Source organism: Scyliorhinus torazame, chromosome 6 (assembly GCF_047496885.1).
Source record: "Scyliorhinus torazame isolate Kashiwa2021f chromosome 6, sScyTor2.1, whole genome shotgun sequence".
NCBI classification, from domain to species: domain Eukaryota; kingdom Metazoa; phylum Chordata; class Chondrichthyes; order Carcharhiniformes; family Scyliorhinidae; genus Scyliorhinus; species Scyliorhinus torazame.
Window position 1 is genome coordinate 18,925,215 of NC_092712.1, and position 253,916 is coordinate 19,179,130.

The window sequence follows — 253,916 nt, forward strand, 5'->3', positions numbered from 1 at the left end:
TGCGACATTGGAGGCATTACCTGGCCGGCAGGAGATTCACTCTCCTCACGGAACAACGGTCGGTTGCTTTCATGTTCGATAATGCACAGCGGGGCAAGATTAAAAACGACAAGATCTTGCGGTGGAGGATAGAACTCTCCATCTTCAACTACGAGATCTTGTACCGTCCGGGGAAGCTAAACGAGCCTCCTGATGCCCTGTCCCGCGGCACTTGTGCCACCGCACAAGTGGACCGCCTCCGAGCCCTCCACGAGGACAACTGCCACCCGGGGGTCACTCGTTTCTTCCACTTCATCAAGACCAACAACCTGCCCTACTCCATCGAGGAGGTCAGGACAGTCACCAGGGACTGCCAAATCTGCGCGGAGTGCAAACCGCACTTCTACCGGCCAGAGAGAGCGCATCTGATAAAGGCTTCCCGTCCCTTTGAACGCCTCAGCATGGATTTCAAAGGCCCCCTCCCCTCCACCGACCGCGACACGTACTTCCTGAACGTGATTGACGAGTACTCCCGGTTCCCATTCGCCATCCCCTACCCCGACATGACCGCGACCACCGTCATCAAGGCCCTCCAGGGTATCTTTACAATGTTTGGTTTCCCCGCATACATTCACAGTGATAAGGGGTCCTCCTTTATGAGTGACGAACTGCGTCAATTCCTGCTCAGCAGGGGCATTGCCTCCAGCAGGACGACCAGTTACAACCCCCGAGGAAACGGACAGGTAGAGAGGGAGAACGGAACGGTCTGGAAGACTGTCCTACTGGCCCTACGGTCCAGGAATCTCCCAGTCTCCCGCTGGCAAGAAGTCCTCCCGATGGCCCTGCACGCCATCTGGTCGCTGCTCTGTACAACTACCAATCAGACACCTCATGAACGTCTCCTTGTTTTCCCCAAGTCCTCCTCCGGGACCTCGCTCCCAACCTGGCTAGCGACACCCGGACCCATCCTGCTTCGGAAGCACGTGCGGGCGCACAAGTCGAGAGGGTCCACCTGCTGCACGCTAACCCCCAGTACGCCTACGTGGCGTTCCCTGACGGCTGGCAAGATACAGTCTCCCTTCGGGACCTGGCGCCCGCCGAAACCCCACGCGAGGGTCAGTACTCCTGCCGCTCCTGCCTCGGCCCACCCACCGACGCCCCCCCCCCGTCAACTGTTTGCCCCAACAGCGCCGCCTAGGGGTGACGAAGCTGCCAGGGAGGTCGAAACCACGCTCCCGGAGTCGCAACCCCCACCAGAATCACCATCGAAGCCCAGCCGATCCAGAAGGACGACCAGGCTACCCGATCGACTGATTGCTTCGCTGTGACTTTAACCGTGAATGAACACTTTGTAAATATTCTCGACAGCCCTGTAAGGAGATATCACGGTACCTCCATATCTGATCATACCATGTTAAAGGCGACTGTTACCACTGACCACCACCCCCGCCGGACTCCTTTTTAACAGGGGGTGAATGTGGTATTATCAGGTATTGCTGTACCTTAGAGGCTGATGACCATTGGTTAAACCTAGGAGTTTACCATTGGCTGTTGATACGTAGCTCCGCCCTGACAGGCGGAGTATAAGAACCGGTGCCATCCCAGCAGCCTTCACTTTCTGTACCGAGGCTGCTGGGGAACAAGTTCTAGTCGATTAAAGCCTTCAGTTATGAAATCACTTCGTCTTGAGTGTAATTGATCGCGCATCATGCAGCAAACCAGGGAAACACCAGCACCTGCAAGTTCTTTCCAAATCATGGGCGTCATTCTCCGACCCCCCGCCGGGTCGGAGAATGGCCGTTGGCCGCCGTGAATCCCGCCCCCGCCGAAGTCTCCGCTCCCAGAGATTGGGCGGGGGCGGGAATCGGGCCGCGCCGGTTGGCGGGACCCCCCGCTGGATTCTCCGGCCCGGATGGGCCGAAGTCCCGCCCAGGAATTGCCTGTCCCGCCGACGTAAATCAAACCTGGTATTTACCGGCGGGACCAGGCGGTGTGGGCGGGCTCCGGGGTCCTGGGGGGGGGCGCGGGGCGATCTGACCCCGGGGGGTGCCCCCACGGTGGCCTGGCCCACGATCGGGGCCCACCAATCCGCGGGCGGGCCTGTGCCGTGGGGGCACTCTTTCCCTTTCGCCTCCGCTACGGCCTCCACCATGGCGGAGGCGGAAGAGACTCTCCCCACTGCGCATGCGCGGGAAACTGACAGCGGCCGCTGACGCTCCCGCGCATGCGCCGCATTCCCGCGCCAGCTGGCGGGGCAACAAACGCCATTTCCGCCAGCTGGTGGGGCGGAAATCCCTCCGGCGTCGGCCTAGCCCCTCAATGTTGGGGCTCAGCCCCCAAAGATGCGGAGCCTTCCGCACCTTTGGGCCGGCGCCGATGCCCGTCTGATTGGCGCCGGCTTTGGCCCCAGTCGGCGGACATCCCGCCGTTGGGGGAGAATTTCGCCCCATATTTCTCAGTTTCTTTACTTTTGTTGGGTCAAAATCTTGGAACTTCTAACAGCATGGTGGGTGTACCTACACCAGATAAACTGCAGCGGTTGAAGTAGGCAGCTCACCCGCAGTTTTTGGAGGGCAATTAGGGACCAGCACCAAATGCTGGCCTTGCCTATGATGGTCACTTACCAAGAGCAAATACAAAAATCATGCTTGCACCTTACAGGGTTACTGAAAGTGCTAAACCTCAAAAGGGTATCTAAAAATCTGGCAACCACAAGATAGTGCCCACAGTGCTGGGCGCCTGATGAAATAAATGCTATGTAATTCAATTTCTAGGCCACTGAGTTGAAATGAAACGCAATACGCCGTGAAAATTAATCATTGCTTCTTTATTTGAATACCTTTTTCAGATGAATCAACTTAGAATCACATATCTTCAATAATCAAATCCAATTCCAGATGCATGACAGTTGCTCAAAACATGGGCCAGAGGGTTATTTATAGACCTGAAACCCACTCAATTGAGATGCGCTAGATTAACCTACCCATTGCACACCCTCTATTGTAACATAATCGATATTGAGATTTAGATTAAACACCGAGATCCCAAAGTCAGACCCAATCAAACATGGAATAAACTGGTTAATCACAACTTCTGAATAAAAGGTTGAAGAAGATAAGTTCCTGAGCCTTGGCTAAGACTCCTCCCTACTGGAGAATCCAATACGAGCTGGGATTGACCATATTAACAGCGATAGTCTTAATGAGCTCTAGCCTGAAGGTAAGCAGGGTTAGGCTGCGGTGTGTGTGATTTCCAAAAAATCAAAGTCATGGTGCAGAACCCTAAAAGACAAGCACAATATCAGCAACCTGCAGTCAGAAAATCCAGGAATCAAGCACGTATATACCATGTATTCCCAATTTTGTTTTCTCCTCCTACATTATTAATCCCACTATGTTTTCTCAGAAGATTTCCTCCTTCACAAACACCGATTATTTTGCCTCCATACCAGCACCTGACCCTACCTTTGGGGTCTGTATAACTACTCGAGAAGGAATAATAATAATTGTTAATGAAAATCGCTTATTGTCACAAGTCGACTTCAAATGAAGTTACTGTGAAAAGCCCCGAGTCGCCACATTCCGGCGCCTGTTCGGGGAGGCTGTTACGGGAATCGAACCGTGCTGCTGGCCTGCCTTGGTCTGCTTTCAAAGCCAGCGATTTAGCCCTGTGCTAAACGGCCCCTTTATTGTCACAAGTAGGCTTTCATTAGCACTGCAATGAAGTTACTGTGAAAAGCCCCTGGTCACCACATTCCGGCACCTGTTCGGGTACACACAGGGAGAATTCAGAATGTCCAATTCACCTAATAGCACGTCTTTCGGGAGTAAACCGGAGCACCCGGAGGAAACCCGCGTCGACACAGGGAGAAGGTGCAGACTCCGCACAGACACTGACCCAAGCCGGGAATTGAAGCTGGGACCTTGGAGCAGTGAAGCAACAGTGCTAACCACTGTGCTACCGTGCTGCCCAGATTGGTTTAATTTTTCATCTGAAAGACATCTCCAACAATACCGAGATCCCTCGGTAATGCACTGAGTGTCGGCATCAAGTTTGTGCTCAATTTCCTGAAGTATAACTTGAACCCAATCTTCTTACTCAGATTTGACAATGATACGCACTGCCGACCTCAAGTTAGCATAGATTAAACATTAGAAACAGCGTTGCTTGCATTGATCAGTGCGTCGAGCGACAGCGCTCCGGATTGCTGTTTCAAATTCAGCACCGTCATTTAAATTACTGCCTAATTTAAACCAAAGAAAAAAATTGCATGCAAGAATTTAAGTAGTGAAGAAACATGAAATTCAAAAATTAGCCATTGCAATCTCAATGAACTTACTATGGAGGACCGAGGTATTCTGTGCCGCTGCTACTATAGAATAGGCCAGTCACACACTTTATTTTGTGCGTTGAAAACCAAATGAGCAGGGCATAGTTTATAGAAAGGTATTTCTGATGTGCACCGGAGATAACTAGACTCATCAGTTGGGTTCGGATAGAACCCATCATCTTTCCCACAGCAGAGGTTTCGTTTCCTAATGGCGGTGGTACCTACAAGAGAATCACATCACAAACATAGAGAGAAAACAACTGAACACAGTCAGAACACTTACATTTACATCAGGAAAGCGAAAGGATCAGAAATTAGCTCCCCATTGTTCTACATTCCGAGACAAATTTAGAAACTTGGAGATTTTGAAACTAAGCAGAGTAGTGCCCCCCCCCCCCTTTGGCCGGCTCGCGCACCCCGGACCACCCCCTGTGCCCCCAGCCCCTGATAAAGCCCCCCCCCCCGCCCACGGATCAGCCCTCCCCCGACTGTGGCGGCGCTGGACTGAGTTCGCAGTCGCCACGCCGAGTTGCCGACGGATGAGACCACACGTGTCCCGCGCCGTCGGGAACCCAGCCGGTCGGGGGCGGAGCATCAGGGGGGCGGAGCATCAGGGGGGGGCGGGCCTCAGGCAATATCCTGAGGCCGTCGACACATCACGCGGCGTCCTCTCCAAGTATACCGCTACGGAGGGGGCGGAGCATCGCGAAAGCGCAGCCGCCCCCGATTTTGGTCGGGAACTTTGATTCTCCGGCCGATGGCCGAACGCAATTTCGGCGTCGGCGACCGGAGAATTAAGCCACATGATTTTAAATTTTCCAGGCCCCTCACTGGCGGCTGTGAGGAATCTGCCCCGGAAGGCCGGGAACCTCATTTTAATTCATTATAATATCATTAACGAGCCCTCCCTCACGGGCACACTCAGGGGGCACTGTGAAGCCAGAGGGCATGAGATGAGGTCATTGCTCATGGAGGCCAGGGGTCAGAGGTTAGTTTCTGGGAGGCTAGCTGTTCAAGCTGGAAGGTTCATTTAATCCGCAGCCCTTGAGAGCTGAGGGGATGAGGGTGCCCTCGCACGATGAAGTTGACATGTTAATTTCAGTCTCCACACACATCAGGTGTGCCTCGCCTGCCACAAGGGGAAGCCAGTTGCCTAATCAGGTCCCTCACCCCTTCCTTGGTGGGTCAAATGCAGACTGTTGAGGCTCTCAATTGTCGAAATGCTTCATTCAGATGGAGTTGAGGAAGAGATTATTGTGTGACGGGGAGGGAATGAGTTTTGCTGGAAAGGTGCTTATAGAACATAGAACATAGAACATTCCAGCGCAGTACAGGCCCTTTGGCCCTCGATGTTGCGCCGACCTGTGAAACCAATCTAAAGCCCATTTACACTATTCCCTTATCGTCCATATGTCTATCCAATGACCATTTGAATGCCCTTAGTGTTGGCGAGTCCACTACTGTTGCAGGCAAGGCATTCCACGCCCTTACTATTCTCTGAGTAAAGAACCTACCTCTGACATCTGTCCTATGTCTATCTCTCCTCAATTTAAAGCTATGTCCCCTCGTGCTAGACATCACCATCCGAGGAAAAAGGCTCTCACTGTCCACCCTATCCAATCCTCTGATCATCTTGTATGCCTCAATTAAGTCACCTCTAACCTTCTTCTCCATAATGAAAACAGCCTCAAGTCCCTCAGCCTTTCCTCATAAGATCTTCCCTCCATACCAGGCAACATTCTGGTAAATCTCCTCTGCAGCCTTTCCAATGCTTCCACATCCTTCCTATAATGCGGTGACCAGAACTGTACGCAATACTCCAAATGCGGCCGCACCAGAGTTTTGTACAGCTGCAACATGACCTCATGGCTCCGAAACTCAATCCCTCTACCAATAAAAGCTAACACACCGTACCTTTATTTTTTTTAAGATGTTTTTATTAAGAATTTTTCAACAATATTTTCCACCTTACAAACAACCCCCCCCCCCCCCCCCCACCCGCCCCGTAACAAAGAAAAGAAAGAAAGCTCGCGTGGCAAGACATGAACATGGCAAATCAATAAGATACAGAACTTTGTACATTGGATTCTTCCCATACATGTCAGTTTCCGGATCGTTCACGTGTTTTCTTGCTCAAATGCCCCCCAGAGAAACCCCCTTACCCCCCCCCCCCCCCCCAAACGATCTCCCCCCCTCCCCCCTCCCCCCCTGGGTTGCTGCTGCTGCTGTCCGACCTTCATCTAACGCTCCGCGAGATGGTCTAGGAACGGTTGCCACCGCCTGTAGAACCCCTGCGCAGACCCTCTCAAGGCAAACTTTATCCTCTCTAACTTGATAAACCCTGCCATGTCATTTATCCAGGCCTCCACGCTGGGGGGCTTCGCCTCCTTCCACATTAGCAAGATCCTTCGCCAGGCTACTAGGAACGCAAAGGCCAGAATTCCGGCCTCTTTCACCTCCTGCACTCCCGGTTCATCCACTACTCCAAATATAGCTAGCCCCCAGCTTGGCTTGACCCGGACTTTCACCACCTGAGATATTGCTCCCGCCACTCCTCTCCAGACCCCCTCCAGTGCCGGGCATGACCAAAACATATGGACATGGTTCGCTGGACTTCCTGAGCACCTCCCACGTCTGTCCTCCACCCTAAAGAACCTGCTCAACCTCGCTCCCGTTATGTGTGCTCTATGAACCACCTTAAATTGTATCAGGCTAAGCCTGGCACACGAGGAAGAGGAATTAACCCTACTTAGGGCATCAGCCCATAGACCTTCCTCAATCTCCTGCCCCAACTCCTCTTCCCATTTACCCTTCAGCTCCTCTACCAAAGCTTCCCCCTCTTCTTTCATCGCCTGGTATATCGCCGACACCTTGCCCTCCCCGACCCATACGCCCAAAATCACCCTATCTTGAATCCCCTGTGCCGGGAGTAGCGGAAATTCCCTCACCTGCTGCCTCACAAACGCCCTCACTTGCATGTACCTGAAAGCGTTTCCCGGGGGTAGCCTAAACTTCTCCACCAGTGCCCCTAAGCTCGCAAACGTCCTGTCAATGAACAGGTCCCCCATTCTTCTAATCCCTACCCGATGCCAGCTCTGAAACCCCCCGTCCATCCTTCCTGGGACAAACCGATGGTTGTCTCTGATCGGGGACCACACCGAGGCTCCCACTGCACCCCTGTGCCGTCTCCACTGCCCCCAGATCTTTAGCGTTGCCGCCACCACCGGGCTCGTGGTGTACCTTGTCGGCGAGAGCGGCAGCGGTGCCGTCACCAGCGCCCCCAGGCTCGTTCCTTTGCAGGACGCCATCTCCAACCTCTTCCACGCCGACGCCTCTCCCTCCATCACCCACTTACGGATCATTGCCACGTTGGCTGCCCAATAGTAACCACCCAAATTCAGCAACGCCAACCCTTCTCTATCTCTTCTACGCTCCAAGAACCCGCTCCTTACCCTCGGGGTCTTGCTCGCCCACACAAATCCCATGATGCTCCTGCTTAGCCTCTTAAAGAAGGCCTTAGTAATCACAATTGGGAGGCATTGGAATACAAAAACAAACCTCGGGAGGACCACCATTTTAACCGACTGTACCCTACCCGCCAGCGAGAGTGGCAACATGTCCCACCTTTTAAAATCCTCCTCCATCTGTTCCATCAGCCACGTCAAATTAAGTTTGTGCAGTGCCCCCCAGCTCCTAGCTACCTGAATCCCCAAGTATCGAAAGCTCGTTTCCGCCCTCCTCAACGGTAGGTCGTCTATCAATCTTCCCTGGTCCCCCGGGTGGATCACAAAGAACTCACTCTTTCCCACATTGAGCTTATAGCCCGAAAAGTCTCCAAACTCCCGTCGGATCTGCATTACCTCAACCATCCCCTCCACTGGATCCGTCACATACAGCAACAGGTCGTCTGCGTACAGCGACACTCTATGTTCCTCTCCCCCTCGAACCACACCCCTTCCATTTCCCCGACTCCCTTAACGCCATGACCAAAGGTTCAATTGCTAACGCAAACAGCAGAGGGGACAGGGGGCACCCCTGCCTCGTCCCTCGATACAGCCGGAAATACTCCGACCTCCGCCGGTTCGTGACCACACTCACTACCGGGGCTTTATACAGGAGCTTAACCCGACTAATAAACTCTCCTCCAAACCCAAACCTCCTCAACACTTCCCAGAGATACTCCCACTCTACCCGATCAAAGGCCTTCTCCGCGTCCATCGCTGTCACTATCTCCGCTTCTCCCTCCATCGAGGGCATCATAATCACATTTAAGAGCCTTCGCACATTAGTGTTTAACTGCCTACCCTTTACGAATCCCGTCTGGTCCTCGTGAATCACCCCCGGGACACAGTCCTCAATCCTCGTGGCCAACATTTTTGCCAGCAACTTAGCATCTACGTTAAGGAGTGAAATCGGTCTATACGACCCACATTGCAGTGGGTCCTTATCCCGCTTCAAGGGCAAAGAGATCGTCGCCTCCGTCATTGTCGGGGGCAGGGTCCCCCCCCTCCCTTGCTTCATTGAAGGTCCTTACCAGCAACGGGGCTAACAGGTCTACACACTTCCTATAAAACTCCACCGGGAACCCATCCGGCCCCGGGGCCTTCTCTGCCTGCATGCTCCCCAGTCCTTTAACCAGCTCCTCCGCCCCAATTGGCGCCCCCAGGCCTGCCACCTCCTGCTCCTCCACCCTTGGGAACCTCAATTGGTCCAAGAATCGTCGCCTCCCCTCTTTCCCCCCTAGGGGCTGGGACCTATACAGCTCCTCGTAAAAGGCCTTAAAAGCCTCATTCACTTTCCCCGCACTCCGCACCGTAGTTCCCCTGCCATCTTTGACTCCACCTATGTCCCTCGCTGCCATCCTCTTACGGAGCTGGTGTGCCAGCATCCGACTCGCCTTCTCCCCATATTCATATATCGCCCCCTGTGCCTTCCTCCACTGTGCCTCTGCCTTCCCTGTGGTCAACAGGTCGAACTCCGTCTGGATACTTCGTCTCTCCCTGAGTAGTCCCTCATCAGGAGCCTCTGCATAGCTCCTGTCCACCCATAAAATCTCCCCCACTAACCTCTCCCCTTCCCTGCCCTCTCTCTTCACCCTATGAGCCCTGATGGAGATTAACTCTCCCCTGACCACCGCCTTCAGCGCCTCCCATACTACTCCCACCTGCGCCTCCCTGTTGTCGTTAGCCTCCAGATATCTTTCAATGCATCCCCACACCCTCACGCACACTTCCTCGTCTGCCAGCAGTCCCACATCCAACCTCCACAGCGGGCGTTGATCCCTCTCCTCCCCCAGCTCCAGCTCCACCCAGTGCGGGGCATGGTCTGAAATGGCTATGGCCGAATACTCCGTTCCCTCCACTTTCGGGATCAATGCCCTTCCCAGAACAAAAAAATCTATCCGGGAGTAGGCCTTGTGTACGTGGGAGAAAAAAGAAAATTCTCTGGCCAAAGGCCTGACAAATCTCCACGGATCCACTCCCCCCATCTGATCCATAAACCCCCTAAGCACCTTGGCCGCAGCCGGCCCCCTCCCCGTCCTAGATCTGGAGCGATCTAATGCTGGGTCCAGCACCGTGTTAAAATCCCCACCCATTATCAAGCTCCCTACCTCCAGGTCCAGAATACACCCCAACATCCGTTTCATGAATCCAGCATCGTCCCAGTTTGGGGCATGTACATTCACCAGTACCACCTCCGTCCCCTGCAACCTACCGCTCACCATCACGTATCGGCCTCCCTTGTCCGCTACCATGTTCTTGGTCTCAAACGACACCCGCTTTCCCACCAGTATTGCCACCCCTCTATTCTTCGCATCCAGCCCTGAATGGAACACCTGTCCCACCCATCCCTTCCTTAACCTGACCTTCCACCTTCAGATGTGTCTCCTGAAGCATGGCCACGTCTGCCTTCAGTCCCTTTAGGTGCGCGAACACTCGGGCCCTCTTAACCATTTAGGCCTCTCACATTCCATGTGATCAGCCGGATTGGGGTCCCCCCCCCCCCCCCCGACCCGCCCCGCCGCCGCCGACTAACCATCCCCTATCTTAGGCCAGTCCCGTGCCCGCGCCTCCCACACCCTCCAGTCCCCCAGGCGGGGAACCCCCGTCCTGACCCCCTCTTTAATTTTCAGTTCCCCCTTGGACAGTGCAGCAGCAACCCTAAAATCCACCCCCCCTCCCCCTCCCGCTAGATCCACATCTAGCTCTTTTGCTCCCCCCATATTGCTTCCGTGAGTCAGCTGACTTCTGCTGGCCCCGGCTTCCCCCGCCTTCCCGCTGATCTCCCCGTGTGGGAGTCTCTCCTCCTCCTTACCTTCCTCCGTCCCTCCCCCCTTTTTTGCGCGGGAAAAAGCCCGCGCTTTCCTGAACCAGCCCCGCCCCCTGTGGCGCAGCTCCTGTTGCGGCCATTATCCCAGTTCCCTCAACCCCGAGTCTCACCTCCCTCCAGCACCGACACCCACATTCCCCATCATCATCATCCCGTCCACAGAAAAGAAAAAAGGAATTTTAACCAGACCTCTACCCACATCCCCATCCATCATCCCCATGAAGTATTCTTTACCCCTATTTACAACCCCATATACAACCAACATCTCCCCCCACAACCACATCCCCTCAGTTCGAGTCCAGTTTTTCCGTCTGTATAAAGGTCCAAGCCTCTTCTGGCGTTTCAAAATAATGGTGTTGGTCCTGATAAGTGACCCACAGTCGCGCAGGCTGCAGCATGCCGAACCTGACTCTTTTTCTCTGCAGCACCGCCTTGGCCCGGTTGAAGCCAGCTCTCCTCTTTGCCACCTCCGCGCTCCAATCCTGGTAAACTCGGATCACCGCGTTCTCCCACCTACGGCTCCGCAACTTCTTGGCACATCTCAGCACATTTTCTTTATCCGCGACGCGATGGAACCTTGCCACTATCGCCCTTGGCGGCTCATCAGCCTTGGGTCTCCTCGCCAGGACCCGGTGAGCCCCTTCCAGCTTCAGGGGGGTCGGAGAGGCCGCCGCACCCATCAGCGAATGGAGCACGTGCTCACGTACGCCCCGGCATCAGCTCTCTCCCCTCCTTCGGGGAGACCCAGAATCCGGAGGTTCTTCCTCCTCGACCTGTTCTCTAGGACGTCGATTCTCTCGGCTCACCTCCTGTGCACCGACTCGTGCGCCTCCATTTTTACCGCCAGGCCCAGGATCTCGTCCTCGTTCTCATTCATTTTATCTTTCACCTCACGAAGCTCCACCGCTTGGGTCCTCTGGGTCTCCTTCAGCCCCTCAATCGCCAACAGCATTGGCGCCAGCACCTCCTTTTTAAGCTCCTCCACACAGCGCTTAAGGAACTCCTGCTGGTCCGGCCCCCATGCTGCTCGATCTCTGCCCTCCGCCATCTTGCTTTTTCCCCCTCGTTTTTCTCGCTGCTCCACCGCTGATCTCGGCCATATAACGTAAGGGGGGACTTTACTGCACCTTCCCACACGGGATCAAATCAAAAATGTTCCGTTGGGGCTCCTCTGGAGAGCCCGAAGGTCCGTTATCGCGGGAGCTGCCGAAACGTGCGGCTTAGCTCCGCATCGCCGCAACCGGAAGTCCACCGTACGCCTTCTTAACAACCCTCTCAACCTGGGTGCCAACTTTCAGGGATCTATGTACATGGACACCGAGATCTCTCTGCTCATCCACACGGCCAAGAATCTTACCATTGGCCCAGTACTCTGTCTTCTATATGGAGAAGAGCATGAGTGGATGTCCCAGATACTGAGAGGCCTGAGGATCAGGGCGCTGGCAGGAATCCTCATCCCTCACTATGATGTTCTCCTCCTTTCAGTTTATGATTCTGGAGAACCATGGAGCCAGCCGAGTTGGCTACTCTATTGATTGCGATTGACCAGCAACATCGACGTGCCCTGCAGAAGAGAGGGGTGTGTCATAATATGCACCCATGCACATCATGAGGTAAAAGTAGGCAGTGACAGCCACCCAGGTGAGCCAATCAACATACAGAACAGAACACAACCAATCGCCAGACAGAACACCAGAGGGGGGCTTCCAACTATAAAACACATGAGGCATCAGCACTCCGCCTCTTTCCACTGGTGACAACTGTAGTGACAGTCAGGGTGTACAAATCATTCAACACCTTCTACATGTGGGTCAGAGCTAGCCTGGTCTAGATAGTTAGAGTTAGTTTACTTAGAGTAGTAGAGAGTCAACCCACAGGCAGCTGCGTGTTTTGTTACAGAAGTTCAATAAATCTTATTGAACCAACGACTACATTTGGTGTATGCTTTATCGTTTATCTGCATCGTGTTGCAGTCCGTGTTACCCAGGGTGAATAACATGACATGATACCAGGAGTGGCTACCTCTGCTATGTAATTTACCTTCAACAATTCACTGACGACCAGCAAGTGTCTTCCAGCGACATGGAAAAGATCCAGGCACCTCCACAGCTCCGGACTCCGGAAACCTTGGCGCCAACTGGCGGGTCTTCAAGCAGAAATTCAGTCTCTACATTGAGGCCTCGGGCCTCGAAAGTGCGTCCGATGCCCGAAAAATTGCACTGCTACTATCGACTGCGGGCGACCAGACCATCCAAATCTTCAATTCACTCACTTTTGCCGACGGTGAGGACAAGACCAAGTTCCAGACCGTCTTAGCCAAATTCGACAGTCACTGTGAGGTCGAGACGAACGAAAGCTTCAAGCGATATGTTTCCAGCAGCGCCTTCAGGGTAAGGATGAGCCTTTCCAGTCTTTTCTCTCTCATCTTCGCATTCGAGCGCAATCCTGCAACGACGGAGACACCGGAGATCCCTCATCAGGGATCAGATCGTGTTTGCCGTCCACTCCGACGTTCTGCGGGAGCAGCTCCTAAAAATAAAAAATATGACCCTGCCAGTAGCCATCGAGACGTGCAAAGTCCATGAACAGGCGAAAAGTCACTATTCCCACCTTAAGTCGGCAGAGCAGGACCAACTTGCCTCCCACGAGGCTGAGAGTGTGCAGGCCATCGCCCCAATGCGGGGCCTGAGCACTGATGAAGGCGGCCATTTCGCGTGCGTTTCCAGGGGCCCCACGCATGCGCACCACGGTCGGGAGAACGAAGCGGCCGAAGACCGCACTGCGCAGGTGCGAGCGGCGGCTGACCGCACTGCGCATGTGCGACGATGCACGGAGCATCACGACGTCGACGTGATGACGTGCCCGAACTGCGGCCCCGCCCATTTAAAGCGGCAATGCCCTGCAAGAGGCAGGAAATGTCTTAACAGCAAGAAGCTTGGCCATTATGCGGCCTTGTGCAGGTCTGCACCTACGATAGGGGGCCAGCGATCCCAGTTCCAACGCAGACGCGTTCGAAGTGTGCAGCAAGAACTGCTGGATTCGGAACCTGATCCCGTCACGGAGCCAGAGGACGACTGCCCGGAGTTCCCATATCGAATGGGCATCATCACCATGCATGACAAGGCCTCCTCAGATTCAGCAACACACACACCCATCCTCAATGTGGATTCTGCGGATGAGTGGTGTGCAATTGTACAAGTTAACCATTGCAGCATCCGGTTCAAGCTGGACATCGGTGCTTCTGCCAATCTAATATCCCAAGCAGATCTTGCTCGTATCCAAAGGCAGCCAACAATTCTTCCGCCGGCCTGCCAGCTGCTCGACTACAATAGAAATGCCATCACTGCGCTAGGGTCCTGTCACCTGCATGTATCCAACAAGGCCATCAAGGCCACTTTGCGGTTTGAGATCGTCGAGCCCGACAAGGCTTCTCTGTTTGGTGCCCATGCATGCAAGCTACTCCATCTCGCCCAGCGCGTACCTGCCATGTCCTCTGCCAACACCACTCTTCAGGCCGACATTGATGAGCTACTATTGCAATACCCGGATGCGTTCAGTCGGATGGGCACGCTGCCCTACCGCTACGAAATTTTGCTCAGGCCTGATGCCACGCCTGTGATCCATGCACCACGCCGGGTGCCGGCTCCTTTGAAAGACCGTTTAAAGATGCAGCTTCAGCAGCTCCAAGACCAGGGTATAATATCTAAGGTGACGGAACCGACTGACTGGGTCAGCTCGATGGGCTGTGTCAAGAAGCCATCTGGAGAACTGCGAATTTGTATCGATCCCAAGGATCTGCACCGTAACATTATGCGGGGAACACTACCCAATCCCGAAGCGGGAGGAGCTGACAAGTGAGATGGCACATGTCAAATTCTTTACAAACTGGATGCATCGCGTGGCGCCTGGCAGATACAACTGGACGGGTCCAGCAGGAAGCTCTGCACGTTTCATACACCTTTCGGCAGGTATTGTTACAACCGCATGCTGTTTGGTGTTGTTTCAGCCTCTGAAATCTTTCATAGAATAATGGAACAAATGCTAGAGGGCATTGAGGGTGTGCGGGTTTATGTTGATGACGTCATCATATGGTCCACGACCCCGGAGGAACATATTTCTCGTCTGCAACAAGTCTTCAGACGCATACATGTCAACGGCCTGAAGTTAAACAAAACCAAATGCTCCTTTGGCATGTCATCAATCAAGTTTCTGGGTGATCAGATACCCCAGCAGGGCGTGCAACCGGACTCGGACAAAGTCAAGGCCACCAACACAATGAAGACCCCAGAAGACAAAAAGGCGGTCCTCTGCTTCCTGGGTATGGTAAATTTTGGGGGGGAAGTTCATTCGCCTCACACACCACGGCCCTCAGACACCTGGTGAAGAAGTCCACCACTTTCCAGTGGCTGCCCGCACATCAAGCAGAGAGGCTCGAGTTAAAAGCGAAGCTAACCACCGCTCCTGTTCTAGCGTTTTTTGGCCCAGAGCGGGAGACTAAAATTTCCACAGACGCCAGCCAGGACGGCATTGGGGCGGTGCTCCTCCAGAAGGATGACACCTCATCCCGGGCTCCAGTGGCCTATGCGTCAAGGGCCATGACCCCCACCGAGCAAAGATATGCACAGATAGAAAAAGAGTGCCTGGGCCTTCTCACTGGCATTGTGAAATTCCACGATTATGTCTATGGTCTGCCAACCTTCACAGTAGAGACGGACCACAGACCTCTAGTTCATATCATACACAAGGACTTGAATGACATGACGCCCAGGCTCCAGCGCATTTTCCTTCGACTCCGCAGGTATGATTTCGAACTGGTTTACACACCTGGAAAGGAGCTGATCATCGCGGATGCCCTGTCGCGTGCCATCACTTCACCCTGTGAGCAGGTCGACAAATTGAGGCACAGGTGAAACTGTGTGCCAGCACCCTCCCGGCATCTGACGAACGGCTCGGCATCATTCGAGAAGAGACCGCCAAGGACCCTCTGCTGCAGCGGGTCATACATCACCTCACGAATGGCTGGCAGAAAGGGCAATGCCCCCAGTTCTATAATGTAAAGGATGACCTAACAGTTGTCGAGGGGATCCTCCTGAAACTGGATCGCATCGTCATTCCGCGCAGCCTCCAGGCCCTGACGCATTTTGAATCTACTTTCCAGTTAGATAATAATTTGCCTGACTATTTTTCGGCCAAAATGGGTAACCTCACACTTATCCACATTAAACTGCATCTGCCGAATTTTGGCCCAGTCTGCTGGTCTATCAATATCTGTCTGCAAAAATCTGTGCCTCCTCCACGGCTTGCTTTCCCACCTATTTGAGTATCATCCACAAATGTTGCTATGTTACTCTATCCCTTCTTGCAGATCATTTATATAGATTGTAAACAGCTGAGATCGGAAGACTGACCCCCGCAACACCCCACTAGTTACAGTTCACAAGCCAAAGAGGGACCGGACCCATTTAACCCGACCCTCTGCTTTCTGTCAGTCAGCCAATCCATGGTCCAGTCTAATATTCAACCCCCAACCCCCTATGATCTCACTTTCTGGATCAATCTTTTATGCAGCACCTTGTCAAACTCCTGGAAGTCTAGATATACCACATCCACAGGTTCCCCAAGATCCACCTTGCTGGCTACATCCTCAAAGAACTCAAGCAAGTTTGTCAAGCATGGCTTACCCTTCATAAAACCATGCTGACAATGGTGGAGTGAGCTTTGTCTTTCCAAATGCCCAGTCATCTCCTGCTTAATGATTGATCACAGCAACTCCCCCACCACAGAGGTCAAGCTAACCGGTCTACAGTTTCCTACTTTTTGCCTCTCTTCCTTCTCGAATATGGGAATTACATTAGAGTGTTTCCAATCCAATGGACCTTTACAGAATCCAGGGAAGTTTGAAATATCATAACCAATGCATCCACTATCTCTGCTGCCACCTTCGTTAATAAGCTCGGGTGCAGGTCACCAGATTGCAGGGACCTATCTGCCTTTAGTCCCACTTTATTCAATACCTTTTCCCTAGTGATGGTTATTGCACTAACGTCCTCTGCATTAACTGCAGTTCTTGGAAATTTTTTATTAACCTCTACCGTGAAGACAGAGGCAAAATATTGGTTCAGTGTCTCCGTCATCTCTGTGGTCCCCATTATTACCTCACCAGGATCGTCCTCTAAAGGGTCGACATTTACTATAGCCATTCTCTTCCTCCTTGTATACGTATGGAAGCTTTTGGTTTCAGTTTTATGTTTTCTGCTTGTTTCCTTTCATAGTTCATTTGAGCAATTTTGATGCTATTTTTAGTAGCTTTTTGCTGACCCCTAAAGTTTGATGTTTACAGCCCGGAAACAGGCCCTTCGGCCCAGCTTGTCCATGCTGCCCAGTTTCTATCACTAAGCTAGTCCCACTTGCCCACATTTGGCCCGTATCCCTCTACACCCACCCTGCCCATGTAACTGTCTAACTGCTTTTTAAAGGAAAGAATTGTACCCGCCTCTACTACTGCCTCTGGCAGCCCATTCCAGACACTCACCACCCTCTGCATGAAAACATTTCCCCTCTGGTCTCTTTTGTACCTCTCCCCTCTCACCTTAAACCTATGCCCTCTGGTTCTAGACCCCCTACCTTTGGGAAAAGATGTTGACTATCTACCTTATCTATGCTCCTCATTATTTTCAGAGAATTTACAGTGCAGAAGGAGGCCATTCGGCCCATCGAGTCTGCACCAGCTCTTGGAAAGAGCACCCTACCCAAGGTCAACACCTCCACCCTATCCCCATAACCCAGTAACCCCACCCAACACTAAGGGCAATTTATCATGACCAATCCACCTAACCTGCACATCTTTGGACTGTGGGAGGAAACCGGAGCACCCGGAGGAAACCCACGCACACACGGGGAGGATGTGCAGACTCCGCACAGACAGTGACCCAAGCCGGAATCAAACCTGGGACCCTGGAGCTGTGAAGCAATTGTGCTATCCACAATGCTACCGTGCTGCCCTATTTTATAGACCTCTATAAGATCACCCCTAAGCCTCATAGGCTCCAGGGAAAAAAGTCCCAGCCTATCCAGCCTCTCCTTATAATAATAATTGCTTATTGTCACAAATAGGCTTCAATGAAGTTACTGTGAAAAGTCCCTAAGCGCCACATTCCGGCACCTGTTCAGGGAGGCCGGTACGGGAATTGAACCCACGCTGCTGGCATTGTTCTACATTACAAACCAGTTGTTTAGCCCTCTGTGCTAAACCAGTCCCTAATAACTCAGCCTCCCAACCCTCCAGCTTACCTCCATACTAGCTTTTGCAGTATGGTATGACCTAGTTTTTGCCTTTATGTCCTCCTTGAGGTCCTTGTGCAGCCATATTTTTCTCCCTTTTACAATACCTCTTCCTCTCAGGAATGTACTTTAATTGAGGGGTATTTAATATCTCCCTGAACACCCACCATTGTTCCTCAACTGTCCTACCCTCAAATATCTGTCCCCAGTCTACCTGGGCCAACTCTTTCCTCAGGCCTGTATAATTACCTCTGCCCAACGCTCAAACTCTCGTGGGGCACTCTGTCCTCTCTCACGCAATCTGAATTGGAAATTCTAGCATAAAGGTAAACATTTTCCAGCAATGACGGATGAGAATTTGGATAGCGTGTTGGGCAGCTTCAATGGTGGACTTCAGAGGGTAATTGAAAAGATACCTGGAGTAGAAAGGATTTGCAAGAATAAAGGGAAAGAGCCGCAAAAAAAGGGACAAATGGATTGTTCTTTGAATTGGCCAGCACAGACTGACTGAGCTAAAGTTCTTCCTTCTGTGCTGTCCGATTCTATGATTTGATTATTACGTTTCAGGAAATGGTTCAGTTTGTTGACAGTACATTGAATATTTTCTGTATCGCCAGACCTTTCCCCACATGCAGCATCCGCCACCAACCCCACCCCACCCCACCCAGTTCGTCCTTTCCCCAGTTACCTTGGGTACCTGTCTGCATCGGAGGTGGTGGTGTGGTGCTGTATGGCCAGATGCAAGCGTCTGATATTGAATCATAGATCAAGTTCGGCTGGCATGCCTGGTGGAAAGCTCTCCCAGCGGAACACTGGTAGAACTTATTGGGGTTCTTAGGGTCAGCATAGTTCCCATCTGCTTTCCCTCTGCAGAACGTTGGATTAAAAGTGGCATCAGCTGCAAAAGAATCACAATATCAGAGAGAAACTCAAGTTGTAGACAGTTGCATTTGAAAATGAGAGTAGGGAAATAGACAATGGTTCATTGAGCCACCAAGCCTGTTTCCCCCAATCAATTGAATCTTGGCTGATTTGTATCGCAACTCCATTGATCTGTTTTTGATCCATATTCCTTCACATCCTTTGATTCTACAGCCATCGTTTTGAGAGCTCCAACTGACCTCAGCATTTACAAATGTTCCAATGGTTTGGAGGTAGCTAATGTAACCCCGCTATTTTAAAAGGGCACCTAGGGATGGCCAATAAATGCTGGCCTAACCAGCGACACCCACATCCCGTAAATAAATAAAAAAAAGGCAGAGAGAAAACAGGAAATGATAGACCAGTCAGCACGATGCCGGTAGTGGGGAAATGCTAGAGTCCGGAATGCAAGACTTGACAGCAGATAACTTGGAAAAGGATCAGACAGAATCAGCATAGATTGACGAAAGGCAAATAATACTTGACAAATGTACTGGAATTCTTTGAGGATGTAACAAGTAGAATTGATGAGGGGGAGACAGTGGATGTGGTTTATTTGGACTTTCAGAAGTCTTGCGCCAAGGTTCCACATAGAAAATTAGAGTGTAAAATTAAAGCGCATGGAAGTAGGGATAATATGCTGAGATGTTTGGCATACAGGAAACAAAGAGTAAGAATAAAGGGATCATTTTCCAAGTGGCAGGCCATGACTAGCGAGGTATTGCAGGGATCAGTGGTAGGTCCCCAGTTATTCAGAATGTATATTAGACGAGGGAACTAAATGTATTATCTCCAGATTTGCAGATGACACCAAGCTGGGTGGGAGGGTGAGCTGTGAGGAACATAGAAACATAACAAATAGTAACAGTAGGAGGCCATTTGGCCCTTTGAGCCTGTTCTGCCATTCATTATGATCATGGCTGATCACCCAACTTAATAGCCTAATCCTGTCTCCCCGCCATATCCTTTGGCCCCCTTTGCCTGCACCATTGGGATCACACCTAGAACATTGTTCTGGTCTCCTTATCTGAGGAAGGATGTTCTTGCTGTAGAGGGAGTGCAGCAAATGTTTACCAAACTGATTTGTGGGATGGCGGGACTGACGAACGAGGAGAGATTGCGTTGGTTAGGGTTATATTCACTGGAGTTTAGAGGGGGATCTCAGAGAAGCCTATTAAAAAAAATATTTTTAATGTTTCTATTCAAGTTTTTCATTTTATACAATACAAAATAAACATGTCTATGTAGACCAGATACAATTTACAAAAGCCAAACATTGGATGTACCCCCCAAGGCTTTACCCCCCCATAGCCCCCCCCACCCCCCCAAACTTTTTTATTTTACTTTAAAATATTTTGTTGAATTTTTACAACTGTAGTCGATTTCAGCGGGAGCGGTGCGCAAGTGATTTCTGGGAGGTAAGTTTCTCCTTTAAAAACACTTACCTTCACAGGAGCAGGCCAGTCGATTTCAGCGGGAGCGGTGTGCAAGTGACTTCTGGGAAGACCCCCCCCCAACCAATAAATCCTGGTGGAGAGGAAACCCGAGACACTACACGTGTAGTGTCTCCCACCCGCCTTCCTCCTCTAACCTAATAATAAAACCCATTGGTGTGAGGCAAGTGCCATATTATATTATTATTAGCATTATTATATTATTAGCATTGCGCAGGTCAAGGAGACACAGCCGGAGTGAGAGAGATACAGACAGTGAGAATTTGCTAGTTTGGTGCAGTGAGGTAACCAGGAAAGGTAAGTGGTTAATCTAATTGTGCTGTTTTTCAGTTAAAAGTGCAGGGTAGTGTCTGATTGGCTGAAGCTGCCCCCACCATAAACTTAAATTAAACTAATCAATTAATTAGAGATGGCTGGTCAGGTGATGTGCTTGAGCTGCTTGATGTGCTTGAGCTGCTTGATGTGGGAGCTGGCAGATCCCATTGCGAGCTGCAGCGACCACATCTGCAGTAAGTGTTGGCTGCTCGAAGAGCTCCGGCTCAGAGTTGATGAGCTGGAGTCTGAGCTTCAAACACTGAGGCACATCCGGGAGGGGGAGACTTACCTGGACACTGTGTTTCAGGAGGCAGTCACACCTGTCAGAGTAAGTAGTTTAAATCCTGCCAGTGGCCAGGGACAGCAGGGTGTGACTGCAAGTCAGGCAGGTAAAGGGAACCAGCAGTCAGGATGAGGCACTTGCTCCCTGTGTGGATGGCGAACAGGGTTGCAGGAAGGATGAGTCAGCTGACCAAGGCACCATGGTTCAGCAGGCCATTCAAGGGGAGGGAGTAAATAGGCAAGTTGTAGTTGCAGGGGATTCTATTATCAGGGGGATAGATAGTATCCTTTGTGAGCAGGATAAAGAGTCCCGCATGGTATGTTGCCTGCCCGGTGCTAGGGTGCGGGACATCTCTGACCGGCTTGAAAGGATACTGGAGAGGGAGGGGGAAGATCCAGTTGTTGTGGTCCATGTCGGTACCAACAACATAGGCAAGTCTAGGAAAGAGGACCTGTTTAGAAATTATGAAGAGCTAGGATTCAAATTAAAAAACAGGTCCTCAAGGGTCATAATCTCCGGATTACTGCCCAAGCCACGTGCAAATTGGCATAGGGAGGCAAGAGTTAGGGAAGTTAACACGTGGCTGAAAGAGTGGTGTGGGAATGAGGGGTTCCTTTTCATGGGACACTGGCATCAGTTTTGGGACAGGGGGGACCTATACCGTTGGGATGGTCTCCACCTGAACCGAGCTGGGACCAGTGTTCTGGCGAAAAGAGTAAATAGGGTGGTCAATAGGACTTTAAACTAAAGATTGGGGGGGAAGGGAAAGTCAGGGAACCAAGAGGTGAAGTAATCCGTGGGAAGCGTAGCTGCTTAGGAATACAAAAAAGCACGAAAAGACAAAACTCAGGAGAGGTTACGATAGTCTCCATCCCACAAAATATGACACAGTGTATGGAAAGGCTCAGTAAACCAAGGTCCACCACACTAAGAAAACAAAAAGGGACGGTCAATAGAGAATTAAAGGTGCTATATTTAAATGCGCGCAGTGTACGGAACAAGGTAGATGAGCTTGTGGCCCAGATTGTGACTGGCAGGTATGATGTGGTAGGCATCACAGAGACATGGTTGCAGGGGGTTCAGGACTGGCATTTAAACATCCAGGGATTCACAACCTATCGAATAGACAGAGAGGTGGGCAGAGGGGGCGGGGTTGCCTTGTTAATTAGGAATGAAATTAAATCAATAGCACTAAACGACATGGGGTCGGATGATGTGGAGTCTGTGTGGGTAGAGTTGAGGAACCACAAAGGCAAAAAAACCATAATGGGAGTTATGTACAGGCCTCCTAACAGTGGTCAGGACCAGGGGCACAAGATGCACCACGAAATAGAAAGTGCATGTCAGAAAGGCAAGGTCACAGTGATCATGGGGGACTTTAATATGCAGGTGGACTGGGTAAATAATACTGCCAGTGGACCCAAGGAAAGGGAATTCATTGAATGTTTACAGGAGGGCTTTTTGGAACAGCTTGTGATGGAGCCCACGAGGGAACAGGCCATTCTGGACTTAGTGTTATGTAATGAGCCAGACTTGATTAAAGATCTTAAAGTAAGGGAGCACTTAGGAGGCAGTGATCATAATATGGTCGAATTCAATCTCCAATTTGAAAGAAAGAAGGTAGAATCAGATGTAAATGTGTTACAGTTAAATAAAGGTAACTACAGGGGCATGAGGGAGGAACTGACAAAAATTGACTGGGAGCCGAGCCTAGTGGGAAAGACAGTAGAACAGCAATGGCAGGAGTTTCCGGGAGTAATTGAGGACACAGTACAGAGGTTCATCCCAAAGAAAAGAAAGGTTATCAGAGGGGGGGATTAGGCAGCCATGGCTGACAAAGGAAGTTAGGGAATGCATCAAAGCAAAAGAGAAAGCCTATAATGTGGCAAAGAGTAGTGGGAAGTCAGAAGATTGGGAAGGCTACAAAAACAAACAGAGGATAACAAAGAGAGAAATAAGGAAAGAGAGGATCAAATATGAAGGTAGGCTAGCCAGTAACATTAGGAATGATAGTAAAAGTTTATTTAAATACATTAAAAACAAACGGGAGGCAAAAGTTGACATTGGGCCGCTCCAAAATGACGCTGGTAATTTTGTGATGGGAAACAAGGAAATAGCCGAGGAACTGAATAAGTACTTTGCGTCAGTCTTCACAGTAGAAGACATGAGTAATATCCCAACAATTCCGGAGAGTCAGGGGACAGAGTTGAATATGGTAGCCATCACAAAGGAGAAAGTGCTAGAGAAACTAAGAGGTCTAAAAATTGATAAATCTCCGGGCCCAGATGGGCTACATCCTAGATTTCTAAAGGAGATAGCTGAAGAAATAGTGGCGGCGTTGGTGATGATGTTTCAAAAGTCACTGGAGTCAGGGAAAGTACCAGAGGATTGGAAAATCGCTGTTGTAACCCCCCTGTTCAAGAAGGGAACAAGGAAAATGATGGAAAATTATAGGCCAATTAGCCTAACCTCGGTTGTTGGCAAGATTCTAGAATCCATTGTTAAGGGTGAGATTTCTAAATTCTTGGAAGTGCAGGGTCGGATTAGGACAAGTCAGCATGGATTTAGTAAGGGGACTGACAAACCTGTTAGAGTTCTTTGAAGGGATAACAAATAGGTTAGACCAAGGAGAGCCAATGGATGTTATCTATCTTGACTTCCAAAAGGCCTTTGATAAGGTGCCTCACGGGAGACTGCTGAGTAAAATAAGGGCCCATGGTATTCGAGGCAAGGTACTAACATGGATTGACAATTGGCTGTCGGGCAGAAGGCAGAGAGTTGGGATAAAAGGTTATTTTTCGGAATGGCAACCGGTGACGAGTGGTGTCCCGCAGGGTTCAGTGTTGGGGCCACAGCTGTTCTCTTTATATATTAACGATCTAGATGACGGGACTGAGGGCATTCTGGCTAAGTTTGCCGATGATACAAAGATAGGTGGAGGGGCAGGTAGTATGGAGGAGGTGGGGAGGCTTCAGAAAGATTTAGACAGTTTTGGAGAGTGGTCCAAGAAATGGCTGATGAAATTCAACGTGGGCAAGTGCGAGGTCTTGCACTTTGGAAAAAAGAATAGAGGCATGGACTATTTTCTAAACGGTGACAAAATTCATAATGCTGAAGTGCAAAGGGACTTGGGAGTCCTAGTCCAGGATTCTCGAAAGGTAAACTTGCAGGTTGTGTCCGTAATTAAGAAAGCAAATGCAATGTTGTCATTCATCTCAAGAGGCTTGGAATATAAAAGCAGGGATGTACTTCTGAAGCTTTATAAAGCATTAGTTAGGCCCCATTTAGAATACTGTGAGCAATTCTGGGCCGACACCTCAGGAAGGACATACTGGCACTGGAGCGGGTCCAGCGGAGATTCACACGGATGATCCCAGGAATGGTAGGCCTAACATATGATGAACGTCTGAGGATCCTGGGATTATATTCATTGGAGTTTAGGAGGTTGAGGGGAGATCTAATAGAAACTTACAAGACAATGAATGGCTTAGATAGGGTGGATGTAGGGAAGTTGTTTCCATTAACAGGGGACACTAGGACCCGGGGGCACAGCCTTAGAATAAAAGGGAGTCACTTTAGAACAGAGATGAGGAGAAATTTCTTCAGCCAGAGAGTGGTGGGTCTGTGGAATTCATTGCCACAGAGGGCGGTGGAGGCCGGGACGTTGAGTGTCTTTAAGACAGAAGTTGATAAATTCTTGATTTCTCGAGGAATTAAGGGCTATGGAGAGAGAGCGGGTAAATGGAGTTGAAATCAGCCATGATTGAACGGTGGAGTGGACTCGATGGGCCGAATGGCCTTACTTCCACTCCTATGTCTTATGGTCTTATGGTCTTATGTACACTGTACAATAGGCGAGCGAGGTGGTTCGTAAGTATAATTTTGTTCCTGTTGCCCCTATTGGTTTGTGGGGGGTTCCTCTGGCCCCCTCTTCAGTCACTTCCCTTGTCCCCTTCTGATGTTTCCCAGTTTGTCCCCTGTTTACTATGTTATTCTCTAAGTCTGAATAAAGATTGTAGACTTCCAGTTAACACACATACTTTATTCAATGGGTTCGTTCTGTTTCCAGAACTTAACCAGATATAATACAGTCAAGAGGTATGACCAGTGAAGCTAAGGTAAGCTGCCTATGCTGAGCTGTCTCTGTCTGCTGCTGCTCACTAGCCCTGTGCTTCTGAAAGAGGCGGATCCTCCCTTGGGCTGGACCCTTTATACCCGTCTCTGATGCTGCCCTCTAGTGATGCTGTGGCTGTTACATCTGTGCTGTAGTGCCTGGTGTATGTGCAGATGTATGTACAGATGTACAGATCACTACATCCCCCCCTTTTTTTGGACATGTTTTTTAGACTGGCCTCAAGAAAACTGTACGTAACAAGTGGTGAGAATATGCAAATCTGCACACTGTGAAAATGATAAAAGTAATACAGAAACAATTAACTGTGACATGGGTCCATCGTGAGAAATGTCCATATTCGTCTTGCACGTGTGTCGAAGTGTCGTCACAAATCTAGCCGATCGGGTGCTTTATGGCTTCTGCTGGAGCGTTTTAACGGTGGTAGTAGGGATGATGGTTTGATGTCATCAAGAGTGCTGTCTGGCGTTGTGTGGTGAGGAGCGTCCTGTGGACAAATAGACTCGGTCAAGTCCAGTGTGGGAAATACTGGCGTTGTAGGTCGAATCTCTAATAGATCCCGGCGGTTACGGCAAAAAAGTACTCCCGCTGATGATTTGACAATGTAGGACCGCGGTGCCTCCTGCCTGATCGCCGTGACTGACTCAGACCATCCGCCTTCTGGGTCACTGAATCTGATGGTGTCACCTATTGTCAGTGGCTTGAGTGGGATCGCATGTTGATCGTAGTACAGTTTTTGTTTGGAGTCGGGCGCCCGCATGTCGTCGAGAACCAGTGTCTTGCCGGGGTCTCGGGATTGCTTTGCCGGTAGGGTTGTCCGGATGTCTCTGCCGAAGAGCATTTGCGCTGGCGACAGTCCTGAGCTCAATGGGGTTGCTCGGTACGATAACAGAGCGAGGTTGATGTCGGAACGTGACTCGGCTGCCTTGCTGATGAGTCGTTTAATGATGTGGACACCTTTTCCCCTGTTCCATTTGAATTGGGGTAGCGATTCTGTGTCGCACCGTTGTCTGACCTCGACTTTTTCCTGTGTTTGTGGTATTGATTCTGTATGTCATCGTTCGTGAAAGCTGTTTTACTTGTTTGTTCTGGAACCGATGTGAATTCGTGAGATTCTTTATCATGCCATGGCATGTTTGTAATCTTGTCATTGTTTCGCAGTGTGCTGTGGCAGTGTCCTTCACGTGCAGAGTTGTAACCTGTTGTACAGGTCGTTGTTTCATTGTTGTTGTTTCTGTCGTTTCTGTCTTTGTTGTTTTCGTTGTCATTCTTGTTGTTGTCGTTCTTGTTGTTCTTTTTGTCGCGCTTGTTGATTCTGTTTTCGTTGTTTTTATCCTTGTTCGTTTTTCTTGTTGTGCTTGTTGTTTCTGGGATGCTTCTTGTTGCTTTTGTCGTTCTTTTTGCACTGCATGTTGTGTTTGTTGTTGCTGTTGTTGTTCTTGTTTCTGCTGTGCTTTTTGCGGTTTTTGTTGCTCTTGTTCCATTCAATGAGTGCGCCATGTGGATGAGTTGAGTCATTGTCACAGTTATTGGTGTCAGTGTCCTTTGGGGTATCTGCTACATTGAGCTTGTCTTCTTGAGAATTGTGAGAATGATCTGATGTTGCATTGATGTTGGTGACATCAGTCATTTGTGGTGCATTCGATTCCTCTTCTTTGCTTCCTTGGTACTCCTCTTCTAGAGTCATTTCAGGTTCACTTGAATCATCATTGATCTCTTTGTGCTCCTTTTCTGGAGTCAAAATCTTCAGGATTTCTACTGACGTGGTCTCTCTGGACTCTTGGTGCTCTTCTTTTGGAGTCAAAATCTTCACAATTTCATTTGACATGGTCTCTCTGGACTCATGAGTAGCCGTCCTCTGATTATTGAGTGCTTCTGTGCAGACGAGCTGAGATCTGTCAGTCTCGCTGTGATCCTGCACATCCTGTATGGGAATTGTGATTTTTTCATCACTTGTCTCACATACAGTGGGTAGACATTCAGTGTCTTCTTGTTGGTTAAATAAGCTGGGTAGACTTTCATAGTCTTCTTCTGTTGGCTCAAATAAGCTTGATCGATCTTCATGGTCTTGTCCTTGCATGGCGTTCGCTATGGAGTGTTTGCTTGCTTCCATTTTTGAGTCTGTCACCAAGCTGTCTGCGGAGGCTTGCGTCGCTCCCTTTGTGGAGGCTTGCGTCGCTCTCTTTGTGGAGTCCTTCATCGCTCTCTCTGTGGAATCTGTCATCGCTCTCTTTGTGGAGTCGTGCAGTGTTCTCGCTGTAGAATCGATCTGTGCTCTCTCAACTGAGTCATTCTGTGCTCTCTGTGTGGCGCCGTCTTCATCTTGGGTATTGCTGTCATCCAATGTACCGACAATCTGCCATGGCACCATGGTATTGGATTCATCTACCATGAGAAGAGTCGTATTGAGCTTTTCAACCATGTTGCTGATGCAGTGATCAGGATCTCCAAATAACTCAGCCATGTCTGAGCAGTATTGTGTATATTGTTCGACAGACAAATCATCGCTTTTTGTTTCGGAGTTGTGATTGTTCTCTTCATGTTCAATGAACAAATCATCTTCTTGTGTGGAGGCTGGGACCCTTCGTGGTGCGTGGACCACTCTCTGTTTCTTGGCGTCAGGCCGCAGCATAATCCTGCACTCACGAGTCGGGATGTCATATATGCTGGACTGAAGATTCCCCAATCCGAAGAACTCACCGTCGGGGTCTTCACGGTACAACACCTCTAGTTGCGGTTCGGATTTGGTACTGAGGTAGCCATCTTTGTCTGAGTCATAGTCTACAAGGACCATATCATCTTCTAGGGCGGTGCTAACTGCTTGTTCCAGGGTGTTGTGAAAGTTATTTTCAACTGCTGGTGTAAGTTCGGGCATTGTTCTGTCTTTTGAGGCAAGAAAATTGGGTTTTGCAGCTTTAAATTTCTTTTTGTTCATTTTCGTGCATTTCCCTTTTAAGTGGTCGTGGGCCTGGTCCTCTGATGTCATGACGCTCGTGACGTCATGTGTAGGATTCGATTGCCCGTGCGCACTCCGAGTTTCCTATACTGTGCGCTCTTTGCGCAACTGAGCATGTGCGGCTCCTTTCTCAAGATGGCACCCGCTCAGAACCTCCGTCTTCCTCCGATTCAACCCTGCCTCCGCCTCGTGATGAGTGTTCACGCCTTTTTACCGATTTTGTTTTCTAAATGATGATTCTGTGTTTGTAGAGACTCAAAGTACTGATTTTGTTTTTGTTCATAAGCAAGGCATTTTTGTACAGCGATTTCTAGAGTTAGATACTTGTTTTGTGAAAGTTCTTCCCTCAAATTTTCATCAGATAGTCCAGAAATTAATTGATGCATTATCGCAATGTCTCCGAAATCAGCATAATCACAGCCTTGTGGTATTAACTTGAGATTTGTAATAAAATCAGAGATGAGCCCTCCGTTTCTCTGACACGAGTTAAATCTTTCCAGCATCTCACCAGACTGACTGTTACAGCATTCATCAAATGTTTGAGTATAACATCTACTGTGGTGTTGTCCTCACCTTCTAAGTGATTAAAGTAATTATAGATTCTCTAGCTTCTTGCCCTCCTGCAGAGAGTAGTAGGGCTATTTTTGTTGTGTCAGAGGCAGTGCTTAAATCATTAGCTGTGATAAATATTTGGAACAGCTGTTCAAACATTTTCCAGTTATAACTTAAATTACCGGTTGTTTCCAGCTGCCATGGAGTTCCAACAAGTTCCATCGAAACAGTTAGTCGGCGAGGAGCCATTTGCTGCAAAGTCTTTCACAGTCGAATATCTGGTTTAAGTTTTCCTTCCCTTGCTGGTGTCTAGCTAGCTTTCTGAAATCACTTCTGGTACCATATGTTATTCTCTAAGTCTGAATAAAGATTGTAGACTTCCAGTTAACACAAATACTTTATTCAATGGGTTTATTCTGTTTCCAGAGCTTAACTAAATATAATACAGTCAAGAGGTATGACCAGTGAAACTAAGGTAAACTGCCTATGTTGAGCTATCTCTGTCTGCTGCTGCTCACTAGCCCTGTGCTTCTGAAAGAGGCGGATCCTACCTTGGGTTGGACCCTTTATACCCGTTTCTGATGCTGCCCTCTAGGGATGCTGTGGCTGTTATATCTGTGCTGTAGTGCTTGGTGTATGTGCACATGTACGTACAGAGGTACAGATCACTACACTTACCCCGTCCCTTCCTTGTTCCTATCCACTCTGTGTGGTCCCTATCTGCTCTGTGTGGTCCTATCTGCCCTCACTGTCCTCAACCGCACCCCTCCCTTCCTATCCGCTATTGGTCTCGAACAGGTCTTGGCCCCCACGTTTTGTGGAAGCCCTCGTCTGACCCTCGGATGTTGTACTTGATCTTCTCCAGGTTGAGAAATCCCGCTAGGTCTGCCAGCCAGTCTGCTGCTGTGGGTGGTGCTGTCGATCGCCAGCCGGGCAGGATTCTCCGGCGGGCGATTAAGGAAGCAAAAGGCAAGAGCATCGGCCGTTTTCCCCATATGAAGTTCTGGCTGCTCCGATACCCTGAAAACTGCCACTCTCGGGCACGGCTCCACCCTCACCCCCACAACCTTGGCCATCGCCTCGAAGAAGACTGTCCAGAACCCGGCAAGTCTGGGGCAGGCCCAAAACATGTGGGTGTGGTTGGCCGGGCCTCCCTGGCACCGTTCACAGTTGTCCTCCACCTCCGGGGAGAACCTGCTCATTCGGGTTCTGGTCAGGTGTACTCTGTGCACCACTTTGAGCTGCATTAGGCTGAGCCTTGTGCTGAAGGAGATGGAGGAGGCCTGCTCAGTCTTCACTCCATGCCCTCACACTTTCGACTGGGGTTGCCCAATGGTAGTATTGCAGGTTCGGAAGGGCCAGGCTGCCCTTGTTTCTTCTGCTCTGCAGTGTATTTGTTGGGATTATTAGATTCCTCCCCCCCATGCACACAAACGCCATAATCCAAAGAGAAAATGCTGGTAAATCTTAGCAAGTCTGGCAGCATCGGTAGGGAGAGAAAAGATCTAACGTTTTGAGTCCAGAAGACCCTTTGTCAAAGCCAAAATCATTTTGTCTAATCCTTGAAAAAAGGTCTTGGGGTTGAAGATTAGGATGGATCTAAACAGGAAGAGGAACCTCGGCAGTACATTCACCTTGATAGTCTGTACCCTCCCCGCCAGGGAGAGTGGGAGTGCGTCCCACCTCTGTCGGTCCTTTTTAACTTCCTCCACCAGACTAATCAGATTCCAGTTGTGGATCTGTGTCCAGTCGTGGGCTATCTGAATCCCCAGGTAGCGTAATTTGTTTTGGGCTGGTTTGAATGGTAGACCTTCCTACTCCATCCCTCCCCTGTGCGAGCTCACTGGGAATACCTCGCTCTTGCCCAGGTTGCGTTTGTAGCCTGAGAAGGCCCCAAACTCTTCCAGGAGCCTCATGATTTCCTTCAAGCAGTTCTGTGGGTCCGAGATGTGGAGGAGCAGGTCATCCGCAGAGAGTGAGACTCTGTGCTCTCTGCCTCCCCTTCGCAATCCCTTCCAACCTCTCGCGTCTCACGGGGTGATTGCCAGTGGCTCAGTTGCCAGGGTTACCAGGAGCAGGGACAGCAGGCATCCCTCTGGGCAACTGGAAGTATTCAGAGCATTAATGGATGACCTAAGCTCTTCATGCAAAAATTTGTCTTTAGGACCTCGACTCCACTCAGACCTGTGGGAAGTGTGCATCCTGTGGTGTGTGGGAAGTCATGGATGCTTTTCTTTACTGTGTTGTTGACTCGGTCTGAATTTCGTTTCATGCCTAATTACCCCTGAGAAGGTAATGGTGAGATTCCTTATTCTGCTGCATTAGTCTATATGGTGTAGCACATAGGAAGGGCGATCCAGCATTTTGACCCAGCGACGGCGAAGGAACTGATGGTATGTTGCTTGGAGGGGAACTTGCAGGTGCTGCTGTTCCCAAGTATTTGCTGCCTTTGTGCTCCTATGTAGGAGAGGCTGTGTGTTTGGAAGGCACTGTCAAAGGAGCCTTGCTAAGTTCCTGCAGATAGTGTACACTGCTGCCATTGAGCATTGGTGGTGAAGACAGTGAATGTTGAAGGTGTTGGATGGGGTGCCCGTCAAGCAGGCAGTTTATTCCTGGGTGGCGTTGAGTTTCGTGAGTGTTGTTGGAGCTGCACTAATCCAGGCAAGTGGAGAGCATTCCATTACACGCCTGACTTGTGCCTTGCAGATGGCGGGCAGGCTTTGGGAGAGTCAGGAGGTGAGTTACTCACCGCAGGATTCCCAGTCTCTGACCCCTTCTTGTAGGCACAACATTTATATGGTTGGTTCAGTTCAGTTTCTGGTCAATAGTAACTGCTAGGATGTTACTAGGGATGGAGTCAATGATAATAATGCCATTGAATGTCATGGGGAGATGGCTGGGTTCTCTTTTGTTAAAGATGGACATTGCCTGGCACTGGTGTGGCACGAATGTTACTTGCCACTTATCAGCCCAAGCCTGAATACTATCCAGGTTTTGGTGGACAGACACGGACTGCTTCAGTACTTGAGGTGTCACAAATGGTGCTAAACATTGTGCAATCTGCGAACATCCCCACTCTGCCCTTCTGATGAAGGGAAGGTCATTGATGAAGCAGTTGAAGCTGGTTGGGCCCAGGTCATTACTATGCATAGCTCCTGAAATGTTGTCCCGGAGTTGAGATGACTGACCTTCAACAACCATAACCATCTTTCTCTGTGCCAGGTGTGACTCCAACGAGTGGAGAATTTCTCCCTTCATTCCCGTTGCTGAGTAGCCCCGGCGGAACCCACACTGAGCTTCATTGGGCAGGTTATTGTTGAGTAAGTGCTGCTTGGTAGACCTGTTGCTGACCCTTTCCATCACTTTACAAATGATTAAGAGTAGAGTGCCGGGGCATAAATTGGCTGCGTTGGGTTTGTCTTACTTTTTCTGGACAGGACATAACTGGGCAGTTGCCAGTGTTGTAACTTCACATGATCGAGACCACCACATGCGCAGGAAGTGTCACCAGGTGCAGAAACCTGAGCCCCCCGGTTTCAGAACTTGAGTGATGGTCTGAATAACGGGCACATCCGTGACGCTGAGGACGACGTGGTTGGCGCGTTTAAGAAGGTGCCCGCACCGCAGGTTAAGAGCGCAGGCAGAGAGGGAGTGGTTGACCACCATGCAGTCGGGAAGGACCAGGTAGGTAATGCAGGAGTCCTTTGAGTTTATTTTGCTCACTAACTAGTTTTCTGTTTTGGATAACGGTGAGAATTATGGTTCCTCAGAAGAATGCAACTGAAGAGTAGCACCGCAGGAGGGTAAGAGAAAGAGTGAAGGAGCAGTAGTGGTAGAGAGATTGAATTGTTATGAGAACAGGCAGGCATTTCTGTGGGCCGAGCCGTGACTTCAGGATGCTATGTTGGGCGGAATTCTCCGCTTTCCATCACTAAATTCCGGTATCCCGATTGGGCGGAGAGAATCCCACGTCAGCCCCAAACCAGGATCGATGCTGGGTAGCAGTCCGCCCCCAGTCTCCAGTCCTGCCCCGCTAGCCACAGCAGGCTTCCCGCCCCCTGCTGGCGGGAACATGCACACAGCTGATATGCATTTGTCGGAATGTGATTAATGGTCTGGGAGACCGAATCTCCACCCCCCTCCCCTGTCACCCTCCACCCCTCCCATCCAGGAGGCATGCGTGTGTGATTTGGTGCAAGTATTTACAAATGCGGCCCTGCTGCCAAACCCTTTGAGGGGGTGCAGGGAGGTAAGTACCTTTTCCATTGTCTTCAGGCTTGCTGGGGTGTGTATGCCTGGAGCTCTGGGCCTAGTATGGACCAACTCGGTGACAAGGTGTGGACTTGGGGTGTCCCTCTCGGGATCAGCGTTCCTTGGCTGAACCTCCCATTGCTCCAGTTAAAGACTAGCATCTCACCCCTTAGGTGTTACTTACAGGTTCCTGACTGTTTAAGCTGTTGACTGTCCAAACAGTATCCTTGAAAAGCTCTGAGGTCTCCTGATCATGTAGCTATCCATCTACCTCGCCTGTCTGGAAACTCTCGCGTACCATTACCACCAAGCCAGGTGATCAACCCTGGTTCAATGAAGAGTGCAGGAGAACATGCCAGGGGCAACATCAGGCATACCCAAAAATGAGGTGTCTACCTGGTGAAGCTACAACACAGGACTACTTGTGTGTCAAACAGCATAAGCAGCAAGTAATAGACAGAACGAAGCGATTCCACAACAAACAAACCAGATCTAAGCTCTGCAGTCCTGCCACATCCAGCTGTGAATGGTGGTGGACAATTAAACAACTCACTGGAGGAGGAGGCTCCACAAATATCCCCATCCTCAATGATGGAGGAGGCCAGCACCTAGGTGCAAAAGACAAGGCTGAGGCATTCGCAACAATCTTCAGCCAGAAGTGCCGAGTGGATGATCCAGCTCGGTCTCCTCCGGATGTCACAGATGTCAGTCTTCAGCCAATTCGATTCACTCCACGTGGTATCAGGAAACAGCTGAAGGCACTGCACACTGCAAAGGGTCTGGGCCCTGACAATATTTCGACAATAGTACTGAAGACTTGTGCTCCAGAACTTGTCACACCCCTAGCCAAGCTGTTCCAGTACAGCTACAACATTGGCATCTACCCGGCAATGTGGAAAGTTGCCGAGGTGCGTCCTGTACACAAGAAACAGGACAAATATAACCCAGCCAATTACCGTCCTATCAGTCTACTCTCCATCATCAGCAAAGTAATGGAAGGAGTCATCAACAGTGCCATCAAGCAGCACTTACTCAGCAATAACCTGCTCACGGACGCTCAGTTTGGGTTCCGCCAGAGTCACTCAGCGCCTGACCTCATTACAGCCTTGGTTCAAACATGGACAAAAGAGCTGAATGCCAGAGGTGAGGTGAGAGTGACCGCCCTTGACATCGAGGCAGCATTTGACCGAGTGTGGCATCAAGCAGCCCGAGCTAAACTGGAGTCAATGGAAATCAGGGGGGAAACTCTCCGCTGGTTGGGAGTCATATCTGGCACAGAGGAAGATGGTTGTGGTGGTTGGAGGTCAATCATCTCAGCTCCAGGACATCACTGCAGGAGTTCCTCAGGGTGGTGTCCGAGGCCCAAATATCTTCAGCTGCTTCATCAATGATCTCGCTTCCATCATAAGATCAGAAGTGAGGATGTTCGCTGACGACTGCACAATGTTCAGCATCATTCATGACTGCTCAGATACTGAAGCAGTCCGTGTCCAAATGCAGCAAGATCTGGAAATACCCCAGCATGGGTTGATAAGTGGCAACTTACATTCATAGAACATAGAACATAGAACATTACAGCGCAGTACAGGCCCTTCGGCCCTCGATATTGCGCCAACCTGTGAAACCACTCTAAAGCCCATCTACACTATTCCCTTATCGGCCATATGTCTATCCAATGACCATTTGAATGCCCTTAGTGTTGGCGAGTCCACTACTGTTGCAGGCAGGGCATTCCACACCCTTACTACTCTCTGAGTAAAGAACCTACCTCTGACATCTGTCCTATATCTATCACCCCTCAATTTAAAGCTATGTCCCCTCGTGCTAGACATCACCATCCGAGGAAAAAGGCTCTCACTGTCCACCCGATCTGATCCTCTGATCATAGAACATAGAACATAGAACGATACAGCGCAGTACAGGCCCTTCGGCCCATGATGATGCACCGAAACAAAAGCCATCTAACCTACACTATGCCATTATCATCCATATGTTGATCCAATAAACTTTTAAATGCCCTCAATGTTGGCGAGTTCACTACTGTAGCAGGTAGGGCATTCCACGGCCTCACTACTCTTTGCGTAAAGAACCTACCTCTGACCTCTGTCCTATATCTATTACCCCTCAGTTTAAAGCTATGTCCCCTCGTGCCAGCCATTTCCATCCGCGGGAGAAGGCTCTCACTGTCCACCCTATCCAACCCCCTGATCATCTTGTATGCCTCAATTAAGTCACCTCTTAACCTTCTTCTCTCTAACGAAAACAACCTCAAGTCCCTCAGCCTTCCCTCATAAGATCTTCCCTCCATACCAGGCAACATTCTGGTAAATCTCCTCTGCACCCTTTTCAATGCTTCCACACCCTTCCTATAATGCGGCGACCAGAATTGCACGCAATACTCCAAATGCGGCCGCACCAGAGTTTTGTACATCTGCAACATGACCTCATGGCTCCGAAACTCAATCCCTCTACCAATAAAGCTAACACACCGTACGCCTTCTTAACAACCCTCTCAACCTGGGTGGCAACTTTCAGGGATCTATGTACATGGACACCGAGATCTCTCTGCTCATCCACACTACCAAGAATCTTACCATTAGCCCAGTACTCTGTCTTCCTGTTATTCCTTTCAAAATGAATCACCTCACACTTTTCTGCATTAAACTCCATTTGCCACCTCTCAGCCCAGCGCTGCAGCTTATCTATGTCCCTCTGTAACTTGTAACATCCTTCCGCACTGTCCACAACTCCACCGACTTTAGTGTCATCTGCAAATTTACTCACCCATCCTTCTACGCACTCCTCCAGGTCATTTATAAAAATGACAAACAGCAGTGGCCCCAAAACAGTCCTTGTAGTACACCACTAGTAACTGGACTCCAGTCTGAACATTTCCGATCAACCACCACCCTTTGTCTTCTTCCAGCTAGCCAATTTCTGATCCAAACTGCTAAATCACCCTGAATCCCATGCCTCCATATTTTCTGCAGGAGCCTACCGTGGGGAACCTTATCAAACGCTGTACTAAAATCCATATACACCACATCAACTGCTTTACCTTCAACCACCTGTTTGGTCACCTTCTCAAAGAACTCAATAAGGTTTGTGAGGCACGACCTATCCTTCACAAAACCGTGTTGACTATCTCTAATCAAATTATTCCTTTCCAGATGATTATACATCATAGAACATAGAACATAGAACGATACAGCGCAGTACAGGCCCTTCGGCCCACGATGTTGCACCGACATGGGAAGTAAAAAAAAAACCATAAGCCATCTAACCTACACTATGCCATTATCATCCATATGCTTAACCAATAAACTTTTAAATGCCCTCAATGTTGGCGAGTTCACTACTGTTGCAGGTAGCGCATTCCACGGCCTCACCACTCTTTGCGTAAAGAACCTACCTCTGACCTCTGTCCTATATCTATTACCCCTCAGTTTAAGGCTATGTCCCCTCGTGCTAGCCATTTCCATCCGCGGGAGAAGGTTCTCGCTGTCCACCCTATCTAACCCCCTGATCATTTTGTATGCCTCTATTAAGTCTCCTCTTAACCTTAAATGCGGCCGTACCAGAGTTTTGTACAGCTGCAACATGACCTCATGACTCCGGAACTCAATCCCTCTACCAATAAAGGCCAACACTCCATAGGCCTTCTTCACAACCCTATCAACCTGGGTGGCAACTTTCAGGGATCTATGTACATGGACACCGAGATCCCTCTGCTCATCCACACTTCCAAGAATTTTACCATTAGCCACATATTCCGCATTCCTGTTATTCCTTCCAAAGTGAATCACCTCACACTTCTCTACATTAAACTCCATTTGCCACCTCTCAGCCCAGCTCTGCAGCTTATCTATGTCCCACTGTAACCTGCAACATCCTTCCGCACTGTCGACAACACCACCGACTTTAGTGTCGTCTGAAAATTTACTCACCCACCCTTCTGCGCCCTCCTCTAGGTCATTGATAAAAATGACAAACAGCAACGGCCCCAGAACAGATCCTTGTGGTATGCCACTTGTAACTGAACTCCATTCTGAACATTTCCCATCAACCACCACCCTCTGTCTTCTTTCAGCTAGCCAATTTCTGATCCACATCTCTAAATCACCCTCAATCCCCAGCTTCCGTATTTTCTGCAATAGCCTCCCGTGGGGAACCTTCTCAAATGCTTTACTGAAATCCATATACACCACATCAAGTGCTCTACCCTCGTCTACCTGTTCAGTCACCTTCTCAAAGAACTCGATAAGGTTTGTGAGGCATGACCTACCCTTCACAAAGCCATGCTGACTATCCCTAATCATATTATTCCTATCTAGATGATCATAAATCTTGTCTCTTATAATCCCCTCCAAGAATTTACCCACAACAGACGTGAGGCTCACCGGTCTATAGTTGCCGGGGTTGTCTCTACTCCCCTTCTTGAACAAAGGGACCACATTTGCTGTCCTCCAGTCCTCTGGCACTATTCCTGTAGCCAATGATGACATAAAAATCAAAGCCAAAGGCTCAGCAATCTCTTCCCTGGCCTCCCAGAGAATCCTAGGATAAATCCCATCGGGCCCCGGGGACTTATCTATTTCCAGCCTGTCCAGAATTGCCAACACCTCTTCCCTACGTACCTCAATGCCATCTATTCTAATAGCCTGGGTCTCAGCATTCTCCTCCACAACATTATCTTTTTCCTGAGTGAATACTGACGAAAAATATTCATTTAGTATCTCGCCTATCTCTTTAGACTCCACACACAACTTCCCATCCCTGTCCTTGACTGGCCCTACTCTTACCCTAGTCATTCTTTTATTCCTGACATACCTATAGAAAGCTTTTGGGTTTTCCTTGATCCTACCTGCCAAATACTTCTCATGTCCCCTCCTTGCTCGTCTTAGCTCTCTCTTTAGATCCTTCCTCGCTACCTTGTAACTATCAAGCGCCCCAACTGAAACTTCACTCCTCATCTTCACATAGGCCTCCTTCTTCCTCTTAACAAGAGATTCCACTTCTTTGGTAAACCACGGTTCCCTCGCTCGACGCCTTCCTCCCTGCCTGACCGGTACGTACTTATTAAGAACACGCAGTAGCATTTCCTTGAACAAGCTCCACATATCCAGTGTGCCCAACACTTGCAGCCTACTTCTCCAACCTACCCCTCCCAAGTCATGTCTAATGGCATCATAATTGCCCTTCCCCCAGCTATAACTCTTGCCCTGCGGGGTATACTTATCCCTTTCCATCACTAACATAAATGTCACCGAATTGTGGTCACTGTCCCCAAAGTGCTCATCTACCTCCAAATCTAACACCTGGCCTGGTTCATTACCCAAAACCAAATCCAATGTGGCCTCGCCTCTTGTTGGCCTGTCAACATATTGTGTCAGGAAACCCTCCTGCACACATTGTACAAAAAACGACCCATCTAATGTACTCGAACTATATCTTTTCCAGTCAATATTTGGAAGGTTAAAGTCTCCCATAATAACTACCCTGTTACTTTCGCTCTTATCCAGAATCATCTTCGCCATCCGTTCCTCCACATCCCTAGAACTATTTGGAGGCCTATAGAAAACTCCCAACAGGGTGACCTCTCCTTGCCTGTTTCTAACCTCAACCCATACTACCTCGGAAGAAGAGTCCCCATCTAGCATCCTCTCCGCCACCGTAATACTGTTCTTGACTAGCAGCGTCACACCTCCCCCTCTTTTGCCTCCTTCTCTGAGCTTACTAAAACACCTAAACCCCGGAACCTGCAACAACCATTCCTGTCCCTGCTCTATCCATGTCTCCGAAATGGCCACAACATCGAAGTCCCAGGTACCAACCCATGCTGCCAGTTCCCCTGCCTTATTTTGTATACTCCTGGCATTGAAGTAGACACACTTCAAACCACCTACCTGAACACTGGCCCCCTCCTGCGAAGTCAAATCTGTGCTCCTGACCTCTATACTCTCAATCTCCCGTACCCTAAAACTACAATCCAGGTTCCCATGCCCCTGCTGCATTAGTTTAAACCCCCCCAAAGAGCACTAACAAATCTCCCCCCCAGGATATTTGTGCCCCTCAGGTTCAGATGTCGACCATCCTGTCTGTAGAGGTCCTACCTTCCCCAGAAAGAGCCCCAGTTATCCAGAAATCTGAATCCCTCCCGCCTGCACCATCCCTGTAGCCACGTGTTTAATTGCTCTCTCTCCCTATTCCTCATCTCATTATCACGTGGCACGGGCAACAACCCAGAGATAACAACTCTGTTTGTTCTCGTTCTGAGCTTCCATCCTAGCTCCCTGAAAGCCTGCCTGACATCCTTGTCCCCTTTCCTACCTATGTCGTCAGTGCCAATGTGGACCACGACTTGGGGCTGCTCCCCCTCCCCCTTAAGGACCCGGAAAACACGATCCGAGACATCACGTACCCTTGCACCTGGGAGGCAACATACCAAACGTGAGTCTCTCTCGCTCCCACAAAATCTCCTATCTGTGCCCCTGACTATCGAGTCCCCAATTACTAATGCTCTGCTCCTCTCCCCCCTTCCCTTCTGAGCAACAGGGACAGACTCCGTGCCAGAGGCCCGTACCCCATGGCCTACCCCTGGTAAGTCCCCCCCCCCCCCACAAATATCCAAAGCGGTATACTTGTTGCTCAGGGGAACGACCGCAGGGGATCCCTGCACTGACTGCTTCTTCCCAGTCCCTCTTACAGTTACCCACCTATCTCCAATCTTTGGTGTAACTAATTCCCTGAAGCTTCTATCTATGACCCCTTCTGCCTCCCGAATGATCCGAAGTTCTTCCAACTCCAGCTCCAGTTCCCTAACTCGGTCTTGGAGGAGCTGGAGATGGCAGCACTTCCTGCAGGTAAAATCAGCAGGGACACTAACGGCATCCCTCACCTCAAACATCCTGCAGGAGGAACATTGCACTCCCTTCCCTGCCATCCCTCTAACTTCTAACCAAGTTCTGGTTAATAAATAAATTTTAAAAATAATAATATAACATGGCACTTACCTCAGACCAATGGGTTTTATTATTAGGTTAGAAGAGGAGGGCGGGTGGGAGACACTACACGTGTAGTGTCTCGGGTTTCCTCTCCACCAGAATTTATTGGTTGGGGGGGGGGGCGTCGAACTTCCGGTTCCCGCCTTATATTAAAAATAAATAAATAATAAAACAGAAAAGAACAGAAATGGGACCAGGCAAGTGTTTTTAAATCAAATACTCACCTCCCGACAGGCCCCTGCACTCTGCTCCCGCCGAAATTCAAAGGACTGCTCCTGCAAGGTAAGTGTTTTTAAAGCAAATACTCACCTCGTGCCACACAAGTGCCAGGCAATGACCATCTCCTACAAGAGGGGATCGAACCATCGCCCCTTGACATTCAATGGCATCACCATCACTGAATCCCCCACAATCAACATCCTGGGGGTTACCATTGATCAGAAACGGAACTGGACGAGCCACATTAATACTGTGGCTACCAGGGCAGGTCAAAGGCTAGGAATCCTACGGCAAGTAACTCACTCCTGACCCCCCAAAGCCTGCCCACGATCTAGAAGGCACAAGTCAGGAGTGTGATGGAATACTCTCCACTTGCCTGGATGTGCGCAGCTCCAACAACACTCAAGAAGTCCGACACCATCCAGGACAAAGCAGCCCCGCTTGATTGCTCCCCCTTCCGCAAACACTCAAACCCTCCACCACCGAGGAATAGTGGCAGCCGTGTGCACCACCTACAAGATGCACTGCAGTAATTCACCAAGGTTCCTTGGGCAGCACCTTCCAAACCCACGGCCACTACCACCGAGAAGGACGAGGGCAGCAGATACCTGGGGACCCCACCACCTGGAGATTCCCCTCCAAGTCACTCACCACCCTGACTTGGAAATCTATCGCCGTTCCTTCACTGTCGCTGGGGCAAAATCCTGGAACTCCCTCCCTAACAGCACAGTGGGTGTACCTACACCGGAGGGCAACTCACCACCATCTTCTGAAGGGCAACTCGGGATGGGCAATAAATGCTGGCCTAACCAGCGACACCCACATCCCATAAATGAATTTTTTTAAAGCTTCTTGTGATTATTAAAGATAAATATGGGCTCATCAATGGCAGAGACAGGATAATTAAACATGGGGAATGAGGAAACGGCAGAGAAGTTAACAAATATTTTCTGTCTATCTTGGAAGGGATATACCTGCTCAACATTTAACCATAAGATAAAACCTTCACCCTGGAAGAAATCAAGTGAACATTCTCTGAACTGCTTCTAATGCAATTATCTATTTATTTAAATAAGGAGAGGTCAACTGCACTCAGTATTCCAAATCTGGTGTCATCATTTCTATTACACTAATAGAAAGCCTATAGTCTGTTAGCATTTATTAACAGGGGGATTGAGTTTAAGAGCCGTGAGGTTATGCTGCAACTGTACAAGACCACATTTGGAGTATTGTGTGCAGTTCTGATCACCTCATTGTAGGAAGGATGTGGAAGCATTGGAAAGGGTGCAAAGGAGATTTACCAGGATGCTGCCTGGATTGGTGGGTGGGTCTTATGAGGAAAGGTTGAGGGAGCTAGGGCTTTCCTCATTGGAGCGAAGGAGGATGAGAGGTGACTTAATTGAGGTGTATAAGATGATGAGAGGGATAGATAGAGTGGACGTTCAGCGACTTTTTCCTCGGGTGGATGTAGCTGTTACAAGGGGGCATAACTATAAGGTTCATGGTGGAAGATATAGGAGAGATGTCAGAGGGTGGTTCTTAACTCAGAGAGTGGTTGGGGTGTGGAACGCTATGGTAGTGGAGTCAGACACTTTAGGAACTTTCAAGCGGTTATTGGATAGGCATCTGGAGTGCACTAGAATGATTGGAAGTAGGTTGATTTGATCTTAGTTTCAGACTAGTTCAGCACAACTTCGTGGGCCGAAGGGCCTGTACTGCGCTGTACAGTTCTATGTTCTATGTTCAATGTCTTGTACAGCTGCAGTAAAACATCCCTACTTTTATATGCCATTTTCCTTACAATAAACACCATCATTCCGTTCCTAATCGCAAGCTGTGTCTGCACACTAACTTTTTGTGATTCATGTTCCAGGCAGCCCAGATCCCTCTGTACCCCCGAATTCTGCAAACTAGCTCCATTTAAATAACATTCTTTCTTTCATTTATGATGCCAAAGTGGAAAGGTTCACAGTTTCCCACATTATACTCAAGATGCAAAATATTTGCCCATTCATTTAACCTGTCGATGCACCGTTTCAAACTCTCTAACTCCTCTTGTCAACTTATTTTCCTACCTATATTGGTGCCACTGGCAAATTTATCTCCGATACATTTGGTCCCTTTAGCCGAATCATTGAATCATAGGCTTCCTACAGTGCAGGAGGAGGCCATTTGGCCCATTGAGTCTGCACCGACCCTCCAAATGAGCGGCCTACATAGGCCCACTGCTCAACCCTATCCCCGTAACCCCACCTAATCTTTTGGGCACAAAGGGGCAATTTATCACGGCTAACCCGCCTGACCCGTAAATCTTTGGACTGTGGGAGGAAACCGGAGCACCCAGAGGAAACTCACGCAGACAGGGGGAGAACGTGCAAACTCCACCGAGGCGCTGTGAGGCAGCAGTGCTAACCAATGTGCCATCGTGCTAATCTACAATGTAGATTGTAAATAGTTGTGGCCCCAGCACTGATCCTAGTGGCACTCCACTAGTTATAGTTTGCTAATCCGAAAAGACCTATTTATCCCTACTCTAGCCCAGTATGCTAAACCAGCCCCAAGGAAAATTTTGAACTCCGTGCCAGCCAGGTGCCGAACCTGGAATCTCCTGATTCGTAGTCGGACGCGTTATCCATTGTGCCACTGGCCCACTTTACCACATAAACCCATGTTCTCCTATCTGTGCCACCTCATCAAATGCCCTTTGAAAACCCAGGGACATGATAGCTACAGTTTCCCTTTATACACCTAGCCTGTTAATTCCTCAAAAAAACTCTAAGAATTTAGTTCAACACAAATTCCATTTCACAAAGTCATGTTAACTCTGCTTCATCACATTTGGACCTCCTTGATAATCGATTCTAGGAACTTTCTTATGACAGATGTTAGCCTAACTGGCCTGTAGTTTCCTGCTTTCTGTCTACCTCCCACCTTGAATAAAGGTGGTACATTAGCTATTTTCTGATTCACTGGAACCCTTCCAGATTCATAGATTTATAGAATTTACAGTGCAGAAGGAGGCCATTCGGCCCATCAAGTCTGCATTAGTCCTTACAAAGAGCACCTCGCTGAAGCCCACGTATCTACCAAAGATGTGCAGGTTAGGTGGAGTGGCCATGCTAAATTGCCCTTAGTATCCAAAATTGCCCTTAGTGTTGGGTGGGGTTACTGGGTTATGGGGATCGGGGGGAGGTGTTGACCTTGGGTAGGGTGCTCTTTCCAAGAGCCGGTGCAGACTCGATGGGCCGAATGGCCTCCTTCTGCACTGTAAATTCTATGTCCATGTCTACCCCATCCCCGTAACCCAGTAACCCCCACTTAACATTTTTTGGACACTCAGGGCAATTTATCATGGCCAATCCACCTAACCCGCACATCTTTGGACTGTGGGAGGAAGCCGGAGCACCCGGAGGAAACCCACGCACACACAGGGAGAACGTGCAGACTCCGCACAGACTGTGACCCAAGCCGGAATCGAACCTGGGATCCTGGAGCTGTGAAGCAACTGTGCTAACCACTATGCTACCGTGCTGCCCATGGAAGATTCTAATGAATGCATTCACTATCTCTGCAGTCATTTATTTTAAGACCCTACGTTGAAGGCCATCTGGTCCCGGTGACTTGTCAGCCTTTAGGTTCAATCGTTTTCCCAGCACCTTTTCCTTACAGATGCTGACTGTTTTAAATTTCATCCTCCTATTCACCTCTTGATTTGCAACAATCTATTGGAGGTTTTCTAAACCTTCGACAGGCAAGATGGACACAAAATACCTTTTCAATGCCACTGCCATTTCCTTGCTTTCCAAGATCAACTCCCCAGTCTCAATCTCTGGAGGACCAACTCTTACTCTGCTTTCTCTTTTTCTATTTAAATAGTTGTAGAAACTTACTGTCTGTTTTAATATTATAGTGAGCTTTCGCTCAAACCTGTCTTTCTCCCTCTGCCTTACACTTTTCGCATTCTTTGCCCAAATGCAGCAGTGATTATACCTCAAAAAATACTTTATTGTTTTATTTTAGCACATTCCGATGTTATGAGAACAGCGTTATAAAAATATATTTTAGTGTATTTTGTTACTCTATATGGTGTCACAATCCAGGATATCACAGCATATCACTACACGGTTATGTAATATGATTACATTTTAATTTTAGAATTTTAGTTATATTATTAACAGTGGGTAAAAATATGTAATATATTATTATACAGCACAGAAAGGGGCTATTCAATGGGATCTGCAAAAGAGTTAATCAATTAATTCCACTCCACATAGTGTCATGTGAGAGTACCTTTAAGAAATGGATGTTTAAGCAATGTGCCTTTAAGAAATGGAGCTGATCATATTACTGAAGTGATGTCACGGGGGGGGGCGGAGCTGAGCTCACTTCTGCTTTTGGTTTCAGTTTTTCTGAGAGCAGCTGAAAAGGAGAAAGCCAGTTTGGAGACAGCAGCTTGAGAAGTTCTGGTTTGCTGTGAGCTGCTTGAAGGGAGGAAGCCAGTTTGAAAAAGCAGCTTGTGTGTGTCTGTGTGTTTCCAGAGAGCTGCAGGAAGAAAAGCAAGTTGCTGGAGCCGAATTCAACCAAGCTGATATAACTCTGCCATCTAACAGAAAATATCTATATTCTGTGACCTGGTGTGTTACTGTTTTGAAGGTTTGAAACCTTTTGGATGATTGAAGGAACATTTTGAGGGATTATTTAGTGTTGTATTATGTTCGGGGTTATCTTTGAAGTAAGGGGTGTTAAGGGATCCAATGTTTATTTAAAAGGTTAAGTTGAGTTCATAGAATAAACATTGTTTTGTGTTAAAACCCACGTGTCCATAATTGTAATCCCACACCTGGGGAACAAGCCGTGTGCTAGGAAAAGCAACAACCCATTAAAGGGGAGGTTGGTTGAACTCCATGGTACATTTTGGGGTTCTGAAAACGCCTCGCCCATAACAATAGCCCTGCAACTTTGTCATTTTTAGGCGTATATCCATTTCCTTTTTGTCTGAATGACGGAATATATTTGTCATTTCAGTTACTCTCAAGTGTGACCTCACGGAACCCTGGGAATGTTGAAGGCACTGGGAATACAGGGGGAAACGTGCTACTGGTGAATACCACTGCTTTTAGCGAAGGCTAGATAACTACATAAATTTAGATAAGGGAGACATCTCAAGAAGTTTGGCAAAGCAGAATGCTTGACTGACACTCCATTCAACACCTTAAATGGTTAACCCTCCAGCACCAACACACATTGGTTGCAGTGTGTCCTATCTACAAGATGCACTGTAGCAGCTCTTCTTTGACAATACCTTCCAAGCCATCAACAATCTAGAACAAGGATAGTAGGTGCATGGCAAGACCAGCATCTGCCAGGCCCCCTCCCAGCCACACGCCATCCTGACTTGGAACTATATCATAGAATCCCTACAATGCAGAAGGAGACCATTCAGCCCATCAAGTCTGCACCAACCCACTGAAAGAGCACCCAGCCTCGACACATGCCCCCACCCTAACCTCATAACCCTACATAAGCTTTTGGACACTAAGGGCTAATTTAGCATGATTAATCCACCTAACCTGCACATCTTTGGGCGAAAACCGGAGCACCCAGAGGAATCCCACGCAGACACGGGGAGAACGTGCAGACTCCGCACACACAGTGACCCGAGGCTGGAATTGATCCCGGGTCCGTGGCGCTGTGAGGCAGCAGTGCTAACTACTGTGCCACCGTGCCGCCCATCGCCATTCCTTCACTGTCGCTGAGTCAAAATCCTGGAACTCCCTCTCTAACAGCACTGCGGGTATTCCCATCTGGACTGATGCAGTTCGAGAAGGCATCTCACCACCACCACCTTCAGAAGAGAAATTGAGGATGGGTAATAATTCAAGTCACCCCTATATCCCATGCAAAATAATTCAGTATCTCTGCTTACCTGGCCAGTCACATCTGCTTATTATCGGACTGAAAAACAGTTCATCAGGACATGACAGATGGAACGTTCGGCCAAATGCACATTGGTAGAAGCTCTGCTTGTCCAGTGGATCAGGAAAAAATCCATTGTCCTTGTTCCGGCAGAAATTTGGATCCGCCGTCAAATCTACAAAAGAATTCACAGTATCAGCCAAGCACGCACTGAAAACATTCTGAGAAACTATGAGGTCAGTGATTAGGCAAAATTAATAATAATAATAACCTGTTCTTGTCACAAGTATGAAGTGACTGTGAAAAGCCCCTCGTCGCCACATTCCGGCGCCTGTTCGGGTACACGGAGGGAGAATTCAGAATTCTCAGCTGGTACGGGAATTGAACCCGCGCTGCTGGCCTTGTTCTGCATCACAAACCAGCTGTCTAGCCCACTGAGCTAAACCAGCTTGGCGATGCGACTGGAATGCTGACTTCCTCCATGAGCTCTTAGCAGCAAGCTCGGTGAGCCCTCAATTGGAATGGAAGCTGAGCAGAGTAACAAAGGGAATCTGGGGCGGGGTTCCCCCCTACCCGGCGGGGCGGGGGGGTCCCGGCGGGATGGAGTGGCGTGAACCACTCCGGCGTCGGGCCGCCCCAAAGGTGGGGATTCCTCCGCACCTTTAGGGGCCAAGCCCGCACCTTTAGGGGCGAGGCCCGCACCTTTAGGGGCTAGGCCCGTGCCGGAGTGGTCAGTGCGCCGCCGGCTGGCGGGAAAGGCCTTTCGCACCACACCAGCCGTGGCTGGAGGCACTCCGCTGGCCGGCCGGGAGTCCGCGCATGCGCGGGAGTGTCAGCGGCTGCTGACGTCATCCCCGCGCAGGGGCAGGGGGGCGGTCACCTACGCGTCGGCCGTCACGGAGACCTACACGGCCGACGCCTGGTAAAAGAGTACCCCCGCGGCGCAGGCTCGCTCATGGATCGGTGGGCCCCGATCGCGGGCCAGGCCACCGGGGGGGCACCCCCCGGGGGCCAGACCGCCCCGCGCCCCCCCCCCCCCGCAAGGACACCGGAGCCCGCTCGCACCGCCTGGACCCTCCGGTAAGGGAGGTGGTTTAATTCACACCGGCGGGACCGGCATTACAGCAGCGGGACTTCGGCCCATCGCGGGCCGGAGAATCACAGGGCGGGGGGCCCGCCGACCGGCGCGGCACGATTCCCGACCCCGTCGATTCACGCCGCCGCCCCCGGCGATTCTCCGACCCGGCAGGAGGTTGGAGAATCCCGCCCCTGGTGTGAATAAGATTTTAAATTAAAGGGGGAAGGAAGAGCTACGTTATTCCTTGAGGGAGCAATAGAAAAGCAAACATCGAAATCAGGGGACTGAAAAGGGTTTTGTGGAATGCTGGGGTATTCAACATGCGCTGGCTACTGATAGACAGCTGATGGGCTGGAAAGAGCACCAAACGGAATAGTAAAAGTGTGAGGCAGGAGCTTACGTGGTTGAAAGTAAAGGCAGCGGCAGTACAAAGGCAGCAGTGGGGCGAAGGCCCAGCAATGGAGCAAAGAGAGCAGTGGGGAGAAGGCCCAGCAATGGAGCAAAGGCAGCAGTGGGAGTGAAGGCCCAGTGGCAGTACAAAGGCAGCAGTGGGAGTGAAGGCCCAGTGGCAGTATAAAGGCAGCAGTGGGGCGAAGGCCCAGTGGCAGTACAAAGGCAGCAGTGGGAGTGAAGGCCCAGTGGCAGTCCAAAGGCAGCAGTGGGAGTGAAGGCCCAGTGGCAGTACAAAGGCAGCAGTGGGAGCGAAGGCCCAGTGGCAGTACAAAGGCAGCAGTGGGAGTGAAGGCCCAGTGGCAGTCCAAAGGCAGCAGTGGGGCGAAGGCCCAGCGCCAGTACAAAGGCAGCAGTGGGAGCGAAGGCCCAGTGGCAGTAAAAAGGCAGCAGTGGGAGCGAAGGCCCAGTGGCAGTACAAAGGCAGCAGTGGGGCGAAGGCCCAGTGGCAGTACAAAGGCAGCAGTGGGAGCGAAGGCCCAGTGGCAGTACAAAGGCAGCAGTGGGAGTGAAGGCCCAGCGGCAGTACAAAGGCAGCAGTGAGTCGTAGGCCCCATGGCAGTACAAAGGCAGCAGTGGGAGCGAAGGCCCAGTGGCAGTACAAAGGCAGCAGTGGGAGTGAAGGCCCAGTGGGAGTACAAAGGCAGCAGTGGGAGTGAAGGCCCAGTGGCAGTACAAAGGCAGCAATGGGAGCGAAGGCCCAGTGGCAGTACAAAGGCAGCAGGGGGAGCGAAGGCCCAGTGGCAGTACAAAGGCAGCAGTAGGGCGAAGTCCCAGTGGCAGTACAAAGGCAGCAGTGGGAGCGAAGGACCAGTGGCAGTACAAAGGCAGCAGTGAGACTAAGGCCCAGTGGCATTAAAAAAGGCAGCAGTGGGATTGAAGGCCCAGTGGCAGTACAAAGGCAGCAGCGGGGCGAAGGCCCAGCGGCAGTACAAAGGCAGCAGTGGGAGTGAAGGCCCAGTGGCAGTATAAAGGAAGCAGTGGGGCGAAGGCCCAGTGGCAGTACAAAGGCAGCAGTGGGAGTGAAGGCCCAGTGGCAGTACAAAGGCAGCAGTGGGAGCGAAGGCCCAGTGGCAGTACAAAGGCAGCAGTGGGAGTGAAGGCACAGTGGCAGTCCAAAGGCAGCAGTGGGGCGAATGCCCAGCGCCAGTACAAAGGCAGCAGTGGGGCGAAGGCCCAGCGCCAGTACGAAGACAGCAGTGGGAGCGAAGGCCCAGTGGCAGTACAAAGGCAGCAGTGGGAGCGAAGGCCCAGTGGCAGTACAAAGGCAGCAGTGGGGCGAAGGCCCAGTGGCAGTACAAAGGCAGCAGTGGGAGCGAAGGCCCAGTGGCAGTACAAAGGCAGCAGTGGGAGTGAAGGCCCAGTGGCAGTACAAAGGCAGCAGTGGCGGGGAAGGCCCAGTGGCAGTACAAAGGCAGCAGTGGGAGTGAAGGCCCAGTGGCAGTACAAAGGCAGCAGTGGGAGTGAAGGCCCAGTGGCAGTACAAAGGCAGCAGTGGGAGTGAAGGCCCAGCGGCAGTACAAAGGCAGCAGTGAGTCGTAGGCCCCATGGCAGTACAAAGGCAGCAGTGGGAGCGAAGGCCCAGTGGCAGTACAAAGGCAGCAGTGGGAGTGAAGGCCCAGTGGCAGTACAAAGGCAGCAGTGGGAGTGAAGGCCGAGTGGCAGTACAAAGGCAGCAATGGGAGCGAAGGCCCAGTGGCAGTACAAAGGCAGCAGTGGGAGCGAAGGCCCAGTGGCAGTACAAAGGCAGCAGTGGGGCGAAGTCGCAGTGGCAGTACAAAGGCAGCAGTGGGAGCGAAGGACCAGTGGCAGTACAAAGGCAGCAGTGGGAATGAAGGCCCAGCGGCAGTACAAAGGCAGCAGTGAGTCGTAGGCCCCATGGGAGTACAAAGGCAGCAGTGGGAGCGAAGGCCTAGTGGCAGTACAAAGGCAGCAGTGGGAGTGAAGGCCCAGTGGCAGTACAAAGGCAGCAGTGGGAGCGAAGGCCCAGTAGCAGTACAAAGGCAGCAGTGGGAGCGAAGGCCCAGTGGCAGTACAAAGGGAGTAGTGGGGTGAAGGCCTAGTGGCAGTACAAATGCAGCAGTGGGAGTGAAGGCCCAGTGGCAGTACAAAGGCAGCAGTGGGAGTGAAGGCCCAGTGGCAGTACAAAGGCAGCAGTGGAAGTGAAGGCCCAGTGGCAGTACAAAGGCAGCAGTGGCGCGAAGGCCCAGTGGCAGTACAAAGGCAGCAGTGGGGTGAAGGCCCAGTGGCAGTACAAAGGCAGCAGTGGCGCGAAGGCCCAGTGGCAGTACAAAGGCAGCAGTGGAAGTGAAGGCCCAGTGGCAGTACAAAGGCAGCAGTGGCGCGAAGGCCCAGTGGCAGTACAAAGGCAGCAGTGGGGCGAAGGCCCAGCGGCAGTACAAAGGCAGCAGTGGAAGTGAAGGCCCAGTGGCAGTACAAAGGCAGCAGTGGCGCGAAGGCCCAGTGGCAGTACAAAGGCAGCAGTGGGAGTGAAGGCCCAGTGGCAGTACAAAGGCAGCAGTGAGGCGAAGGCCCAGCGGCAGTACAAAGGCAGCAGTGGGGCGAAGGCCCAGTGGCAGTACAAAGGCAGCAGTGGGAGTGAAGGCCCAGTGGCAGTAAAAAGGCAGCAGTGGGAGTGAAGGCCCAGTGGCAGTACAAAGGCAGCAGTGGGAGTGAAGGCCCAGTGGCAGTACAAAGGCAGCAGGGGGAGCGAAGGCCCAGTGGCAGTACAAAGGCAGCAGTAGGGCGAAGTCCCAGTGGCAGTACAAAAGCAGCAGTGGGAGCGAAGGACCAGTGGCAGTACAAAGGCAGCAGTGAGACTAAGGCCCAGTGGCATTAAAAAAGGCAGCAGTGGGATTGAAGGCCCAGTGGCAGTACAAAGGCAGCAGCGGGGCGAAGGCCCAGCGACAGTACAAAGGCAGCAGTGGGAGTGAAGGCCCAGTGGCAGTATAAAGGCAGCAGTGGGGCGAAGGCCCAGTGGCAGTACAAAGGCAGCAGTGGGAGTGAAGGCCCAGTGGCAGTACAAAGGCAGCAGTGGGAGCGAAGGCCCAGTGGCAGTACAAAGGCAGCAGTGGGAGTGAAGGCACAGTGGCAGTCCAAAGGCAGCAGTGGGGCGAATGCCCAGCGCCAGTACAAAGGCAGCAGTGGGAGCGAAGGCCCAGTGGCAGTATGAAGGCAGCAGTGGGGCGAAGGCCCAGTGGAAGTCCAAAGGCAGCAGTGGGGCGAAGGCCCAGCGCCAGTACGAAGACAGCAGTGGGAGCGAAGGCCCAGTGGCAGTACAAAGGCAGCAGTGGGAGCGAAGGCCCAGTGGCAGTACAAAGGCAGCAGTGGGGCGAAGGCCCAGTGGCAGTACAAAGGCAGCAGTGGGAGCGAAGGCCCAGTGGCAGTACAAAGGCAGCAGTGGGAGTGAAGGCCCAGTGGCAGAACAAAGGCAGCAGTGGCGGGGAAGGCCCAGTGGCAGTACAAAGGCAGCAGTGGGAGTGAAGGCCCAGTGGCAGTACAAAGGCAGCAGTGGGAGTGAAGGCCCAGCGGCAGTACAAAGGCAGCAGTGAGTCGTAGGCCCCATGGCAGTACAAAGGCAGTAGTGGGAGCGAAGGCCCAGTGGCAGTACAAAGGCAGCAGTGGGAGTGAAGGCCCAGTGGCAGTACAAAGGCAGCAGTGGGAGTGAAGGCCCAGTGGCAGTACAAAGGCAGCAATGGGAGCGAAGGCCCAGTGGCAGTACAAAGGCAGCAGTGGGAGCGAAGGCCCAGTGGCAGTACAAAGGCAGCAGTGGGGCGAAGTCGCAGTGGCAGTACAAAGGCAGCAGTGGGAGCGAAGGACCAGTGGCAGTACAAAGGCAGCAGTGGGAATGAAGGCCCAGCGGCAGTACAAAGGCAGCAGTGAGTCGTAGGCCCCATGGGAGTACAAAGGCAGCAGTGGGAGCGAAGGCCTAGTGGCAGTACAAAGGCAGCAGTGGGAGTGAAGGCCCAGTGGCAGTACAAAGGCAGCAGTGGGAGCGAAGGCCCAGTAGCAGTACAAAGGCAGCAGTGGGAGCGAAGGCCCAGTGGCAGTACAAAGGGAGTAGTGGGGTGAAGGCCTAGTGGCAGTACAAATGCAGCAGTGGGAGTGAAGGCCCAGTGGCAGTACAAAGGCAGCAGTGGGAGTGAAGGCCCAGTGGCAGTACAAAGGCAGCAGTGGAAGTGAAGGCCCAGTGGCAGTACAAAGGCAGCAGTGGCGCGAAGGCCCAGTGGCAGTACAAAGGCAGCAGTGGGGTGAAGGCCCAGTGGCAGTACAAAGGCAGCAGTGGCGCGAAGGCCCAGTGGCAGTACAAAGGCAGCAGTGGAAGTGAAGGCCCAGTGGCAGTACAAAGGCAGCAGTGGCGCGAAGGCCCAGTGGCAGTACAAAGGCAGCAGTGGGGCGAAGGCCCAGCGGCAGTACAAAGGCAGCAGTGGAAGTGAAGGCCCAGTGGCAGTACAAAGGCAGCAGTGGCGCGAAGGCCCAGTGGCAGTACAAAGGCAGCAGTGGGAGTGAAGGCCCAGTGGCAGTACAAAGGCAGCAGTGAGGCGAAGGCCCAGCGGCAGTACAAAGGCAGCAGTGGGGCGAAGGCCCAGTGGCAGTACAAAGGCAGCAGTGGGAGTGAAGGCCCAGTGGCAGTAAAAAGGCAGCAGTGGGAGTGAAGGCCCAGTGGCAGTACAAAGGCAGCAGTGGGAGTGAAGGCCCAGTGGCAGTACAAAGGCAGCAGTGGGGCGAAGGCCCAGCGGCAGTACAAAGACATCAGTGGGAGCGAAGCCCCAGTGGCAGTACAAAGGCAGCAATGGGAGCGAAGGCCCAGTGGCAGTACAAAGGCAGCAGTGGGAGTGAAGGCCCAGTGGCAGTACAAAGGCAGCAGTGGGGCGAAGGCCCAGTGGCAGTACAAAGGCAGCAGTGGGAGCGAAGGCCCAGTGGCAGTACAAAGGCAGCAGTGGGAGTGAAGGCCCAGTGGCAGTACAAAGGCAGCAGTGGCGGGGAAGGCCCAGTGGCAGTACAAAGGCAGCAGTGGGAGTGAAGGCCCAGTGGCAGTACAAAGGCAGCAGTGGGAGTGAAGGCCCAGCGGCAGTACAAAGGCAGCAGTGAGTCGTAGGCCCCATGGCAGTACAAAGGCAGCAGTGGGAGCGAAGGCCCAGTGGCAGTACAAAGGCAGCAGTGGGAGTGAAGGCCCAGTGGCAGTACAAAGGCAGCAGTGGGAGTGAAGGCCCAGTGGCAGTACAAAGGCAGCAATGGGAGCGAAGGCCCAGTGGCAGTACAAAGGCAGCAGTGGGAGCGAAGGCCCAGTGGCAGTACAAAGGCAGCAGTGGGGCGAAGTCGCAGTGGCAGTACAAAGGCAGCAGTGGGAGCGAAGGACCAGTGGCAGTACAAAGGCAGCAGTGGGAATGAAGGCCCAGCGGCAGTACAAAGGCAGCAGTGAGTCGTAGGCCCCATGGGAGTACAAAGGCAGCAGTGGGAGCGAAGGCCTAGTGGCAGTACAAAGGCAGCAGTGGGAGTGAAGGCCCAGTGGCAGTACAAAGGCAGCAGTGGGAGCGAAGGCCCAGTAGCAGTACAAAGGCAGCAGTGGGAGCGAAGGCCCAGTGGCAGTACAAAGGGAGTAGTGGGGTGAAGGCCTAGTGGCAGTACAAATGCAGCAGTGGGAGTGAAGGCCCAGTGGCAGTACAAAGGCAGCAGTGGGAGTGAAGGCCCAGTGGCAGTACAAAGGCAGCAGTGGAAGTGAAGGCCCAGTGGCAGTACAAAGGCAGCAGTGGCGCGAAGGCCCAGTGGCAGTACAAAGGCAGCAGTGGGGTGAAGGCCCAGTGGCAGTACAAAGGCAGCAGTGGCGCGAAGCCCCAGTGGCAGTACAAAGGCAGCAGTGGAAGTGAAGGCCCAGTGGCAGTACAAAGGCAGCAGTGGCGCGAAGGCCCAGTGGCAGTACAAAGGCAGCAGTGGGGCGAAGGCCCAGCGGCAGTACAAAGGCAGCAGTGGAAGTGAAGGCCCAGTGGCAGTACAAAGGCAGCAGTGGCGCGAAGGCCCAGTGGCAGTACAAAGGCAGCAGTGGGAGTGAAGGCCCAGTGGCAGTACAAAGGCAGCAGTGAGGCGAAGGCCCAGCGGCAGTACAAAGGCAGCAGTGGGGCGAAGGCCCAGTGGCAGTACAAAGGCAGCAGTGGGAGTGAAGGCCCAGTGGCAGTAAAAAGGCAGCAGTGGGAGTGAAGGCCCAGTGGCAGTACAAAGGCAGCAGTGGGAGTGAAGGCCCAGTGGCAGTACAAAGGCAGCAGTGGTGCGAAGGCCCAGCGGCAGTACAAAGACATCAGTGGGAGCGAAGCCCCAGTGGCAGTACAAAGGCAGCAATGGGAGCGAAGGCCCAGTGGCAGTACAAAGGCAGCAGTGGGGCGAAGGCCCAGTGGCAGTACAAAGGCAGCAGTGGGAGCGAAGGACCAGTGGCAGTACAAAGGCAGCAGTGGGAGTGAAGGCCCAGTGGCAGTACAAAGGCAGCAGTGAGTCGTAGGCCCCATGGCAGTACAAAGGCAGCAGTGGGAGTGAAGGCCCAGTGGCAGTAGAAAGGCAGCAATGGGAGCGAAGGCCCAGTGGCAGTACAAAGGCAGCAGTGGGAGCGAAGGCCCAGTGGCAGTACAAAGGCAGCAGTGGGGCGAAGTCGCAGTGGCAGTACAAAGGCAGCAGTGGGAGCGAAGGCCCAGTGGCAGTACAAAGGGAGGAGTGGGGTGAAGGCCTAGTGGCAGTACAAATGCAGCAGTGGGAGTGAAGGCCCAGTGGCAGTACAAAGGGAGCAGTGAGTCGTAGGCCCCATGGCAGTACAAAGGCAGCAGTGGGAGTGAAGGCCCAGTGGCAGTAGAAAGGCAGCAATGGGAGCGAAGGCCCAGTGGCAGTACAAAGGCAGCAGTGGGAGCGAAGGCCCAGTGGCAGTACAAAGGCAGCAGTGGGGCGAAGTCGCAGTGGCAGTACAAAGGCAGCAGTGGGAGCGAAGGCCCAGTGGCAGTACAAAGGGAGGAGTGGGGTGAAGGCCTAGTGGCAGTACAAATGCAGCAGTGGGAGTGAAGGCCCAGTGGCAGTACAAAGGCAGCAGTGGGAGTGAAGGCCCAGTGGCAGTACAAAGGCAGCAGTGGAAGTGAAGGCCCAGTGGCAGTACAAAGGCAGCAGTGGCGCGAAGGCCCAGTGGCAGTACAAAGGCAGCAGTGGGGTGAAGGCCCAGTGGCAGTACAAAGGCAGCAGTGGCGTGAAGGCCCAGTGGCAGTACAAAGGCAGCAGTGGAAGTGAAGGCCCAGTGGCAGTACAAAGGCAGCAGTGGCGCGAAGGCCCAGTGGCAGTACAAAGGCAGCAGTGGGGCGAAGGCCCAGCGGCAGTACAAAGGCAGCAGTGGAAGTGAAGGCCCAGTGGCAGTACAAAGGCAGCAGTGGCGCGAAGGCCCAGTGGCAGTACAAAGGCAGCAGTGGGAGTGAAGGCCCAGTGGCAGTACAAAGGCAGCAGTGAGGCGAAGGCCCAGCGGCAGTACAAAGGCAGCAGTGGGGCGAAGGCCCAGTGGCAGTACAAAGGCAGCAGTGGGAGTGAAGGCCCAGTGGCAGTAAAAAGGCAGCAGTGGGAGTGAAGGCCCAGTGGCAGTACAAAGGCAGCAGTGGGAGTGAAGGCCCAGTGGCAGTACAAAGGCAGCAGTGGGGCGAAGGCCCAGCGGCAGTACAAAGACATCAGTGGGAGCGAAGCCCCAGTGGCAGTACAAAGGCAGCAATGGGAGCGAAGGCCCAGTGGCAGTACAAAGGCAGCAGTGGGGCGAAGGCCCAGTGGCAGTACAAAGGCAGCAGTGGGAGCGAAGGACCAGTGGCAGTACAAAGGCAGCAGTGGGAGTGAAGGCCCAGTGGCAGTACAAAGGCAGCAGTGAGTCGTAGGCCCCATGGCAGTACAAAGGCAGCAGTGGGAGTGAAGGCCCAGTGGCAGAACAAAGGCAGCAGTGGGAGTGAAGGCCCAGTGGCAGTAGAAAGGCAGCAATGGGAGCGAAGGCCCAGTGGCAGTACAAAGGCAGCAGTGGGAGTGAAGGCCCAGTGGCAGTACAAAGGCAGCAGTGGCGGGGAAGGCCCAGTGGCAGTACAAAGGCAGCAGTGGGAGTGAAGGCCCAGTGGCAGTACAAAGGCAGCAGTGGGAGTGAAGGCCCAGCGGCAGTACAAAGGCAGCAGTGAGTCGTAGGCCCCATGGCAGTACAAAGGCAGCAGTGGGAGCGAAGGCCCAGTGGCAGTACAAAGGCAGCAGTGGGAGTGAAGGCCCAGTGGCAGTACAAAGGCAGCAGTGGGAGTGAAGGCCCAGTGGCAGTACAAAGGCAGCAATGGGAGCGAAGGCCCAGTGGCAGTACAAAGGCAGCAGTGGGAGCGAAGGCCCAGTGGCAGTACAAAGGCAGCAGTGGGGCGAAGTCGCAGTGGCAGTACAAAGGCAGCAGTGGGAGCGAAGGACCAGTGGCAGTACAAAGGCAGCAGTGGGAATGAAGGCCCAGCGGCAGTACAAAGGCAGCAGTGAGTCGTAGGCCCCATAGGAGTACAAAGGCAGCAGTGGGAGCGAAGGCCTAGTGGCAGTACAAAGGCAGCAGTGGGAGTGAAGGCCCAGTGGCAGTACAAAGGCAGCAGTGGGAGCGAAGGCCCAGTAGCAGTACAAAGGCAGCAGTGGCGCGAAGGCCCAGTGGCAGTACAAAGGCAGCAGTGGGGTGAAGGCCCAGTGGCAGTACAAAGGCAGCAGTGGCGCGAAGCCCCAGTGGCAGTACAAAGGCAGCAGTGGAAGTGAAGGCCCAGTGGCAGTACAAAGGCAGCAGTGGCGCGAAGGCCCAGTGGCAGTACAAAGGCAGCAGTGGGGCGAAGGCCCAGTGGCAGTACAAAGGCAGCAGTGGCGCGAAGCCCCAGTGGCAGTACAAAGGCAGCAGTGGAAGTGAAGGCCCAGTGGCAGTACAAAGGCAGCAGTGGCGCGAAGGCCCAGTGGCAGTACAAAGGCAGCAGTGGGGCGAAGGCCCAGCGGCAGTACAAAGGCAGCAGTGGAAGTGAAGGCCCAGTGGCAGTACAAAGGCAGCAGTGGCGCGAAGGCCCAGTGGCAGTACAAAGGCAGCAGTGGGAGTGAAGGCCCAGTGGCAGTACAAAGGCAGCAGTGAGGCGAAGGCCCAGCGGCAGTACAAAGGCAGCAGTGGGGCGAAGGCCCAGTGGCAGTACAAAGGCAGCAGTGGGAGTGAAGGCCCAGTGGCAGTAAAAAGGCAGCAGTGGGAGTGAAGGCCCAGTGGCAGTACAAAGGCAGCAGTGGGAGTGAAGGCCCAGTGGCAGTACAAAGGCAGCAGTGGGGCGAAGGCCCAGCGGCAGTACAAAGACATCAGTGGGAGCGAAGCCCCAGTGGCAGTACAAAGGCAGCAATGGGAGCGAAGGCCCAGTGGCAGTACAAAGGCAGCAGTGGGGCGAAGGCCCAGTGGCAGTACAAAGGCAGCAGTGGGAGCGAAGGACCAGTGGCAGTACAAAGGCAGCAGTGGGAGTGAAGGCCCAGTGGCAGTACAAAGGCAGCAGTGAGTCGTAGGCCCCATGGCAGTACAAAGGCAGCAGTGGGAGTGAAGGCCCAGTGGCAGAACAAAGGCAGCAGTGGGAGTGAAGGCCAAGTGGCAGTAGAAAGGCAGCAATGGGAGCGAAGGCCCAGTGGCAGTACAAAGGCAGCAGTGGGAGCGAAGGCCCAGTGGCAGTACAAAGGCAGCAGTGGGGCGAAGTCGCAGTGGCAGTACAAAGGCAGCAGTGGGAGCGAAGGCCCAGTGTCAGTACAAAGGGAGTAGTAGGGTGAAGGCCTAGTGGCAGTACAAATGCAGCAGTGGGAGTGAAGGCCCAGTGGCAGTACAAAGGCAGCAGTGGGAGTGAAGGCCCAGTGGCAGTACAAAGGCAGCAGTGGAAGTGAAGGCCCAGTGGCAGTACAAAGGCAGCAGTGGCGCGAAGCCCCAGTGGCAGTACAAAGGCAGCAGTGGGGCGAAGGCCCAGTGGCAGTACAAAGGCAGCAGTGGCGTGAAGGCCCAATGGCAGTACAAAGGCAGCAGTGGGAGTGAAGGCCCAGTGGCAGTACAAAGGCAGCAGTGGCGCGAAGGCCCAGTGGCAGTACAAAGGCAGCAGTGGGGCGAAGGCCCAGCGGCAGTACAAAGGCAGCAGTGGAAGTGAAGGCCCAGTGGCAGTACAAAGGCAGCAGTGGCGCGAAGGCCCAGTGGCAGTACAAAGGCAGCAGTGGGAGTGAAGGCCCAGTGGCAGTACAAAGGCAGCAGTGAGGCGAAGGCCCAGCGGCAGTACAAAGGCAGCAGTGGGGCGAAGGCCCAGTGGCAGTACAAAGGCAGCAGTGGGAGTGAAGGCCCAGTGGCAGTAAAAAGGCCGCAGTGGGAGTGAAGGCCCAGTGGCAGTACAAAGGCAGCAGTGGGAGTGAAGGCCCAGTGGCAGTACAAAGGCAGCAGTGGGGCGAAGGCCCAGCGGCAGTACAAAGACATCAGTGGGAGCGAAGCCCCAGTGGCAGTACAAAGGCAGCAATGGGAGCGAAGGCCCAGTGGCAGTACAAAGGCAGCAGTGGGGCGAAGGCCCAGTGGCAGTACAAAGGCAGCAGTGGGAGCGAAGGACCAGTGGCAGTACAAAGGCAGCAGTGGGAGTGAAGGCCCAGTGGCAGTACAAAGGCAGCAGTGAGTCGTAGGCCCCATGGCAGTACAAAGGCAGCAGTGGGAGTGAAGGCCCAGTGGCAGAACAAAGGCAGCAGTGGGAGTGAAGGCCCAGTGGCAGTAGAAAGGCAGCAATGGGAGCGAAGGCCCAGTGGCAGTACAAAGGCAGCAGTGGGAGCGAAGGCCCAGTGGCAGTACAAAGGCAGCAGTGGGGCGAAGTCGCAGTGGCAGTACAAAGGCAGCAGTGGGGCGAAGTCGCAGTGGCAGTACAAAGGCAGCAGTGGGAGCGAAGGACCACTGGCAGTACAAAGGCAGCAGTGGGAGTGAAGGCCCAGTGGCAGTACAAAGGCAGCAGTGGCGGGGAAGGCCCAGTGGCAGTACAAAGGCAGCAGTGGGAGCGAAGGCCCAGTGGCAGTACAAAGGGAGTAGTGGGGTGAAGGCCTAGTGGCAGTACAAAGGCAGCAGTGGGGCGAAGGCCCAGTGGCAGTACAAAGGCAGCAGTGGGGTGAAGGCCCAATGGCAGTACAAAGGCAGCAGTGGGAGTGAAGGCCCAGTGGCAGTACAAAGGCAGCAGTGGGAGTGAAGGCCCAGTGGCAGTACAAAGGCAGCTGTTCGAGTGAAGGCCCAGTGGCAGTACAAAGGCAGCAGTGGGGCGAAGGCCCAGTGGCAGTACAAAGGAAGCAGTGGGAGTAAAGGCCTAGTGGCAGTACAAAGGCAGCAGTGGGGCGAAGGCCCAGTGGCAGTACAAAGGCAGCAGTGGGGTGAAGGCCCAGTGGCAGTACAAAGGCAGCAGTGAGGCGAAGGCCCAGTGGCAGTACAAAGGCAGCAGTGGGAGTGAAGGCCCAGTGGCAGTACAAAGGCAGCAGTGAGGCGAAGGCCCAGTGGCAGTACAAAGGCAGCAGTGGGAGTGAAGGCCCCGTGGCAGTACAAAGGCAGCAGTGAGGCGAAGGCCCAGTGGCAGTACAAAGGCAGCAGTGGAAGTGAAGGCCCAGTGGCAGTACAAAGGCAGCAGTGGCGCGAAGGCCCAGTGGCAGTACAAAGGCAGCAGTGGGGCGAAGGCCCAGCGGCAGTACAAAGGCAGCAGTGGAAGTGAAGGCCCAGTGGCAGTACAAAGGCAGCAGTGGCGCGAAGGCCCAGTGGCAGTACAAAGGCAGCAGTGGGAGTGAAGGCCCAGTGGCAGTACAAAGGCAGCAGTGAGGCGAAGGCCCAGCGGCAGTACAAAGGCAGCAGTGGGGCGAAGGCCCAGTGGCAGTACAAAGGCAGCAGTGGGAGTGAAGGCCCAGTGGCAGTAAAAAGGCAGCAGTGGGAGTGAAGGCCCAGTGGCAGTACAAAGGCAGCAGTGGGAGTGAAGGCCCAGTGGCAGTACAAAGGCAGCAGTGGGGCGAAGGCCCAGCGGCAGTACAAAGACATCAGTGGGAGCGAAGCCCCAGTGGCAGTACAAAGGCAGCAATGGGAGCGAAGGCCCAGTGGCAGTACAAAGGCAGCAGTGGGGCGAAGGCCCAGTGGCAGTACAAAGGCAGCAGTGGGAGCGAAGGACCAGTGGCAGTACAAAGGCAGCAGTGGGAGTGAAGGCCCAGTGGCAGTACAAAGGCAGCAGTGAGTCGTAGGCCCCATGGCAGTACAAAGGCAGCAGTGGGAGTGAAGGCCCAGTGGCAGAACAAAGGCAGCAGTGGGAGTGAAGGCCCAGTGGCAGTAGAAAGGCAGCAATGGGAGCGAAGGCCCAGTGGCAGTACAAAGGCAGCAGTGGGAGCGAAGGCCCAGTGGCAGTACAAAGGCAGCAGTGGGGCGAAGTCGCAGTGGCAGTACAAAGGCAGCAGTGGGAGCGAAGGCCCAGTGGCAGTACAAAGGGAGTAGTGGGGTGAAGGCCTAGTGGCAGTACAAATGCAGCAGTGGGAGTGAAGGCCCAGTGGCAGTACAAAGGCAGCAGTGGGAGTGAAGGCCCAGTGGCAGTACAAAGGCAGCAGTGGAAGTGAAGGCCCAGTGGCAGTACAAAGGCAGCAGTGGCGCGAAGCCCCAGTGGCAGTACAAAGGCAGCAGTGGGGCGAAGGCCCAGTGGCAGTACAAAGGCAGCAGTGGCGTGAAGGCCCAATGGCAGTACAAAGGCAGCAGTGGGAGTGAAGGCCCAGTGGCAGTACAAAGGCAGCAGTGGCGCGAAGGCCCAGTGGCAGTACAAAGGCAGCAGTGGGGCGAAGGCCCAGCGGCAGTACAAAGGCAGCAGTGGAAGTGAAGGCCCAGTGGCAGTACAAAGGCAGCAGTGGCGCGAAGGCCCAGTGGCAGTACAAAGGCAGCAGTGGGAGTGAAGGCCCAGTGGCAGTACAAAGGCAGCAGTGAGGCGAAGGCCCAGCGGCAGTACAAAGGCAGCAGTGGGGCGAAGGCCCAGTGGCAGTACAAAGGCAGCAGTGGGAGTGAAGGCCCAGTGGCAGTAAAAAGGCCGCAGTGGGAGTGAAGGCCCAGTGGCAGTACAAAGGCAGCAGTGGGAGTGAAGGCCCAGTGGCAGTACAAAGGCAGCAGTGGGGCGAAGGCCCAGCGGCAGTACAAAGACATCAGTGGGAGCGAAGCCCCAGTGGCAGTACAAAGGCAGCAATGGGAGCGAAGGCCCAGTGGCAGTACAAAGGCAGCAGTGGGGCGAAGGCCCAGTGGCAGTACAAAGGCAGCAGTGGGAGCGAAGGACCAGTGGCAGTACAAAGGCAGCAGTGGGAGTGAAGGCCCAGTGGCAGTACAAAGGCAGCAGTGAGTCGTAGGCCCCATGGCAGTACAAAGGCAGCAGTGGGAGTGAAGGCCCAGTGGCAGAACAAAGGCAGCAGTGGGAGTGAAGGCCCAGTGGCAGTAGAAAGGCAGCAATGGGAGCGAAGGCCCAGTGGCAGTACAAAGGCAGCAGTGGGAGCGAAGGCCCAGTGGCAGTACAAAGGCAGCAGTGGGGCGAAGTCGCAGTGGCAGTACAAAGGCAGCAGTGGGGCGAAGTCGCAGTGGCAGTACAAAGGCAGCAGTGGGAGCGAAGGACCACTGGCAGTACAAAGGCAGCAGTGGGGGTGAAGGCCCAGTGGCAGTACAAAGGCAGCAGTGGCGGGGAAGGCCCAGTGGCAGTACAAAGGCAGCAGTGGGAGCGAAGGCCCAGTGGCAGTACAAAGGGAGTAGTGGGGTGAAGGCCTAGTGGCAGTACAAAGGCAGCAGTGGGGCGAAGGCCCAGTGGCAGTACAAAGGCAGCAGTGGGGTGAAGGCCCAATGGCAGTTCAAAGGCAGCAGTGGGAGTGAAGGCCCAGTGGCAGTACAAAGGCAGCAGTGGGAGTGAAGGCCCAGTGGCAGTACAAAGGCAGCTGTTCGAGTGAAGGCCCAGTGGCAGTACAAAGGCAGCAGTGGGGCGAAGGCCCAGTGGCAGTACAAAGGAAGCAGTGGGAGTAAAGGCCTAGTGGCAGTACAAAGGCAGCAGTGGGGCGAAGGCCCAGTGGCAGTACAAAGGCAGCAGTGGGGTGAAGGCCCAGTGGCAGTACAAAGGCAGCAGTGAGGCGAAGGCCCAGTGGCAGTACAAAGGCAGCAGTGGGAGTGAAGGCCCAGTGGCAGTACAAAGGCAGCAGTGAGGCGAAGGCCCAGTGGCAGTACAAAGGCAGCAGTGGGAGTGAAGGCCCCGTGGCAGTACAAAGGCAGCAGTGAGGCGAAGGCCCAGTGGCAGTACAAAGGCAGCAGTGGGAGTGAAGGCCCTGTGGCAGTACAAAGGCAGCAGTGGGAGTGAAGGCCCAGTGGCAGTACAAAGGCAGCAGAGGGGCGAAGGCCCAGTGGCAGTACAAAGGCAGCAGTGGGAGTGAAGGCCCAGTGGCAGTACAAAGGCAGCAGTGGGGCGAAGGCCCAGTGGCAGTACATAGGCAGCAGTGGGATTGAAGGCCCTGTGGCAATACAAAGGCAGCAGTGGGAGTGAAGGCCCAGTTGCAGTACAAAGTCAGCAGTGAGACTAAGGCCCAGTGGCATTACAAAGGCAGCAGTGGGATTGAAGGCCCAGTTGCAGGACAAAGGCAGCAGTGGGAGTGAAGGCCCAGCGGCAGTGCAAAGGCAGCAGTGGGAGTGAAGGCCCAGTGGCAGTACAAAGGCAGCAGTGAGACGAAGGCCCACTTGCAGTACAAAGGCAGCAGTGAGACTAAGGCCCAGTGGCAGTACATAGGCAGCAGTGGGATTGAAGGCCCAGTGGCAATACAAAGGCAGCAGTGGGAGTGAAGGCCCAGTGGCAGTACAAAGGCAGCAGTGGGAGTGAAGGCCCAGTGGCAGTACAAAGGCAGCAGTGGGAGTGAAGGCTCAGCGGCAGTACAAAGGCAGCAGTGGGGCGAAGGCCCAGTGGCAGTACGAAGGCAGCAGTGGGAGTGAAGGCCCAGTGGCAGTACAAAGGCAACAGTGGGAGTGAAGGCCCAGTGGCAGTACAAAGGCAGCAGTGAGGCGAAGGCCCAGTGGCAGTACAAAGGCAACCGTGGGATTAAAGGCCCAGTGGCAGTACAAAGGCAGCAGTGGGATTGAAGGCCCAGTGGCAGTACAAAGGCAGCAGTGGGATTGAAGGCCCAGTGGCAGTACAAAGGCAGCAGTGGGAGCGAAGGTCCAGTGGCAGTACAAAGGCAGCAGTGGGACTGAAGGCCCAGTGGCAGTACAAAGGCAGCAGTGGGATTGAAGGCCCAGCGGCAGTACAAAGGCAGCAGTGGGATTGAAGGTCCAGTGGCAGTACAAAGGCAGCAGTGGGATTGAAGGCCCAGTGGTAGTACAAAGGCAGCAGTGGCAGGGAAGGCACAGTGGCAGTACAAAGGCAGCAGTGGGATTGAAGGCCCAGCGGCAGTACAAAGGCAGCAGTGGGATTGAATGTCCAGCGGCAGTACAAAGGCAGCAGTGGGATTGAAGGCCCAGTGGCAATACAAAGGCAGCAGTGGGAGTGAAGGCCCAGTGGCAGTACAAAGGCCGCAGTGGTGGGGAATGCCCAGTGGCAGTACAAAGGCAGCAGTGGGAGTGAAGGCCCAGTGGCAGTACAAAGGCAGCAGTGGGAGTGAAGACCCAGTGGCAGTACAAAGGCAGCAGTGAAGCATAGGCCCAGTGGCAGTACAATGGCAGCAGTGGGATTGAAGGCCCAGTGGCAGTATAGAGGCAGCAGTGGGAGTGAAGGCCCAGTGGCAGAAAAAAGGCAGCAGTGGGAGTGAAGGCCAGTGGCAGTACAAACCCAGCAGTGGGTGTGAAGGCCCAGTGGCAGTACAAAGGCAGCAGTGAGGCGAATGCCCAGTGGCAGTACAAAGGCAGCAGTGGGAGTGAAGGCCCAGTGGCAGCACAAAGGCAGCAGTGGGTGTGAAGGCCCAGTGGCAGTACAAAGGCAGCAGTGAAGCATAGGCCCAGTGGAAGTACAAAGGCAGCAGTGGGAGTGAAGACCCAATGGCAGTACAAAGGCAGCAGTGAAGCGTAGGCCCACTGGAAGTACAAAGGCGGCAGTGGGAGTCAAGGCCGAGTGGAAGTACAAAGGCAGCAGTGGGAGTGAAGGCGCAGCGGCAGTACAAAGGCAGCAGAGGGGCGAAGGCCCAGTGGCAGTACAAAGGCAACAGTGAAGCGTAGGCCCAGTGGCCGTACAAAGGCAGCAGTGGGAGTGAAGGCCCAGTGGCTGTACAAAGGCAGCAGTGGCAGTGAAGGCCCAGCGGCAGTACAAAGGCAGCAGAGGGGCGAAGGCCCAGTGGCAGTACAAAGGCAGCAGTGAAGCGTAGGCCCAGTGGCCGTACAAAGGCAGCAGTGGGATTGAAGGCCCAGTGGCAGTACAAAGGCTGCAGTGGGATTGAAGGCCCAGCGGCAGTACAAAGGCAGCAGTGGGAGGGAAGGCCCAGTGGCAGTACAAAGGCAGCAGGGGGAGTGAAGGCCCAGCGGCAGTACAAAGGCTGCAGTGGGAGTGAAGGCCCAGTGGCAGTACAAAGGCAGCAGTGCGACTGAAGGCGCAGTGGCCGTACAAAGGCAGCAGTGGGATTGAAGGCCCAGTGGCAGTACAAAGGCTGCAGTGGGAGTGAAGGCCCAGCGGCAGTACAAAGGCAGTAGTGGGAGTGAAGGCCCAGTGGCAGTACAAAGGCAGCAGTGGGACGAAGGCCCAGTGGCATTACAAAGGCAGCAGTGGGGCGAAGGCCCAGTGGCAGTACAAAGGCAGCAGTGAGGCGAAGGCCCATGGCAGGACAAAGGCTGCAGTGGGAGTGAAGGCCCAGTGGCAGTACAAAGGCAGCAGTGGGTGTGAAGGCCCAGTGGCAGTACAAAGGCAGCAGTGGGAGTGAAGGCCCAGTGGTAGTAGAAAGGCAGCAGTGGGAGTGAAGGCCCAGTGGCAGTACAGAGGCAGCAGTGGGAGTGAAGACTCAGTGGCAGTACAAAGGCAGCAGTGAAGCATAGGCCCAGTGGCAGCACAATGGCAGCAGTGGGATTGAAGGCCCAGTGGCAGTACAGGCAGCAGTGGGAGTGAAGGCCCAGTGGCAGTACAAAGGCAGCAGTGAGGCGAAGGCCCAGTGGCAGAAAAAAGGCAGCAGTGGGAGGGAAGGCCCAGTGGCAGTACAAAGGCAGCAGTGGGAGTGAAGGCCCAGTGGCAGAAAAAAGGCAACAGTGTGAGTGAATGCCAGTGGCAGTACAAACCCAGCAGTGGGTGTGAAGGCCCAGTGGCAGTACAAAGACAGCAGTGAGTCGTAGGCCCCATGGCAGTACAAAGGCAGCATTGGGAGCGAAGGCCCAGTGGCAGTACAAAGGCAGCAGTGGGAGTGAAGGCCCAGTGGCAGTACAAAGGCAGCAGTGGGGGCGAAGGCCCAGTGGCAGTACAAAGGCAGCAATGGGAGCGAAGGCCCAGTGGCAGTACAAAGGCAGCAGTGGGAGCGAAGGCCCTGTGGCAGTACAAAGGCAGCAGTGGGGCGAAGTCGCAGTGGCTGAACAAAGGCAGCAGTGGGAGCGAAGGACCAGTGGCAGTACAAAGGCAGCAGTGGGAATGAAGGCCCAGCGGCAGTACAAAGGCAGCAGTGAGTCGTAGGCCCCATGGGAGTACAAAGGCAGCAGTGGGAGCGAAGGCCCAGTGGCAGTACAAAGGCAGCAGTGGGAGTGAAGGCCCAGTGGCAGTACAAAGGCAGCAGTGGGAGTGAAGGCCCAGTGGCAGTACAAAGGCAGCAGTGGGAGCGAAGGCCCAGTAGCAGTACAAAGGCAGCAGTGGGAGCGAAGGCCCAGTGGCAGTACAAAGGGAGTAGTGGGGTGAAGGCCTAGTGGCAGTACAAAGGCAGCAGTGGGAGTGAAGGCCCAGTGGCAGTACAAAGGCAGCAATGAGGCGAAGGCCCAGCGGCAGTACAAAGGCTGCAGCGGGAGTGAAGGCCCAGTGGCAGTACAAAGGCAGCAGTGGGAGTGAAGGCCCAGTGGCAGTACAAAGGCAGCAGTGGGGCGAAGGCCCAGTGGCAGTACAAAGGCCGCAGTGGTGGGGAATGCCCAGTGGCAGTACAAAGGCAGCAGTGGGAGTGAAGGCCCAGTGGCAGTACAAAGGCAGCAGTGGGAGTGAAGACCCAGTGGCAGTACAAAGGCAGCAGTGAAGCATAGGCCCAGTGGCAGTACAATGGCAGCAGTGGGATTGAAGGCCCAGTGGCAGTATAGAGGCAGCAGTGGGAGTGAAGGCCCAGTGACAGAAAAAAGGCAGCAGTGGGAGTGAAGGCCCAGTGGCAGTACAAACCCAGCAGTGGGTGTGAAGGCCCAGTGGCAGTATAGAGGCAGCAGTGGGAGTGAAGGCCCAGTGGCAGAAAAAAGGCAGCAGTGGGAGTGAAGGCCAGTGGCAGTACAAACCCAGCAGTGGGTGTGAAGGCCCAGTGGCAGTACAAAGGCAGCAGTGAGGCGAATGCCCAGTGGCAGGACAAAGGCAGCAGGTGGAGTGAAGGCCCAGTGGCAGCACAAAGGCAGCAGTGGGTGTGAAGGCCCAGTGGCAGCACAAAGGCAGCAGTGAAGCGTAGGCCCAGTGGAAGTACAAAGGCAGCAGTGGGAGTGAAGACCCAATGGCAGTACAAAGGCAGCAGTGAAGCGTAGGCCCAGTGGCAGTACAAAGGCGGCAGTGGGAGTGAAGGCCGAGTGGAAGTACAAAGGCAGCAGTGGGAGTGAAGGCCCAGTGGCTGTACAAAGGCAGCAGTGGGAGTGAAGGCGCAGCGGCAGTACAAAGGCAGCAGAGGGGCGAAGGCCCAGTGGCAGTACAAAGGCAGCAGTGAAGTGTAGGCCCAGTGGCCGTACAAAGGCAGCAGTGGGAGTGAAGGCCCAGTGGCTGTACAAAGGCAGCAGTGGCAGTGAAGGCCCAGCGGCAGTACAAAGGCAGCAGAGGGGCGAAGGCCCAGTGGCAGTATAAAGGCAGCAGTGAAGCGTAGGCCCAGTGGGCGTACAAAGTCAGCAGTGGGATTGAAGGCCCAGTGGCAGTACAAAGGCTGCAGTGGGAGTAAAGGCACAGCGGCAGTACAAAGGCAGCAGTGGGAGGGAAGGCCCAGTGGCAGTACAAAGGCTGCAGTGGGAGTGAAGGCCCAGCGGCAGTACAAAGGCTGCAGTGGGAGTGAAGGCCCAGTGGCAGTACAAAGGCAGCAGTGCGAGTGAAGGCGCAGTGGCCGTACAAAGGCAGCAGTGGGATTGAAGGCCCAGTGGCAGTACAAAGGCTGCAGTGGGAGTGAAGGCCCAGCGGCAGTACAAAGGCAGTAGTGGGAGTGAAGGCCCAGTGGCAGTACAAAGGCAGCAGTGGGGCGAAGGCCCAGTGGCATTACAAAGGCAGCAGTGGGGCGAAGGCCCAGTGGCAGTACAAAGGCAGCAGTGAGGCGAAGGCCCAGTGGCAGGACAAAGGCTGCAGTGGGAGTGAAGGCCCAGTGGCAGTACAAAGGCAGCAGTGGGTGTGAAGGCCCAGTGGCAGTACAAAGGCAGCAGTGGGAGTGAAGGCCCAGTGGTAGTAGAAAGGCAGCAGTGGGAGTGAAGGCCCAGTGGCAGTACAGAGGCAGCAGTGGGAGTGAAGACCCAGTGGCAGTACAAAGGCAGCAGTGAAGCATAGGCCCAGTGGCAGTACAATGGCAGCAGTGGGATTGAAGGCCCAGTGGCAGTACAGGCAGCAGTGGGAGTGAAGGCCCAGTGGCAGTACAAAGGCAGCAGTGAGGCGAAGGCCCAGTGGCAGAAAAAAGGCAGCAGTGGGAGTGAAGGCCCAGTGGCAGTACAAAGGCAGCAGTGGGAGTGAAGGCCCAGTGGCAGAAAAAAGGCAACAGTGTGAGTGAATGCCAGTGGCAGTACAAACCCAGCAGTGGGTGTGAAGGCCCAGTGGCAGTACAAAGACAGCAGTGAGTCGTAGGCCCCATGGCAGTACAAAGGCAGCAGTGGGAGCGAAGGCCCAGTGGCAGTACAAAGGCAGCAGTGGGAGTGAAGGCCCAGTGGCAGTACAAAGGCAGCAGTGGGAGTGAAGGCCCAGTGGCAGTACAAAGGCAGCAATGGGAGCGAAGGCCCAGTGGCAGTACAAAGGCAGCAGTGGGAGCGAAGGCCCAGTGGCAGTACAAAGGCAGCAGTGGGGCGAAGTCGCAGTGGCTGAACAAAGGCAGCAGTGGGAGCGAAGGACCAGTGGCAGTACAAAGGCAGCAGTGGGAATGAAGGCCCAGCGGCAGTACAAAGGCAGCAGTGAGTCGTAGGCCCCATGGGAGTACAAAGGCAGCAGTGGGAGCGAAGGCCCAGTGGCAGTACAAAGGCAGCAGTGGGAGTGAAGGCCCAGTGGCAGTACAAAGGCAGCAGTGGGAGTGAAGGCCCAGTGGCAGTACAAACGCAGCAGTGGGAGCGAAGGCCCAGTAGCAGTACAAAGGCAGCAGTGGGAGCGAAGGCCCAGTGGCAGTACAAAGGGAGTAGTGGGGTGAAGGCCTAGTGGCAGTACAAAGGCAGCAGTGGGAGCGAAGGCCCAGTAGCAGTACAAAGGCAGCAGTGGGAGCGAAGGCCCAGTGGCAGTACAAAGGGAGTAGTGGGGTGAAGGCCTAGTGGCAGTACAAAGGCAGCAGTGGGAGTGAAGGCCCAGTGGCAGTACAAAGGCAGCAGTGAGGCGAAGGTCCAGCGGCAGTACAAAGGCTGCAGCGGAAGTGAAGGCCCAGTGGCAGTACAAAGGCAGCAGTGGGAGTGAAGGCCCAGTGGCAGTACAAAGGCAGCAGTGGGGCGAAGGCCCAGTGGCAGTACAAAGGCCGCAGTGGTGGGGAATGCCCAGTGGCAGTACAAAGGCAGCAGTGGGAGTGAAGGCCCAGTGGCAGTACAAAGGCAGCAGTGGGAGTGAAGACCCAGTGGCAGTACAAAGGCAGCAGTGAAGCATAGGCCCAGTGGCAGTACAATGGCAGCAGTGGGATTGAAGGCCCACTGGCAGTATAGAGGCAGCAGTGGGAGTGAAGGCCCAGTGGCAGAAAAAAGGCAGCAGAGGGAGTGAAGGCCAGTGGCAGTACAAACCCAGCAGTGGGTGTGAAGGCCCAGTGGCAGTACAAAGGCAGCAGTGAAGCGTAGGCCCAGTGGAAGTACAAAGGCAGCAGTGGGAGTGAAGACCCAATGGCAGTACAAAGGCAGCAGTGAAGCGTAGGCCCAGTGGCAGTACAAAGGCAGCAGTGGGAGTGAAGGCGCAGCGGCAGTACAAAGGCAGCAGAGGGGCGAAGGCCCAGTGGCAGTACAAAGGCAGCAGTGAAGTGTAGGCCCAGTGGCCGTACAAAGGCAGCAGTGGGAGTGAAGGCCCAGTGGCTGTACAAAGGCAGCAGTGGCAGTGAAGGCCCAGCGGCAGTACAAAGGCAGCAGAGGGGCGAAGGCCCAGTGGCAGTATAAAGGCAGCAGTGAAGCGTAGGCCCAGTGGGCGTACAAAGTCAGCAGTGGGATTGAAGGCCCAGTGGCAGTACAAAGGCTGCAGTGGGAGTAAAGGCACAGCGGCAGTACAAAGGCAGCAGTGGGAGGGAAGGCCCAGTGGCAGTACAAAGGCTGCAGTGGGAGTGAAGGCCCAGCGGCAGTACAAAGGCTGCAGTGGGAGTGAAGGCCCAGTGGCAGTACAAAGGCAGCAGTGCGAGTGAAGGCGCAGTGGCCGTACAAAGGCAGCAGTGGGATTGAAGGCCCAGTGGCAGTACAAAGGCTGCAGTGGGAGTGAAGGCCCAGCGGCAGTACAAAGGCAGTAGTGGGAGTGAAGGCCCAGTGGCAGTACAAAGGCAGCAGTGGGGCGAAGGCCCAGTGGCATTACAAAGGCAGCAGTGGGGCGAAGGCCCAGTGGCAGTACAAAGGCAGCAGTGAGGCGAAGGCCCAGTGGCAGGACAAAGGCTGCAGTGGGAGTGAAGGCCCAGTGGCAGTACAAAGGCAGCAGTGGGTGTGAAGGCCCAGTGGCAGTACAAAGGCAGCAGTGGGAGTGAAGGCCCAGTGGTAGTAGAAAGGCAGCAGTGGGAGTGAAGGCCCAGTGGCAGTACAGAGGCAGCAGTGGGAGTGAAGACCCAGTGGCAGTACAAAGGCAGCAGTGAAGCATAGGCCCAGTGGCAGTACAATGGCAGCAGTGGGATTGAAGGCCCAGTGGCAGTACAGGCAGCAGTGGGAGTGAAGGCCCAGTGGCAGTACAAAGGCAGCAGTGAGGCGAAGGCCCAGTGGCAGAAAAAAGGCAGCAGTGGGAGTGAAGGCCCAGTGGCAGTACAAAGGCAGCAGTGGGAGTGAAGGCCCAGTGGCAGAAAAAAGGCAACAGTGTGAGTGAATGCCAGTGGCAGTACAAACCCAGCAGTGGGTGTGAAGGCCCAGTGGCAGTACAAAGACAGCAGTGAGTCGTAGGCCCCATGGCAGTACAAAGGCAGCAGTGGGAGCGAAGGCCCAGTGGCAGTACAAAGGCAGCAGTGGGAGTGAAGGCCCAGTGGCAGTACAAAGGCAGCAGTGGGAGTGAAGGCCCAGTGGCAGTACAAAGGCAGCAATGGGAGCGAAGGCCCAGTGGCAGTACAAAGGCAGCAGTGGGAGCGAAGGCCCAGTGGCAGTACAAAGGCAGCAGTGGGGCGAAGTCGCAGTGGCTGAACAAAGGCAGCAGTGGGAGCGAAGGACCAGTGGCAGTACAAAGGCAGCAGTGGGAATGAAGGCCCAGCGGCAGTACAAAGGCAGCAGTGAGTCGTAGGCCCCATGGGAGTACAAAGGCAGCAGTGGGAGCGAAGGCCCAGTGGCAGTACAAAGGCAGCAGTGGGAGTGAAGGCCCAGTGGCAGTACAAAGGCAGCAGTGGGAGTGAAGGCCCAGTGGCAGTACAAACGCAGCAGTGGGAGCGAAAGCCCAGTAGCAGTACAAAGGCAGCAGTGGGAGCGAAGGCCCAGTGGCAGTACAAAGGGAGTAGTGGGGTGAAGGCCTAGTGGCAGTACAAAGGCAGCAGTGGGAGCGAAGGCCCAGTAGCAGTACAAAGGCAGCAGTGGGAGCGAAGGCCCAGTGGCAGTACAAAGGGAGTAGTGGGGTGAAGGCCTAGTGGCAGTACAAAGGCAGCAGTGGGAGTGAAGGCCCAGTGGCAGTACAAAGGCAGCAGTGAGGCGAAGGTCCAGCGGCAGTACAAAGGCTGCAGCGGAAGTGAAGGCCCAGTGGCAGTACAAAGGCAGCAGTGGGAGTGAAGGCCCAGTGGCAGTACAAAGGCAGCAGTGGGGCGAAGGCCCAGTGGCAGTACAAAGGCCGCAGTGGTGGGGAATGCCCAGTGGCAGTACAAAGGCAGCAGTGGGAGTGAAGGCCCAGTGGCAGTACAAAGGCAGCAGTGGGAGTGAAGACCCAGTGGCAGTACAAAGGCAGCAGTGAAGCATAGGCCCAGTGGCAGTACAATGGCAGCAGTGGGATTGAAGGCCCACTGGCAGTATAGAGGCAGCAGTGGGAGTGAAGGCCCAGTGGCAGAAAAAAGGCAGCAGAGGGAGTGAAGGCCAGTGGCAGTACAAACCCAGCAGTGGGTGTGAAGGCCCAGTGGCAGTACAAAGGCAGCAGTGAAGCGTAGGCCCAGTGGAAGTACAAAGGCAGCAGTGGGAGTGAAGACCCAATGGCAGTACAAAGGCAGCAGTGAAGCGTAGGCCCAGTGGCAGTACAAAGGCGGCAGTGGGAGTGAAGGCCGAGTGGAAGTACAAAGGCAGCAGTGGGAGTGAAGGCCCAGTGGTTGTACAAAGGCAGCAGTGGGAGTGAAGGCCGAGTGGAAGTACAAAGGCAGCAGTGCGAGTGAAGGCGCAGTGGCCGTACAAAGGCAGCAGTGGGATTGAAGGCCCAGTGGCAGTACAAAGGCTGCAGTGGGAGTAAAGGCACAGCGGCAGTACAAAGGCAGCAGTGGGAGGGAAGGCCCAGTGGCAGTACAAAGGCAGCAGGGGGAGTGAAGGCCCAGCGGCAGTACAAAGGCAGCAGTGGGGCGATGGCCCAGTGGCAGTACAAAGGTTGCAGTGGGAGTAAAGGCACAGCGGCAGTACAAAGGCAGCAATGGGAGGGAAGGCCCAGTGGCAGTACAATGGCAGCAGTGCGAATGAAGGCGCAGTGGCCGTACAAAGGCAGCAGTGGGATTGAAGGCCCAGTGGCAGTACAAAGGCAGCAGTGAGTCGAAGGCCCTGTGGCAGAAAAAAGGCAGCAGTGGGAGTGAAGGCCCAGTGGCAGTACAAAGGCAGCAGTGGGAGTGAAGGCCCAGTGGCAGAAAAAAGGCTGCAATGGGAGTGAAGGCCCAGTGGCAGTACAAAGCCAGCAGTGGGTGTGAAGGCCCAGTGGCAGTACAAAGGCAGCAGTGGGAGTGAAGGCCCAGTGGCAGTACAAAGGCAGCAGTGGGAGTAAAGGCCCAATGGCAGTACAAAGGCAGCAGTGAGGCGAAGGCCCAGTGGCAGCACAATGGCAGCAGTGGGTGTGAAGGCCCAGTGGCAGTACAAAGGCAGCCGTGAACCGTAGGCCCAGTGGCAGTACAAAGGCAGCAGTGGGAGTGAGGGCCCAGTGGCAGTACAAAGGCAGCTGTGGGAGTGAAGGCCCAGTGGCAGTACAATGGCAGCAGTGGCAGTGAAGGCCCAGTGGCAGTACAAAGGCAGCAGTGGGGCGAAGGCCCAGTGGCAGGAGAAAGGCAGCAGTGAAGGGTAGGCCCAGTGGCAGTACAAAGGCAGAAGTGCGAGTGAAGGCCCAGTGGCCGTACAAAGGCAGCAGTGGGATTGAAGGCCCACTGGAAGTACAAAGGCTGCAGTGGGATTGAAGGCCCAGTGGCAGTAGAAAGGCAGCAGTGGGAGTGAAGGCCCAGTGGCAGTGCAAAGGCAGCAGTGGAAGTGAAGGCCCAGTGGCAGTACAAAGGCAGCAATGGGGCGAAGGCCCAATGGCAGTGCAAAGGCAGCAGTGGGATTGAAGGCCCAGTGGCAGTACAAAGGCAGCAGTGGGAGTTAAGGCCCAGTTGCAGTACAAAGGCAGCAGTGAGACTAAGGCCCAGCGGCAGTCCAAAGGCAGCAGTGGGATTGAAGGCCCAGTGGCAGTACAATGGCAGCAGTGGGATTGAAGGCCCAGTGGCAGTACAAAGGCAGCAGTGGCGGGGAAGGCCCAGTGGCAATACAAAGGCAGCAGTGGGAGTGAACGCCCAGTGGCAGGACAAAGGCAGCAGTGGCGGGGAAGGCCCAGTGGCAGTACAAAGGCAGCAGTGGGAGTGAAGGCCCAGTCGCAGTACAAAGGCAGCAGTGGGAGTGAAGGCCCAGTGGCAGTACAGACGCAGCAGTTGGAGTGAAGGCCCAGTGGCAGTACAAAGGCAGCAGTGAGTCGAAGGCCCTGTGGCAGAAAAAAGGCAGCAGTGGGAGTGAAGGCCCAGTGGCAGTACAAAGGCAGCAGTGGGAGTGAAGGCCCAGTGGCAGAAAAAAGGCTGCAATGGGAGTGAAGGCCCAGTGGCAGTACAAAGCCAGCAGTGGGTGTGAAGGCCCAGTGGCAGTACAAAGGCAGCAGTGGGAGTGAAGGCCCAGTGGCAGTACAAAGGCAGCAGTGGGAGTAAAGGCCCAATGGCAGTACAAAGGCAGCAGTGAGGCGAAGGCCCAGTGGCAGCACAAAGGCAGCAGTGGGTGTGAAGGCCCATTGGCAGTACAAAGGCAGCCGTGAAGCGTAGGCCCAGTGGCAGTACAAAGGCAGCAGTGGGAGTGAGGGCCCAGTGGCAGTACAAAGGCAGCTGTGGGAGTGAAGGCCCAGTGGCAGTACAAAGGCAGCAGTGGCAGTGAAGGCCCAGTGGCAGTACAAAGGCAGCAGTGGGGCGAAGGCCCAGTGGCAGTACAAAGGCAGCAGTGAAGGGTAGGCCCAGTGGCAGTACAACGGCAGAAGTGCGAGTGAAGGCCCAGTGGCCGTACAAAGGCAGCAGTGGGATTGAAGGCCCACTGGAAGTACAAAGGCTGCAGTGGGAGTGAAGGTCCAGCGGCAGTACAATGGCAGCAGGGGGAGTGAAGGCCCAGCGGCAGTACAAAGGCAGCAGTGGGAGTGAAGGCCCAGTGGCAGTACAAAGGCAGCAGTGGGGCGAATGCCCAGTGGCAGTACAAAGGCAGCACTGGGGCGAAGGCCCAGCGGCAGTACCAAGGCAGCAGTGGGGGTGAAGGCCCAGTGGTAGTACAAAGACAGCAGTGGGATTGAAGGCCCAGTGGCCGTACAAAGGCAGCAGTGGGAGTGAAGGCCCAGTGGCAGTACAAAAGGCTGCCGTGGGAATGAGGGCCCAGTGGAAGTAGAAAGGCAGCTGTGAGACTAAGGCCCAGCGGCAGTACAAAGGCAGCAGTGGGATTGAAGGCCCAGTGGCAGTACAAAGGCAGCAGTGGCGGGGAAGGCCCAGTGGCAATACAAAGGCAGCAGTGGGAGTGAAGGCCCAGTGGCAGGACAAAGGCAGCAGTGGCGGGGAAGGCCCAGTGGCAGTACAAAAGCAGCAGTGGGAGTGAAGGCCCAGTGGCAGTACAAAGGCAGCAGTGGGAGTGAAGACCCAGTGGCAGTACAAAGGCAGCAGTGAAGCGCAGGCCCAGTGGCAGTACAAAGGCAGCAGAGAGAGTGAAGGCCCAGTCGCAGTACAGAGGCAGCAGTGGGAGTGAAGGCCCAGTGGAAGTACAAAGGCAGCAGTGGGAGTGAAGGCCCAGTGGCAGTACAAAGGCAGCAGTGAGGCGAAGGCCCAGTGGAATCACAAAGGCAGCAGAGGGTGTGAAGGCCCAGTGGCAGTACAAATGCAGCAGTGAAGCGTAGGCCCAGTGGCAGTACAAAGGCAGCAATGGGAGTGAAGTCCCAGTGGCAGTACAAAGGCAGCAGTGAAGCGTAGGCTCAGTTGCAGTACAAAGGCAGCAGTGGGAGTGAAGGCCCAGTGGAAGTACAAAGGCAGCAGTGGCAGTGAAGGCCCTGTGGCAGTACAAAGGCAGCAGTGGGAGTGAGGGCCCAGTGGCAGTACAAAGGCAGCTGTGGGAGTGAAGGCCCAGTGGCAGTACAAAGGCAGCAGTGGCAGTGAAGGCCCAGTGGCAGTACAAAGGCAGCAGTGGGGCGAAGGCCCAGTGGCAGTACAAAGGCAGCAGTGAAGGGTAGGCCCAGTGGCAGTACAAAGGCAGAAGTGCGAGTGAAGGCCCAGTGGCCGTACAAAGGCAGCAGTGGGATTGAAGGCCCACTGGAAGTACAAAGGCTGCAGTGGGAGTGAAGGTCCAGCGGCAGTACAATGGCAGCAGTGGCAGTGAAGGCCCTGTGGCAGTACAAAGGCAGCAGTGGGAGTGAAGGCCCAATGGCAGTACAAAGGCAGCAGTGGGGTGAAGGCCCAGTGGCAGTACAAAGGCAGCAGTGAAGCGTAGGCCCAGTTGCAGTACAAAGGCAGCAGTGGGAGTGAAGGCCCAGTGGAAGTACAAAGGCAGCAGTGGGGTGAAGGCCCAGTGGCAGTACAAAGGCAGCAGTGAAGCGTAGGCCCAGTGGCAGTACAAAGGCAGCATTGCGAGTCAAGGCCCAGTGGCCGTACAAGGGCAGAAGTGGGATTGAAGGCCCAGTGGCAGTACAAAGGCTGCAGTGGGAGTGAAGGCCCAGCGGCAGTACAAAGGCAGCAGTGGGAGTGAAGGCCCAGTGGCAGTACAAAGGCAGCAGGGGGAGTGAAGGCCCAGCGGCAGTACAAAGGCTGCAGTGGGAGTGAAGGCCCAGCTGCAGTACGAAGGCAGCAGTGGGAGTGAAGTCCAAGTGGCAGTACAAAGGCAGCAGTGGGGTGAAGGCCCAGTGGCAGTACAAAGGCAGCAGTGGGGAGAAGGCCCAGTGGCAGTACAAAGCAGCAGTGGGGCGAAGGCCCAGTGGCAGTTCAAAGGCAGCAGTGGGGCGAAGGCCCAGCGGCAGTACAAAGGCAGCAGCGGGGGTGAAGGCCCAGTGGCAGTACAAAGGCAGCAGTGGGATTGAAGGCCCAGTGGCAGTACAAAGGCAGCAGTGGGAGTGAAGGCCCAGTGGCAGTACAAAGGCTGCAGTGGGAGTGAAGGCCCAGTGGCAGTAAAAAGGCAGCAGTGGGAGTGACGGCCCAGTGGCAGTACAAAGGCAGCAGTGAGGCGAAGGCCCAGTGGCAGTACAAAGGCTGCAGTGGGAGTGAAGGCCCAGTGGCAGTACAAAGGCAGCAGTGGGAGTGACGGCCCAGTGGCAGTACAAAGGCAGCAGTGAGGCGAAGGCCCAGTGGCAGTACAAAGGCTGCCGTGGGAGTGAAGGCCCAGTAGCTGTACAAAGGCTGCAGTGGGAGTGAGGGCCCAGTAGCAGTACAAAGGCAGCAGTGGGAGTGAAGGCCCAGTGGCAGTGCAAAGGCAGCAGTGGAAGTGAAGGCCCAGTGGCAGTACAAAGGCAGCAGTGGGAGTGAAGGCCCAAAGGCAGTACAAAGGCAGAGTGGGAGTGAAGGCCCAGTGGCAGTACAAAGGCAGCAGTGGGAGTGAAGGCCCAGTGGCAGTACAAAGGCAGCAGTGGGGCGAAGGCCCAGTGGCAGCACAAAGGCAGGAGTGGGTGTGAAGGCCCAGTGACAGTACAAAGGCAGCCGTGAAGCGTAGGCCCAGTGGCAGTACAAAGGCAGCAGTGGGAGTGAGGGCCCAGTGGCAGTACAAAGGCAGCTGTGGGAGTGAATGCCCACTGGAAGTACAAAGGCTGCTGTGGGAGTGAACGCCCAGCGGCAGTACAATGGCAGCAGGGGGAGTGAAGGCCCAGCGGCAGTACAAAGGCAGCAGTGGGAGTGAAGGCCCAGTGGCAGTACAAAGGCAGCAGTGGGGCGAAAGCCCAGTGGCAGTACAAAGGCAGCACTGGGGCGAAGGCCCAGCGGCAGTACCAGGGCAGCAGTGGGGGTGAAGGCCCAGTGGTAGTACAAAGGCAGCAGTGGGATTGAAGGCCCAGTGGCCGTACAAAGGCAGCAGTGGGAGTGAAGGCCCAGTGGCAGTACAAAAGGCTGCCGTGGGAGTGAGGGCCCAGTGGAAGTACAAAGGCAGCTGTGAGACTAAGGCCCAGCGGCAGTACAAAGGCAGCAGTGGGATTGAAGGCCCAGTTGCAGTACAAAGGCAGCAGTGGGATTGAAGGCCCAGTGGCAGTACAAAGGCAGCAGTGGCGGGGATGGCCCAGTGGCAATACAAAGGCAGCAGTGGGAGTGAAGGCCCAGTGGCAGGACAAAGGCAGCAGTGGCGGGGAAGGCCCAGTGGCAGTACAAAAGCAGCAGTGGGAGTGAAGGCCCAGTGGCAGTACAAAGGCAGCAGTGGGAGTGAAGACCCAGTGGCAGTACAAAGGCAGCAGTGAAGCGCAGGCCCAGTGGCAGTACAAAGGCAGCAGTGGGATTGAAGGCCCAGTGGCAGTACAGAGGCAGCAGTGGGAGTGAAGGCCCAGTGGAAGTACAAAGGCAGCAGTGGGAGTGAAGGCCCAGTGGCAGTACAAAGGCAGCAGTGAGGAGAAGGCCCAGTGGAATCACAAAGGCAGCAGAGGGTGTGAAGGCCCAGTGGCAGTACAAAGGCAGCAGTGAAGCGTAGGCCCAGTGGCAGTACAAAGGCAGCAATGGGAGTGAAGTCCCAGTGGCAGTACAAAGGCAGCAGTGAAGCGTAGGCCCAGTTGCAGTACAAAGGCAGCAGTGGGAGTGAAGGCCCAGTGGAAGTACAAAGGCAGCAGTGGTAGTGAAGGCCCTGTGGCAGTACAAAGGCAGCAGTGGGAGTGAAGGCCCAATGGCAGTACAAAGGCAGCAGTGGGGTGAAGGCCCAGTGGCAGTACAAAGGCAGCAGTGAAGCGTAGGCCCAGTGGCAGTACAAAGGCAGCATTGCGAGTCAAGGCCCAGTGGCCGTACAAAGGCTGCAGTGGGAGTGAAGGCCCAGCGGCAGTACAAAGGCAGCAGTGGGAGTGAAGGCCCCGTGGCAGTACAAAGGCAGCAGGGGGAGTGAAGGCCCAGCGGCAGTACAAAGGCAGCAGTGGGAGTGAAGGCCCAGCGGCAGTACAAAGGCAGCAGTGGGAGTGAAGTCCAAGTGGCAGTACAAAGGCAGCAGTGGGGTGAAGGCCCAGTGGCAGTACAAAGGCAGCAGTGGGGAGAAGGCCCAGTGGCAGTACAAAGGCAGCAGTGGGGCGAAGGCCCAGTGGCAGTTCAAAGGCAGCAGTGGGGCGAAGGCCCAGCGGCAGTACAAAGGCAGCAGTGGGGGTGAAGGCCCAGTGGCAGTACAAAGGCAGCAGTGGGATTGAAGGCCCAGTGGCAGTACAAAGGCAGCAGTGGGAGTGAAGGCCCAGTGACAGTACAAAGGCTGCAGTGGGAGTGAAGGCCCAGTGGCAGTACAAAGGCAGCAGTGGGAGTGACAGCCCAGTGGCAGTACAAAGGCAACAGTGAGGCGAAGGCCCAGTGGCAGTACAAAGGCTGCAGTGGGAGTGAAGGCCCAGTGGCAGTACAAAGGCAGCAGTGGGGCGAAGGCCCAGCGGCAGTACAAAGGCAGCAGTGGGGGTGAAGGCCCAGTGGCAGTACAAAGGCAGCAGTGGGATTGAAGGCCCAGTGGCAGTACAAAGGCAGCAGTGGGAGTGAAGGCCCAGTGACAGTACAAAGGCAGCAGTGGGAGTGACGGCCCAGTGGCAGTACAAAGGCAGCAGTGAGGCGAAGGCCCAGTGGCGGTACAAAGGCTGCAGTGGGAGTGAAGGCCCAGTGGCAGTACAAAGGCAGCAGTGGGAGTGACGGCCCAGTGGCAGTACAAAGGCAGCAGTGAGGCGAAGGCCCAGTGGCAGTACAAAGGCTGCAGTGGGAGTGAAGGCCCAGTAGCTGTACAAAGGCTGCAGTGGGAGTGAGGGCCCAGTAGCAGTACAAAGGCAGCAGTGGGAGTGAATGCCAAGTGGCAGTACAAAGCCAGCAGTGGGATTGAAGGCCCAGTGGCAGTACAAAGGCAGCAGTGGGAGTGAAGGCCCAGTGGCAGTACAAAGGCTGCAGTGGGATTGAAGGCCCAGTGGCAGTACAAAGGCAGCAGTGAGAGTGAAGGCCCAGTGGCAGTACAAAGACAGCAGTGAGGCGAAGGCCCAGTGGCAGTACAAAGGCTGCAGTGGGAGTGAAGGACCAGTAGCAGTACAAAGGCTGCAGTGGGAGTGAGGGCCCAGTGGCAGTACAAAGGCAGCAGTGGGATTGAAGGCCCACTGGCAGTACAAAGGCAGCAGTGGGAGTGAAGGCCCAGTGGCAGGACAAAGGCAGCAGTGGCGGGGAAGGCCCAGTGGCAGTACAAAGGCCGCAGTGGGAGTGAAGGCCCAGTGGCAGTACAAAGGAAGCAGTGGGAGTGAAGACCCAGTGGCAGTACAAAGGCAGCAGTGAAGCATATGCCCAGTGGCAGTACAAAGGCAGCAGTGGGAGTGAAGGCCCAGTGGCAGTACAGAGGCAGCAGTGGGAGTGAAGGCCCAGTGGCAGTACAAAGGCAGCAGTGAGGCGAAGGCCCAGTGGCAGTACAAAGGCAGCAGTGGGAGTGAATGCCCAGTGGCAGTAAAAAGGCAGCAGTGAGGCGAAGGCCCAGTGGCAGCACAAAGGCAGCAGTGGGAGTGAGGGCCCAGCGGCAGTACAATGGCAGCAGGGGGAGTGAAGGCCCAGCGGCAGTACAAAGGCAGCAGTGGGAGTGAAGGCCCAGTGGCAGTACAAAGGCAGCAGTGGGGCGAATGCCCAGTGGCAGTACAAAGGCAGCACTGGGGCGAAGGCCCAGCGGCAGTACCAAGGCAGCAGTGGGGGTGAAGGCCCAGTGGTAGTACAAAGGCAGCAGTGGGATTGAAGGCCCAGTGACCGTACAAAGGCAGCAGTGGGAGTGAAGGCCCAGTGGCAGTACAAAAGGCTGCCGTGGGAATGAGGGCCCAGTGGAAGTAGAAAGGCAGCTGTGAGACTAAGGCCCAGCGGCAGTACAAAGGCAGCAGTGGGATTGAAGGCCCAGTTGCAGTACAAAGGCAGCAGTGGGATTGAAGCCCCAGTGGCAGTACAAAGGCAGCAGTGGCGGGGAAGGCCCAGTGGCAATACAGAGGCAGCAGTGGGAGTGAAGGCCCAGTGGCAGGACAAAGGCAGCAGTGGCGGGGAAGGCCCAGTGGCAGTACAAAAGCAGCAGTGGGAGTGAAGGCCCAGTGGCAGTACAAAGGCAGCAGTGGGAGTGAAGACCCAGTGGCAGTACAAAGGCAGCAGTGAAGCGCAGGCCCAGTGGCAGTACAAAGGCAGCAGAGAGAGTGAAGGCCCAGTGGCAGTACAGAGGCAGCAGTGGGAGTGAAGGCCCAGTGGAAGTACAAAGGCAGCAGTGGGAGTGAAGGCCCAGTGGCAGTACAAAGGCAGCAGTGAGGCGAAGGCCCAGTGGAATCACAAAGGCAGCAGAGGGTGTGAAGGCCCAGTGGCAGTACAAATGCAGCAGTGAAGCGTAGGCCCAGTGGCAGTACAAAGGCAGCAATGGGAGTGAAGTCCCAGTGGCAGTACAAAGGCAGCAGTGAAGCGTAGGCTCAGTTGCAGTACAAAGGCAGCAGTGGGAGTGAAGGCCCAGTGGAAGTACAAAGGCAGCAGTGGCAGTGAAGGCCCTGTGGCAGTACAAAGGCAGCAGTGGGAGTGAAGGCCCAATGGCAGTACAAAGGCAGCAGTGGGGTGAAGGCCCAGTGGCAGTACAAAGGCAGCAGTGAAGCGTAGGCCCAGTTGCAGTACAAAGGCAGCAGTGGGAGTGAAGGCCCAGTGGAAGTACAAAGGCAGCAGTGGCAGTGAAGGCCCTGTGGCAGTACAAAGGCAGCAGTGGGAGTGAAGGCCCAATGGCAGTACAAAGGCAGCAGTGGGGTGAAGGCCCAGTGGCAGTACAAAGGCAGCAGTGAAGCGTAGGCCCAGTGGCAGTACAAAGGCAGCATTGCGAGTCAAGGCCCAGTGGCCGTACAAGGGCAGAAGTGGGATTGAAGGCCCAGTGGCAGTACAAAGGCTGCAGTGGGAGTAAAGGCCCAGCGGCAGTACAAAGGCAGCAGTGGGAGTGAAGGCCCAGTGGCAGTACAAAGGCAGCAGGGGGAGTGAAGGCCCAGCGGCAGTACAAAGGCTGCAGTGGGAGTGAAGGCCCAGCTGCAGTACAAAGGCAGCAGTGGGAGTGAAGTCCAAGTGGCAGTACAAAGGCAGCAGTGGGGTGAAGGCCCAGTGGCAGTACAAAGGCAGCAGTGGGGAGAAGGCCCAGTGGCAGTACAAAGGCAGCAGTGGGGCGAAGGCCCAGTGGCAGTTCAAAGGCAGCAGTGGGGCGAAGGCCCAGCGGCAGTACAAAGGCAGCAGTGGGGGTGAAGGCCCAGTGGCAGTACAAAGGCAGCAGTGGGATTGAAGGCCCAGTGGCAGTACAAAGGCAGCAGTGGGAGTGAAGACCCAGTGGCAGTACAAAGGCTGCAGTGGGAGTGAAGGCCCAGTGGCAGTAAAAAGGCAGCAGTGGGAGTGACGGCCCAGTGGCAGTACAAAGGCAGCAGTGAGGCGAAGGCCCAGTGGCAGTACAAAGGCTGCAGTGGGTGTGAAGGCCCAGTGGCAGTACAAAGGCAGCAGTGGGAGTGACGGCCCAGTGGCAGTACAAAGGCAGCAGTGAGGCGAAGGCCCAGTGGCAGTACAAAGGCTGCCGTGGGAGTGAAGGCCCAGTAGCTGTACAAAGGCTGCAGTGGGAGTGAGGGCCCAGTAGCAGTACAAAGGCAGCAGTGGGAGTGAATGCCAAGTGGCAGTACAAAGGCAGCAGTGTGAGTGAAGGCCCAGTGGCAGTACAAAGGCAGCAGTGGGAGTGAAGGCCCAAAGGCAGTACAAAGGCAGAGTGGGAGTGAAGGCCCAGTGGCAGTACAAAGGCAGCAGTGGGAGTGAAGGCCCAGTGGCAGTACAAAGGCAGCAGTGGGGCGAAGGCGCAGTGGCAGCACAAAGGCAGGAGTGGGTGTGAAGGCCCAGTGGCAGTACAAAGGCAGCCGTGAAGCGTAGGCCCAGTGGCAGTACAAAGGCAGCAGTGGGAGTGAGGGCCCAGTGGCAGTACAAAGGCAGCTGTGGGAGTGAAGGCCCAGTGGCAGTACAAAGGCAGCAGTGGCAGTGAAGGCCCAGTGGCAGTACAAAGGCAGCAGTGGGGCGAAGGCCCAGTGGCAGTACAAAGGCAGCAGTGAAGGGTAGGCCCAGTGGCAGTACAAAGGCAGCAGTGGGAGTGAAGGCCCAGTGGCAGTACAAAGGCAGCAGGGGAAGTGAAGGCCCAGCGGCAGTACAAAGGCAGCAGTGGGAGTGAAGGCCCAGTGGCAGTACAAAGGCAGCAGTGGGGCGAATGCCCAGTGGCAGTACAAAGGCAGCACTGGGGCGAAGGCCCAGCGGCAGTACCAAGGCAGCAGTGGGGGTGAAGGCCCAGTGGTAGTACAAAGGCAGCAGTGGGATTGAAGGCCCAGTGGCCGTACAAAGGCAGCAGTGGGAGTGAAGGCCCAGTGGCAGTACAAAAGGCTGCCGTGGGAATGAGGGCCCAGTGGAAGTAGAAAGGCAGCTGTGAGACTAAGGCCCAACGGCAGTACAAAGGCAGCAGTGGGATTGAAGGCCCAGTTGCAGTACAAAGGCAGCAGTGGGATTGAAGGCCCAGTGGCAGTACAAAGGCAGCAGTGGCGGGGAAGGCCCAGTGGCAATACAAAGGCAGCAGTGGGAGTGAAGGCCCAGTGGCAGGACAAAGGCAGCAGTGGCGGGGAAGGCCCAGTGGCAGTACAAAAGCAGCAGTGGGAGTGAAGGCCCAGTGGCAGTACAAAGGCAGCAGTGGGAGTGAAGACCCAGTGGCAGTACAAAGGCAGCAGTGAAGCGCAGGCCCAGTGGCAGTACAACGGCAGCAGAGAGAGTGAAGGCCCAGTGGCAGTACAGAGGCAGCAGTGGGAGTGAAGGCCCAGTGGAAGTACAAAGGCAGCAGTGGGAGTGAAGGCCCAGTGGCAGTACAAAGGCAGCAGTGAGGCGAAGGCCCAGTGGAATCACAAAGGCAGCAGAGGGTGTGAAGGCCCAGTGGCAGTACAAATGCAGCAGTGAAGCGTAGGCCCAGTGGCAGTACAAAGGCAGCAATGGGAGTGAAGTCCCAGTGGCAGTACAAAGGCAGCAGTGAAGCGTAGGCGCAGTTGCAGTACAAAGGCAGCAGTGGGAGTGAAGGCCCAGTGGAAGTACAAAGGCAGCAGTGGCAGTGAAGACCCTGTGGCAGTACAAAGGCAGCAGTGGGAGTGAAGGCCCAATGGCAGTACAAAGGCAGCAGTGGGGTGAAGGCCCAGTGGCAGTACAAAGGCAGCAGTGAAGCGTAGGCCCAGTTGCAGTACAAAGGCAGCAGTGGGAGTGAAGGCCCAGTGGAAGTACAAAGGCAGCAGTGGCAGTGAAGGCCCTGTGGCAGTACAAAGGCAGCAGTGGGAGTGAAGGCCCAATGGCAGTACAAAGGCAGCAGTGGGGTGAAGGCCCAGTGGCAGTACAAAGGCAGCAGTGAAGCGTAGGCCCAGTGGCAGTACAAAGGCAGCATTGCGAGTCAAGGCCCAGTGGCCGTACAAGGGCAGAAGTGGGATTGAAGGCCCAGTGGCAGTACAAAGGCTGCAGTGGGAGTGAAGGCCCAGCGGCAGTACAAAGGCAGCAGTGGGGGTGAAGGCCCAGTGGCAGTACAAAGGCAGCAGGGGGAGTGAAGGCCCAGCGGCAGTACAAAGGCTGCAGTGGGAGTGAAGGCCCAGCTGCAGTACAAAGGCAGCAGTGGGAGTGAAGTCCAAGTGGCAGTACAAAGGCAGCAGTGGGGTGAAGGCCCAGTGGCAGTACAAAGGCAGCAGTGGGGAGAAGGCCCAGTGGCAGTACAAAGGCAGCAGTGGGGCGAAGGCCCAGTGGCAGTTCAAAGGCAGCAGTGGGGCGAAGGCCCAGCGGCAGTACAAAGGCAGCAGTGGGGGTGAAGGCCCAGTGGCAGTACAAAGGCAGCAGTGGGATTGAAGGCCCAGTGGCAGTACAAAGGCAGCAGTGGGAGTGAAGGCCCAGTGGCAGTACAAAGGCTGCAGTGGGAGTGAAGGCCCAGTGGCAGTAAAAAGGCAGCAGTGGGAGTGACGGCCCAGTGGCAGTACAAAGGCAGCAGTGAGGCGAAGGCCCAGTGGCAGTACCAAGGCTGCAGTGGGAGTGAAGGCCCAGTGGCAGTACAAAGGCAGCAGTGGGAGTGACGGCCCAGTGGCAGTACAAAGGCAGCAGTGAGGCGAAGGCCCAGTGGCAGTACAAAGGCTGCCGTGGGAGTGAAGGCCCAGTAGCTGTACAAAGGCTGCAGTGGGAGTGAGGGCCCAGTAGCAGTACAAAGGCAGCAGTGGGAGTGAATGCCAAGTGGCAGTCCAAAGGCAGCAGTGTGAGTGAAGGCCCAGTGGCAGTACAAAGGCAGCAGTGGGAGTGAAGGCCCAAAGGCAGTACAAAGGCAGAGTGGGAGTGAAGGCCCAGTGGCAGTACAAAGGCAGCAGTGGGAGTGAAGGCCCAGTGGCAGTACAAAGGCAGCAGTGGGGCGAAGGCCCAGTGGCAGCACAAAGGCAGGAGTGGGTGTGAAGGCCCAGTGACAGTACAAAGGCAGCCGTGAAGCGTAGGCCCAGTGGCAGTACAAAGGCAGCAGTGGGAGTGAGGGCCCAGTGGCAGTACAAAGGCAGCTGTGGGAGTGAAGGCCCAGTGGCAGTACAAAGGCAGCAGTGGCAGTGAAGGCCCAGTGGCAGTACAAAGGCAGCAGTGGGGCGAAGGCCCAGTGGCAGTACAAAGGCAGCAGTGAAGGGTAGGCCCAGTGGCAGTACAAAGGCAGAAGTGCGAGTGAAGGCCCAGTGGCCGTACAAAGGCAGCAGTGGGATTGAAGGCCCACTGGAAGTACAAAGGCTGCTGTGGGAGTGAAGGCCCAGCGGCAGTACAATGGCAGCAGGGGGAGTGAAGGCCCAGCGGCAGTACAAAGGCAGCAGTGGGAGTGAAGGCCCAGTGGCAGTACAAAGGCAGCAGTGGGGCGAATGCCCAGTGGCAGTACAAAGGCAGCAGTGAAGCGCAGGCCCAGTGGCAGTACAAAGGCAGCAGTGGGATTGAAGGCCCAGTGGCAGTACAGAGGCAGCAGTGGGAGTGAAGGCCCAGTGGAAGTACAAAGTCAGCAGTGGGAGTGAAGGCCCAGTGGCAGTACAAAGGCAGCAGTGAGGCGAAGGCCCAGTGGAATCACAAAGGCAGCAGAGGGTGTGAAGGCCCAGTGGCAGTACAAAGGCAGCAGTGAAGCGTAGGCCCAGTGGCAGTACAAAGGCAGCAATGGGAGTGAAGTCCCAGTGGCAGTACAAAGGCAGCAGTGAAGCGTCGGCCCAGTTGCAGTACAAAGGCAGCAGTGGGAGTGAAGGCCCAGTGGAAGTACAAAGGCAGCAGTGGCAGTGAAGGCCCTGTGGCAGTACAAAGGCAGCAGTGGGAGTGAAGGCCCAATGGCAGTACAAAGGCAGCAGTGGGGTGAAGGCCCAGTGGCAGTACAAAGGCAGCAGTGAAGCGTAGGCCCAGTGGCAGTACAAAGGCAGCATTGCGAGTCAAGGCCCAGTGGCCGTACAAAGGCTGCAGTGGGAGTGAAGGCCCAGCGGCAGTACAAAGGCAGCAGTGGGAGTGAAGGCCCAGTGGCAGGACAAAGGCAGCAGGGGGAGTGAAGGCCCAGCGGCAGTACAAAGGCTGCAGTGGGAGTGAAGGCCCAGCGGCAGTACAAAGGCAGCAGTGGGAGTGAAGTCCAAGTGGCAGTACAAAGGCAGCAGTGGGGTGAAGGCCCAGTGGCAGTACAAAGGCAGCAGTGGGGAGAAGGCCCAGTGGCAGTACAAAGGCAGCAGTGGGGCGAAGGCCCAGTGGCAGTTCAAAGGCAGCAGTCGGGCGAAGGCCCAGCGGCAGTACAAAGGCAGCAGTGGGGGTGAAGGCCCAGTGGCAGTACAAAGGCAGCAGTGGGATTGAAGGCCCAGTGGCAGTACAAAGGCAGCAGTGGGAGTGAAGGCCCAGTGACAGTACAAAGGCTGCAGTGGGAGTGAAGGCCCAGTGGCAGTACAAAGGCAGCAGTGGGAGTGACGGCCCAGTGGCAGTTCAAAGGCAACAGTGAGGCGAAGGCCCAGTGGCAGTACAAAGGCTGCAGTGGGAGTGAAGGCCCAGTGGCAGTACAAAGGCAGCAGTGGGGCGAAGGCCCAGCGGCGGTACAAAGGCTGCAGTGGGAGTGAAGGCCCAGTGGCAGTACAAAGGCAGCAGTGGGAGTGACGGCCCAGTGGCAGTACAAAGGCAGCAGTGAGGCGAAGGCCCAGTGGCAGTACAAAGGCTGCAGTGGGAGTGAAGGACCAGTAGCAGTACAAAGGCTGCAGTGGGAGTGAGGGCCCAGTGGCAGTACAAAGGCAGCAGTGGGATTGAAGGCCCACTGGCAGTACAAAGGCAGCAGTGGGAGTGAAGGCCCAGTGGCAGGACAAAGGCAGCAGTGGCGGGGAAGGCCCAGTGGCAGTACAAAGGCCGCAGTGGGAGTGAAGGCCCAGTGGCAGTACAAAGGAAGCAGTGGGAGTGAAGACCCAGTGGCAGTACAAAGGCAGCAGTGAAGCATATGCCCAGTGGCAGTACAAAGGCAGCAGTGGGAGTGAAGGCCCAGTGGCAGTACAGAGGCAGCAGTGGGAGTGAAGGCCCAGTGGCAGTACAAAGGCAGCAGTGAGGCGAAGGCCCAGTGGCAGTACAAAGGCAGCATTGGGAGTGAATGCCCAGTGGCAGTAAAAAGGCAGCAGTGAGGCGAAGGCCCAGTGGCAGCACAAAGGCAGCAGTGGGAGTGAGGGCCCAGCGGCAGTACAATGGCAGCAGGGGAAGTGAAGGCCCAGCGGCAGTACAAAGGCAGCAGTGGGAGTGAAGGCCCAGTGGCAGTACAAAGGCAGCAGTGGGGCGAATGCCCAGTGGCAGTACAAAGGCAGCACTGGGGCGAAGGCCCAGCGGCAGTACCAAGGCAGCAGTGGGGGTGAAGGCCCAGTGGTAGTACAAAGGCAGCAGTGGGATTGAAGGCCCAGTGGCCGTACAAAGGCAGCAGTGGGAGTGAAGGCCCAGTGGCAGTACAAAAGGCTGCCGTGGGAATGAGGGCCCAGTGGAAGTAGAAAGGCAGCTGTGAGACTAAGGCCCAGCGGCAGTACAAAGGCAGCAGTGGGATTGAAGGCCCAGTTGCAGTACAAAGGCAGCAGTGGGATTGAAGGCCCAGTGGCAGTACAAAGGCAGCAGTGGCGGGGAAGGCCCAGTGGCAATACAAAGGCAGCAGTGGGAGTGAAGGCCCAGTGGCAGGACAAAGGCAGCAGTGGCGGGGAAGGCCCAGTGGCAGTACAAAAGCAGCAGTGGGAGTGAAGGCCCAGTGGCAGTACAAAGGCAGCAGTGGGAGTGAAGACCCAGTGGCAGTACAAAGGCAGCAGTGAAGCGCAGGCCCAGTGGCAGTACAAAGGCAGCAGAGAGAGTGAAGGCCCAGTGGCAGTACAGAGGCAGCAGTGGGAGTGAAGGCCCAGTGGAAGTACAAAGGCAGCAGTGGGAGTGAAGGCCCAGTGGCAGTACAAAGGCAGCAGTGAGGCGAAGGCCCAGTGGAATCACAAAGGCAGCAGAGGGTGTGAAGGCCCAGTGGCAGTACAAATGCAGCAGTGAAGCGTAGGCCCAGTGGCAGTACAAAGGCAGCAATGGGAGTGAAGTCCCAGTGGCAGTACAAAGGCAGCAGTGAAGCGTAGGCTCAGTTGCAGTACAAAGGCAGCAGTGGGAGTGAAGGCCCAGTGGAAGTACAAAGGCAGCAGTGGCAGTGAAGGCCCTGTGGCAGTACAAAGGCAGCAGTGGGAGTGAAGGCCCAATGGCAGTACAAAGGCAGCAGTGGGGTGAAGGCCCAGTGGCAGTACAAAGGCAGCAGTGAAGCGTAGGCCCAGTTGCAGTACAAAGGCAGCAGTGGGAGTGAAGGCCCAGTGGAAGTACAAAGGCAGCAGTGGCAGTGAAGGCCCTGTGGCAGTACAAAGGCAGCAGTGGGAGTGAAGGCCCAATGGCAGTACAAAGGCAGCAGTGGGGTGAAGGCCCAGTGGCAGTACAAAGGCAGCAGTGAAGCGTAGGCCCAGTGGCAGTACAAAGGCAGCATTGCGAGTCAAGGCCCAGTGGCCGTACAAGGGCAGAAGTGGGATTGAAGGCCCAGTGGCAGTACAAAGGCTGCAGTGGGAGTGAAGGCCCAGCGGCAGTACAAAGGCAGCAGTGGGAGTGAAGGCCCAGTGGCAGTACAAAGGCAGCAGGGGGAGTGAAGGCCCAGCGGCAGTACAAAGGCTGCAGTGGGAGTGAAGGCCCAGCTGCAGTACAAAGGCAGCAGTGGGAGTGAAGTCCAAGTGGCAGTACAAAGGCAGCAGTGGGGTGAAGGTCCAGTGGCAGTACAAAGGCAGCAGTGGGGCGAAGGCCCAGTGGCAGTTCAAAGGCAGCAGTGGGGCGAAGGCCCAGCGGCAGTACAAAGGCAGCAGTGGGGGTGAAGGCCCAGTGGCAGTACAAAGGCAGCAGTGGGATTGAAGGCCCAGTGGCAGTACAAAGGCAGCAGTGGGAGTGAAGGCCCAGTGGCAGTACAAAGGCTGCAGTGGGAGTGAAGGCCCAGTGGCAGTAAAAAGGCAGCAGTGGGAGTGACGGCCCAGTGGCAGTACAAAGGCAGCAGTGAGGCGAAGGCCCAGTGGCAGTACAAAGGCTGCAGTGGGAGTGAAGGCCCAGTGGCAGTACAAAGGCAGCAGTGGGAGTGACGGCCCAGTGGCAGTACAAAGGCAGCAGTGAGGCGAAGGCCCAGTGGCAGTACAAAGGCTGCAGTGGGAGTGAGGGCCCAGTAGCAGTACAAAGGCAGCAGTGGGAGTGAATGCCAAGTGGCAGTACAAAGGCAGCAGTGTGAGTGAAGGCCCAGTGGCAGTACAAAGGCAGCAGTGGGAGTGAAGGCCCAAAGGCAGTACAAAGGCAGAGTGGGAGTGAAGGCCCAGTGGCAGTACAAAGGCAGCAGTGGGAGTGAAGGCCCAGTGGCAGTACAAAGGCAGCAGTGGGAGTGAAGGCCCAAAGGCAGTACAAAGGCAGAGTGGGAGTGAAGGCCCAGTGGCAGTACAAAGGCAGCAGTGGGAGTGAAGGCCCAGTGGCAGTACAAAGGCAGCAGTGGGGCGAAGGCCCAGTGGCAGCACAAAGGCAGGAGTGGGTGTGAAGGCCCAGTGGCAGTACAAAGGCAGCCGTGAAGCGTAGGCCCAGTGGCAGTACAAAGGCAGCAGTGGGAGTGAGGGCCCAGTGGCAGTACAAAGGCAGCTGTGGGAGTGAAGGCCCAGTGGCAGTACAAAGGCAGCAGTGGCAGTGAAGGCCCAGTGGCAGTACAAAGGCAGCAGTGAAGGGTAGGCCCAGTGGCAGTACAAAGGCAGAAGTGCGAGTGAAGGCCCAGTGGCCGTACAAAGGCAGCAGTGGGATTGAAGGCCCACTGGAAGTACAAAGGCTGCTGTGGGAGTGAAGGCCCAGCGGCAGTACAATGGCAGCAGGGGGAGTGAAGGCCCAGCGGCAGTACAAAGGCAGCAGTGGGAGTGAAGGCCCAGTGGCAGTACAAAGGCAGCAGTGGGGCGAATGCCCAGTGGCAGTACAAAGGCAGCACTGGGGCGAAGGCCCAGCGGCAGTACCAGTGCAGCAGTGGGGGTGAAGGCCCAGTGGTAGTACAAAGGCAGCAGTGGGATTGAAGGCCCAGTGGCCGTACAAAGGCAGCAGTGGGAGTGAAGGCCCAGTGGCAGTACAAAAGGCTGCCGTGGGAGTGAGGGCCCAGTGGAAGTACAAAGGCAGCTGTGAGACTAAGGCCCAGCGGCAGAACAAAGGCAGCAGTGGGATTGAAGGCCCAGTTGCAGTACAAAGGCAGCAGTGGGATTGAAGGCCCAGTGGCAGTACAAAGGCAGCAGTGGCGGGGAAGGCCCAGTGGCAATACAAAGGCAGCAGTGGGAGTGAAGGCCCAGTGGCAGGACAAAGGCAGCAGTGGCGGGGAAGGCCCAGTGGCAGTACAAAAGCAGCAGTGGGAGTGAAGGCCCAGTGGCAGTACAAAGGCAGCAGTGGGAGTGAAGACCCAGTGGCAGTACAAAGGCAGCAGTGAAGCGCAGGCCCAGTGGCAGTACAAAGGCAGCAGTGGGATTGAAGGCCCAGTGGCAGTACAGAGGCAGCAGTGGGAGTGAAGACCCAGTGGAAGTACAAAGGCAGCAGTGGGAGTGAAGGCCCAGTGGCAGTACAAAGGCAGCAGTGAGGCGAAGGCCCAGTGGAATCACAAAGGCAGCAGAGGGTGTGAAGGCCCAGTGGCAGTACAAAGGCAGCAGTGAAGCGTAGGCCCAGTGGCAGTACAAAGGCAGCAATGGGAGTGAAGTCCCAGTGGCAGTACAAAGGCAGCAGTGAAGCGTAGGCCCAGTTGCAGTACAAAGGCAGCAGTGGGAGTGAAGGCCCAGTGGAAGTACAAAGGCAGCAGTGGCAGTGAAGGCCCTGTGGCAGTACAAAGGCAGCAGTGGGAGTGAAGGCCCAATGGCAGTACAAAGGCAGCAGTGGGGTGAAGGCCCAGTGGCAGTACAAAGGCAGCAGTGAAGCGTAGGCCCAGTGGCAGTACAAAGGCAGCATTGCGAGTCAAGGCCCAGTGGCCGTACAAAGGCTGCAGTGGGAGTGAAGGCCCAGCGGCAGTACAAAGGCAGCAGTGGGAGTGAAGGCCCAGCGGCAGTACAAAGGCAGCAGTGGGAGTGAAGGCCCAGTGGCAGTACAAAGGCAGCAGGGGGAGTGAAGGCCCAGCGGCAGTACAAAGGCTGCAGTGGGAGTGAAGGCCCAGCGGCAGTACAAAGGCAGCAGTGGGGAGAAGGCCCAGTGGCAGTACAAAGGCAGCAGTGGGGCGAAGGCCCAGTGGCAGTTCAAAGGCAGCAGTGGGGCGAAGGCCCAGCGGCAGTACAAAGACAGCAGTGGGGGTGAAGGCCCAGTGGCAGTACAAAGGCAGCAGTGGGATTGAAGGCCCAGTGGCAGTACAAAGGCAGCAGTGGGAGTGAAGGCCCAGTGACAGTACAAAGGCTGCAGTGGGAGTGAAGGCCCAGTGGCAGTACAAAGGCAGCAGTGGGAGTGACGGCCCAGTGGCAGTACAAAGGCAACAGTGAGGCGAAGGCCCAGTGGCAGTACAAAGGCTGCAGTGGGAGTGAAGGCCCAGTGGCAGTACAAAGGCAGCAGTGGGGCGAAAGCCCAGCGGCAGTACAAAGGCAGCAGTGGGGGTGAAGGCCCAGTGGCAGTACAAAGGCAGCAGTGGGATTGAAGGCCCAGTGGCAGTACAAAGGCAGCAGTGGGAGTGAAGGCCCAGTGACTGTACAAAGGCAGCAGTGGGAGTGACGGCCCAGTGGCAGTACAAAGACAGCAGTGAGGCGAAGGCCCAGTGGCGGTACAAAGGCTGCAGTGGGAGTGAAGGCCCAGTGGCAGTACAAAGGCAGCAGTGGGAGTGACTGCCCAGTGGCAGTACAAAGGCAGCAGTGAGGCGAAGGCCCAGTGGCAGTACAAAGGCTGCAGTCGGAGTGGAGGCCCAGTAGCTGTACAAAGGCTGCAGTGGGAGTGAGGGCCCAGTAGCAGTACAAAGGCAGCAGTGGGAGTGAATGCCAAGTGGCAGTACAAAGCCAGCAGTGGGATTGAAGGCCCAGTGGCAGTACAAAGGCAGCAGTGGGAGTGAAGGCCCAGTGGCAGTACAAAGGCTGCAGTGGGATTGAAGGCCCAGTGGCAGTACAAAGGCAGCAGTGGGAGTGAAGGCCCAGTGGCAGTACAAAGACAGCAGTGAGGCGAAGGCCCAGTGGCAGTACAAAGGCTGCAGTGGGAGTGAAGGACCAGTAGCAGTACAAAGTCTGCAGTGGGAGTGAGGGCCCAGTGGCAGTACAAAGGCAGCAGTGGGATTGAAGGCCCACTGGCAGTACAAAGGCAGCAGTGGGAGTGAAGGCCCAGTGGCAGGACAAAGGCAGCAGTGGCGGGGAAGGCCCAGTGGCAGTATAAAGGCCGCAGTGGGAGTGAAGGCCCAGTGGCAGTACAAAGGAAGCAGTGGGAGTGAAGACCCAGTGGCAGTACAAAGGCAGCAGTGAAGCATATGCCCAGTGGCAGTACAAAGGCAGCAGTGGGAGTGAAGGCCCAGTGGCAGTACAGAGGCAGCAGTGGGAGTGAAGGCCCAGTGGCAGTACAAAGGCAGCAGTGAGGCGAAGGCCCAGTGGCAGTACAAAGGCAGCAGTGGGAGTGAATGCCCAGTGGCAGTAAAAAGGCAGCAGTGAGGCGAAGGCCCAGTGGCAGCACAAAGGCAGCAGTGGGAGTGAGGGCCCAGTGGCAGTACAAAGGCAGAAGTGGGATTGAAGGACCAGTGGCACTACAAAGGCAGCAGTGAAGCGTAGGCCCAGTGGTAGTACAAAGGCAGCAGTGGGAGTGAGGGCCCAGTGGCAGTACAAAGGCAGCAGTGGGATTGAAGGACCAGTGGCAGTACAAAGGCAGCAGTGAAGCGTAGGCCCAGTGGTAGTACAAAGGCAGCAGTGGGAGTGAAGGCCCAGTGGCAGTACAAAGGCAGCAGTGGGAGTGAAGGCCCAGTGGCAGTACAAAGACAGCAGTGGGGCGTGGCCTCAGTGGCAGTACAAAGGCAGCAGTGAAGCGTAGGCCCAGTGGCAGTACAAAGGCAGCAGTGCGAGTGAAGACCCAATGGCAGTACAAACGCAGCAGTGAAGCGTAGGCCCAGTGGCAGTACAAAGGCAGCAGTGAGGTGAAGGCCCAGTGGCAGTACAAAGGCTGCAGTGGGAGTGAAGGCCCAGCGGCAGTACAAAGGCAGCAGTGGGAGTGAAGGCCCAGTGGCAGTACAGAGGCAGCAGTGGGGCGAGGGCCCAGTGGCAGTACAAAGGCAGCAGTGAAGCGTAGGCCCAGTGGCAGTACAAAGGCAGCAGTGCGAGTGAAGGCCAAGTGGCTGTACAAAGGCAGCAGTGGGAGTGAAGGCCCAGCGGCAGTACAAAGGCTGCAGTGGGAGTGAAGGCCCAGCGGCAGTACAAAGGCAGCAGTGGGAGTGAAGGCCCAGTGGCAGTACAAAGGCAGCAGTGGGGCGAAGTCCCATTGGCAGTACAAAGGCAGCAGTGGGGCGAAGCCCCAGTGGCAGTACAAAGGCAGCAGTGGGATTGAAGGACCAGTGGCAGTACAAAGGCAGCAGTGAAGCGTAGGCCCAGTGGTAGTACAAAGGCAGCAGTGGGAGTGAAGGCCCAGTGGCAGTACAAAGGCTGCAGTGGGAGTGAAGGCCCAGCGGCAGTACAAAGGCAGCAGTGGGAGTGAAGGCCCAGTGGCAGTACAAAGGCAGCAGGGGGAGTGAAGGCCCAGCGGCAGTACAAAGGCTGCAGTGGGAGTGAAGGCCCAGCTGCAGTACAAAGGCAGCAGTGGGAGTGAAGTCCAAGTGGCAGTACAAAGGCAGCAGTGGGGTGAAGGCCCAGTGGCAGTACAAAGGCAGCAGTGGGGAGAAGGCCCAGTGGCAGTACAAAGGCAGCAGTGGGGCGAAGGCCCAGTGGCAGTTCAAAGGCAGCAGTGGGGCGAAGGCCCAGCGGCAGTACAAAGGCAGCAGTGGGGGTGAAGGCCCAGTGGCAGTACAAAGGCAGCAGTGGGATTGAAGGCCCAGTGGCAGTACAAAGGCAGCAGTGGGAGTGAAGGCCCAGTGGCAGTACAAAGGCTGCAGTGGGAGTGAAGGCCCAGTGGCAGTAAAAAGGCAGCAGTGGGAGTGACGGCCCAGTGGCAGTACAAAGGCAGCAGTGAGGCGAAGGCCCAGTGGCAGTACAAAGGCTGCAGTGGGAGTGAAGGCCCAGTGGCAGTACAAAGGCAGCAGTGGGAGTGACGGCCCAGTGGCAGTACAAAGGCAGCAGTGAGGCGAAGGCCCAGTGGCAGTACAAAGGCTGCCGTGGGAGTGAAGGCCCAGTAGCTGTACAAAGGCTGCAGTGGGAGTGAGGGCCCAGTAGCAGTACAAAGGCAGCAGTGGGAGTGAATGCCAAGTGGCAGTACAAAGGCAGCAGTGTGAGTGAAGGCCCAGTGGCAGTACAAAGGCAGCAGTGGGAGTGAAGGCCCAAAGGCAGTACAAAGGCAGAGTGGGAGTGAAGGCCCAGTGGCAGTACAAAGGCAGCAGTGGGAGTGAAGGCCCAGTGGCAGTACAAAGGCAGCAGTGGGGCGAAGGCCCAGTGGCAGCACAAAGGCAGGAGTGGGTGTGAAGGCCCAGTGGCAGTACAAAGGCAGCCGTGAAGCGTAGGCCCAGTGGCAGTACAAAGGCAGCAGTGGGAGTGAGGGCCCAGTGGCAGTACAAAGGCAGCTGTGGGAGTGAAGGCCCAGTGGCAGTACAAAGGCAGCAGTGGCAGTGAAGGCCCAGTGGCAGTACAAAGGCAGCAGTGGGGCGAAGGCCCAGTGGCAGTACAAAGGCAGCAGTGAAGGGTAGGCTCAGTGGCAGTACAAAGGCAGAAGTGCGAGTGAAGGCCCAGTGGCCGTACAAAGGCAGCAGTGGGATTGAAGGCCCACTGGAAGTACAAAGGCTGCTGTGGGAGTGAAGGTCCAGCGGCAGTACAATGGCAGCAGGGGGAGTGAAGGCCCAGCGGCAGTACAAAGGCAGCAGTGGGAGTGAAGGCCCAGTGGCAGTACAAAGGCAGCAGTGGGGCGAATGCCCAGTGGCAGTACAAAGGCAGCACTGGGGCGAAGGCCCAGCGGCAGTACCAGGGCAGCAGTGGGGGTGAAGGCCCAGTGGTAGTACAAAGGCAGCAGTGGGATTGAAGGCCCAGTGGCCGTACAAAGGCAGCAGTGGGAGTGAAGGCCCAGTGGCAGTACAAAAGGCTGCCGTGGGAGTGAGGGCCCAGTGGAAGTACAAAGGCAGCTGTGAGACTAAGGCCCAGCGGCAGTACAAAGGCAGCAGTGGGATTGAAGGCCCAGTTGCAGTACAAAGGCAGCAGTGGGATTGAAGGCCCAGTGGCAGTACAAAGGCAGCAGTGGCGGGGAAGGCCCAGTGGCAATACAAAGGCAGCAGTGGGAGTGAAGGCCCAGTGGCAGGACAAAGGCAGCAGTGGCGGGGAAGGCCCAGTGGCAGTACAAAAGCAGCAGTGGGAGTGAAGGCCCAGTGGCAGTACAAAGGCAGCAGTGGGAGTGAAGACCCAGTGGCAGTACAAAGGCAGCAGTGAAGCGCAGGCCCAGTGGCAGTACAAAGGCAGCAGTGGGATTGAAGGCCCAGTGGCAGTACAGAGGCAGCAGTGGGAGTGAAGGCCCAGTGGAAGTACAAAGGCAGCAGTGGGAGTGAAGGCCCAGTGGCAGTACAAAGGCAGCAGTGAGGCGAAGGCCCAGTGGAATCACAAAGGCAGCAGAGGGTGTGAAGGCCCAGTGGCAGTACAAAGGCAGCAGTGAAGCGTAGGCCCAGTGGCAGTACAAAGGCAGCAATGGGAGTGAAGCCCCAGTGGCAGTACAAAGGCAGCAGTGAAGCGTAGGCCCAGTTGCAGTACAAAGGCAGCAGTGGGAGTGAAGGCCCAGTGGAAGTACAAAGGCAGCAGCGGCAGTGAAGGCCCTGTGGCAGTACAAAGGCAGCAGTGGGAGTGAAGGCCCAATGGCAGTACAAAGGCAGCAGTGGGAGTGAAGGCCCAGTGGCAGTACAAAGGCAGCAGTGAAGCGTAGGCCCAGTGGCAGTACAAAGGCAGCATTGCGAGTCAAGGCCCAGTGGCCGTACAAAGGCTGCAGTGGGAGTGAAGGCCCAGCTGCAGTACAAAGGCAGCAGTGGGAGTGAAGGCCCAGTGGCAGTACAAAGGCAGCAGGGGGAGTGAAGGCCCAGCGGCAGTACAAAGGCTGCAGTGGGAGTGAAGGCCCAGCGGCAGTACAAAGGCAGCAGTGGGAGTGAAGTCCAAGTGGCAGTACAAAGGCAGCAGTGGGGTGAAGGCCCAGTGGCAGTACAAAGGCAGCAGTGGGGAGAAGGCCCAGTGGCAGTACAAAGGCAGCAGTGGGGCGAAGGCCCAGTGGCAGTTCAAAGGCAGCAGTGGGGCGAAGGCCCAGCGGCAGTACAAAGGCAGCAGTGGGGGTGAAGGCCCAGTGGCAGTACAACGGCAGCAGTGGGATTGAAGGCCCAGTGGCAGTACAAAGGCAGCAGTGGGAGTGAAGGCCCAGTGACAGTACAAAGGCTGCAGTGGGAGTGAAGGCCCAGTGGCAGTACAAAGGCAGCAGTGGGAGTGACGGCCCAGTGGCAGTACAAAGGCAACAGTGAGGCGAAGGCCCAGTGGCAGTACAAAGACTGCAGTGGGAGTGAAGGCCCAGTGGCAGTACAAAGGCAGCAGTGGGGCGAAGGCCCAGCGGCAGTACAAAGGCAGCAGTGGGGGTGAAGGCCCAGTGGCAGTACAAAGGCAGCAGTGGGATTGAAGGCCCAGTGGCAGTACAAAGGCAGCAGTGGGAGTGAAGGCCCAGTGACAGTACAAAGGCAGCAGTGGGAGTGACGGCCCAGTGGCAGTACAAAGGCAGCAGTGAGGCGAAGGCCCAGTGGCGGTACAAAGGCTGCAGTGGGAGTGAAGGCCCAGTGGCAGTACAAAGGCAGCAGTGGGAGTGACGGCCCAGTGGCAGTACAAAGGCAGCAGTGAGGCGAAGGCCCAGTGGCAGTACAAAGGCTGCAGTGGGAGTGAAGGCCCAGTAGCTGTACAAAGGCTGCAGTGGGAGTGAGGGCCCAGTAGCAGTACAAAGGCAGCAGTGGGAGTGAATGCCAAGTGGCAGTACAAAGCCAGCAGTGGGATTGAAGGCCCAGTGACAGTACAAAGGCAGCAGTGGGAGTGAAGGCCCAGTGGCAGTACAAAGGCTGCAGTGGGATTGAAGGCCCAGTGGCAGTACAAAGGCAGCAGTGGGAGTGAAGGCCCAGTGGCAGTACAAAGACAGCAGTGAGGCGAAGGCCCAGTGGCAGTACAAAGGCTGCAGTGGGAGTGAAGGACCAGTAGCAGTACAAAGGCTGCAGTGGGAGTGAGGGCCCAGTGGCAGTACAAAGGCAGCAGTGGGATTGAAGGCCCACTGGCAGTACAAAGGCAGCAGTGGGAGTGAAGGCCCAGTGGCAGGACAAAGGCAGCAGTGGCGGGGAAGGCCCAGTGGCAGTACAAAGGCCGCAGTGGGAGTGAAGGCCCAGTGGCAGTACAAAGGAAGCAGTGGGAGTGAAGACCCAGTGGCAGTACAAAGGCAGCAGTGAAGCATATGCCCAGTGGCAGTACAAAGGCAGCAGTGGGAGTGAAGGCCCAGTGGCAGTACAGAGGCAGCAGTGGGAGTGAAGGCCCAGTGGCAGTACAAAGGCAGCAGTGAGGCGAAGGCCCAGTGGCAGTACAAAGGCAGCAGTGGGAGTGAATGCCCAGTGGCAGTAAAAAGGCAGCAGTGAGGCGAAGGCCCAGTGGCAGCACAAAGGCAGCAGTGGGAGTGAGGGCCCAGTGGCAGTACAAAGGCAGAAGTGGGATTGAAGGACCAGTGGCACTACAAAGGCAGCAGTGAAGCGTAGGCCCAGTGGTAGTACAAAGGCAGCAGTGGGAGTGAGGGCCCAGTGGCAGTACAAAGGCAGCAGTGGGATTGAAGGACCAGTGGCAGTACAAAGGCAGCAGTGAAGCGTAGGCCCAGTGGTAGTACAAAGGCAGCAGTGGGAGTGAAGGCCCAGTGGCAGTACAAAGGCAGCAGTGGGAGTGAAGGCCCAGTGGCAGTACAAAGACAGCAGTGGGGCGTGGCCCCAGTGGCAGTACAAAGGCAGCAGTGAAGCGTAGGCCCAGTGGCAGTACAAAGGCAGCAGTGCGAGTGAAGACCCAATGGCAGTACAAAGGCAGCAGTGAAGCGTAGGCCCAGTGGCAGTACAAAGGCAGCAGTGAGGTGAAGGCCCAGTGGCAGTACAAAGGCTGCAGTGGGAGTGAAGGCCCAGCGGCAGTACAAAGGCAGCAGTGGGAGTGAAGGCCCAGTGGCAGTACAAAGGCAGCAGTGGGGCGAAGTCCCATTGGCAGTACAAAGGCAGCAGTGGGGCGAAGCCCCAGTGGCAGTACAAAGGCAGCAGTGGGATTGAAGGACCAGTGGCAGTACAAAGGCAGCAGTGAAGCGTAGGCCCAGTGGTAGTACAAAGGCAGCAGTGGGAGTGAAGGCCCAGTGGCAGTACAAAGGCAGCAGTGGGAGTGAAGGCCCAGTGGCAGTACAAAGACAGCAGTGGGGCGAGGCCCCAGTGGCAGTACAAAGGCAGCAGTGAAGCGTAGGCCCAGTGGCAGTACAAAGGCAGCAGTGCGAGTGAAGACCCAGTGGCAGTACAAAGGCTGCAGTGGGAGTGAAGGCCCAGCGGCAGTACAAAGGCAGCAGTTGGAGTGAAGGCCCAGTGGCAGTACAGAGGCAGCAGTGGGGCGAGGGCCCAGTGGCAGTACAAAGGCAGCAGTGAAGCGTAGGCCCAGTGGCAGTACAAAGGCAGCAGTGCGAGTGAAGGCCAAGTGGCTGTACAAAGGCAGCAGTGGGATTGAAGGCCCAGTGGCAGTACAAAGGCTGCAGTGGGAGTGAAGGCCCAGCGGCAGTAGAAAGGCTGCAGTGGGAGTGAAGGCCCAGCGGCAGTACAAAGGCAGCAGTGGGAGTGAAGGCCCAGTGGCAGTACTAAGGCAGCAGTGGGGTCAAGGCCCAGCAGCAGAACAAAGGCAGCAGTGGGGGTGAAGGCCCATTGGCAGTACAAAGGCAGAAGTGGGATTGAAGGCCCAGTGGCAGTACAAAGGCAGCTGTGGGAGTGAAGGCCCAGTGGCAGTACAAAGGATGCAGTGGGATTGAAGGCCCAGTGGCAGTACAAAGACAGCAGTGGGAGTGAAGGCCCAGTGGCAGTACAAAGGCAGCAGTGAGGCGAAGGCCCAGTGGCAGTACAAAGGATGCAGTGGGAGTGAAGGACCAGTAGCAGTACAAAGGCTGCAGTGGGAGTGAGGGCCCAGTGGCAGAACAAAGGCAGCAGTGGGAGTGAATGCCCAGTGGCAGTACAAATGCAGCAGTGGGAGTGAAGGCCCAGTGGCAGTACAAAGGCAGCAGTGGGAGTGAAGCCCCAGTGGCAGTACAAAGGCAGCAGTGCGGTGAAGGCCCAGTGGCAGTACAAAGGCAGCAGTGGGAGTTACGGCCCAGCGGCAGTACAAAGGCAGCAGTGGGAGCGAAGGCCCAGTGGCAGTACAAAGGCAGCAGTGGGAGTGAAGCCCCAGTGGCAGTACAAAGGCAGCAGTGGGGCGAAGGCCCAGTGGCAGTACAAAGGCAGCAGTGGGGCGAAGACCCAGTGGCAGTACAAAGGCAGCAGTGGGAGCGAAGGCCCAGTGGCAGTACAAAGGCAGCAGTGGGATTGAAGGCCCAGTGGCAGTACAAAGGCAGCAGTGGGTGTGAAGGCCCAGTGCCAGTACAAAGGCAGCAGTGGGATTGAAGGCCCAGTGGCAGTACAAAGGCAGCAGTGGGAGTGAAGGCCCTGCAGCTGTACAAACACAGCAGTGGGAGCGAAGGCCCAGTGGCTGTACAAAGGCAGCAGTGGGATTGAAGGCCCAGCGGCAGTACAAAGGCAGCAGTGGGAGTGAAGGCCCAGTGGCAGTACAAAGGCAGCAGTGGGCGCGAAGGCCCAGTGGCAGTAAAAAGGCAGCAGTGGGAGTGAAGGCCCAGTGGCAGTACAAAGGCAGCAGTGGGTGTGAAGGCCCAGTGGCAGTACAAAGGCAGCAGTGGGATTGAAGGCCCAGCGGCAGTACAAAGGCAGCAGTGGGAGTGAAGGCCCAGCGGCAGTACAAAGGCAGCAGTGGGAGCGAAGGCCCAGTGGCAGTACAAAGGCAGCCGTGGGATTGAAGGCCCAGTGGTAGTAGAAAGGCAGCAGTGGGAGTGAAGGCCCAGTGGCAGTACAAGGGCAGCAGTGGGAGTGAAGGCCCAGTGGCAGTACAAAGGCAGCAGTGGGAGTGAAGGCCCAGTGGCAGTACAAAGGCAGCAGTGGGAGTGAAGGCCCTGTGGCAGTACAAAGGCAGCTGTGGGAGTGAAGGCCCAGTGGCAGTACAAAGGCAGCAGTGGGAGTGAAGGCCCAGTGGAAGTACAAAGGCTGCAGTGGGAGTGAAGGCCCAGCGGCAGTACAAAGGCAGCAGTTGGGCGAGGGCCCAGTGGCAGTACGAAGGCAGCAGTGAAGCGTAGGCCCAGTGGCAGTACAAAGGCAGCAGTGCGAGTGAAGGCCCAGTGGCCGTACAAAGGCAGCAGTGGGATTGAAGGCCCAGTGGCAGTACAAAGGCTGCAGTGGGAGTGAAGGCCCAGCGGCAGTACAAAGGCAGCAGTGAGGCGAAGGCCCAGTGGCAGTACAAAGGCTGCAGTGGGAGTGAAGGCCCAGTGGCAGTACAAAGGCTGCAGTGGGAGTGAAGTCCCAGTGGCAGTACAAAGGCAGCAGTGGGATTGAAGGCCCAGTAGCAGTACAAAGGCAGCAGTGGGAGTGAAGGCTCAGTGGCAGTACAAAGGCAGCAGTGAGGCGAAGGCCCAGTGGCAGTACAAAGACTGCAGTGGGAGTGAAGGCCCAGTGGCAGTACAAAGGCTGCAGTGGGAGTGAAGGCCCAGTGGCAGTACAAAGGCAGCAGGGGGAGTGAAGGCCCAGCGGCAGTACAAAGGCTGCAGTGGGAGTGAAGGCCCAGCGGCAGTACAAAGGCAGCAGTGGGAGTGAAGGCCCAGTGGCAGTACAAAGGCAGCAGTGGGAGTGAAGGCCCAGTGGCAGTACAAAGGCAGCAGTGGGAGTGAAGGCCCAGTGGCAGTACAAAGGCAGCAGTGGGATTGAAGGCCCAGTGGCAGTACAAAGGCAGCAGTGGGAGTGAAGGCCCAGTGGCAGTACAAAGGCAGCAGTGGGGCGAAGGCCCAGTGGCAGTACAAAGGCAGCAGTGAGGCGAAGGCCCAGTGGCAGTACAAAGGCTGCAGTGGGATTGAAGGCCCAGTGGCAGTACAAAGGCAGCAGTGGGAGTGAAGGTTCAGTGGCAGTACAAAGGCAGCAGTGAGGCGAAGGCCCAGTGGCAGTACAAAGGCTGCAGTGGGAGTGAAGGACCAGTAGCAGTACAAAGGCTGCAGTGGGAGTGAGGGCCCAGTGGCAGTACAAAGGCAGCAGTGGGAGTGAATGCCCAGTGGCAGTACAGAGGCAGCAGTGGGGCGAGGGCCCAGTGGCAGTACAAAGGCAGCAGTGGGAGTGAAGGCCCAGTGGCAGTACAAAGGCAGCAGTGGGCGTGAAGGCCCAGTAGCAGTACAAAGGCAGCAGTGGGGCGAAGCCCCAGTGGCAGTACAAAGGCAGCAGTGGGAGTGAGGGCCCAGCGGCAGTACAAAGGCAGCAGTGGGAGTGAGGGCCCCGCGGCAGTACAAAGGCAGCAGTGGGAGTGAGGGCCCAGCGGCAGTACAAAGGCAGCAGTGGGGCGAAGCCCCAGTGGCAGTACAAAGGCAGCAGTGGGAGTGAGGGCCCAGCGGCAGTACAAAGGCAGCAGTGGGAGTGAAGGCCCAGTGGCAGTACAAAGGCAGCAGTGGGCGTGAAGGCCCAGTGGCAGTACAAAGGCAGCAGTGGGGCGAAGCCCCAGTGGCAGTACAAAGGCAGCAGTGGGGCGAAAGCCCTGTGGCAGTACAAAGGCAGCAGTGGGAGTGAAGGCCCAGTGGCAGTACAATGGCTGCAGTGGGAGTGAAGGCCTAGTGGCAGTACAAAGGCAGCAGTGGGGCGAAAGCCCTGTGGCAGTACAAAGGCAGCAGTGGGTGTGAAGGCCTAGTGGCAGTACAAAGGCAGCAGTGGGAGTGAAGGCTCCGTGGCAGTACAAAGGCAGCAGTGAGGCGAAGGCCCAGTGGCAGTACAAAGGCTGCAGTGGGAGTGAAGGACCAGTAGCAGTACAAAGGCTGCAGTGGGAGTGAGGGCCCAGTGGCAGTACAAAGGCAGCAGTGGGAGTGAATGCCCAGTGGCTGTACAAAGGCAGCAGTGGGAGTGAAGGCCCAGTGGCAGTACAAAGGCAGCAGTGGGAGTGAAGGCCCAGTGGCAGTACAAAGGCAGCAGTGCGGCAAAGGCCCAGTGGCAGTACAAAGGCAGCAGTGGGAGTTAAGGCCCAGTGGCAGTACAAAGGCAGCAGTGGGGCGAAGACCCAGTGGCAGTACAAAGGCAGCAGTGGGAGTGAAGGCCCAGTGGCAGTACAAAGGCAGCAGTGGGAGTGAAAGCCCAGCGCAAGTACAAAGGCAGCAATGGGGCGAAGACCCAGTGGCAGTACAAAGGCAGCAGTGGGAGTGAAGGCCCAGTGGCAGTACAAAGGCAGCAGTGGGAGAGAAGGCCCAGTGGCAGTATAAAGGCAGCAGTGGAGTGAAGGCCCAGTGGCAGTACAAAGGCAGCAGTGGGGCGAAGGCCCAGCGGCAGTACAAAGGCAGCATTGGATGTGAAGGCCCAGTGGCAGTACAAAGGCAGCAATGGGAGTGAAGGCCCAGCGGCAGTCCAAAGGCAGCAGTGGAGTGAAGGCCCAGTGGCAGTACAAAGGCAGCAGTGGGAGTGAAGGCCCAGGGGCAGTACAAAGGCAGCAGTGGGGCGAAGGCCCAGCGGCAGTACAAAGGCAGCAGTGGGAGTGAAGGCCCAGCGGCAGTACAAAGGCATCAGTGGGAGTGAAGGCCCAGTGGCAGTACAAAGGCAGCAGTGGGAGTGAAGGCCCAGGGGCAGTACAAAGGCAGCAGTGGGGCGAAGGCCCAGCGGCAGTACAAAGGCAGCAGTGGGAGTGAAGGCCCACTGGCAGTACAAAGGCAGCAGTGGGAGTGAAGGCCCAGTGGCAGTACAAAGGCAGCAGTGGGAGTGAAGGCCCAGTGGTTGTACAAAGGCAGCAATGGGGCGAAGGCCCAGTGGCAGTACAAAGGCAGCAGTGGGAGTGAAGGCCCACTGGGTGCTGGGTGGGAGCGGGAGCTGGGTGGGAGCGGGGGCTGGGTGGGAGCGGGTGCTGGGTGGGAGTGGGAGCTGGGTGGGAGCGGGAGCTGGGTGGGAGCGGGGGCTGAGTGGGAGCGGGGGCTGGGTGGGTGCGGGTGCTGGGTGGGAGCGGGAGCTGGGTTGGAGCGGGGGCTGGGTGGGAGCGGGGGCTGGGTGGGAGCGGGTGCTGGGTGGGAGCGGGAGCTGGGTGGGAGTGGGGGCTGGGTGGGAACGGGGGCTGTGTAGTAGCGCGAGCTGGGGGGTTGCGGGGGCTGGGTGTGAGCGGGGGCTGGGTGGGAACGGGGGCTGGGTGGGAGCGGGGGCTGGGTGGGAGCGGGGGCTGGGTGGGAGCGGGGGCTGGGTGGGAGTGGGGGCTGGGTGTGGCTGGGTGGGAGCGGGGGGTGGGTGGGAGCAGGGGCTGGGTGGGAGTGGGGGCTGTGGGGGAGCAGGGGCTGGGTGGGAGCGGGGGCTGGGTGTGGCTGGGTCGGAGCGGGTGCTGGGTGGGAGCGGGGGCTGGGTGTGGATGGGTGGGAGCGGGGGCTGGGTGGGAGCAGGGGATTGGTGGGAGCGGGGGCTGGGTGTGGCTGTGTGTGAGCGGGGCTGGGTGGGAGCGGGGGCTCAGTGGGGCTGTGTGGGAGCGGGGCTGGGTGGGGCTGGGTGGGAGCGGGGGCAGGCTGGGGCTGGGTGGGGCTGGGGGAGCGGGGCTGCGTGGGGCTGGGGGAGCGGGGCTGGGTGGGAGTGCAGGCTGGGTGGGAGCGGGGGCTGGGTGGGGCTGGGTGGGAGCGGGGGATGGGTGGGAGCAGGGCTGGGTGGGAGTGGGGGCTGGGTGGGAGCGGGGAGGGTGGGAGCGGGGGCTGGGTGTGGCTGGATGGGAGCGGGGGATGGGTGGGAGCAGGGGCTGGGTGGGAGTGGGGGCTGGGTGGGAGCAGGGGCTGGGTGTGGCTGGGTGGGAGTGGGAGCTGGTTGGGAGCGGGGGCTGGTTGGGAGCGGGGGCTGGTTGGGAGCGGGGGCTGGGTGTGGCTGGGTGGGAGCGGGGGATGTGTGGGAGCAGGGGATGGGTGGGAGTAGGGGCTGGGTGCGAGCAGGGGCTGGGTGGGAGCGGGAGCTGGGTGTGGCTGGGTGGGAGCGGGGGATGTGTGGGAGCAGGGGATGGGTGGGAGTAGGGGCTGGGTGCGAGCAGGGGCTGGGTGGGAGCGGGAGCTGGGTGTGGCTGGGTGGGAGCGGGGGCTGGGTGGGAGCGGGGGCTGGGTGTGGCTGGGTGGGAGCGGGGGCTGGGTGGGAGCGGGGGCTGGGTGTGGCTGGGTGGGAGCGGGGGCTGGGTGGGAGCGGGGGCTGGGTGTGGCTGGGTGGGAGCGGGGGCTGGGTGGGAGCGGGGGCTGGGTGTGGCTGGGTGGGAGCGGGGGATGGGTGGGAGCAGGGGCTGGGTGTGGCTGGGTCGGAGCGGGGGCTGGGTGGGAGCGGGGGCTGGGTGTGGCTGGGTCGGAGCGGGGGCTGGGTGTGGCTGGGTCGGAGCGGGGGCTGGGTGGGAGCGGTGGCTGGGTGTGGCTGGGTGGGAGCGGGGGCTGGGTGGGAGCGGGGGCTGGGTGTGGCTGGGTGGGAGCGGGGGCTGGGTGGGTGTGGGGGCTGGGTGGGAGCTGGCATTAAAACAGCAAGATAATTTGACTGTGTGTGTTGAGGAGATGTCTTTGTGTTGTCTTTCTGTTAGTTTAGTCAGTTTTGTCCTTTATAGTCTCCATTTTAGGTTTGGTTTAGTTTTAGATTTTAGGTTTATGTCTTTTGGGGTTCTGTCAGTCTAACAGTCTGTGTCAGTGATGTTAGTCCACTTTTGACTTTGAGTTTGAGTTTAGCTGAAGATTAGCTTTCTCTCTCTCTTCATGTTTCATTGCCAGACTTTGACCTTTAAAAAGTTACTTTCGAGCTGTCTGCCTAAGCAAAGAAAGATAATGTCTGTAATTCTCTGAAAGCTTCGAATTGTCTACGAATTGCCTTTTAAATGACTTTCAAATTGTATCAAGCGACTACAAATAAAACAATTCTTTTTGGCACCTGAGGAGTTTATACTGCAAATTTCTGCTGAGTTCCAGTATTCGCAAAGTGCTACTGATAACCGAATAGCAGAGATGATATAAATTCCTTCAACTATACACAGTCGAATAATACAAGGAATCGAACAACTTAACACAGTCTAGAAATATTACAAATCTTATAACTTGTCGTATTGCGCCAGGACTTGATTCATCAACTAAGCTTCCCCCAAACTTGGCATAGTTCGACAGGTTAAGATCCTATAAATTAAAGTTTCCTTTAGCTGGGTGGGGCTGGGTGTGAGCGGGGGCTGGGGGGGAGCGGGGCTGGGTGGGGCTAGGTGGGAGCGGGGGCTGGGGGGGAGCGGGACTGGGTGGGGCTGGGTGGGAGTGGGGGCTGGGTGGGGCTGGGTGGGAGCAGGGGCTGGGTGGGGCTGGGTAGGAGCGGGGGCTGGGTGGGAGCGGGGGCAGCATGGGAGCGGGGGCTGGATGGGGCTGGGAGGGAGCGGGGGCTGGGTGGGGCTGGGGTCAGCGGGGGCTGGGTGGGGCTGGGGGGAGCGGGGGCTGGGTGGGACTGGGGGGCTGCGGGAGCTGGGTGTGGCTGAATGGGAGCGGGGGATGGGTGGGAGCAGGGGCTGGGTGGGAGCGGGGGCTGGGTGGGAGCAGGGGCTGGGTGTGGCTGGGTGGGAGCGGGGGCTGGTTGGGAGCGGGGGCTGGATGGGAGTGGGGGCTGGGTGGGAGCGGGGGCTGGGTGGGAGCGGGGCTGGTTGGGAGCGGGGACTGGGTGTGGCTGGGTGGGAGCGGGGGATGGGTGGGGTCAGGGGCTGGGTGGTAGCGGGGGCTGGCTGGGAGTGGGGGTTGGGTGGGAGCGGGGGCTGGGTGGGGCTGGGTGGGAGCGGGGGCTTGTTGGGAGCGGGGGCTGGGTGGGAGCAGGGGCTGGGTGTGGCTGGGTGGGAGCGGGGGATGGGTGGGAGCATGGGCTGGGTGTGGCTGGGTGGGAGCGGGGGCTGGGTGGGAGCGGGGGAAGGGTGGGAGCGGGGGCTGGGTGGGAGCGGGGGATGGGTGTGGCTGGGTGGGAGCGGGGGCTGGGTGGGAGCGGGGGATGGGTGGGAGCGGGGCTGGGTGGGGCTGGGTGGGAGCGGGGGCTGGGTGGGAGCGGGGCTGGGTGGGGCTGGGTGGGGCTGGGTGGGAGCGGGGGCTGGGTGGGAGCAGGGGCTGGGTGTGGCTGGGTGGGAGCGGGGGATGGGTGGGAGCATGGGCTGGGTGTGGCTGGGTGGGAGCGGGGGCTGGGTGGGAGCGGGGGAAGGGTGGGAGCGGGGGCTGGGTGGGAGCGGGGGATGGGTGAGAGCGAGGCTGGGTGGGAGTGGGGGCTGGGTGGGAGCAGGGGCTGGGTGTGGCTGGGTGGGAGCGGGGGATGGGTGTGGCTGGGTGGGAGCGGGGGAAGGGTGGGAGCGGGGGCTGGGTGGGAGCGGGGCTGGCTGGGGCTGGGTGGGAGCGGGGGCTGGGTGGGAGCGGGGCTGGGTGGGGCTGGGTGGGAGCGGGGGCTGGGTGGGAGCAGGGACTGGGTGTGGCTGGGTGGGAGCAGGGGCTGGGTGTGGCTGGGTGGGAGCGGGGGCTGAGCGGGGCTGGGTGGGAGCGGGGGCTGGGTGGGAGCGGGACTGGGTGGGAGCGGGGGCTGGGGGGAGCGGGACTGGGTGGGAGCGGGGGCTGGGGGGGAGCGGGGGCTGGGGGGGAGCGGGGGCTGGGTGGGGCTGGGTGTGAGCGGGGGCTGGGGGGGAGCGGGGCTGGGTGGGGCTAGGTGGGAGCGGGGGCTGGGGGGAGCGGGACTGGGTGGGGCTGGGTGGGAGTGGGGGCTGGGTGGGGCTGGGTGGGAGCGGGGTCTGGGTGGGGCTGGGTGGGAGCAGGGGCTGGGTAAGGCTGGGAGGGAGCGGGGGCTGGGTGTGGTTGGGGGGGAGCGGGGGCAGTGTGGGGCTGGGGGGGAGCGAGGGCTGGGTGGGGCTGGGGGGCAGCGGGGGCTGGGTGGGGCTGGGGGGGAGCGGGGGCTGGGTGGGGCTGGGGGGCTGCGGGAGCTGGGTGGGGCAGGGGGGGAGCGAGGGCTGGTTGGGAGTGGGGGCTGGGTGGGGCTGGGGGGCAGCGGGGGCTGGATGGGGCTGGGGGGTGCGGGGGCTGGGTGGGAGAGGGGGCTGGGTGGGGCTTGGTGGGAGTAGGGGCTGGGTGGGGCTGGGGGGGGTGCGGGGGCTGGGTGGGGCTGGGGGGGAGCAGGGTTGGGTGGGGCTGGGTGGGATGAGGGCTGGGTGGGACTGGGGGGGAGCTGGGGCTGGATTTGGCTGGGTGGGAGCGGGGGCTGTGTGGGTGTGGGGGATGGGTGGGAGCAGGGGCTGGGTGTGGATGGGTGGGAGAGGGGGCTGGGTGGGAGCGGGGGCTGGGTGGGAGAGGGGGCTGGGTGTGGCTGGGTGGGAGCGGGGGCTGGGTGGGAGCGGGGGCTGGGTGGGAGCGGGGGATGGGTGGGAGCGGGGGCTGGATGGGAGCGGGGGATGGGTGGGAGCAGGGGCTGGGTGTGGATGGGTGGGAGAGGGGGCTGGGTGGGAGCGGGGGCTGGGTGGGAGAGGGGGATGGGTGGGAGCGGGGGCTGGGTGGGAGCGGGGGATGGGTGGGAGCGAGGCTGGGTGAGACCGGGGGCTGGGTGGAAGCCGGGGCTGGGTGGGAGCGGGAGCTGGGTGGGAGCGGGGGCTGGACGGGAGCGGGGGATGGGTGGGAGCAGGGGCTGGGTGTGGATGGGTGGGAGAGGGGGCTGGGTGGGAGCGGGGGCTGGGTGGGAGAGGGGGCTGGGTGTGGCTGGGTGGGAGCGGGGGCTGGGTGGGAGCGGGGGCTGGGTGGGAGCGGGGGATGGGTGGGAGCGGGGGCTGGGTGGGAGCGGGGGATGGGTAGGAGCATGGGCTGGGTGGGAGCGGGGGATGGGTGGGAGCGGGGGCTGGGTGGGAGTAGGGGCTGGGTGGGAGCGGGGGCTGGGTGGGAGCGGGGGCTGGGTGAGACCGGGGGCTGGGTGGGAGCGGGGGCTGGGTGGGAGCGGGGGCTGGGTGAGACCGGGGGCTGGGTGGGAGCGGGGGCTGGGTGGGAGCAGGAGCTGGGTGGGAGCGGGGGCTGGGTGTGGCTGGGTGGGAGCGGGGGATGGGTGGGAGCAGGGGCTGGGTGGGAGCGGGGGCTGGGTGTGGCTGGGTGGGAGCGGGGGCTGGGTGGGAGCGGGGGCTGGGTGTGGCTGGGTGGGAGCGGGGGATGGGTGGGAGCAGGGGCTGGGTGGGAGCAGGGGCTGGGTGGGAGCGGGGGCTGGGTGGGAGCGGGGGCTGGGTGGGAGAGGGGGCTGGGTGTGGCTGGGTGGGAGCGGGGGATGGGTGGGAGAAGGGGCTGGGTGTGGCTGGGTGGGAGCGGGAGCTGGGTGGGGCTGGGTGGGAGCGGGGGCTGGGTGGGAGCGGGGGCTGGGTGGGGCTGGGTGGGAGCGTGGACTGAGCGGGGCTGGGTGGGAGCGGGGGCTGGGTGGGAGCGGGACTGGGTGGGAGCGGGACTGGGTGTGAGCGGGGGCTGGGTGGGGCTGGGTGTGAGCGGGGGCTGGGAGGGAGCGTGGCTGGGTGGGGCTGGGGGGGAGCGGGGGCTGGGGGGAGCGGGGCTGGGTGGGGCTGGGTGGGAGTGGGGGCTGGGTGGGGCTGGGTGGGAGCGGGGGCTGGGTGGGAGCGGGGTCTGGGTGGGCGCGGGGGCTGGGTGGGGCTGGGTGGGAGCGGGGTCTGGGTGGGAGCGGGGGCTGGTTGAGGCTGGGTGGGAGTGGGGGCTGTGTGGGAGCGGGGGCTTGGTGTGGCTGGGGGGGAGCGGGGGCTGGGTGGGGCTGGGGGGTGCGGGGCTGTGTGGGAGCGGGGGCTGAGCGGGGCTGGGTGGGAGCGGGGGCTGTGTGGGTGCGGGGGCTGGCTGGGAGCGGGGGTTGGGTGGGAGCGAGGCTGGGTGGAAGCCGGGGCTGGGTGGGAGCGGGAGCTGGGTGGGAGCGGGGGCTGGATGGGAGCGGGGGATGGGTGGGAGCAGGGGCTGGGTGTGGATGGGTGGGAGAGGGGGCTGGGTGGGAGCGGGGGCTGGGTGGGAGAGGGGGCTGGGTGTGGCTGGGTGGGAGCGGGGGCTGGGTGGGAGTGGGGGCTGGGTGGGAGCGGGGGCTGGGTGGGAGCAGGGGATGGGTAGGAGCATGCGCTGGGTGGGAGCGGGGGATGGGTGGGAGCGGGGGATGGGTGGAAGCGGGGGCTGGGTGGGAGAGGGGGCTGGGTGGGAGAGGGGGCTGGGTGGGAGCGGGGGCTGGGTGAGACCGGGGGCTGGGTGGGAGCGGGGGCTGGGTGGGAGCAGGAGCTGGGTGGGAGTGGGGGCTGGGTGGGAGCGGGGGCTGGGTGGGAGCGGGGGCTGGGTGTGGCTGGGTGGGAGCGGGGGATGGGTGGGAGCAGGGGCTGGGTGGGAGCGGGGGATGGGTGTGGCTGGGTGGGAGCGGGGGCTGGGTGGGAGTGGGGGCTGGGTGGGAGCGGGGGCTGGGTGTGGCTGGGTGGGAGCGGGGGATGGGTGGGAGCAGGGGCTGGGTGGGAGCGGGGGCTGGGTGGGAGCGGGGGCTGGGTGGGAGAGGGGGCTGGGTGTGGCTGGGTGGGAGCGGGGGATGGGTGGGAGAAGGGGCTGGGTGTGGCTGGGTGGGAGCGGGAGCTGGGTGGGGCTGGGTGGGAGCGGGGCTGGGTGGGAGCGGGGGCTGGGTGGGAGCGGGGGCTGGGTGGGAGCGGGGGCTGGGTGGGGCTGGGTGGGAGCGGGGCTGGGTGGGAGCGGGGGCTGGGTGGGGCTGGGTGGGAGCGTGGACTGAGCGGGGCTGTGTGGGAGCGGGGGCTGGGTGGGAGCGGGGGCTGGGTGGGAGCGGGACTGGGTGGGAGCGGCACTGGGTGGGAGCGGGACTGGGTGTGAGCGGGGGCTGGGTGGGGCTGGGTGTGAGCGGGGGCTGGGAGGGAGCGTGGCTGGGTGGGGCTGGGTGGGAGCGGGGGCTGGGGGGGAGCGGGGCTGGGTGGGGCTGGGTGGGAGCGGGGGCTGGGTGGGGCTGGGTGGGAGCGGGGGCTGGTTGGGGCTGGGTGGGAGCGGGGTCTGGGTGGGCGTGGGGGCTGGGTGGGGCTGGGTGGGAGCGGGGACTGGGTGGGAGCGGGGGCTGGTTGAGGCTGGGTGGGAGTGGGGGCTGTGTGGGAGCGGGGGCTTGGTGTGGCTGGGGGGGAGCGGGGGCTGGGTGGGGCTGGGGGGGTGCGGGGGCTGTGTGGGAGCGCGGGCTGGTTGGGGCTGGGAGGGAGCGGGGGCTGGGTGTGGCTGGGGGGGAGTGGGGGCTGGGTGGGGCTGGGGGGGAGCGGGGGCTGGGTGGGAGCGGGGGCTGAGCGGGGCTGGGTGGGAGCGGGGGCTGGGTGGGAGCGGGGGCTGGGTGGGAGCGGGACTTGGTGGGAGCGGGGGCTGGGGGGGAGCGGGACTGGGTGGGAGCGGGGGCTGGGGGGGAGCGGGGGCAGGGTGGGGCTGGGTGTGAGCGGGGGCTGGGGGGGAGCGGGCCTGGGTGGGGCTAGGTGGGAGCGGGGGCTGGGGGGGAGCGGGACTGGGTGGGGCTGGGTGGGAGTGGGGGCTGGGTGGGGCTGTGTGGGAGCGGGGTCTGGGTGGGGCTGGGTGGGAGCAGGGGCTGGGTAAGGCTGGGAGGGAGCGGGGGCTGGGTGTGGTTGGGGGGGAGCGGGGGCAGTGTGGGGCTGGGGGGGAGCGAGGGCTGGATGGGGCTGGGGGGCAGCGGGGGCTGGGTGGGGCTGGGGGGGAGCGGGGGCTGGGTGGGGCTGTGGGGCTGCGGGAGCTGGGTGGGGCTGGGGGGGAGCGAGGGCTGGTTGGGAGTGGGGGCTGGGTGGGGCTGGGGGGAGCGGGGGCTGGATGGGGCTGGGGGGTGCGGGGGCTGGGTGGGAGAGGGGGCTGGGTGGGGCTTGGTGGGAGCAGGGGCTGGGTGGGGCTGGGGGTGTGCGGGGGCTGGGTGGGGCTGGGGGGGAGCAGGGTTGGGTGGGGCTGGGTGGGATGAGGGCTGGGTGGGGCTGGGGGGGAGCTGGGGCTGGATGGGGCTGGGTGGGAGCGGGGGCTGTGTGGGTGCGGGGGCTGGCTGGGAGCGGGGGTTGGGTGGGAGCGAGGCTGGGTGAGACCGGGGGCTGGGTGGAAGCCGGGGCTGGGTGGGAGCGGGGGCTGGGTGTGAGCGGGAGCTGGGTGGGAGCGGGGGCTGGATGGGAGCGGGGGATGGGTGGGAGCAGGGGCTGGGTGTGGATGGGTGGGAGAGGGGGCTGGGTGGGAGCGGGGGCTGGGTGGGAGAGGGGGCTGGGTGTGGCTGGGTGGGAGTGGGGGCTGTGTGGGAGTGGTGGCTGGGTGGGAGCGGGGGCTGGGTGGGAGCGGGGGATGGGTAGGAGCATGGGCTGGGTGGGAGCGGGGGATGGGTGGGAGCGGGTGCTGGGTGGGAGCGGGGGATGGGTAGGAGCATGGGCTGGGTGGGAACGGGGGATGGGTGGGAGCGGGGGCTGGGTTGGAGTAGGGGCTGGGTGGGAGAGGGGGCTGGGTGGGAGTGGGGGCTGGGTGAGACCGGGGGCTGGGTGGGAGCGGGGGATGGGTGGGAGCAGGAGCTGGGTGAGACCGGGGGCTGGGTGGGAGCTGGGGCTGGGTGAGACCGGGGGCTGGGTGGGAGTGGGGGCTGGGTGAGACCGGGGGCTGGGTGGGAGCGGGGGATGGGTGGGAGCAGGAGCTGGGTGGGAGCGGGGGCTGGGTGGGAGCGGGGGCTGGGTGGGAGCGGGGGCTGGGTGGGAGCGGGGGCTGGGTGAGACCGGGGGCTGGGTGGGAGCGGGGGATGGGTGGGAGCAGGAGCTGGGTGGGAGTGGGGGCTGGGTGGGAGCGGGGGCTGGGTGTGGCTGGGTGGGAGCGGGGGATGGGTGGGAGCAGGGGCTGGGTGGGAGCGAGGGCTGGGTGTGGCTGGGTGGGAGCGGGGGCTGGGTGGGAGTGGGGGCTGGGTGGGAACGGGGGCTGGGTGTGGCTGGGTGGGAGCGGGGGATGGGTGGGAGAAGGGGCTGGGTGTGGCTGGGTGGGAGCGGGAGCTGGGTGGGGCTGGGTGCGAGCGGGGCTGGGTGGGAGCGGGGGCTGGGTGGGAGCGGGGGCTGGGTGGGAGCGGGGGCTGGGTGGGAGCGGGGCTGGGTGGGAGCGGGGGATGGGTAGGAGCATGGGCTGTGTGGGAGCGGGGGCTGGGTGGGAGCGGGGGCTGGGTGGGAGTAGGGGCTGGGTGGGAGAGGGGGCTGGGTGGGAGAGGGGGCTGGGTGGGAGCGGGGGCTGGGTGAGACCGGGGGCTGGGTGGGAGCGGGGGCTGGGTGGGAGCAGGAGCTGGGGGGGAGTGGGGGCTGGGTGGGAGCGGGGGCTGGGTGGGAGCGGGGGCTGGGTGTGGCTGGGTGGGAGCGGGGGATGGGTGGGAGCAGGGGCTGGGTGGGAGCGGGGGCTGGGTGTGGCTGGGTGGGAGCGGGGGCTGGGTGGGAGTAGGGGCTGGGTGGGAGAGGGGGCTGGGTGGGAGAGGGGGCTGGGTGGGAGCGGGGGCTGGGTGAGACCGGGGGCTGGGTGGGAGCGGGGGCTGGGTGGGAGCAGGAGCTGGGTGGGAGTGGGGGCTGGGTGGGAGCGGGGGCTGGGTGGGAGCGGGGGCTGGGTGTGGCTGGGTGGGAGCGGGGGATGGGTGGGAGCAGGGGCTGTGTGGGAGCGGGAGCTGGGTGTGGCTGGGTGGGAGCGGGGGCTGGGTGGGAGTGGGGGCTGGGTGGGAGCGGGGGCTGGGTGTGGCTGGGTGGGAGCGGGGGATGGGTGGGAGCAGGGGCTGGGTGGGAGCGGGGGCTGGGTGGGAGCGGGGGCTGGGTGGGAGAGGGGGCTGGGTGTGGCTGGGTGGGAGCGGGGGATGGGTGGGAGAAGGGGCTGGGTGTGGCTGGGTGGGAGCGGGAGCTGGGTGGGGCTGGGTGGGAGCGGGGCTGGGTGGGAGCGGGGGCTGGGTGGGAGCGGGGGCTGGGTGGGAGCGGGGGCTGGGTGGGGCTGGGTGGGAGCGGGGCTGGGTGGGAGCGGGGGCTGGGTGGGGCTTGGTGGGAGCGTGGACTGAGCGGGGCTGGGTGGGAGCGGGGGCTGGGTGGGAGCGGGGGCTGGGTGGGAGCGGGACAGGGTGGGAGCGGCACTGGGTGGGAGCGGGACTGGGTGTGAGCGGGGGATGGGAGGGAGCGTGGCTGGGTGGGGCTGGGTGGGAGCGGGGGCTGGGGGGGAGCGGGGCTGGGTGGGGCTGGGTGGGAGTGGGGGCTGGGTGGGGCTGGGTGGGAGCGGGGGCTGGTTGGGGCTGGGTGGGAGCGGGGTCTGGGTGGGCGCGGGGGCTGGGTGGGGCTGGGTGGGAGCGGGGTCTGGGTGGGAGCGGGGGCTGGTTGAGGCTGGGTGGGAGTGGGGGCTGTGTGGGAGCGGGGGCTTGGTGTGGCTGGGGGGGAGCGGGGGCTGGGTGGGGCTGGGGGGGTGCGGGGGCTGTGTGGGAGCGCGGGCTGGTTGGGGCTGGGAGGGAGCGGGGGCTGGGTGTGGCTGGGGGGGAGTGGGGGCTGGGTGGGGCTGGGGGGGAGCGGGGGCTGGGTGGGAGCGGGGGCTGAGCGGGGCTGGGTGGGAGCGGGGGCTGGGTGGGAGCGGGGGCTGGGTGGGAGCGGGACTTGGTGGGAGCGGGACTTGGTGGGAGCGGGGGCTGGGGGGAGCGGGACTGGGTGGGAGCGGGGGCTGGGGGGGAGCGGGGGCTGGGTGGGGCTGGGTGTGAGCGGGGGCTGGGGGGGAGCGGGCCTGGGTAGGGCTAGGTGGGAGCGGGGGCTGGGGGGGAGCGGGACTGGGTGGGGCTGGGTGGGAGTGGGGGCTGGGTGGGGCTGTGTGGGAGCGGGGTCTGGGTGGGGCTGGGTGGGAGGAGGGGCAGGGTAAGGCTGGGAGGGAGCGGGGGCTGGGTGTGGTTGGGGGGAGCGGGGGCAGTGTGGGGCTGGGGGGGAGCGAGGGCTGGGTGGGGCTGTGGGGCTGCGGGAGCTGGGTGGGGCTGGGGGGGAGCGAGGGCTGGTTGGGAGTGGGGGCTGGGTGGGGCTGGGGGGAGCGGGGGCTGGATGGGGCTGGGGGGTGCGGGGGCTGGGTGGGAGAGGGGGCTGGGTGGGGCTTGGTGGGAGCAGGGGCTGGGTGGGGCTGGGGGGGTGCGGGGGCTGGGTGGGGCTGGGGGGGAGCAGGGTTGGGTGGGGCTGGGTGGGATGAGGGCTGGGTGGGGCTGGGGGGGAGCTGGGGCTGGATGGGGCTGGGTGGGAGCGGGGGCTGTGTGGGTGCGGGGGCTGGCTGGGAGCGGGGGTTGGGTGGGAGCGAGGCTGGGTGAGACCGGGGGCTGGGTGGGAGCGGGGGCTGGATGGGAGCAGGGGATGGGTGGGAGCAGGGGCTGGGTGTGGATGGGTGGGAGAGGGGGCTGGGTGGGAGAAAGGGGGGTGGGTGGGAGAGGGGGCTGGGTGTGGCTGGGTGGGAGCGGGGGCTGTGTGGGAGTGGTGGCTGGGTGGGAGCGGGGGCTGGGTGGGAGCGGGGGATGGGTAGGAGCATGGGCTGGGTGGGAGCGGGGGATGGGTGGGAGCGGGGGCTGGGTGGGAGCGGGGGATGGATAGGAGCATGGGCTGGGTGGGAGCGGGGGATGGGTGGGAGCGGGGGCTGGGTGGGAGTAGGGGCTGGGTGGGAGAGGGGGCTGGGTGGGAGAGGGGGCTGGGTGGGAGCTGGGGCTGGGTGAGACCGGGGGCTGGGTGGGAGTGGGGGCTGGGTGAGACCGGGGGCTGGGTGGGAGCGGGGGATGGGTGGGAGCAGGAGCTGGGTGGGAGTGGGGGCTGGGTGGGAGCGGGGGCTGGGTGTGGCTGGGTGGGAGCGGGGGATGGGTGGGAGCAGGGGCTGGGTGGGAGCGGGGGCTGGGTGTGGCTGGGTGGGAGCGGGGGCTGGGTGGGAGTGGGGGCTGGGTGGGAGCGGGGGCTGGGTGTGGCTGGGTGGGAGCGGGGGATGGGTGGGAGAAGGGGCTGGGTGTGGCTGGGTGGGAGCGGGAGCTGGGTGGGGCTGGGTGCGAGCGGGGCTGGGTGGGAGCGGGGGCTGGGTGGGAGCGGGGGCTGGGTGGGAGCGGGGGCTGGGTGGGAGCGGGGCTGGGTGGGAGCGGGGGCTGGGTGGGGCTGGGTGGGAGCGGGGGATGGGTGGGAGCGGGGGATGGGTGGGAGCGGGGGCTGGGTGGGAGCGGGACTGGGTGGGAGCGGGACTGGGTGTGAGCGGGGGCTGGGTGGGGCTGGGTGTGAGCGGGGGCTGGGAGGGAGCGGGGGATGGGTGGGGCTGGGTGGGAGCGGGGGCTGGGGGGGAGCGGGGCTGGGTGGGGCTGGGTGGGAGCGGGGGCTGGTTGGGGCTGGGTGGGAGCGGGGTCTGGGTGGGCGCGGGGGCTGGGTGGGGCTGGGTGGGAGCGGGGTCTGGGTGGGAGTGTGGGCTGGTTGAGGCTGGGTGGGAGTGGGGGCTGTGTGGGAGCGGGGGCTTGGTGTGGCTGGCGGGGAGCGGTGGCTGGGTGGGGCTGGGGGGGTGCGGGGGCTGTGTGGGAGCGCGGGCTGGTTGGGGCTGGGAGGGAGCGGGGGCTGGGTGGGGCTGGGGGGAGCGGGGGCTGGGTGGGGTTGGGGGGCAGCGGGGGCTGGGTGGGGCTGGGGGGGAGCGGGGGCTGGGTGGGGCTGGGGGGCTGCGGGAGCTGGGTGGGGCTGGGGGGGAGCGGGGGCTGGTTGGGAGTGGGGGCTGCTGGGTGGGGCTGGGGGGAGCGGGGGCTGGATGGGGCTGGGGGGCAGCGGGGGCTGGGTGGGAGTCGGGGCTGGGTGGGGCTGGGTGGGAGTGGGGGCTGGATGGGGCTGGGTGGGAGCGGGGGCTGTGTGGGTGCGGGGGCTGGCTGGGAGCGGGGGTTGGGTGGGAGCGAGGCTGGGTGAGACCGGGGGCTGGTGGGGCAGGGTGGGAGCGGGGTCTGGGTGGGGCTGGGGGGTGCGGGCGCTGGGTGGGAGCGGGGGCTGGGTGGGGCTGTGGGGAGCGGGGGATGGGTGGGAGCAGGGGCTGGGTGTGGCTGGGTGGGAGCGGGGGATGGGTGGGAGCGGGGGAAGGGTGGGAGCGGGGCTGGGTGGGAGCGGGGGATGGGTTGGAGCGGAGGCTGGGTGGGAGCGGGGGATGGGTGGGAGCAGGGGCTGGGTGTGGCTGGGTGGGAGCGGGGGATGGGTGGGAGCGGGGGCTGGGTGGGAGTAGGGGCTGGGTGGGAGCAGGGCTGGGTGTGGCTTGGTGGGAGAGGGGGCTGGGTGGGAGAGGGGGCTGGGTGGGAGCGGGGGCTGGGTGAGACCGGGGGCTGGGTGGGAGCGGGGGCTGGGTGGGAGCAGGAGCTGGGTGTGGCTGGGTGGGAGCGGGGGCTGGGTGGGAGTGGGGGCTGGGTGGGAGCGGGGGCTGGGTGGGAGTGGGGGCTGGGTGGGAGCGGGGGCTGGGTGTGGCTGGGTGGGAGCGGGGTATGGGTGGGAGCTGGGGCGGGGTGGGAGCGGGGGCTGGGTGGGAGCGGGGGCTGGGTGTGGCTGGGTGGGAGCGGGGGCTGGGTGGGAGCGGGGGCTGGGTGTGGCTGGGCGGGAGCGGGGGCTGGGTGGGAGCGGGGGATGGGTGGGAGCGGGGGCTGGGTGGGAGCGGGGCTGGGTGGGGCTGGGTGGGAGCGGGGGCTGAGTGGGGCTGGGTAGGAGCGGGGGCTGGGTGGGAGCGGGACTGGGTGGGGCTGGGTGGGAGTGGGGGCTGGGTGGGGCTGGGTGGGAGCGGGGGCTGGTTGGGGCTGGGTGGGAGCGGGGTCTGGGTGGGCGCGGGGGCTGGGTGGGGCTGGGTGGGAGCGGGGTCTGGGTGGGAGCGGGGGCTGGTTGAGGCTGGGTGGGAGTGGGGGCTGTGTGGGAGCGGGGGCTTGGTGTGGCTGGGGGGGAGCGGGGGCTGGGTGGGGCTGGGGGGGTGCGGGGGCTGTGTGGGAGCGCGGGCTGGTTGGGGTTGGGAGGGAGCGGGGGCTGGGTGTGGCTGGGGGGGAGTGGGGGCTGGGTGGGGCTGGGGGGGAGCGGGGGCTGGGTGGGAGCGGGGGCTGAGCGGGGCTGGGTGGGAGCGGGGGCTGGGTGGGAGCGGGGGCTGGGTGGGAGCGGGACTTGGTGGGAGCGGGGGCTGGGGGGGAGCGGGACTGGGTGGGAGCGGGGGCTGGGGGGGAGCGGGGGCTGGGTGGGGCTGGGTGTGAGCGGGGGCTGGGGGGGAGCGGGCCTGGGTGGGGCTAGGTGGGAGCGGGGGCTGGGGGGGAGCGGGACTGGGTGGGGCTGGGTGGGAGTGGGGGCTGGGTGGGGCTGTGTGGGAGCGGGGTCTGGGTGGGGCTGGGTGGGAGCAGGGGCAGGGTAAGGCTGGGAGGGAGCGGGGGCTGGGTGTGGTTGGGGGGGAGCGGGGGCAGTGTGGGGCTGGGGGGGAGCGAGGGCTGGGTGGGGCTGTGGGGCTGCGGGAGCTGTGTGGGGCTGGGGGGGAGCGAGGGCTGGTTGGGAGTGGGGGCTGGGTGGGGCTGGGGGGAGCGGGGGCTGGATGGGGCTGGGGGGTGCGGGGGCTGGGTGGGAGAGGGGGCTGGGTGGGGCTTGGTGGGAGCAGGGGCTGGGGGGGTGAGGGGGCTGGGTGGGGCTGGGGGGGAGCAGGGTTGGGTGGGGCTGGGTGGGATGAGGGCTGGGTGGGGCTGGGGGGGAGCTGGGGCTGGATGGGGCTGGGTGGGAGCGGGGGCTGTGTGGGTGCGGGGGCTGGCTGGGAGCGGGGGTTGGGTGGGAGCGAGGCTGGGTGGGAGCGGGAGCTGGGTGGGAGCGGGGGCTGGATGGGAGCGGGGGATGGGTGGGAGCAGGGGCTGGGTGTGGATGGGTGGGAGAGGGGGCTGGGTGGGAGCGGGGGCTGGGTGGGAGAGGGGGCTGGGTGTGGCTGGGTGGGACCGGGGGCTGTGTGGGAGTGGTGGCTGGGTGGGAGCGGGGGCTGGGTGGGAGCGGGGGATGGGTAGGAGCATGGGCTGGGTGGGAGCGGGGGATGGGTGGGAGCGGGGGCTGGGTGGGAGCGGGGGATGGGTAGGAGCATGGGCTGGGTGGGAGCGGGGGATGGGTGGGAGCAGGAGCTGGGTGGGAGCGGGGGCTGGGTGGGAGCGGGGGCTGGGTGGGAGCGGGGGCTGGGTGAGACCGGGGGCTGGGTGGGAGCGGGGGATGGGTGGGAGCAGGAGCTGGGTGGGAGTGGGGGCTGGGTGGGAGCGGGGGCTGGGTGTGGCTGGGTGGGAGTGGGGGATGGGTGGGAGCAGGGGCTGGGTGGGAGCGGGGGCTGGGTGTGGCTGGGTGGGAGCGGGGGCTGGGTGGGAGTGGGGGCTGGGTGGGAGCGGGGGCTGGGTGTGGCTGGGTGGGAGCGGGGGATGGGTGGGAGAAGGGGCTGGGTGTGGCTGGGTGGGAGTGGGAGCTGGGTGGGGCTGGGTGCGAGCGGGGCTGGGTGGGAGCGGGGGCTGGGTGGGAGCGGGGGCTGGGTGGGAGCGGGGCTGGGTGGGAGCGGGGGCTGGGTGGGGCTGGGTGGGAGCGGGGGATGGGTGGGAGCGGGGGATGGGTGGGAGCGGGGGCTGGGTGGGAGCGGGACTGGGTGGGAGCGGGACTGGGTGTGAGCGGGGGCTGGGTGGGGCTGGGTGTGAGCGGGGGCTGGGAGGGAGCGGGGGATGGGTGGGGCTGGGTGGGAGCGGGGGCTGGGGGGGAGCGGGGCTGGGTGGGGCTGGGTGGGAGCGGGGGCTGGTTGGGTTGGGTGGGAGCGGGGTCTGGGTGGGCGCGGGGGCTGGGTGGGGCTGGGTGGGAGCGGGGTCTGGGTGGGAGCGTGGGCTGGTTGAGGCTGGGTGGGAGTGGGGGCTGTGTGGGAGCGGGGGCTTGGTGTGGCTGGCGGGGAGCGGTGGCTGGGTGGGGCTGGGGGGGTGCGGGGGCTGTGTGGGAGCGCGGGCTGGTTGGGGCTGGGAGGGAGCGGGGGCTGGGTGGGGCTGGGGGGAGCGGGGGCTGGGTGGGGTTGGGGGGGCAGCGGGGGCTGGGTGGGGCTGGGGGGGAGCGGGGGCTGGGTGGGGCTGGGGGGCTGCGGGAGCTGGGTGGGGCTGGGGGGGAGCGGGGGCTGGTTGGGAGTGGGGGCTGCTGGGTGGGGCTGGGGGGAGCGGGGGCTGGATGGGGCTGGGGGGCAACGGGGGCTGGGTGGGAGTCGGGGCTGGGTGGGGCTGGGTGGGAGTGGGGGCTGGATGGGGCTGGGTGGGAGCGGGGGCTGTGTGGGTGCGGGGGCTGGCTGGGAGCGGGGGTTGGGTGGGAGCGAGGCTGGGTGAGACCGGGGGCTGGTGGGGCAGGGTGGGAGCGGGGTCTGGGTGGGGCTGGGGGGTGCGGGCGCTGGGTGGGAGCGGGGGCTGGGTGGGGCTGTGGGGAGCGGGGGATGGGTGGGAGCAGGGGCTGGGTGTGGCTGGGTGGGAGCGGGGGATGGGTGGGAGCGGGGGAAGGGTGGGAGCGGGGCTGGGTGGGAGCGGGGGATGGGTTGGAGCGGAGGCTGGGTGGGAGCGGGGGATGGGTGGGAGCAGGGGCTGGGTGTGGCTGGGTGGGAGCGGGGGATGGGTGGGAGCGGGGGCTGGGTGGGAGTAGGGGCTGGGTGGGAGCAGGGCTGGGTGTGGCTTGGTGGGAGAGGGGGCTGGGTGGGAGAGGGGGCTGGGTGGGAGCGGGGGCTGGGTGAGACCGGGGGCTGGGTGGGAGCGGGGGCTGGGTGGGAGCAGGAGCTGGGTGTGGCTGGGTGGGAGCGGGGGCTGGGTGGGAGTGGGGGCTGGGTGGGAGCGGGGGCTGGGTGGGAGTGGGGGCTGGGTGGGAGCGGGGGCTGGGTGTGGCTGGGTGGGAGCGGGGGATGGGTGGGAGCAGGGGCGGGGTGGGAGCGGGGGCTGGGTGGGAGCGGGGGCTGGTGTGGCTGGGTGGGAGCGGGGGCTGGGTGGGAGCGGGGGCTGGGTGGGAGCGGGGGCTGGGTGTGGTTGGGCGGGAGCGGGGGCTGGGTGGGAGCGGGGGATGGGTGGGAGCGGGGGCTGGGTGGGAGCGGGGCTGGGTGGGGCTGGGTGGGAGCGGGGGCTGAGTGGGGCTGGGTAGGAGCGGGGGCTGGGTGGGAGCGGGACTGGGTGGGAGCGGGACTGGGTGTGAGCGGGGGCTGGGTGGGGCTGGGTGTGAGCGGGGGCTGGGTGGGGCTGGGTGTGAGCGGGGGCTGGGTGGGAACGGGACTGGGTGGGAGCGGGACTGGGTGTGAGCGGGGGCTGGGTGTGGCTGGGTGTGAGCGGGGGCTGGGGGGGAGCGTGGCTGGGTGTGGCTGGGTGTGAGCGGGGGCTGGGTGTGAGCGGGGGCTGGGTGTGGCTGGGTGTGAGCGGGGGCTGGGGGGGAGCGTGGCTGGGTGGGGCTGGGTGGGAGCGGGGGCTGGGGGGGAGCGGGACTGGGTGAGGCTGGGTGGGAGTGGGGGCTGGGTGGGGCTGTGTGGAAGCGGGGTCTGGGTGGGCGCGGGGGCTGGGTGGGGCTGGGTGAGGCTGGGTGGGAGTGGGGGCTGTGTCGGAGCGCAGGCTGGGTGGGGCTGGGAGGGAGCGGGGGCTGGGTGGGGCTGGGGGGGAGTGGGGGCTGGGTGGGGCTGGGGGGGAGCGGGGGCTGGGTGGGACTGGGGGGAGCGGGGGTTGGGTGTGGCTGGGGGGGAGTGGGGGCTGGGTGGGGCTGGGGGGTGCGGGGGCTGGGTGGGGCTGGGGGGCTGCGGGAGCTGGGTGGGGCTGGGGGGGAGCGGGGGCTGGGTGGGGCTGGAGGGCTGCGGGAGCTGGGTGGGGCTGGGTGGGAGCGGGGGCTGGGTGGGGTTGGGGGGGAGCGGGGGCTGGGTGTGGCTGGGGGGGAGCGGGGGCTGGGTGGGGCTGGTGGGAGCAGGGTCTGGTTGGGGCTAGGGGGGTGCGGGGTCTGGGTGGGGCTGGGGGGGAGCGGTGTAGGGTGGGGCTGGGTGGGAGTGAGGGCTGGGTGCGGCTGGGGTGGAGCGGGGGCTGGATGGGGCTGGGGGGCAGCGGGGGCTGGGTGGGAGTGGGGGCTGGGTGGGGCTGGGGGGGGTGCGGCGGCTGGGTGGGGCTGGGTGGGAGTGAGGGCTGGATGGGGCTGGGGGGGAGCGGGGGCTGGATGGGGCTGGGTGGGAGCGGGGGCTGTGTGGGTGCGGGGGCTGGCTGGGAGCGGGGGTTGGGTGGGAGCGGGGCTGGGTGAGACCGGGGGCTGGTGGGGCAGGGTGGGAGCGGGGTCTGGGTGGGGCTGGGTTGGAGTGGGGGCTGGGTGGGGCTGGCGAGGAGCGGGGGATGGGTGGGAGCGGGGGCTCTGTGGGGCTGGGGGGAGCGGGACTGGGTGGGGCTGGGTTGGAGTGGGGGCTGGGTGGGGCTGGGGGGGAGCGGGGGCTGGGGGGAGCGGGGGCTGGTTGGGAGCAGGGGCTGGGTGGGAGTGGGGGCTGGGTGGGAGCGGGGGCTCGGTGGGGCTGGGTTGGAGTGGGGGCTGGGTGGGAGCGGGGGCTCGGTGGGGCTGGGTTGGAGTGGGGGCTGGGTGGGGCTGGGGGGGAGCGGGGGCTGGGGGGAGCGGGGGCTGGTTGGGAGCAGGGGCTGGGTGGGAGTGGGGGCTGGGTGGGAGCGGGGGCTGGGTGGGAGTGGGGGCTGGGTGGGAGCGGGGGCTGGTTGTGGCTGGGTCGGCGCGGGGGCTTGGTGGGAGCGGGGGATTTGTGGGAGCGGGGGCTGGGTGGGAGCGGGGGATGGGTGGGAGCGGGGGCTGGGTGGGAGCGGTGGATGGGTGGGAGCGGGGGATGGGTGGGAGCGGGGGCTGGGTGGGAGCGGGGGCTGGGTGGGAGCGGGTCTGGGTGGGAGCGGGGGCTGGGTGGGAGCGGGGCTGGGTGGGGCTGGGTGGGAGCGGGGGCTGGGTGGGGCTGGGTGGGAGCGGGGGCTGTGTGGGAGCGGGGGCTGGGTGGGGCTGGGTGGGAGCGGGGGCTGGGTGGGGCTGGGTGGGAGCGGGGGCTGGGGGGAGCGGGGGATGTGTGGGAGCGGGGGCTGGGTGGGAGCGGGGGATGGGTGGGAGTGGGGGCTGGGTGGGTGCGGGGGATGGGTGGGAGCGGGGGCTGGGTGGGAGCGGGGGCTGGGTGGGGCTGGGTGGGAGCGGGGCTGGGTGGGAGCGGGGGCTGGGTGGGGCTGGGTGGGAGCGTGGACTGAGCGGGGCTGGGTGGGAGCGGGGGCTGGGTGGGAGCGGGGGCTGGGTGGGAGCGGGACTGGGTGGGAGCGGGACTGGGTGTGAGCGGGGGCTGGGTGGGAGCGGGGGCTGGGTGGGAGCGGGACTGGGTGTGAGCGGGGGCTGGGTGGGGCTGGGTGTGAGCGGGGGCTGGGGGGAGCGTGGCTGGGTGTGGCTGGGTGGGAGTGGTGGCTGGGTGGGGCTGGGTGGGAGCGGGGGCTGGTTGGGGCTGGGTGGGAGCGGGGTCTGGGTGGGCGCGGGGGCTGGGTAGGAGCGGGGTCTGGGTGGGGCTGGGTGGGAGTGGGGGCTGGGTGGGGCTGGGTGGGAGCGGGGTCTGGGTGGGATCGCGGGCTGGGTGTGGCTGGGGGGGAGTGGGGGCTGGGTGGAGCTGGGGGGGAGCGGGGGCTGGGTGGGGCTGGGGGGGAGCGGGGGCTGGGTGGGGCTGGGGGGGCAGCGGGGGCTGGGTGGGGCTGGGGGGGAAGCGGGGGCTGGGTGGGGCTGGGGGGGCAGCGGGGGCTGGGTGGGGCTGGGGGGGGTGCGGGGGCTGGGTGGGGCTGGGGGGGCAGCGGGGGCTGGGTGGGGCTGGGGGGGAGCGGGGGCTGGGTGGGGCTGGGGGGGCAGCGGGGGCTGGGTGGGGCTGGGGGGGTGCGGGGGCTGGGTGGGGCTGGGGGGGAGTGGGGGCTGGTTGGGGCTGGGAGGGAGCGCAGGCTGCGTGGGGCTGGGAGGGAGTGGGGGCTGGGTGGGGCTGGGGGGGAGCGGGGGCTGGGTGGGGCTGGGGGGGAGCGGGGGCTGGGTGGGGCTGGGGGGGCAGCGGGGGCTGGGTGGGGCTGGGGGGGGAGAGGGGGCTGGGTGAGGCTGGGGGGGAGTGGGGGCTGGGTGGGGCTGGGGGGGAGCGGGGGCTTGTTGTGGCTGGGGGGGAGTGGGGGCTGGGTGGGGCTGGGGGGGAGCGGGGGCTGGGTGGGGCTGGGGGGGAGCGGGGGCTGGCTGGGGCTGGGGGGGCAGCGGGGGCTGGGGGGGAGCGGGGGCTGGGTGGGGCTGGGGGGCTGCGGGAGCTGGGTGGCGCTGGGGGGGAGCGGGGGCTGGTTGGGAGTGGGGGCTGCTGGGTGGGGCTGGGGGGGAAGTGGGGGCTGGATGGGGCTGGGGGGCAGCGGGGGTTGGGTGGGAGTGGGGGCTGGGTGGGGCTGGGGGGGTGAGGTGTTGAGTGGGGCTGGGTGGGAGTGAGGGCTGGGTGGGGCTGGGGGGAGCGGGGGCTGGATGGGGCTAGGTGGGAGCGGGGGCTGTGTGGGTGCGGGGGCTGGCTGGGAGCGGGGGTTGGGTGGGAGCGAGGCTGGGTGAGACCGGGGGCTGGTGTGGCAGGGTGGGAGCGGGGTCTGGGTGGGGCTGGGGGGTGCGGGCGCTGGGTGGGAGCGGGGGCTGGGTGGGGCTGGGGGGAGCGGGGGATGGGTGGGAGCGGGGGCTCTGTGGGGCTGGGTGGGAGCGGGGGATGGGTGTGGCTGGGTGGGAGCGGGTGCTGGGTGGGAGCGGGGGAAGGGTGTGGCTGGGTGGGAGCGGGGGATGGGTAGGAGCATGGGCTGGGTGGGAGCGGGGGATGGGTGGGAGCGGGGGCTGGGTGGGAGTAGGGGCTGGGTGGGAGCAGGGGCTGGGTGGGAGCAGGGGCTGGGTGTGGCTGGGTGGGAGCGGGGGATGGGTAGGAGCATGGGCTGGGTGGGAGCGGGGGATGGGTGGGAGCGGGGGCTGGGTGGGAGTAGGGGCTGGGTGGGAGCACGGCTGGGTGTGGCTTGGTGGGAGAGGGGGCTGGGTGGGAGAGGGGGCTGGGTGGGAGCGGGGGCTGGGTGAGACCGGGGGCTGGGTGGGAGCGGGGGCTGGGTGGGAGCAGGAGCTGGGTGTGGCTGGGTGGGAGCGGGGGCTGGGTCGGAGTGGGGGCTGGGTGGGAGCGGGGGCTGGGTGTGGCTGGGTGGGAGCGGGGGATGGGAGGGAGCAGGGGCGAGGTGGGAGCGGGGGCTGGGTGGGAGCGGGGGCTGGGTGGGAGTGGGGGCTGGGTGGGAGCGGGGGCTGGGTGTGGCTGGGTGGGAGCGGGGGATGGGTGGGAGCAGGGGCGGGGTGGGAGCGGGGGCTGGGTGTGGCTGGGTGGGAGCGGGGGCTGGGTGGGAGCGGGGGACGGGTGGGAACGGGGGCTGGGTGGGAGCGGGGCTGGGTGGGGCTGGGTGGGAGCGGGGGCTGAGCGGGGCTGGCTGGGAGTGGGGGCTGGGTGGGTGCGGGGGCTGGCTGGGAGCGGGGGTTCGGTGGGAGCGAGGCTGGGTGAGACCGGGGGCTGGTGGGGCAGGGTGGGAGCGGGGTCTGGGTGGGGCTGGGGGGTGCGGGCGCTGGGTGGGAGCGGGGGCTGGGTGGGGCTGTGGGGAGCGGGGGATGGGTGGGAGCAGGGGCTGGGTGTGGCTGGGTGTGAGCGTGGGATGGGTGGGAGCGGGGGCTGGGTGGGAGCGGGGGAAGGGTGGGAGCGGGGCTGGGTGGGAGCGGGGGATGGGTGGGAGCGGAGGCTGGGTGGGAGCGGGGGATGGGTGGGAGCAGGGGCTGGGTGTGGCTGGGTGGGAACGGGGGATGGGTGGGAGCGGGGGCTGGGTGGGAGTAGTGGCTGGGTGGGAGCAGGGCTGGGTGTGGCTTGGTGGGAGAGGGGGCTGGGTGGGAGAGGGGGCTGGGTGGGAGCGGGGGCTGTGTGAGACCGGGGGCTGGGTGGGAGCGCGGGCTGGGTGGGAGCAGGAGCTGGGTGTGGCTGGGTGGGAGCGGGGGCTGGGTGGGAGTGGGGGCTGGGTGGGAGCGGGGGCTGGGTGTGGCTGGGTGGGAGCGGGGGATGGGTGGGAGCAGGGGCGGGGTGGGAGCGGGGGCTGGGTGGGCGCGGGGGCTGGGTGTGGCTGGGTGGGAGCGGGGGTTCGGTGGGAGCGGGGGCTGGGTGTGGCTGGGCGGGAGCGGGGGCTGGGTGGGAGCGGGGGATGGGTGGGAGCGGGGGCTGGGTGGGAGCGGGGCTGGGTGGGGCTGGGTGGGAGCGGGGGCTGAGCGGGGCTGGGTGGGAGCGGGGGCTGGGTGGGAGCGGGACTGGGTGGGAGCGGGACTGGGTGTGAGCGGGGGCTGGGTGGGGCTGGGTGTGAGCGGGGGCTGGGTGGGAGCGGGACTGGGTGGGAGCGGGACTGGGTGTGAGCGGGGGCTGGGTGTGGCTGGGTGTGAGCGGGGGCTGGGGGGGAGCGTGGCTGGGTGTGGCTGGGTGTGAGCGGGGGCTGGGTGGGAGCGGGGGCTGGGTGGGAGCGGGACTGGGTGGGAGCGGGGGCTGGGTGGGAGCGGGACTGGGTGGGAGCGGGACTGGGTGTGAGCGGGGGCTGGGTGGGGCTGGGTGTGAGCGGGGGCTGGGTGGGGCTGGGTGTGAGCGGGGGCTGGGTGGGAGCGGGACTAGGTGGGAGCGGGACTGGGTGTGAGCGGGGGCTGGGTGTGGTTGTTGTGAGCGGGGGCTGGGGGGGAGCGTGGCTGGGTGTGGCTGGGTGTGAGCGGGGGCTGGGTGTGAGCGGGGGCTGGGTGTGGCTGGGTGTGAGCGGGGGCTGGGGGGGAGCGTGGCTGGGTGTGGCTGGGTGTGAGCGGGGGCTGGGTGTGAGCGGGGGCTGGGTGTGGCTGGGTGTGAGCGGGGGCTGGGGGGGAGCGGGGCTGGGTGTGGCTGGGTGTGAGCGGGGGCTGGGGGGGAGCGTGGCTGGGTGGGGCTTGGTGGGAGCGGGGGCTGGGGGGGAGCGGGACTGGGTGGGGCTGGGTGGGAATGGGGGCTGGGTGGGGCTGTGTGGGAGCGGGGTCTGGGTGGGCGCGGGGGCTGGGTGGGGCTGGGTGAGGCTGGGTGGGAGTGGGGGCTGTGTGGGGCTGGGGGGGAGCGGGGTCTGGGTGTGGCTGGGGGGGGAGCGCAGGCTGGGTGGGGCTGGGAGGGAGCGGGGGCTGGGTGGGGCTGGGGGGGAGCGGGGGCTGGGTGGGGCTGGGGGGCAGCGGGGGCTGGGTGGGGCTGGGGTGGAGCGGGGGCTGGGTGGGGCTGGGGGGGAGCGGGGGCTGGGTGGGGCTGGGGGGGAGCGGTGTTGGGTGGGGCTGGGTGGGAGTGAGGGCTGTGTGGGGCTGGGGGGGAGCGGGGGCTGGATGGGGCTGGGTGGGAGCGGGGGCTGTGTGGGTGCGGGGGCTGGCTGGGAGCGGTGGTTGGGTGGGGCTGGGAGGGAGCGGGGGCTGGGTGGGGCTGGGGGGGAGTGGGGGCTGGGTGGGGCTGGCTGGGAGCGGGGGTTGGGTGGGGCTGGGGGGGAGCGGGGGCTGGGTGGGGCTGGGGGGAGCGGGGGTTGGGTGTGGCTGGGGGGGAGCGGGGGCTGGGTGGGGCTGGGGGAGCGGGGGCTGGGTGGGGCTGGGGTGTGCGGGGGCTGGGTGGGGCTGGGGGGCTGCGGGAGCTGGGTGGGGCTGGGGGGGAGCGGGGGCTGGTTGGGAGCAGGGGCTGTGTGGGAGTGGGGGCTGGGTGGGAGCGGGGGCTGGGTGGGATTGGGGGCTGGGTGGGGTTGGGGGGGAGCGGGGGCTGGATGGGGCTGGGGGGCAGCGGGGGCTGGGTGTGGCTGGGGGGGAGCGGGGGCTGGATGGGGCTGGGGGGCAGCGGGGGCTGGGTGTGGCTGGGGGGGAGCGGGGGCTGGGTGGGGCTGGTGGGAGCAGGGGCTGGGTGGGGCTTGGTGGGAGCAGGGTCTGGGTGGGGCTAGGGGGGTGCGGGGGCTGGGTGGGGCTGGGGGGGAGCGGTGTAGGGTGGGGCTGGGTGGGAGTGAGGGCTGGGTGGGGCTGGGGTGGAGCGGGGGCTGGATGGGGCTAGGGGGGTGCGGCGGCTGGGTGGGGCTGGGTGGGAGTGATGGCTGGATGGGGCTGGGGGGGAGCGGGGGCTGGATGGGGCTGGGTGGGAGCGGGGGCTGTGTGGGTGCGGGGGCTGGCTGGGAGCGGGGGTTGGGTGGGAGCGGGGCTGGGTGGGAGCGGGGCTGGGTGAGACCGGGGGCTGGTGGGGCAGGGTGGGAGCGGGGTCTGGGTGGGGCTGGGTTGGAGTGGGGGCTGGGTGGGGCTGGGGGGGAGTGGGGGATGTGTGGGAGCGGGGGCTCTGTGGGGCTGGGGGGGAGCGGGGCTGGGTGGGGCTGGGTTGGATTTGGGGCTGGGTGGGGCTGGGGGGCTGCGGGGGCTGGGGGGAGCGGGGGCTGGTTGGGAGCAGGGGCTGGGTGGGAGTGGGGGCTGGGTGGGAGCGGGGGCTGGGTGGGAGTGGGGCTGGGTGGGAGTGGGGGCTGGTTGTGGCTGGGTCGGCGCGGGGGCTTGGTGGGAGCGGGGGATGTGTGGGAGCGGGGGCTGGGTGGGAGCGGGGGATGGGTGGGAGCGGGGGCTGGGTGGTAGCGGGGGATGGGTGGGAGCGGGGGCTGGGTGGGAGCGAGGGCTGGGTGGGAGCGGGTCTGGGTGGGAGCGGGGGCTGGGTGGGAGCGGGGCTGGGTGGGAGCGGGGGCTGGGTGGGGCTGGGTGGGAGCGGGGGCTGTGTGGGAGCGGGGGCTGGGTGGGGCTGGGTGGGAGCGGGGGCTGGGTGGGGCTGGGTGGGAGCGGGGGCTGGGGGGAGCGGGGAATGTGTGGGAGCGGGGGCTGGGTGGGAGCGGGGGATGGGTGGGAGCGGGGGCTGGGTGGGTGCGGGGGATGGGTGGGAGCGGGGGCTGGGTGGGAGCGGGGGCTGGGTGGGGCTGGGTGCGAGCGGGGGCTGGGTGGGGCTGGGTGGGAGCGTGGACTGAGCGGGGCTGGGTGGGAGCGCGGGCTGGGTGGGAGCGGGGGCTGGCTGGGAGCGGGACTGGGTGTGAGCGGGGGCTGGGTGGGAGCGGGGGCTGGGTGGGAGCGGGGGCTGGGTGGGAGCGGGACTGGGTGTGAGCGGGGGCTGGGTGGGGCTGGGTGTGAGCGGGGGCTGGGGGGGAGCGTGGCTGGGTGGGGCTGGGTGGGAGTGGGGGCTGGGTGGGGCTGGGTGGGAGCGGGGGCTGGTTGGGGCTGGGTGGGAGCGGGGTCTGGGTGGGCGCGGGGGCTGGGTGGGAGCGGGGTCTGGGTGGGGCTGGGTGGGAGTGGGGGCTGGGTGGGGCTGGGTGGGAGCGGGGTCTGGGTGGGAGCGCGGGCTGGGTGTGGCTGGGGGGGAGTGGGGCTGGGTGGGGCTGGGGGGGAGCGGGGGCTGGGTGGGGCTGGGGGCGTGCGGGGGCTGGGTGGGGCTGGGGGGGAGCGGGGGCTGGGTGGGGCTGGGGGGGCAGCGGGGGCTGGGTGGGGCTGGGGGGGAGCGGGGGCTGGGTGGGGCTGGGGGGCTGCGGCAGCTGGGTGGGGCTGGGGGGGTGCGGGGGCTGGGTGGGGCTGGGGGGTATGGGGGCTGATTGGGGCTGGGAGGGGAGAGGGGGCTGGGTGGGGCTGGGGTGGAGCGGGGGCTGGGTGGGGCTGGGGGGGAGCGGGGGCTGGGTGGGGCTGGGGGGGCAGCGGGGGCTGCGTGGGGCTGGGGGGGGAGAGGGGGCTGGGTGGGGCTGGGGTGGAGCGGGGGCTGGGTGGGGCTGGGGGGGAGCGGGGGCTGGGTGGGGCTGGGGGGGCAGCGGGGGCTGCGTGGGGCTGGGGGGGGAGAGGGGGCTGGGTGGGGCTGGGGGGGTGTAGGGGCTGGGTGGGGCTGGGGGGGAGCGGGGGCTTGGTGTGGCTGGGGGGGAGTGGGGGCTGGGTGGGGCTGGGGGGGAGCGGGGGCTGGGTGGGGCTGGGGGGGAGCGGGGGCTGGCTGGGGCTGGGGGGGCAGCGGGGGCTGGGTGGGGCTGGGGGGGAGCGGGGGCTGGCTGGGGCTGGGGGGCTGCGGGAGCTGGGTGGGGCTGGGGGGGAGTGGGGGCTGGTTGGGGCTGGGAGGGTGCGCAGGCTGGGTGGGGCTGGGAGGGAGCGGGGGCTTGGTGTGGCTGGGGGGGAGCGGGGGCTGGGTGGGGCTGGGGGGAGCGGGGGCTGGGTGGGGCTGGGGGGGAGCGGGGGCTGGGTGGGGCTGGGGGGGCAGCGGGGGCTGGGTGGGGCTGGGGGGGAGTGGGGGCTGGGTGGGGCTGGGGGGCTGCGGGAGCTGGGTGGGGCTGGGGTGGAGCGGGGGCTGGTTGGGAGTGGGGGCTGCTGGGTGGGGCTGGGGGGGAAGTGGGGGCTGGATGGGGCTGGGGGGCAGCGGGGGCTGGGTGGGAGTGGGGGCTGGGTGGGGCTGGGGGGGTGAGGTGTTGAGTGGGGCTGGGTGGGAGTGAGGGCTGGGTGGGGCTGGGGGGGAGCGGGGGCTGAATGGGGCTGGGTGGGAGCGGGGGCTGTGTGGGTGCGGGGGCTGGCTGGGAGCGGGGGTTGGGTGGGAGCGAGGCTGGGTGAGACCGGGGGCTGGTGGGGCAGGGTGGGAGCGGGGTCTGGGTGGGGCTGGGGGGTGCGGGCGCTGGGTGGGAGCGGGGGCTGGGTGGGGCTGGGGGGAGCGGGGGATGGGTGGGAGCGGGGGCTCTGTGGGGCTGGGTGGGAGCAGGGGCTGGGTGTGGCTGGGTGGGAGCGGGGGATGGGTGTGGCTGGGTGGGAGCGGGGGCTGGGTGGGAGCGGGGGAAGGGTGGGAGCGGGGCTGGGTGGGAGCGGGGGATGGGTGGGAGCAGGGGCTGGGTGTGGCTGGGTGGGAGCGGGGGATGGGTAGGAGCATGGGCTGGGTGGGAGCGGGGGATGGGTGGGAGCGGGGCTGGGTGGGAGTAGGGGCTGGGTGGGAGCAGGGCTGGGTGTGGCTTGGTGGGAGAGGGGGCTGGGTGGGAGCGGGGGCTGGGTGGGAGCAGGAGCTGGGTGTGGCTGGGTGGGAGCGGGGGCTGGGTGGGGGTGGGGGCTGGGTGGGAGCGGGGGCTGGGTGTGGCTGGGTGGGAGCGGGGGATGGGTGGGAGCAGGGGCGGGGTGGGAGCGGGGGCTGGGTGTGGCTGGGTGGGAGCGGGGGACGGGTGGGAACGGGGGCTGGGTGGGAGCGGGGCTGGGTGGGGCTGGGTGGGAGCCGGGGCTGAGCGGGGCTGGGTGGGAGCGGGGGCTGGGTGGGGCTGGGTGGGAGCGGGGGCTTGGTGGGAGCGGGACTGGGTGGGAGCGGGACTGGGTGTGAGCGGGGTCTGGGTGGGGCTGGGTGGGAGCGGGGCTGGGTGGGGCTGGGTGGGAGTGGGGGCTGGGTGGGGCTGGGTGGGAGTGGGGGCTGGGGGGGAGCGGGGGCTGGGTGGGGCTGGGAGGGAGAGGGGGCTTGGTGTGGCTGGGGGGGAGCGGTGGCTGGGTGGGGCTGGGGGGGAGCGGGGGCTGGGTGGGGCTGGGGGGGAGCGGGGGCTGGGTGGGGCTGGGGGGGAGTGGTGTTGGGTGGGGCTGGGTGGGAGTGAGGGCTGGGTGGGGCTGGGGGGGAGTGGGGGCTGGATGGGGCTGGGTGGGAGCGGGGGCTGTGTGGGTGCGGGGGCTAGCTGGGAGCGGGGGTTGGGTGGGGCTGGGAGGGAGCGGGGGCTGGGTGGGGCTGGGGGGGAGCGGGGGCTGGGTGGGGCTGGGTGGAGCGGGGGTTGGGTGTGGCTGGGGGGGAGCGGGGGCTGGGTGGGGCTGGGGGGGAGCGGGGGCTGGGTGGGGCTGGGGGGAGCGGGGGCTGGGTGGGGCTGGGGTGCTGCGGGAGCTGGGTGGGGCTGGGGGGGAGCGGGGGCTGGGTGGGGCTGGGGGGAGCGGGGGTTGGGTGTGGCTGGGGGGGAGCGGGGGCTGGGTGGGGCTGGGGGGGAGCGGGGGCTGGGTGGGGCTGGGGGGAGCGGGGGCTGGGTGGGGCTGGGGGGCTGCGGGAGCTGGGTGGGGCTGGGGGGGAGCGGGGGCTGGTTGGGAGTGGGGGCTGCTTGGTGGGGCTGGGGGGAGCGGGGGCTGGTTGGGAGCAGGGGCTGTGTGGGAGTGGGGGCTGGGTGGGAGCGGGGGCTGGGTGGGAGTAGGGGCTGTGTGGTAGTGGGGGCTGGGTCGGACCGGATGCTGGGTGGGAGCGGGAGCTGGGTGGGGCTGGGGGGCAGCGGGGGCTGGGTGGGGCTGGGGGGCTGCGGGAGCTGGGTGGGGCTGGGGGGGAGCGGGGGCTGGTTGGGAGTGGGGGCTGGGTGGGGTTGGGGGGGAGCGGGGGCTGGATGGGGCTGGGGGGGAGCGGGGGCTTGGTGTGGCTGGGGGGGAGTGGGGGCTGGGTGGGGCTGGGCGGGAGCGGGGGCTGGGTGGGGCGCGGGGGCAGCGGGGGCTGGGTGGGGCTGGGGGGGAGTGGGGGCTGGTTGGGGCTGGGGGGGAGCGGGGGCTTGGTGTGGCTGGGGGGGAGTGGGGACTGGGTGGGGCTGGGAGGGAGCGGGGGCTTGGTGTGGCTGGGGGGGAGTGGGGACTGGGTGGGGCTGGGGGGGAGCGGGGGCTGGGTGGGGCTGGCGGGGAGCGGAGGCTGGGTGGGGCTGGGGGGGCAGCGGGGGCTGGGTGGGGCTGGGTGGGAGCGGGGGCTGGGTGGGGCTGGGGGGCTGCGGGAGCTGGGTGGGGCTGGGGGGGGCGGGGGCTGGTTGGGAGTGGGGGCTGCTGGGTGGGGCTGGGGGGGAAGTGGGGGCTGGATGGGGCTGGGGTGCAGCGGGGGCTGGGTGGGGCTGGCGGGGTGAGGTGTTGGGTGGGGCTGGGTGGGAGTGAGGGCTGGGTGGGGCTGGGTGGGAGCGGGGGCTGGATGGGGCTGGGTGGAAGCGGGGGCTGTGTGGGTGCGGGGGCTGGCTGGGAGCGGGGGTTGGGTGGGAGCGAGGCTGGGTGAGACCGGGGGCTGGTGGGGCAGGGTGGGAGCGGGGTCTGGGTGGGGCTGGGGGCTGCGGGCGCTGGGTGGGAGCGGGGGCTGGGTGGGGCTGGGGGGAGCCGGGGATGGGTGGGTGCGGGGGCTCTGTGGGGCTGGAGGGGAGCGGGGGCTGGGTGGGAGCAGGTGCTGGGTGTGGCTGGGTGGGAGCGGGGGATGGGTGTGGCTGGGTGGGAGCGGGGGCTGGGTGGGAGCGGGGGAAGGGTGGGAGCGGGGCTGGGTGGGAGCGGGGGATGGGTGGGAGCAGGGGCTGGGTGTGGCTGGGTGGGAGCGGGGGATGGGTAGGAGCATGGGCTGGGTGGGAGCGGGGGATGGGTGGGAGCGGGGGCTGGGTGGGAGTAGGGGCTGGGTGTGGCTTGGTGGGAGAGGGGGCTGGGTGGGAGAGGGGGCTGGGTGGGAGCGGGGGCTGGGTGAGACCGGGGGCTGGGTGAGACCGGGGGCTGGGTGGGAGCGGGGGCTGGGTGGGAGCAGGAGCTGGGTGTGGCTGGGTGGGAGTGGGGGCTGGGTGGGGTGGGGGCTGGGTGGGAGTGGGGGCTGGGTGTGGCTGGGTGGGAGCGGGGGATGGGTGGGAGCAGGGGCTGGGTGGGAGCAGGGGCGGGGTGGGAGCGGGGGCTGGGTGTGGCTGGGTGGGAGCGGGGGCTGGGTGGGAGCGGGGGACGGGTGGGAACGGGGGCTGGGTGGGAGCGGGGCTGGGTGGGGCTGGGTGGGAGCGGGGGCTGAGTGGGGCTAGGTGGGAGCGGGGGCTTGGTGGGAGCGGGACTGGGTGGGAGCGGGACTGGGTGTGAGCGGGGGCTGGGTGGGGCTGGGTGGGAGCGGGGCTGGGTGGGGCTGGGTGGGAGTGGGGGCTGGGTGGGGCTGTGTGGGAGCGGGGTGTGGGTGGGCGCGGGGGCTGGGTGGGGCTGGGTGGGAGTGGGGGCTGGGGGGGAGCGGGGGCTGGGTGGGGCTGGGAGGGAGAGGGGGCTTGGTGTGGCTGGGGGGGAGCGGTGGCTGGGTGGGGCTGGGGGGGAGCGGGGGCTGGGTGGGGCTGGGGGGAGCGGGGGCTGGGTGGGGCTGGGGGGGAGCGGTGTTGGGTGGGGCTGGGTGGGAGTGAGGGCTGGGTGGGGCTGGGGGGGAGCGGGGGCTGGATGGGGCTGGGTGGGAGCGGGGGCTGTGTGGGTGCGGGGGCTGGCTGGGAGCGGGGGTTGGGTGGGGCTGGGAGGGAGCGGGGGCTGGGTCGGGCTGGGGGGGAGCGGGGGCTGGGTGGGGCTGGGGGGAACGGGGGTTGGGTGTGGCTGGGGGGAGCGGGGGCTGGGTGGGGCTGGGGGGGGAGTGGGGGCTGGGTGGGGCTGGGGGGAGCGGGGGCTGGGTGTGGCTGGGGGGGAGCGGGGGCTGGTTGGGAGTGGGGGCTGCTGGGTGGGGCTGGGGGGAGCGAGGGCTGGTTGGGAGCAGGGGCTGTGTGGGAGTGGGGGCTGGGTGGGAGCGGGGGCTGGGTGGGAGTAGGGGCTGGGTGGTAGTGGGGGCTGGGTCGGACCGGATGCTGGGTGGGAGCGGGCGCTGGGTGGGGCTGGGGGGCAGCGGGGGCTGGGTGGGGCTGGGGGGGAGCGGGGGCTGGGTGGGGCTGGGGGGCTGCGGGAGCTGGGTGGGGCTGGGGGGGAGCGGGGGCTGGTTGGGAGTGGGGGCTGGGTGGGGTTGGGGGGGAGCGGGGCTGGGTGGGGCTGGGTGGGAGCGGGGGCTGTGTGGGAGCGGGGGCTGGGTGGGGCTGGGTGGGAGCGGGGGCTGGGTGGGGCAGGGTGGGAGCGGGGGCTGGGGGGAGCGGGGGATGTGTGGGAGCGGGGGCTGGGTGGGAGCGGCGGTTGGGTGGGAGCGGGGGCTGGGTGGGTGCGGGGGATGGGTGGGAGCGGGTCTGGGTGGGAGCGGGGGCTGGGTGGGAGCGGGGGCTGGGTGGGAGCGGGGGCTGGGTGGGAGAGGGGGCTGGGTGGGGCTGGGTGGGAGCGGGGGCTGGGTGGGGCTGGGTGGGAGCGGGGCTGGGTGGGAGAGGGGGCTGGGTGGGGCTGGGTGGGAGCGTGGACTGAGCGGGGCTGGGTGGGAGCGGGACTGTGTTGGAGCGGGGCTGGGTGGGAGCGGGGGCTGGGTGGGAGCGGGGGCTGGGTGGGAGCGGGACTGGGTGTGAGCGGGGGCTGGGTGGGGCTGGGTGTGAGCGGGGGCTGGGGGGGAGCGTGGCTGGGTGGGGCTGGGTGGGAGTGGGGGCTGGGTGGGGCTGGGTGGGAGCGTGGGCTGGTTGGGGCTGGGTGGGAGCGGGGTCTGGGTGGGGCTGGGTGGGAGCGGGGGCTGGGGGGGAGCGGGGGCTGGGTGGGAGCGGGGGTTGGGTGGGAGCGGGGGCTGGGTGGGGCTGGGAGGGAGCGGGGTTGGGTGGGGCTGTGTGGGAGTGAGTTCTGGGTGCGGCTGGGTGGGAGCGGGGGATGGGTGGGAGTGGGGGCTGGGTGGGAGCGGGGGCTGGGTGGGAGCGGGTCTGGGTGGGAGCGGGGGCTGGGTGGGAGCAGGGCTGGGTGGGGCTGGGTGGGAGCGGGGGCTGGGTGGGGCTGGGTGGGAGCGGGGGCTGTGTGGGAGCGGGGGCTGGGTGGGGCTGGGTGGGAGCGGGGGCTGGGTGGGGCTGGGTGGGAGCGGGGGCTGGGGGAGCGGGACTGGGTGGGAGCGGGACGGGGTGGGAGCGGGGCTGGGTGGGGCTGGGTGGGAGCGGGGGCTGGGGGGGAGCGGGGCTGGGTGGAGCAGGGTGGGAGCGGGGGCTGGGGGGGGGAGCGGGAGCTGGGAGGGAGTGGGGGCTGCGTGGGGCTGGGTGGGAGTGGGGGCTGGGTGGGGCTGGGTGGGAGCGGGGTCTGGGTGGGCGCGGGGGCTGGGTGGGGCTGGGTGGGAGCGGGGGCTGGTTGGGGCTGGGTGGGAGCGGGGGCTGGTTGGGGCTGGGTGGGAGCGGGGGCTGGGTGGGGCTGGGTGAGGCTGGGTGGGAGCGGGGGCTGCGTGGGAGCGGGGGCTTGGTGTGGCTGGGGGGGAGCGGGGGCTGGGTGGGGCTGGGGGGGAGCTGGGTGGGGCTGGTGGGAGCGGGGGCTGGGTGGGGCTGGGGGGGTGCGGGGGCTGGGTGGGGCTGGGGGGCTGCGGGAGCTGGGTGGGGCTGGGGTGGAGCGGGTGCTGGGTGGGGCTGGGGGGGTGCGGGGGCTGGGTGGGGCTGGGGGGGAGCGGGGGCTGGATGGGGCTGGGGGGTGCGGGGGCTGGGTGGGGCTGGGGGGGGTGCGGGGGCTGGGTGGGGCTGGGGGGGAGCGGGGGCTGGATGGGGCTGGGTGGGAGCGGGGGCTGTGTGGGTGCGGGGGCTGGCTGGGAGCGTGGGTTGGGTGGGAGCGGGGCTGGGTGAGACCGGGGGCTGGTGGGGCAGGGTGGGATCGGGGTCTGGGTGGGGCTGGGGGTGCGGGCGCTGGGTGGGAGCGGGGGCTGTGTGGGGCTGGGGGGGAGCAGAGGCTGGGTGGGGCTGGGGAGGAGCGGGGGCTGGGTGGGAGCGGGGGCTGGGTGGGAGCGGGGGCTGGGGGGAGCGGGGGCTCTGTGGGGCTTGGGGGGAGCTGGGGCTGGGTGGGGCTGGGGGGAGCGGGGGCTGGGTGGGAGCGGGGGCTGGGGGGAGCGGGGGCTGTGTGTGAGCGTGAGCTGGGGCGGAGCAGGGGCTGGGTGGGGCTGGGGGGGACCGGGTGCTGGGTGGGGCTGGGCTGGAGCGGGGGCTGGGTGGGGCTGGGTCGGAGCGGGGGCTGGGTGGGGCTGGGTGGGAGCGGGGCTGGGTGGGGCTGGGCTGGAGCGGGGGCTGGGTGGGGCTGGGTGGGAGCGGGGGCTGGGTGGGGCTGGGTGGGAGCGGGGCTGGGTGGGGCTGGGCTGGAGCGGGGGCTGGGTGGGGCTGGGTGGGAGTGGGGGGTGGGTGGGGCTAGGTGTGAGCGGGGGCTTGGTGGGAGCGGGGGCTGGGTGGGGCTGGGTTGGAGTGGGGGCTGGGTGGGGCTGGGTGGGAGCGGGGGCTGGTGAGGGCGGGGCTGGGTGGTGCTGGGTGGGAGCGGGGGCTGGGGGGAGTGGGGGCTGGGTCGGGCTGGGTGGGGGCGGGGGCTGGAGGTGAGCGGGGGCTGGGTGGGAGCGGGGGCTGGTGAGGGCGGGGCTGGGTGGGGCTGTGGGGGAGCGGTGGCTGGGGGGAGCGGGGCTGGGTGGGGCTGGGGGAGCGGAGCTGGGTGGGGCTGGGTGGGAGCGGGGGCTGGGTGGGAGCGGGGGCTGGGTGGGGCTGGGGGGTAGCGGTGGCTGGGGGGGAGCGTGGCTGGGTGGGGCTGGGTGGGAGTGGGGGCTGGGTGGGGCTGGGTGGGAGCGTGGGCTGGTTGGGGCTGGGTGGGAGCGGGGTCTGGGTGGGGCTGGGTGGGAGCGGGGGCTGGGGGGGAGCGGGGGCTGGGTGGGAGCGGGGGCTGGGTGGGGCTGGGGGGGAGCGGGGTTGGGTGGGGCTGTGTGGGAGTGAGTTCTGGGTGCGGCTGGGTGGGAGCGGGGGATGGGTGGGAGTGGGGGCTGGGTGGGAGCGGGGGCTGGGTGGGAGCGGGTCTGGGTGGGAGCGGGGGCTGGGTGGGAGCAGGGCTGGGTGGGGCTGGGTGGGAGCGGGGGCTGGGTGGGGCTGGGTGGGAGCGGGGGCTGTGTGGGAGCGGGGGCTGGGTGGGGCTGGGTGGGAGCGGGGGCTGGGTGGGGCTGGGTGGGAGCGGGGGCTGGGGGAGCGGGACTGGGTGGGAGCGGGACTGGGTGGGAGCGGGGCTGGGTGGGGCTGGGTGGGAGCGGGGGCTGGGGGGGAGCGGGGCTGGGTGGAGCAGGGTGGGAGCGGGGGCTGGGGGGGGGAGCGGGAGCTGGGTGGGAGTGGGGGCTGCGTGGGGCTGGGTGGGAGTGGGGGCTGGGTGGGGCTGGGTGGGAGCGGGGTCTGGGTGGGCGCGGGGGCTGGGTGGGGCTGGGTGGGAGCGGGGGCTGGTTGGGGCTGGGTGGGAGCGGGGGCTGGTTGGGGCTGGGTGGGAGCGGGGGCTGGGTGGGGCTGGGTGAGGCTGGGTGGGAGCGGGGGCTGCGTGGGAGCGGGGGCTTGGTGTGGCTGGGGGGGAGCGGGGGCTGGGTGGGGCTGGGGGGGAGCGGGAGCTGGGTGGCGCTGGTGGGAGCGGGGGCTGGGTGGGGCTGGGGTGGTGCGGGGGCTGGGTGGGGCTGGGGGGCTGCGGGAGCTGGGTGGGGCTGGTGGGAGCGGGTGCTGGGTGGGGCTGGGGGGGTGCGGGGGCTGGGTGGGGCTGGGGGGGAGCGGGGGCTGGATGGGGCTGGGGGGTGCGGGGGCTGGGTGGGGCTGGGGGGGGTGCGGGGGCTGGGTGGGGCTGGGGGGGAGCGGGGGCTGGATGGGGCTGGGTGGGAGCGGGGGCTGTGTGGTTGCGGGGGCTGGCTGGGAGCGTGGGTTGGGTGGGAGCGGGGCTGGGTGAGACCGGGGGCTGGTGGGGCAGGGTGGGATCGGGGTCTGGGTGGGGCTGGGGGGTGCGGGCGCTGGGTGGGAGCGGGGGCTGTGTGGGGCTGGGGGGGAGCAGAGGCTGGGTGGGGCTGGGGAGGAGCGGGGGCTGGGTGGGAGCGGGGGCTGGGGGGAGCGGGGGCTCTGTGGGGCTTGGGGGGAGCGGGGGCTGGGTGGGGCTGGGGGGAGCGGGGGCTGGGTGGGAGCGGGGGCTGGGGGGAGCGGGGGCTGTGTGTGAGCGTGAGCTGGGGCGGAGCAGGGGCTGGGTGGGGCTGGGGGGGACCGGGTGCTGGGTGGGGCTGGGCTGGAGCGGGGGCTGGGTGGGGCTGGGTGGGAGCGGGGGCTGGGTGGGGCTGGGTGGGAGCGGGGCTGGGTGGGGCTGGGCTGGAGCGGGGGCTGGGTGGGGCTGGGTGGGAGCGGGGGCTGGGTGGGGCTGGGTGGGAGCGGGGCTGGGTGGGGCTGGGCTGGAGCGGGGGCTGGGTGGGGCTGGGTGGGAGTGGGGGGTGGGTGGGGCTAGGTGTGAGCGGGGGCTTGGTGGGAGCGGGGGCTGGGTGGGGCTGGGTTGGAGTGGGGGCTGGGTGGGGCTGGGTGGGAGCGGGGGCTGGTGAGGGCGGGGCTGGGTGGTGCTGGGTGGGAGCGGGGGCTGGGGGGAGTGGGGGCTGGGTCGGGCTGGGTGGGGGCGGGGGCTGGAGGTGAGCGGGGGCTGGGTGGGAGCGGGGGCTGGTGAGGGCGGGGCTGGGTGGGGCTGTGGGGGAGCGGTGGCTGGGGGGAGCGGGGCTGGGTGGGGCTGGGGGAGCGGGGGCTGGGGGAGCGGGGCTGGGTGGGGCTGGGTGGGAGCGGGGGCTGGGTGGGAGCGGGGGCTGGGTGGGGCTGGGGGGTAGCGGTGGCTGGGGGGAGCGTGGGCTGGGTGGGGCTGATGGGGAGCGGGGGCTGGGTGGGAGCGGGGGCTTGGTGGGGCTGGGGGGGAGCGTGGGCTGGGTGGGGCTGGGGGGGAGTGGGGGCTGGGGGGTTGCGGGAGCTGGGTGGGGCTGGGGGGGTGCGGGGGCTGTGTGGGGTTGTGGGGAGCGGGGGCTGGGGGGGAGCGGGGGCTGGTTGGGATTGGGGGCTGGGTGGGGCTGATGGGGAGCGGGGGCTCGATGGGAGCGGGGGCTTGGTGGGGCTGGGGGGGGACCGGGGGCTGGCTGGGGCTGGGTGGGGCTGGGGTGGAGCGGGGGCTGGGTGGGAGCGGGGGCTGGGTGGGAGCGGGGCTGGGGGGAGCGGGGGCTGGCTGGGGCTGGGTGGGGCTGGGGTGGAGCGGGGGCTGGGGGGGAGCGGGGGCTGGGGGGGAGCGGGGGCTGGGGGGGAGCGGGGGCTGGGTGGGAGTGGGGGCTGGCTGGGGCTGGGTGGGGCTGGGGTGGAGCAGGGGCTGGGGGGGAGCGGGGGCTGGGGGGGAGCGGGGGCTGGGGGGGAGCGGGTGCTGGGTGGGAGCGGGGGCTGCGGGGGAGCGGGGGCTGGGTGGGAGCGGGGGCTGGGGGGGAGCGGGGGCTGGGGGGGAGCGGGGGCTGGGTGCGGCTTGGGGGAGCGGGGGCTGGGTGGGAGCGGGGGCTGGGGGGGGAGCAGGGGCTTGGTGGGAGCGGGGGCTGGGGGGGGGAGCGGGGGCTGGGGGGGAGCGGGGGCTATTTAATTGGCCCAATCTATACGCAGATTAAAATCACCTATAATTACAGATACTCCCTTATTGCATGCATCTCAAATTTCCTGTTTAATGCCATTTCCAACATCACCACAACCCTTTGGGAACCGATATCCAAACCCCACTAACGTTTTTTGCCCTTTGTGCTTCTCAGCTCCAACAGTACAGATTCCACATTGACGGAGCTAATATCTCTCCTCCCTCTTGCGTTAATCTCCTCTTTAACCTGCAATGCAACCCTGCCATCTTTTCCTTTTTGTCTGTCCTTCCTAAATACTGAATACCGCTGAATGTGCAATTCTCATCCCTGGTCAGCCTGCAGCCATTTCTTCTTAACCCTAACCAGATCATACCTATTTACATCTATGATTACTTGATCCACTTTATTGTGAATGCTCCCCGCATATCTTGCTTGGTTCCCACTATTTTTCACTGGTTGAATCTGGCCCTTGATTTGTCTGCCTATCACTTTTCTTATTCTCCTTTTTGTCTATTGTTTTTGCCCTTGTTTCCCTCTCCTTTGTCTCCTTGCATAGGTCCCTGCCTCCCTGCCATTTTAGTTTAAATGCTCCCCAACCACTCTAGCAACTACTCCCCTTAGGACACCGGTCTAAGTCCTGCCCAGATGTAACCTGTCCAGTTTGTACTGGTCCCACATCCTGCAGAAACGGCCCAAATGCTCCAGAAATCTTTGAAGCCCAAAACAACCTGGAAGGGCAACACCCCACCTTCCGATTGGACAGGTTTGTTACAGAGGGACATAGATAAGCTGCAGCACTGGGCTGAGAGGTGGCAAATGGAGTTTAATGCAGAAAAGTGTGAGGTGATTCATTTTGGAAGGAATAACAGGAAGACAGAGTACTGGGCTAATGGTAAGATTCTTGGCAGTGTGGATGAGCAGAGAGATCTCGGTGTCCATGTACATAGATCCCTGAAAGTTGCCACCCAGGTTGAGAGGGTTGTTAAGAAGGCGTACGGTGTGTTCGCTTTTATTGGTAGAGGGATTGAGTTTCGGAGCCATGAGGTCATGTTGCAGCTGTACAACACTCTGGTGCGGCCGCATTTGGAGTATTGCTGCAATTCTGGTCGCCGCATTATAGGAAGGACGTGGAAGCATTGGAAAGGGTGCAGAGGAGATTTAGCAGAATGTTGCCTGGTATGGAGGGAAGATCTTATGAGGGAAGGCTGAGGGACTTGAGGCTGTTTTCGTTAGAGAGAAGAAGGTTAAGAGGTGACTTAATTGAGGCATACAAGATGATCAGAGGATTGGATAGGGTGGACAGTGAGAGCCTTTTTCCTCGGATGGTGATGTCTCGCACGAGGGGACATAGCTTTAAATTGAGGGGAGAGAGATATAGGACAGATGTCAGAGGTAGGTTCTTTACTCAGAGAGTAGTAAGGGCGTGGAATGCCCTGCCTGCAACAGTAGTGGACACTAAGGGCATTCAAATGATCATTGGATAGACATATGGACGATAAGGGAATAGTGTAGATGGGCTTTAGAGTGGTTTCACAGGTCGGCGCAACATCGAGGGCCGAAGGGCCTGTACTGCGCTGGAATGTTCTATGTTCTAGACTCAAAACTGAGTTCAACAACTTTAGATTGTGAACTTTCTCCTCCATCTTTATTTAGTCAAGAAAACATGTATTTTATCCCAATACAACCCACACAGGGCCATCTGCCACTTGTTTTTAGTTTTGCTTTCACTGAGCATCGGCTTTTAGTTCTCTCAGTAAAACATTCTGCTTTCTTACCTTCATGTCACTATCAGCACCTTCTTTAGTCCATCACACTGCCATTAATACTTCCTCTGTCTTGTGACCTAAACACTGCTGTTGCAATCTCTCCTAGCTCATACCTATCACTGTCCTATTTTGCTCCACTTAAATAATATAAAACCCATCCCGTTTTTCCCTCTCTGTAGCTCTGAAGAAGGATTATTTGGACTTTGAATGTTAACTTTATTCCTATCTCCACAGAGGCTGCCAGACCTGCTGAAATGTTCTTATTAAATACTTTCCTTTGTATGAATCTATGAATGAACTCATTTCTATCAGTAGGATTTCAAGCTGTCTGGTGTTTTACTCCCATGTGATAAATTGTGCATTTTCTTCTGAGCAAATAGAGCAATTTTCTCAACATAAATATATCACTAAGCTTCTTTCTCTTCTTACCTGGAGTGACGGTTATTGAAGAATCTATTGTTGATGTCTTTATCGCTATAGTGGTTTCCTTTGTTTTGGAAGGGGTCATCTTTATTGTTGTTGGGATCTCCGTTGTTGTTGTTGTTGGGATCTCCGTTGTTGTTGTTGTTGGGATCTCCGTTGTTGTTGTTGTTGTCTCCATTGTTGTGGTTGGGATCTCCGTTGTTGTTGTTGTCTCCAGTGTTGTTGTTGTTGTTGTCTCCATTGTTGTGGTTGGGATCTCTGTTGTTGTTGTTGTTGTTGTGGTTGGGATCTCTGTTGTTGTTGTTGTTGTTGTCTCCATTGTTGTGGTTGGGATCTCTGTTGTTGTTGTTGTTGTTGTGGTTGGGATCTCTGTTGTTGTTGTTGTTGTTGTGGTTGGGATCTCTGTTGTTGTTGTTGTTGTTGTGGTTGGGATCTCTGTTGTTGTTGTTGTTGTTGTCTCCATTGTTGTGGTTGGGATCTCTGTTGTTGTTGTTGTTGTTGTGGTTGGGATCTCTGTTGTTGTTGTTGTTGTTGTGGTTGGGATCTCTGTTGTTGTTGTTGTTGTTGTGGTTGGGATCTCTGTTGTTGTTGTTGTTGTTGTCTCCATTGTTGTTGTTGGGATCTCCGTTGTTGTTGTTGTCTCCATTGTTGTGGTTGGGATCTCTGTTGTTGTTGTTGTTGGGATCTCCGTTGTTGTTGTTGTTGTCTCCATTGTTGTGGTTGGGATCTCCGTTGTTGTTGTTGTTGTCTCCATTGTTGTGGTTGGGATCTCTGTTGTTGTTGTTGTTGTTGTCTCCAGTGTTGTTGTTGTGGTTGGGATCTCTGTTGTTGTTGTTGTTGTCTCCAGTGTTGTTGTTGGGATCTCTGTTGTTGTTGTTGTTGTCTCCAGTGTTGTTGTTGGGATCTCCATTGTTGTTGTTGGGATCTGTATTGGATGGACACATGCAACTATTGTTGGGCTGAAGACTAAACTTGGTTCACAAGGAATGTGATGTGTTTGGCCAGAGGCGCAGAAATAATAACTGGTGTTGTCCTGTGGATCTTCATGGAATCCATCTGGCGTCCAAGTGCAGAAGGAGATATTCCCTACAAGAGAATTATATAGTGTTAAAAAATACAGATGGAGACTCATACCTTTGACATTCAGCAACATTCTCATCGTTGAATCCTGCACCATCAACGCCCAGATGGTTACCAGTGAGCCGAAACTGAGCTAGAGCAATCATTCAAATACTGTCGCCATAAGATGTCAGAAGCTGGGATACTGCAGAGGGTAACTCCCCTCCTGACATCCCAAATCATGTCCACCATCTACAAGGCACAAGTCAGGAATGTGGAGGAACACTGCACTTGGCTGGATGAGAAGGGGGCCAACAAAACTCAAGAAGCTTGACATCAGCAGGACAAGCAGCCTGCCTGATCGTCACCCCTTTCATCTGTGCAGCCAATGCACAGTGACGTAGTATATATCATAAGCAAGATGAACTGTAGCAACAGGCCAGTGCCTGCCTTGTCAGCAGTTTCCCAACCTACGGCCTCCACGAACTAGAAGACGAGGGAAGCAGGCGCATGGGAGCACCACCACCACCTGAAAGTTCCCACTGTAGTATCCCGCATGGGACTTACCGGGTGGGAATGATTGTCTTCCCAGTGGTTCTTGCAGAGACGAGCTCCCCCGCTGTGGGGCGGAGGAGCTCTATTTAGTAATGATTAAACGGAAAACCAGTAAGGCATCGATCAGCAAGTGGTCCTGTGGAAGGCATCAGCAAGAGACCACGGTGGAAGACATCAGCAAGAGACCACGGTGGAAGACACCAGTGGGATGCCAGAGCTCCAGGAGAATCAGGGGGCAGAGGTGAGAGTAGTGGCCATCATGAAGGGAAGATTCTGGGGGAACTGAAGGGTCTGAAGGTGGATAAGTCACCTGGACCAGATGGACTACACCCCATGGTCCTAAAAGAGACAGCTGAGGAAATTGTGGAGGCATTGGTGGTGATCTTTCAGGAATCACTGGAGGCAGGAAGGGTCCCAGAGAACTGGAAGGTGGCTAATGTAACACCACTGTTTAAGAAGGGAGGGAGGCAGAAGACGGGAAATTATAGGCCGGTTAGCCTGACTTCGGTCATTGGTAAGATTTTAGAGTCTGCTATTAAACATGTGATTGCGAAGCACTTGGAAGTGCATGATAAAATAGGACTGAGTCAGCACGGCTTCGTCAAAGGGAGGTCGTGTCTGACAAATCTGTTAGAGTTCTTTGAGGAAGTAACAAGCAAGTTAGACAAAGGAGAACCAGTGGACGTGATTTATTTAGATTTCCAGAAGGCCTTTGACAAGGTGCCGCATAGGAGACTGTTAAATAAGTTAAGAGCCCATGGTGTTCAGGGTAAGATCCTGGCATGGATAGAGGATTGGCTGACTGGCAGAAGGCAGAGAGTGGGGATAAAGGGGTCCTTTTCAGGATGGCAGCCGGTGACTAGTGGTGTGCCTCAGGGGTCAGTGCTGGGACCACAACTTTTCACAATATACATTAATGATCTGGAGGAAGGAACTGAAGGCACTGTTGCTAAGTTTGCAGATCATACAAAGATCTGTAGAGGGACAGGTAGTATTGAGGAAGCAAGGGGGCTGCAGAAGGACTTGGACAGGGTAGGAGAGTGGGCAAAGAAGTGGCAAATAAAATACAATGTGGAAACGTGTGAGGTTATGCACTTTGGAAGGAGGAATTTAGGCATAGACTATTTTCTAAATGGGGAAATGCTTAGGAAATCACTGCACTCTGGGTTATGCAGTCAAAAACCATTATATTTATAGGTTGAAATAAACAACTTTGAAGAGATAAAGCTTGGGAACATACGTAAGAGGAAATATGAATGTTTTGCCCTTGGTTTAAAAACAATTCGAGTATGCATTTTGTTGTCCTTCGGAAGAACAACTTATTATCATAATAAAGCCAGTACCACTTACTAAGCAGTATTTGGTTTACATTAATTGACCTCCTTATTTTCGCTCAAAAGCAGTGTTAAAATATAGTTAATATTCCCAGCATGCTTCTAAATTGGTAACTCATTCACTTCCCTTCCACACTAACCAAGCATGGATGAAGTCAAAGCTGCCATTAAACAATGAGGAATGGAAAAGCCTCAGGAGTGGACAGGACGGCACAGTGGTTAGCACTGCCTCCCTTTCCAATCCTCTTCCCCTCTATGTTGTCTGTGTATGTGTGTGTGTCGAGTGGGGTGAGTGGGAAGGGGGGGGGGGGGGGTTGGAAATGGGTATTAGATAGTTCGTTACATTTTCCGTCAGTTTAATTATAATACTGTACGTAATAAAATGGTAGTTGTGTTAAAGTTGCAAACCTGGTGGCTGCAGTTTATTGGGGTCAGCCAAGGTCCTCGGGTATTTAAAATAACGTCTAATTACACTTGCGTTGCGACTCCGGCTCCAGTGGGGCTGGATTTAACCGCACCCTAGCTCAGAGGGTCGTGATAACAGGGTCACCACTTGAAGTGAAGGACTTCTCCTCACCTCAGTCCTAAATGTCCTACCCCGTATCCTGATACTGTGATCTCCTGTTCTAGATCCTCCAGCCAGAGGAAAAAACATTCTTGCATCTAGTGTGTCCAGCCCTGTCAGAATACTATGTTGCAATTAGATCCCCTCTCATTCTTCTATATTCCAGTGAATGTGGGCCCTGTCAACCCAATCTCTTCTGAAAAGACAGTCCTGCCATCCCAGGAATCAGCATGGCGAACCTTTGTGGCACTCTCTCTATGGCAAGCATATCCTTTCTTAGATAAGGATAATACTCCAGGTGTGGTCTCACCAACGCTCTGTACAGCTGCAGTAAGGCATCCTTGCATTCCAAGTTCTCTTGCAATGAAGGCCAGAGTACCAATTGCCTTCCTAACTGCTTGCTTTAGCTGCATGCTTGCTTTCAGTGACTGGTGTACATGGACACCCAGTTCCCTTTGTAGGTCAGCATTTTCCAGTCTACCACAATTTAAATAATACTCTGAAATTCTGTTTCTCCGTCCAATGTGGGTGTCTTCGCATTTATCCATGTTATACTGCATCTGCCATGTCTCTGCCCACTCACTCCATTAGACCATAAGACATAGGAGCAGAATTAGGCCACTCGGCCCATTCAATCATGGCTGATATTTTCTCATCCCCATTCTCCTGCCTTCTCCCCATAACCCCTGATCCCCTTATTAATCATGAACCTATCTATCTCTGTCTTAAAGACACTCAGTGATTTGGCCTCCACAGCCTTCTGCGGCAAAGAGTTCCACAGATTCACCACCCTCTGGCTCCAGAAATTCCTCCTCATCTGTTTTAAAGGATCGTCCCTTTAGTCTGAGATGGTGTCCTCTGGTTCTAGTTTTTCCTACAAGTGGAAACATCCTCTCCACATCCACTCTATCCAGGCCTCGCAGCATCCAGTAAGTTTTAATAAGATCCCCCCCCCATCCTTCTAAACTTCAACGAGTACAGACCCAGAGTCCTCAACCGTTCCTCATACGACAAGCTCTTCATTCCAGGCCCAACACTGCTCACAATATTCCAAACGGTGTCCAAAAAGAGCCTTATACAGCCTCAGAAGTACATCCCTGGTAAACACAACTGGTAAATCATCTTGACCACTCACATTCCCACCAAGTTGTCATCAGCAAACTTGGAAATATTACATTTGGTTCCCTCGTCCAAATCATTGTAGCTGGGATTCAAGTACTGATCCCTGGTGGGAATATTCCTGATGGTGGGGGAGTTCAGAACTAGGGGTCATGGTTTGAGGAAAAGGGGTAAACCTATTAGTATTGAGGTGAGGAGAGATTTCTTCACCCAGAGAGTGGTGAATCTGTGGAATTCGCTACCACAGAAAGTAGTTGAGACCAAAATGTTGTGCAGTTTCAAGAAGGAATTAGATATAGCTCTTGGGGCTAAAGAAATCAAGGGATATGATTGGGATATTGAACTTGATGATCAGCCATGATCATAATGAATGGCGGAGCAGGCTCGAAGGGCCGAATGGCCTCCATCTGCTTCTCGTTTCTATGTATGTTTCTACGTATTTTGCCACCTACAGGTGCGAGACTTTGTGCGTGAGGAGCTTTCTATGTTTCCCGTGATTCCAGCACCTCCGCTTTTGGATAGGGTTCTATCTTTTGATGAGCTAGGGGAGGGAAGAATCTCAGACATTTATGGGCAGTTGTTGGCTTCGGAGCGGGCTTCTTTGGAAGAAGTAAAGAAGAAATGGGAGGACGAGTTGGGCGTGGTCTTGGAGGGTGTTTGTGGAGCGAAGCCCTGCATAGGATCAACTCCACCTCCTCTTGTGCGAGTTTAAGTTTGATACAGTTCAAGGTTGTGCATGGGTCACACTTGGCCAGGGCACGGATGAGTGGGCTCTTCCTGGGGTGATAGGTGAGAGAGATGGTTTAGGGAGCCGGCAAACCAAACGCATATGCTTGGCCTTGCCTGACTTACTGGCCGGGATTCTTTAATCCTGCGGTGAGTCGGAGAACTGCCGGGGGGGGGGGGGGGCGCGAAAATCGCACCACACCGCTGTGACGCTGGGGCGCCGATTCTCCGGCGCCGTTTCTCTGGCACCCGCGGGGTCGCCGCCGCGCTGGTCAGGGTCAGGGTCTCCGCGCCCTCGACGGGCCGAGTTCCCGCTGAGTTTGGCCGAGCCCCGCCGGCGTAGGTTACACATGGTCCTACACGCCGGGTCCTCGGAGTTCTGGCTGTGGGGGGGGCCGTCCTGGTGGGGGCGGCGGGGGGATTCGACTCCGGGGGTGGCCTCCACGGTGGCCTGGCCCACAATCGGGGCCTACCGATCGGCAGGTTCCGCCATATTGCCCAGAGGCCGGCGTGGAGATGGGAAGCCACACGCAAGCGCGGACCCGCGCCAGCCGCGGGGCGCCGGCCTTCGAGCGCCAGGGCAGCGGACACCACTCCGGCGCCGTACTAGCTCCCTAGGAAGGGGTGAATACCTGGGCCTGGAGGCCCGTTGACGCCGGAGTGGCTCGCGCCGCATTTGACGTCAGAACTTGGCCGTGGGGTCGGGGAATCCTGGCCACTGACTGTTGGATTTCTTTTTTCGAAAGTGTATCAGGGATTCCCGGGGTTAAGTTGAAGACCTGCCTGATGGTGGCCTTCTTTGGAGTTTCAGACTTGCTGGAGCTGCAGGAGGGGAAGAAGGCAGATCTTTTGACCTTCGTCTCTCGACTAGCTTGGAGGTGAGCCTTGCTCGGGTGGAGGTCCCCGGCGCTGTTTAAAGTTTCGGCTTGGTGAGGGGACTTGGTGGATTTTCTGCACCGAGAGAAGATTCAGTATACTATGAGAGGATTGTTGGATGGGTTTACTCAAGGTGGAGGCCGTTCATTATCCTTTTTAAGGAGCTGGTTACCGTCGGGTTTTTTTGTGGGGGGGGGGAGGGTTAGCTCAGTTGGGCTTGCTTTGGTGGGGGGAATTAGGAGGAGTTAGACTTGGTACGGGGCTGGATTCGGTTGGGGGTGGTGTTACGCATATTTTATTTCTCGCGATATTTAATGGCCTCGTCACGTCACCGAGTCGGGTGCGATGAGGCTGTTCGATCGTGCCCGGTGTATTGTACATTTTATTGTGTCAATTATGTAGAACAAATGTGATTACAGTACCGTACGTCATTGCATTCTGTGTGCATACTTTGACCTGTAAACTCATTTGCGATGTGGTCATTGCAGTATGACCACCAGCATTTGGTGCAGATCCTTAATTGCCCTCGAGTTGAGTAGTTAGCTCGGCTATTTCAGAGGGAAGATAAGAGTCAACCACATTGTGTTAGGTTTGGAGTCACTTATAGGCCGCAATAGGTAAGGACGACAGATCTCCTTCCCTATGTTTACAAAAATTGATGACAGTCACCATACTTAGAGTCGTTTTATATTCCAGATTATTTATTGATTTTAAATTCCATTCGCTGATATGGTGGGATTTGAATCCAAGCCCCGGAGTATTAAATTAGGCCACGAGGTTATAGCCCCGGGAGGTTCACAACTATCATTTGTTGTTCATAATCATTTAAGTCTGAGGTAGTTCATGATGTTCCAGACATTCCACGTTCCATGCAGCATAATCAAAGATCCCTCCCACCCGGCTTACTCACTCTTCCAACTTCTTCCATCGGGCAGGAGATACAGAAGTCTGAGAACACGCACGAACAGACTCAAAAACAGCTTCTTCCCCGCTGTTACCAGACTCCTAAATGACCCTCTTATGGACTGACCTCATTAACACTACACCCTGTATGCTTACCCAATGCCGGTGTTTATGTAGTACATTGTGTACCTTGTGTTGCCCTATTATGTATTTTCTTTTATTCCCTTTTCTTCCCATGTACTTAATGATCTGTTGAGCTGCTCGCAGAAAAATACTTTTCACTGTACCTCGGTACACGTGACAATAAATAAATCCAATCCAATCCCACTTACTGACCTCTATAGTATTCAAACTGTTATTATCTTCCAATGTCTTGTACAAAAGTCTCGTCATCCCACACATTTTCTTGCATGATTTATTATCCAGCTATTTTATTTATCTCTTTTCAACAGTTAATGAGGTAACGTCTTCTGTACTCTAGTTCCGACCTTGTACTTTTCAACGAACGCAGAATGAGCCTTTAATATGTGGCTCCATATTATATATTAAGAAAAGCTTACTATGATGATTCTACCTCACCACCACCTTCGCAAGGGCAATTATTCATGAACAAGAGTCCACATCCTATAAAAGCATTAAAAAAGCTTGCCATATCTATACTTCCATGCACTTCAACAGGTAATACAAGATAATGAAAAAAATGCTTTTACTAAAAGACACTGATTATATATACAACACAATTGTTTTCCTCTACATTGCTTACCTGAGACAGTTACTGTTGTGTGCAAGGTTGTTGCTGGGGCCTGCGAGGTGGCTGCTGGGGCCTGCGAGGTGGCTGCTGGGGCCTGCGAGGTTGTTGCTGGGGCCTGCGAGGTGGTTGCTGGGGCCTGCGAGGTGGTTGCTGGGGCCTGCGAGGTGGCTGCTGGGGCCTGCGAGGTGGCTGCTGGGGCCTGCGAGGTGGCTGCTGGGGCCTGCGAGGTGGCTGCTGGGGCCTGCGAGGTGGCTGCTGGGGCCTGCGAGGTGGCTGCTGGAGTCTGCAGTTCTTCTGTTGTGCTCTTTGGTGGTAAGGTAATTGATGGACGGACACACCATATTCGCGCTAAATCGAAGAGCAAGTCATTCTGGCAGGTACTGTAGATTGTTACGTTCCCCATGCATTGGTAGAAACTGGCAACGTCATTTGGATCCTCATATACTCCAACTTCTCTGCCACTGCAAAAGTTCCCAAGTGGTGCACAGGACCCTACAAACAAACTCAATATCAGCAACACAGAAGTGTGGCATTCTAAACAAATCATCATTATTTCCCACTCTTTAACCATTCCCAGACTGACAGGTGAAGAAAGAGCACTCAACACCCCAGCCGCTTCGCACCTTGCCTCACATACTACACCAATCAGATTCCTTCGCATAACATTCCCATGATGCCTCAAGGATCCTCCTGCTAAAAAAATGCCTAATAGCAATAAGCAGACACGATAGTGACTTTTAAGGAGCGTCTTGACAAATACAGGAATAGGATGGGAATAGAGGGATATGGATCCTCGGAAGGGGAGTTTTTTTTTTAGCTTAGACGGGCAGCATGGTCGGCGCAGGCTTTGAGGGCCGAAGGGAATGTTCCTGTGCTGTAATTTTCTTTGTTCTTTGTTCAAACAATGGAGAGCTTGCAGATCAAGGTTTACAGTAACTGTCCTGCCAAAGTTAATGGAGATTTGAATGCCTCACGGCATCTTACTGCCCTGCAACAACAAGGCTGTAACATTCCACCCATAGAATCAATCAGCACTATAGGATACCATCATGTGTCTCCCAAAGAGCTATTCCCCTGTTATGGCGGCACATTAGCACAGTGGTTAGCACTGTTGCTTCACAGCACCAGGAACCCGGGTTCGATTCCCGGCTTGGGTCACTGTCTGCACGTTCTCCCCGTGTCTGCGTGGGTTCCCTCCGGGTGCTCCGGTTTCCTCCCACAAGTCCCGAAAGACGTGCTTCCTGGGTGAAACGGACATTCTGAATTCTCCCTCCGTGTACCCAAACAGGCGCCGGAATGTGGCGACGAGGGGATTTTCACAGTAACCTCACTGCAGTGTTAATGTAAACCTGCTTGTGACACGAATTAAGGTCATGGGCGGGATTCTCCAACCCCCCCCCCCCGCCCCCCCCCCCCCGGCCGAGAGAATCACCGGGTGGGGGGGGGGGGGGCGGCGTGAATCCGGCTCCCGCTGGGGGCCGAATTCTCCGGCGCCGGGGTTTTGGTGGGGGGGAATCGCGCCCCGCCGGTCGGCGGCCGCTAGCAGCTCGCCCCCCCCCCCTGGCGATTCTCCGGCCCGCGATGGGCCGAGTGGCCGCCCGTTTGGGGTGGGTCCCGCCGGCGTGAAATACGCCAGGTCCTCGGGGGGGGGGGGGGGGGGGCTGCGTGAGGGGATCTGGCCCCGGGGGTTGCCCCCACCTTTGGGGCGGCCCGACGCCGGAGTGGTTCATGCCAGTCCTCGGCGCCGGAGAAGCCCGCCTCACCGGTTAGCGGAGAATCCCGATCATAACATCTCAGTGAATAAAATTATACTCATTTCCCCTGGAATTTTCTTTCAGAACTAAGTCTCCCTACAGTGCAGAAGGAGACCATAGGAGACCTACCTAGGCCCATGCCCCCACCCTAGCCCCATAACCCCACCTAATCTACACTTTGACACCAAGGGGCAATTGATCATGACCAATCCACCTAACCTTCACACCCGGAGGAGGCCCGCGCAGACACAGGGAGAACATGTCAACTCTGCACAGACAGTGACCCAAGGCCAGAATTAAACCCTGGTCCTTGGCGTGTGAGGCAGCAGTGCCAACCACTGTTAGTTAGCTGGACCGCTGGTTCGCGATGCGGAGCGACACCAACAGCCTGGGTTCGATTCCCCGTACGGACTGAAGTCATTCACGGAGGCTCCTTAATCCTGCCCCTCGCCTGAGGTGTGGTGACCCTCAGGGTAAATCCCCACCAGCCAGCTCTCAAAGGGGGGAACAGCCTCCGGTCCTCTGGGGCTGTGGTGACATTTTCAGATGTTCAGAATCTGTGTGTTTCAAATTTCTCACAATAAACTCAGGATGTACATTTATTAGACATTTAAAAAATGTAACACGTCTTGTAATGTCATGATCTCACAGGCGCATGTAAAAGATGTCATGGCAAAATTCTGAAGACAAACAGGGAAGCTCAGCCGCGTGCCCTGGCCAATGTTTATTCCTCAACTACCAGCAATAAAATAGATTATCTTGTCATTGCTACACTGCTATTTGTGGGAACTAGCCGAGTGGCAATGGATTGCATGTTTCCTGTATTACAATCGTGACGAAATTTCAAACAACGCTGAACTTGCTGAAAACGCATTGTGTCAGAAATGCCAATTCTTTCTCTCTCTCTCTGACTCTGCTCCCAGGACGCAGGCCCCATGAATGTGTTCAGTGAAGTGGGCAGAATTGGATGCTATCTGTGGTTAGCGATGAACTCTTGTCATTGAGGATCACGGCAACTCACCCAGTTGTCCCACAAGCATCAGCACCAGAGCCCCTGAAATAAATGGGAATGAGAATTAGTGTCAGCATGCGAAAAGTTGGTTCAGCGGGATTCTCCGTCCCGCCAGCCCCGTTTCCCTGCGCGGAGCGTCCTCACTGTCAGCGGGATTCTCCATCCCGCCAGTCCCGTTTCCCTGCGCGGAGCCCTCACCGGCAGCGGGATTCTCCGTCCCGCCAGCCCCGTTTCCCTGCACGGCGCCCTCACCGGCAGCGGGATTCTCCGTCCCGCCAGCCCCCTTTCCCTGCGCGGAGCCCTCACCGGCAGCGGGATTCTCCGTCCCGCCAGCCCCGTTTCCCTGCGCGGAGCGTCCTCACTGTCAGCGGGATTCTCCATCCCGCCAGTCCCGTTTCCCTGCGCGGAGCCCTCACCGGCAGCGGGATTCTCCATCCCGCCAGCCCCGTTTCCCTGCGCGGAGCCCTCACCGGCAGCGGGATTCTCCATCCCGCCAGTCCCCTTTCCCTGCGCGGAGCCCTCACCGGCAGCGGGATTCTCCGTCCCGCCAGCCCCCTTTCCCTGCGCGGAGCCCTCACCGGCAGCGGGTTTCTCCGTCCCGCCAGCCCCGTTTCCCTGCGCGGAGCGTCCTCACCGGCAGCGGGATTCTCCGTCCCGCCAGCCCCCTTTCCCTGCGCGGAGCCCTCACCGGCAGCGGGATTCTCCGTCCCGCCAGCCCCGTTTCCCTGCGCGGAGCGTCCTCACTGTCAGCGGGATTCTCCGTCCCGCCAGCCCCGTTTCCCTGCGCGGAGCGTCCTCACCGGCAGCGGGATTCTCCGTCCCGCCAGCCCCCTTTCCCTGCGCGGAGCCCTCACCGGCAGCGGGATTCTCCGTCCCGCCAGCCCCGTTTCCCTGCGCGGAGCGTCCTCACCGGCAGCGGGATTCTCTGTCCCGCCAGCCCCGTTTCCCTGCGCGGAGCCCTCACCGGCAGCGGGATTCTCCGTCCCGCCAGCCCCGTTTCCCTGCGCGGCGCCCTCACCGGCAGCGGGATTCTCCGTCCCGCCAGCCCCGTTTCCCTGCGCGGAGCGTCCTCACCGGCAGCGGGATTCTCTGTCCCGCCAGCCCCGTTTCCCTGCGCGGAGCCCTCACCGGCAGCGGGGTTCTCCGTCCCGCCAGCCCCGTTTCCCTGCGCGGAGCCCTCACCGGCAGCGGGATTCTCCCTCCCGCCAGCCCCGTTTCCCTGCGCGGAGCCCTCACGGGCAGCGGGATTCTCCGTCCCGCCAGCCCCGTTTCCCTGTGCGGATCCCCCACCGGCAGCGGGATTCTCCGTCCCGCCAGCCCCGTTTCCCTGCGCGGAGTCCTCACCGGCAGCGGGATTCTCCGTCCCGCCAGCCCCATTTCGCTCCGCGGAGCCCTCACCGGCAGCAGGATTCTCCGTCCCGCTCGCCCCGTTTCCCTGCGCGGAGCGTCCTCACCGGCAGCGGGATTCTCCGTCCCGCCAGCCCCGTTTCCCTGCGCGGCGCCCACACCGGCAGCGGGATTCTCCATCCCGCCAGCCCCGTTTCCCTGCGCGGTGCCCTCACCGGCAGCGGGATTCTCCGTTCCCGCCAGCCCCGTTTCCCTGCGCGGCGCCCTCACCGGCAGCGGGATTCTCCGTCCCGCCAGCCCCGTTTCCCTGCGCGGAGCGTCCTCACCGGCAGCGGGATTCTCCGTCCCGCCAGCCCCGTTTCCCTGCGCGGAGCGTCCTCACCGGCAGCGGGATTTTCCGTCCCGCCAGCCCCGTTTCCCTGCGCGGAGCGTCCTCACCGGCAGCGGGATTCTCCGTCCCGCCAGCCCCGTTTCCCTGCGCGGAGCGTCCTCACCGGCAGCGGGATTCTCCGTCCCGCCAGCCCCGTTTCCCTGCGCGGAGCGTCCTCACCGACAGCGGGATTCTCTGTCCCGCCAGCCCCGTTTCCCTGCGCGGAGCCCTCACCGGCAGCGGGATTCTCCGTCCCGCCAGCCCCGTTTCCCTGCGCAGCGTCCTCACCGGCAGCGGGATTCTCCGTCCCGCTAGCCCCGTTTCCCTGCGCGGAGCGTCCTCACCAGCCGCGGGATCCTCCATCCCGCCAGCCCCGTTTCCCTGCGCGGAGCCCTCACCGGCAGCGGGATTCTCCGTCCCGCCAGCCCCGTTTCCCTGTGCGGAGCGTCCTCACCGGCAGCGGGATTCTCCGTCCCGCCAGCCCCGTTTCCCTGCGCGGAGCGTCCTCACCGGCAGCGGGATTCTCCGTCCGCTGGCCCCGTTTCCCTGCGCGGCGTCCTCACCGGCAGCGGGATTCTCCGTCCCGCTAGCCCCGTTTCCCTGCGCGGAGCGTCCTCACCAGCCGCGGGATCCTCCATCCCGCCAGCCCCGTTTCCCTGCGCGGAGCCCTCACCGGCAGCGGGATTCTCCGTCCCGCCAGCCCCGTTTCCCTGCGCGGAGCGTCCTCACCGGCAGCGAGATTCTCCGTCCCGCCAGTCCCGTTTCCCTGCGCGGAGCGTCCTCACCGGCAGCGGGATTCTCCGTCCCGCCAGCCCCGTTTCCCTGCGCGGAGCGTCCTCACCGGCAGCGGGATTCTCCGTCCCGCCAGCCCCCTTTCCCTGCGCGGAGCCCTCACCGGCAGCGGGATTCTCCGTTCTGCCAGCCCCGTTTCCCTGCGCGGAGCGTCCTCTCCGGCAGCGGGATTCTCCGTCCCGCCAGCCCCGTTTCCCTGCGCGGAGCGTCCTCACCGGCAGCGGGATTCTCCGTCCCGCCAGCCCCGTTTCCCTGCGCGGAGCGTCCTCACCGACAGCGGGATTCTCTGTCCCGCCAGCCCCGTTTCCCTGCGCGGAGCCCTCACCGGCAGCGGGATTCTCCGTCCCGCCAGCCCCGTTTCCCTGCTCGCCGCCCTCACCGGCAGCAGGATTCTCCGTCCCGCCAGCCCCGTTTCCCTGCGCGGAGCGTCCTCACCGGCAGCGGGATTCTCCGTCCCGCCAGCCCCGTTTCCCTGCGCGGAGCCCTCACCGGCAGCAGGATTCTCCGTCCCGCCAGCCTCGTTTCCCTGCGCGGAGCCCTCACCGGCAGCGGGATTCTCCGTCCCGCCAGCCTCGTTTCCCTGCGCGGAGCCCTCACGGGCAGCGGGATTCTCCGTCCCGCCAGCCCCGTTTCCCTGCGCGGTGCCCTCACCGGCAGCGGGATTCTCCGTCCCGCCAGCCCCGTTTCCCTGCGCGGCCCCATCACCGGCAGCGGGATTCTCCGTCCCGCCAGCCCCGTTTCCCAGCGCGGTGCCCTCACCGGCAGCGGGATTCTCCGTCCCGCCAGCCCCGTTTCCCTGCGCGGTGCCCTCACCGGCAGCGGGATTCTCCGTCCCGCCAGCCCCGTTTCCCTGCGCGGAGCCCTCACCGGCAGCGGGATTCTCCGTCCCGCCAGCCCCGTTTCCCTGCGCGGAGCCCTCACCGGCAGCGGGATTCTCCGTCCCGCCAGCCCCGTTTCCCTGCGCGGCGCCCTCACCGGCAGCGGGATTCTCCGTCCCACCAGCCCCGTTTCCCTGCGCGGCCCCCTCACCGGCAGCGGGATTCTCCGTCCCACCAGCCCCGTTTCCCTGCGCGGAGCCCTCACCGGCAGCGGGATTCTCTGTCCCGCCAGCCCCGTTTCCCTGCGCGGAGCCCTCACCGGCAGCGGGATTCTCCGTCCCGCCAGCCCCGTTTCCCTGCGCGGAGCCCTCACCGGCAGCGGGATTCTCCGTCCCGCCAGCCCCGTTTCCCTGCGCGGAGTCCACACCGGCAGCGGGATTCTCCGTCCCGCCAACCCCGTTTCCCTGCGCGGCGTCCTCACCGGCAGCGGGATTCTCCGTCCCGCCAGCCCCGTTTCCCTGCGCGGCGTCCTCACCGGCAGCGGGATTCTCCGTCCTGCCAGCCCCGTTTCCCTGCGCGGCGTCCTCACCGGCAGCGGGATTCTCCGTCCCGCCAGCCCCGTTTCCCTGCGCGACGTCCTCACCGGCAGCGGGATTCTCCGTCCTGCCAGCCCCGTTTCCCTGCGCGGCGTCCTCACCGGCAGCGGTATTCTCCGTCCCGCCAGCCCCGTTTCCCTGCGCGGCGCCCACACCGGCAGCGGGATTCTCCGTCCCGCCAGCCCCGTTTCCCTGCGCGGAGCGTCCTCACCGGCAGCGGGATTCTCCGTCCCGCCAGCCCCGTTTCCCTGCGTGGCCCCATCACCGGCAGCGGGATTCTCCGTCCTGCCAGCCCCGTTTCCCTGCGCGGAGTCCTCACCGGCAGCGGGATTCTCCGTCCCGCCAGCCCCGTTTCCCTGCGCGGAGCGTCCTCACCGGCAGCGGGATTCTCCGTCCCGCCAGCCCCGTTTCCCCGCGCGGAGCCCTCACCGGCAGCGGGATTCTCCGTCCCGCCAGCCCCGTTTCCCTGCGCGGCGCCCTCACCGGCAGCGGGATTCTCCGTCCCGCCAGCCCCGTTTCCCTGCGCGGAGCGTCCTCACCGGCAGCGGGATTCTCCGTCCCGCCAGCCCCGTTTCCCTGCTCGGCGCCCCCACCGGCAGCGGGATTCTCCGTCCCGCCAGCCCCGTTTCCCTGCGCGGAGCCCTCACCGACAGCGGGATTCTCCGTCCCGCCAGCCCCGTTTCCCTGCGCGGCGTCCTCACCGGCAGCGGGATTCTCCGTCCCGCCAGCCCCGTTTCCCTGCGCGGAGCCCTCACCGGCAGCGGAATTCTCCGTCCCGCCAGCCCCGTTTCCCTGCGCGGCGTCCTCACCGGCAGCGGGATTCTCCGTCCCGCCAGCCCCGTTTCCCTGCGCGGAGCCCTCACCGGCAGCGGGATTCTCCGTTCCCGCAGCCGGCCAATGGGGTTTCCCATCGTGGGCCACCTCGCGCCGTCGGGAAACGCGCGTGCGTGGTTGCACGTCCGGCGGGGCGGGAGATCCTGCCGACAGAGAATCCTGCATTCGAGGGTTTTATAAGACAATGTTAATTCTTCCTCTCTGAGTTCCCGTTTGGCTACTTTCTTTTTGTTTAATAAACATTTTATTGAGGTATTTGTTTGGCATTGTAACCGCAGCAACACAAACAATGTTCATAAAAATATAAACACAGTGCAAATACCGCCTCCCTCCCCCCCCCCCCCCCCCCCAAGTCCCACCATTCCTTAACCCCCTACTCTACACTACCCACCCCCCCCCCGCCCCCCACTTCTGCTGACGATTAATTCCCTGCGAAGAAGTCGACAAATGGTTGCCACCTCCGGGCGAACCCTAACAGAGACCCTCTCAAGGCGAACTTAATCTTCTCCAGGCAGAGGAAGCCAGCCATGTCCGATAGCCAGGTCTCCGACTTCAGGGGCTTTGAGTCCCTCCATGCTAGTAATATGCGCCTCCGGGCTAGCAGGGAAGCAAAGGCCAGAACATCCGCCTCTTTCTCCTCCTGGATTCCCGGATCCTGCGACACCCCGAAAATCGTCACCTCAGGACTCAATGCCACCCTCGTATTTAACACCGTGGACATGGCGTCAGCAAACCCCTGCCCAAATCCCCTAAGTTTCGGACATGCCCAGAACATAGGGACATGGTTCGCTGGCCCCCACGCACACTTCGCACACCTGTCCTCCACCCCAAAGAATCTGCTCATCCGGGCCACTGTCACGTGAGCCCGGTGCACGACCTTGAATTGGATCAGGCTGAGCCTGGCGCATGTTGTGGTCGCGTTGACTCTACTCAATGCGTCCGCCCAAATGCCCTCCTCTATCTCTCCCCCCAGCTCCTCCTGCCACTTGCGCTTCAGCTCCTCGGTCTGCGTCTCCTCCGAACCCATAAGCTCTCTATATATTTCCGAGACGCTCCCCTCTCCTATCCATCCTCTAGAATCTACCCTATCCTGAATCCCCCTGAGCGGCAGGAGTGGGAAGGTCAGTCCAACTAGGGAAGGGGCGGTACTGGACCTGGTATTGGGGAATGAGCCCGGCCAGGTGGTAGATGTTTCAGTAGGGGAGCATTTCGGTAACAGTGACCACAATTCAGTAAGTTTTAAAGTACTGGTGGACAAGGATAAGAGTGGTCCTCGAATGAATGTGCTAAATTGGGGGAAGGCTAATTATAACAATATTAGGCGGGAACTGAAGAACATAGATTGGGGGCGGATGTTTGAGGGCAAATCAACATCTGACATGTGGGAGGCTTTCAAGTGGCAGTTGAAAGGAATTCAGGACGGGCATGTTCCTGTGAGGAAGAAGGATAAATACGGCAATTTTCGGGAACCATGGATGACGAGAGATATTGTAGGCCTCGTCAAAAAGAAAAAGGAGGCATTTGTCAGGGCTAAAAGGCTGAGAACAGACGAAGCCTGCGTGGAATATAAGGAAAGTAGGAAGGAACTTAAGCAAGGAGTCAGGAGGGCTAGAAGGGGTCACGAAAAGTCATTGGCAAATAGGGTTAAGGAAAATCCCAAGGCTTTTTACATGTACATAAAAAGCAAGAGGGTAGCCAGGGAAAGGGTTGACCCACTGAAGGATAGGCAAGGGAATCTATGTGTGGAGCCAGAGGAAATGGGCGAGGTACTAAATGAATACTTTGCATCAGTATTCACCAAAGAGAAGAAATTGGTAGATGTTGAGTCTGGAGAAGGGTGTGTAGATAGCCTGGGTCACATTGAGATCCAAAAAGACGAGGTGTTGGGTGTCTTAAAAAATATTAAGGTAGATAAGTCCCCAGGGCCTGATGGGATCTACCCCAGAATACTGAAGGAGGCTGGAGAGGAAATTGCTGAGGCCTTGACAGAAATCTTTGGATCCTCGCTGTCTTCAGGGGATGTCCCGGAGGACTGGAGAATAGCCAATGTTGTTCCTCTGTTTAAGAAGGGTAGCAAGGATAATCCCGGGAATTACAGGCCGGTGAGCCTTACTTCAGTGGTAGGGAAACTACTGGAGAGAATTCTTCGAGACAGTATCTACTCCCATTTGGAAGCAAATGGACGTATTAGTGAGAGGCAGCATGGTTTTGTGAAGGGGAGGTCGTGTCTCACTAACTTGATAAAGTTTTTCGAGGAGGTCACTAAGATGATTGATGCAGGTAGGGCAGTGGATGTTGTCTATATGGACTTCAGTAAGGCCTTTGACAAGGTCCCTCATGGTAGACTAGTACAAAAGGTGAAGTCACACGGGATCAGGGGTGAGCTGGCAAGGTGGATACAGAACTGGCTAGGCCATAGAAGGCAGAGAGTAGCAATGGAAGGATGCTTTTCTCATTGGAGGGCTGTGACCAGTGGTGTTCCACAGGGATCAGTGCTGGGACCTTTGCTCTTTGTAGTATATATAAATGATTTGGAGGAAAATGTAACTGGTCTGATTAGTAAGTTTGCAGACGACACAAAGGTTGGTGGAATTGCGGATAGCGATGAGGACTGTCGGAGGATACAGCAGGATTTAGATTGTTTGGAGACTTGGGCAGAGAGATGGCAGATGGAGTTTAATCCGGACAAATGTGAGGTAATGCATTTTGGAAGGCCTAATGCAGGCAGGGAATATACAGTGAATGGTAGAACCCTCAAGAGTATTGAAAGTCAAAGAGATCTAGGAGTACAGGTACACAGGTCATTGAAAGGGGCAACACAGGTGGAGAAGGTAGTCAAGAAGGCATACGGCATGCATGCCTTCATTGGCCGGGGCATTGAGTATAAGAATTGGCAAGTCATGTTGCAGCTGTATAGAACCTTAGTTAGGCTACACTTGGAGTATAGTGTTCAATTCTGGTCGCCACACTACCAGAAGGATGTGGAGGCTTTAGAGAGGGTGCAGAAGAGATTTACCAGAATGTTGCCTGGTATGGAGGGCATTAGCTATGAGGAGCGGTTGAATAAACTCGGTTTGTTCTCACTGGAACGAAGGAGGTTGAGGGGAGACCTGATAGAGGTATACAAAATTATGAGGGGCATAGACAGAGTGGATAGTCAGGGGCTTTTCCCCAGGGTAGAGGGGGTCAATTACTAGGGGGCATAGGTTTAAGGTGCGAGGGGCAAGGTTTAGAGGAGATGTACGAGGCAAGTTTTTTACACAGAGGATAGTGGGTGCCTGGAACTCGCTACCGGAGGAGGTGGTGGAAGCAGGGACGATAGTGACATTTAAGGGGCATCTTGACAAATACATGAATAGGATGGGAATAGAGGGATACGGACCCAGGAAGAGTAGAAGATTGTAGTTTAGTCGGGCAGCATGGTCGGCACGGGCTTGGAGGGCCGAAGGGCCTGTTCCTGTGCTGTACATTTCTTTGTTCTTTGTTCTTTGTTCTTTGTTCTTTGGTACCTGTCTACACAGAAAATCCCGCACCTGCAGATATCGAAGTTCATTTCCCCCGGCCAATGCAAACTTCTCCTCCAGTGCCCTCATATTTGGAAAGCTCCCCTCTATAAACAAGCCCCCCGTCCTCTCAATCCCCGCTCTCCGCCAAATTCGGGACCCCCCGTCCATCCTCCCCGGGGCAAACCGGTGATTATCGCAGATTGGGGACCAGACCGATGGCCCCTCTGCTCCCACGTCTCCTCCACTGTCCCCAGACTCTCAGGGCCGCCACCACCACTGGACTGGTGGAGAACTGCGCCGGCGGGAACGGCAGGGGCGCAGTTACCAGCACCCCCAGACTTGTGCCCCTGCAAGAAACCGCCTCCATGCCTCCCCCCCCTCCCCCCAGCCCCACCCCACCCTCACCCCCACCCCCTCCAGCCACTTCCTAACCATGGCTATGTTAGCCGCCCAGTAATAATTGCTGAAGTTCGGCAGCGCCACCCCTCTCTCTCCCCGACTCCGCTCAAGCATTACCCTCCTTACTCGCGGGGACTTGCCCGCCCCCCATACAAAGCCGCTATAACTTTACTGACCCGCTTAAAAAAGGACCACGGAATGAAGATGGGGAGGCATTGGAAAACGAATAGGAATCTCGGGAGGACCGTCATTTTCACCGTTTGAACTCTCCCCGCCTGAGACAACGGGAGCGCATCCCACATCCGGAAAATAGTTCGAGATCATCCTGTTCGTCCGTACGCTTGCCACAGGAGCCTGGTACAGCAACCTGACCCAGTCAATAAAGCCCCTCCCAAATCCGAACCGTTCCAGAACCTCCCACAAATAATCCCACTCAACCCGGTCAAAAGCTTTTTCCGCATCCATCGCGACCACTACCTCCACCTCCCTACTCTCCGGGGGCATCATGATCACATTTAGCAGCCTTCTTACATTGGCCACCAACTGCCTGCCCTAACGAACCCCGTCTGAGCCTCCACAATGACGTTTGGCACACAATCCTCAATCCTGGAGGACAACATTTTGGCCAGCAGTTTGGCATCTACGTTCAACAGGGATATCGGTCTGTAAGACCCACATAGCTCCGGGTTCTTGTCCCGTTTCAGAATAAGCGAAATCGTGGCCTGTGACATCATCTGGGGCAGGACTCCCTTTCCCTTGCCTCGTTAAACAATTTCATCAGCACCGGTCCCAATATCCCAGAGAACTTTTTATAGAACTCTGCTGGGTGCCCGTCTGGTCCCGGGGCCTTACCCAACTGCATGGCCTTCAAGCCCTCCACTATCTCTTCCAACCCGATCGGGGCCCCCAGCCCTTCTGCCAGCTCCCCGTCCACGTTCGGTAAAGTCAGCCCCCCCGTTTCTGCCCTATCCGTCCTGTCCCTGTAAACCCGGATCGAGATCAGCTCTCCTCTCACCACTGCCTTCAGCGCTTCCCAGACCGCCGCTGCTGAGACCTCCCCCGTATCATTTACCTGCAGGTAATTCAGCATGCATTTCCTCAGCCTCTCGCACACCGCTTCGTCCGCAAAAGTCCTACATCCAACCTCCATTGCGGGCGCTGATTGCTATCTGTACTAACCTGCAGGTCAACCCAGTGTGGAGCATGGTCCGAGACCGTAATCGCCGAGTTCCCCATGTCCTCCACCCCTGTCAGCAGGGCCCTACCCAAAACAAAGAAATCGATCCGAGAGTACACCTTTCCGCCCCCCATTTGCTCCATGAACCCTTTCAGTTCCTTTGCCATTGCTGGTACCCTGCCCGTTTTCGAGCATAGCCGATCCAGGCCGGGATCAATAACTGTATTAAAGTCCCCTCCCATGACCAACCTGTGCGAGTCCAGGTCCGGTATCTTTCCCAGCTTCCACTAGGCTGTTTAGCACAGGGCTAAATTGCTGGCTTTGAAAGCAGGCCAAGGCAAGCCAGCAGCACGGTTCGATTCCCGTAACAGCCTCCCCGAACAGGCGCCGGAATGTGGCGACTAGGGGCTTTTCACAGTAACTTCATTGAAGCCTACTTGTGACAATAAGCCATTTTCATTTCATTTCACTAACCATAATATATCGACCCCCCCACATCTGAAACTATTCTACCCACCTCAAATATCACCCGCTTATTAATCAAGATCGCAACCCCCCTAGTCTTTGTATCCAGCCCCGAGCGGAAGACATGACTGACCCAGCCTTTCCTCAATCTAACCTGGTCCACTACTCTAAGGTGCGTCTCCTGCAGCATTACCACGTCCACCTTCAGTCCCCTCAGGTGAGCGAAACACACGTGCCCTCTTAACCGGCCCATTTCTGTTTGGCTACTTTCAATATGCTTTGCCATTCTCCCTCCAATTTCTCCCCCATTCTGTCTCTTCAAAACAAATTCTAACTTTAACCTGCACACTAGCCTATATTCCTAAACGGAACAGTTCCCATTATATCACGGTCCCTCTTCCAGCACAGACATCCAGACCTATTCTTTTCAAATCCTGGCATTTGTGTGCATTAACTTTGTTCACTCTCTCTGCCTCCTGAAGCTGTTCAAGTTTGGACATATCCCGAATCGTCTCTACCCCCATGTTGCTGACTACTTTGTTATTTTGTGTCACTGACACTAGATGCAACAGAAAACTACATAGATTAGACAGCACAAAATTAAGCTATCCTGCCCAACCAACCTGTGTGAAAACGTATGCTCAACTCAAACTTTACCCCATCTTACCTCATTCAGCCCGAGCAGCGTAACTTTCTACTCCCGTCTTCCAAAAATGCTTATCTAGCCTAAATACTTCTAACTGTTCGTCTCAACTACTTTCTGAGGTAGCAGGTCCCACATTCTCACCGTTCTCTGACTAAAGTGCACTAAATAATTAGAAAAGTGCAACTGTGAGAGGAAGACTGAGAAGTGACTCACCTAACCACAAGCACAGAGCTCCCATCCTCAGTGTGCGTCAGTGCTGGTCTCTGCTCTGGCTGAATGTCCCCTGGGTATTTATTGGAGAGGTCACCTCCTAACAATAGGTTTTTAATATGCAAAGAAGGTGTCAATTTACCTGGAGTCGAATAGAAGTGGGCAGTGTCACTCGGATTACAAGCTTAGATTTCTGTGGAAGCTCCTCCGCCCAAAGGTAGAGGTGAATGATTTACAGTGCGAGAAATTACAGTGTTAGAAATCAAGAAGTGGCCCAAATGACTTGGCACCTGAGCCATTATTCAGTTACTAATGTTCCTCTTTGCTCTCAAGTCAAGCAACTACAAATGATCATGTTGTGTGTTATGCTATTTTCTGCTGACTGACCCTTTGAGCAAAGCTGACTGAAAGGGGAGATTTGTTAGAGATGTTTTAAATCGGGTCTGGTTTAGATAGAACGGAAACTATTTTCAGTCAAAATAGGAGAACATAGATTTAAAGGTATTGGCAAAATAATCAGAGGCGACTCAGGAAAGAAAACCTACCCATGGAACAACAGTTAAGATTTGGAATGTGCTATCTGATAGTAACCTTCAAAACAAAATTGAATAAATACTTTTAGAAGAATGAATTGCAGGATTTTGGTAAAGGGTGGGGTGAATTCAGATTTAAAAAATCATGCACAAAAAAAAACCTGATCATAGAAAAGTTACAGCACAACTGCCTATGCTGAGCTGTCCCTGTCTGCTGCTGCTCACTAGCCCTGTGCTTCTGAAAGAGGCGGATCCTACCTTGGGCTGGACCCTTTATACCCGTCTCTGATGCTGCCCTCTAGTGATGCTGTGGCTGTTACATCTGTCTGCAGTCCCTGGTGTATGTGCAAATGTATGTACAGATGTACAGATCACTACATCCCCCCTTTTTTTGGGCATGTTTTCTAGACTGGCCTCAAGAAAACTGTACATATCAAGTGGTGAGAATATGCAATTCTGCACACTGTGAAAATGATAAAAGTAATACAGAAACAATTAACTGTGACATGGGTCCATCGTGAGAAATGTCCATATTCGTCTTGCACGTGTGTCGAAGTGTCGTCACAAATCTAGCCGATCGGGTGCTTTGTGGCTTCTGCTGGAGCGTTTTAACGGTGGTAGTAGGGATGATGGTTTGATGTCATCAAGAGTACTGTCTGGCGTTGTGTGGTGAGGAACATCCTGTGGACAAATAGACTCGGTCAAGTCCAGTGTGGGAAATACTGGCGTTGTAGGTCGAATCTCTAATAGATCCCGGTGGTTACGGCAAAAAAGTACTCCCGCAGACGATTTGACAATGTAGGACCGCGGTGCCTCCTGCCTGATCGCCGTGACTGACTCAGACCATCCACCTTCTGGGTCCCTGATTCTGATGGTGTCACCTATTGTCAGTGGCTTGAGTGGGATCGCATGTTGATCGTAGTATATTTTATGTTTGGAGCATAGTGCCCGCATGTCGTAGAGAACCAGTGTGTTGCCGGGGTCTCGGGATTGCTTTGCCTATAGGGTTGTCCGGATGTCTCTGCCGACGAGCATTTGCGCTGGCGACAGTCCTGAGCTCAATGGAGTTGCTCGGTACGATAACAGAGCGAGGTTGATGTCAGACTGTGACTCGGCTGCTTTGCTGAAGAGTCGTTTAATGATGTGGACATCTTTTCCCCCGTTCCATTTGATTGCGGGTAGCGATTCTGTGTCGGACCATTGTCTGACCTCGACATTTTCCTGTGTTTGTGGTATTGATTCTGTATGTCATCGTTCGTGAAAGCTGTTTTGCTTGTTTGTTCTGGAACCGATGTGAATTTGTGAGATTCTTTATCATGCCATGGCATGTTTGTAATCTTGTCATTGTTTCGCAGTGTGCTGTGGCAGTGTCCTTCACGTGCAGAGTTGTAACCTGTTGTACAGGTCGTTGTTTCATTTTTGTTGTTTCTGTCGTTTCTGTCTTGGTTGTTTTTGTTGGCGTTCTTGTTGTTGTCGTTCTTGTTGTTGTCGTTCTTGTTGTTGTCGTTCTTGTTGTTCTTTTTGTCGCGCTTGTTGATTCTGTTCCGTTGTTTTCCCTTTTATTCTTGTTCTTTTTCTGGTTGTGCTTGTTGTTTCTGGGATGCTTCTAGGTGCTTTTGTCGTTCTTGTTGCGCTGCATGTTGTGTTTGTTGTTGCTGTTGTTATTCTTGTTTCTGCTGTGCTTCTTGCATTTTTTGTTGTTCTTGTTCCATTCAATGAGTGCGCCATGTGGATGAGTTGAGTCATTGTCACAGTTATTGGTGTCAGTGTCCTTTGCGGTATCTGCTACATTGAGCGTGTCTTCTTGAGAATTGTGAGAATGATCTGATGTTGCATTGACGTTGGTGACATCAGTCATTTGTGGTGCATTCGATTCCTCTTCTTTGCTTCCTTGGTACTCCTCTTCTAGAGTCATTTCAGGTTCACTTGAATGATCATTGATCTCATTGTGCTCCTTTTCTGGAGTCAATATCTTCAAGATTTTGATTCATGTTGTCTATCTGGACTCTTGTTGCTCCTCTTCTAGAGTCAAAATCTTCAGGATTTCTATTGACGTGGTCTATCTGGACTCTTGGTTCTCCTCTTCTAGAGTCAAAATCTTCAGGATTTCTATTGACGCGGTCTATCTGGACTCTTGGTGCTCCTCTTCTAGAGTCAAAATCTTCAGGATTTCTATTGACGTGGTCTATCTGGACTCTTGGTTCTCCTCTTCTAGAGTCAAAATCTTCAAGATTTCTATTGACGTGGTCTCTCTGGACTCTTGGTGCTCCTCTTCGGCCCATCGAGTCTGCACCGGCTCTTGGAAAGAGCACCCTACCCAAGGTCAACACCTCCACCCTATCCCCATAACCCAGTAACCCCACCCAACACTAAGGGCAATTTTGGACACTAAGGGCAATTTATCATGGCCAATCCACCTAACCTGAACATCTTTGGACTGTGGGAGGAAAATGGAGCACCTGGAGGAAACCTACGCACACACAGGGAGGATGTGCAGACTCCACACGGTTAGTGACCCAAGCCGAATTGAACCTGGGACCCTGGAGCTTTGAAGCAATTGTGCTTCACAATGCTACCGTGCAGTGAAAGTTCTTCCCTCAAATTTTTATCAGATAGTCCAGAAACTAATTGATGCATTAACACAGTGTCTCTGAAATCAGCATAATCATAGCCTTGTAGAATTAGCTTGAGATTTGTAATAAAATCAGAGATGGGCCCTCCGTTTCTCTGACAAGAGTTAAATCTTTCCAGAGTGACTCTTATAGTGTTCATCAAATTTTTTGAGTACAACTTCTAATTTGGTGTTGTCCTCACCATCTAAGTAATTAAAGCAATTATAGATTTCTCTAGCTTCATGCCCTCCTGTTGAGAGTAGTAGGGCTATTTTCATTGTGTCCTAGGCAGTGCTTAAATCATTAGCAGCGATAAATATTTGGAACAGCTGTTCAAACATTTTCCAGTTATAGCTTCAATTACCGGTTGTTTCCAGCTGCCATGGCGTTCCAACAAGTTCCATCGAATCAGTTAGACGTTGAGGATCCATTTGCTGCGAAGTCTTTCACAGTCGAATATCCGGTTTAAGTTTTTCTTCTCTTGCTGGTGTCCAGCTAGCTTTCTGAAATCACTCCTGGTATCATATGTTATTCTCTAAGTCTGAATAAAGATTGTAGACTTCCAGTTAACACAAATACTTTATTCAATGGGTTTGTTCTGTTTCCAGAACTTAACCAGATATAATACAGTCAAGAGGTATGACCAGTGAAGCTCAGGTAAACTGCCTATGCTGAGCTGTCCCTGTCTGCTGCTGCTCACTAGCCCTGTGCTTCTGAAAGAGGCGGATCCTCCCTTGGGCTGGACCCTTTATACCCGTCTCTGATGCTGCCCTCTAGTGATGCTGTGGCTGTTACATCTGTCTGCAGTCCCTGGTGTATGTGCAGATGTACGTACAGGTGTACAGACCACTGCCTCCATGCAGAAATCTCCCTTTAATCTGTCCCAATGCTCCTTCTACCTTATCGGCCCCACTTTTATTTTTACGACTTTTTCTAATCATGTACCTAACATACTTTGATATGAGTTGCTTATCTCTTCCCATACTGGAAACCTCATGGGCGGATTTTCCATTCGGCGACGCCGGGATTGGGAAATGCGATTGGGCGGAGAATAGCTTCCGACACCAAAACCGCGGAAGGCGCCGATTCGATACCAAATCGCGATTTTCCGTCACCTCAGAAACTCCGCAAGAACACCATTTTCATATCATTAGCGGGCCCGATCCAGTATTCTCCGGGGCCTCCGCGATTCTCCAGCTCGGATGAGCGGGGTTGCTGACGGCTTGGTTCACTGGTGAGATGGTTGCTGAGGGAGAGAAAGGGGGCAGGGAAGGTGTCCAACATCGCCGTAGTTTTCCGACAGCTGTGCCGCTGGCCAGGGGGCTCCTGCCGGTCGGAGGGAGTAGTCGGGGTGGCCAGGAGGTGGGCTGTGGGGTCGGGGTGGCCAGGAGGTGGGCTGTGGGGTCGGGGTGGCCAGGAGGTGGGCTGTGGGGTCGGGGTGGATGGGAATAGATCTCCATTGCCGCAGCCGATCAGGCAGCCATGCAGCTGCACAGGCCGCAAACAGCCCACTTTGAACCTAGGGCCAAGGGTCGTATAGGTGTCCCCCTAGGGCACCCCACTGTGTGCGTTCTGGCCCAAAACCGACCCCTCAGCTACATGGGCGCGCTGTAGCACAAAGAGTGCCATCTTGTTGGCTGGGAGGAGTGTGTGTGGGGAGTGTAATGTGGGTGTGCGGATGGGATGAGTGTGTGTGGGGAGTGGAATATGTATGTGCAGCTGGGATGAGTGTGTGTGGGGAGTGAAATGTGTATGTGTGGCTGGGATGCGTGTGTGTGGGGAGTGTAATGTGTGTGTGTGGCGGGGATGAGTGTGTGTGGGGAGTGTAATGAGTGTGTGTGGCTGGGATGAGTGTGTGTGGGGAGTGGAATGTGTGTGTGCGGCTGGGATGAGTGTGTGTGGGGAGTGTAATGTGTGTGTGTGGCTGGGATGCGAGTGTGTGGGGAGTGGAATGTGGGTGTGCAGCTGGGATGCGTGTGTGTGGGGAGTATAATGTGTGTGTGCGGCTGGGATGAGTGTGTGTGGGGAGTGGAATGTGGGTGTGCAGCTGGGATGCGTGTGTGTGGGGAGTGTAATGAGTGTGTGTGGCTGGGATGAGTGTGTGTGGGGAGTGTAATGTGTATGTGTGGCTGGGATGCGTGTGTGTGGGGAGTGGAATGTGGGTCTGCAGATGGGATGAGTGTGTGTGGGGAGTGTAATGTGTGTGTGCGGCTGGGATGAGTGTGTGTGGGGTGTGTAATGTGTGTGTGCGGCTGGGATGAGTGTGTGTGGGGAGTGTAATGTGTGTGTGCGGCTGGGATGAGTGTGTGTGGGGTGTGTAATGTGTGTGTGCGGCTGGGATGAGTGTGTGTGGGGAGTGTAATGTGTGTGGGTGGCTGGGATGAGTGTGTGTGGAGAGTGTAATATGGGTGTGCGGCTGGGATGAGTGTGTGTGGGGAGTGGAATGTGTGTGTGCGGCTGGGAGGAGTGTGTGTGGGGAGTGTAATGTGGGTGTGCGGCTGGGATGAGTGTGTGTGGGGAGTGGAATGTGTGTGTGTGGCTGGGATGAGTGTGTGTGGGGGGTGTAATGTGTGTGGGTGGCTGGGATGAATGTGTGTGGGGAGTGTAATATGGGTGTGCGGCTGGGATGAGTGTGTGTGGGGAGTGGAATGTGTGTGTGCGGCTGGGAGGAGTGTGTGTGGGGAGTGTAATGTGGGTGTGCGGCTGGGATGAGTGTGTGTGGGGAGTGTAATGTGTGTGTGTGGCTGGGATGAGTGTGTGTGGGGGGTGTAATGTGTATGTGTGGCTGGGATGTGTGTGTGGGGAGTGTAATGTGTGTGGGTGGCTTGGATGAGTGTGTGTGGGGAGTGTAATGTGTGTGTGAGGCTGGGTGAGTGTGTGTGGGGAGTGTAATGTGTGTGTGCGGCTGGGATGAGTGTGTGTGGGGAGTGTAATGTGTGTGTGCGGCTGGGATGAGTGTGTGTGGGGAGTGTAATGTGTATGTGTGGCTGGGATGAGTGTGTGTGGGGAGTGTAATGTGTGTGTGCGGCTGGGGTGAGTGTGTGTGGGAGTGTAATGTGTGTGTGCGGCTGGGATGAGTGTGTGTGGGGAGTGTAATGTGTGTGTGCGGCTGGGATGAGTGTGTGTGGGGAGTGGAATGTGTGTGTGTGGCTGGGATGAGTGTGTGTGGTGTGTGGAATGTGTGTGTGTGCAGCTGGGATGAGTGTGCGTGGGGAGTGGAATGTGGGTGTGCGGCTGGGATGAGTGTGTGTGGGGAGTGTAATCTGTGTGTGCAGCTGGGATGAGTGTGCGTGGGGAGTGTAATGTGGGTGTGCGGCTGGGATGAGTGTGTGTGGGGAGCGTAATGTGTGTGTGTGGCTGGGATGAGTGTGTGTGGGGAGTGTAATGTGTATGTGTGGCTGGGATGCGTGTGTGTGGGGAGTGGAATGTGGGTGTGCAGCTGGGATGAGTGTGTGGGGAGTGTAATGTGTGTGGGTTGCTGGGATGAGTGTGTGTGGGGAGTGTAATGTGGGTGTGCAGCTGGGATGAGTGTGCGTGGGGAGTGGAATGTGGGTGTGCGGCTGGGATGAGTGTGTGTGGGGAGTGTAATGAGTGTGTGTGGCTGGGATGTGTGTGTGTGGGGAGTGTAATGTGTGTGTGCGGCTGGGATGAGTGTGTGTGGCTGGGATGCGTGTGTGTGGGGAGTGTAATGTGTGTGTGCGGCTGGGATGAGTGTGTGTGGGGAGTGTAATGTGTGTGTGCGGCTGGGATGAGTGTGTGTGGGGAGTGGAATGTGTGTGTGTGGCTGGGATGAGTGTGTGTGGGGAGTGGAATGTGTGTGTCTGCAGCTGGGATGAGTGTGCGTGGGGAGTGGAATGTGTGTGTGCGGCTGGGATGAGTGTGTGTGGGGAGTGGAATGTGTGTGTGTGCAGCTGGGATGAGTGTGTGTGGGGAGTGGAATGTGGGTGTGCGGCTGGGATGACTGTGTGTGGGGAGTGGAATGTGTGTGTGTGGCTGGGATGAATGTGTGTGGGGAGTGGAATGTGTGTGTGTGCAGCTGGGATGAGTGTGTGTGGAGAGTGTAATGTGTATGTGTGGCTGGGACGAGTGTGTGTGGGGAGTGTAATGTGTGTGTGCAGCTGGGATGAGTGTGTGTGGGGAGTGTAATGTGGGTGTGCGGCTGGTATGAGTGTGTGTGGGGAGTGTAATGTGTGTCTGCGGCTGGGATGAGTGTGTGTGGGGAGTGTAATGTGGGTGTGCGGCTGGGATGAGTGTGTGTGGGGAGTGTAATGTGGGTGTGCGGCTGGGATGAGTGTGTGTGGGGAGTGGAATGTGTGTGTGTGGCTGGGATGAGTGTGTGTGGGGAGTGGAATGTGTGTGTGTGCAGCTGGGATGAGTGTGTGTGGGGAGTGTAATGTGTATGTGTGGCTGGGATGAGTGTGTGTGGGGAGTGTAATGTGTGTGTGCGGCTGGGGTGATTGTGTGTGGGGAGTGTAATGTGGGTGTGCGGCTGGGATGAGTGTGTGTGGGGAGTGGAATGTGTGTGTGCAGCTGGGATGAGTGTGTGTGGGGAGTGGAATGTGTGTGTGGGTGGCTGGGATGAGTGTGTGAGGGGAGTGTAATGTGGGTGTGCGGCTGGGATGTGTGTGTGTGGGGAGTGTAATGTGTGTGTGTGGCTGGGATGAGTGTGTGTGGGGAGTGTAATGTGTGTGTGTGGCTGGGATGAGTGTGTGTGGGGAGTGTAATGTGTGTGTGTGGCTGGGATGAGTGTGTGTGGAGAGTGGAATGTGGGTGTGGGTGGCTGGGATGAGTGTGTGAGGGGAGTGTAATGTGGGTGTGCGGCTGGGATGAGTGTGTGTGGGGAGTGTAATGTGTGTGTGCGGTTGGGATGAGTGTGTGTGGGGAGTGTAATGTGGGTGTGCGGCTGGGATGAGTGTGTGTGGGGAGTGTAATGTGTGTGTGCGGTTGGGATGAGTGTGTGTGGGGAGTGTAATGTGGGTGTGCGGCTGGGATGAGTGTGTGTGGGGAGTGTAATGTGGGTGTGTGGCTGGGATGAGTGTGTGTGGGGAGTGTAATGTGTGTGTGCGGCTGGGATGAGTGTGTGTGGGGAGTGTAATGTGGGTGTGTGGCTGGGATGAGTGTGTGTGGGGAGTGTAATGTGTGTGTGCGGCTGGGATGAGTGTGTGGGGAGTGTAATGTGTGTGTGCGGCTGGGATGAGTGTGTGTGGGGAGTGTAATGTGTGTGTGCGGTTGGGATGAGTGTGTGTGTGGAGTGTAATGCGGGTGTGTGGCTGGGATGAGTGTGCGTGGGGAGTGGAATGTGTGTGTGCGGCTGGGATGAGTGTGTGTGGGGAGTGTAATGTTTGTGTGCGGTTGGGATGAGTGTGTGAGGGGAGTGTAATGTGGGTGTGTGGCTGGGATGAGTGTGTGTGGGGAGTGTAATGTGTGTGTGTGGCTGGGATGAGTGTGTGTGGGGAGTGTAATGTGGGTGTGTGGCTGGGATGAGTGTGTGTGGGGAGCGTAATGTGTGTGTGTGGCTGGGATGAGTGTGTGTGGGGAGTGTAATGTGTGTGCGGTTGGGATGAGTGTGTGAGGGGAGTGTAATGTGGGTGTGTGGCTGGGATGAGCGTGTGTGGGGAGTGTAATGTGTGTGTGTGGCTGGGATGAGTGTGTGTGGGGAGTGGAATGTGTGTGTGTGGCTGGGATGAGTGTGTGTGGGGAGTGGAATGTGTGTGTGTGCAGCTGGGATGAGTGTGTGTGGGGAGTGTAATGTGTATGTGTGGCTGGGATGAGTGTGTGTGGGGAGTGTAATGTGTGTGTGCGTCTGGCATGAGTGTGTGTGGGGAGTGTAATGTGGGTGTGCGGCTGGGATGAGTGTGTGTGGGGAGTGGAATGTGGGTGTGGGTGGCTGGGATGAGTGTGTGAGGGGAGTGTAATGTGGGTATGCGGCTGGGATGAGTGTGTGTGGGGAGTGTAATGTGTGTGTGCGGCTGGGATGAGTGTGTGTGGGGAGTGGAATGTGTGTGTGGGTGGCTGGGATGAGTGTGTGTGGGGAGTGTAATGTGTGTGTGTGGCTGGGATGAGTGTGTGTGGAGAGTGGAATGTGGGTGTGGATGGCTGGGATGAGTGTGTGAGGGGAGTGTAATGTGGGTGTGCGGCTGGGATGTGTGTGTGTGGGGAGTGTAATGTGTGTGTGTGGCTGGGATGAGTGTGTGTGGGGAGTGTAATGTGTGTGTGTGGCTGGGATGAGTGTGTGTGGGGAGTGGAATGTGTGTGTGTGGCTGGGATGAGTGTGTGTGGGGAGTGTAATGTGTGTGTGTGGCTGGGATGAGTGTGTGTGGAGAGTGGAATGTGGGTGTGGGTGGCTGGGATGAGTGTGTGAGGGGAGTGTAATGTGGGTGTGCGGCTGGGATGAGTGTGTGTGGGGAGCGTAATGTGTGTGTGCGGTTGGGATGAGTGTGTGTGGGGAGTGTAATGTGGGTGTGCGGCTGGGATGAGTGTGTGTGGGGAGTGTAATGTATGTGTGCGGTTGGGATGAGTGTGTGTGGGGAGTGTAATGTGGGTGTGCGGCTGGGATGAGTGTGTGTGGGGAGTGTAATGTGTGTGTGCGGTTGGGATGAGTGTGTGTGGGGAGTGTAATGTGTGTGTGGGGCTGGGGTGAGTGTGTGTGGGGAGTGTAAAGTGTGTGTGTGGCGGGGATGAGTGTGTGTGGGGAGTGTAATGTGGGTGTGTGGCTGGGATGAGTGTGTGTGGGGAGTGTAATGTGGGTGTGTGGCTGGGATGAGTGTGTGTGGGGAGTGTAATGTGGGTATGTGGCTGGGATGAGTGTGTGTGGGGAGTGTAGTGTGGGTGTGTGGCTGGGATGAGTGTGTGTGGGGAGTGTAATGTGTGTGTGCGGCTGGGATGAGTGTGTGTGGGGAGTGTAATGTGGGTGTGTGGCTGGGATGAGTGTGTGTGGGGAGTGTAATGTGGGTTTGTGGCTGGGATGACTGTGTGTGGGGAGTGTAATGTGTGTGTGCGGCTGGGATGAGTGTGTGTGGGGAGTGTAATGTGTGTGTGCGGCTGGGATGAGTGTGTGTGGGGTGTGTAATGTGTGTGTGCGGTTGGGATGAGTGTGTGTGGGGAGTGTAATGTGGGTGTGTGGCTGGGATGAGTGTGTGTGGGGAGTGTAATGTGGGTGTGCGGCTGGGATGAGTGTGTGTGGGGAGTGTAATGTGGGTGTGTGGCTGGGATGAGTGTGTGTGGGGAGTGTAATGTGTGTGTGGGCTGGGATGAGTGTGTGTGGGGAGTGGAATGTGTGTGTGTGGCTGGGATGAGTGTGTGTGGGGTGTGTAATGTGGGTGTGTGGCTGGGATGAGTGTGTGTGGGGAGTGTAATGTGGGTGTTCGGCTGGGATGAGTGTGTGTGGGGAGTGGAATGTGTGTGTGTGGCTGGGATGAGTGTGTGTGGGGTGTGTAATGTGGGTGTGTGGCTGGGATGAGTGTGTGTGGGGAGTGTAATGTGGGTGTGCGGCTGGGATGAGTGTGTGTGGGGAGTGGAATGTGGGTGTGGGTGGCTGGGATGAGTGTGTGTGGGGAGTGTAATGTGTGTGTGCGGTTGGGATGAGTGTGTGTGGGGAGTGTAATGTGTGTGTGTGGCTGGGATGAGTGTGTGTGGGGAGTGTAATGTGGGTGTGCGGCTGGGATGAGTGTGTGTGGGGAGTGTAATGTGTGTGTGCGGCTGGGATGAGTGTGTGTGGGGAGTGTAATGTGGGTGTGCGGCTGGGATGAGTGTGTGTGGGGAGTGTAATGTGTGTGTGCGGCTGGGATGAGTGTGTGTGGGGAGTGTAAGGTGGGTGTGCGGCTGGGATGAGTGTGTGTGGGGAGTGTAATGTGTGTGTGTGGCTGGGATGAGTGTGTGTGGGGAGTGTAATGTGGGTGTGCGGCTGGGATGAGTGTGTGTGGGGAGTGTAATGTGGGTGTGCGGCTGGGATGAGTGTGTGTGGGGAGTGTAATGTGGGTGTGCGGCTGGGATGAGTGTGCGTGGGGAGTGTAAGGTGGGTGTGCGGCTGGGATGAGTGTGCGTGGGGAGTGTAATGTGAGTGTGTGGCTGGGATGAGTGTGTGTGGGGAGTGTAAGGTGGGTGTGCGGCTGGGATGAGTGTGCGTGGGGAGTGTAATGTGGGTGTGTGGCTGGGATGAGTGTGTGTGGGGAGTGTAAGGTGGGTGTGCGGCTGGGATGAGTGTGCGTGGGGAGTGTAATGTGTGTGTGCGGCTGGGATGAGTGTGTGTGGGGAGTGTAATGTGAGTGTGCGGTTGGGATGAGTGTGTGTGGGAGTGTAATATGGGTGTGTGGCTGGGATGAGTGTGTGTGGGGAGTGTAATGTGTGTGTGCGGTTGGGATGAGTGTGTGTGGGGAGTGTAATGTGAGTGTGCGGTTGGGATGAGTGTGTGTGGGAGTGTAATATGGGTGTGTGGCTGGGATGAGTGTGTGTGGGGAGTGTAATGTGTGTGTGCGGCTGGGATGAGTGTGTGTGGGGAGTGTAATGTGTGCGTGCGGCTGGGATGAGTGTGTGTGGGGAGTGTAATGTGTGTGTGCGGCTGGGATGAGTGTGTGTGGGGAGTGTAATGTGTGTGTGCGGCTGGGATGAGTGCGTGTGGGGAGTGTAATGTGTGTGTGCGGCTGGGATGAGTGTTTGTGGGGAGTGTAATGTGGGTGTGCGGCTGGGATGAGTGTGTGTGGGGAGTGTAATGTGGGTGTGCGACTGCAGCTTGCCAGCCTCCCGAGTGTCGATCACGGACCCGGCGAATCCCGCACCGTTTCCCATTGGAATCGGGGGTGTTTCCGGCGGCGCCGCTACCGGCCCCTCGGCGGTAGCGGAATCGCTCCAGTTGCAGTGCTGGTATGTCTCTCCTAAATAATAATAATAATCGCTTATTCTCACACGCCGGCTTCAATGAAGTTTCTGTGAAAAGCCCCTAATCGCAACATTCCGGCACCTGTTCGGGGAGGCTGGTACGGGAATTGAACCCGCGCTGCAGGCATCGTTCTCCAATACAGGCCAGCTGTTTAGCCCGCTGTGCTAAACCAGACAAAGTCGACGGATTCTGTGTTGCCATAAACACTCGGTCTCAGTAACGGAGAAACCCGCCCATGTCTCTTTTTCTTCAGTCTCGCTCTCTCGATTCCGTGTCCAATAACATGAAACCGATGCTGCCCGACCAAGACGTGCTGTACGTAGCTTGGGAACATCTGGTGGGCCCTGCAGAATGCCCTTTACTCTGTATCTAACCCCGTGCTGCATCTGTCCTGGGAGTGTTTGATGGGGACCGTGTAGAGGGAGCTTTACTCTGTATCTAACCCCGTGCTGAACCTGTCCTGGGAGTGTTTGATGGGGACAGTGTAGAGGGAGCTTTACTCTGTATCTAACCCCGTGCTGTACCTGTCCTGGGAGTGTTTGATGGGGACAGTGTAGAGGGAGCTTTACTCTGTATCTAACCCCGTGCTGTACCTGTCCTGGGAGTGTTTGATGGGGGCAGTGTAGAGAGAGATTAACTCTGTATCTAACCCCGTGCTGTACCTGTCCTGGGAAGTTTGATGGGGACAGTGTAGAGGGAGCTTTACTCTCTATCTAACCCCGTGCTGTACCTTTCCTGGGAGTGTTTGATGGGGACAGTGTAGAGGGAGCTTTACTCTCTATCTAACCCTGTGCTGTACCTGCCCAGGGAGTGTTTGATGGGGACAGTGTAGAGGGAGCTTTACTCTGTATCTAACCCCGTGCTGTACCTGTCCTGGGAGTGTGTGATGGGGACAGTGTAGAGGGAGCTTTACTCTCTATCTAACCCCGTGCTGTACCTGTCCTGGGAGTGTTTGATGGGGACAGTGTAGAGGGAGCTTTACTCTCTATCTAACCCCGTGCTGTACCTGCCCAGGGAGTGTTTGATGGGGACAGTGTAGAGGGAGCTTTACTCTGTATCTAACCCCGTGCTGTACCTGTCCTGGGAGTGTTTGATGGGGACAGTGTAGAGGGAGCTTTACTCTGTATCTAACCCCGTGCTGTACCTGTCCTGGGAGTGTTTGATGGGGACAGTGTAGAGGGAGCTTTACTCTGTATCTAACCCCGTGCTGTACCTGTCCTGGGAGTGTTTGATGGGGACAGTGTAGAGGGAGCTTTACTCTGTATCTAACCCCGTCCTGTACCTGTCCTGGGAGTGTTTGACGGGGACAGTGTAGAGGGAGCTTTACTCTGTATCTAACCCCGTGCTGTACCGAGGGAGCTTTACTCTTTATCTAACCCCGTGTTGTACCTGTCCTGGGAGTGTTTGATGGGGACAGGGTAGAGGGAGCTTTACTCTGTATCTAACCCCGTGCTGTACCTGTCCTGGGAGTGTTTGATGGGGACAATGTAGAGGGAGCTTTACTCTGTATCTAACCCCGTGCTGTACCTGTCCTGGGAGTGTTTGATGGGGACAGTGTGGAGAGAGCTTTACTCTGTATCTAACCTCGTGCTGTATCTGTCCTGGGAGTGTTTGATGGGGACAGTGTAGTGGGAGCTTTACTCTGTATCTAACCCCGTGCTGTACCTGTCCTGGGAGTGTTTGATGGGGACAGTGTAGAGGGAGCATTACACTGCATCTAACCCCGTGCTGTACCTGTCCCGGGAGTGTTTGATGGGGAAAATGTAGAGGGAGCTTTACTCTGTATCTAGCCTCGTGCTGTACCTCTCCTGCGAGTGTTTGATGGGGACAGTGTAGAGGGAGCTGTATTCTGTATCTAACCCCGTGCTGTACCTGTCCTGGGAGTGTTTGATGGGGACAGTGTAGAGTGAGCTTTACTCTGTATCTAACCCCGTGCTGTACCTGTCCTGGGAGTGTTTGATGGGGACAGTGTAGAGGGAGCTTTACTCTGTATCTAACCCCGTGCTGTACCTGTCCTGGGAGTGTTTGATGGGGACAGTGTAGAGGGAGCTTTACTCTGTATCTAACCCCGTGCTGTACCTGCCCTGGGAGTGTTTGATGGGGAAAATGTAGAGGGAGCTTTACTCTGTATCTAACCCCGTGCTGTACCTGTCCTGCGAGTGTTTGATGGGGACAGTGTGGAGGGAGCTTTACTCTGTATCTAACCCCGTGCTGTACCTGTCCCGGGAGTGTTTGATGGGGAAAATGTAGAGGGAGCTTTACTCTGTATCTAACCCCGTGTTGTACCTGTCCTGCGAGTGTTTGATGGGGACAGTGTAGAGGGAGCTGTATTCTGTATCTAACCCCGTGCTGTACCTGTCCTGGGAGTGTTTGATGGGGACAGTGTAGAGGGAGCTTTACTCTGTATGTAACCCCGTGCTGTACCTGTCCTGGGAGTGTTTGATGGGGACAGTGTAGAGGGATCTTTACTCTGTATCTAAACCCGTGCTGTACCTGTCCTGGCAGTGTTTGATGGGGACAGTGTAGAGGGAGATTTACTCTGTATCTAACCCCGTGCTGTGCCTGTCCTGGGAGTGTTTGATGGGGACAGTGAAGAGGAAACTTTACTCTGTATCTAACCCCATGCTGTACCTGTCCTGGGAGTGTTTGATGGGGAAAATGTAGAGGGAGCTTTACTCTGTATCTAACCCCGTGCTGTACCTGTCCTGGGAGTGTTTGATGGGGACAGTGTAGAGGGAGCTGTATTCTGTATCTAACCCCGTGCTGTACCTGTCCTGGGAGTGTTTGATGGGGACAGTGTAGAGGGGGCTTTACTCTGTATCTAACCTCGTGCTGTACCTGTCCTGGGAGTGTTTGATGGGGACAGTGTAGAGGGATCTTTACTCTGTATCTAAACCCGTGCTGTACCTGTCCTGGGAGTGTTTGATGGGGACAGTGTCGAGGGAGCTTTACTCTGTATCTAACCCCGTGCTGTACCAGTCCTGGGAGTGTTTGATGGGGACAGTGTAGAGGGATCTTTACTCTGTATCTAAACCCGTGCTGTACCTGTCCTGTGAGTGTTTGATGGGGACAGTGTAGAGGGAGCTTTACTCTGTATCTAACACTGTGCTGTACCTGTCCTGGGAGTGTTTGATGGGGACAGTGTAGAGGGAGCTTTACTCTGTATCTAACCACGTGCTTTACCTGTCCTGGGAGTGTTTGATGGGGACAGTGTAGAGGGAGCTTTACTCTGTATCTAACCTCGTGCTGTACCTGTCCTGGGAGTGTTTGATGGGGACAGTGTAGAGGGATCTTTACTCTGTATCTAAACCCGTGCTGTACCTGTCCTGGGAGTGTTTGATGGGGACAGTGTCGAGGGAGCTTTACTCTGTATCTAACCCCGTGCTGTACCAGTCCTGGGAGTGTTTGATGGGGACAGTGTAGAGGGATCTTTACTCTGTATCTAAACCCGTGCTGTACCTGTCCTGTGAGTGTTTGATGGGGACAGTGTAGAGGGAGCTTTACTCTGTATCTAACACTGTGCTGTACCTGTCCTGGGAGTGTTTGATGGGGACAGTGTAGAGGGAGCTTTACTCTGTATCTAACCACGTGCTTTACCTGTCCTGGGAGTGTTTGATGGGGACAGTGTAGAGGGATCTTTACTCTGTGTCTAAACCCGTGCAATACCTGTCCTGGGAGTGTTTGATGGGGACAGTGTAGAGGGAGTTTTACTCTGTATCTAACCCCGTGCTGTACCTGTCCTGGGAGTGTTTGATGGGGACACTGTAGAGGGAGCTTCACTCTGTATCTAACCCTGGGCTGTACCTGTCCTGGGAGTGTTTGATGGGGACAGTGTAGAGAGAGCTTTACTCTGTATCTAACCCCGTCCTGTACCTTTTTGCTAACTTTTGGTTGGTTCACTTGGCTCTGTTTCTATAACCTTTGCTCTCGAGTCGCCAGGTATCTTTATGATACCGCCACGAGGTTCAAGTTCGAGTAATGACCAATAACTCAACACACCGATTAGTAAGATTTAAATCAAAGCACATTTATTATACACAGTAATCGCTACTCATGCACAAATTCTACGTCTAAGCTACTTCTACAACTAACAGGCCTGTACTTAACTTGGAACTGGCCCACCAGGTCAGGGGAACAAATGGCCTTTCGTTCAGGTTCTGAGTCTGCGGGATTCGAAGTTGGTACGGATTGATAGCTCAGAGCGCCTATCTCGTAGCGAGCGTTGACTTAAGACTTACGATCTCTCGGCGGGCACTGGACCGGTCACGGTCAATGTTGGTTCGCGTTGCTGGGTGACCCGGTCAAGAAGAAGAGGGCCGATTTGAACTTGGGGGCTTAACTTTATAGTCCACAGGGGCTTCCTGCCTTTCGGGGCGGACCCTGTACCTGGTTCTAGGTTATTGGACTTTGTTCCAATCGCTTGGTTCGGTTTCTCCAATACTGGAGCGGTTACCTGATCGATGGGCGGTCTTGAGGTGTCCGTTAACCTCTTTTCTGTTGGCTCCTGCTGGCGCCGGGGAGTCTGGCTTAGTTTTGTTTGTCCCAAATGTTGCTATTGTTCCCGGGGATTGCTTATTAGTATGTAGATGGTTGCTACATTATTATGCAGATGGCTGCTAGTATCGATGCTGTCTGGGCCTTTGCAGAGTTAAATGCACAGCAAACCTGCACCTGCTGGTTTCTGCCTGTGTTGGCTGAATTTCCCTTCAGCCTTTGCCGTTCACCATTTCAAATCGGGACTTGGCCAACTCAGGTGGCTACACACCCTCCTTGTGATCCTAACGCGAAGCGTGAAGGATCACATAAGTGTGTTGTTTTTCATTCCCTGACCCAGCGAGCACGCTTCGATGGCCTCTACACTGACCATAACTATGCAAGAAAATTTTAACTGACATTCTGAGGGGCGCTATGTCAAACAGTGAAAGGCATTACAAAACAAGAAAATGGGAACCTCTAACTATCCTTAATAAACTACACTCACTCAAGTATTTCATCACACGGACTTCCTAAACCATACAAACAAAATCATAGCAGTTTTATACACATTTTCCTGGCTTGGCAGTCAAGCTCAGGATTGTACAATTGCTCATGAACATTTCTTTATTTACAACAAACGCAAACGAATGCTCTTTATTATAGATCGCGGGGGTCGCGGGTCTGGTCGTATCCGAAAATAGGGGATCTTATTCTATATACCGGGGTTCGAGCGCGGTAGGCTCTCCTCCATTTTCTCAGACGAATAGTCTGCACGATGCAGCAGAGTATCGCCAATACCAATAGGATTCTATCACGTAGGACAGGGAGTACCAGGTTATAAACCTGTCAGACCAAGATGGTGTTGTGTCGCTTGTGACTGGGCTCTGGGTACCATGGGGAAGTGAATCATTAACAGCTGGGGGAGGTGAGGTCAGGGGGTTCGCGTTCGCGCGCAACCAAATGTCCATTATGGTGATGAGCCACGCGGAGGATGTCCTCATGGTTCTTCTTCTTTCACTTAGAACATAAGAACATAAGAACTAGGAGCAGGAGTAGGCCATCTGGCCCCTCGAGCCTGCTCCACCATTCAATGAGATCATGGCTGATCTTTGGTGGACTCAGCTCCACTTTCCGGCCCGAACACCATAACCCTTAATCCCTTTATTCTTCTCTTCTCTTCTCTTCTCTTCTCTTCTCCGGTCCTGGAGCTTCTGAAGTTCAGTGTGATCAAGCATAGTGTCTGTTACTACCTTGTGTTAATAACTCATACGATAGCCTGTCTGTCCTTTAGTGCCAATTACTCCCTTTATAATTAGTCACTATGTGTGACTCCCTCATTTTTTTTTTCCAAAACCCGAATTTCAGGACAAGACACACATACAGCTAAGGAACCAGTGCGAGCCGTCTCGCAGACTGTGCAGTTTACCATCCCAATGTTTCAGGATGTAAATAGCAGAGGGATGGCAACCTAAGGGTTACCTGAAACAAAACAAAACTTTTTGAACCAAATTTTCCGAAATGAGGTGCGTATGGGCCGCGACGGGTAAGAGTTGGTTGGAGTCCCCGGGTAGGACGGCGACCAATGCCGTGTGTGCCCTACCCGAGCGTCGCTGACCAGAGGGGGGGTTCCCAGGCAGGGCGGGTCCCAATGCCGTTTCTCCAGTGCCTGAGCAACCGACAAGAACGGGCAAGAAATGTAGTCATCGTGGGGGGTTGCCGTATTGGTTCCTTCCTCGAACCAGAAGAGCAGTTACGAACGGGGGTCTGTGTTTCCGTCGACAGACGAGTTCCGCTGAACTGGCGTCAGGGACCTTAACAAGTCTCTGCGGACAAACTAGTTCCGCTGAACTAGCGTCTGGCCAAACTAGTTTCTCTGACTGCCAGTGGGCGTCAGAAGGGTGGTGGTGTGGGGCCGTGGAAAAAAAATTCCGGTCGAACATACAACATTTAACAAAACACTACAAACAACGTAAAACATGCTGCAGGTTCCATCAGGAAGGACACCGTTTTCTCCCAAGCGGTTCCTTTTAAAACATCATCTGGACACCTCAGTTATCGGCTGTGAACAGGATCGCAAAGGGGATCTCGTTTTGGGAGTCAGACTCAAAGTAGTCATCTTCTCCCGGATGCCACACTCTCGAGTGTATCAGGGCTGATAGGGCTGCATGGTGTGATCTGGGATCGCTCTCGTCATTCCGGACGAGTCTGGACGAATTATCTCTGTGCCAGTCGGTGGTGTCTAGTTCTGTGGGGACGGAATCAGGGTCATCATTGCAGGTCGGTGGTCGGTGGTGGGGTTTGTTTGGGAAAGTGATTGTGAAGGGATCACTCGAATCGTGGTCAGATTCGCTGGGTGTCCATCCTGTTGTATGGGGATAGTAGGGAGGCGTGCTGTGGCTATTGTCTGAGTCACAGTCGCTGTCGCTGCTGCTGCTGTCTGTGGGCATTCCGGGGCGGAGTGTATATTTCGGGGGTGGAGTCAGGGTTGAGTCCGTGGCTGGGCTGCACGTGTTGGAGGAGGGTAGGGTTACATTGGCTGTGGGCGGGGCGTGGTCTGCTGTGTCAAGCATGACGTGGTGTGCGTGGTTAGACTGTGTTCCATGTGCCTTCAGTTGGTTGATATGGAACCACGCAGTCTTTCCATTGGGGCACTTTATTTTATATACGGAAGGTCTTACTTTGTCCGCAATGGAGTACGGACCCGAATACTTCGGTGACAGGAATGTACTGGGGTTGTATACGGAGAGCATGACTTGCTGTCCTACACTGAACTCAGTTGCATGCAGTGACTTATCGAAACAGGCCTTGCTCTGTTTCTTTCTTGTGCCCAATTTCACTGCGGCTGCTAGCTGAGCCGTTTTAACATTCGCCATCAATTGTTCTACTGCTTTCTCGTGTGTGAGGGCCGTCACTTCGGGGCTGGTAAAAGCCGAATAAAAATTCTGTGCCTTTCATGGGGTGTCCAGTCATGAGGGTGTGTGGGGTGTCATCTGTAGAAGTTGAAACTGTATTTCGCAAAAACATCAGCGCAAAAGGGAGGACTGAGTCCCAAGTGGTGTTGTTTTGCTGGACCATTTTCTGAGGGTGGATTTTAGGGTCCGATTCATGCGCTCCACGATACCACTTGATTGGGGGTGGTACGCAATGTGGAATTTTTGGGTAATGCCAAATATCGTGAGGACGTTCTGCATGACACGTCCCGTAAAATGGGAACCTTGGTCGGATTCAATGCTACGGGGGAGTCCCCATTTTGTAAAGATGTGGTGGGTTAGGATCTTGGCTGTGGTCTTTGCCGTGTTCGTTCTGGATGGGAATGCTTCCACCCATTTTGTAAACGTGTCTATCACCACGAGTACATATTTATAACCATTCCTGCAAGGGGGCAATGGTCCAATATAATCAATCTGGAGGTTACTCCAGGGGCCATTAACGGGTCGGGTGTGGCTGAGTTGAGCCTTTTTGGCATATCTGTCCGGATTATTCTGGGCGCAGATAAGACAATTCTCAATGTAGTGATTTACATCGTCCTTTAAATTCAGCCACCAACAAAGCTGCCTGAGATGGGCTGTAGTGGGATCGATTCCCTGATGTCCATGACCGTCATGGGACAAGCAAATCAGTTGATTCCTGTCCTGTTCAGGAACCACATAAAGGGTGTCTTTTAACACCACACCGTCATGTGTGGTCAGTACATTTTTAAATCTCTCATAGGGTGCTGGATAGTTTCTTTTCAAATTCTCCCTGAGATTGCTGTCCTGCTTCTGGGCCTCCACTAGATCCTCGATCTTAGTCTGCGAGATCTGAACTGCACTCACTGGGGCGCCTTCGGGGGGTGTCCAAAAATACCCATGTCTGGAACCTGCTTTAGCCAGTGCGTCGGCTTTTACATTTCCCCGGGGGGGGGGGGGGGACCGATGGTGACTACGAACTTTGACTATACCAAAAGTCCTGTTCTGTGCTCTCTCTAAAATGTGACGGAGCAATGGGGCTGAGGGGAGGGGTTTTCCGTCTGCGGAAACAAATCCTCTTGCTTTCCACAGGGGCAGGAATTCCGTGAGGCTGTTGCAGACATAGAGGCTGTCCGAGTATATGTCTGCTGGGCTGGGGAAGGAATCTGGGTGGTCTACTATGTATGCGATGGCCGCAAGTTCTGCCGCCTGTGCGCCTAAGTGTCCTGGAAGTTTTATTGCTATTTCTTCTAGGGCGCGTCCCTGCGCGTCCTCGACATAAATACTGCATCCGGTTATGCGCTTCCCTTCTAATATTGTGGAAGATCCATCCACATATATCCTGATGGGTTCGCACGTGTCTGTGTGCTGGGGGCTCTGGGTTGAACGACCTATCTTTCTGGGGGGTGTTTTAGCAATAAAGGGGCCTGTGTTGTGGTGTGGACAGATAATTTCACATTCATGGGGGGTTCGGGGGTACTGTAAGTTGTCGGCTAAAAAAGTGTGGGTCTTTGTCCTTTTAACAGTGATGTCCCGTCCCTGCGAAAGAAAGGTCCATCTAGCTGCTCTAATCTGACTGACTGTACCGTCCTTGAGTCGTCCGTCCAGTAAATGTTCGGAGGGGGTGTGTTCCGTCAGGATTGTGATGGGGTTCAGTCCAGTTATGTACAAAAAATACTGTACTGCCCAGAATACTGCGAGCAGGTGCCTTTCACAGGCTGAAAACCCCTGCTCCACAGCATCTAAACCTCTGGAGGCGTAATCCAGGGGCCTTAACTGTTTGTGCCGTTCCTGAAGGAGCACGGCCGAAAGGGTGCGGTCTGTGCTTGCTACCTGTATCGCATAGGGGGAAAGCGTGTCTGGGACTTGTAGTGCGGGGGCTACTATGAGTGCTCTTTTCAACGCATCCACAGCATCCGTATGCTGTGGAAGCCATTCCCAGGGGGCTCCTTTCTTTAGGAGGTCTGAGAGGGGCGCTGCCTTGCTGGCGAAACCGTCAATGTGGTTTCGGCAGTAGCCAACCAGTCCTAAAAACCACCGGAGGGCTGAAACGTTCTGGGGAAGGGGCAATTTAGCAATCGAGTCAATCCTTTTGTGCTCGATCTCGCGTTTACCATGTGTGATAATTGTTCCCAAATATATCACCTTATCTTCCAAAATCTGGGCGTTTTTGGGGTTAACTTTACAACCGATTGAGTGTAAGAGTTCCAGGAGTTCGGACAGAAGCTCAATGTGCTCTTCCTTGGTGTCTGTCTGCAGTAGTAGGTTGTCTACGTACTGGACCAGACATTCGGGGCGAGAGAATTTGGCTAAACCATTTGCCAGCTGTCGGTGGAAAATGGAGGGGGAGTTGTGGAATCCTTGTGGCAGGCATGTCCACGTGTACTGCTGGTTTTTAAAGGTGAAGGAAATTTGTACTGGCACGCCTTTGCCAATGGAATGGACCAGAATCCATTACTGATGTCCAAAACCGTAAAGTATCGGGAATTGAGTCCCTGCTTGAGCATGGTCTCGGGACTTGTTGCTACTGTGGGGGCTGCTGCGGGGGTGACTTTGTTGAGTTCACGGTAATCGATGGTCAGTCGCCATGGTCCATCGGGCTTTCTCACTGGCCTAATCGGGGCATTATTAGTGGAGGCTACTGATCGGAGTACGCCCTGCTCTAATAAGCTGTCGATAACTTTCGCGATTTCTCCCTCTGCCTCTTGGGGAAATCCGTATTGCTTTTGGGGTCTAGGGTCAGGTCCTGTGATTTCTACTGAACCAGTCATCCGTCCACAGTCGTGCTTGTGGGTCGCGAATGCTGCCCTGTTCTTTTGTAAAACTGCCCTAACCTGCTTGTCCGTGCTAAGCGTGGTCTAGTTAAACCAAAATTCGCCTACTGCGCTAATTTTGTTGGTGTATTCCCCTATTGTGAGCGTTGCGGGGGCTCTTGCAGATTTTGCCATTTTCCAGACACACTGGTTGACTGGATCGAATGATAGATTGTGGGAATTCATGAAGTCTATTCCCAGAATGTGTTCTGCTGTGTGGGGCAGATCGACCAAAGCTATGGGGTGCTTGGTGGTGATGTTGCCGATTTGAATGGGTACAGGGGCTGTGATGTGTCCCTGCTGTGAGTGGCCTGTAAAGCCGCTGAGCGTGATAGTGGCTGTAGTGGGCCATGTGTCCTTTTGGAACATGGTGGAGGAATTTATTGTGGTGCGGGACCCTCTTGTGTCCCATAGACTCGATGGGCTGCCCCCGAATTTTCGCTGCAACTACCGGTCGGCCGGACCTATCCCAAAGTGTGTCGCAGACCCAACTGGGGGAGATCGTACACCGTCAGTCCATTCCGTTCAAGTCCATCTGATCAGAACGGGTGCTCACACTATGTATGGGCTCTGTCTTATTCTTACTTAGAATGCCCGTCTGCTGGGCTCTCTGTGGCGTTTGTGGGGCATTGCATTCCCTTGCGAAGTGTCCCAATTGTCCACAGTTGTAACACTCCTGTGACTTTTGGGGGGGGCTGTTCTTTCCTTCATTTACCCATGCGGGGTTCTGGTGTGATTTTACTGCTTGTATGTCTACTTCTGCCTGCTGTTCTTCGGGATTTTTAACTGCGGGTTTGTTTGTACAGACTGCTCCCAGGCGCGGGACAATCTTTTTACGACCCATTTCTCATTATGAGCCTCCTCTGAGGGATTCTGTTTCTGTGGCATGGGAGATAAGGGTGCAGGTCCATTTGGCCATGTTGTCTGGGGACAAATGGGCGCGGTCTAAGTCTCCAAAAACTGCTGCAAAGTGGATCCACAGACGTACAGCAAACGCTGTGGGTGCTCGGTTTTCTTTTGCCTGCATTTATTGAGGCCATCTGCGGGGTCACCCCGGTTATACCCGATCGCGTCTTGGACCGCGGTATGCATTTCTGCAAGGGTGCCTCCTCCTACATTCTGTGGGTCGGGAAGGGCTGCTACGACCGAAGGGTCTAAACTTAAAACTGTGAGCTTTACATGCTCTCGCTCATCCAGGCCGTACATGGTCGCCTGCTGCTTTACTCTGGCAAAGAAGTGGTGGGTGTCTGAGGTGGGGAGAAACGGTGTGATTTTCCCGCACGCATCCCGTAATTGGGTCACTGTTAAGGGGGTGTTATACAAAAATTCCGTGTCGTCCGATGTGGCTGTGCAGTGGGTGGTGACTGGGTTCATTGGAGTTTGAACTATCTGCTCTGTGGGGGGTTGGGGCACTTTTCTCTTTTGGGGCTTTCCCTGCGCACATGTTCCCTCAACATATCTCTGCACTGTCTCATTCAACTCTTCCCAATCAGGGCCGTCTTCCTCATCTAATTTTGCTCCAAAGGTTTCCTGGAATCCTTTTTGAACTGAAAGCAGAGATTGCAGTTCTGCAATCTGCTTCCGGCACTTTGCGTGGTCCAGTGAGCTTTGTCTTTGCTCCGTGGTGGCAGCATTGAGTGCTCTTAACGCTGCCTTCAGGTCACTACACTGCCTCTGCAATGCCTCTACCTGCTTCTCGGTTTCCTCTCGTACCAGGACTGCACGTTGCGTGTCCTGATCGGCCTTTTCATACTTGGACTGGAAGCTGCTTAAGTGCGCCAAACAAGACTAGTGAGCCCACTTGGCATCAGCCACCTCTCCGTCTTTTGCTGCCAACTTCCTCCTCAACTTTAAGTTCTCTCTTTCTACCTCACTAACATCAACCTTACTCATTCGATGTATGCCTTCTACCTCTTTCCGGAGCGTCCTAACGGCCTCCTCTGTGCCTCGCAACTGTGTCAAGCAGGACACGATTGCCATCGGCTTGCGAGCTTTCCCTAAGCTCTTCTTGTGAATCTCGCTCAGGTTCTCCCACCAAGTATGTCCTATACTCCCCGGACCTGTTTCCTCGTTGTTACAGAATTCGCTCCAAAGGGGCCATCCTTTCCCTTTGAAGTACTTCCTGATTTCTTCCTCCCATACGGGACACTGTCCTACTCTACTGCTGCTGGTCGCTGCGACCGCAAATTCCTCTGGGTTCATGAGGCGCTGCATTGCCTGCATTGCCATCTTTTAAATTGGGAACAGGGGGACTAAGGCTGTGCTGTAAATAGGGGTACGGCTTTCGCTAATTTTCGAAATACAAACTCTCGACAGTTTTGTCGCAACAAAAAATCTATCAGTATTACCTTATAGCCCTGTTAGTTACGCATGCATTTAACACACTTCCGAATTATTAGGATTGATCAGAACTGCTTGAACACTTGTAGTTTTCTGTTCCCAATTGGATCTCTAATTCAAACTTTTGGGTTCTCCTGGAGTGGTTAAGCCACTTCTAGTTCGGGTCCCGTCAGAAAGTCGCCAGTAATATGTTGCTAACTTTTGGTTGGTTCACTTGGCTCTGTTTTATAACCTTTGCTCTCGAGTCGCCAGGTATCTTTATGATACCGCCACGAGGTTCAAGTTCGAGTAATGACCAATAACTCAATACACCGATTAGTAAGATTCAAATCAAAGCACATTTATTATACACAGTAATTGCTACTCATGGACAAATTCTACGTCTAAGCTACTTCTACGACTAACAGGCCTATACTTAGCTTCGGACTGGCCCACCAGGTTAGGGGAACAAATGGCCTTTCGTTCGGGTTCTGAGTCTGCGGGATTCGAAGTTGGTACGGATTGATAGCTCGGAGCGCCTATCTCGTAGCGAGCGTTGATTTAAGACTTACGATCTCTCGGCGGCCGTCGGACCGGTCACGGTCAATGTTGGTTCGCGTTGCTGGGTGACCCGGTCAAGAAGAAGAGGGCCGATTTGAACTTGGGGCTTAACTTTATAGTCCCCAGGGGCTTCCCGCATTTCGGGGCGGACCCTGTACCTGGTTCTAGGTTATTGGACTTTGTTCCAATCGCTTGGTTTGATTTCTCCAATACTGGAGCGGTTCCCTGATCGATGGGCGGTCTTGAGGTGTCCGTTAACCTCTTTTGTGTTGGCTCCTGCTGGCGCCGAGGAGTCTGACTTAGCTTTGTTTGTCCCAAGTGTTGTTATTGTTCCCGGGTGCCTGTGTTGGCTGAATTTCCCTTCAGCCTTTGCCGTTCGCCATTTTAAATCAGGACTTGGCCAACTCAGGTGGCTACAACCTGTCCTGGGAGTGTTTGATGGGGACAGTGTAGAGGGAGCTTTACTCTGTATCTAACCCCGTGCTGTACCTGTCCTGGGAGTGTTTGATGGGGACAGTGTAGAGGGAGCTTTACTCTGTATCTAACCCCATGCTGTACCTGTCCTGGGAGTGTTTGATTGGGACAGTGTAGAGGGAGCTTTACTCTGTATCTAACCCCATGCTGTACCTGTCCTGGGAGTGTTTAATGGGGACAGTGTAGAGGGAGCTTTACTCTGTATCTAACCCCGTGCTGTACCTGTCCTGGGAGTGTTTGATGGGGACAGTGTAGAGGGAGCTTTACTCTGTATCTAACCCCGTGCTGTACCTGCCCTGGGAGTGTTTGATGGGGACAGTGTAGAGGGAGCTTTACTCTGTATCTAACCCCGTGCTGTACCTGTCCTGGGAGTGTTTGATGGGGACAGTGTAGAGGGAGCTTTACTCTGTATCTAACCCCGTGCTGTACCTGTCCTGCGAGTGTTTGATGGGGACAGTGTAGAGGGAGCTTTACTCTGTATCTAACCTCGTGCTGTACCTATCCTGGGAGTGTTTGATGGGGACAGTGTAGAGGGAGCTTTACTCTGAATCTCACCCCGTGCTGTACCTGTCCTGGGAGTGTTTGATGGGGACAGTGTAGATGGAGCTTTACTCTGTATCTAACCCCGTGCTGTACCTGTCCTGGGAGTGTTTGATGGGGACAGTGTAGAGAGAGCTTTACTCTGTATCTAACCCCGTGCTGTACCAGTCCGGGGAGTGTTTGATGGGGACAGTGTAGAGGGAGCTTTACTCTGTATCTAACCTCGTGCTGTACCTATCCTGGGAGTGTTTGATGGGGACAGTGTAGAGGGAGCTTTATTCTGAATCTAACCCCGTGCTGTACCTGTCCTGGGAGTGTTTGATGGGGACAGTGTAGATGGAGCTTTACTCTGTATCTAACCCCGTGCTGTACCTGTCCTGGGAGTGTTTGATGGGGACAGTGTAGAGGGAGCTTTACTCTGTATCTAACCCTGTGCTGTACCTGTCCTGGGAGTGTTTGATGGGGACAGTGTAGAGAGAGCTTTACTCTGTATCTAACCCCGTGCTGTACCTGTCCGGGGAGTGTTTGATGGGGACAGTGTAGAGGGAGCTTTACTCTGTATCTAACCTCGTGCTGTACCTATCCTGGGAGTGTTTGATGGGGACAGTGTAGAGGGTGCTTTATTCTGAATCTAACCCCGTGCTGTACCTGTCCTGGGAGTGTTTGATGGGGACAGTGTAGATGGAGCTTTACTCTGTATCTAACCCCGTGCTGTACCTGTCCTGGGAGTGTTTGATGGGGACAGTGTAGAGGGAGCTTTACTCTGTATCTAACCCTGTGCTGTACCTGTCCTGGGAGTGTTTGATGGGGACAGTGTAGAGAGAGCTTTACTCTGTATCTAACCCCGTGCTGTACCTGTCCTGGGAGTGTTTGATGGGGACAGTGTTGATGGAGCTTTACTCTGTATCTAAAGAGACAGGCGAGATACTAAATGAATATTTTTCGTCAGTATTCACTCAGGAAAAAGATAATGTTGTGGAGGAGAATGCTGAGCCCCAGGCTAATAGAATAGATGGCATTGAGGTACGTAGGGAAGAGGTGTTGGCAATTCTGGACAGGCTGAAAATAGATAAGTCCCCGGGACCTGATGGGATTTATCCTAGGATTCTCTGGGAGGCCAGGGAAGAGATTGCTGGACCTTTGGCTTTGATTTTTATGTCATCATTGGCTACAAGAATAGTGCCAGAGGACTGGAGGATAGCAAATGTGGTCTCTTTGTTCAAAAAGGGGAGCAGAGACAACCCCGGCAACTATAGACCGGTGAGCCTCACGTCTGTAGTGGGTAAAGTCTTGGAGGGGATTATAAGAGACAAGATTTATAATCATCTAGATAGGAATAATATGATCAGGGATAGTCAGCATGGCTTTGTGAAGGGTAGGTCATGCCTCACAAACCTTATCGAGTTCTTTGAGAAGGTGACTGAACAGGTAGACGAGGGTAGAGCAGTTGATGTGGTGTATATGGATTTCAGCAAAGCGTTTGATAAGGTTCCCCACGGTAGGCTATTGCAAAAAATACGGAGGCTGGGGATTGAGGGTGATTTAGAGATGTGGATCAGAAATTGGCTAGCTGAAAGAAGACAGAGGGTGGTGGTTGATGGGAAATGTTCAGAATGGAGTACAGTCACAAGTGGAGTACCACAAGGATCTGTTCTGGGGCCGTTGCTGTTTGTCATTTTTATCAATGACCTAGAGGAAGGCGCAGAAGGGTGGGTGAGTAAAATTGCAGACGATACTAAAGTCGGTGGTGTTGTCGATAGTGTAGAAGGATGTAGCAGGTTACAGAGGGATATAGATAAGCTGCAGAGCTGGGCTGAGAGGTGGCAAATGGAGTTTAATGTAGAGAAGTGTGAGGTGATTCACTTTGGAAGGATTAACAGGAATGCGGAATATTTGGCTAATGGTAAGGTTCTTGAAAGTGTGGATGAGCAGAGGGATCTAGGTGTCCATGTACATAGATCCCTGAAAGTTGCCACCCAGGTTGATAGGGTTGTGAAGAAGGCCTATGGAGTGTTGGCCTTTATTGGTAGAGGGATTGAGTTCCGGAGTCGGGAGGTCATGTTGCAGCTGTACAGAACTCTGGTACGGCCGCATTTGGAGTATTGCGTACAGTTCTGGTCACCGCATTATAGGAAGGACGTGGAGGCTTTGGAGCAGGTGCAGAGGAGATTTACCAGGATGTTGCCTGGTATGGAGGGAAAATCTTATGAGGAAAGGCTGATGGACTTGAGGTTGTTTTCGTTGGAGAGAAGAAGGTTAAGAGGAGACTTAATAGAGGCATACAAAATGATCAGGGGGTTGGATAGGGTGGACAGTGAGAGCCTTCTCCCGCGGATGGATATGGCTGGCACGAGGGGACATAACTTTAAACTGAGGGGTAATAGATATAGGACAGAGGTCAGAGGTAGGTTCTTTACGCAAAGAGTAGTGAGGCCGTGGAATGCCCTACCTGCTACAGTCGTGAACTCGCCAACATTGAGGGCATTTAAAAGTTTATTGGATAGACATATGGATGATAATGGCATAGTGTAGGTTAGATGGCTTTTGTTTCGGTGCAACATCGTGGGCCGAAGGGCCTGGACTGCGCTGTATTGTTCTATGCTCTATGTTTTAACCCCGTGCTGCACCTGTCCTGGGAGTGTTTGGTGGGGACAGTGTAGAGGGAGCTTTACTCTGTATCTAACCCCGTGCTGTTCCTGGCCTGGGAGTGTTTGATGGGGACAGTGTTGAGGGAGCTTTACTCTGTATCAAACCCTGTGCTGTACCTGTCCTGGGAGTGTTTGATGGGGACAGTGTGGATGAAGCTTTACTCTGTACCTATCCCATACTGTATCTGCCCTGCGAGTGTTTGATGGGGACAGTGTAGAGGAAGCTTTACTCTGTATTTAACCCCGTGCTGTACCTGTCCTGGGAATGTTTGATGGGGGACAGTGTAGAGGGAGCTTTACTCTGTATCTAACCCGGTGCTGTACCTATCCTGGGAGTGTCTGATGAGGACAGTGTAGAGGGAGCTTTACTCTGTATCTAACCCCGTGCTGTACCTGTCCTGGGAGTGTTTGATGGGGATAGTGTAGAGGGAGATTTGCTCTGTATCTAACCCAGTGCTGTACCTGTCCTGGGAGTGTTTGATGGGGGCAGTGTAGAGGGAGCATTACCCTGTATCTAACCCCGTGCTGTACCTGTCCAGGGAGTGTTTGATAGGGACAGTGTAGAGAGAGCTTTACTCTGTATCTATCCCCGTGCTGTACCTGTCCTGGGAGTATTTGGTGGGGACAGTGTAGAGGGAGCTTTACTCTGTATCTAACCCCGTGCTGTTCCTGGCCTGGGAGTGTTTGATGGGGACAGTGTAGAGGGAGCTTTACTCTCTATCAAACCCTGTGCTGTACCTGTCCTGGGAGTGTTTGATGGGGACAGTGTGGATGAAGCTTTACTCTGTACCTAACCCCATACTGTACCTGCCCTGGGAGTGTTTGATGGGGACAGTGTAGAGGAAGCTTTACTCTGTATTTAACCCCGTGCTGTACCTGTCCTGGGAATGTTTGATGGGGGACAGTGTAGAGGGAGATTTACCCTGTATCTAACCCCGTGCTGTACCTGTCGTGGGAGTGTTTGATGGGGACAGTGTAGAGGGAGCTTTACTCTGTATCTAACCCCGTGCAGTACCTGTCCTGGGAGTGTTTGATGGGGACAGTGTAGAGGGAGCTTTACTCTGTATCTAACCCCGTGCTGTACGTGCCCTGCGAGTGTTTGACGGAGATAGTGCAGAGGGAGCTTTCCTCTGTATCTAACCCGGTGCTGCACCTGTCCTGGGAGGGTTTGATGGGGACAGTGTAGAGGGAGCTTTACTCTGTATCTAACACCGTGCTGCACCTTTCCTGGGATTGTTTGTATGGGAAAGTGTAGAGGGAGCTTTACTCTGTATCTAATCCTGTGCTCTACCTGTCCTGGGAGTGTTTGATGGGGACAGTGTGGATGAAGCTTTACTCTGTACCTAACCCCATGCTGTACCTGCCCTGGGAGTGTTTGATGGGGACAGTGTAGAGGAAGCTTTACTCTGTATTTAACCCCGTGCTGTACCTGTCCTGGGGATGTTTGATGGCGACAGTGTAGAGGGAGCTTTACTCTGTATCTAACACTGTGCTGCACCTGTCCTGGGAGTGTTTGATAGGGACAATTAGAGGGAGCTTTACTCTGTATCTAACCCTGTGCTGTACCTGTCCTGGGAGTGTTTGATGGGGACAGTGTGGATGAAGCTTTACTCTGTACCTAACCCCATGCTGTACCTGTCCTGGGAGTGTTTGATGGGGACAGTGTAGAGGAAGCTTTACTCTGTATCTAACCCCGTGCTGTACCTGTCGTGGGAGTGTTTGACGGGGATAGTGTAGAGGGAGCTTTACTCTGTATCTAACCCCATGCTGTACGTGCCCTGCGAGTGTTTGACGGGGATAGTGTAGAGGGAGCTTTCCTCTGTATCTAACCCGGTGCTGCACCTGTCCTGGGAGTGTTTGATGGGGACAGTGTAGAGGGAGCTTTACTCTGTATCTAACCCCGTGCTGTACCTGTCCTGAGAGTGTTTGATGGGGACAGTGTAGAGGGAGCGTTACCCTGTATCCAACCCCGTGCTGTACCTGTCCTGGGAGTGTTTGATGGGGACAGTGTAGTGGGAGCTTTACTCTGTATCTATCCCCGGGGTGCGGTACCTGTCGTGAAAGTGTTTCAATGGGACAGTGTAGAGTGAGCTTTACTCTGTATCTAACCCCGTGCTGTACCTGTCCTGGAAGTGTTTGAATGGGACAGTGTACAGGGAGATTTACTCTGTATCTAACCCCGTGCTGTACCTGTCCTGGGAGTGTTTGATGGGGACAGTGTTGAGGGAGCTTTACTCTGTATCTATCCCCGGGGTGCTGTACCTGTCCTGGGAGTGTTTGATGGGGACAGTGCAGAGGGAGCTTTACTCTGTATCTAACCCCGTGCTGTACCTGTCCTGGGAGTGTTTGATGGGGACAGTGTAGAGGGAGCTTTACTCTGTATCTAACCCCATGCTGTACCTGTCCTGGGAGTGTCTGATGAGGACAGTGTAGAGGGAGCTTTACTCTGTATCTAACCCCATGCTGTACCTGTCCTGGGAGTGTTTGATGGGGACAGTGTAGAGGGAGATTTGCTCTGTATCTAACCCAGTGCTGTACCTATCCTGGGAGTGTTTGATGGGGGCAGTGTAGAGGGAGCTTTACCCTGTATCTAACCCCGTGCTGTACCTGTCCAGGGAGTGTTTGATGGGGACAGTGTAGAGAGGGCTTTACTCTGTATCTAACCCCGTGCTGTACCTGTCGTGGGAGTGTTTGATGGGGACAGTGTAGAGGGAGCTTTACTCTGGATCTAACCCCGTGCTGTTCCTGGCCTGGGAGTGTTTGATGGGGACAGTGTAGAGGGAGCTTTACTCTATATCTAACCCCGTGCTGTACCTGTCCTGGGAGTGTTTGATGGGGACAGTGTAGAGGGAGCTTTCCTCTGTATCTAACCCCGTGCTGTACCTGTCCTGGGATTGTTTGATGGGGACAGTGTAGAGGGAGCTTTACTCTGTATCTATCCCCGGGGTGCTGTACCTGTCCTGGGAGTGTTCGATGGGGACATTGCAGAGGGAGCTTTACTCTGTATCTAACCCCGTGCTGTACCTGTCCTGGGAGTGATTGTATGGGAATGTGTAGAGGGAGCTTTACTCTGTACCTAACCCCATGCTGTACCTGCCCTGGGAGTGTTTGATGGGGACAGTGTAGAGGAAGCTTTACTCTGTATCTAACACTGTGCTGCACCTGTCCTGGGAGTGTTTGATATGGACAGTTAGAAGGAGCTTTACCCTGTATCTAACCCCGTGCTGTACCTGTCCTGGGAATGTTTGATGGGGGCAGTGTAGAGGGAGCTTTACTCTGTATCTAACCCTGTGCTGCACCTGTCCTGGGAGTGTTTGATAGGGACAGTTAGAGGGAGCTTTCCCCTGTATCTAACCCCGTGCGGTACCTGTCGTGGGAGTGTTTGACGGGGATAGTGTAGAGGGAGCTTTCCTCTGTATCTAATCCGGTGCTGCACCTGTCCTGGGAGTGTTTGATGGGGACAGTGTAGAGGGAGCTTTCCTCTGTATCTAACCCCGTGCTGTTCCTGGCCTGGGAGTGTTTAATGGGGACAGTGTGGAGGGAGCTTTACTCTGTATCTAACCCCGTGCTGTACCTGTCCTGGGAGTGTTTGATGGGGACAGTGTAGAGGGAGCTTTACCCTGTATCCAACCCAGTGTTGTACCTGTCCTTGGAGTGTTTGATGGGGACAGTGTAGAGGGATCTTTACTCTGTATCTATCCCCGGGGTGCTGTACCTGTCATGGAAGTGTTTGAATGGGACAGTGTACAGGTAGATTTACTCTGTATCTAACCCCGTGCTGTACCTGTCCTGGGAACGTTTGATGGGGACAGTGTCGATGGAGCTTTACTCTGTATCTAATCCAGTGCTGTACCTGTCCTGGGAGTGTTTGATGGGGACAGTGTAGAGGGAGCTTTACTCTGTATCTAACCCCTTGCTGTACCTGTCCTGGGAGTGTTTGATGGGACTGTGTTGAGGGAGTTTTACTCTGTATCTAACCCCTTGCTGTACCTGTCCTGGGAGTGTTTGAATGGGACATGGTAGAGGGAGCTTTACTCTGTGTCTAACCCAGTGCTGTACCTGTCCTGGGAGTGTTTGATGGGGATAGTGCAGCGGGAGCTTTACTCTGTATCTAACACCGTGCTGTACCTGTCCTGGGAGTGTTTGATGGGACTGTGTTGAGGGAGCTTTACTCTGTATCTAACACCGTGCTGTACCTGTCCTGGGAGAGTTTGATGGGGACAGTGTTGAGGCAGTTTTACTCTGTATCTAACCCTCTGCTGTGCCTGTCCTGGGTGTGTTTGATGGGGACAGTGTAGCGGGAGCTTTACTCTGTATCTAACCCCGTGCTGTGCCTGTCCTGGGTGTGTTTGATGGGGACAGTGTAGAGGGAGCTTTACTCTCTATCTAACACCGTGCTGTACCTGTCCTGGGAGAGTTTGATGGGGACAGTGTTGAGGCAGTTTTACTCTGTATCTAACCCCGTGTGTGCCTGTCCTGGGTGTGTTTGATGGGGACAGTGTAGCGGGAGCTTTACTCTGTATCTAACCCCGTGCTGTACCTGTCCTGGGAGTGTTTGATGGGACTGTGTTGAGGGAGTTTTACTCTGTATCTAACCCCTTGCTGTACCTGTCCTGGGTGTGTTTGATGGGGACAGTGTAGCGGGAGCTTTACTCTGTATCTAACCCCATGCTGTACCTGTCCTGGGAGTGTTTGATGGGGACAGTGTAGAGGGAGCTTTACTCTGTATCTAACCCCGTGCTGTACCTGTCCTGGCAGTGTTTGATGGGGACAGTGTAGAGGGAGCTTTACTCTGTATCTAACCCCGTGCTGTACCTGTCCTGGGAGTGTTTGATGGGGACAGTGTAGGGGGAGCTTTACTCTGTATCTAACCCCGTGCTGTACCTGTCCTGGGAGTGTTTGATGGGGACAGTGTAGAGGGAGCTTTACTGTGTATCTAACCCCGTGCTGTACCTGTCCTGGGAGTGTTTGATGGGGACAGTGTAGAGGGAGCTTTACTCTCTATCAAACCCTGTGCTGTACCTGTCCTGGGAGTGTTTGATGGGGACAGTGTGGATGAAGCTTTACTCTGTACCTAACCCCATACTGTACCTGCCCTGGGAGTGTTTGATGGGGACAGTGTAGAGGAAGCTTTACTCTGTATTTAACCCCGTGCTGTACCTGTCCTGGGAATGTTTGATGGGGGACAGTGTAGAGGGAGCTTTACTCTGTATCTAACCCCGTGCAGTACCTGTCCTGGGAGTGTTTGATGGGGACAGTGTAGAGGGAGCTTTACTCTGTATCTAACCCCGTGCTGTACGTGCCCTGCGAGTGTTTGACGGGGATAGTGCAGAGGGAGCTTTCCTCTGTATCTAACCCGGTGCTGCACCTGTCCTGGGAGTGTTTGATGGGGACAGTGTAGAGGGAGCTTTACTCTGTATCTAACACCGTGCTGCACCTTTCCTGGGATTGTTTGTATGGGAAAGTGTAGAGGGAGCTTTACTCTGTATCTAATCCTGTGCTGTACCTGTCCTGGGAGTGTTTGATGGGGACAGTGTGGATGAAGCTTTACTCTGTACCTAACCCCATGCTGTACCTGCCCTGGGAGTGTTTGATGGGGACAGTGTAGAGGAAGCTTTACTCTGTATTTAACCCCGTGCTGTACCTGTCCTGGGGATGTTTGATGGCGACAGTGTAGAGGGAGCTTTACTCTGTATCTAACACTGTGCTGCACCTGTCCTGGGAGTGTTTGATAGGGACAATTAGAGGGAGCTTTACTCTGTATCTAACCCTGTGCTGTACCTGTCCTGGGAGTGTTTGATGGGGACAGTGTGGATGAAGCTTTACTCTGTACCTAACCCCATGCTGTACCTGTCCTGGGAGTGTTTGATGGGGACAGTGTAGAGGAAGCTTTACTCTGTATCTAACCCCGTGCTGTACCTGTCGTGGGAGTGTTTGACGGGGATAGTGTAGAGGGAGCTTTACTCTGTATCTAACCCCATGCTGTACGTGCCCTGCGAGTGTTTGACGGGGATAATGTAGAGGGAGCTTTCCTCTGTATCTAACCCGGTGCTGCACCTGTCCTGGGAGTGTTTGATGGGGACAGTGTAGAGGGAGCTTTACTCTGTATCTAACCCCGTGCTGTACCTGTCCTGGGAGTGTTTGATGGGGACAGTGTAGAGGGAGCTTTACCCTGTAACCAACCCCGTGCTGTACCTGTCCTGGGAGTGTTTGATGGGGACAGTGTAGTGGGAGCTTTACTCTGTATCTATACCCGGGGTGCGGTACCTGTCCTGAAAGTGTTTCAATGGGACAGTGTAGAGTGAGCTTTACTCTGTATCTAACCCCGTGCTGTACCTGTCCTGGAAGTGTTTGAATGGGACAGTGTACAGGGAGATTTACTCTGTATCTAACCCCGTGCTGTACCTGTCCTGGGAGTGTTTGATGGGGACAGTGTTGAGGGAGCTTTACTCTGTATCTATCCCCGGGGTGCTGTACCTGTCCTGGGAGTGTTTGATGGGGACAGTGCAGAGGGAGCTTTACTCTGTATCTAACCCCGTGCTGTACCTGTCCTGGGAGTGTTTGATGGGGACAGTGTAGAGGGAGCTTTACTCTGTATCTAACCCCATGCTGTACCTGTCCTGGGAGTGTCTGATGAGGACAGTGTAGAGGGAGCTTTACTCTGTATCTAACCCCATGCTGTACCTGTCCTGGGAGTGTTTGATGGGGACAGTGTAGAGGGAGATTTGCTCTGTATCTAACCCAGTGCTGTACCTATCCTGGGAGTGTTTGATGGGGGCAGTGTAGAGGGAGCTTTACCCTGTATCTAACCCCGTGCTGTACCTGTCCAGGGAGTGTTTGATGGGGACAGTGTAGAGAGAGCTTTACTCTGTATCTAACCCCGTGCTGTACCTGTCGTGGGAGTGTTTGATGGGGACAGTGTAGAGGGAGCTTTACTCTGGATCTAACCCCGTGCTGTTCCTGGCCTGGGAGTGTTTGATGGGGACAGTGTAGAGGGAGCTTTACTCTATATCTAACCCCGTGCTGTACCTGTCCTGGGAGTGTTTGATGGGGGCAGTGTAGAGGGAGCTTTCCTCTGTATCTAACCCCGTGCTGTACCTGTCCTGGGATTGTTTGATGGGGACAGTGTAGAGGGAGCTTTACTCTGTATCTATCCCCGGGGTGCTGTACCTGTCCTGGGAGTGTTCGATGGGGACATTGCAGAGGGAGCTTTACTCTGTATCTAACCCCGTGCTGTACCTGTCCTGGGAGTGATTGTATGGGAATGTGTAGAGGGAGCTTTACTCTGTACCTAACCCCATGCTGTACCTGCCCTGGGAGTGTTTGATGGGGACAGTGTAGAGGAAGCTTTACTCTGTATCTAACACTGTGCTGCACCTGTCCTGGGAGTGTTTGATATGGACAGTTAGAAGGAGCTTTACCCTGTATCTAACCCCGTGCTGTACCTGTCCTGGGATTGTTTGATGGGGACAGTGTAGAGGGAGCTTTACTCTGTATCTATCCCCGGGGTGCTGTACCTGTCCTGGGAACGTTTGATGGGGACAGTGTCGATGGAGCTTTACTCTGTATCTAATCCAGTGCTGTACCTGTCCTGGGAGTGTTTGATGGGGACAGTGTAGAGGGAGCTTTACTCTGTATCTAACCCCATGCTGTACCTGTCCTGGGAGTGTTTGATGGGGACAGTGTAGAGGGAGCTTTACTCTATATCTAACCCCTTGCTGTACCTGTCCTGGGAGTGTTTGATGGGACAGTGTTGAGGGAGTTTTACTCTGTATCTAACCCCTTGCTGTACCTGTCCTGGGAGTGTTTGAATGGGACATGGTAGAGGGAGCTTTACTCTGTGTCTAACCCAGTGCTGTACCTGTCCTGGGAGTGTTTGATGGGGATAGTGTAGCGGGAGCTTTACTCTGTATCTAACACCGTGCTGTACCTGTCCTGGGAGTGTTTGATGGGACTGTGTTGAGGGAGCTTTACTCTGTATCTAACACCGTGCTGTACCTGTCCTGGGAGAGTTTGATGGGGACAGTGTTGAGGCAGTTTTACTCTGTATCTAACCCTCTGCTGTGCCTGTCCTGGGTGTGTTTGATGGGGACAGTGTAGCGGGAGCTTTACTCTGTATCTAACCCCGTGCTGTGCCTGTCCTGGGTGTGTTTGATGGGGACAGTGTAGAGGGAGCTTTACTCTCTATCTAACACCGTGCTGTACCTGTCCTGGGAGAGTTTGATGGGGACAGTGTTGAGGCAGTTTTACTCTGTATCTAACCCCGTGTGTGCCTGTCCTGGGTGTGTTTGATGGGGACAGTGTAGCGGGAGCTTTACTCTGTATCTAACCCCGTGCTGTACCTGTCCTGGGAGTGTTTGATGGGACTGTGTTGAGGGAGTTTTACTCTGTATCTAACCCCTTGCTGTACCTGTCCTGGGAGTGTTTGATGGGGACAGTGTTTAGGCAGTTTTAATCTGTATCTAACCCTCTGCTGTGCCTGTCCTGGGTGTGTTTGATGGGGACAGTGTAGCGGGAGCTTTACTCTGTATCTAACCCCGTGCTGTGCCTGTCCTGGGTGTGTTTGATGGGGACAGTGTAGAGGGAGCTTTACTCTGTATCTAACACCGTGCTGTACCTGTCCTGGGAGAGTTTGATGGGGACAGTGTTGAGGCAGTTTTACTCTGTATCTAACCCCGTGCTGTGCCTGTCCTGGGTGTGTTTGATGGGGACAGTGTAGCGGGAGCTTTACTCTGTATCTAACCCCATGCTGTACCTGTCCTGGGAGTGTTTGATGGGGACAGTGTAGAGGGAGCTTTACTCTGTATCTAACCCCGTGCTGTACCTGTCCTGGCAGTGTTTGATGGGGACAGTGTAGAGGGAGCTTTACTCTGTATCTAACCCCGTGCTGTGCCTGTCCTGGGTGTGTTTGATGGGGACAGTGTAGCGGGAGCTTTACTCTGTATCTAACCCCATGCTGTACCTGTCCTGGGAGTGTTTGATGGGGACAGTGTAGAGGGAGCTTTACTCTGTATCTAACCCCGTGCTGTACCTGTCCTGGCAGTGTTTGATGGGGACAGTGTAGAGGGAGCTTTACTCTGTATCTAACCCCGTGCTGTACCTGTCCTGGGAGTGTTTGATGGGGACAGTGTAGGGGGAGCTTTACTCTGTATCTAACCCCGTGCTGTACCTGTCCTGGGAGTGTTTGATGGGGACAGTGTAGAGGGAGCTTTACTGTGTATCTAACCCCGTGCTGTACCTGTCCTGGGAGTGTTTGATGGGGACAGTGTAGAGGGAGCTTTACTCTCTATCAAACCCTGTGCTGTACCTGTCCTGGGAGTGTTTGATGGGGACAGTGTGGATGAAGCTTTACTCTGTACCTAACCCCATACTGTACCTGCCCTGGGAGTGTTTGATGGGGACAGTGTAGAGGAAGCTTTACTCTGTATTTAACCCCGTGCTGTACCTGTCCTGGGAATGTTTGATGGGGGACAGTGTAGAGGGAGCTTTACTCTGTATCTAACCCCGTGCAGTACCTGTCCTGGGAGTGTTTGATGGGGACAGTGTAGAGGGAGCTTTACTCTGTATCTAACCCCGTGCTGTACGTGCCCTGCGAGTGTTTGACGGGGATAGTGCAGAGGGAGCTTTCCTCTGTATCTAACCCGGTGCTGCACCTGTCCTGGGAGTGTTTGATGGGGACAGTGTAGAGGGAGCTTTACTCTGTATCTAACACCGTGCTGCACCTTTCCTGGGATTGTTTGTATGGGAAAGTGTAGAGGGAGCTTTACTCTGTATCTAATCCTGTGCTGTACCTGTCCTGGGAATGTTTGATGGGGACAGTGTGGATGAAGCTTTACTCTGTACCTAACCCCATGCTGTACCTGCCCTGGGAGTGTTTGATGGGGACAGTGTAGAGGAAGCTTTACTCTGTATTTAACCCCGTGCTGTACCTGTCCTGGGGATGTTTGATGGCGACAGTGTAGAGGGAGCTTTACTCTGTATCTAACACTGTGCTGCACCTGTCCTGGGAGTGTTTGATAGGGACAATTAGAGGGAGCTTTACTCTGTATCTAACCCTGTGCTGTACCTGTCCTGGGAGTGTTTGATGGGGACAGTGTGGATGAAGCTTTACTCTGTACCTAACCCCATGCTGTACCTGTCCTGGGAGTGTTTGATGGGGACAGTGTAGAGGAAGCTTTACTCTGTATCTAACCCCGTGCTGTACCTTTCGTGGGAGTGTTTGACGGGGATAGTGTAGAGGGAGCTTTACTCTGTATCTAACCCCATGCTGTACGTGCCCTGCGAGTGTTTGACGGGGATAATGTAGAGGGAGCTTTCCTCTGTATCTAACCCGGTGCTGCACCTGTCCTGGGAGTGTTTGATGGGGACAGTGTAGAGGGAGCTTTACTCTGTATCTAACCCCGTGCTGTACCTGTCCTGGGAGTGTTTGATGGGGACAGTGTAGAGGGAGCTTTACCCTGTATCCAACCCCGTGCTGTACCTGTCCTGGGAGTGTTTGATGGGGACAGTGTAGTGGGAGCTTTACTCTGTATCTATCCCCGGGGTGCGGTACCTGTCCTGAAAGTGTTTCAATGGGACAGTGTAGAGTGAGCTTTACTCTGTATCTAACCCCGTGCTGTACCTGTCCTGGAAGTGTTTGAATGGGACAGTGTACAGGGAGATTTACTCTGTATCTAACCCCGTGCTGTACCTGTCCTGGGAGTGTTTGATGGGGACAGTGTTGAGGGAGCTTTACTCTGTATCTATCCCATGGGTGCTGTACCTGTCCTGGGAGTGTTTGATGGGGACAGTGCAGAGGGAGCTTTACTCTGTATCTAACCCCGTGCTGTACCTGTCCTGGGAGTGTTTGATGGGGACAGTGTAGAGGGAGCTTTACTCTGTATCTAACCCCATGCTGTACCTGTCCTGGGAGTGTCTGATGAGGACAGTGTAGAGGGAGCTTTACTCTGTATCTAACCCCATGCTGCACCTGTCCTGGGAGTGTTTGATGGGGACAGTGTAGAGGGAGATTTGCTCTGTATCTAACCCAGTGCTGTACCTATCCTGGGAGTGTTTGATGGGGGCAGTGTAGAGGGAGCTTTACCCTGTATCTAACCCCGTGCTGTACCTGTCCAGGGAGTGTTTGATGGGGACAGTGTAGAGAGAGCTTTACTCTGTATCTAACCCCGTGCTGTACCTGTCGTGGGAGTGTTTGATGGGGACAGTGTAGAGGGAGCTTTACTCTGGATCTAACCCCGTGCTGTTCCTGGCCTGGGAGTGTTTGATGGGGACAGTGTAGAGGGAGCTTTACTCTATATCTAACCCCGTGCTGTACCTGTCCTGGGAGTGTTTGATGGGGGCAGTGTAGAGGGAGCTTTCCTCTGTATCTAACCCCGTGCTTTACCTGTCCTGGGATTGTTTGATGGGGACAGTGTAGAGGGAGCTTTACTCTGTATCTATCCCCGGGGTGCTGTACCTGTCCTGGGAGTGTTCGATGGGGACATTGCAGAGGGAGCTTTACTCTGTATCTAACCCCGTGCTGTACCTGTCCTGGGAGTGATTGTATGGGAATGTGTAGAGGGAGCTTTACTCTGTACCTAACCCCATGCTGTACCTGCCCTGGGAGTGTTTGATGGGGACAGTGTAGAGGAAGCTTTACTCTGTATCTAACACTGTGCTGCACCTGTCCTGGGAGTGTTTGATATGGACAGTTAGAAGGAGCTTTACCCTGTATCTAACCCCGTGCTGTACCTGTCCTGGGATTGTTTGATGGGGACAGTGTAGAGGGAGCTTTACTCTGTATCTATCCCCGGGGTGCTGTACCTGTCCTGGGAACGTTTGATGGGGACAGTGTCGATGGAGCTTTACTCTGTATCTAATCCAGTGCTGTACCTGTCCTGGGAGTGTTTGATGGGGACAGTGTAGAGGGAGCTTTACTCTGTATCTAACCCCATGCTGTACCTGTCCTGGGAGTGTTTGATGGGGACAGTGTAGAGGGAGCTTTACTCTATATCTAACCCCTTGCTGTACCTGTCCTGGAAGTGTTTGATGGGACAGTGTTGAGGGAGTTTTACTCTGTATCTATCCCCTTGCTGTACCTGTCCTGGGAGTGTTTGAATGGGACATGGTAGAGGGAGCTTTACTCTGTGTCTAACCCAGTGCTGTACCTGTCCTGGGAGTGTTTGATGGGGATAGTGTAGCGGGAGCTTTACTCTGTATCTAACACCGTGCTGTACCTGTCCTGGGAGTGTTTGATGGGACTGTGTTGAGGGAGCTTTACTCTGTATCTAACACCGTGCTGTACCTGTCCTGGGAGAGTTTGATGGGGACAGTGTTGAGGCAGTTTTACTCTGTATCTAACCCTCTGCTGTGCCTGTCCTGGGTGTGTTTGATGGGGACAGTGTAGCGGGAGCTTTACTCTGTATCTAACCCCGTGCTGTGCCTGTCCTGGGTGTGTTTGATGGGGACAGTGTAGAGGGAGCTTTACTCTCTATCTAACACCGTGCTGTACCTGTCCTGGGAGAGTTTGATGGGGACAGTGTTGAGGCAGTTTTACTCTGTATCTAACCCCGTGTGTGCCTGTCCTGGGTGTGTTTGATGGGGACAGTGTAGCGGGAGCTTTACTCTGTATCTAACCCCGTGCTGTACCTGTCCTGGGAGTGTTTGATGGGACTGTGTTGAGGGAGTTTTACTCTGTATCTAACCCCTTGCTGTACCTGTCCTGGGAGTGTTTGATGGGGACAGTGTTGAGGCAGTTTTAATCTGTATCTAACCCTCTGCTGTGCCTGTCCTGGGTGTGTTTGATGGGGACAGTGTAGCGGGAGCTTTACTCTGTATCTAACCCCGTGCTGTGCCTGTCCTGGGTGTGTTTGATGGGGACAGTGTAGAGGGAGCTTTACTCTGTATCTAATACCGTGCTGTACCTGTCCTGGGAGAGTTTGATGGGGACAGTGTTGAGGCAGTTTTACTCTGTATCTAACCCCGTGCTGTGCCTGTCCTGGGTGTGTTTGATGGGGACAGTGTAGCGGGAGCTTTACTCTGTATCTAACCCCATGCTGTACCTGTCCTGGGAGTGTTTGATGGGGACAGTGTAGAGGGAGCTTTACTCTGTATCTAACCCCGTGCTGTACCTGTCCTGGCAGTGTTTGATGGGGACAGTGTAGAGGGAGCTTTACTCTGTATCTAACCCCGTGCTGTACCTGTCCTGGGAATGTTTGATGGGGACAGTGTAGGGGGAGCTTTACTCTGTATCTAACCCCGTGCTGTACCTGTCCTGGGAGTGTTTGATGGGGACAGTGTAGAGGGAGCTTTACTGTGTATCTAACCCCGTGCTGTACCTGTCCTGGGAGTGTTTGATGGGGACAGTGTGGAGGGAGCTTTACTCTGTATCTAACACCATGCTGTACCTGTCCTCGGAATGTTTGATGGGGACCATAAGACCATAAGACGTAGGCGCAGAATTAAGCCATTTGGCCCATCGAGTCTGCTCCGCCATTCAATCATGGCTGATATTTTTCTCATCCCCATTCTCCTGCCTTCTCCCATTACCCCCGATCCCCTTATTAATCAAGAACCTATCTATCCCTGTCTTAAAGACACTCAATGGTTTGACCTCCACCGCCTTCTGCGGCAAAGAGTTCCGAGATGGTGTCCTCTGCTTCTAGTTTTTCCTACAAGTGGAAACATCCTCTCCACATCCACTCTATTCGGCCTCGCAGTATCCTGTAAGTTTCAATAAGATTCCCCCTCTTCCGTCTAAACTCCAACGAGTACAGACCCAGAGTCCTCAACCGTTCCTCATACGACAAGCTCTTCATTCCAGGGATCATTCTTGTGAACCTCCTCTGGACCCTTTCCAAGGCAGCACATCCTTCCTTAGATACGGGGCCCAAAACTGCTCACAATACTCCAAATGGGGTCTGACCAGAGCCTTTTACAGCCTCAGAAGTACATCCCTGCTCCTGTATTGTAGCCGTCTCGACATGAATGCTGACATTGCATTTGCCTTAAACATAGAACATAGAACTGTACAGCACAGTACAGGCCCTTCGGCCCACGATGTTTTGCCGAACTAGTCTGAAACTAAGGTCAAATCAACCTACTCCCAATCATTCTAGTGCACTCCATATGCCTATCCAATAACCGCTTGAAAGTTCGTAAAGTGTGCGACTCCACTACCATAGCTGGGAGTGCGTTCCACACCCCAACCACTCTCTGAGTAAAGAACCTACCTCTGACATCCCTCCTATATCTTCAACCATGAACCTTATAGTTATGCCCCCTTGTAACAGATACATCCACCCAAGGAAAAATTCACTGAACGTCCACTCTATCTATCCCTCTCATCATCTTATACACCTCAATTAAGTCACCTCTCATCCTCCTTCGCTCCAATGAGAAAAGCCCTAGCTCCCTCAACCTTTCCTCATAAGACCTACCCTCCAATCCAGGCAGCATCCTGGTAAATCTCCTTTGCACTCTTTCCAATGCTTCCACATCCTTCCTACAATGAGGTGATCAGAACTGCACACAATACTCCAAATGTGGTCTTGTACAGTTGCAGCATAACCTCACGGCTCTTAAACCCAATCTCCCTGTTAATAAATGCTAACACACGATAGGCTTTCTTCACGGCTCTATCCACTTGGGTGGTGACTTTCAGAGATCTATGGACATGAACTCTGAGATCTCTCTGCTCCTCCACATTCTTCAGAACCCTGCCGTTAACCCTGTGATCCGCATTCAAATTTGTCCAACCAAAATGAATCGCCTCACACTTATCAGGGTTAAACTCCATCTGCCACTTTTCAGCCCAGCTCTGCGTCCTATCAATGTCTCTCTGCAGCCTACAACAGCCCTCCACCTCATCCACTACTCCACCAATCTTGACTGTCGACTGAACCTGTGCGTTAACCTGAAGAGAATCGTGAACAAGGACTGTGTTTGATGGGACAGTGTCAAGGATGTTGCAGTTCAGAGTAATTCTATATTTTGGCACCTGAACTTGCACACTTCTGGGTGGAGCAGGCCTTCAAGATGCCTGCCGGATTGGGAGGAATGTTCGAATTACAATACTGGCCTGACATCAGCATATCCGGCAGCACTGCTTGTCAGTGCGGCATTGTACAGCACAATGCCTGTGTGTGCAACAGGTAACCACTGTGCAGAGTGACAAACAGAAAGGCAATTGTCTGTCATTTAGTGGAGTCACCCTAGAAATGAAAGAGTTGCTGGCAAAGGATTGACCTTTGTGTATCTTTCAAAAGGTCTATTTCACCAACAATTGCTCTAAAAATACTTTTCAAGAAACTCCCTCCAGGGCAGTATCAAATGAATGCACAAATAATCATTGGTTTGTTAAACATTGCCGCCTGCTCATGCAAGTAACAGATACTATAGTTTACATTGGTTACTGACTCTCTTTTCATATGCGTTGGTCGGCACCCTAGGTTTAAAATGGCAATTGTCAGTTTCCTCTGTGCCAGCCTCAGAAGATTCTCAACTGAAAACGGGGTCAAGATGACTTTTTAAAAATTTGTTCTTAGAGTCATAGAATGATTGCAACTCAGGAGGAAGCCATTTGGCCTATTGAGACCATGGGATCTCTCTGTAGAGTGATCTAGTTGTGCCCAGAGCTCTATTTCCTTCAAATACCCATCTCATTTCCTTTGGAGATCTCTCACCATCTCCACTTCCATCATCCTATTCAGCGACCAATTCTAGATTATTAGCACCCGCTGGGTAAAAAAAGTTCTTCATCACAGTTCCCTGCATTTCCTTCCCAAAACCTTAAATCTGTGTCCACTAATCCTGTACAGTTAGCGAACGAGAACATTTTTTCTTTGTCTACTTTATCTGAACTTATTATAATTTTATACACGTCAATCAAATTTCCCTCAATTTCTTTTGCTCCAAGAAGAACATGAATAAAAACATGGGGAATCCGTACCGACTAAAAATAGGAACAAAGTTTCATTTACAAACAATAAGGGGGCGGTTCTCCGACCTCCGCGCCGGGCCGGGGAATCGGCACAACCGCGCCACGGTGCCCCGACGCCGGCACGCGATTGTCCGAGGTGCGGGGAAGCAGCGCCATTCGCGCCGGCGCGTTTGACGCTGCGCCGGCTGCGGGTCGCTGGAGTCGGCGGGGCCGCCGATTCTCTGGCCCGGATGGGCCGAGCGGCCGCGCGGATACGACAGAGTCCCACCGGCGCCGTTCACCCCTGGTCGCTGCCGGCGGGAACTCTGCGCAAAGGGTCGGGGGGGGGGGGGGGACCTGTGGGGCGGGGAAAAGCGCTTATTCACCGGGGGGGGCGGGGGGGGGGTCCTCCGTTGGGGTCTGGCCCGCGATCGGGGCCCACCGATCGGCGGGCCGGCCTCCCTCCCCCGGGGCCTACTTCCCTGCGCGGCCGGCCCCTGAACACCAACGCCATGTTGTGTCGGGGCCGGCGTGTTGAAGAAGTCCCCCACGCATGCGCAGGTTGGCGCGGTGCCCATTTGGCGCCGGGAAGGGAGGCTGGAGCGGCGTTAACCGCTCCAGCGCCGTGCTGGCCCCCTGTGGGGCACAGAATCGGTCGGCCCCGTGCCCGTTTCGGCCGTCGTGAAACGCGACGGTGCGAACACTTTGTCTCCATTTTGGAGAATCATCTCCTATAATTGCACCTCAATGTCGACCCCTACGAAGTTTCATAAGATCGTAAGACCACAAGATATAGGAGCAGAATTAGGCCACTCGGCCCATCGAAACTGCTCCTCCATTCAATCATGGCTGATATGTTTCTCATCCCCATTCTCCTGCCTTCTCCCCATAACCCCTGATGCCCTTATTAATCAAGAGTTCCTTGCTGGTTGGTGCCTGACTGGCTGACCTTGTATACACTGGGTAATTGAGATACCCTGCCCCTTGAGGGGGAGCGCGTACTCCGCAAGGACCATGGGGAAGACAGCATTCCCATCCCATAGGGAGGGTATAAACTAGTTCAGCAGGGGCTTGGGAACCTGAATTGTAGCTCCAGTATACAGGAGGTTGAGAGTAGTGAGGTCATAAGTAGGGTTTCATAGTTGCAGGAGTGTACCGGCAGGCAGGAAGGTGGTTTAAAGTGTGTCTTCTTCAATTCCAGGAGCATCCGGAATAAGGTGGGTGAACTTGCGGCATGGGTTGGTACCTGGGGCTTTGATGTTGTGGCCATTTCGGATAGAGCAGGGACAGGAATGGTTGTTACAGGTGCCGGGGTTTAGATATTTCAGTAAGCTCAGGGAAGGTGGTAAAAGAGGGGGAGGGGTGGCATTGTTAGTCAAGGACAGTATTACGGTGGCAGAAAGGACGTTTGATGAGGACTCGTCTACTGAGGTAGTATGGGCTGAGGTTAGAAACAGGAAAGGAGAGGTCACCCTGTTAGGGGTTTTCTATCGGCCTCCGAAAAGTTCCAGAGATGTAGAGGGAAGGATTGCAAAGATGATTCTGGATAGGAGCGAAAGCAACAGGGTAGTTGTTATGGGGGACTGTAACTTTCCAAATATTGACTGGAAAAGATATAGTTTGAGTACATTAGATGGGTCGTTTTTTGTACAATGTGTGCAGGAGGGTTTCCTGACACAATATGTTGACAGGCCAACAAGAGGCGAGGCCACATTGGATTTGGTACTGGGTAATGAACCAGGCCAGGTGTTCACTTTGTCTCCATTTCACTATCAACCTGGGTGGCAACTTTCAGGGATCTATGTACATGGGCACCGAGATCCCTCTGCTCATCCACACTTCCAAGAATTTTACCATTAGCCAAATATTCCGCATTCTTGTTATCCCTTCCAAAGTGAATCACCTCACACTTCTCTGCATTAAACTCCATTTGCCACCTCTCAGCCCAGCTCTGCAGCTTATCTATGTCCCTCTGTAACCTGCAACATCCTTCCGCACTTTCGACAACACCACCGACTTTAGTGTCGTCTGCAAATTTACTCACCCACCCTTCTGCCCTCCTCTAGGTCATTTATAAAAATGACAAACAGCAACGGCCCCAGAACAGATCCTTGTAATACGCCACTTGTAACTGAACTCCATTCTGAACATTTCCCATCAACCACCACCCTCTGTCTTCTTTCAGCTAGCCAATTTCTGATCCACATCTCTAAATCACCCTCAATCCCCAGCCTCCGTATTTTCTGCAATAGCCTACCGTGGGGAACCTTATCAAACGCTTTACTGAAATCCATATACACCACATCAACTGCTCTACCCTCGCAGTAGACCTGTTCAGTCACCTTCTTATGGGGGACTTTAAATTTCCAAATATTGACTGGAAACGCTATAGTTCGAGTACTTTAGATGGGTCCGTTTTTGTCCAATGTGTGCAGGAGGTTTTCCTGACACAGTATGTAGATAGGCCAACGAGAGGCAAAGCCGTATTGGATTTGGTACTGGGTAATGAACCAGGACAGGTGTTAGATTGGAGGTAGGTGAGCACTTTGGTGATAGTGACCACAATTCAATTACGTTTACTTTAGTGATGGAAAGGGATAGGTATATACCACAGGGCAAGAGTTATATCTGGGGGAAAGGCAATTATGATGCGATGAGGCAAGACTTAGGATGCATCGGATGGAGAGGAAAACTGCAGGGGATGGGCACACTGGAAATGTGGAGCTTGTTCAAGGAACAGCTACTGCGTGTCCTTGATAAGTATGTACCCGTCAGGCAGGGAGGAAGTGGTCGAGCAAGGGAACCGTGGTTTACTAAGGCAGTCGAAACACTTGTCAAGAGGAAGAAGGAGGCTTATGTAAAGATGAGACAGGAAGGTTCAGTTAGGGCGCTCGAGAGTTAAAAATTAGCTAGGAAGGACCTAAAGAGAGAGCTAAGAAGAGCCAGGAGGGGACATGAGAAGTCTTTGGCAGATAGGATCAAGGATAACCCTAAAGCTTTCTATAGATATGTCAGGAATAAAAGAATGACTAGGGTAAGAGTAGGGCCAGTCAAGGACAGTAGTGGGAAGTTGTGCTTGGAGTCCGAGGAGATAGGAGAGGTGCTAAATGAATATTTTTCATCAGTATTCACACAGGAAAAAGAAAATGTTGTCGAGGAGAATACTGAGATTCAGGCTACTAGACTAGAAGGGCTTGAGGTTCATAAGGAGGAGGTGTTAGCAATTCTGGAAAGTGTGAAATAGATAAGTCCCCTGGGCTGGGTGGGACTTATCCTAGGATTCTCTGGGAAGCTAGGGAGGAGATTGCTGAGCCTTTGGCTTTGATCTTTAAGTCATCTTTGTCTACAGGAATAGTGCCAGAAGACTGGAGGATAGCAAATGTTGTCCCCTTGTTCAAGAAGGGGAGTAGAGACAACCCCGGTAACTATAGACTAGTGAGCCTTACTTCTGTTGTGGGCAAAATCTTGGAACGGTTTATATGAGATAGGGTGTATAATCATCTGGAAAGGAATAATTTGATTAGAGATAGTCAACACGGTTTTGTGAAGGGTAGGTCGTGCCTCACAAACCTTATTGAGTTCTTTGAGAAGGTGACCAAACAGGTGGATGAGGGTAAAGCAGTTGATGTGGTGTATATATGGATTCCAGTAAAGCGTTTGATAAGGTTCCCCACGGTAGGCTACTGCAGAAAATACAGAAGCATGGGATTCAAGGAGATTTAGCAGTTTGGATCAGAAATTGGCTAGCTGGAAGAAGACAAAGGGTGGTGGTTGATGGGAAATGTTCAGACTGGAGTCCAGTTACTAGTGGTGCACCACAAGGATCTGTTTTGGGGCCACTGCTGTTTGACATTTTTATAAATGACCTGGAGGAGGGCGTAGAAGGATGGGTAAGTAAATTTGCAGATTACACTCAAGTCGGTGGAGTTGTGGACAGTGCGGAAGGATGTTACAAGTTACAGAGGGACATAAATAAGCTGCAGCGCTGGGCTGAGAGGTGGCAAATGGAGTTTAATGCAGAAAAGTGTGAGGTGATTCATTTTGGAAGGAATAACAGGAAGACAGTGTACTGGGCTAATGGTAAGATTCTTGGCAGTGTGGATGAGCAGAGAGATCTCAGTGTCCATGTACATAGGAACCTGAAAGTTGCCACTCAGGTTGAGAGGGTTGTTAAGAAGGCGTTTGGTGTGTTAGCTTTTATTGGTAGAGGGATTGAGTTTCGGAGCCATGAGGTCATGTTGCAGCTGTACAAAACTCTGGTGCGGCCGCATTTGGAGTATTGCGTGCAATTCTGGTCGCCGCATTATAGGAAGGATGTGGAAGCATTGGAAAGGGTGCAGAGGAGATTTACCAGAAGGTTGCCTGGGATGAAGGGAAGATCTTATGAGGAAAGGCTGAGGGACTTGAGGCTGTTTTCATTAGAGAGAAGAAGGTTAAGAGGTGACTTAATTGAGGCATGCAAGATGATCAGAGGATTGGATAGGGTGGACAGTGAGAGCCTTTTTCCTCGGATGGTGATGTCTAGCACGAGGGGACATAGCTTTAAATTGAGGGGAGATAGATATAGGACAGATGTCAGAGGTAGGTTCCTTACTCAGAGAGTAGTAAGGGCGTGGAATGACCTGCCTGCAACAGTAGTGGACTCGCCAACACTAAGGGCATTCGAATGGTCATTGGATAGACATATGGACGATAAGGGAATAGTGTAGATGGGCTTTAGAGTGGTTTCACAAGTCGGCGCAACATCGAGGGCCGAAGGGCCTGTTCTGCGCTGTAATGTTCTATGTTCTATGTTCTATAGATCCCGTGCCGGATATGACAAGAACAACAAACTTCTCAATTAAACCTTGTAGCTAAAATCCAGGGCCAGAGAGAGCATCATGGGCCCCGATGTTTCTCCTCCATCAGGCTCTTTATCTCCCCACACCATCCCACTCATCTCTTTAACCCACCCTTTAATCATACTTGACATGTTTTCCCCTCTCTCAATGTATCAAGCAGAGAATAGTCCAAGCAAAAGTGATGAGCCCGTTGTTGGATTTGGGTTTATTGTCACGTGTCCCGAGGTACAGTGAATAGTATTGTTCTGCGTACAGTCCAGACAGATCGTTCCATATAATAATAATAATAATCACTTCTTGTCACGAGTAGGCTTCAATGAAGTTACTGTGAAAAGCCCCTAGTCGCTGCATTCCGGCACCTGTTCGGGGAGGCCGGTACGGGAATTGATCCCGCGCTGCTGTCCTTGTTCTGCATTACAAGCCAGCTATTTAGCCCACTGTGCTAAACCAGCCCTGGTTTATTTATGAAAAACATAGGACATACGCTAGATACACAAAGTAAATACAGAGACATAGACACCGGGTGAAGCAGTTCTACTCAGCAGAGAAGATGAGCATTTGATAAGGTTCCCCATGGTAGGCACATTCAGAAAGTTAGGGGCATGGGATACAGGGAAATCTGGCTGTCTGGATACAGAATTAGCTGGCCGAAAGAAGACAGCGGGTGGTAGTGGGTGGAAAGTATTCCGCCTGGAGGTTGGTGACCAGTGGTGTCCCGCGGGGATCTGTTCTGGGATCTCTGCTCTTTGTGGTTTTTATACATGACTTGGATGAGGAAGTGGAAGGATGGGTTAGTAAGTTTGCCGATGACACAACAGTTGGGGAATTGTAGATAGTGTCGAGGGCTGTTGCAGGTTACAACAGGACATTGACAGGATGCAGAGCTGGGCTGAAAAGTGGCAGATGGAGTTCAACCTAAATAAATGTGAAGTGATTAATTTTGGAAGGTCGAATTTGAATGCTGAATACAGGGTTAAAGGCAGGATTCTTGGAAGTGTGGAGGAACAGAGGGATCTTGGGGTCTACGTACATAGATCCCTCAAAGTTGCCACCCAGGTTGATAGGGTTGTTAAGAAGGCATATGGTGTGTTGACTTTCATTAACAGGGGGATTGAGTTTAAGAGCCGTGAGGTTTTGGGGCAGCTTTATAAAACCCTGGTTAGACCACACTTGGAATATTGTGTCCAGGTCTGGTCACCTCATTATAGGAAGGATGTGGATGCTTTGGAGAGGGTACAGAGGAGATTTACCAGGATGCTGCCTGGACTGGGGGGCATGTCTTATGTAGAAAGGTTGAGGGAGCTAGGGCTTTTCTCACTGGAGCGAAGAAGAAAGAGAGGTGACTTGATAGAGGTGTACAAGGTGATGAGAGGTATAGATAGAGTGGATAGCCAGAGACTTTTCCCCAGGGCGGAAATGGCTGTCACGAGGGTACATAATTTTAAGGTGATTGGAGGAAGGTATAGGGGAGATGTCAGAGGTCGGTTGTTTACACAGAGAGTGGTGGGTGTGTGGAATGCACTGCCAGCAGAGGTGGTGGAGTCAGAGTCATTAGGGACATTTAAGCGACTCTTAGACAGGCACATGGACAGCAGTAAATTGAAGGGGTGTAGGTTAGGTTCTGTTTGTGCGTGTTCTCAGACTTTTGTATCTCCTGCCCGGTGGAAGGAGTTGGAAGAATGAGTTAGACGGGTGGGAGGGGTCTTTGATTGTGCAGCCTGCTTTCCCCAGGCAGCGGGAGGTGTAGACATGGGGTCATTAGATGGGAGGCGGGTTTGCGTAATGGACTGGGCTGTGTTCATGACTATCTGTAGTTTCTTGCGGTCTTGGGCCGAGCAGTTGCCATACCAGGCTATGATGCAGCCAGATACGATGTTTTCTATGGTGCATCTGTAAAAGCTGGTAAGAGTCCATGTGGACATCCCGAATTTCCTTAGTTCCCTGAGAACGTATAGGCACTGTTGTACTTTCTTGGTCATAGTGGCGATGTGGGTGGACCAGGACAGATTGTCGGAGTTGATGTGGCTCATCGCCAACCTCTCGAAGCACTTCATTACGATCAATGTCAAAGCCACCAGATGATAGTCATTGAGACATGTTGTCTGGTTCTTCTTTGGCACACCGATGATGGTGGTCTTTTTAAAAATAAATTTAGAGTACCCAATTCATTTTTTCCAATTAAGGGGCAATTTAGTGTGGTCAATCCACCCAGCTTGCAAATTTTTGGGTTGTGGGGGGCGAAACCCACGCAAACACGGGGAGAATGTGCAAACTCCACACGGACAGTGACCCAGAGCCGGGATCGAACCTGGGACCTCGGCGCCGTGAGGCAGCAGTGCTAACCACTGTGCCACCGTGCTGCCCTTGATGGTGGTCTTCTTGAAGGAGGTGGGAACCTAAGAACGGAGTAGGGAGAGGTTGAAGATGTCTGCGAACACATCTACCAGTTGGTTCATGCAGGCTCTGAATGCACGGTCAAGGACTCCTTCAGGTCCCGCTGTTTCCGAGGGTTCACTTTCAAGAAGGCCGATCTGTCTTCAGAGGCTGTGGCAGTGGATATGGGTTTGTCTGAGGCTTCTGGGGTAGTTGACCGGTTTGTTGGTCTCCTGCTCGAGACAAGCAGAGAATGCATTGAATTCATCAGGGGTGTGTGCACTGTTGTTGGAAATTCTACTCGGCTTTGCTTTGTACGCCATTATGTCGTTTACGCTTTATCACAACCGGCGAGAGTACGTGCCGTTACCCTCTGACTCTAGCTTAGTCTGATATTGTCTCTTGGCATCCCTGATGGCTTTGTGGAAGTCGTATCTAGATTTTATGCATAGGTCAGGGTCCCCTGTCTTGAATGCCTCAGACCTGGCCTTCAGTAGGGAGTGAATCTCCCGTTTCAACCACGGCTTGCAGTGGGGGAATGTACGCACTACCTTCTTTGGCAGGCAATCTTTTGCACACTTGCTGATGAAGTCTGTGATGGTGGTGGCACACTCATTCAGGTTGGCCACTGAGTTCTTGAATATGGACCAGTCCACTGACTCCAAGCAGTCACGTAGGAGCTCTTCTGTTGCCTCGGACCAGCATTGCATGACCTTCTTAACCGGATTCTCCCACGTAAGTTTCTGCTTGCCTGCCGGGAGAAGGAGTACTGTCCTGGGGTCCGATTTTCCGAAGTGCAGTCGGGCTCGGTAGGCACCCTTGATGGTTGTGCAGTGGCCCCGATGGGACAGGAGATGTGTTGGTGGAATTTTGGCAGTACACCCTTAAGCTTGACCTGGTTGAAGTTCCCGGCCACGATAAGCAAGGCCTCTGGGGTTCTGTTTCACTGTCATTTACGGGCAGCAGTGGATAGCATTGCTGCCTCATGGCGCCGAGTTCCCAGGTTCGACCCCGGCTCTGGGTCATTGTCCGTGTAAAGTTTGCACGTTCTCCCCGTGTTTGCATGTGTTTCGCCCCCACAACCTAAAGATGTGCAGGGTCGGTGGATTGGCCACTCTAAATTGCCCCTTAAAAAAATTTTTTATCGCCTTGTACAATTCTGGTATCTGGTTATAAACATTTTAAGTTCCTGGGGATCACCATCACGAACAGTCTGTCCTGGTCCACTAACGTTGCTGCAACAGCCAAGAAAGCCCGACAACGTCTCTACTTCCTACGGAAGCTAAAAAATTTGGCATGTCTGCATCAACTCTCTCAAACTTCTACAGATGTGCCATTGAGAGCATCCTATCCGGCTGCATCACAGCCTGGTGTGGTAACTGCTCGGTCCAAGATCGCAAGAAACTGCAGAGTGTGATGAACTCAGCCCAACGCATCGCACAAGCTTGCCACCCCCACATTGACTCTGTCTACACCACCCGCTGCCTCAGGAAGGCAGATAGCGTTGTCTGAGACCCCTCCCGCCCAGGCATTGTCTTCTTCCAGACCCTTGTATCAGGCAGCAGGTACAGAAGTCTGAAGACCTACACATCCAGCCATAGGGACAGCTTCTTCCCCACAGCTACCAGACTCCTCAACGACTCCCCCCTCGGACTGATCTGTTCCCTGTAAGAACACTATTCACGACTCCCTATGCTGCTCTTGCTCATGTATTTGCTTTGTCTAGCCTTTGTTCCACACTGCAACCAATCACTAGTTGTTGACGTACCATTTGGCAATGTACCTTGTCAATTATTCTTTTGTCTACTGTGTACGTATTGTGCACATTCCCTTGGCCGCAGAAAAATACTTTTCACTGTGCTTTGGTACATGTGACGCTCAATCAATCAATCAACATTGTCCTATATATATGCAGCATGGATCATTGATATTAAGAACAGTACCAATGTAATTCAGTGTTAGTTTATGTGTGCCCTACAGGTGATCCCACCATGACTATTAAACAAACCAGAGAGCACGGATCTGGGGCGGGATTCTCCGACCCCCCCCCCGCCAGGTCGGAGAATCGCCGGGGGGGCGGTGTGAATCCCGCCCCTGCTGGCTGCCGAATTCTCCGGCGCCGGGATTTTGGCAGGGGCGGGAATCGCGGCACGCCGGTCGGCGGCTGCTGGCAGCCCCCCCCCCCGGCGATTCTCCGGCCCGCGATGGGCCGAGTGGCCGCCCGGTTTCGGCGGGTCCCGCCGGCGTAAATCACAACAGGTCCTTACCGGCGGGGCCTGGCTCCACGGACGGCCTGCAGAGTCCTCGGGGGGCGAGGGCGCGGGGGGCACGGGGGGACCTGGCCCCTGGGGGTGCCCCCACGGTGGCCTGGCCCGCGATTGGGACTCACCGATCCGCGGGCGGGCCTGTGCCGTGGGGGCACTCTGTCTCTCCGCACCGGCCGCTGTCAACCTCCGCCATGGCCGGTGCAGAGAAGAACCCCCCTGCGCATGCGCCGGGATGACGCCAGCACACGCCGAGTGGTTCACGCCACTCCTCGGCACCGGTGTAGCCTGCCCCGCCGGTTCGCGGAGAATCCCACCCCTTACTGTAACAGCATTCCACGGTATTGTTGACTAGACAGGAACATATCTAATTTGTCACTTATAACACTGTGCTGATGATAATACTTTCCACCTACAAGTCTCGAAAGACGTGCTGTTAGGTAATTTGGACATTCTGAATTCTCCCTCCATGTACCCGAACAGGTGCTGGAATGTGGCGACTAGAGACTTTACATGGTAACATAATTGCAGTGTTAATGTAAGCCTACTTGTGACAATAAAAATTATTATTATTAACACGGTGTGCACATTACACCACATTAACATAGACAGTAAATTCCTATTTGGGGGAAAGATTCAATACCTGCACCCCAGATAAACTGCAGAAGATCTTTTCCAATCTGTCTAAGAAGTGGAAGATTTTCTCCTACCTGGATGGATGGGATTGTTCAATATAATTATTTCATAAAAGGGGTGTCATTGGATTCTATTTTATCAGTAACCTCATAGGGTAGAAAGAGCAAATGACTCCTGAGCAACAACGTAGAATGATTGAGCAACATAGGACTTCACTGTCTGTGAGAAGCCTTGGAGTCCTCAGGTGTCTTTGTTGGGTATAATTTCTAAGAGGCTAGAGGACAAAGACTGAATAGTTCACAATTGTTTCTGTGTTTTTGTGGTCAGCAAGCCTGAGACTCTGCTGATTCTCACTACAATCTATTCACAAATGTATCACAATATTTCATTCCTCAAAAAGCTCATAAAAGGATAATAGGTAAGTGGACAAAAGTATAAGATTGAAAGCAATGGAAAAGACTCTTGAGAATCATGTGCATTGCCACACAGTTCTGGTCACTACTCTGATTCACTGTCTATCTGATTTCTTTTAAAGCGGTCTTTCATGTCTGAAGCTCATCTGGACTCTTGCCTCAATGAGAGTTCCGATTAAAACACAGTCCATGGTACCAGGGGTGACTCAGCTGTACAGGGGGAAACAAAGAAACTTGGAAGATCATTAGTTGTAAGAAATTAGATAACTTTGGAATAGTCAGGCGTTTCTATGGTCGCAAATGTAAATCCAGGATGTTCTTCCCTCCCTGGTGCCAAGTTCAGGGTGTCAGTGTTAATTCCCTTATTTCCTATTTCTTTTATTTTGTCGTTATTGTTTTTGGTCCATGGATCTTTAATGGAGACATTCCTTTAAGTTGTGCAGGGGAAGTGAGGAACTCAAAAGTTTTTTTTAATATGAATTTGCAGTACCCAATTATTTTTTTTCCAATTAAGGGGCAATTTAGCGTAGCCAATCCACCTAACCTTCACATCTTTGGGTTGTGGGGGCGAAACCCACACAGACACGAGGAGAATGTGCAAACTCCACACGGACAGTGACCCAAGGCCGGGATTCAACCCTGGTCCTCAGTGCTATAGGCAGCATTGCTAACCACTGTGCCACGTGCCACCCTGGTGAGGAACTCAAAAGTTTCAAAATAGTACACTCTGCTATGAAGATTTAGATTTTGAACTAAGACTTTATGGCACCTGAGAGATTGGAGGGATTCGGTTCCATTGTTTCTCTAGTGGACGGTGAATTGGCCAAGGACAGTATTCTGCCCGGCAACAGAGAGCAATTCGGTCCTGCCAGGTGGGGTTTTCAGAGAATCCAACAAAAAAGCTCCTGGACACTAACAGGAGAGGATGTGTGTTGCTCTCTCTTTTTCCCAAATGTTTCCTGCCTGTTGTTTTAGAGTCTGCAGAGAAGTCTCGAGGCTCTGATGGATCTATAGTGATAGTGGTTAGCACAGTGGGTAGCACAGTTGCTTCACAGCTCCAGGGTCCCAGGTTCGATTCCCGGATTGGGTCACGGTCTGTGCGGAGTCTGCTCGTCCTCCCAGTGTGTGCGTGGGTTTCCTCCGGGTGCTCTGGTTTCCTCCCACAGTCCAAAGATGTGCAGGTTAGGTGGATTGGCCATTCTAAATTGACCATTCAAAAAGGTTAGGCGGGCTTACTGGGTTACCAGGATGACGAGGATAGGGTGGAGGTGTGGGGATTAAGTGGGGTGCTCTTTCCAAGGGTCTGTGCAGACTCGATGGGCCGAATGGCCTCCTTCTGTGCTGTAAATTCGATGATACAATGAAAACCATTACAGACTGAAAGCAGAGACATCCAACTGGAGGCCTAGACTGAAGAAAATTCTAACTGGAAGACATCCATCGGAAACAAGAGACTTCTATCCTTTTACTGCATTATTTTTACACCCCTCTTTCCCCTCTGTGTTTGTCTGTCTTGTGTTTGGGTAGAGGGTGGGGTGAATTCAAGTGGGAGGGTGTTAGAAATTAGACACTAGTTAATCAGTTTTATTTGTTGCCTATTTAATTATAGTTATTGTTATCAATAAAAAAAAATTGTGTTTACATTGACAAACCTGGTGACTGTAATTATTGAGCAGCCAAAGGCCAAAGACTTTGGGTATTTAAAAAGAATTAAGATTTAATTTCAATAGTGTAGCGACTCTGGGTCAAAGGGGACTGGAATTGACCACGCACTAGCCCAGGATGTCATAAAACCGTGAGCTGCAGAGCACCCTGAGGGTGAGGGTGAACAGTCAGCAGTTGTAGCCCACATTGTTACCAACCCACACAGGCACACGGGCAGCACAGTAGCACAGTGGTTAGCACTGTTACTTCACAGCGCCAGGGTCCCAGGTTCGATTCCCGGCTTGGGTCACTGTCTGCACGTTCTCCCCGTGTCTGCGTGGGTTTCCTCCGGGTGCTCCGGTTTCTTCCCACAAGTCCCGAAAGACGTGCTTGTTGGGTGAATTGGACATTCTGAATTCTCCCTCTGTGTACCCGAACAGGCGCCGGAATGTGGCGACTCGGGGCTTTTCACAGTAACTTCATTGCAGTGTTAATGTAAGCCCACTTGTGACGATAATAAAGATTATTACAACAAAGAGAATGAAATTAAATGAAAATCGCTTATTGACACAAGTAGGCTTCAATGAAGTTACTGTGAAAAGCCCCTAGTCGCCACACTCCGGCGCCTGTTCGGGGAGGATGTTACGGGAATCGAACCGTGCTGCTGGCCTGCCTTGGTCTGCTTTCAAAGCCAGAGATTTAGCCCTGTGCTAAACAGCCCAGTGGCCTTGCAGTCAGAATGTAGGGAGCCGGGTAGGAAATTAACAAACGGGACTTCAAAATTGCAGATTGCTCCCAGTACCACACTCAAGTGAGTACAGAAATAAGAGAATAAAGCAGATACATGCATGGCTGGAAAGATGGTGCAAGCCTTAGATTCCTGGGACATTTGGACCAGATGCGAGGGAGATGGCACCTGAACAGAGCCAGGTTTGAACTCCATGTGGAGCAATTTGCTGGTTCTATTGGGAAGGGCACAGAAGGTGACCACAATACGTGCCACCCTCTCTGGATGTTAATGCAGGGCTCCACCAGAACAGCCCAGGCACCAGACACCCATCTTCAACATCCGCATGGTTTGCTCCACCAAAGTGCAGGTTGCAGCTTGAGCCTTGTTGTACCTTCTCTCTGCTGCACTCTGTGTCCTCCACACAGAAGTCATCAGCCACTTCCTCAGCCACGTCCTTGTTCCTGAGGAGCTCAAACTGCAACCTTGAAGGACCAAGAGATATCTTAGAGATCTGATCTGGCTGAGAGTGTAGGCTCCCCTCCCCTCCTGTCAGCGCCATCTTAATTCTAGTGTCCCACTAGACACCAGGGAGATGCCAGAGCTCCAGGAGAATCAGGGGGCAGAGGTGAGTGCAGTGGCCATTACTAAGGAGAAGGTTCTGGGGAAACTGAAAGGTCTGAAGGTGGATAAATCACCTGGACCAGATGGACTACACCCCAGGGTTCTAAAAGAGATAGCTGAGGAAATTGTGGAGACATTGGTGATGATCTTTCAGGAATCACTGGAGGCAGGAAGGGTCCCAGAGGACTGGAAAGTGGCTAATGTAACACCCCTGTTTAAGAAGGGAGGGAGGCAGAAGACGGGAAATTATAGGCCGGTTAGCTTGACTTTGGTCATTGGTAAGATTTTAGAGTCTGTTATTAAAGATGAGATCGCGGAGTACTTGGAAATGCATGATAAAATAGGACTGAGTCAGCACGGCTTCATCAAAGGGAGGTCATGTCTGAGAAATCTGTTAGAGTTCTTTGAGCAGGTAAGTTAGTTAGACAAAGGAGAACCAGTGGACGTGATTTATTTAGATTTCCAGAAGGCTTTTAACAAGGTGCCGCATAGGAGACTGTTGAATAAGTTAAGAGCCCATGGTGTTAAGGGTAAGATCCTGGCATGGATAGAGGATTGAATGGCTGGCAGAAGGCACTTGCCCTTTAGCTCCTCCACCGGGGTTTCCTCCGCCTCCAACAGCTCCTGGTAGATATCCGACACCTTCCCCTCCCCCACCCAGGTACCAGAAACTACTCTATCCTGTATCCCCCGTGGCAACAGCAGCGGAAAGGCCGGCACCTGCTTTCTCAGGAAGTCTCGCACTTGCAAATATCTAAAACCATTCCCTGGCAGCAGTTTAAATTTATCCTCCAGCGTCTCCAAGCTGGGAAAGCTCCCGTCTATAAATAGCTCCTTCTCAGGTGATGTTACCTCTAGGTGTTGCTGGCTATCTGTCCTGGTATTCTACTCTCTCACTCTCCTCCGGATGCTACTGGCTATCTGTCCTGGTGTCCTCCTCTCTCACTCTCCTCAGGGTGCTGCTGACTGTCCGTCCCAGCGTCCTCCTCTCGCACTGTCCAGTGTCAGGCAATGACCATCCCAACAAGAGGGAATCTTACCGTCATCCCTTAACATTCAATGGCATTACTGTGGTAAACCACTGTGTTCTGATATTAGAGGTTGTACGGTAGAATTTGCACTACAGGTTCACCTGTGGCCCATGCGTGCTAGCTCCGCCCAGGAGGAGGGGTATGAATATGCGTGGCCTCCAGCTCGCAGCCATTTCGCCAGCTGCTGTGGGAGGCCACACATCTGATACTAATAAAGCCTCAGTTTGGATTCAACTTCGTCTCCAGCCAAATTGATCGTGCCTCAATTTATTAGTATCAGATTCAGAAGATGGACCTCCGGATTAAACCAGATCGCCTGCAGCTGGATCCACACACAAGCGACGCCAGAAAGGACTTCCAGCACTGGCGAGCTTGTTTTGAAGCGTATATCAACACGGCGCCGACCCCTGTTCCAGAGGCTCAAAAGATTCAGATATTATACTCCAGACTCAGCTCCAAAGTCTTCCCGCTGATCCAGGATGCGCCCAATTACGCTGATGCCATGACTCGACTCAAAGAAAATGATGAGCAGAAGACGAACACGCTCTTCGCCAGACACGCGCTCGCAACGCGTACTCAACTACCTGGTGAGTCAATCGAGGACTTCTGGAGGGCCCTGATCCCACTAGTGCGGGACTGTGACTGCCAGGACGTTACAGCTAAGGAGCACTCAGATCTCCTTATGAGGGACGCTTTTGTAACTGGGATTGGGTCTGATGTTATCAGGCAGCGGCTCCTAGAAGGGGCCACGTGCGACCTCGCAGAGACTAAAACACCAGCACTCTCCATGATGGTCGCCCTGCGCAATGTCCAGTCCTACGCCCCCAACCGCGCGGCCCACTCCTCCTACGCTTCATGGGCCCCACACGCAGCTGCCCCAGCAGGGGCGCTACCCACCCAATACGACTGCACTACGCGCCAGCCAGCGATCCCTGGGGGGCCCCGATGCTACTCTTGCAGCCAGCAAAAACACTCCCGCCAATGCCGCGCGGCCCGCACTGCCCTTTGTAAGGCCTGCGGGAAGAAGGGCCACTACGCAGCGGTGTGCCAGGCCCGCTCAGCGGCCGCGGTCGTCGTCCCCCCCCCCCCCCCCCCGGGTCATGGACAATGGGCACCTTCTTCTCCTCCCCAGGCCATGTGCGACCAATGGGCGCCGCTATCTTCGCCTCTGCACAACATGTGTGTTTCATGGGCGTCGCCATCTTGCTCCACCCCGCAACGTGCGTTCCATGGCCACCACCATTTTGTGACCCGCAGGGCCTCTGGGCGCCGCCATCTTGTCCACCCAGCAGCACACAGAGACCAACGGCGTTTCAGGACCCCGACCCGGCGGCCGCCTCACTACCCGACGATCAACCACGACTCGCATCCATGGTAATCGACCAGTCCAGACCACACACTCTGACCAACGCATCCACCAGCGTGAAAGTCAACGGCCATGTGACCTCCTGCCTACTGGACTCTGGGAGCACCGAGAGCTTTGTACACCCAAATACGGTAAGGCGCTGCTCCCTTAAGGTACACCCTACCAATCAAAAAATCTCCCTGGCCTCCGGATCCCATCGCGTAGCAATCCGGGGGTACTTCACGGTCACGCTCACAGTCCAAGGCGTAGAGTTCCACGGTTTTCGCCTCTACGTCCTCCCTAACCTTTGCGCTGCACTTATCCTCGGCCTGGATTTTCAGTGCAACCTCCAGAGCCTGACCCTTAAATACAGTGGACCCTTACCACCCCTCACTGTGTGCGGCCTCGCGACCCTAAAGGTCGATCCTCCTTCCCTCTTTGCCAATCTAACTCCAGATTGCAAACCCATCGCCACCAGGAGCAGGCGGTACAGCACCCTGGTTAAGGCCTTCATCAGGTCCGAGGTCCAGCGGTTGCTTCGGGAGGGAGTCATCGAGGCCAGCAACAGCCCCTGGAGAGCTCAAGTGGTAGTGGTTACGTCTGGGGAGAAAAACCGAATGGTTGTGGACTACAGCCAGACCATCAACAGGTACACGCAGCTCGACGCGTACCCCTTCCCACGCATATCAGATAAGCTGCAGAGCTGGGCTGAGAGGTGGCAAATGGAGTTTAATGTAGAGAAGTGTGAGGTGATTCACTTTGGAAGGAATAACAGGAATGCGGAATATTTGGCTAATGGTAAAGTTCTTGGAAGTGTGGATGAGCAGAGGGATCTAGGTGTCCATGTTCATAGATCCCTGAAAGTTGCCATCCAGGTTGATAGGGTTGTGAAGAAGGCCTATGGAGTGTTGGCCTTTATTGGTAGAGGGATTGAGTTCTGGAGCCAGGAGGTCATGTTGCAGCTGTACAGAACTCTGGTGCGGCCGCATTTGGAGTATTGCGTACAGTTCTGGTCACCTCATTATAGGAAGGACGTGGAGGCTTTGGAACGGGTGCAGAGGAGATTTACTAGGACGTTGCCTGGTATGGAGGGAAAATCTTATGAAGAAAGGCTGATGGACTTGAGGTTGTTTTCATTGGAGAGAAGGTTAAGAGGAGACTTAATAGAGGCATACAAAATGATCAGGGGGTTAGATAGGATGGACAGTGAGAGCCTTCTCCCGCGGATGGAAATGGCTGGCACGAGGGGACTTGGCTTTAAACTGAGGGGTAATAGATATAGGACAGAGGTCAGAGGTAGGTTCTTTACGCAAAGAGTAGTGAGGCCGTGGAATGCCCTACCTGCTACAGTAGTGAACTCGCCAACATTGAGGGCATTTAAAAGTTTATTGGATAAACATATGGATGATAATGGCATAGTGTAGGTTAGATGGCTTTTGTTTCGGTGCAACATCGTGGGCCGAAGGGCCTGTACTGCGCTGTATCGTTCTATCGTTCTATGTTCTATATCTGACATGGTGAACCAGATTGCACAGTACCGGGTCTTCTCAACGATGGACCTGAAATCCGCCTACCACCAGCTCCCCATCCGTAAATCGGACTGTCCGTGCACCACCTTCGAGGCAGGCGGCCGGCTATATCACTTCCTTAGGATCCCCTTCGGCGTCACCAATGGGGTTTCGGTCATCCAAAGGGAGATGGACCGAATGGTCGACCGGTACGGCTTGCGGGCCACGTTTCCGTACCTAGACAATGTGACCATCTGCGGCCATGATCAGCAGGACCACGACGCCAACCTCGCTAAATTTCTCCACGCCGCCACTCTCCTCAACCTCACGTACAACAAGGAGAAGTGTGTGTTCCGTACAAACCGCTTAGCCATCCTCGGCTACGTGGTCCAGAACGGAGTTCTGGGGCCCGATCCCGACCGCATGCGCCCCCTCATGAAGCTTCCCCTCCCCCACGGCCCAAAGACCCTCAAACGCTGCCTGGGGTTCTTCTCATATTACGCGCAGTGGGTCCCAAACTATGCGGACAAGGCCCGCCCACTCATACAGTCCACTCATTTCCCACTTCCGTGCTCCCAACACGTGCCCCCTATGTGCCCGCGTCACTCCAGCACTCGTGACCACCCGGTCTACATCTTCCCCCTTTTAAGAACATAAGAACTAGGAGCAGGAGTAGGCCATCTGGCCCCTCGAGCCTGCTCCGCCATTTAATGAGATCATGGCTGATCTTTTGTGGACTCAGCTCCACTTTCCGGCCAGAACACCATAACCCTTAATCCCTTTATTCTTCAAAAAGCTATCTATCTTTATCTTAAAAAGATTTAATGAAGGAGCCTCTACTGCTTCACTGGCAAGGAATTCCATAGATTCACAACCCTTTGGGTGAAGAAGTTCCTCCTAAACTCAGTCCTAAATCTACTTCCCCTTATTTTGAGGCTATGCCCCCTAGTTCTGCTTTCACCCGCCAGTGGAAACAACCTGCCCGCATCTATCCTATCTATTCCCTTCATAATTTTATATGTTTCTATAAGATCCCCCCTCATCCTTCTAAATTCCAACGAGTACAGTCCCAGTCTACTCAACCTCTCCTCGTAATCCAACGCCTTCAGCTCTGGGATTAACCTAGTGAATCTCCTCTGCACACCCTCCAGTGCCAGTACGTCCTTTCTCAAGTAAGGAGACCAAAACTGAACACAAGACTCCAGGTGTGGCCTCACTAACACCTTATACAGTTGCAGCATAACCTCCCTAGTCTTAAACTCCATCCCTCTAGCAATGAAGGACAAAATTCCATTTGCGTTCTTAATCACCTGTTGCACCTGAAAACCAACTTTCTGCGACTCATGCACGAGCACACCCAGGTCTCTCTGCACAGCAGCATGTTTTAATATTTTATCATTTAAATAATAATCCCTTTTGCCGTTATTCTTACCAAAATGGATAACCTCACATTTGTCAACATTGTATTCCATCTGCCAGACCCTAGCCCATTCACTTAGCCTGTCCAAATCCCTCTGCAGACTTCCAGTATCCTCTGCACTTTTTGCTTTACCACTTATCTTAGCGTCGTCTGCAAACTTGGACACATTGCCCTTGGTCCCCAACTCCAAATCATCTATGTAAATTGTGAACAGTTGTGGGCCCAACACTGATCCCTGAGGGACACCACTAGCTACTGATTGACAACCAGAGAAACACCCATTAATCCCCACTCTTTGCTTTCTATTAATTAACCAATCCTCTATCCATGCTCCTACTTTCCCCTTAATGCCATGCATCTTTATCTTATGCAACAACCTTTTGTGTGGCACCTTGTCAAAGGCTTTCTGGAAATCCAGATATACCACATCCATTGGCTCCCCGTTATCTACCGCACTGTTAATGTCCTCAAAAAATTCCACTAAATTAGTTAGGCACGACCTGCCCTTTATGAACCCATGCTGCGTCTGTCCAATGGGACAATTTCCATCCAGATGCCTCGCTATTTCTTCCTTGATGATAGATTCCAGCATCTTCCCTACTACCGAAGTTAAGCTCACTGGCCTATAATTACCCACTTTCTGCCTACCTCCTTTTTTAAACAGTGGTGTCACGTTTGCTAATTTCCAATCCGCCGGGACCACCCCAGAGTCTAGTGAATTTTGGTAAATTATCACTAGTGCATTTGCAATTTCCCTAGCCATCTCTTTTAGCACTCTGGGATGCATTCCATCAGGGCCAGGAGACTTGTCTACCTTTAGCCCCATTAGCTTGCCCATCACTACCTCCTTGGTGATATCAATCCTCTCAAGGTCCTCACCTGTCATAGCCTCATTTCCATCAGTCACTGGCATGTTATTTGTGTCTTCCACTGTGAAGACCGACCCAAAAAACCTGTTCAGTTCCTCAGCCATTTCCTCATCTCCCATTATTAAATCTCCCTTCTCATCCTCTAAAGGACCAATATTTACCTTAGCCACTCTTTTTTGTTTTATGTATTTGTAGAAACTTTTACGATCTGTTTTTATATTCTGAGCAAGTTTACTCTCATAATCTATCTTACTCTTCTTTATAGCTTTTTTAGTAGCTTTCTGTTGCCCCCTAAAGATTTCCCAGTCCTCTAGTCTCCCACTGATCTTTGCTACTTTGTATGTTTTTTCCTTCAATTTGATACTATCCCTTATTTCCTTCGATATCCACGGTCGATTTTCCCTCTTTTTACCGTCCTTCCTTTTTGTTGGTATAAACCCTTGCTGGGCACTGTGAAAAATCACTTGGAAGGTTCTCCACTGTTCCTCAACTGTTTCACCATAAAGTCTTTGCTCCCAGTCTACCTTAGCTAGTTCTTCTCTCATCCCATTGTAATCTCCTTTGTTTAAGCACAAAACACTAGTGCTTGATTTTACCTTCTCACCCTCCATCTGTATTTTAAATTCCACCATATTGTGATCGTTCCTTCCGAGAGGATCCCTAAATATGAGATCCTGAATCAATCCTGTCTCATTACACAGGACCAGATCTAGGACCGCTTGTTCCCTCGTAGGTTCCATTACATACTGTTCGAGGAAACTATCGTGGATACATTCTATAAACTCCTCCTCAAGGCTGCCTTGACCGACCTGATTAAACCAATCAACATGTAGATTAAAATCCCCCATGATAACTGCTGTACCATTTCTACATGCATCAGTTATTTCTTTGTTTATTGCCTGCCCCACCATAATGTTACTATTTGGTGGCCTATAGATTACTCCTATCAGTGACTTTTTCGCCTTACTATTCCTGATTTCCACCCAAATGGATTCAACCTTATCCTCCATAGCACCGATGTCATCCCTTACTGTTGCCCGGATGTCATCCTTAAATAACAGAGCTACACCACCTCCCTTACCATCCACTCTGTCCTTCCGAAAAGTTTGATACCCTCGGATATTTAACTCCCAGTCGTGACCATCCTTTAACCATGTTTCAGTAATGGCCACTAAATCATAGTCATTCACGATGATTTGCGCCATCAACTCATTTACCTTATTCCGAATACTACGAGCATTCAGGTAAAGTACACTTATGTTGGCTTTTTTACCTCTGTTCTTAATCTTAACACCTCGATCAGTAACCTCTCCTAAGTTATATTTCCTCTTAACCTTTCTCCTAATTTTCCTTGTCGTCGAACCCACATCTTCCTGTAACAACCTGCCGTGTCGCTTACCAATAATGTTTTCACTTCCCGTTTTATTTCTTTTAGTATTCCTGGTCCTATTCACTGAGCTCCCCTCAGTAACTGTACCTTGTACTGTCGCCCTTTTTGATTTTTGACTATGGCTTCTCTGCCTTACACTTTCCCCCTTACTGCCTTTTATTTGTCCCTGTTTTACTACCTTCCAACTTCCTGCATCGGTTCCCATCCCCCTGCCACATTAGTTTAAACTCTCCCCAACAGCTCTAGCAAACACCCCCCCTAGGACATCGGTTCCAGTCCTGCCCAGGTGCAGACCGTCCGATTTGTACTGGTCCCACCTCCCCCAGAACCGGTTCCAATGCCCCAGGAATTTGAATCCCTCCCTCTTGCACCATCTCTCGAGCCACGTATTCATCCTCTCTATCCTGACATTCCTACTCTGACTAGCTCGTGGCACTGGTAGCAATCCTGAGATTACTACCTTTGAGGTCCTACTTTTTAGTTTAACTCCTAGCTCCCTAAATTCAGCTAGTAGGACCTCGTCCCGTTTTTTACCTATATCGTTGGTGCCTATGTGCACCACAACAGCTGGCTGTTCACCCTCCCCCCCCAGAATGTCCTGCAGCCGCTCCGAGACATCCTTGACCCTTGCACCAGGGAGGCAACATACCATCCTGGAGTCTCGATTTCGTCCGCAGAACCACCTGTCTATTCCCCTTACAATTGAGTCCCCTATCACTATAGCCCTGCCATTCTTCTTCCTGCCCAGCTACGCAGCAGAGCCAGCCACGGTGCCATGAACCTGGCTGCTGCTGCCTTCCCCTGGTGAGCCATCTCCCTCAACTGTATCCATAGCGGTATATCTGTTTTGCAGGGAGATGACCGCAGAGGACACCTGCACTGCCTTCCTACTCTTGCTCTGTCTTTTGGTCACCCATTTACTATCTCCCTCAGTACCTTTCACCTGCGGTGTGACCAACTCGCTAAACGTGCTATCTACGATGTCCTCAGCATCGCGGACGCTCCAAAGTGAGTCCATCCGCAGCTCCAGAGCCGTCAAGCGGTCTAACAGGAGCTGCAACTGGACACACGTCTTGCACGTGAAGGAGCCAGGGTCAGTGGACGTGTCCCTGAGCTCCCACATCGCACACGAGGAGCATGACACGGGTCTGAGATCTCCTGCCATGTCTTAAACCTTCGGTTAACTTGAACAATTTCAATTTCCCCCCCAAAAAATTTAAATAAACAAATCAACAATGAAGAAAAAAATAAATAAATATACCAATGAAAAGAAACAGAAAAACAGAAACACTACTTACCAGTCACTTACCAGGGATAAAAAACACTTCCTCCCCACCCAGCTTCGAATTCCCACCTCGATTCAAATTCCCAAACTCAATCTTTGCTGTCTCACTCTGGCTGTCTTCTCTGTCTCACTGGGACAGCCGGTATTAATGGGTGCGGCAGCGTACAAGAACCCTCACTGGATGCAAACTATTTATAATGAACAGGCTAACGACGCGTAACTATTTATATTGCACCAAATACGGATTGGGCTGCTGCAGCTGATACATAGCCCATTCCGTCTCCTTCCCCCGCCCCCTTTTAAAAAAGTTGTAGACTAGTCCATACTGGAGCCTTGTATTTGGTTTAGTCATATGCCCTTGACATGTGATCGTGCCAGTTGGCTGGAGATGCTCTCGAGTTGCTGTCCTCAGGTGCCCTTGCGGTGTACCCAGTGGCTGTAGGGCTTGCTGTGTGGACCTCTGGTGAAGCCTCCATTTCCACTGGCATTGGGGGCTGGATTGTAGGCTGGATGCTGGGGTGCTGTGAGGGTTGATGGTGCTGGTTCAGATACCTTCAGTGGGTGATGCAGGTTTTGTACGTCATGGCCAATTTCTCAGGCTACCACGTAGCGTTTTGGTTGTGGGGCCTAGCCATGAACCACCGCCAATTTGTGTGATCTGGATATTGACCATTTCACCAGGTGCTAAAGGGCAGAGTCTGTGAACATTTCGATCAGTGTACCTTTATCCCCATAGTCAGCGCTCCACGAGGGCGCCAGTCACATTGGTATTGACATTCGCTGCAAAAGGGCAGCACGGGAGCACAGTGGTTAGCACAATTGCTTCACAGCTCCAGGGTCCCAGGTTCGATTCCCAGCTTGGGTCACTGTCTGTGCGGAGTCTGCACATCCTCCCCGTGTGTGCGTGGGTTTCCTCCGGGTGCTCCGGTTTCCTCCCACAGTCCAAAGATGTGCAGGTTAGGTGGATTGGCCATGCCAAATTGCCCTTAGTGTCCAAAATTGCCCTTAGTGTTGGGTGGGGTTATGGGGATAGGGTGCTCTTTCGAAGAGCCGGTGCAGACTCGATGGGCCGAATGGCCTCCTTCTGCATTGTAACTTCTATGAAAAAAAAAGGGCCTTGGCAATGGGGATTGTAGTCCTGGTGTGTTTGGAGAATAGTCACTGTGCTGATGAAGTCAGACCCTGCCTCAGCACATTTCACAGGATGAAGAGGGCAACATATTCATCTGCGTGGAGCCGGACACACGTCTCAAGTAGGTGTTTGGCTGAGTGTACCGCCCATTCCTCCAGGCCGTTGGATTGTGGGGATATACAGGTGACTACTCATGATGTGCTCAAAGTCCCCAGTGTGGCAAAGTGACTCTTCAGTTTGATCATGACTGTGTTGCTCTTCACGTCTGGCAGGTGGTCAAGGTCGAAACACCTGGAGTACCAGTCGACTAAGACTTTACCATCCCATTTGAAGATGTCAAATGCCATGAGTGACCAGGTGAGCTCTGGGACCTCGTGCAGGTGCAATGGTTCTTTGGCTTGATGTGACGCGAGTGTGTTGCACTGTGCACACCTGGATACTTCCCTCTCCATGCCGGTATACATGGGAAATCAGTAATGGCCTTTGCCCTGCATCTGGTTGCTTCCAGCCCTGGGTGGAGTCGTCGCTATTGACCCCACCCCCCTCGTTTACGGACAATGGGCACCGCCATCTTCACCTCCCCGGACCAAGCACGGCCAGTGGGCGCCGCCATCTTCTCCCCCTCAGACCACGCACGGCCAGTGGGCACCACCATCTTCTCCCCTTCAGACAAAGCGCGGCCAATGGGCACCGCCACCTTCCCTTCCGAGCAACACGTGCTGCCCATGGGCGCCGCGATCTTGTCTCCCCCACGGCACATGGGCACCACCAGCATTCCAAGACCTGTGCCCCCTGGGCTCCCCATCATCCGTCACCAGTGATGACCGACCACGACTCGTCTCAGTGACCATCGACCAGTCTTGTCCACACAACCTGGCCACCGCATCGACCACCGTCAAAATCAACGGACACGTGCCTGCTGGACTCCGGAAGCACCGAAAGCTTCATCCACCCGGATACGGTAAGGTGCTACTCCCTTGCGGTACACCTCGCTGACCAAAGAATCTCCCTGGCCTCCGGATCCCATTCCGTGGCGATCCGGGGCTACTGTACGGTCACACTCACGGTCCAGGGTGTAGAATTCAGCGGCTTCCGCCTCTACGTCCTCCCTAACCTCTGCGCTGCACTACTACTCGGCCTGGACTTCCAGTGCAACCTTCAGAGCCTAACCCTGAAATTCGCCAGGCCCCTACCACCCCTTACTGTGTGCGGCCTCGCGACCCTAAAGGTCGATCCGCCTTCCCTCTTTGCAAATCTAATCCCGGATTGCAAACCCGTCGCCACCAGGAGCAGATGGTACAGCACCCAGGACAGGACCTTCATCAGGTCCGAGGACCAGCGGCTGCTTCGGGAAGGCATCATCGAGGCCAGCAACAGCCCCTGGAGAGCTCAAGTGGTAGTGGTCAAAACTGGGGAGAAACACAGAATGGTCGTGGACTACAGCCAGACCATCAATCGGTACACGCAGCTCGACGCGTAACCCCTCCCACGCATATCTGATATGGTCAATCAGATTGCACAGTACCATGTCTTCTCAACGGTAGACCTCAAATCCGCCTCCCACCAGCTCCCCATTCGTAAATCGGACGGTCCATACGCTGCCTTCGAGGCAGACGGTAGCCTCTATCACTTCCTCAGGGTTCCCTTCGGCGCCACCAACGGGGTCTCGGTCTTCCAAAGGGTGATGGACCGAATGGTCGACCGGTATGGGTTGCGGGCCACCTTTCTGTACCAAGACAACGTCACCATCTGCGGCCGTGATCAGCAGGACCATGACGCCAACCTTGCCAAATTTCTCCACACTGCCACTCTCCTAAACCTCACCTCCAACAAGGAGAAGTGCGTATTTAGCTCAGCCCGCCTAGCCATCCTCGGCTATGTGGTCCAGAACGGAGTTCTGGGGCCCGATCCCGACCGCATGCGCCCCCTCATGGAGCTTCCCCTCCCCCACTGCCCCAAGACATAGAACATAGAACATAGAACATAGAACATAGAACATAGAACAATACAGCGCAGTACAGGCCCTTCGGCCCACGATGTTGCACCGAAACAAAAGCCATCTAACCTACACTATGCCATTATCATCCATATGTTTATCCAATAAACTTTTAAATGCCCTCAATGTTGGCGAGTTCACCACTGTAGCAGGTAGGGCATTCCACGGCCTCACTACTCTTTGCGTAAAGAACCTACCTCTGACCTCTGTCCTATATCTATTACCCCTCAGTTTAAAGTTATGTCCCCTCGTGCCAGCCATATCCATCCGCGGGAGAAGGCTCTCACTGTCCACCCTATCCAACCCCCTGATCATTTTGTATGCCTCTATTAAGTCTCCTCTTAACCTTCTTCTCTCCAACGAAAACAACCTCAAGTCCATCAGCCTTTCCTCATAAGATTTTCCCTCCATACCAGGCAACATCCTGGTAAATCTCCTCTGCACCCGCTCCAAAGCCTCCACGTCCTTCCTATAATGCGGTGACCAGAACTGTACGCAATACTCCAAATGCGGCCGTACCAGAGTTCTGTACAGCTGCAACATGACCTCCCGACTCCGGAACTCAATCCCTCTACCAATAAAGGCCAACACTCCATAGGCCTTCTTCACAACCCTATCAACCTGGGTGGCAACTTTCAGGGATCTATGTACATGGACACCTAGATCCCTCTGCTCATCCACACTTTCAAGAACTTTACCATTAGCCAAATATTCCGCCTTCCTGTTATTCCTTCCAAAGTGAATCACCTCACACTTCTCTACATTAAACTCCATTTGCCACCTCTCAGCCCAGCTCTGCAGCTTATCTATATCCCTCTATAATCTGCTACATCCTTCCACACTATCGACAACACCACCGACTTTAGTATCGTCTGCAAATTTACTCACCCACCCTTCTGCGCCTTCCTCTAGGTCATTGATAAAAATGACAAACAGCAACGGCCCCAGAACAGATCCTTGTGGTACTCCACTTGTGACTGTACTCCATTCTGAACATTTCCCATCAACCACCACCCTCTGTCTTCTTTCAGCTAGCCAATTTCTGATCCACATCTCTAAATCACCCTCAATCCCCAGCCTACGTATTTTTTGCAATAGCCTACCGTGGGGAACCTTATCAAACGCTTTGCTGAAATCCATATACACCACATCAACTGCTCTACCCTCGTCTACCTGTTCAGTCACCTTCTCAAAGAACTCAATAAGGTTTGTGAGGCATGACCTACCCTTCACAAAGCCATGCTGACTATCCCTGATCATATTATTCCTATCTAGATGATTATAAATCTTGTCTCTTATAATCCCCTCCAAGACTTTACCCACTACAGACGTGAGGCTCACCGGCCTATAGTTGCCGGGGTTGTCTCTGCTCCCCTTTTTGAACAAAGGGACCACATTTGCTGTCCTCCAGTCCTCTGGCACTATTCCTGTAGCCAATGATGACATAAAAATCAAAGCCAAAGGTCCAGCAATCTCTTCCCTGGCCTCCCATAGAATCCTAGGATAAATCCCATCAGGTCCCGGGGACTTATCTATTTTCAGCCTGTCCAGAATTGCCAACACCTCTTCCCTACGTACCTCAATGCCATCTATTCTATTAGCCTGGGGCTCAGCATTCTCCTCCACAACATTATCTTTTTCCTGAGTGAATACTGATGAAAAATATTCATTTAGTATCTCGCCTATCTCTTCAGACTCCACACACAATTTCCCATCCCTGTCCTTGACTGGTCCTACTCTTTCCCTAGTCATTCGCTTATTCCTGACATACCTATAGAAAGCTTTTGGGTTTTCCTTGATCAAACGCTGCCTGGGGTTCTTTTCGTACTGCGCTCAGTGGGTCCCAAACTATGCGGACAAGGCCCGCCCACTCATACAGTCCACCCATTTTGCCCTGACGGCCGAGGCACAACAGGCCTTCGCCCGTAACAGAGCCGATATCGCCAAGGCCAGGATGCACACAGTAGACGAGACACTGCCCTTTCAAGTAGAGAGCAACGTATCAGATGTCGCCCTAGCCGCCACCCTCAATCAGGCTGGCAGACCCGTGGCATTCTTTTCCCGCACCCTTCATGCCTCAGAAATTAGTCACTCATCCGTCGAAAAGGAGGCCCAGGCTATCATTGAAGCTGTGTGGCATTGGAGGCATTACCTGGCCGGCAGGAGATTCACTCTCCTCACTGACCAACGGTCAGTAGCCTTCATGTTCAATAACACACAGCGGGGCAAGATCAAGAATGATAAGATCTTGCGGTGGAGGATCGAGCTCCCCACCGAGAATTACGAGATGAAGTATCGCCCCAGCAAGCTCAACGAGCCCCCAGACGCCCTATCCCGAGGTACATGTGCCAGCACACAAGTAGACGGACTCCGGGCCCTGCACGACAGCCTTTGTCACCCGGAAGTCACACGGTTGTACCATTTTATAAAGGCCCGCAATCTGCCCTACCCCGTCGAGGAAGTAAGGACAATCACCAGGGACTGCCAGGTCTGTGCGGAGTGCAAGCCGCACTTCTACCGGTCAGACCGTGCGCGCCTGGTGAAGGCTTCCCATTCCTTTGAACGCCTCAGTGTGGATTTCAAAGGGCCCCTCCCCTCCACTGACCGTAACATGTATTTTCTCAGTGTGGTCAATGAGTACTCCAGATTCCCCTTTGCCATCCCGTGCCCCGATATGACGTCTGCCACCATCATTAAAGCCCTCAACACAATCTTCGCTCTGTTCGGTTCCCCCGCCTACATCCACAGTGACACGGGATCCTCATTCATGAGTGATGAGCTGCATCAGTTCCTGCTCAGCAGGGGAATCGCCTCCAGCAGAACAACGAGCTACAACCCCCGGGGAAACGGACAGGTAGAGAGGGAGAACGGGACGGTATGGGGGGCCGTCCAACTAGCCATATGGTCCAGGAACCTCCCAGCCTCTCGCTGGCAGGAGGTCCTCCCTGATGCACTCCACTCCATCCGGTCACTATTCTGCACCGTCACTAACAACCCTATGAACCTCTTTTTGCCTTCCCCAGGAAGTCCACATCCGGGGTGTCGCTCCCGACTTGGCTCGCAGCTCCAGGACTAGTCCTGCTCCGTAGGCACATCCGACTCCACAAGGCGGACCCGTTGGTGGAGAGGGTGCAATTGCTCCATGCAGACCCCCAGTATGCCTACGTGGTGTACCCCGACGGCCGCCAGGATACTGTCTCCCTCAGGGACCTGGCACCAGCAGGTTCCCCACCCACACACCCCTCCGGCCCGGCTCCACCCCCCCCTCCCCCGGCGCTCCCAGCAGCAACCCCCCCCCCCCCCCCAAGGACTATCCGTCCTTCCCCTGCCCACGCCCGAGGATGAAGAGGATTTCAGCACGCTCCCGGAGGCACCGGACATCGGACCAGCACCAACATCGCCGCCACCGCTACGTCGCTCCCAGCGGCACATCAAGGCCACGGACCGGTTAAACCTCTGACTGCTACACTGGACTTCAAAAGACAATTTTTTTCTCTCAAATATTGTAAATGTAAAACGCATTTGTTGTTTATAGTTCTCCACCACACCCGCCGGACTCAATTTTAACAGGGGGTGAATGTGGTAAACCACTATTGCACCTCTATTAGGTGATGTATGGTAGGACCTATACTACAGGGACGTTGTTAGTCCCTGCCTGCTGGCTCCGCCCAGTAGTCGGAGTATAAATGTGTGTGTCCTCCATGCTGCAGCCATTTCGCCAGCTGCTGTGGGAGGCCACACATCTGAGAGCAATAAAGCCTCAGTTGTATTCAACTCTCATCTTTGTGCAATTGATCGTGCATCATTGAATAAGTGTGAGGTTATTCACTTTGGAAGCAAAAACAGGAAGGCAGATTACCACCTGAATGGTTGTAAATTGGGAGAGGGGAGTGTGCAGTGGGACCTGGGTGTCCGTGTGCACCAGTCGCTGAGGGTAAGCATGCAGGTGCAGCAGGCGGTAAAGAAGGCTAATGGTATGTTGGCCTTCATTGCGAGAGGTTTTGAGTACAGAAGCAGGGATGTGTTGCTGCAATTGTACAGGGCCTTGGTGAGGCCACACCTGGAGTATTGTGGGCAGTTTTGGTCTCCTTCTCCAAGGAAGGATGTTCTTGCTCTCGAGGGAGTGCAGTGAAGGTTTACCAGACTGATTCCAGGGATGGCGGGTCTGTCATACGAGGAGAGATTGACGAGGTTGGGATTGTTCTCGCTGGAGTTCAGAAGAATGAGGGGGGATCTCAGATTTATAAAATTCTAACAGGACTAGACAGGGTAGATGCAGGGAAGATGTTACCAATGATGGGTGTGTCCAGAACCAGGGGTCACAGCCTGAGGATTCAGGGTAAATCATTTCAAAGAACAAAGAACAAAGAAAAGTACAGCAGGAACAGGCCCTTCGGCCCTCCAAGCGAGTGCCGACCACACTGCCTCCCTATCCCTCTATTCCCATCCTATTCATGTATTTGTCAAGATGCCCCTTAAATGTCACTATCGTCCCTGCTTCCACCACCTCCTCCGGCAGCGAGTTCCAGGCACCCACTACCCTCTGTGTAAAAAACGTGCCTCGTACATCTACTCTAAACCTTGCCCCTCGCACCTTAAACCTATGCCCCCTAGTAATTGACCCCTCTACCCTGGGGAAAAGCCTCTGACTATCCACTCTGTCTATGCCCCTCATAATTTTGTAGACCTCTATCAGGTTACCCCTTAACCTCTGTCGTTCCAGTGAGAACAAACCAAGTTTATTCAACCTCTCCTCATAGCTAATGCCCTCCATACCAGGCAAAATCCTGGTAAATCTCTTCTGCAAACTCTCTAAAGCCTCCACATCCTTCTGGTAGTGTGGCGACCAGAATTGAACACTATACTCCAAGTGTGGCCTAACTAAGGTTCTATACAGCTGCAACATGACTTGCCAATTCTTATACTCAATGCCCCGGCCAATGAAGGCAAGCATGCCGTATGCCTTCTTGACTACCTTCTCCACCTGTGTTGCCCCTTTCAGTGACCTGTGGACCTGTACACCTAGATCTCTCTGATTGTAAATACTCTTGAGGGTTCTACCATTCACTGTATATTCCCTACCTGCATTAGCCCTTCCAAAATGCATTACAGCACATTTGTCCGGATTAAAATCCATCTGCCATCTCTCCGCCCAAGTCTCCAAACAATCTAAATCCTGCTGTATCCTCTGGCAGTCCTCATCGCTATCCGCAATTCCACCAACCTTTGTGTCGTCTGCAAACTTACTAATCAGACCAGTTACATTTTCCTCCAAATCATTTATATATACTACAAAGAGCAAAGGTCCCAGCACTGATCCCTGCGGAACACCACTGGTCATAGCCCTCCAATTAGAAAAGCACCCTTCCATTGCTACTCTCTGCCTTCTATGACCTAGCCAGTTCTGTATCCACCTTGCCAGCTCACCCCTGATCCCGTGTGACTTCACCTTTTGTACCAGTCTGCCAGGAGGGATCTTGTCAAAGGCCTTACTGAAGTCCATATAGACAACATCCACTGCCCTACCTGCATCAATCATCTTTGTGACCTCTTCGAAAAGCTCTATCAAGTTAGTGAGACATTACCTCCCCTTCACAAAACCGTGCTGCCTCTCGCTAATACATCCATTTGCTTCCAAATGGGAGTAGGTTCTGTCTCGAAGAATTCTCTCCAGTAATTTCCCTACCACTGACGTAAGGCTCACCAGCCTGTAGTTCCCTGGATTATCCTTGCTACCCTTCTTCAACAGAGGAACAACATTGGCTATTCTCCAGTCCTCTGGGACATCACCTGAAGACAGTGAGGATCCAAAGATTTCTGTCAAGGTCTCAGCAATTTCCTCTCTAGCCTCCTTCAGTATTCTGGGGTATATCCCATCAGGCCCTGGGGACTCATCTACCTTAATATTTTTTAAGACGCCCAACACCTCGTCTTTTTGGATCTCAATGTGACCCAGACTATCTACACACCCTTCTCCAGACTCAACACCCACCAATTTCTTCTCTTTGGTGAATACTGTTGCAAAGTATTCATTTAGTACCTCGCCCATTTCCTCTGGCTCCACACATAGATTCCCTCCCCTGTCCTTCAGTGGGCCAACCCTTTCCCTGGCTACCCTCTTGCTTTTTATGTATGTGTAAAAAGCCTTGGGATTTTCCTTAACCATATTTGCCAATGACTTTTCATGACCCCTTCTAGCCCTCCTGACTCCTTGCTTAAGTTCCTTCCTACTTTCCTTATATTCCACACAGGCTCCGTCTGTTCTCAGCCTTCGAGCCCTGCCTTTCGGACAGAGATAAGGAGACAATTCTTCACACAAAGAGTGGTGAGCCTGTGGAATTCATTACCACAGGAAATAGCTGATGCTAAAACATTGAATATATTCGAGAGGTGGCTGGATATCGCACTTGGGGAGAATGGAATCCAAGGCTATGGGGAGAAAGCAGGATTGGGCTATTGAGTTGGATGATCAGCCATGATCGTGATGAATGGCAGAGCAGGCTCGAAGGGCCAAAAGGTCTCCTCCTGCTCCTATCTTCTATGTATCTATGAAGGGAAATCTCCAGGCGGTGAGGTTCCCAGGTATTTGCTGCTCTTGCCCTTCTAGATGGTAGTGGCCATGGGTTTGGAGGTGCTGCCTAAGGAACCTGCAGGGCATCTTGTAGATGGCACACATGGCTGCTACTGTGCATTGGTAGTGGAGGGCGTGAATATTTGTGGAAGGGGGTGCCAATAGAGTGGGCTTCTTTGTCCTGGATGGTGTTGAGCTTCTTGAGTGTTGTTGGAGCTGCGCTCACCCAGGCAAGTGGAGAGTGTTCCATCACACTCCTGACTTGCAGGTGGTGGGCAGGCTTTGGGCAGTTAGCAGAGGAGTTGCTCTCCACAGGATTCCTAGTCTTTGACCTGCTCTGGAAGCTGTGGTGATATGCATCACTGTAAATACACAAGGGGTTAATGTGAACACACTACACCTAGCTAGACACTAGAGGGAGCACCAGAGACATCATGACACAGACATTCAACCAATAGGTCAGTAAGATAGGACACGACCAATGGGCATTCACGATACACATAGAGGTGACACTGCCACAGGAGGGCATTACACCAACCCATATAAAAGGACACATCATACACGCTCAGCCTCTTTCCAGTGGAGACACTCAGTGTGTACACAGGGTTGATTCAACACATCATACCCACCACGTGGATTGTAGCAGACTGGTTCGTCAGTCTGAGTAGCTATAGCAGGATTAACAGGAGAGTCAAATCCAAGTAGGAGAATTGTTAATAGCTTAATAAATGTATTAAAGCTATCTCCAAGTCTGAACCTTCCTTTGTCAGATTGCACATCAAGGAAGCAGCTTATGCTGCAACTAGAGAATAACAAAACAGAAGCCACAGCATTTATATGGCTAGTCTATTTATAAAGCCACTCAGGCCATGTGCGCAGTTAATTCCGACCCCATATGCCCCGGAGTCACAACACAAATTAATTAACCAATAATTCTCTCTCTTTTTCTCTTTCCTCCTCATTTCCATCCCCATTTACTGTTGCTTCATTTAATTTTTTTTTTAAAATTAAGAGCACCCTATTCTTAAGGGGCAATTTAGCGTGGCCAATCCACCTAGCCTGCATAGTTTTGGGTTGTGGGGGTGAAACCCACGCAGACACGGGGAGGATATGCAAACTCCACACGGACAGTGACCCAGGGCCGGGATCGAACCTGGGTTTGCGGTGTCGTGAGGCAGCAGTGCTAACCCACTGCGCCACCGTGCCGCTCGGTCAGTTCCATTTCTTTTTGCTTATCTCTATTTGTTTGATTTGTGGCTGGATCTTAGCTAATTCTACTGACTGTTGACCTGGCCCAGGCTGTGTTTCCTGCATTTCCTTCAAATTTAAATGTTGAGCAGTCACTTCGATTACCTCCACCTTGTTAGCTCGAGCTGGTGCCTCAATTTCGAACCAGTTCATAATAACAATAATCTTTATCAGTGTCTCAAGTAGGCTTACATCGGCACTGCAATGAAGGTCAACGCGGCAAAGTCCCTGTGACATTCTGTCAACCTCTGAAACCATGTTGCAGTCCAACAACCGGCGACCAAGGATTTAGAACAATAACAGTTTATTGTGACTCTGAGCGGCTCTTACTTGCAGTGTATCTGCCCCCATTCCGCAGAGAACTCCGCACCACTGACATGTGACTCCTTATTTAACCCATGTCACCCACGTGGCAACCCGACCTACATAGTGGAATTCCCCAGGGACCGGTGTTAGGACCCCCCTACTCTTACTGAAATATGAATTAGACAATGGTGACAAGGCAACAGTCTCAAGATTCGTGGATGATATTGAAATTTGGGAGGGTATGTTCTAAAGGACATAGCGGCGTTGGTAGAATGCGCAGGGAAGTGACAGATGGAAATAAAAACAGAGAAGTGTGAAGTGATTAATTTTGATTGGAAAAACACAAAGAGATGATAGGGAATGAAGGATAAAACTGGGTGCAGGAGCGGAGAGACCTGGGTACATGTGTGCATGAATTATTGAGGTTGGCAGGACAGGATGAGAGTGCGTTTAACAAAGAATACAGCATCCTGGACTTTATTAATAGAGGCAGAGAATGCAAAAGCAAGGAAGTTTAAACACATCTGGTTCACTAAGGGAAGGAAATCTGCCATCTTTAACTGGTCTATCCTACATTTGACTCCAGTTATGTGGTTGACACTTCGCAGTCCTCTGAAATGGGCTAGCAAGTCACTCAGTTCAAGGGAAATTTGGGTTGGCCAACAAATGCTGGCCTTGCCAGCAACACCTCTGAGCATATTGACATCAATGTTGCTTGTGTTCAATGTTAGCCTTTGGCTGCTGCTGTGTAAAGAGTAAAGATGTCTGCTTCTTTTCACAAACACCTTTATTTTCCTTTAACAAAGCTCTATCACTACATCACATGTAGCCTCTTTACATATCAGTGTCAATTAGAACAAAGAACAAAGAAAAGTACAGCACAGGAAGAGGCCCTTCGGCCCTCCAAGCCCGTGCCGACCATGCTGCCCGACTAAACTACAATCTTCTACCCTTCCGGGGTCCGTATCCCTCTATTCCCACCCTATTCATGTCTTTGTCAAGATGCCCCTTAAATGTCACTATCGTCCCTGCTTCCACCACCTCCTCCGGTAGCGAGTTCCAGGCACCCACTACCCTCTGTGTAAAAAAACTTGCCTCGCACATCTCCTCTAAACCTTGCCCCTCGCACCTTAAACCTATGCCCCCTAGTAATTGCCCCCTAGTCATTGACTAGTAATTATTGGGATACTTATGATAAATGAGACATCTACTTAGATGTCTCTTAACCCATTCCTTAACAGTCTCCCCTTGGAGAAAAAATAATAATTTGGTGAAAACAAAATTACAAGAAACTCAAAAACACACGCAATTTGGCCCGCTTTTTTCCGGAAAAGAAAAAAAACAAACGTCACAGAAACAGGCGCCCTTCATTAACAATATCCAAACGTTTCTGTGAACTAGCCCCTCTTTTCGTAAAACAATCGGACAATTGATAGCTACTGTCGACCCATTTAATTTTTGCTATCTCACCTCTGTCCAACATCTGCTTCAAACTTGCGATGTCTATCCTTAACCTTTTCTCATTGACATTTTATGTAGAGTTCACATTTTCCCACAGGGATTTATTGTCAATGTGACAGTCAATGGGTATGTTACCCAAATCCCCTAATCCCAAAATGTCTGTCAATATCTGAGAAATATTAAAGACCATATCCACTGCCTCTACAAGACTTAACATCTCAGCGGCCAAAGTGCTTTTGACCACTCTCCTTATTTTCTTTGTTTCCCACACAAGAGGGCAACATTTACCATTGTTCCCCAAAAGGAAAATTATAAAACCTCCTGTGCTTGTAACCCCATCTCATAAATTTGCGTAGGACGCATCACTATAAACTATGAGTTTCAAGTGCCTGAGGTCACCTAAAACCGGGAACCTCATAACACACTCCTGCATTTTTGGTTTGACCAACGCTTTATTTGCTCTTATTATGTCTTCCACTTCAGGATCATGCATTTTTATACTCAACTCTAAGACATCAAAACTCACGTCCGGTCTAGTCTGTCTACCTAACCAGTTCAGTTGCCCAATTAAACTTCGCAGTTGCTCTTTTTCCATCTTTGAAACCACTGCGTCTTTTTGTGAAACCCGGCCACGACTAATTGCTATTGGACTGATGCTTTCCAAATAAGGTTGCTGACGTAAAGTTGCCCCTAACTTAGTCTGTCCAATTTCCAGTCCAATATATGTAAATGCACCGGAAGCCTGACTTCCAACCCTGAATTCTTTCCTCAAACCAGAGATTACAATAGCTTCAAAATCACTCGTCCCACCCCACAAAAAATCATCGACATGCATCATAAAGATGCCAGAAAGATTTCCTTTATAGTGCTAGTAAAACATTGCAGGATCTGCTTTCAACTGGCAACAGCCTAACTTTAACAAAATTGACCGTACTGAAAAGTACCAGACTCTAGACGCATCATTTAATCCATATACACATTTGTTCAACTTCCAGAGTACCCCTTCTGTGTTAGTTGCTTCTTTAGGAGGGCGGAGAGGAATGTCTCGCTGGAGCTGATGCCCCTGCAAAAAGGCAGCTTTTATATCTATAGATTTGCATTCCCATGCCTTTGTGACTAATAGAGCCAAGAAGATCTTTAAAATAATCTTTCCTGCCTGAGGTGAATCTACCCTTAAATCCTGATCTTCTAAATTTTCTTCAAATCCCCTTGCCACAAGCCTGACCTTTGCCTTGTAAGTTCCATCCAGAAGAACCTTTTCCGTGCAAATCCATCTATGGGATAGAACGCTTTGTCCCCTATCCGGTACTTCCATATATACCCCAATTTCACTACAACTATGCAATTCTTGCTGTTTGGCACCTTTGGTAACTTTTTCATCTCATTTATTGGAAGCCACCAAAATCTCATGTGCATGTTGGCTTCTACTCCTAGTAGCATTCCTAGTCTTACCCATGTTCCAAGACCTTGACAAACTATGTCCCCTTTCTCGCCTGGGATCTCGTCCTATACTGCTACTGCTTGATCTTTCCGTTCTGCTGTGGGATGTCCTTTCGATAGTTCTCTACCTTTTCCTGCAAACCTGTTCACTATCCGATGTACTATCTGAACTGGCACTGCGTTTCTGTGCCCTCCATTTTTGAACTTTGTGTTCCCAATCCATTGTCTTGATACCCTCCCCTGAATGCTGTATATTCAACCAGTGTTTATATTTTCCAGTGGCCGTCCCTGCTCTACTAATAACAGTTGCATCCTTCCATTGACGAGACCCTTCAGGCAAGTATGTCACTTTTGTACCAATTTTTGGCAGTTGTCCTTTTGGAAAAAGGGCCTGTTCTAATTCATCAGAAGTAAAAGTATTGTGTTCCTCTACAGAAACCCTGTCTATATCAGTTAACTGGTCCTTATAGTTCTGTAACATGTGCGTACCAGATGACTCTGGTTCCGCATCATGTCTGTCTGCTCTGTCTAAATTTGAAAATTTGTAATCCGTACCCATTATCCTTGATGAATGTACCCTAACAGTCTGATTGCCATGTTGCAAAATAACTGTTTTGCCATCTATGTCTATGATCTTCCCTGGGCCTTTCCATTCATTAAAATTGTCTCTCTTACAGTATACTATGTCTCCCTGCTGAAAAACGGTATTTGATGGCCGTACATTATGCCTTAAAGCTCTGCGAATTCTTTCAGAGACTTCTGCTTCGAAAAAAGCTTTTCTACTGCTATGTAATGCATTTAAATGCTCAGCAAAGGCAGAGCTAATTGTCATCCCTTCCCAAGCGGGACGCTGGTCATCCAAACTGGACGGAATTTTAGGATTTCTACCAAACACTAATTGATAAGGACTATAGCCCCCAACCATCTGCAATGAATTCTTTGCATGTACGGCCCATACTAAAGCTGAGTTTAACTTGCAATTTGGTCTATCTACCAAAATTTTCCGGAGCATGTCATCTATTACAGTACGAAGTCTTACAACACCAGGTTAAAGTCCAACAGGTTTGTTTCGATGTCACTAGCTTTCGGAGCGCTGCTCCTTCCTCAGGTGAATGAAGAGGTATGTTCCAGAAACATATATATGTAGACAGATTCAAAGATGCCAAACAATGCTTGGAATGCGACCATTAGCAGGTGATTAAATCTTTACAGATCCAGAGATGGGGTAACCCCAGGTTAAAGAGGTGTGAATTGTACCAAGCCAGGACAGTTGGTAGGATTTCGCAGGCCAGATGGTGGGGGATGAATGTAATGGGACATGAATCCCACGTCCCGGTTGAGGCCGCACTCACGTGTGCGGAACATGGAAGAGAGGCCCCCCCCCGGCGATTCTCCGGCCCGCGATGGGCCGAGCGGCCACCCGTTTTAGGCCGGTGGCCGCCGGCATAAATTAGACCAGGTACTTACCAGCGGGACCTGGCTCTGCGGGCAGCCTCCGGGGCCCTCGCGGTGGCGTGGGGGGATCTGGCCCCGGGGGGGTGCCCCCATGGTGGCCTGGCCCACAATTGGGGCCCACCGATCCACGGGAGGGCCTGTGCCGGGGGGGGGGGACTCTTTCCCTCCGCACCGGCTGCTGTGTACGTCCGCCATGGCCGGTGCGGAGAGGAACCCCCCTGAGCATGCGCTGGGATGACGCCAGCACACGCATGCGCCAACTCGCGCCGGCCGGCGGAGGCCCTTCGTCACCGGTTGGCGCGGCGCCAACCCCGCCGGTGCCGGCCTAGCCCCTGAAGGTGCGGAGGATTCCGCACCTTTCAGGCGGCCCGACGCTGGAGTGGTTCACGCCACCCCTCGCCGCCGGGACCGCCCGCCACGCCAGGTAGGGGAGAATCCCGCCCAGGGTGACTATCGGTCGTGCTGGTGTCCTTCTGTACTTCCTACAAACCTCACAGTGATCAATAACCTGTTCTATCAGTTTAGTATAGTCGTCATCCCTTACCCCTGCTTCCTTCAATACATTTTTGAGCCTCCGAGGAGTCGGATGCGCAAATTGCCGATGCAGTTTTAATACAACAAGCTTTTTATCAGCCAAAGTCCCATTTCCAGCTGCCATTAACACATCCTTAACAACCGCACCTGAAATATTATTTGTCAGTAATGGAATACAAAAGTGTCCCGACTGTGTAAATTGTAAGTCCACCGTCTTTCCAAAAACTGTTGCCTTATCCTGTTCCATATCCAGTTTCATGTGTGCTTTCTTCATCGACGGTCTGCTCAGAAGCAAAGGTATCTCACTTGATACAACATCCGTGCTAATGAAATGATTCACTCCGGCAATATTGCAAGGGATCACCACTCTTTTCAGCGACTTCAGAGTATTATCATCCCCAAACCTGAAACTTGTGGAACTTTCGAATTCCTTAATCTTGTTATGATTTTCAGCATTCAAAGAGTCCAGGTAACATTTTAACCAGTCAATTCTACACACAGTAGATGTGCAGCCACTGTCCAATACAGCACAGTTGGAGGATTCTGCAACCAACGATAGCCTTTGGCTGCTGATGTGTAAAGAGTCAGGATTTCTGCTCCTTTTCACAAACACCTTTATATTCCTTTAAAAGACTCTGTGCAAAACTCTATCACTACATGACATGCTCCAAAGGCCACCTGAAGCCTCTTTACATATCAGTGTCAATTATTGGATGCTTAAGATAAATGAGACATCTAATTAGAATGTCTCTTAACCCATTCCTTAACATTCTGTCATGCCATACTCAGTCAAAGACTGCCTTTATGTCGGGGGCAGTCACGCTCACCTCACCTTGAGTTGAGCTTGTTTATCCATGTTTGGACCAAGGCTGTAATGAGGTCAGGATTATGCACTTCCTGAAAGATCGAGTTCAATAGTAACTTTTTGAAAGGGAATTGGATTTTTATTCCAAAACATTGGTGGGCTGTGGGGAAAGAACTATGAACGGGGCTTATTGAAGGAATCCTTCTTAGAGAGTCATTGCAGTAACAATGGGCCAATGGTCACCTTCTGTGCTGTAAAAGTCTACAATAAGTGCAGATGCACATGGGTAGGGTAAAGGCGGCATAGTCCCAGATGACCATACACCACATCTGGATCCAAACCTCAGAATGTTACCTGTTTCACTCAGTACATGTGGCCTGATTATTGAAAGTCATGATTATTGAGTCATTTACAGGTTTGAGCCAGGTTCTCGCATCTCCTTACAGCTCTCTTGAGGGAGGAGATACCCTTCCAGTCAGTCTGGATGGGATTCGAACCCACCCTGTGCCCTGTAGTTCCACCCATTCTCTGTCAGGGTCTTGAAGGCAGCTATGTACGGCAAAGCATGTTGGCAGTGACCGAAGGCTGTCATTGTTCTATCAGACGTGGGAACGACAATCACAGTTCAGTCACAGGCCTGGGGGCATCGGCTTGTAATCAGAACCATCGGTGAGGTTGGGCAATCCTTTTGGTGCAACAAGTAACAGGAGATGCAGTTTAACACATAGGATCTCTGAACGTAGTCCCAATGGGAGAATTAAAAGGAAAGATGTCTTAATAACCAACGCAGTCGCAGGGAAACAATTAAAATACAGTTTAATTCTGGGGCAGAGGACAGCAGAAGGTGCTAAGTTCTCACATCCTATTACAACCTATAAACTTGGGAGAACAAAGAGCCCTGAAAGTTTGGCTTGTGCAGCATTCTATCTACATCAGCTACTGTGTGCATCTTGTGTGGAAAGTGTTATTTGGTGAATCTATCCCATCCGTGACAACCCCAACATGAACTGTGGTGAATGTATTCACCAGAATAAGTTGTCTGTAGAGTATTGTAATATGATCCCTTTTCCATGTAGCGTACTGGAACCCTGGTGGGCTCCGCCTCTGGCTCCGCCCCCCGGGGGCGGTATATAGACCGGCCGCCTGGGGGCGGCGCTCAGTTGCTACAGCGATCTCAGGCAGGCAAGTTCTTGTGTAATAAAGCCTATGTTCGCTCGCTCACATCGTCTAGCAGTGGATTGATGGTACATCAATTTATTACGCAAAGACATCACGACGGAAGCCGCTCTGAAGCCTGACAAATTGGAACTCGACGCACGAGCAGCAGAAGCTCAGGTAATCTTCTCCCACTGGCTCCGCTGTTTTGAGGCCTACCTCGACTCCTCTGCAACGCCTCCCTCCGACGCCCTCAAGCTGCGCCTCCTCCACGCCCGGGTGTGGTGAAACCACTGTGTTGTATTGTGCTGCCACAGTATTACGTGTTGTACGGTATTGCCACTATATTACACGTTGTACGGTTTTGGCTCTGCCCGTGGCTCCTCCCCCTCGGGCCTGGGTATATAAGCTGCCGACCTCTCACACTGCCTCACTCTGAGGCACGCTGCCAGCTCTGTTGTAAGTCAATTAAAGCTATAGTTAATTCACTCTGCGTTCTCCGTCTTGATTGATGACATATCACCGGGTGAGCCACCGAATCTCGGGTACGATTCAGGACGCAGCCACGTACGAAGCGGCGGTTGCGATTCTAAAGAGACAGTTTGTGAAGCCCGTGAATGAAGTGTTCGCGCGGCATCTCCTCACTACCCGCCGACAACGCGCCGGGGAATCGCTGGACGAGTACCTGGAGAGCCTGACTCTACTCGTCCGCAACTGCAACTACAGGGATGTGAAGGCTGACGAGCAGATGAAGCTGATGATCCGGGATATCTACGTGGCTGGGGTCCGGTCTAACTACGTCCGGCAGCGACTGCTGGAAAACGGGGCCACTGACCGACAGGGTAAAGCTAGCCTCCTCGTTAGAGGTGGCCTCCCAGGGCCTCAGCGGGTTCCCGGCAGACCCAGCGAACCCCTCGTGGGCACCACAGACGCGGCCTTCACCAGACCCAGGCCTGTGCCGCGCGGCTGCCCGTTCCGCCCGGGGGACCGCCTTGCTACTTCTGCGGTCAGGGCCAACATCCCCGGCAGCGTTGTCCAGCCCGCACCGCGACATGCAGCTGCTGTGGCAAAAAGTGACATTTCGCCAGAGTCTGTCTGGCCCGATCCAAAGCCCCGAAGTCGAAGGCTTACCAGGCCCGACCCACGGACTCACAGGCCTGCAGACCCCACAATGTGGCTGCGTCCTGCCGGCCCCGCCCCCTTCAGACGCGTCATCTGCCTCGTGCAGCTCTAGGAAGCCGCCATCTTTAACCCAGCCCGCCCCGTGGGGGTGCCCATATTGGCCACCATTTTTAGCACCAACCGACACGTGCGACCGATGGGGGCGGCCATCTTGGTCGCCGTCTCCGATCCAGCCCGACACGTGCGACCCGTGGGGGCGGCCACCTTGGTCGCCGTCTCCGACCCAGCCCGACACGTGCGACCCGTGGGGGCCGCCATCTTACCCCAATACCTACCCTCAGCTCGGTGCAGTCACCCTCGACCAGTCGCGGCCAAAACACCTGAAGAACTGGATGATGGCCGTCCGGATCAATGGGCACGAGACCCCCTGTCTTTTCGACTCCGGGAGTACAGAGAGCTTCGTCCACCCCGACATGGTAAGGCGCTGCTCCCTCCACATCTACCCTGCGTCCCAGACAATCTCCCTCACCTCCGGATCCCATTCGGTACAGATCCGGGGGTACTGTATCACGAACCTCGCGATACAGGGCGCTGAGTACGCCCGTTTTAAACTGTATGTCCTCCTTCACCTTGGATTCGACTTCCAATACAGCCACCGAAACCTGACGCTAAAGTTCGCCGGACCCCTACCCCCCTCACTGTATGTAGCCTCGGGACCCTTAAGGTCGCCCCCTTCACTTTTTGCAAACCTCACCCCCGACTGTAAGCCCGTCGCCACCAGGAGCAGGCGGTACAGTTCGCAAGACAAGGCTTTCATCAATTGGACGTCCAGCGACTCTTGAGGGAAGGGGTCATCGAGGCCAGCAACAGACCCTGGAGAGCACAAGTGATGGTTGTCAGGACCGGGGAAAAGAATCGGATGGTTGTGACTACAGCCAGACCATTAATCGGTTCACGCAACTGGATGCGTACCCCCTCCCCCGCATAGCGGAGATGGTCAACCAGATCGCACAGTACTGGGTGTTCTCCACGGTCGATCTGAAGTCTGCCTACCACCAGCTCCCGATCCGCCCAGAAGATCGCCACTACACTGCCTTTGAAGCAGCCGGCCGACTCTTCCGCTTCCTCAGGGTCCCTTTTGGCGTCACTAATGGGGTCTCGGTTTTTCAGAGAACGATGGACCGAATGGTGGACCAGTACGGGTTGCAGGCTACATACCCGTACTTTGACAATGTTACCATCTGCGGCCATGATCAGCAGGACCACGACGCCAACCTCCAGAGGTTCCCCCAGGCCGCCCAATCCCTCAACCTCACAAAAAACAAAGAGAAGGGCGTTTTCCACGCCATCCTCGGCTATGTCGTGGAAAACGGAGTCCTAGGGCCCGACCCCATGCGCCCCCTCACAGAACTCCCCCCTCCCCACAGGCCCAAGGCCCTCAAACGCTGCCTTGGGCTCTTTTCCTACTACGCCCAGTGGGTCCCCAACTATGTGGACAAAGCCCGCCCACTTATCAAAGCCACTATATTCCCCCTGATGGCTGAGGCCCGCTCGGCCTTCACCCGCATCAAGGCCGATATTGCCAAAGCCGCGATGCTCGCGGTGGACGAGTCCATCCCTTTCCAGGTAGAGAGCAATGTGTCAGTCGTCGCCCTGGCACCCACCCTCAACCAGGCGGGCAGGCCAGTAGCCTTCTTTTCTAGAATCCTCCACGCCTCCGAGATTTGACACTCCTCTGTTGAGAAGGAAGCACAAGCCATAGTGGAAGCCGTGCGGCACTGGAGGCACTACCTAGCCGATAGGAGGTTCACCCTCGTCACCGACCAGCGGTCGGTCGCCTTCATGTTCGACAAGGCACAACGGGGCAAAATAAAAAACGACAAAATCTTGAGGTGGAGAAGCGAACCCGCCACCTACACGTACGATATTAAGTATTGTCCTGGGAAGCTCAATGAGCCCCAGATGCCCTGTCCCGTGGCACATGTGCCAGCGCGCAAGACGACCGACTTTGGGCTATCCACATTGACCTCTGTCACCCGGGGGTCACTTGGCTTATCCACTTTATTAAAGCCCGCAACCCGCCCTAATCCACTGAGGAGGTCAAGGCCATGACCAGGGATTGCCAAGTCTGTGCGGAGTGCAAGCCTCACTTCTACCGGCCAGACAAGGCCCACCTGGTAAAGGCCTCCCGGCCCTTTGAGCGCCTCAGTATCGACTTCAAAGGGCCTCTCCCTTCCACCAACCGCAATATATACTTCCTGACCGTCATTGACGAATACTCCCGCTTCCCCTTCGCGATCCCATGTCCCGACATGACCTCGGCCACCGTTATAAAGGCACTGCACAGCATCTTCACCCTATTCGGTTTCCCTGCATACGTCCATAGTGACCTGGACATCTCGTTCATAAGCGATGAGCTGCGTCAGTACCTGTTCAGTAAGGCCATCACCTCGAGCAGGACTACGAGCTACAACCCGCAGGGAAACGGGCAGGTGGAGAGGGAGAACGCGACGGTATGAAAGGCCGTCCTTCTTGCCCTTCGGTCCAGATGTCTCCCGAATCCCTGCTGGCAGGAGGTCCTCCCTGACGCCCCACCACTCCATTAGGTCGCTCCTCTGCACAGCCACGAACGAGACCCCTCGCGACCGTTTGTTTGTCTTCCCTAGGAAGTCCATCTCCGGGGTCTCGCTTCCATCCTGGCTGAGAACTCTGGGACCTGTCCTTCTCCAGAAGCATACGAGGAGCCATAAGACCGACCCCCTGGTCGAGAGGGTCCAGCTGCTGCACGCCAATCCCCAATACGCCTACGTCGCGCACCAAGACAGACGTCAAGATACGGTCTCCCTCCGGGACCTGGCCCCTGCTGGATCCCATGCCAATGCACCCCCCCCCCCCGGCCTACCACCACCCCCCAACTCTTTACGCCCCTTTACTGTCCCAAGCCTACGCTGCCACCATCCACCTCCCCCTTAACGCTAACCACCACCACCCTGCCTACCCCCACTCCTCAACCGTCGCTGACACGCCAGACCAAAGCTCCAGACGACACGCTCCCGGAGTCTACGACCACGTCGGCTGCACCCGCCGCACCGCCTGGGCTGAGGAGGTCTAATAGAACAGTCCGGCATCCAGACAGACTGAACATTTGATGACCCCACTTCACCCCCGCTGGACTTCATTTTTTTAACAGGGGGTGAATGTGGTGAATGTATTCAGCAGAATAAGTTGTCTGTAGAGTATTGTAATACGATCCCTTTTCCATGTAGCGTACTGGAAACCTGGTGGGCTCCGCCTCTGGCTCCGACCCCCCCCCCCCGGACAGTATATAGACCGGCCACCTGGGGGAAGCACACAGTTGTTACAGCGATCTCAGGCAGGCAAGTTCTTGTGTAATAAAGCCTATGTTCACTCGCTCTCATCGTCTAGCAGTGGATTAATGGTACATCATGAACATCTGTCCCTTTTTACTCACTGCCTTCATTGTCCCTCTGCTCAACCTGACCCCTCTTCCCTATCCCTCTGTCCCACCTTTAACTCACTCTTTATTCCTTTACCCATTCACTCCTTGCGTTCCTCTCCTGTCAGAGGACTCACTCTGCCACAGGGAAAACAGGGGACAAAAAAAGCAAGTTGTCACTTGATGCACGATCAGTTGCACAGAGACGAGAGTTGAATACAACTGAGGCTTTATTACTCTAAGATGTGTGGCCTCCTACAGCAACTGGCGGAATGGCTGCTGTATAGGGAGCACACATATTTATACTCCGCCTACTGGGTGGAGCCAGCAGGCAGGGATTACCCCCGTACCTGTAGTACAGGGCCTGACCACAAATCACCTAATATATACAACAGTGGTGATTACCACATTCACCCCCTGTTAAAATTGAGTCCGGCGGGGGTGGTGGAGAACTATATACAGAGCAAGTTTAATATACAGAAGCAAAACAAATATTTATTTCTGAAGTCCAGTACAAGGTGGTCCGATAGTCCCGAACCAATTATAGAGAGCCGGTCCGGGGTCTTGATGTGGCGTTGGGAGAGACGCAGTGGTGGCGGCGATTCCGGTGTTGGTCTGGTCCTCGGTGACTCCGGGAGCGTGCCGAAATCCTCTTCATCCTCGGGCGTGGGCAGGGGGAGGACGGATGGTCCTGGGGTAGCTGCTGTTGGGTACGCCGGGGGAGGGGGGGTGGAGCCGGGCCGGAGGGGTGTGTGTGTGTGGAACCTGCTGGTGCCAAGTCCCTGAGGGAGACAGTATCCTGGCGGCTGTCGGGGTACGCCACGTAGGCATGCTGGGGGTTAGCGTGGAGTAACTGCACCCTTTCAACCAACGGGTCCGCCTTGTGGAGTCGGTCGTGCCTACGGAGGAGTACGGGTCCTGGAGCTGCGAGCCAAGTCGGGAGCGACACCCCGGATGTGGACTTCCTGGGGGAGGCAAAGATGGCGGCGCCTGATGATCTTGGGGTGGACAAGATGGCCGTGCCCACGGGCTGCACGTGGCGGGGGTTGAAAAAGATTGCGGCACCCATGGGCCGCACGTGGTCCAAGAAGGGGAAGGTGGCGGCCCCACTGCCGCGCGTGGTCTGAGGGGGAGAAGATGGCGGCGCCCACTGGCCGCGCATGGTCTGAGGGGGGAGAAGATTGCCCATTGTCCATATGCAAAGGGGGTCGGGGCAATAGCGGCGACTGAGCGGGCCTGGCATACCGCAGCGAAGTGCCCCTTCTTGCCGCAGGCCATGCAAAGGGCGGTGCGGGCCGGGCAGCGTTGGTGGGGGTGTTTGTGTTGCCCGCAGAAGTAACATCGGGGGCCCTCGGGGTTGGCTGGCTGGCGCGTGGCACAGGGGTATTGACTGGGTGAGGCCCCCGGTGGGGCGGCCGTCTGCAGAGTCCACGATGTGTAGGAGGGGTGGGCCGCACGGCTGGGGGCGTAGGCCTGAATATTGCGCGAGGCGACCGTCATCGATAGCAGCAGTTTTTTTCTTGCTGCGAGGTCGAGCGTGGCC

General features: G+C 56.5%; 1 protein-coding gene across 2 annotated transcripts; it reads right to left on the minus strand.

Annotated features, from left to right (window-relative positions):
• Positions 1-2,787: 2,787 nt before the first annotated feature.
• Positions 2,788-162,739, minus strand: LOC140424699 (uncharacterized). 2 transcript variants are annotated; one of them, XM_072507987.1, is made up of 8 exons: positions 162,628-162,739; positions 151,474-151,506; positions 148,711-149,190; positions 140,817-141,896; positions 45,934-46,098; positions 18,618-18,818; positions 4,319-4,530; positions 2,788-3,260 (listed from the first exon to the last, which is right to left on the minus strand). In XM_072507987.1, exons 1-7 carry the CDS (start codon positions 162,650-162,652, stop codon positions 4,352-4,354), a joined length of 2,163 nt encoding a protein of 720 aa, XP_072364088.1. In that variant the 5' UTR covers positions 162,653-162,739; the 3' UTR covers positions 2,788-3,260; positions 4,319-4,351. The 2 variants fall into 2 exon arrangements, with proteins under 2 accessions (XP_072364088.1, XP_072364087.1); XM_072507986.1 differs by having other exon boundaries at positions 18,609-18,818; positions 162,628-162,737.
• Between the last annotated feature and the right edge of the window lie 91,177 nt (positions 162,740-253,916).

Bases quoted from the DNA above. Each gene is read 5' to 3' on its own strand.
- LOC140424699 (XM_072507986.1), bottom strand. From the start codon at position 162,652: ATGGGAGCTCTGTGCTTGTGGTTAG. The intron at 151,507-162,627 runs GTGAGTCACTTC...CATTTATTTCAG, and splicing joins AGCTCTGTGCTTGTGGTTAG to GGGCTCTGGTGCTGATGCTT. The intron at 18,819-45,933 runs GTAAGCAGAGAT...ATTCTTTTGCAG, and splicing joins AAGCAGATGTGACTGGCCAG to CTGATGCCACTTTTAATCCA.